The 250100-nt window shown below is 40.6% G+C and overlaps 4 protein-coding genes and 1 long non-coding RNA gene across 17 annotated transcripts; 2 read left to right on the top strand and 3 right to left on the bottom strand.

Annotated features, from left to right (window-relative positions):
* Window positions 1–16364: 16364 nt before the first annotated feature.
* Window positions 16365–60735, top strand: CAB39L (calcium binding protein 39 like). Of its 2 annotated transcripts, XM_069010888.1 has the most exons (10): window positions 16365–16460; window positions 16672–16897; window positions 25213–25361; window positions 35593–35757; window positions 39999–40117; window positions 45540–45708; window positions 49174–49233; window positions 50768–50833; window positions 51496–51639; window positions 58880–60735. In XM_069010888.1, exons 3-10 carry the CDS (start codon window positions 25260–25262, stop codon window positions 59057–59059), a joined length of 1005 nt encoding a protein of 334 aa, XP_068866989.1. In that variant the 5' UTR covers window positions 16365–16460; window positions 16672–16897; window positions 25213–25259; the 3' UTR covers window positions 59060–60735. The 2 variants fall into 2 exon arrangements, with proteins under 2 accessions (XP_068866989.1, XP_068866998.1); XM_069010897.1 differs by lacking the exons at window positions 16365–16460; window positions 16672–16897 and adding an exon at window positions 17227–17648.
* Window positions 60736–70251: 9516 nt separating this feature from the next.
* CDADC1 (cytidine and dCMP deaminase domain containing 1) lies at window positions 70252–83582 on the bottom strand. 2 transcript variants are annotated; one of them, XM_069010875.1, is made up of 9 exons: window positions 83475–83582; window positions 79954–80048; window positions 78296–78473; window positions 76891–77469; window positions 74850–74899; window positions 73675–73844; window positions 72431–72620; window positions 71716–71776; window positions 70252–70455 (listed from the first exon to the last, which is right to left on the bottom strand). In XM_069010875.1, exons 1-9 carry the CDS (start codon window positions 83554–83556, stop codon window positions 70382–70384), a joined length of 1479 nt encoding a protein of 492 aa, XP_068866976.1. In that variant the 5' UTR covers window positions 83557–83582; the 3' UTR covers window positions 70252–70381. The 2 variants fall into 2 exon arrangements, with proteins under 2 accessions (XP_068866976.1, XP_068866967.1); XM_069010866.1 differs by lacking the exon at window positions 70252–70455 and adding an exon at window positions 70462–71377.
* A 2547-nt stretch (window positions 83583–86129) lies between these two features.
* Window positions 86130–89351, top strand: LOC138118856 (uncharacterized). 2 transcript variants are annotated; one of them, XR_011155307.1, is made up of 4 exons: window positions 86130–86240; window positions 86580–86629; window positions 87436–87526; window positions 88285–89351. It is a non-coding gene; the product is annotated as an uncharacterized lncRNA (long non-coding RNA). The 2 variants fall into 2 exon arrangements; XR_011155305.1 differs by having other exon boundaries at window positions 87433–87526.
* Window positions 89352–95472: 6121 nt separating this feature from the next.
* Window positions 95473–98532, bottom strand: MLNR (motilin receptor). 2 transcript variants are annotated; one of them, XM_069030119.1, is made up of 2 exons: window positions 97751–98532; window positions 95473–95783 (listed from the first exon to the last, which is right to left on the bottom strand). In XM_069030119.1, the coding sequence occupies exons 1-2, from the start codon at window positions 98517–98519 to the stop codon at window positions 95557–95559; spliced, it is 996 nt and encodes a 331-aa protein (XP_068886220.1). In that variant the 5' UTR covers window positions 98520–98532; the 3' UTR covers window positions 95473–95556. The 2 variants fall into 2 exon arrangements, with proteins under 2 accessions (XP_068886220.1, XP_068886212.1); XM_069030111.1 differs by having other exon boundaries at window positions 95504–95908.
* Window positions 98533–98718: 186 nt separating this feature from the next.
* FNDC3A (fibronectin type III domain containing 3A) lies at window positions 98719–207966 on the bottom strand. Of its 9 annotated transcripts, none has more exons than XM_069010792.1 (26): window positions 207916–207966; window positions 190274–190402; window positions 170047–170122; window positions 145588–145664; window positions 140717–140954; window positions 137913–138185; window positions 135820–135878; window positions 132176–132333; window positions 130936–130995; window positions 127475–127613; window positions 126971–127024; window positions 126229–126353; window positions 122925–123099; window positions 122239–122325; window positions 117002–117140; window positions 115252–115320; window positions 113825–113943; window positions 111667–111772; window positions 111401–111576; window positions 110218–110331; window positions 108414–108563; window positions 108046–108329; window positions 105941–106150; window positions 104400–104566; window positions 103711–103838; window positions 98719–101210 (listed from the first exon to the last, which is right to left on the bottom strand). In XM_069010792.1, the coding sequence occupies exons 2-26, from the start codon at window positions 190373–190375 to the stop codon at window positions 100896–100898; spliced, it is 3600 nt and encodes a 1199-aa protein (XP_068866893.1). In that variant the 5' UTR covers window positions 190376–190402; window positions 207916–207966; the 3' UTR covers window positions 98719–100895. The 9 variants fall into 9 exon arrangements, with proteins under 9 accessions (XP_068866893.1, XP_068866883.1, XP_068866903.1 ...); XM_069010782.1 differs by lacking the exon at window positions 207916–207966 and adding an exon at window positions 207762–207857; XM_069010802.1 differs by lacking the exon at window positions 207916–207966 and adding an exon at window positions 207232–207249.
* Window positions 207967–250100: the final 42134 nt, after the last annotated feature.

Below are 250100 nucleotides of genomic sequence, written 5' to 3'. Positions count from 1 at the left end.
CTCCCTTGTAATTGTAAATTTTAAAATTAAGCCTAAGCTTTTCTTGCTCTTGGAGTATTCTGTGTTATGAGATAATGCTTGCAGATTAATTTCGCTTTGCTGAATTATTAATACATGTGCTTGTGAATACTGAATGTTAGGAAACACTTGTGGCTTTACAATTGTATATATGGAATAAATAAACCAAATACGGAGAAGATGAAGCCCAGTGCTGGAAGAATCTGAAAGAACATGACTGCCTGCCTCAGACAAAAAATAATTTATGAATATATTAGAAAGTACTAATAGGTTTTGCTTGCTATTTGAAGCAAAAAGAATGGGAAATACATCTTTCTTTATACAAAATTAGTGACTTAGGACAAAAATTATTGAGGCACTTTTGAAACTGCCTGAGTTTCCTTCATTTTGCTTTTATCCTGGAACTGTAAGATGGGCTTTCTGCAAAATAGCAGCAAATTCTGCCAGTGAACCAGTAAGCTCAGTTCTTCCCAAACTTGTTAGGTGGCAGAAGCTCACAAGCGATGCTGATCTGACATCCCAGCAACCTGCCTTCAGCTCTCCTCCAGCAGCAGTGTGAGCTTCCTGGGGCTCTGCAGTCTAGACCTGGACTGACTACCTGTACCCAGGGGTGAGAGCAGCACTCCCACATGCCTACATGTTTGCTGGCACCTTTGTTGGGGTGACAGCAAAAGGACTGACTGTCCTGGTGAGTGGTGCTGTTGATTGAGTTGCTGAATTAAGCTTTCATTACATAGTTCTGGTCCTATGTAGAGAGTTAAGATGAACAATTGTATAGACAGGCAGATTACAAGTAGCTCATTGTGAGTGGGAGGTGAACCTGGTCCAAAAGGAACTCATCTAGTTCTCTTATCCAGGGATGTTTTCTTCATCTTGAATGCAGTGGGGATTTGGGTTTTTCCTTATATGACCAGATAGTCTTGGGTGAGGTAGAGACACACCAGTCAAACTCAAACAGCAAAGCAGTCAAAGCCATAGACTTTGGAAAGCCATGGGCATTCAGAAAATGTTTTTTAATTCTGATGTTTTTAAATTCTTTCTGTTCTTTTCTGATGGGCTTGGCTCTTCGTTCTATTGACTCTTTTCTTCTTAAAGTGTCTTCATATCCATTGAATACTTCTACCAGCTCCTGCTCTGTCACATCCTCCCTATTATCCTTGGTGATTTAACTTGCTCCCTTACAGAGGAGTGTCTGCACTTCATTCTTTCAAAATGCAAATTCATTGCCAACAAAATGTTTTTAGTGAGGCAGCCTTTGGTTTATCTTAGAAATTTTGCTGTAACGCATCATTATCTATGAAGATGGGGTAATATTCCCGTAGGTATATTGCTCACTAATTGGACTCAGACTATTTACAGACCCTCAGTATGTTTTGTTACTATGTTTTGTAATTCTTTTGCTATTGTAGATATGGTGGAAGGTTATTAGGATATTATTTTTTTCCATGTATTAAATGAAAGAAAGGGGAGATTATGGGTCTCTGAGAAGCCCGTAAATTAATTTTGTTCTACCTCTGGTGTAAGCATGTTTGCATTCTTGGCAACTAAAAGTCTAACAAATTGTCTGTTTGAGAAGTGGAGCTTCTAAAATCATAGGCTGTTATAGTCCTAAGGGAATCTTAAAACACAGGCAGAGACTGGCTAGGAAAAGGAAAGGAAAAATTTGTGTCACTGTTTTAACAATAGACTTCTTTCATGTGGAGGACCTAGATGTCTGTTAATTACAAACTGGCTTGAAGGTTTTGGAATCTGGCCCAATATGCTGAAACTCTTAACCGTCCACTGGCTGGCATTTTCTTCAAGGTCTGCATTTGGAAACTAGTAATGTAATGGATTTCATCTTTACTGACTGTTTGTGTAGTAGAGACGTTTTCAGTTTCAGCCGTATTTCTGTCTTACAGTCTCGGTGCTCATTGCCAGCAGAGATTCCAGGCAGCTGTGTGAGCACAGAAAGCAAGGACTGGTTTGGATGTTAGATAATGTTGGACCAACCTGAGCAGCATGTGTTGTCTTTGCTGTGCCACAGCCCCACCACACTGATCAAGACCCAAAACTCTGCCCTCTAATTTTGGGTGACGTGAATGAATTAACAAGATCTGAAAGCCTATGATTACAAGTGCACTTAAAAGGGCCCGAGATCTCTGGAAACCAGGCAGTAGATGTATATGATGAAAGGAATCCAAAATAAATGGATGCCTAAAACCTTCTTTATCTTCATTTTTCCATGTGAACTCAGCAATATATTTTTCTGAAATAAATTTTCACTGGTACTTTATGAAGTAAGGCTTGTGGTGGTAAAGTATTCTGACCCTTTTGATGGCTCTTTGTGGGTTTGTATGCAGAGTAAAATATGCACACAAAGTATTTTCATTAAATGAACATGTAGCAGACATTAAGCAATCTGCAAGAATTAATGAATTTGTGGTGTTCCCACTCTGAAGAGATGATCCATGGGGAGCCCCACAGCTTCCTTCTGATTTGCCTTTTAACTTTTAAATCCAAGTGTAGAGGCAGCTGCCCTTGTGGTGTCAGCTGACAGAAGGTTGATGGGCTGGTGCTGGTCTTGGTAGCTGCTATGCAAAGGCCAGAGAGGCAGTGCCTGGTGTAGAATTGAACTAATAAAAGCCATCAAAAGGAGCCATAGGGCAACAACCTGAAATCATTATTGTGTGTGGGTGATGTAACTGCTTTCAAATAAAACTGAAATCTGTAAGGTTTCAAATATACTAAAAGGAATTTGAGTAAAACCTTAGAAAACAGGGTAAATATGTGTTGTGGTGTGGAGGCTCAACAATAGAGCTCTTCATAAGAATATTCTGGACTACACACAGCTTCCTGTAGGAAAATTCATTTAGTTGAAGAAAACTCTAATGTTTTAGTTGATTTTTTTCCTTGATCCTGTTCAGTGTGTTGTATCAGCACTTGGTTTGGCTTAATTTTGTGGAGGTGTGGAACCAGCGGTAAGGTTTGAAGAACAGGAGGAGCAAGAATGGGAGGCAGTATTGTCCTATTAATATTTATTTTGTTTGTTTTTTTTAATAAGCATTTTGAAGGGTCAGGGAAGCCACAGTCCCCTGAATATTTAAAATTGGCATGGTCAAAGAAAGAAACAGTCCAGATGTCCCTGTGCTTCTTGGACTGCCCTGTTCCTTTGTGTCATTACACAGGGGACTGGTTGAGGTTCAAAAAAAAAACCCCCAAACCAAAACTTACTTGGCTCAGCTAATTTTATCTGAACAACTTTTCCCATCTAATTTGCTGTGCAGCCACTTGGTATTTCTGCTTTTCTCAGGGAACTGGAGGTGACGTAGGTACAAAATTAGCATCTGGAAATCAATGGGTTGCTTTCTAATTTTATTGTTGGTGTCATTTATCCCAGTTTGAAGTGTTCTTGGAGCTACTTCTATAGTATGAGCAAAGTTTTGGTATGGGCAGAATACTTACTGTATTTGGGTTATTGTGGATGGTCTTACCACCCAGGAGAGCCTGGACCTCTCTGTGTTCTCAGTCGTTCTTCTTCTCAATCAAAATCCCCTCCTGCCTTTTTACAGACAGTGGAGATGAATGGGTTTCTTTTGTGAGTGCTTGCCTTTAATTTTGTTATTACCTTTATCCCCTGTAAAATTCTTGAATAACTGGAACCAAAGAAGCTTTGTTGAAAATATGCTTGACATTCTTTCACTAAGTGAACTGTGGGCCCAAATCTTTGCAACCCTTTTTTTAAGTGACTCCAGTGTATGAATTTGGCATTCCTCTCACAGAAGTGGATACATACAGTATTTGTTACAGAGTAATCACAATTTAGATTATATGCAGGCTGGCATAAAAAAAAGCTTTAATAAGATTAAATGCTTCTAGACGCATAAATTTAATGTGCATTTAAAAGAAAAAGTCCACCAAACGCTGCCATTTATCATAGTGAAGTGTGCAGAATTGGTTTCTGTCAAGTTTGTGACTAACCAGTTACTTGAGAAGTTGTTTGGTGCATAATTTTCCTTCACTTAAGAATAATTTTTAAGAATGAAATGATTTTGTTAACAAATTCATAGCAAGGTGTTACAACCCTTGCATTAGCAGATCAAGGCAGGTGGTTGCAACCTAGGTATAGAAATCAGCAAAAAAGGACAGGAATTTTTTTTTAACTGTTTTTGCTGCCACACATTGTACAAATATTTTGAAATTGCATTCCCCCTCCTCCAAGAAAATGTTCATGAATGGATGGACTTTTTTCCTACCTTTGTTTTTTAATATTGTTCATATTGATAGAGGTAGTTTTAAAAATTTCACACAATTTACATTTAATAAGTCCTCCACACTTCTCACTTCTCCAAAAGCTGCACTTTGAGGGGAGGTAAGAGGGATTTGTTTTTTTCTGGCTGTTAAATTTTCATTGCCCAGCAGGTTGATCTGCCTCCCTCTGCAGTTATGTCATTCCTAGAACTGATGCAAGGGAGGTGATGGCAGTAAGGGCTAGAATTCTCATTTTGACAGCAATGTGTCCTTAGAGAAACTTAATAAATTGTGAAACAACATTCTAAACTTATTTTACAGCATGAGTTAAAAACGCCCCTTCTGATATCACAGTAATGTTTGTACCTTGTTTTTCCTGCTGCAAGAGACAATGATTAAGATGAAAGAAAGTACTGCTGCATAACTGGATTTTGAAATGTGGGGACAGTTGTATGACAGCCATCAGATCTTTGGGTGATCTTTCTTAAAGACCCTGTGTCAATCTAGCACAAAGGCACTTGTACAAATTTATACATACAAATTAATTGCAGCAAAAATACAGTTTGTTTGCTCTCAAGTGTGGGAAGGAAGTTGTGTGGGGCTTTTTAAGTCAAGGCACTGGAGACTGCTGAATATGGGGAGATTAATATTATGTGGGAAGAGTTCACTTCCAGCAGCTGTAGTGTCCTGAGCATTCAGCTCTTTGTTTTGCCTATTTTCATATGTCAGCAGGGAGGCACGGCTGTATCAGCTTTCCCTCTTCAAGTGTACCTTTTAATTAATTTAATCTCACTTTCCACAGTTCACTGGCAGTCAAACACCTCTCTTTCAGGTCTTCAGATAAGCAAAACTTATTTTGGACTACCAGTTCATGGTGGTCATTCACTACCTGTTGCTTTTGGCTACGATATAAGCTGTTTGCAATATATGATTTATTTGTTGTTTGAAGTAAGCACCAAATTGAACCTTATTGGGTGGGTGCAGGACTGGTTGTAGTCCTCTGTTAGGGCAAATATTGTGTATATCATATAATCCCTGGGAAAAGTCTGTGGGGAGTGGGGTAATGTTTTTTTTTTACAAAATAGTTTAAGTAAGAGAGCCAAATAAGGCTAAACTTTCTAATTAGAAGCTTATTACTTAAAATTGTGTTGACCTTTGGTCCTACTTCTCCTTATCCACAGGCCATTAATAAGTCTTGTCTTTTACATTACAATCCATGTTTAGGTCTGTAGCTGCTTGCAACATCTGCACTGCTCTGTTTGCAAGCATCACACACAGCCTTGGGCAAAATATGGAAGTAAAAGATGAAGTGTTGTAGGTTGAAGGCAGTTTGAATGAGGACAGGTTTGAATGTACTCTGAGGTCAAGCTGGCTTGGTGGTCTTTAGGTTGTGTGTTGTTTGGAAAAGTTTTTCCCTTCAAGAAAGCAGCATTAATGTAAGGAATTACATTCCCCTACAATTCTTCAGTGTTCCACCCTTTTATCAAGGAAGGGAAGATGTTAGCAGAGGATTTGCTGAGATATCCTTATGCTGTTCTGATTTCTTGGGGAGCAGTTAAGTGCTAGTTAAAAATGCACAGAGATGTTATCCATTGTTTTTCCTCTCTCGCTGAACTCCCTCCACACTGTAAACTGAGTGTCTCTTCACCAGGGCTCGTAAGGTCTCAGCACAGGTCATCAGGCCATGGGAGAAGACTGCTGCAAAAACATGAGGGACTCAACCAATCTCCTTTGTGAGATGTGATGTGATGTGATGTGATGTGATGTGATGTGATGTGATGTGATGTGCTGTGCTGTTACATCGCTGATACACTTCTAGCTCTGCCCACAAGAGTGTCTCCCAAAGCTGGGGAGGTGGCTGCGGATGTGGGAACTCATGGCTATCTGGAATAGATACAAATACAAAAAGAGGGTTTCAGTAAAGGGAGAGAACCATCTTGATTTAGAAATGGTTCCAGGGCAGCAGCCAGTATATAGGAATAAGTACAAGTAAGTTTTATAAATATGTTTAGAGAAAACTCACTGGATTTTCTTTAGGATCTAAGGCTAAGGAGAAGTTTAAATGTACCAGGAGCAGAAAGAACAGTGACATTTGTCTGATGGCTGTGCTAAAGTTCTCAACAATGATGCTGAAAATACAGAACTGTTATGTACTTCTGCAGTGAGAACGAAGCTGAATATTACAAATAATCATAAAACTAGGAACAAATCCATCATACTCCAGCAGTAAATAAAGACTGAAAGAACACTTTTGAAAATTCATGGAGACTCAGAAATTTATTTATTTTTTTAATGTCTCATGTAAAACTCCAAAATTTTGAGGATTGTCATGAAGCAAAGCTATTCAACGTGATTAATAGAAAGCATATTATAAAATGTCTAGTATTTAAGTTAGGTTATGGGTTTGATGTATTCTGGCTAAGAGGCACAACCTTGAAAAAATTACAGTTGATAAGAATATTTTATACAATATACAATCTTTTGATGTTCAGTCATTGGATGTTTGTTTGCAAAAAAAAAAAACCCAACCTAAATGAACACACAGTTGAAAGAAAATGCACAATCCTTTCTGACAGTTTTATCTAGGCCACGCAGAGTAGAAGGATGACAAATGATGGCATAGCCTCCTGTATTTGATTGAATCAAAGAGCATGGTGGCTGACTCTTTTGAAAGATGGACTCAAAGCTTTGTGAAGTTAATAACCATGGGAAGAGGCTGGATATGCCTTAAAAGATGAGGAACAGTATCTGAAAAAACAATACTTCAAAGTGTCAAGACTCATGGGCAGCACGCGGTGGACAAGACACTCCCTGTAGGTAAATGGCAGCCAAGAGCTGATAGGAGTTTAATACACTGAATGCAGAGTGGGAGATTTATTTTGCAGTATTAATGATCTCACTTCTGTAATATAATCAGGCTTGATTGGTTATCTTCAAGACATTTTTTAATTGAAGTCAGTACTGGTTGTAGTGTTGGAAAACTGTATCTATTCACTTAGAGTACGTAGTGATGAAGAAGTAAATCCTGAATGTGTTGAAGTGATTTGATCACATACCTATGCATGAATAAAATGAGGAGCCTTCAAAGAGCACATGTTTGCAAACTCAGGAATCACAGCGTCAGGAAGCAGAAAGTAAAACAGAATATGAATTTGCAGAAAAGGAAAAAAACCCAAAACAGTGTAAGTGGTAACTAATTAACTGTTGAATTATGTTATTAATGGACTTCACAGATTCTCCAGCACTTGAAATTAGTGTCAAGATACAAAGTCTTTTGAAAAGCTGCTCTTGTTCAAGAAGCTGTTAAGTGAGAACCAGAGTAAATCTTTGCATTTTTAAAACTCTTTTGCTGGTAGTAACAATATTCATTTATTGTTTTGAGAAGAACAAAACTATTTCAAACTTCTTTTAAATCCAAATAAGGTCTTATTTCATAAGTGTAGGAAGCATACAGAACCTGTCTTTAGTTTTGAAAGAAAAGCCAGTCTGTGTAAACTGTAACAGATTCTTACTACTTGTTACTTTTGAACTTTCATGTCATCTGTTTTTAGGGTTTTTTTTAATGGAAAAGTATAAAAATAGTTAGTGTGGTTGTTGGGTTAAATGACAAGGTATTAAATAGCTTGCGTTCACATCTTTGGTTACCTGGCTGCTATGCAGCTCTCTGGATACAGGCCTTTGTGTGCTGAAATGTTTCAATGGAAGTTCTTATGCTTGTGAAAGTAATTTCATCCCATGATGACAGCTAAGAGAGACTGTCTTGCTGTGGTCATGGAAAGTTGAACTGATAGGACTCTTGCTGGGTGACCTTCTCACGGGATTCTGCCTGCTCTCAGAAAACAAGCCATTTCTTTTCAGTGGTACTTGGGTGGAAACTCCAAAATTGGCAACAATGCCAGACATAATTTTGTGTCCTTATGAGCACTGCAGTTCTGAAAGAAACAGTTTTGAGACTTTTCTCTCTGAATTCTGCTATTGGGCCTACAGCTCTCATAAATTCAAGGCACTGAAATATATATTAGACAGTATGTTCTGCAGGTGATCAGACTCAAGATAGCATCTGGCTATAAATATTATTTTTTTGCAAAGATAGTAGATAACTTGTAGATAGTAGATAGTAGATAACCATGTCTGGGCTGATAACAGACTCTTCATTTGGGAGGCATACACCTTACTTATTTTCAGTGCTAAACATGACTTTTATAACTGGACAGTTGCAGTCTTTTACCCTTCAGAAGTGTAGATTTTGGTGGCAGATAAAGTTCTTTTGTGAATGTACACTGCAAAAACACACACAGAGAAGAAAATTATCAGTTGCTTCTGCAGGAAGGGAGCAGGTATGTGAGCAACCATCAGCATGAGAAAACTGATTTCTTGAACTGTTTCCAGAGGGTGTGACAAAGTTTGTGAGTATAGATCTGTGTGCTGTTTGATAACTGAAAGTGTCAGATTTCATTGGGAGATGTCTCAAGGAATGATGTTTGCCAAGAAGATTTCCATGAGTATATTTGAGCCGTTACAACCTAGGTATCTAGAGCTTGCCATTTATGTCACGTGGCAAGTGGTTTTCTTCCCCATATCCAGAGCCTGTCAGGGATCCCTGCTGTTGAGGCTACACAGAAATGGAGTTGAATCAAAGCACACCCAGGTGCCAGAGCTGCTCTCCCTCCAAAACAGACATTGTCCTGAAGATGAGCGCACTGCTCATGTTGGTCCTTGTTCAGGACAGACTTGGCTAAAAGATGCCAGCCTGCAGCATGCCTGCTGCCATTTAAGGACTTCAAGGCATGACCCTGGTTTATTAATTAAAACAAAAGGAATTCAGCCCTTAATTGGACACTTTGTAGTTGTATGTGTCTGACATAATAATTAATTTGTAATGTCAGTTGTTGGGCAACGTGGATGGGGAGAACAGTGGATGGCTTTTTAGTAGTGCAGGAATGTGCACGGATGGGTTTTCCCCACTGGGGAGTAACAGTAGTGGACTTCAAAGAATATCCTACAGGTGAATTTGCTCAATGTAGTCAACTTTTGGCCAGAATGGACTACAGAAATCTTTAGGGAGGCACTGGAGGCTCATTCCTGGGACCAGAAAAATATGTTACTAAAATCTGTGATAGGGGCTTTGTGACAACAGGGACTGTTCACCACCTGACAGGAAGATAACATTAAAGTCATGGTAAGGTACTTACTGTGGGACAGAAAAGTGCAAGCACCTTGGTTGCATCAACTGGCCATGTATCTGTCACATGAAGGCAAATATGTTTGCAACCTGACAAGTGCATATGCTTAATTGTTTGTCAGGAGGAATGCCTTTGGGGTACTTATGAAGACAATGTCTCCTTGTGCAACTTGAGCTTGATGAGTTCTCAAGGTTCCCTATCCTGTTCCAATATGTTAAACTAATGTTGTTGCCGGACAAAACCAGTAAAGAGTAAAATGTGAGAAGATGTGCGTTCTCATTCTCCAGGGGAGCAGGGTTGGCCACCAGAGATTTTCTTGTTTGATTTTAGGCAAGTCATTTTAGGGCAACTTAAGCTGCTTAAGTATAGCAGCTGTTTTTCAAGAATTATAGTACTGCTAGGGTTTCATTATTTGACACTGGGAAAAAACTCTAATTCTTCATCTGAAAGCCACAGTTTAGACTTTTAGCCTAATATTATTCTGGTTTTGTTTTGACTGTTCTGCTTTAGTAGGATTCTTAACCTGCACGAGAAGAGACTCAGAAGTTTGTTGTGTCTGTGGGCATGGTTTCTGGAGACCTGCATCACACAAACTGCAAGACTATTATCCCAGTCTGCAGGAAAAGGACACAAGTAAGCTGGGTAGTGCCTGGTGTGTTTGTTTGGGTTCCATCATGGTAGTGTCAAAGCACCTTATGGTTTTGAATGGATTAATTTTTCCATGGGGAGACTAAGTGGCTTTTCCAGGATCACATAATGTGACATAAATAGGAACTGACTCTTCTTAGGTCTGAACTCATTTTCTTCATGGATATAACACCCTGCCTCTATATGGGACTTTCTGGTAGTACTTGTTCCTTTGTCTGGGGGTGACCACTTGAAAAATACAATGGTTGTGAAGGTAAATCCTGGCTTTGATGCCCTGAAGAAGGAACGGACTGGAATGCAGTAAATCGCTAGTGGAGCTGATGTCTTGTTTGATCCCTCATCTACAGGAAATAGCAGTCTCTGAGCTGTCTTGACTGTTCATCTTGACAGTCAGAATCTTGAGCAATCTGTTGTATCTAAGTATTGCAGAAGTGATTTCAGAGTCCGCCTAGAAGGGGAATAGTGCTCTTTTGGGATTTTAAAGTGAAAGCTGCGGAGCCATTTGTAGCTATTCAGTGTGGTGATTTTGGATGATGCATCAGGAAACCTCAAAGGTGCTAATTGCCAGAAGCAGAAGAAGAGTAGAGTGGCCCTTCCTCTGGTATATGTTTATTTTTCTACTTTGCTCTTGGTGTCAGCCCCCCTTAGAGATGGGATTTAATGCAGCGTTGTCTGATCCAGAATGAAGATTCCTGCCTCCTGATATTCTTTAACAGTACATTTTTGAGTGCACACCTTTGGGTGTTTGCTTGGTGCCACCTCAGTTTCCTCATACTAAATTGGGTGCTACAGTGAGAGCCTCACAGGAGCATTTAACTTGTGTTTCAAATTAAACTTAATTTTGTTTGTCTGCAAGTCATCTTGAAAGCATCTGAGGAAAAATGTGCTAGCCTTCTATAGTAGTGGTTGGTAGAAGAAAAGTCTTAAATCCCAAACTGCCTTCCAGCTTGTCAGAAACAGCCACACATTGTGTATTAACAACTTACTGACATCAAAAGGCAGTTGATTTGCCTAACATCTTCTCTGCATATCGCCATTGCTGAGGTGAATATACACTAATACAGCTTTCAGCTTCAAGCACTCTTAGGAAGTTTAAAGTTCTGGTTAGAGGTGCTCCGTTGTCTTTGACCAGCAAGGAAGTGGTAGGGAACATCTATGGGGTTTTTTGCATAAGTGAGCGTGTTGGAAGCGGATGTCTTAGCCTGCAGTACCCCATGCTGCCTAACATCAAGAAAAGTGCTTGCTGAAGTTATGTGGAAACCAGCAACTAAATTCAGTACTTTCAAGAAGACTAAACACTATTAATATTGTTTGACTATTTCAGAAATGGGAGACGACAGATAGATGTTCTTATACACATAAAAGAATTTTTTCAATCCCATGAAGAAAAGCGTTTTTTTAGTGTGCTGTGATAGAAACTGCAAGATTGGCACACATCTGATGAGTGGTTTTAGATCTTCAGCAAAGCTCTTTTTGTTGCACCTCTTGAAATGATCTTTCCTCTTCCTATTTTTAATTGTGAATGGACCTTAAGGAAACAAACAAACATGGCCACTAAAGTGACTGACTGTACAGAACTGGGATAGAAGAAGTTTGGAGAGGTGAAAGCTTTAATTATTTTAAAAATACCTGCTTGGTTCTTCAGGCAGTAACTGATTTGGGGGGGTTAGTTTCTGTTTGCATGAGTTTGTAGGAAAAAGTATGATGTCATGAGTTTACTGTTCCTCTGCTCATGAAAGTGGGAGTGCAGGTATGTTTCTTATTTGTTTTATGTTGGGACATAGTATATAAGGGGCACAATTAACATTTTATAAGTGACTTTAGAGCAGACATAAAATTTTAATGTTATATTTTTCAGCTGTTGGGCTGTAGTAACCTTCTGTTTAGACACAATTCATTTGGGAGTGGGAATGCACAAGGAAAGGGATTCATTTTAGTTGACTCTCTCTAATAATGGATCTGGATGCCTTTAAAATGAGTAAACTTTTAAATATGCTGGCCTGTACATAAAGTATTAATACATAAAGGTTTCTGGTAGAAAGGCCAATGTCAGTGCTTGGTTTCTGGAGTGATTGTACACATGAATTCAGTAAAGACTCGTGAGCAGTTTATAAGATCTATTACAGATCTTAAAACCCCCCAAACCCCAACTAAAACAAACATCATCTTAGCAACTGTATTTGCATTAAATAAATCAGGAAAGAAAAGGCCGTACGTGCTTAAAAGCGCTAGAGGGAGCTAGGAGGAAGAAGAGGGGAAAATAATCGTTGAAGACATGTTTGCATTTTTAGGAGTAGCTTATATAAAGTATCCATTTAAATCCTTCCACTCACTTTAGCTAAAATGCAGCTGCAGGTCAGCCACTGCTTCTTGCTGCTCTCTGTTTTCCACTCTTCACTGAAGAAATTTCAATTTTCTGGTCCTGAGAGAGGCCAGAAACTTTGCTGCTTTTTACATGGCTGTTGGGAAAACTACCTGCTCCCCCCGAAGACTGTAGCACTTTTTTTGCCTTATTTTGTATTTAGATGAGCAGCCAAATGTTAATTCGTGCTGGTGGCTGTTTTGGGGGGACTGATATACAGGCTGAGTTTGAAGTTTGTCTCCCTCCCAGATTATATGAAGAGAAAGTGTGAGTGTTGGTGTATGTCTGTATTTGGGATCTACTCGATGAAGAAGAATTTATTTGCATTAGTCTGGAGTGGCCACATTGCTGTTGCAGGGATCTGAAGAAAATGAGTATCTGTGAACTCGCAGAATAACACAGAAGTATGAAGTTACTGCAAAGCATCTCGTTTTGTGAGGTTTTAGAATTCTTGTTGGACACTTTTTAAATTGCTTTGTCATACGGCTAAATGCTTTGAGTTAAAGTGTAACAGCTTTACGATGTAGATTATATAAATTACTTGTTTTTAGTTCCCCTCCACCCCAATAAACTGCCAAAATGTTGATAACTTGGGATTTATAAGAATAGCATGAAATGCTGCGGGGGATGTTCTTTAGTTTTCAGGTTTTGGAGGGTGGGGGAATCTTTTTAGTATTCTAATGCTTCTCCTCTTGATATTCAGCATTACACAACTAAACCTGTTGCTGTGGAGAACAGAATTTTGATGGCCTGGGGCATTGAGCAATTTGGGGGGAAGGAAGGATGTTGTTGTTATTATTATTAGAGGCTGCTTAGGGCTTTGGAATGCTGGAAGTAATCTCAGGGGAGGTAGACAGACTGGAAGTGGATGATTAAATAAGCAGAATTAATATATGTATATATACTCTGTGTGTTTATCATCTGCTGCTGTAATTTATTGCAATTCCACTCACTGTTGAAGTTCCCTAATTTCTCTTTTCCACATTAGAAAGTAAATGGAAAGGGCAGAAAAAATCAACTGGGGTTTTCTTCCTTTGGTCTTTATTAGATGGAATGATTTTAAGTCATGAAAGCAAGGACAAACATTTCTCAAAAGTACTTTAACCATGCCTTAGCCCAAGGACTCTGCTCTCTTTAAAGGAAACAAATATAATGAAATTTAAATATATGGAAGCTGGAGTCCTTTAGTAGTGCAGAGATTTTTTTTTTCCCATGTATTTTGAGACCGTAAAGATTTTTTGCCTATTTATAATTACATCATTCTAGATTTGAGATGGCTACAAATCAAGAATTGAACAAAACATTTTTTTGGAAATATTTAATAACCTCTCAGCAACAAAAAAAACCCTAACAAACGGATAAGAGCACCAAGTAATTATGGCTTAATTCCTGTTGAATGGTTCAGGGCTTTTTCCTGTCATCTGAGAATTAACTCTACTTAAGATGAAACAGAGTATTGGAATAGCAGAGAATGCTTTTTCCCCTGGCCCTTTAGCTACCCTGTTTTGCACTGTTTCTTCTGCTGCAATGCAGGGATGGAGGCGGGTGGGTTTCTTGCTCTCCTGCTGTGTAGAGGGCTCCTATTAAAGCACTAAAGTATTTCCTCAGGTAGGAGATGGGCAAAGTTGAACTGTAATTGAGTGCATATTCAATTTATTCCTCTGAATCAGGAAAACAGGCATATTTAGTCTGAAACAGAGGATAGTTATTTTGTAGATAAATTTCTTATACTTCCAAAGAACCAGGATACTCAGAATGGTCTGTGAATACTTTATGGAGCTCAGTGGAATACAGATTATCCCCAGTGGGGCCCCTTAATGTGCAACTAAACCAGCTTTTTTGTGATATTTCAGTCTTTTTTTTTTGTGATAGTTCAGTTTCAGGGTAACACCTACCACTGTTGAACTCCGTGGTACAACAAAAAGTTGGGATTTTACCTGTTGAAGTGGTGATGGATTCACAATAGAAAAGACACAATTTCTCTTGGGACAGGTAGAGGAAAAAAGTTATTCTCTTAAAAACCCATGGTGGAAGTAGTGATGTACTTAGATTGTTGTGTTGCCTTAGGAAAAGCCAGTACCTTCAGTAGTAGCCCAAGGGCAGAGTGTTTATCGCTTGACCTTCGCTGTGATATTTACCCAAAGGCCGAGGTATCCGATAAAAAAGAAAGGGCCAGAGCCAGAGTGGGTGTAAGGTACCACAAGGCCCAGCACCCCTTCCCTCTCCCCACCCAGCTGTGACAGAGCAGGGCACCCACAAAAAGGTGCCCAGTGCTGGTTTTTCTCCCCAAGTCCTTCACGCCATGAAACATCTGTGCAGATTGTTCATGTGCCTGCTGAGCTTCGTGGAGAAGGAGGCTGCCTCAAAGGGCAGCTCATTCTGTTCAGAGCTTGGTGTCCACAGCATCCCTCGCTGAGCACTCTCTGGAGGTGGCCTGGAGAGGAAACCTGGTCAGTGGTGGCTAATGTGAAGCCTTTAATTCAGTGCTGGAAGAATATTTCACGAGGGGTTTGGAGCAGAAATTGCCACTTGGTGTTACTTGTTGCAGTGCTTTCTGGTGCAGCAGGAGCAGCACTAATTAACGCCTGTTCCCAGTGCTGTTCAGGGCAGTCCAAAAACACAGGGCTGCAGTATCTTGATGATCTTTTAGGTAAAGTGTGAGCAGAAATGGTGACGTTCTTTACGGATGAGTTGAGAGTACAAACCTGCTGATCTGAGGTTGGCTTGGTACCTCCTGTGCAAAGGCAGGAGCAAATGCAGGGAGGTTAAGGGAGCAGGGATGGCTTCTGCCTCTCTGAGCCCATGAAGGACAGGCAAGTGGCTCTTCAAAGTGAGGATTTGGGATACTCCTGTGTGCTCCAGTTTGGAGCCAGCTTTGCAAGCAAAGGATGGTAGCCCTTTAAAAGGTGTCTGCTTCATCTGTACTCCTCAGAAATGAGGTTTCTCATGCGTTTTTGGCTGCCTTTAATGTAGGGCTGTGAATAGCTACTGCAGGTGAGCCCTAAACCACGATCTGCAACTGTAGTGCTGCTAACTCTGAGATCAGCTCCCCAAGCAAATGTAGCATACCAAAATATTTTTAATAATGTAGGACTTTGGCTAGGCTATGCCCTGAGGAAGAAGGGATGGGAGGTGAAGTTTTCCCCCCAAGCTGGCAAGCTTGGCGCAAAGACATGCTGGGCACTAATCCCTGCTGGGACCCGGCCAAGATCCAGATGAGGATACATTTCAAATCCCATCTTGCATGCCCATGGTAAAGCATCCTTTTTTCCCTGCTCTCAACGCCTTTTAGACAGCTGGGGGCAGAGGGGACAGCACTTGCCATTCCCTCTGGGAATGTGTGGTACTTGCCAAACAATAGTTGCCGAGAGAGAAAAGTGAAGCACTAAAAATTCCTTTAATTACATTTTGCTGTATTTGTATGCTTGATAATGCTGGTAGTACTTGTTTCAGAATACCTTATGATTTTTTTCTCCCCATCACATTAGCCTTTGAAAATATACTTTGGGCTAATGTTTTTCTTCATCAGGATTTAAATTTTGCTCAGAGTATACTGCAGGTTGGGTGGGGTTTTTTTTGGTTGTTTTTGGGGTTTTTTTAATGCCCCCAAGTATTATTGTAGAAAAGTATTTGGATCTTTGTGTAATAATATATAGTCAGGCAGGAAGCAGCTTAACTTCAGCTTTTCTGGACAGGACTTTGCTGAAAGATGTGGTGCGTGAGCATGTTGATTTTATTATTATCTTGTAACAACAGCCCGCTGTTGGGCTCCCTTATTTGCATTCCTAGCAGGACGGCAAGGTGAATAATTTAACTCCAGCAGCCTCCGCCACGTGATGGTGCGAGGACCCGTCAGCGATGCCTCCCCCTGCACCGACAGACTTTGGAGGGGAATGGAAACTTACAGAAGTGATGCGAAATCGTAGCATGTCCTCCCTTAACCCTGGGGGAATCTCTCGGCGGAGTGATCACTTCATCCTTTGCTTTTCCACGCGTTCCTCTGACGTGGAGTTTGGGGGGTGTGTGTGTGAGCCTGTGAGCAAGACGAGTGAGGGAGTGGGAAGCGGGGAGGGCAGTGGGGGAACAACGCACACCCAGGCACAGAGCTCGTCGGAGCAGGAACAGCGAGGAGCCGGGAGTCCAGCCGCAGGCAGCGGGGAGTGGAAATTTACAGCTGCTTGTGAGCGCCTGTGCATGTCCAAGTGATCCTTTCTGCTCGCGCTTTTCCAGAGGCTGACGGTCGCTCGGCAGGAGAAGAGCGGGAGGCCGAATCGCGGGATCCCTGCTCTCTGCCACTTGTCGGTGATCGGCGGGGGAGAATAAAGCGGAATTAAATGGCAGATCACTGACGGCGGCTGCTGGCGGCGTGGGCTGCGGGGAGGCGGCAGAGCTGTCTTCAGCACCTGGCCATGGGGCTGCTCCGGGCTGCCTAGGAGCCCCCACCTTTCCACTCACAGTAAGTGTCAGCCGAGGTGATGTCCTCCGAGTGACGGAAAGTTGAGTGATTTAATGAAACTTTCCTTTTTTCCAGTTAGCACCAGCCTTTTGGTAATAAACCGCTTGCCTGCTTGTTCTCGATAGTTACGCTGGTAGCTTTTTATAGCTTTGTAAACTGTGTTACCAGGAGTGGCTCTTAAATGCAGGCAACCCTAAACAATACTCCTCCTGTTACATAAGGCGCTGGCTCTGCGACCAAGCACTCCGTGTCCGTGGAATATCTCTGGAAATGGCTTTATTTACAGTGTGGTTTCCAAAAATAAAATATCTGCAATATATCATTTCTCTTGCTCCTCTCCGCGGGCTGCCTGCAGCTGCGGACTGGCTCTTGAGATGCAGAGGAATGAGAGCGTGGCCACTTGCATAAGCCAGGGGGAAGGAGATGAAGGGAAGATGAGCGTGCGTGTGAACTGCCACAACGAACGGCGTACGTAAAGGAACCATCTCCTTGTTTCCAGCCGATTGGACTTGTCCACTTGAATTGCTGATTCTGTGCGATGGGCGATTGATGAAGTGTTTATCAGGCACAACTTTAATTGAGCTTAAGGGAAGTTGGGATTTTTCTTAAAAGTAAAGGCTCTTTATTGGGCTAATACTAGTAGTAAAGTGAAATTACTACTATAGAAGATTATTTTAATCCATTGTGAAGGTATTGAAAGTAACATAGCAGACTTGCTACAAACTTGATCGACTGAATGCTGTTTAGAGAGGTAAGTTCAGTAATATTGGACCAAATGCAAAAATAGTATTCATGGTCCCCGCTAATGGGTTTAGAGGGAGTCCTATTCCCTCTTGGCTGCTGCCTGTGTTATTTAAATTTTGTTACCAGTTTCCATTATTTCTACAGTTACTATTCCTACTAGAAATGGATATTTAACTTGGTTTCCCTTTTACTTAAGTAAATGAAAAGCTATTAAGGGCTCTTCTGTTAGAATTGTGTGTACTTCAGAGACATTAGTTAAGAGAGCTCTTTCTGCATGACTGAGTTTGTGGGAGTTTTGCTATGGACTACAGTTAGGCATGGAATTGAATTCTTAATCTTTTAGGTTTGAAAGACCTCTGTGGTAGCAAATGCAAATTGGGATCCCAAAGATTCTTTACTCATCAATCCTGCAAATTTGCTGGCTGTAAAACCTCTGGTTTTATGTCTTTCTAGTTTTATTGAACAGGAAGTAATAACTTACTGCTTCTAGCTAGTTCATTGGCATGACCGGGAGAGCCTATGTGATCCTGCAATACAGAGGTAAATAATGCTGGTGTGAGTATAGTGCCACAGGATGCCACTTCTGCATGGGTTTGGAATCTGAATTTTACCTGGCATTGCAGTGTGCAAATGCTATTTTATAATAAATATAATAATAGTAATAATAATAATCACAATAATAATAGTGGATGTGAAAACACAGGACTTCCAATAGAAGGACACAAGGTAGCAAAGTCAAACACCTAAAATGCCTTAAACTTCAGTTCTGTTTTCTGTACCCTACTCATGATAGATTTAGATTAGATATTAAACAGAAATTTTTTATGGTGAGGATGGTGAGACTGGCACAGGTTGTTCAGAGAAGCTGTGAATGCTCCATCCCTGGAAGTGTTTATGTCTAGGATAGATGGGGCTCTGAGCAACGTGGTCTAATGGAAGGTGTCCCTGCCCAAGGCCAGGGGCTTGGAATCAGATGATCTTTAGGTCCCTTTCAACCCGAACTATTCTATGATTAGTATTTTGTATTACCACACATTTGTACTTCCTTTATGATCATCACTACCTCATTCTGGCTTTGGATGGTGAATATCTGAGCTGTAGCATCTGCTCCAGAAGCCCTGTCTCTGTACCCTCCTTCCATCTCCTTCTTCCCCTCTTGTGCTGGTACAGCTCTAGACTGTATCTGGGCAGAACTGGACTGGAAACCTGTGTGACCTTTTTTTCCCCAACAAGCTGTTTTTTGTTAACCTGGGTCACTTCTTTGACCTGACTCACCATGTGGCCCTGCAACAGCTGGATGGCTCCTACAGAGGCTGTAGGGGTGTGAATACATGTGGAGCAGGGTGTCACCATCACAGAACAAAGCATTTAACAAAATGTTGCCTCAGTGGCCAGATTGCTTTTCAGGGTTTCATTTTATCCCCTGTGTTTGCTGAAAGACTGTACATGGGTTTTTTTTTTTGTTTTTATTAAATTGGCATTCAAGCACTCAATTAAAAAGAGTTAATAATTTCTTTGAGTGCTTCCATAGACCTACACCACAGCACTTGGGTGAAGCATCACCATGAGTGCCTTCAGTTTCATAACAGTATTGAACAACTGTGTGATATTATTATTCTCATTCTGTAGAGGTGGTCAGATTAAGGGCAGAGCTGCCTACTTCTTTTGCATGTCTGATCTTCAGGATGCTTTCCATCTGCTTAAAAAAATGACATTTGTGGCGATGGTAGGCATTACTGTGATGTTTTGTGTGTTCAGATGAAGTTTCAGCTAATCTCCATCTTCATTTTGGATAATGCAACAAGTAGCCAACATCAAAGCTTATGATGAGTAAATTCTTGAGCTTTTGGAAAAATATTGTTGCCAAGCAGAGATGGCATTCATTCACCCTAACCATAAAACTGTCCCATCTTCTGTTAATCTTTTGTCTCATTTGCAACGCACCTTCCAAAATCTGCAACCGATTGAGAATTTGCCGAGAAGTCACTTGTTGCATAGCCCTGATTCCTTCTGCATATCAAAAAAACCATGGGTTGTGTGAGGGGACTGCACTGGGGAGGGCAAAAGGACAAACTGGGCTTTTCCAGGTGCTCATCACACATGGGGGCTTCTATCTCCTGGTTTGAGTACATTGCTCTGTCACTGCAGCAACTTTCCCAAATATGGCAGCAGGGAGAAATGACGCCCTCTTCCATTATGTAGAGACTGAATTAGACAAAATGAAGAAGAAAATGAGCTAACTCAGGACCCAAATATATGGGTCGTGGGCACACTGCAGTGAATGAGAAATGAAGGTTTTTTTTCCATTCCAGAAACTCTCACACAATGTGAGTTATTGAAAGGTTTTGATTCAGATCAGTAACTTGATGAAGGCTGGGAGTTAAGGCAAGACAAATGTCTGATACTCGATGGGAAGGAAATTTTTTGCTCATTTGTTTTTCAAGACCAAATGTTTTGTCTGGAGGAGCATCTGCATAGAGTGCATGGATGGGCTCATGTGCTCTCTCCCATTCTTACTTTCATGGGCAGGAAGAAGCATTTGTGACAGAGCTGCTTTACTGAGTCACTTCATAGTGGGATGGGCTGCTGAGCAGAGTGGTGTTGCTGTGTGCGTTTTTCCTTCATCGGGCTTACAAGTTCAGTTGCACTATAGTCTTTGGAGGAGGTATATGCCTTAAAAGCAAAGAAACTGTGGAGAGTGCCTATAATCAGAACTAGATCTCTTTTTGTACTTTATAGCTGTGTTAAATCTTTTTTAGTACATTCTCTTTATGAGCAGATAAACTGGCAGAAGAGGTATTTTGAAGCCTGATAAAATGTAGTTGTTGTCAGATGATCTAAGTTGCATTCCTGATACAGCCACTGATTTTTTTTATGTGGCCTTGGGTATGTCTTGTAATGTCTCTGTGTTTCAGCTTCCCCCTTTGCAGAGAAGACAGAATAAAAGTAGGTAGATAGGTTTTTTGAAATTGTGCTTTCCATCTTGGTTAAATGTGTGTAGAGTTGGAGACCTCTGAGAGATGGTATGCCCTGAATATGAAAGGATGTTAACTTTGACAGGCTACTGAATACCCTAAAACTCATGTCTTGTAAACCACATCCATCTCTGGATTCAATTCACTGCTTGTGTGGGTTTCTTTTTTCTTTTCCTGACTTGAACAGAAACAGGACAACATTTAGAAAGCGGTTCTTTAAAGTTGCCTTTTGGTTTTTCTGTGGCTTATCTAATATAAAATCAGTGCCATTTTTTTCTCCCAAAGATGGAATGATATTCCCTGAAAGTATTTTTTGTAAAAGTAGAATTCCTAAAATGTGCTGGACACTCCAGCTCTGGTGTCTGAAATGTCATGTTCATGCTGATGGAAACAGCAGGCTTAGGAAACCTCAGTTCCTCCTACAGCACTGCCGAGGTATTTTCCTCGTATCTGGGAGAGACAACCTCTGAGACCAGATACAGCTGTTTCTTTCCTTGGTTTCATAAACTCGTCTCAAGAGCACCAGTGAAACAACATCATCAAAACTAAATGTTTCACAAGTTGGCTGGTTCTCCATTATGAATTCAGGAGTGTCCACAACCCATTTCTGATGTTATGAAAACATATGTTGAATAGCCATTAGACGGAAAAAGTTTTCCTAGAAAGTAGGAAAGAAAGAGGTTCATTCAGTACTGTCCCTTGCTGCCAGACAGCAGTGTCAAAAATTTATGAACAGTGCTCTGTAGTGTGCCTGGTAGAGTAGGTTATTTCAAAACCTCAAAGCTCCAGTGGGTGGAAACCTTTACATTTTCAGCTGAAGTTTATTCATCAGCAGTTTATAACCATTTGCTTCTGCATAAATAAAGTGTTATTGTTATTTAAGCTGAAATGACTTTTTCAGCTTTCCTGTATTTTTATTCTAAACTTAAGAAGGTGAGCACTTTTAGCCTCCAAGACATGCTGGTCTTGTCATTTTTTCTGGCCATCCACTGTGCTTCTCTCCACCCACTCTAACCTCTGTTGATTTTACTTGACTGTGGGGGTTCAGGGCTGTGTACAGTGTTCCATATGAAGGTCTATCAAGACTTTGTACAAAGACATAAATACTTCTGGATTTCTACTGATGATTATTTTTGCGATTCATCACAGATTTGTGTCTGTCTTTCTCACATCTGTAAAATATGTGTGTGTTTGTATATGTCACCAGCTGCTTGTTTTTATAATTTCTCATGGTTAAGTCCTCAGCTTGAAGCAGATATTTGTAGAATGGTTTGGGTTGGAAGGAGCCTTTAAAGGTCATCTAGTCCAATTCCCCTTGTCATGGATGTCTTCAACTAGATCAGGTTTCTCAGAGTCCTGTCCAATCTGATCTTGAATGTTTCCAGGGATCTGGAATGTCTACAAATTGTGTCTCATCTACCATTCAGCATTATCTACTCTTAACTTTTATCCCATTTTTATTATCTTGGTTCTTGACTCCATCCAGTTTCTCAGGTAGTGACATTCCAGTCCTGTTATGTGTTGATAATATCTTTCTATTTTGAGTCACCAAAATTTTTGGATAGGCTCTGAATTCCTATGCCTCTCTAAATATGATCCTGTCCACAGATTGCTCTTCCCCTCTCAGCAGACTGACTTTACCCCCATTTGCTTCTACCTGTAATTGTGAATAGCACATGTGCCCCTAGAAGAGTCCTGCATGGAGAGCCAAAAGGGACCATAACCTGCAGCTGCCAGTATGTATTTCCTGAAGTGATGGATCACCTTTTGCCAGGTTAAAAACCATATCCTGAGAAGGAATAAATAAAAAAATATTATTTCCTGCACATCTGGGGCTCTTCCCCTTTACTCTCTGCCTCCCTCCACTTGCATATAGCAGAGGCTTTGCTTTGTATATAAGACTTTGTACATAATGAGTACTTGGCTCTGATCAACAGAGAAATGAATTAAACAGTTTCTTGAGTCCCTTCCTGCCCTATTTTTGGTGTTTTGCTGTTGTGATTAAGATGCTGGTAGGGTATATAGTGAAAAAAATGATATTTTGTCACCGAGCAGTGCTGTGACTTGCTGGTGATACTGGAACTATGCAGTGGAAAAGTGCTGGTTCTATGGCAAAATTAGTGATCATTTTAAGTACAGACATCCTACCCTACTCTACAACCACTCTAGACAGCCATGTAAGTTACTGTTTGGGAGGAAATAATAGTTTATTGTCAGCATTTCAGTTAGAAATGTGAACTCCATTTTTTAAAAATCTCAGAATCTCTAGCTCACAAGTACTTCGTTTAAAAATTCAATTCATCTCCCCCTTTGCTTTTCTTTGTGTGAAGACTTCTGAGAAGAAAAGATGAAGGGATGACTTTAGCAATCTGAATATACCTACCCCACCCTGGATGAAAATACTTCTTTTCTGAAATGCAACTTGCCTGTTAAGCTCCTGCTTTGAGAATCTCTCTCTCTTGCATCATCACATCCTCATGCCATGCCTTCAGGATAATAAAAACATGCAGAATCAGGTCTTCCTCAAAGTGTATTGTGAATTATTAATCTTCTATTTGCAGCACATGTGGGATTACAGAGTGCTTGGCGCTTGCTAGCAGCATCTAAACAACTTTATTGTATAATCTTGGCATCACAGTCTTTTCCAGGGCTTGTGTGTAGCTGAATGTGCCCCAAAGGGTGCGTTGTTAGTACACCCGGGCTTCAACATTGCACCTTGTCAGGCTGAGGTGTGACTCTGCTCTGGTGGCCATTGCTGCCAAAGCTTGCACCTGTGAGCTGCATGGGACCAGGACTCTGCAGTTGGGAGCTCAGCTGAGGAGTGAAGGTTATGTAGCCAAAACTGGAGAAATAAAAATGAGTTTGAACAGGACTGTGAGGAGCTTGAAATGAGAACTTGAAAGTGGTGAAGTTTCAGACACTGAATGTGAAAATATCCCTGTAAAACGGACCTAGTAACAAATTAGAAGTTATATACAAACTCGCCTACTTTTGACACTATAAAAGAACTTTTATATAAAAGACATTTAAAAATATTAAGTAAGACATTTAAATAAGACATTTAAAAATATTTCCTGTGTGTCATAGAAACTCTTCCTGTAAAGGTAATCTGCAAAAAGGTTTTGAAATGTTTTTAATAAGATGTTAGGAGAGAGGCTGTATAGATTTTGCTTTTAAAGCTTGAATTTTTTACTTGGCTGTTTTGTATGGTTACTGTTTATAGCTGCAATAGAATGTATGTCTAATCTGGGTATTAATGCCATAGGATATTTGGGGATTAGTAACACATGAATGTATGGCTCAAATAGGATCGTATTTCCTGATGGACTCTGGAACGTGCCCATAGTAACAACGGAGCATGAGAGGAGTTGGTTCTTTGGGACCACTGAGTTTTCTTCTTTATGCTGTGTGTGTTGTGCTGGTTTAATTCTCTCCTTTGAAACCTCTTGTATAAAGCTGTTTTTTAATTGTAAATGTTGGAGAGTAATGGGATTGAAGTGATTTGTGTGTATATTTATGTTTTCACAGCTAGTTTTGCAAATGTGTGTGTGGAGGAATTGTGACGTTTTTCTTTTGTTGTGGAAGGAGATAGGAGTTTGAGATTATTTTTGCTTTTGTTCTTTTTTTTTTTTTTTTTCCTTTTACCTCTTTTTTGTTATTATACAAACTGGAATTCAGTCCAGAACGGTGCTGAGCTTCTAACCAGAACATATTGCCATTTGTAGTCAGTCACTGACTTCAGTAGATCTTTGTATTGGACCCTCAGCAAAACCTGTAAGAATTCACAACCTAAGGCTTTGTGAGATCAGAAACTGACATACTTGGTTTCTTTCATATATAAATACAGTGGTGTGGTATTTGCCTTTCTAACTATACAGCAGAAGAATGTTTCAAATTAAACAAACAATCCATTTTCATTAAAATGCTCAGTCTTTCATTTAAATGTCATGAAAACATTTGTGTTCATATTTGGGCCTGATCCTCTGTTCCGTATTTAATTCAGGCAATGTTTTACACAAGTGAGATCTGATCCACAGATTCTTGACGTCTGTCAGACTTAGGGGATAGCTGAAACTGCTTCCTCTCATGGTCCCTTAGGCTGAAAAAGCAAAGCAGCTGAAGAAGAAGGAGAGATGGCAGAGAAGCTGGGATCCTAACTGCAAATCTCTAAACAAAGGGTGCTTTTGGTGTGCTGGCATCTACAGTTGGTTTTCTGCATTGTGATGGAGCTGGTGAAGTCTGACAGAAATCCCTATGTGAAATCTAGTGGAGCCTGCCAAATGTGCAGGGTCCAAAATACATTTGACATAGGCATGGCCTTGCTGGAGTGCTGACCTGTAGGTCAGAGCTTCCTTCAGGATGCATCCAGCTCCTGTCCAGGTGCTGAGTAGTTGCTTTTCATATTCTAATGGTGGCTTGTGAATCCTCGATGAACTTGCAATAACTACACATGGGAACTTTTACTGCTCCACTGAGTGGCTGAAGCAAAATGCAGTGCCTGAGGCATAACCTTTTCTTGTTCACAATGTCTTTGTGTGTTTTTATTGTGTTTTGTATAAACCTTAAAATCTGTTTTTGTTTGTTGTTTTATTTAAGGCAGTCCTCTTCTATCCTGAAGGAAGAAATCCAGGTGAAGAAAGACCATGCCTTTGTTTAGTAAATCACACAAAAATCCTGCTGAGATTGTGAAGGTTCTGAAAGAAAACATGGCCATATTGGAAAAACAAGAAAAAAAGACAGACAAGGTATGAGGTAATGTTGTAGAAGACCAGTAAGGTTTTTATGCTGGGAGAACAGTAGAATAAAGGGAATAAAATTGTGTTTGCTCACTGCCCTGATTCTGCGAGTGCTTGCCCATGGAAGTAGCTGTGTGCTTGAATGTTTCTGCTGAAACCAGGGGGCTTTTGCATAAATAAAATACATCAGATCTGGGGGTCAGACAGAAAATGCTGAGATCCAGGAGCCTCAGCCAAAACCAAGGGTGATTTCCCACTACTTTGAACAGTAACGAATCTAGCAAAACAGCTTGGAAGGTTGTGTGAAAACTATTGTACTGTTAATGGTTTTAGTAGGATAACAAATGAGGTTGCCGATTAATGTGTAGATACCCACAGAGAAAAACACTACTTCTGATGAACATTGCAGAAAACAGGAAACCTCTATGTATACAAATGTATATAGAAGAGATCTCACTCTGTCCATCCTTTCTAATGTTCTGGGTGCTAATGCTTCCAAAAAGAGCTGTGCTACTCATTTTCTATTTATAGAGGCTTTTGCTAATATTACTGCTCTCTTCTAATTCCATGACACAGACTCAAGTTACTTTTGCCACCTTTCCAGCGACCACTTGATAAGATGCACCCCAACACACAAAATGCTCCCAATGAGGAGTTTGTGCTTGCATAAAATCAATTTTTTTTTTTTATTTTTTGCATCTGAGACTCTGGCCCTCTATACTATTGCTGTAGTAGAAGTATATGGTTTTAGTTAACAGCAGACCAATTTTAAGTTAAAATTGACTGTCAGTGGAAGCAGAAATAGCTGATAAGTGGCACTAATATATTTTTAATGGAGCTGATGTTTGTGTGCGTGCATGTTGTGCTTCCCCCACCTTGTGCAGGAAGCTGTATGAAAACAAACCCAACCCAAGGCATGGAGCCCTTTGCACCCTTAGTGAGATCCTCTTGAAACTTTTTGGTTTAAAGCAAGTAGCTCAGAGTGTGTTAATTATGTAAGGTAAGTCACATGGATTTCTGGGAGGTCTCTGGTATTTGATGTTTCATTCTGAAATACTTTCAGTAACCTGAAAACTGAGAGAATTTGTCTCTGAACTAAAACATAAAATAAGTAACTAAATGAACCAACAGAATCTGTTCTTCCCTGCTGAATTCATCCTTTGGAGCCTGATTAAAGAAGACATTCAAAGCAGAAGCTCCATACTTGGGTTTCTTTTCGATTTGCTTTGTAGAATGACTCCTCTGGGTTGTGGTTTTGAGAGTTTTTGGCTTTGAGCTGGTTTGTTTATTTGGGTGTCAGTGACAAGGAGAAATTCAGACTTCTTAGAAAATGGAGTGCTCAGTGTAAATTTTTCGTAAAAGTCAGAACAGCTGGTGTGTGTTTTCCTCACAGAGCAAAAGATACAGAGTGTTCCCCTGGCATATTAGAATGGAAACAGGTCATGAACTTAATGGTGCTTATTCTACAGGAGGAGGCTGGTTTTCACTTAGTTTTTATGTACTTTGTTGCTATGGGATAGAGGCTGTTCCTGGGGTGAATGTTGGTGATCGGGGCAGAGGATCAGTCCCCTGACAGCAAGGCAGAAGGTGAGGAAAGCCTTTTTTTGGATCAGTATAGGCTTACGTGGCTTGTTGACTCAGGACTTTGTGCTGTGATGTCAAGGAAGCTCATAGGGCCCTTTTCCTTGCAGAAGGAAAGATTTGAGACTCCTTGGTAATTCTGCCTTTAATCTAAAGTGTTCCACTGAGCTGTCCTGAAATAAATACCTGTTAAAGAAAACAGCTAAATTTATTCTCCTGAATTTATGGAAGTAAATCATAAGGACTACCTTTAGTACTGAGATGATGATAAACTTTAAAAACTGGCAGGAAAAAGAGCTCTTGAAAAAACCAATCAGCCCAGTCACACCTGCTGCTATCCATTCAGGTTTGTGAACTTAGTTAACACCGTTTCTAAGTGGTGTTTGCAGTTTGAACTGGAGAAGAAAAGACAATGGGAAGACTTTCAGTGGCCCACAGGTTTTCAAAGGATACTCAATAATGCCAATGAGTAGGATCTTTTCATGAGCAAGATTAGAGAAATTTAACTGAAAACAAAAGCAAAGAAAAACAAAGCACTCTGTGCTCTTCAAAACCTAGCAATTTACCTCCAATTTGATTTCCAAAGGGAGAAGAAATTTGTCAAACTTTCATGAAAGTGCCTAGAGGTTTAGCTACTGTAAGAGCCAGAGACCCTGCATGTCTCAGAGCTGGGTTTGGACCCTGTGGCCCTGTGACCAGAGAAGTTTGTGGCTGTCCAATTTTTCAGATTTCTAGCTCCTAGTCTGCTTTAAGAACTAGAGGAGTGCTGTTATGCCTCACCATAAAACCAAGGTTCCCAGGACTTCCAGGATACAACTCCAGAGCATCCCTGATTTTGCGTGTGAAGTAGTTTCCAACTAGGACTTGCTTCAGATGCTTAAACAAGATTTATCCTGTGACAATGAAGCTGCTATTGTAGTGCAGCCAATGTGGTATGTGGGTTGAGACAGCTAAAAGCTGCTAATACAGCCAGTATTGGCAGAGAAGTGCAGCAAAGCCAGAATTAACTGCAGGGCTAGCAGAGAACCTCCTTTCCTTTCCCAGCTGAGAAATCCGAAGTATGAGGCGAAGATGCTGTGGGCAGCCAGGAGGGCACAAAGTCAGACAGAGAGGAGCTTAATACAACTTTGTGCAACTTTCAGCAGGAGCCGTCTGTGTCGTGGAGGGGATCTTTTTAAATAATGCAGAAAGGATCATTCCTGCCAAGCTATGCAGTAGAGGGAACTTTACAGCAGAGCAGTTAAGACTTCTCAAGTAATGGGAAGAGGGTGGAGAATGTAACTTGACAGACAGGATGCAGAGAAGCCAGTCTTAAGTGTAAAGGAAGTTCTACATCTTTTCTGAGGCATTTCCGTGTGCACAGATAATATACAGAGGTTTGCACTCTTTCTTCATGATGATTTTTGTTACTCATGGAGTAGTACCAATGAAGCTTTAACTAAATTCTATTGACTGCACTAGCATCTGTCTCCTTAGATAAGGACTGAATTTGACCCCCTTTCTCCATGTGTTTAATTTTTTTTAAACTATTAATGTGTGTAGTGTTGCCGTAGTGTTTCTAAATGCTTTTTAAACACTCCCAGCTGAAAATTAGGCTAATTTTTGAAGTTTGGTTCTTACTTTTATTTTATGTATGGGTTTATTTGTTTGTTTGCTTGCATGGTTATATGTGTGCTTAAAGCTTTTCCATTTTCTCATCTACATTCTTATGGGTGATAGACCACAGGTTGAGAAGTGCCAGCATATCTGGCTCCCTTTCCTCTGAAGTGCTCTTTCTAATAGCTTGTTTTTACAAATTTTTAGAAACAATATCTATTTTAAAGAAGGGATTGCAGCACTGGCAAATTTAATGGAATAATTGGGAGATTAAGTAGGGTAAGACAGAGTTGAAAAAGTGGACTAAAACCTTCTTCATCAACAATCCTTCTCTCTTCCAACATCTGAAATAAAATAAGGTGTTCTTGGAGCATATACAATTGCTGACATCCTGTTTGGGTTTTGATGTGGTGAAGTTTTATTACAGTATTATATAAATGTCATTACAATTTAATCTCAGTCACATAGAACCAATCAGTCCTTTAATTTAATGAGGAATGCCCACTCTGGAATTAACTAGAAGAGCAGGAAAGTATTTAAATACCTAGGAAAGGAAGCCTTCAAAGCTTAGACTCTCTTCCTTCTTTCTGGCAATAACTCCTGTAGCATTTGGAGGATGCATGTAAATAGGGATGAAGAGAAGAGAAGCCGAGATACCAAGAGGTCATATCTGTTGAACCTGAGGAAGAATGGACAGCATGTGACACTCTGGTCACACTGCTTCATTTATTACTGCTGCGTCGCCGTGTCTTTTGTTGATGGATATTGTAAAGGAGCATTGATAGAAAGGGTGCCTGACCCACCTCACAAAAAAAGGGGTGTGACATCCTGGCTTCTCAAAGCCTTGTGTTCAGCTGCTGAGCCCAGTCAGCACAAAGCAGTGCAGGTGGCATCCAGTTTGTCTCTGAAGGACGTCCTTGAACACATCACCCTCTTGCTGCTAACCAAACACCTTCGGGTGCGGCAGCCTGACTCAGTGCCATCTGCGGTGCCTACAGGTTTGGTAACATTTTCTGAACCTGCCCTGCAGCAAAAGCCTTCCAAGTGTCACAGGCTTTTAATTTAGTGCAGCAAACGGATCTGAGGTTGGTTGAAACTTGGTCTAATCTTTGCATGTGGTCTAGATGGGCTGAAAGATTTGCAGTTTCTGGTGTAGTTGATCCAAGACATGGGTTTATTGTGGAAAATGAACCCAAATGCATTAGAGCAGGTTCAGAGCACTGTGCTGAGTGCTTTCCTGGCAGGCAGAACTGCAGGCTGCAGTGCCTTTAGTCAGTGTTCAGAAGCAAAGTGAAGCGAGATGTAAAATAACCTGAAGTGTCGCACTTCTGCCCCTTTCACTTAAATCTCTCTAACAAGACTGCTCGTTCAGGTAGGTCACTGTAATCTGTCCTCTCTTTCATCTCCACGTGCTGTAACAAATTTGGTGCTGTTCAGAAGGGTTGGGAGAGCAGCATTTTATTAAGGCTACAGTTAAAAGACTTCAAGATATCTGGAACAAATACTTCTATCAATAAATCCTACTTTTTTGCATAGCAACAAGGAAGCCATTACTGGCTGCTGTTCACCTTGCTGGCTGCTGCATTGATAAAGCTCTGGGGACTGGTGTGTGAGACAAGGTGCATGCAGAGGGCTCCGTGTGCATTTGCATGGAAGAACAGTTGCGTGGCTGCCGGGAACGTGAATACCCATGGATGCGATTCTGCAGCTGCCAGAGCCAGTTGCAAAATTGCTTTCCATTTCATTGCTGCACACTGAAACCAAGGGAATGAGATAAGAAGGGTTTGGCACCCCTTTCCCCAGCTCTGCATGTCCTGGGGTTTTGTAGAGGGTTTCATGTTTCAGCTTACCTGTTCTGCTGAGGCCTGTTATTGCTCTAGAGGTGGGAGAAACTCCAGATACTATCAGGTTCTGGTGCCAAGAGTTTAAACCTGTCTCTTCTGGTTGCTTTTATTTTTTAAGGACCTTAGAACCTTTAGTTCTGTCTTAAGTGCAAGATTAACAGTGGCAAAGGAATTTATGTCCAGGTGGGGCAAACCTGTCTTCCCCATTTAATCATGCATCCTTTTAAAAGGCGTTTCCCTGTTGTGCTTGCTTGGCCAAATTGTCTTTGCCAGCTTCCTTGAGTACTAGTCCATACAGTTTTGCTAAATGACAGACTTCAGGCCTCCTGGTCCAAAATACCCACAATTTGGCCTTGTAGGTCCATTTAGCATGAAATTGCATCAAGAATAAGTCAGTTGGGGTGATCCTGAAGTTACATGATTGTTGGATTCAGATTCTGCTAATGGCTTTTCTTGGGAATCCTTACAGTCGCATGTAGAGAGAGGTTCATTGACACTGTGTTTTTAGGAGAAAAATAGGTTTGAATCACACAGTGAGAATATTTTAAAACCAGATAAGACCACATAAAGGAGCTTTATGCTTTTAGTTGCAATATATAGCATGGAGTACTGGCAGATCACTGAATCACACGTTGGGAGTATTTCGCATCATGCTGGCAGGCATCTCTGTGTGTTACTGTCTGCTGCTGTGCAAGAGAGCAACAGTTTATAGAGAGATTTTCAACCTGGAAATATGCTAGGTACACAAATAGAAGCTGTATGGCCCTATTCGCCTTATTTTTATGGCTCTCCTCTCTGCATCCTATCCCACACATGAAGATCAACCAGTCTTTCAGGGAAGATTTTTTGCATATAGAATTTAAGGGAATCATTTCCCCATAAGCTCCTTTCTTTGTGTTATGTTCCCATTAAGTCAACAGTGACAAAACTTTGATCTGTGAGGAAAATAAATTGAGACAAGAATCTTCAAAACTTCCCACTCTGGTTTAAGCTGTTGGTAGGTTTAGAAAGACACATAAATTCTGACAAAAAAAAAATCAGCTTTATGAGGAGGGGGTATTGAACATGTTTATAATTTAACATAGAGAAGTTATGCAGGCTTATCTATGCTGTCTGTTTTCCATCTCCAAGGATATTGTAGATCCAGTCCAGTAGGGTTTGCAGAGTAATCCAAGGATTGTTAGATTTCAACATTTACACAAAATCCTGTCTTTCAAAATGGACCCAAAAACCTCTTGTGGGTTGCCCGTCACTATAAACTGTACTCTGTGGTTGCAGAGTCAGTTCTGGTTGGAAAGAGACTTGCTTGAAAGACCAGGAACTTGGCTTAGGAGGTTGAGATCCTGACATCTGTGCAGGGACAGCAGTGCAAATGCTAAACTCATGTGTGTGCTGGGAATCAGCTTGCATTTCATCCTTGCTTTTTTGTCTCTACCTGCAACTTTTGACTGTCCAAACTTCACCGTGTCCGACTTCTGACATTTGTCTGTAATATGTATAAGCTGTTCTGTTTAGGATTATCTGTTTAATTTTCTCCTTTCCTCCTTTTCCCCCCCCCTATTCACAACGGTGTCTCTAAATATAATGGCATAAATTCAGTCATGATGGAAAGGAGGTGTACCTAGAGGATAAAAGGAAAATCTGCTGGAAATAAGATTGTGCCTAATTGCAAGAGTGAGGTGAATGGCTGAAATGCTTCGATATTTCATGAAACTGTTTCTCTTGCACTGTAACTTCTGCTGGAGTGATTGTTGCAGCATTTCGCTATTGTTGTTGTTGCCACTGATGGAAAATAAAAAGTAGCATGGAAGTCCTAATAGACTTAGGGGTTTCTAGCAAATCCTTTTTATTTTTTTGTCACTGAGATTCTGTTTGTGACACTGGCGAGAAGACGTCTTGCTGAGGCTTTTTGTTGGTTTTTGCAATTTTTCCTAAAGAGGGTCAGGACCAGTCTGACTTCTTATGCAGATATGTTTCTGTCATCTTGTATTTTCCATGTATTTGAGTGAATAAATGTGCTTTGTTGTTTGTTTTGGACAGATCTTGGGTCTTTGGATCTTGGAATGTCTTTTTTCTCTGAGTCTTAAGAAAGTTTCCGTCCCAGAAACAGTACTTATGTACTTAAGGTATTATTCTAAAATTGCTGTGAGATGAAGGGGAAATGTCAAAATGGAGACTGTTAATTTAAGAATCTGTGTTCGGGATTATGGTTTTCCTCTGGATACCTTGTGAGGGATAGGCACTGAGGAGCAGTCCTTAGATTTGACTGGGAATAACTTTTGGTGGCGAGTTGCACGCCAAAACACAGACCATGGCAAGGCTATGAAGGGGGAGGAAGTAACACACAAAATGTAAATTTCATGTGGAAAAGCTGAGGAGATGAGTGGATGGGATGGCAGGTGATTAGAGAAATGCGGCTGTGGTGCCCAGTTCTGCCCACCAGCACCAGTGTTCTGTTTCATTTTCTCACACAGCACTTTACTTTTTCACCTCCTTTTTGAGAATTAAACCTAAAGCTGAATCTTGCAGACCTCTTTTCTATATATCAGAAAGGACTACTTATACTTGAAAGGAAAGTTATTAATGGATTTTTTTAACTACAGAATGCCGGAGATATTCACACCCAGCCCAGCAGAAAGGGTGGAAAGCCAAAAATGTATGGGCTTTTCCATTGAAATGAAAATATTTCCCTAGCTCTTATAAAGATTTAGAGCTTTAGTTTCTAAGATAGCACCCCTGTTGTTAATCACATCTGTACTCTGTGGGATATCTCAAGTGACACACCACTAACATTTGAGGTAAAAATAGGCTCTTTTGCTGAGTGATGGTAAGGAACATCAAGACTTCTGCTGTTTGAAGTTATCACATAGTCATGCTCATTTACACGCTGCTCATGCTGACCCATCTCAAATAGCAGAAAACTGTGAGTAGGTACAAAGAGATTGGAGGAGAGCAGTCCTTTATGCTGTGTGAGATCAATGCTTGAATATTCCAGGTAGCTGCAATGTAAAGGTGGCTTTTTACTGTGGTTAGGTTTGGTTTTGGTTGTTTTTAGGACTTCTAGTTTTTTCCATCATTTTTATTCACTAACGTGAATAAAATCTGTGATTGGAAGTGTTGGGAGATCAGCAGCAGGTGAGAGATGCCTCTTCAGAGCACTGTGGGGTTATTTTATGTAGATTGATGGGGTGGTATTTGAAAACACGATGTTTTTCCTTTCAATATATATGAGAGATATACTGAAATTATTGATCTGGCTTTGAACATCCATTAATTTCCAGTTAGCTTTTACAAATCACTCCTGGGTTTTCTGTGTTTGTCTTGATCTTTTTCACATGCTATGCTAACAAAAGCTAATTTCAAGTAAAGGTTTTTCAAAGATGTGAAATGCTGTCCTATCTTCAGCATCCTGCCTGGAACTTTGCTGTCATTCTCAGCTTGCTTTCAGTCCTGTTCCTTACTTCCTTTCCACTTCTGGCCAAAGAATCCAATTGGCCTTGCTGCAGGTAGTGTGTTTAATAAATATAACCCGACCCAGAAGGAGCCACTGCCTCAGTAGCCCCATGGCTGCAGCAGGTGGGATTTAAAGCACACACACCCACATGAAAAAATGACTCCTTTGCTCCATGGAGTCTTTATTTGTTCCAAGTGGAGCAAAGCTGTGAAGAGAGCATGAGCCAGAGCTGCCGTGCTGCAGCCAGCGGTCATTTTCCATGGGAGGTGGGATATTATCACTCACATGTGATTTAAATCCACTGACTGCATGAATGCTAAGCTGTTACCTGTTCACAGGCGTCTCTCTTTCCTTTCCCTGTTGTAACCTTGGTGATCAAGATACTTTGTAAGGTAATTCCTGATTCATTGTCTACATGAGGTACCTGAAGCATTGCACAGGATTAGTATATGCTAGGTGGGAGAAAAAGATGTGAAAGATTTATTTTACTGCACTTGGTGGCAGCTGTGGAGCTTTACAGCTTTACTAAAGCAAATTGTTTAATTTAAAATTTTTCGACCTGAGACTGAAGTGCCTGTGCGCTCAGTTAGCAAATCCCTTGTGGAAGATGCTGGCTCAAATCTCATCTGATGAGGAGAAATAGGTGGTGGCAATGTGAAGCTGTCAAGCTTTGGCTGGGATGGAGTTAATTTCTTTTTCCTAGTAGCTGGTACAGTGCTGTGTTTTGGATTTAGGGTAAGAATAAATTTGACACACTGATGTTTTAGTTGTTGCTGAGCAGTGCTTACACTGTCAGGGCCTTTTCTGCTCTTCACCCCACCCTGCCAGCAAGTGGGCTGAGGGCCACAAGAAGTTGGAAAGAGACACAGCTGGGACAGCTGACCGCAGCAGGCCAAACGGATATTCCATATTGCCTGGCATTATGCTCAGTATATAATGCTGGGGGGAAGGCTGGCCTGGGGCTGCTGCTGAGGAACTGGCTGGACATTGGGTAGTGAGCAATTGCATTCTGCATCACTTGTTTATTATTATTATTATTGTTATTATTGTTATTGTTGTTGTTGTTGTTATTGCTACTATTCTCCCCTTCCTTTTCTGTCCTATTAAGCTGCCTTTATCTCAACCTACAAATTCGGTTCCTCCCCCCAGTTTCTTCTCCCGTCCCTCTGAGGGGGAGTGAGCAAGTGGCTGTGTGGTGTTCAGCTGCCTGCTGGGCTAAGCAGTTCCACAGGCCTGCAAGGATTTATTTGGGTTCCCAGCAGGGGAGCTGGGACAGTCCATCAGGAAGCAGTGGATGGGGAGGCAGCCCAGCAGCCACCCCTCAGTGGGAGCAGCCACCAGGTTTGGTACCTTCATCTGGCACCTCTTGCCCCATGTGTGCCCTGGAACCCACTGGGGAGGACAGGGGGAGCAACAGTGAAATTGCTGTTGCTTATGCAGGGCTGTGCCTGCCTCCAAACCTGTTACAGGATCTTGCTGGCACTGGTTGGTAATTGCTCTCTTGGCCATATTTTATGTCTGTGGTCTGTAAGTGATGGCATGCCATGTTTAAATTGAATTTATCTTGTGTAAGGCCTGCAGGATACAGTATGGATGCTCCAGCCTCCATGATTGCCTAAAATGATTAAATCATTTTGCAATAAATAATGATAATTGCAAAACATTTAGAAACATTTGTTTTGAAATGCATGTCTTTTAAAAGAACTCCCTTTTTTTTCCTGTTTCTCTTTTTTTAAAACAAAACCCATTATCTGCTGGGGGAAAGGCATCAGAGGAAGTGTCAAAATCTCTGCAAGCAATGAAGGAAATTCTGTGTGGGACCGCGGACAAAGAGCCACCCACAGAAATCGTGGCCCAGCTGGCACAAGAGCTCTACAACAGTGGCCTTCTAGTGACACTTATTGCCAACCTGCAGCTGATAGATTTTGAGGTAGGTCAGCATCCGTAAACTTCTTTCATCTCCTTGGTCTTGGTGTTGTCAGTGAGTAAAGCTGTATTTTTCTGAAGTCTATATAATTTCATTGCATTCAAAACTGTTTTTCACAGGCTGAAGAAAGTATCTGCTCTAGATTGGTTGGTGTCCTGAATGACATACTTGTACACTGGCAGTAAATCTGGGATTTTTTAAATTAAAACAAAAACAATAAAGAAATATTGCCATGTGTATCCAAACAAGATAGGACATGGTGCTGAGAATACTGTCTAGGAGCAACCTTGTAAACTGCAGGGATGATCTTTGGGATAGTGCAACTAGAGCTGTCTCTGAAGAGTGTGTCCGATTTAGAAGGGGTTCAGGGACATGGAATAAAAATAATTGGAAGCATGGAAGATTTCATGTGACAAAGACTGAAAGAATTAAAATGGTTTAGTTGAAAGGAAAGGAGTTGAAAAACATGTTAAAAACAGACAGCATGTCACAAGATAAGTTGGGTGTCCCCCACTTAATTGTTTAGATTAAAAGAAGAAAGGAATATAACTTTTTCTTTCATGGCAGAAAGATTAATGTGAATGTATATGTTTATATATTATTTAATGTTATGTATTTATATATAAAATTATACATTATGTGAAACTTCTTGCCAGCTTTGTTGTTAAAACCAAAAACCTAGTAAACAACTGCTATGACAACTGAACTTGCATATAAGTAAGGAAAAGAAGAGTTATACTAGCAAAGATTGCAGTAATTCAGGATAAATATAAACCCTGTCAATTTACTGTTGACTGGTAGGGATGGGAATAAACTCTGTCACTGTCAGGTCATTGTCATATACTTTTGGTTTGCAATCAGCTGGAACAGTGGCCGCCAGGGCCAGTTCCATGATTTCTGTGGCTCCTGGGTGCTGGTGACTCCTCACAAGTGTCCGACCATCAGTGGGAAATCCCCACTCATGGGAGCCAAACTGCCACCGCTGAGGTCTGGAACAGGAGCAGTGCCCTGGGCATTTGGGCAGCTGCTGAAGAGAAAAATCAGTTTCTCAAAGAGATCTGATGCTCTCAGAGACACCTTTTGTGGGGTCATGTGTAGAAGTTACTTTCTTTCCATTTTGTGAATAAATGAACTGGAGGAAAATGGATGATTTATGTTTCCTTTTTCCCACTCTTCCACCTACCTCTGGTAAATCCAGGATCAAGGACTGATTTATTTATTTTGTATTAATTTTTGAAAATGTTGTTAGTGGAATTCTCTCACTCTTGCTTGGGTCTTGAGTTCAGGAGGACTTTTTTTAATGCTAGAATTTAGTGAGAATGTTTCCTTTGTCTTCTCTGTGCTCCTCTGGTTACTGTTAGATGTCTAATTACAAAAATACTCAAAACCCAACCACCCAAGCCCTTAAAAAACCCTTTAAGAAAAATGGAAAAGAGGGGAGGAGAAGATACTGTTAGCACAGAAGGGACACTGCATTTTTTTAGTTACATGACAGTCTGTATTGCCTCTGCCAGAAAAAAAATTCTGTATGAACATATTGAACACACAGTCTTTAAAATCAAGCACTGGATGAAATACCTAATCTGTTGTTGAATTGCTGTTATTACAAACAATTACAATAATTTTTATTGCAAAATATTTTTTTTCATTGCAAAACTTTTCAATCATTTAGCCAAGCTGTTATACATGTTCTTTTGACAAAACACTAGAAATGAAATGTCACTGAACAAGAGGACAGTGAGAGCATGTGCTGCTTTGTCTTCATGTTCCCACTGACTTTTCCAGTTTACCAACTGTTCTGTTTCCATTCTGTTATATTGATGGCCACAGCTGGTATTTAAGTCTCTTTGTTGAACAAGCAATTTCATCACTCTATAATATGCAAGTTAATTTTTTGATCCGTATGTAATGGTAGAAAGCAAATCATAAACAACTGAAAATCTGATTTCTGAAGACAATAATGTGACTTTGCTTTGTCCTGATTCCCTGTCTCCTCCTTGCCACTACCCACTTTGATCCCAATTTTTCACAGCTGAACTTCCCTTTGAAGATGTGTTTTCAAACACTGTGTAGGGGAGACTTGCACACATCCATCACACATCCATAGAAAACACAGGTTTATTGCTTCTGCCACTCCACAAACAAGATATCATTTCAGTGATGATACTGCTATGAAGAAATTAATCAGGTTGGGCAGGAGCCCACAATCAAGATCAGACTGGATATTTAGGAATTTAAAATATGAAATTTATTTTTGAACTTTGAAGAACTGTGGAAAGTGTGCACACAGAAAAAGTCGACTAAAAATGTAGTTGTTACTGTGTGTAAGCCTAAAGGTTCACAAACTGTAAAGCCCCTAAAATAGGGAGCAAATAACTTCAAGCCCAGGACTGATGATGTTAGAATCTTTCCCTTACTTTGCCTTGAAATGGGGGCTAAATTATGGTATAGGTAGTATACAATTTGTTATTTATATAATGCATCCTTGGCAGGGTTTTTTGTTCTTGTCTAGCCACTTTCTCTTCATGCTGCCTTATCTTGTGCTCCAGTGGCCATGTGTATTTCATTATAAGGCAAAATTTAATTGCAGATCCAAGTAAGGAGCATTTCAAAAGTACTCCTCCAATTTTAATGTATGTCAGGTGGTGAGGGAAGTCTGTTGTGGTTCCCTCCTATCTGCCTCCATTCCCTCCTGGAGAACCCAGAGAGATCAACTCTGGCTTTCACTATCACTGATCTCTAGAAATTTAGCTATAATTGGATACATAGATCTATATATCTATATCTATCTCCTCTCTGCTCATGGATATTATGCTGCAGTGCACACAGTATTAAGTAACTAATATAAAATTTGGCAGAGCAGAGAGGATCACTTAATTTTTGGCCATCTTTACCTCATCCTTTCAACAGCTCTTCTCTGTCTGGATTGTTTTCTTCTTGGAGTAACTGCTGAAGCCCGTGGGGATCGCAGGATTCCAGGCATATGATATGGGTGTTGTAAAGATGGGGGAGAATGGGATGACTTTATACAGAATTAGCCTGTTTGAAAGAATGTCCAAGGGTCAAAAAAGTGTTGCAGACAAAGGCAGATGGATTGACCTGCTCTGATTTGATTCTCCTGTTTAATTCCCTGAGTCTCCAAGCCAGCTGGGCTGGAACGAGTAGGAAAGCAGAATATTTTGTGTTCCCCAGCACTGATTTATTTGTAGAGGTGAAACCAGGGAATTTTCCTCTGTGTAAAACTATCGGCTCGTTGGCTTCAAACATTCAATAAGTTCTCTGCCAAGGAATGTTTGTCCTCCCAAGGCAGATCAATGAGCATGTACAGATTATAAGTGACCTTTTGCTTTAGCTTGCCCTGTGCATAGTGACCTGCTGTTGACTCAGTGCCTTGGTTACTGGTCCTTGGTGCAGCCGTCTCCCATCTCCCTTAACTTCACACATCAATTTGTCTGCTGTGCCAGGAAAGACAGCAGCAGGGGAGGAAGAGGCTTTCTAATGCCAGACATACTGGTGAACCCTGTGGCTGAATAGAACATGATTTGGAAAGACCTTCTGGAAAGCTCTTGGCACAGGGAAGCATTTGAAGACAAAATGTGATTGTGTAGATAGGTGCATACAGCACAAAGTTAGGACAAAGAGAAGGACGTTAGTTTTTATTAGAGACACATATGTGCTGCAGCCATTTTACTGGTAGTAGTTATTTCATTTTTCATGGTAAATAATGGGCACAGTTTAAATCTAACCCTGGTTTTCAGAAATGCAATCACACTTGGAATTGTTTGCATTTGACTAACGAAAAGCTTTAGCTGTTTAAGTGTAGGCAGTGTGGCAGTGGTTTGGTACCAGCTTGGTAACTTACATTTGGAGGCTACAGGAGCAACAGCACGCACGGCAACAGCACGCTTGGCTCAGGGTAGTGGCTTGCTTTTATGGTGCTTTAGGGTTGCTATTTGAAATAGCCAGGGACTTGCTTGACAGTGTCAGAGGAATGCACATCTTCATTTAGGAAAAGAAAGGTGCAAAAGGGAATGGGGCAGTCAGGAGCCTTCAGAGCTGCCCGAAGGAGGAAGCCTTCTTGTGGCATTGGAGAAACAGCAAATATGAGGTGGAGAGACTGTGCAGAAAAAAAAAAGAGTGACTTGTTCTGTTTTCAATTTCAGTGGTACTTTAAATAGATATTATAGTAAATGGTCATTTGTTCATGTTTTTCTAAGCAAAGATATATTTTGTTGCTTTAACAGGGCAAAAAGGATGTTTCCCAGATATTCAACAACATCTTGAGAAGACAAATTGGCACACGCAGCCCTACTGTGGAATACATTAGTGCCCATCCACATATCCTATTCATGCTTCTAAAAGGGTAGGTGCTTTAATTTGATTTTCATTAAAGAGCATTGCCTGGAACATGCTGGCATTGCAGTTGATCTACTTTCTCACTTTTAGTTTAAAAAAAAAGGATTTTCAGATTTTGTTCCAGATTTCTTACTTTATTTTTTTCATATTGACTTTTTTTCTGTGGAACTCTATACTTTTTAATGATCAAATTATTTCATTTGGATGTTATTTCTTCACCAAACTTCATGTTGAAATAATTATGTGCTGGTTGTTTTTGACTGCTCCCCATGTGATGTGTACTTCAGTTCTCACCATAAACTCTTGTGTAGCATTGTTGGTGACTGCTGAGGTTCATTTAGGCCTTCTTGCATTGCAGGAGTGACCAACAGTGGTGTCTGCAAATAACTGGAGTCAAACTGGACCACTGTGTGGTAGAACAGAGAGAAGCAAAAACGCATTAAAAGAGTAGTTGTGCCTGTGGGACAGACTTTTCCAATGCTTGTGGCCACAAGTGAACTTCAACTTTAAATTAATTCTGTAATTAATGTTACAACATTCAGCATTAATTTTTTTTTTTTTTTGTCTTTTTAACCTCAGGGAGTGAGTGCACAGCTCTAACCTGGTGGGTCCCAAGATAATGTGGCCAGGGAAGGGGAGTAGACTCCTGTGTGGAGAGCAGATCACTTGTAGTTGCATTCAGGAGTGCACAAGTGTGGGCCTAAACCCCTTGAGGTTCCTGTACCCTTGACTTTCGACAAAAGCACCTTCTGTTCAGTGAGCAGCTTTGGTTTACCAACCCTTGAAGTCTACTGTCTTCTGCTCAATTTTCTTTTGACTTTAGGATTTTGTTTATTTTTTTTTTCCTAAGGAAAGGAGAATATATGTCACTGGATTAAATAATTGATGTGGGAATAAGTGCATTTATTAGCTGATTAGCATGGAACAATGTGAACTCTCATAGCAGTTGTATGGTCACACTGGTAACAGCCATTGAAAGCCATGATATAAGCCTTTTAAAATAATGATTATTAAGAGAATGATTCTTTTTAAGTGTCTTTCTTGCTCTTGAGGTTGAAGAGTTGCATTTTTACCATTTGCTCCGTAGCCAGGAAAGTACTTAAGCACCATCTAAGGCTTGTGCATAACAAGTCTGCAGCCCCAAGGGTAAAATTCCCTTCAGCCAGCCTCCCTCTCCCAGGGGCAGACCCCAGCCAGGAGAAGTCTAAGCACAGGAGTCGTTTAAAATAGTTATTTCCTTCAGAAGTGACCACATTCCAGGACAGCTGAGTAAGGAAAAAGTAACCAAGAGAACTAAACAGTACCAGCGATTTCAAGAACAGTGAGCTTGTGATTGAGCATGGTGGCAAAGTTCTTGGTTGCTGGGACTAGAGGAGGTGGAGACCTGCTGCCTTCCTTGCAGGGCAGAGTTGTGGGAACCCTGGCAGGTGTCTGGGCTGAGCTGGGTCTTGCTCTTAGAAGTATAGTGATCTGTTGTGATTTAGCTTTAATTTTTAAACTCTTGACTTGTTTTATGTTACTAAATGCCAGCTTCTTCAGAAAGGAAACCTCTAAGGTAGTTAAATGCATTTTGATTTCATGTGTTCATTAAAATTCACCATTTATATAAACCTCAAAGTAGTAGTTTCAGGACAGCGATGATAATTCTCTCCATCATTATTACAAGCTCTTTTTAATTTCATATGTATATACAATCATTTTATTCCCTTTTCTCTGTCTTTGCTTTTTCAGTTTTTCACTCATTTTGATCTTGCACGTTGTGCATGTATCGCTACCATATGTCTGGGCTTTATTTAAAGATAAAAAATATTTTTGGATTATGTCCCAGATTTTCTTTGGCAGCTGTAGCAACCAAGAATATTAAGATGATAATGAAGCTTTTATGCATATATTCTTCTGACAGACATTTTACTGTAAATGACCTGAGTCAGTGGATGAATTTAAATGGCATCACTTAGATGCTTTTTTTGGAGAATCCTGCTGCATGCAGCAGCGTGTCTGTGGTCCTCAGGCTCCTTGTTCATGATGTCTTGACTAGCCCTCTGAAGCACTGCACTGGCTCAGAATTGCCATTTCTGGAATGTCTTGTTAAAAAGTAATTTGAATCCATCAGCAGAAGTCCAGAATCAGTCCTGCCCAGCCCTGATGCTGCTATCTGAGCAGCTGCTGCAGAACAGCGTGATGATGTCAAATGTGATGATGCCTTCCCTGCCTGTGTCCTGCTGAAACCGAAATCTGTGCCTACAGCCAGGGCAGAGCCCTGCACATCCAGCTTGCTGTGTGCCCACGGCGTGGGGCGTGTGTGCAGTCAGCTGTGGGACTGGGAAACAAGCACTTCATGTTAGACCCCACCATGTGAAAATGAGACTTGAGGACATGTTTTCATATGTATTTAATGCTGAATGAATTATTTATATTATGCAGATATAGATTCATATAATGCTATAGGAAATATAGGAAAGCAAAATCTGCTTAAAGGAAAGTGGCTGACTTGTGCCATTCCATGTTTGTTACATGACATCATGACATTACCTGGAGAGAAAAATAAATCACCTCCACCATGACTGCAAAAGAAATGGCCCAGGACTACTGTGGCTGTTGTACTTCTATTGGATGGAAAATTCCCTCTCCCCCTGTCAGTCCCTCACAGTGAAAGGTTGCTTTTTTGCAGCTTAATGTGAGCTCTGTTGGGTGGGAAGGATCTTCAATCAGAGCTCCCACCCAGTGTTTCCGGTCTCATACTCCAGTGGAACCGCCAGCTTGAGATAACAGTTCCTACCTTTTAGGCTTCGTTTTACTTGTTGCCTGCTTCCTTCCAGCTTCTCAGCTTCAGAAAACACACAGCATCTTTCTCTTTCTTTCATTTGTAAGTTATTTGACTTTGCTGCTGCATGAGGACTTGCTTTAGTAGCATCTTATTTTCTGTGTGCAGGCTTTGTGTATAGGATTTCAGATGAGTACAGTGTTTTGTGTACATAGCGAACCAGTTGTATTTTGGCCAGTTTTTTTCTCTGGTGTCAGCCTATTGCATTAGCCCAGAAATAACTTTGGTCCTTTGTAATTTAAAATATTTTCCCTCCAGGACAGTGACTGTTGAGGACTTAGTTTAGGGCACTTGCGCTGTTTCTCTCAAGTGACAAATTTAGAAGCTCCTTTGTGAATATATATCTATAAATCTATATGTCATGCCACATGCTATCTCCAACCTGCCCCAGCCTGTGTTGTGATGACCTTTTCATGTCACAGTACAGTTAAAGCTTTAATGGTATATTGGCTGAGGTTGCAGAATTCCCCTTGAGTTTGTCTAAGGATAAACTCAGGCTATACAAGTAGTGCAAAATCAGATCAGAATATATCTGTTTAAGACTTTGTGTCTCCCAGGCTTGATGCCTTCCAAATGTCCTGCCTGTGCTCCTCACTTTGTACCATCTTCTGCACTAACCATGCAAGAATGATTCCCTTTACGCAGAGATGCATCTCTGCTCTCAGTCTTGCCTGTTGCAACATTCACAATAAGTGTTTTGAAATACTTCGAGTCCATTGTTTCATTTTCTAGTTCTCTCCAGTATTCACTGTGTGGGGGCTTCTGTAGGTTGTAAGTTCATCCAAACAGAGAAGAACTCAGTATATTTTTCTGTTGTGGAAGTACATCAGCATAGAGCACTAATTGCTCATTAGAAGTGATTTTGAAACACATTTCTATCATTCCTGCCTGGTGGCTTTCCATGTAAGTGTGGGTGAAAAGGAGATGCTACCTATGACTGGGCAGCCTGTAAACTTCTTCCAGGCATATTCCAGGAGCCAAACCCAACTTCCCTTGCTTATGTGAACAGCCAAAGCTCCATAACCCACTTCCAGATAATGGAGCATTTGACTAAGAATGATTCTGTTGATACTTAATGTTTTTAAAAGTTATTGTGGTGGAAACAATGTAATTTGCTTTTATTCCAACCAAAATATTCATTAGCCAACTATTAAATATTTTCCTGGCTGCACTCCTAGGAGCATCTCTGCCTCATTTTCCTTGAAAATTAGTGTTCCTGTTAATGGAGTTGATGCCTCTATGGGAAACATCAGTGAATTTCTGTTGTCTGAAGAGTTAGAAATTCAACTTTGCAAATGCTTCCCCAAACTAAAACAAATAGGAGCTTGAGTGCCTGCATTTCCTTGAGGGTGGGAAGCTTCATTTGCCTGTTTGGAATAGCAATTCATTTTTCATTAAGCCAACTATTGTTGACAGCAGGTTGAAGTATGCAGCTCTGGTATGCTTGCAGAACACTACTGTTCTTTTAAATTGCAAGCTGGTGGTAAATTTGAGGGCCCACTCACAGCACAGATGGCATTTTGTATTTTTCTTCTTCTTTTTTTTTTTTTTGAAATTTCTTTTGGCCTAGTGATAGGAATTAATTGTGCAAAGGAAAAACGATGCTGATAAGCTCTGGATGATAATACACAGTTCTGATATAGTATAACCAGTTTATTGAAACAGAGAGTGCTTTCTGTCCCCTTGGACTTTACCACTTTCGCATGATTTCTGGCAGACTGCTGGAAGAAGTTCATTTTAAGTCCTTCTTGACTGTTGGATTTAATCTTTTTTTTTTTTTAATATGTTTCTGACAGTTTTGTTTCGGATTAACTTCAGCTTTAAAGAAATCAAGACTTTATAGAAATAGAGGATGATCTGAATTGCCTCCCCCCTCCCTCCCTTCCCTTCCAAGGGCGAGATGTGTGCTGGCTCCTGGCTATTGCAATGCATGTGCCATAACAGGATTGTAACTTGAGGAATGGGTACTTGTGTCCTGAACACAGCCATAGCCTCTGCAGAAGAGGAATTGAGCAGAACTCCTCCTAAACGGCAAAAAAAAAAAGATTTTGCAAAGCTACAGAAAGCTTAATCCTGTGTAGACTGCCTGGAGAGACTCTTCCTGCCTTCCTCATTAATACTCTAGAGCAACATCCTCTAGAAGAGGAGTGGGAGGAGATGGGTGGTCATGAGGTGTTACAGTTTTCTTGGATAAACTGAGGAGCTCAGAATTAAATCTGAAAAGGGAGGTTATTCTATTGTATGGGCTGTGCTTTCTCACAAATCCAAAAGGGTGAAGGAGCTCTGTTGGAGTGTTGCACACTCCCCATGGTCCTTCCACAGAGAGGAGGTGTAGTGCAAATTTACACGGAAATGTGTTTTGGCTTGGGAAGAGAGAGGTTTGCAATGAAAAATTCTGTCAGCCTTACCTGTGTGTCTGCTCCTAAGCTTTGGGATGAGGTCCTGCAGTTGGGTACAGCATTGTGGCTGGGAGCTGCCATCCATGTGTGGTGTCCCCTCTGACACATGCATTCCCTGTGCTACAAAGTTCCCTGTTGATAGAAAAGTGCCTGTTTATCTTTGTTCTTCTGTGTTTTGATGTTTTCTGTTTCTCTTCATTCTCCAGATATGAATCCCCAAATATTGCCTTACGTTGTGGAATTATGCTGAGAGAGTGTATCCGCCACGAACCCTTGGCCAAAATCATACTATTTTCAGAACAGTTCAGAGACTTTTTTAAATATGTGGAAATGTCAACATTTGATATTGCTTCTGATGCCTTTGCTACATTCAAGGTAAATTATTCAATACCTGCATCATAATTTGTGTCAAAAGCAGCACTCCATCAGAAGTCATCACTGAATGTTGTGTTGCTGGGTGGCTTTTTTATTGTTCAGTAAAGGATATAATTAACCCTTGGTCTGATTGTAGCAGGATTCACAACAGTGATCAAGTCTGCAAAGAATGTTTAGATAAATGTAAATCTGTATTTAATTAACATTCTTCACTCTGATAACCCACGGTCTTTTATGCTACCATTTAAAACTCAAATTAATCATGTATTACATACAGTTCTTGTAAAATGCATAACCTTCTTCTCTCCCTACCTTCCCCCAAGACAAACCTGCTGCCCATCATGACCACACCAGTAAATAGAAGGCATCATTTAAAACTAACATTTGAAATCATTGTAATTTTTGCTGTTCCTTCTGAGCTCAGCAGTCAAGTTTAGATTAATGCCAAGCCTGTTCATTATTTTACAGTGTATTCATAGTCTTACTTTTGTGATCCATGGTTCAGTGTAAGAACTGTAGTGCTAAAAAGCTAAGTTGGTGGAAGCACTGTACAGGGTTTGTGTAGAGTTTGTGTTGTATTAAAAACGAGGTTGGGTGAAGCTGCCAAATTTCTTGGAGTTTGTATGTGACCATCATCATTCCCACCAGGTGCTAGTATAGTCTTTGAGAAAAAAAAAAAAAAATCGGTCCCTGAAGACTTCACATACAGGGAAGATTAACTTATTTCTGAAAAACAATTTAAGGAAGCTGAGGGAAAATCTTTTTAGTTAAAGACTCTTCTAAATATAGATGTAACTCCTTTTTTTCTTATATCACTGAGCTCCTTGCTGTCATAGAAACACATTGTTTATTCTTTCCTTTCACAGCTAATTAGAAACATGATTAGACAGACCTCAGGAGTAATTGTAAGGAATGTTAGAACTCAGCTCAGTGATTCAACATACACTGAAACCTGGCTTTTTAATGGTGTTTACTAACCTACTGAATGGGATAAAGATTTGCATAATGGAGATAACGTTGCATTCTTCAGTAATGACTTGAGAAGGATTAGCAATTCAAATCACCCCTTAATCAATTGCAGCATCTTTCCCTTATTTTAAGTTTCTCTGTTGTGGTGTCCATTAGGTAAAGGTTATGAAATTCAAAGTAGCACAGAAACACAGACAAGATAAAAAATTCAACATAACAGAGATATTTAAATCTTTTGTTTCTGGCATTTTACCCTGTGCTCAGAAGAGTATTTGTCTCTGGTCAGAAAAACTGCTCCTGGACTCAGTTCCCAGCTTGACAGAACAGATTTGCATCTTCTCCCCAGGTCCTGCTTTGAGCCCGACAGCAGAGTGTGCTGGCGGTGATGGACAGTCTTCACCCCAGCCAGGAGGAAGGATGGGGACAGGGGGCAGTTAATCTGTGGCAGGGACTGTAGGCTGCTACAACCCCCCCCAAAAAAGAGGGGTTGATGTTGTTTGCAGATCTACAGCTGTAGAATATACTTCTGTCCCCTGTGAACTGAGTGTATTTTTAGCAGGATTTAAAAATAGAAGTCTACATCCTCACATGTACTGGAAAGAGTGGAGTATGAGGGCAGTTCATCCTCAGACAAAGGACAGAAATCGCCTTTTAAAATGCTTGGGGGAAATGTATTTAGTTTTAATTTTAGTTTTTTTGAAATTGCCTCTTAGCACCTGGTACATGGTCAGTTCTGGAAATAAACCAGCTGCTCATCTCATCTCCTGTTTGTCTGTTACCCTGAATAGCTGGAACAGCAAGAAGTGATGTGGAAGCAATTGAATCATGAAATATGGAGCTACCTCATTTCTAATACAGGAAAAATAAGTGCTGTGTTTGCTTGCTGGCTGGATTACTGAACTCATGCTTTTGGTTCTGTTGCCCCCATGTTTGGTTTGTAGTTGCCACCAGGGTGTCTGGTTCAGAGCTGAAAGCCTCGGATAGTCTGTGCACCAGAGGAGGGCTCAATTAAATATACATTAAAGTCTGAGGATATTTATAATAGGGAAGTACTGGAATTTTTTATGATCTGGAGATGTACTTCTTAATTAAAGTTACCCAGGTGCATTGCAGAGAGGAAACAGAGCTGTAAAAAATGCAGAGGAAAAGGGCTTGTATTTCAAGGTATAAGCTGGCTGTGGAGGGTGCAAGCAGCAGTTGGAACGTGCTGGCTGAATGCTGCTGCTCCACGCTTCCTCGTCATTTCCTATGAAAAACTCATTTTGGATTATATTTCATTTGTGCCCCCTGTTGAAGGATGTTGTAGTTGCCTCTAAGCGCCCTGCATAGAAGCTCCTGAATCACGTGTTTCACTCAGCCTTTAAAACTGCTGTCACTGCAGTCCTGCTAAATGAAGGGATGTATTTAAAACAGGCACTGGATTTTGTAGCACTCTGCTTTCCTCTTATAATTGATGGTAAAAATAAATTAAAGGATTAGTATGTAAGGGATTTCTTTTATTTGTGAGGATGTGTCTGTGCATCTGCTTGAGTTCCTCATCAGCTTCAGTCTCTGCCTGGGTAGGGAAAGCATGAAAAAGATTATGAAAAGGAGCAGAAACTGATTAACTGAAAAATAGCAACTTGAATGGACTTCATCAGGCATTTATTGTGATCAATGTTGTGTTTTAAAAGAAGCAGTGAGATGAAAATCATACTTAAATGCCTCACACTGGCCACTCCATTTCATAGCTATTCATCCAGTAAAAAGACTCAATTTCTTGTGGAGCTGAAAATTTACATGTCTGTCACTGAGCACCAGCATCCCCATTCTGTGGGAGAGGTTTTTTAAATTTGAATTAGTTGGCCTTTTAGAATGGGAGGCAGCCTGTCCAGCTGTCTGAAAGGTCTGATACTGCTTTGTGTCAGAAAGCCAACCTTAGGCAGAAAAAGCTCTACAGAAGGGACTCATCCCACTTACCTGAGACTCTTTCCCGGGAAAGGAGTGGAGGTGGAGGGAGCCTGGATGGCTTAGCTTAGGTTGGTGCCTAGGCTTCATTATTAAATAGCTAAATGTATATAGAGTGGTTGAATTTGAGTATTCCTTGTCATATTCTTGGAGGTGAACAAGAGCAGTTCAGGCTTAGTGTCATTCCCAGCATGTAGATCACTTTTGGCTTGGAGACCACAGCTCATCCTCCATAAAGGATTAATTTACTTTATTTTATTTCCTCATCCCTGTTTAATGTGAGTACTGTGCACTAGGACCTGTCAATAACAAGAAAAGGTGGGAGAGAAACAGGAATAAAGAGTACTAGAATAGTTCTATATTGATTCTGTTAGCATTACATTAACTGAGTTCTCCCTGAAGTCCTACTAAAAACAAAATGAATGTAGTGTTGTCTGTAGAAATCATGTTGTAAATGCTTCTGGTGAAAAGTGCTGAAATACATTTGGGAATCAAGGGACAATCAAAGGAGCTTGCTCTCTCAGGTAACCTTTCTCTGTTCTTCCTCAGGACCTGTTAACACGACACAAATTGTTGGTGGCAGAATTTCTGGAACAAAATTATGATGTAGTAAGTATCAATGCTGAAAGACACTAAAAAAATCTATTTATGCTTGGCTGGAAAAAAATGCACAGGGGGTTTTGTGCTCTGCATCAACTCCTCACACAGGGCTGCAAAACCAATCACTGCTTTGTATTGGAGCAGAATCCACGCCTGGCATGTGAAATGCAGGTACCCCCTCTGCACACACCTGGGACACCCAGCAAGGTTTCAGGAGAACTCATAGTTTAAAAGCAAGTTTTATTCCTTGCTGTGTCCATCGGATCTCCTCATGTGTGAATGGAACTGAAACTTCACATGTAAACAGATCATGGGGGGAAACTTGTGCATAGTTTTAAACAGTTTTGTGACACCCCCGTACTGATAGGGCCATTCTGGTGTTATTTATTGTACTTTGGGACAGAGAAGAAGAGTTACTGAAAAATGTTTTAGCATTACTACATGTACCTAAATGAGGGACTGAGGTCTGAGTATTCCTATTATCTTCCTAAGGTGATTAGTCCCTTGGTTAGCTGCTGTTTTTCACTTGATTTTTTGGCTCCATTTTGGACCAAATATGGGTCAGAAAAATTCCATTGGATTAAACTAAAATTGGACCGATACAGATCATGGAATTAGACTGTGGGTTATGTTTTCATGTTACCTGAGGTATTCTTTATTTCATTGCCAAAATGAAAAGACAAATTTCTTTCATTCTGGTTACCATGAAGGTAATAAAGAGCAGGCTTATTATTGCTGAGTCACAAATGCAGCTTAGCTGGAGCAAAACAAGTGCCTCTGCTAATCTTTTCTCTTAATACTGAAGCACTGCGCTGGAACAGTCCCCATTCTACATTTATTTAACATTTAAAATTTTTAAGTATTAATTGCCTAAGCAAGGTTTGGGGTATTTTTTGGTGACTATTGGACAGCAGTGTTGATTTTTCCTGCTTGTTTGGTAGATGGTTTGAACATATTGCAGCCTTCTCTCTCAGTCTGCTTGACCACAAGGTTCCCTTGGTCCATCCCTGCAAAATCCAGCACACACTTTGCTCCTAATGACCCTTGCTGGGCAAACAGCTTTAATGAGTGAGGGTGCTGAAGGCAGGCGAGGTGGCACCTCACAAAAGGAGCATTTGGGATGCACCATCATCATTTTGGGGTGTTGTGTTAAGTCACACAGCCAGGCATGACCATGATATGAGTGAGTGGATGTTATGTGCTGGAACCATGTGTCCTTGCAGCAGAGTCACCCTTCTGTAGGAGAAGGCTGTCCAGGCACTGGCTTACTTCTGTCCCAGTTGGCTCACACTGGCCCCTGTTCCATCCAGTCCATATGTGGTATTCTCCCTCTGCAGCACTTGGAAGAGGAGTGTTCCTGGGCGTTAATTCACTGCATGATAACCAACCAAGAGAAAAGGCCACAAGAGCTGGGCCTGGCATTGCAGTGAAGTGTTAGAGGGTGGCACTGCTGCAGCCTCTGCTGCTCCTCTGAGGTGAGAAGGACCAAGAGAAGGAAGGATGCACGTGAATCTGATGCATTTGTGTTTTCTTGTTACTCTAGATCTTTGAGGATTATGAAAAACTCCTTCATTCTGAGAATTACGTAACAAAGAGACAATCTTTGAAGGTAAAATCTCTCAGCACTTTCCTCCTAAATTTGTACTCTGTGTTATGCAGAATATCAAGGTGCATGTATGGTGATGGAGCAGCCATTTTTCTATCAAAAGAAGAACTAAGGGCTTGTGATGCTCTTCCTGAAATGCACAGGAGCTCACTGTGTCTTTTCTTTCCTGGACCTCTGGTGAAGCATTGGGCCATTTCTGTGGAACAAGCACTATCACTTTTCCTCTGAGCTCAGATCTATACTTTGGTTCAGAACATGGGTTACAATGAACTTGGGAGTAACATGGCAGTCTCTGTCTGGTGCACCAAGTGTGACATGGCCTGCACATGGAAGCAGAGGGGAGTGTGAATGTAACCTGGGAATGAAATGAAGGTGTCTGTGTGGGACAGCTGCACTACACTTGCTTCTGTCCTAACTGCTCACACCAGCTCCTATTACACCCAGCCCATACACAGGATCCCTCTCTATAGTATTTAGAAGATGAGCATTATTGGGCATTAAGTAACCCACTGCATGATAAGAAGTCTAGTTCCTTTTTTTTTGTTTAAAGGTAGTGACATTGAAACCTCTTAAGCAAACATTGAAATAGGCTGCTGCTTTCTTTGTATTCAAAAATGATGTGGTGAATTGAAAAAAAATGTGTTTTTTTCTAATTGTGCTTAAAGCTTCTGGGTGAACTGATTCTAGACCGACACAACTTTGCCATCATGACGAAATACATCAGCAAACCAGAAAACCTGAAGCTGATGATGAACTTGTTGCGAGATAAAAGCCCCAACATTCAGTTTGAAGCATTCCATGTGTTCAAGGTGAGCCAGTATGAGTTGTAGAGGTGTCAGACTTTCTCTTCTCCTCCTAAAAGTGTCTTTCAGTCTGGACAAGAAGTCCAAAAAAGTAAGGCAAAAGTTGGGGTTTACAGTCACTTCTAGTATTTGAGAATGTCATAGTTGAAAACCTTTCTATCACTCACCCTCTGATATCTGTTTGCCTGCCTTTAGGTGAGACCTAAAGCAGCATCTTTTTGGTTTGAGCTGGGGGTAGTCAGTCAAGTAGCCATGAGCTACAGGTAACAAATTATACATTTCTAGGTAGTATCCAGGGGACCTTCTCCCAGCTCCTGGATCATTTTACCATGTGATTCTGGGTAAAGATAAAAAAAAAAGGTCTTAAAACTCTACATTAAGATTAAAAGTAGATGGTGCTGGTGCTGGCTATCAGGGCAAACACAGTTTGCTTCTAAAGGTATTTAAAAGGCTTGGTAAATCTGAGCTTGAAATGAGTTTAATCCTTCCATCATTTTGTGGTGACATTAATGCAGTGTTAAACAATTACCAGACCCAACCAGTGTCCCTTTTTTCATGATGATTAATGTTAATAAGTTAGAAGTTTACCATTTTCTTATCAAAAGAGTTCTCTGCTCTGGGACAGAGGGTGAGTCAGATGGTTATGCAAAACTAACTCTTAATTTGGAATGAACATGTTAATTTCAAACTATAAATAGAGTTGTTAATGATTATCAGAAGAAGAATTTTGAGCCTCTAAGGATATCCCTTCCCTAAGCTGGCTAAGAAAAATACCAGATAACACCAAATGACTGTGGAAAGAGGTTACATCACCCTCCACAAATTCAGGGTGTTTCGTTGAGTTTTATACTTATGCCATTTCTGATTTGGAAAAAAAGCTTTCAGATCTTCAGTGTGGAGACTTAGAGAATGTGCAGCTTCTCCAAAAAACTTTTAGTTTTCTAAAAGGAAAAAAAAGCTTCAAGGAGGATTTTAAAAAAATTCCTTTTGTGAAATAAGTAGCTTGGTAAGCTGTTCCCTTGCTGACTTCCTCCAGTCAACTAAACCACTGTGAGTAACTTGTACTCCTCCTCCTTATCTCCTCCTCCTTATCAGGAGGTGTGTGGCTCCAAGATAAGTGAGCAGTCTGGCTCCAGACACTTGCAGCCTTTGAGATGCCAATGGGGAGAAGGTATCAAAGGATTGGTCTTTCTTAGCCAGTCTGTGAATAAAAGCAAGATTTTTATTTATGAAAGGAGTGAGTTGCTATTCCTGAATTAATGATAGGCATGGACCAGGCCTTGGGAATTGCTGATTTCACTTATTTTAGGAGGCATTCAAGAGGACTTGGAATAAAGTGAAAGGATTCCAGTGTGCAACCATGGCACACATTGCTGTTCCCCCCATTCTGCCTTCCCATTCCTCCTTTCCAATATGTTGCATTCCCATTTCCAGTTAGAGTGGGGATATTGCAGGCTCATCCTTGCTTGACCACTTGCAGTTGCTGCCATGTGGACATAATGCTTGGACCTTGGAGTGCCAGCAAAACAAACCATGAGCAACAGTGGTGTTGTATCTCTTGAGTTCAAAGGGTCAAACTTTGTCCTCAGATACCTCCATAAAATTCTGGTGGTCTTTTCCAGTGGTACCAGTCAGCAGCATTTCAGCAGGGCCAAGGCATTCCCATGGCATTTCTCACACTGCCTCACACACACAGTGCTCAGTGGGGGGGGGAGCTGCAGACTCAGAGCAGAACCTGATCAGCTGGAAATTGCTTGTTCACAAGCACCAGCAGGACACTATAGAGTAACTGTAGAGGTGCAGCAGCTCCCCTTTTAGGATCCTCCTCACTGAGGATCTGGGTTCCCTGGATGTAGCAGCCTCCAGGTCCTCACCAGGGGGTGGGCCATTACAGGGTATGTTACAGAAAATTACACTGCGAATTAGCTTTGTAGAGAGGGTCAGAGAAGCTCTTTTCCCTCTGATTTCACTTCTTAAATTGAGTTCTAACTTCTTGAGAACCAATGAAATCTTTAAGTATTTAAGAGACTGGCTGTTTGTGCCTGTTCTGCAGTGTCCCTGTCTCCTGTTGCTGGGTTTGTGTCCCTCAGCCTGGTTCTCTTGTCAGCTGTAATAATTCCATGTTAATGTAACTGGGAGAGGAATCTTGTCCTCAGCTTCTAATCTCATAAATTTTAAACTGTGCCTGCATTTTTAAATTATGCTTGCAAAATACCTATGCAGTCCTGGATGAAATTACAGTAGGCTAACCACAGTGATTTGGAATCAAAGCTCTGCAGAGAAGTGGATACTTGCTGCTCTGTCTGAGCTGCCAAAAGATTTGGGTTTAAATTACCTGATTTAGATGTTTCACCAGTTAGACACAGTTGAAATGTTTTTGCTTTGTAAGCATCCAGATTCCAACACTCCCATGCCCCAGCTGACCCAAAAAAAAGGCTTATGACACTTACTCCCTGAGGCAATTCCTAATTATTGCAGATTTGAAACTGTAAAATAGAGATTAAAGTGATGAGCTCTTGTAGTGCAAATTTATTTTGCAGGAACATTTTGTGGTTGAAAATGCCAATATCCCCAAGATCTGAGAACATTTCATTCATCCAACCTACTGTGAGTGGGAAAATGAAGACAGAGTGCCCACTTGCAGTGCCTCTTTCCATTCTCCATTTAGGAGATGGTTGATCTTCCTCCTAACTCCAGCCCCTCCTCTTCCTTTTGACTGAAAAAAACGGACCTTCCACCTTGCAGCACCATCCTAAAGGTCTGCAGCTGCTTTGTAAAACTGGATGTCCCAGACAACGGTATGCAAAAGGATTACCCAGTATTTAATCACGAGGAAAAGCTACCACACCTCACCCCTTCCCTCCTCCTTCATAAATAATCCAAGGGGATCAGTTAGAGTTGTAGGCTTGGAGAGTCACCGGTTTTTCTCTGCAGTGATTTCAGTGGATAGATGTCAGTCCTGAGTGCACACACTTTGGGGATCAAATATTGGGAAGGGCTCTCCAGCTCCTGTGACGGGTTTGTGATGTGTTTCATTAGTGGAGCCTACTTTGAGTTTGCGTGTCTGTAGGGGAGGCTGTATCTTTCAGATGTATGTGAACATGGTGCAGGTATTCCTTTGATCTCACATATTCACAAACAAAGGGTAGAAACAGCTCTCCTGGATTTCACTTAAACAATTTGCTGATTTTGAGGAAAACACCCTGTAGCAGTGAGCTGGGATTATGCAACTTTCTTGTTCTTAAGGACGCATTTAGCAAGAGATATTTTACAGTTTAAATCTAAAAATAGAATGGGTACACTGTGTTTTGTGACCTCAGTTTCATTTTTCCATTCTCTTTCATGCATATTACGAGCTACCTCCTGCAGCTTGCTCTGCAAATGGCCTCACATAATTTGACCATAGTGACAGCTCTTGGTATGAAGCTGAGGCTGTGTTTGTGGGGATGTGTCCTCTCTGTTTCTCAGCTGGATACTCTAAAGGGCAGGGATTATTATGTGAAGCATTGTGCTATAAGCAGCATGAACAGTGTGTGTTCTGTGTGCGCAGTGTCCTGACAGCAACACTGTGCATGACCCCAGGGTAAGTCTTAAAATATTCAGTCCAGGGCATCCAACCTCTGTAATCACTTTTGCTCTGCTGTTGTCCCAGAGGGTGGTAATGCCTGGCTATTAATTTCAAGGAAATAAGGTCAAATTCTCTAATTAAGTAATTTTGATGTTTGTTTAAAGAAATACATTAGGACTTTTAATGGAGAAGGTAGCAACAGTTGCAACAGTTTGAACAACTTTTGAAGCTTCAGAGTTGCTTTTCATTCCAGGCCTTTTGCAAATACTCATGAAATGGAGCTGTCTCTGTGTTGAGACAGCAATATTTAAAATTTTTATATGGGTACTGTCTTTATTTTGGGACTCTGTCTCTCTCATCTATCTGAATTTAGTGCTCTAGAACATACATCCTTTCATAATAAAACCACAGGTGAAACAAAGTTCTCTGTGGTTTGATCCAACTTCATTTTAGTTGAAATGTTCTAGATAGCATTAATAATGTTTCTGTTTTTAGGGATTGATCTCCTTCTCTATGACAATACAGACTTCTGAATGAGGGGGACTCTTCCTAACATAAAGTCTTGTGGTGGTCCTACTCCTGGGCTCTGTGAAACTGGTCAGTTGATACTGGCAGAATTGATTTTGTTTGCTTAGCCAAAGCATTGAATAACATTTCAGGAATTTTCTGGTCCTTGAACATTCTCTCTTTACGAGTCCCTGTTGACACTGAGCAAGACTGGCAGTTGAGGTGATCTTTGTTTGAATGTTCACTTTGCCAGTTTTGCAAGGGGAAGATTGTAATCTATAAATAATTGAGCAGGAAGATAAACAGGATGTGATGGCTTCTATTAAACTAAGTTCTTTGTTATTTGCTATGGCAATACCAGTGGTAGGACCAATATGAAATGCTGTTTACTAGGTTTACCACCAACCTTCCAGTTCTGTTTGCAGAGCAGAGACCTTTTACAAGAAGAATCATTTAGATTTCTTCATTTTGAGAGTCACCCTTCAGACAAATATTAGGAAGACCTAATATTCATTGAAGGAAGATGTTCAGCACTTCAAGGTCAGGCCTTTGATAGCTTCCGTTTGCATTGTCATCAGATGATTTCTGAACATGTGGGACCTGACTGTGTATTTAATGGTTTCTTCTCCTCGTCACCAAGGGGGAACTGAACTGCAAAATAAAAATTTCTTAGGAAGATCTGTAAATCCCTGTCTGTAGGCTTATATTGTGCGTTTTCCCCAAGGCAGTTCATCCAGATGACTAGGGGCTTATCATAGTCCAAATCCTGGAAGTATCCAGCTTCCATCAGCATGATCACCTGCTGTAGGTCAGCACATAGAGAGCTGCTTCCTGGGGCTGCTCCAGCTCAGAGCATGAAGTGTTGCAGCCTCATCCAGAGCCAAACATCCTTCTGCTCCTGAATCTTGTGTGAGATCTCAAGATTCATGTTTGCTAGATAAAGCACAGACTGGAAAGCTTTAAAGTACCTTCAGTAGTGATTTACCTCCCCAAACCCTTTTTTTCCCAGACTTAGGGGAACCAGTGCATCAACAACAGTGTATCAAAGTTACTTGCAAAGGAGGAGATGCTGCTCTCAGATGCAGCAACTGTTGAGAGTCCCTCAAGTGTGGTGAGAGCTGTGAACTGGCCATCCTACCCACAGGCAGATGTGGCCCTGGTATGAGGCTGCCCTGTGAGTACTTTGGGCATCGTGTAGGAAGGTGGCTGCTCAGAGGGGATCCTTGGGAGTGGAGGCTGTTAGTGCTGCACTTGGGAAGTTTTAGGTGGCAAGTGGGAATAAAAAGGAATTATTTAGGATGATAGCTCAGGGTAATTAGGGAAGGGCAAGGTGGAGGCTGGTGTGAATAGCTGGAGATAGTGTACTGTCACTGGGACCATGGTCTGGCCACTAGATCAAGGAAAACTATAATACACTTGGGGAGTGTTCAGCCAACATGGCAGAGATTGCAGCTCTTTCTGCAGAGCAGAGAGCAAAGTACCTTGTGGCAGGGACTCCTAGGAGCAGCCTGAGGAGGAGGGATCCAGAGGAGACAAAAGCATAGACAGAGATTAAGACTATTCTGGCATCAGGATGCCAAGGTTTAAGAGAAGATGCTTTGCCTCACCTTTGTGAAATAAAAAAGTACTTTTGGCTTCCTGTTTGGGCAGAAGTACTCACTGGGGTGCTGTTGGTGTGTGTTGAACCCCACTCCTTCCACACATTCCCCTGATGTGGCACTTTCCCCACCACTTGTATAACATCCTCTGATTTTGGAGCATGAAGCCTAATGGTGGGTCCAGTCTGAACCCTGCCCCATGCTTTGCCAGGCGTTGTCTTAGGGACAAGAGGCTGTAGCACAGCCCCCCAGGACAGAGCTGTGTGATCCTCATCAGGTAGCACAGCTCCACCCTGAGCAGCTGGATGTAGCCCAGGTTTTCCTGTGGGCACAACCTCAGTGGAGACAAAGGGACCTGCAGAAGAGCCCCAGATCAGGAGCCAGCGGTGGTGCCGCCTATGCTCGGCAGGACAACATTCTGTACTGTCAGCAGATGTTTGTTTTCATTTTGGTTTGGATAGGCTTGGAGGGAAACTGGACACTTTCCAGTTCTGTCCATCCTTAATTTCTTCTCATCGGGTAGAGAATAACTGGAGTTATTTCTGTCGTTGCACAAGCGCTCAGGCGGTGTTTGTTGACCAGCCATGGTAACCTCGGTGCGAGCCAGATGTGGGAGCTGCTCCCAGGGTGGTCAGGGTGCGCTGCACGTGGGTTCCTGCCACGAGTGCTGTGCCCCCTCTGCCCCTCCTAGTCGACATCCCCAGAACCCCATCTCTGTGGCATCCCGAGGTCCCTGAAAAGAGCCTTTCACCACTGGCCTTTGCAACCAGCCTTAGGTTTGCACTTAACCCAGAGAAAATGTTAAAGAAACAGTGTTGTGGCATGAGGGGCCATGTTCAGAGCTGTAAAACCACAGCTTTAGTGATTACAGGAGGAAAAGTCAGAGCATGGGTAGATTTATCCTTAAAACCTACTATTGAAGAAGGCCAGTAAGCCCACACTGCTGGGCTGGCTGTGCCAGGTGCGTATCTGTGTCTCACATCACCTTCCTGCATTGCCACTTTCCTCTGGTCAGCAAGCTCTGCAAAGGTGCTGGGCACACAACTCTCCTGCTCCTGCTGCTGTAAATTTCCATGCTCCCATGAATGGATTAGGCAGAGGGAAGTGAGGCCTCTGACATATTTTTCCAAACCAAAACAAAGCTGGCAAGTCTAATTTTAGGCCTGGTTTAATATGGAAATGATATTGATACTGACACAAAGCTTTTCCATTCTCCTGATAATTAATTTCTGTGTATTTGTCTTGCGGGTGGGAAGAGGCTGAGAATTGATAGCTCCCTCTCAACAGCTGGGTTTACAATCAAAAGTTTTTATCAACAAAGAGCAAAATTAAAGGGAAGTGATACCACACATGGGCATAGTTTCGCTTCCAATTTGCTCTTGGACCAATATGTTTGAACTCCTCTCTCTCTGCCTTGGAAGGAGGTGAGTAGCAGTAGAGTGTCGGCCTGCTAGCCTTCAGCTGCCCTGTTAGAAAGTAACTTATGGGGATGTTGTGACTGATGTTCTGCTGTCTCTCTCTGTGTTCCCACCCCCTTGCTGTCTCTCTGTGCCTGATTTTGTTTGCATGTTAGGTTTTTGTGGCCAGTCCAAACAAAACACAGCCTATTGTGGAGATCCTGTTGAAAAACCAACCCAAGCTAATTGAGTTTCTGAGCAATTTCCAGAAAGAAAGGACGGATGACGAACAATTCACTGATGAGAAGAACTACCTGATTAAGCAAATCCGAGACTTGAAAAAGCCAATGGCATGAAGAACACCTCTTGTTTTCCACTGTAGGCATTAATCTCAGTTGTTAAGTTCCTCTGTGTCCCTTAAACACCACAATAGTGCTTGAGAAGGCACAGCAAGTGCCTGGTTTTTATTTTGTCTTTGTTACTAGATGTCAAGAGTATAGGGGTTTTACATGAGAACTAAAAAACCCAAAAATCTAGAATAATATATTATTTTTAATCAAGACTATAATTATTTATGTCAGTTTAGAATCTCTCTGTAATAGACGCTGGTTTGACAGATTTTTTTTTTGTGCTCAAGAAGAATGAACCTCTTTGCTAAACTTTATCAGCAAACTCAAGCTCTGGCAAGTGCACAGAGCAGGTCTTCTGAGGACTGTGACTGTTCCTTTGCACCTGTAGTTGTGACTTGGTTCTAGCGCTGCACACACACACAAGACTGTGAAAGAGTACATTGGTCTCTGGAGTTAGCTGCACTTACAGGTCAGGTTCTTTAGTCAAAACTACAGAAGATGAAAAAGCAGCAAAGGTCACATTTTTGCTTCATTTTGTGTTCTTTCATAATTTTTTCCCCCTAGATCAGAGGTTTTCTATTCAATGCTAGGGAACAGATGGATATATCAGCCATCTGAGCTGTTTCTGCCTAACTCCCATTTCCCTGTATGTCATCTATCTTGTGCTAGAGCACAGGCTTTTCCTACCAGCTCCCAAGCAGTCCCATGAGGAGCAGCCCCACATACACGGTGCTCACATGCCTCGTAATGGGAAAAGGCAAGGGCAACCCCCCCTCCATCAAAGGCCATGCTGTATTGCCGATAAAGTGATCCCACACCTATGGAAACTGTCCATAGTCAAGAATATTGGGTGATAGCCAGAGCTACTTGGCTGAATTGTGACAAGGGCTGAGCCTCAGCACTGAGGAGGGTCCTTAGTGTCCTTCCATCTGAATTCCAGTCCTGGCTGTGCGACCTGGGGCTGAGCTGAGTTCAGCAAGGGAATCATGAAAAAGCCTCTGCCAGATCTGCTGCATGGGCTGACGTCCCTGAGCCTGCAGGTGCTGTCATGACTGAGAGCATTTACTGTATACCAAGGCCGGGAGGCCCCTGGGCAGCCCCAGGCACCAAAGGCCATCCGTAGTCGGGCATTTTCTGTCCTTGTTCATCCTGGCATGAATTCAGGTTCTGTGTTAAAGTTGTAGAAGAGGAGGTTGTTGCACCATTTATGTTGTAAGTTTAATAAGCTCTATGGTACAGACAGTGTTTTCCTTGTGTGTTTGAAGAGTTTTTGGGGTCTTTTGTTTTCTAACAGGAAAATGTTATTCTGATGCTTTGTTAGGAAGTGGAGTTTGAGAGCAGGGAGTGGAAATTTCTTGAATTTTTGTGGACAGCCTAAGTTCTGAGCTTTCCTATTTGCTGTAAGAAAGTTCTCTAGCTAAAACTCTAGCTAATGCTTCAGGTAATAGGTGACACTGAATTGTAAAAACAGAACAAACCCTTTTCTTTCATTGAACTGTTGTATATTGAGGTGACTGATACTTTAATTTATGTGCTTTAGAAAAGGGAAGAAACAGAACAGATTGTGGTCTCATGTTTTTTTCAGATGTCAGATACACACAACAAATGTACATCTTAGTTGCCTGGAATTTTAAAAAAATTATTTACAAGCTATTAAAGGCATGATTACTGATCACCCTTTATTTCTGTCTCTGGGTTTTATTTTCCTCTTGACTTTCTGGATAGCCAGACTCTATACAGTGCTAAATTCCTTCTCTCCTTTGCCAACTGGTTTCAGCAGATGGAGAGGGATCTGCTGCCTTTGGAGCTAATGCTCTCTGAAACATCACCTCTGCAGCCCTGGCAGCCCCAGCCCAGCTTAGCCTGGCCATGAGCCTCACCCCCACCCTGCAGGTGGTGTTTGCTGGCAGTGGTCACTTGCAGGTCAATAAGGGACCATCTCTGGAATCACAGTCCTCAGAGCCCGTCATTTAAGTCTGATCCTCTGATATTTGGAGCTGAATCCGAAGGGCACTTGCCTGTGCTCTGAGCTCCTGGGGTGCGGCTGGTCTCCAGGGCTGGATTAACACAGAGACACATGTCCATTGCCTCAGCCTCTGGAGGCACATGAGAACACTGGGCTTCCAGCCTGTGCTAGGAGAAAGTGTCTAATGGTGTGTTGCTGGGGAAGGCCTGCCCTTGACAAAGTGAGCGTGACCCATACAGAGGTGCCCAGAGACTCTGTGAGGGGTCATGCTGTGAGTGCTTTGTCTGCATGGTCTGGACACAGAGGAGCACTTGAAGAGATCCAAACCTGGCAGTAACACGAGCAGCAAGGTTACACCCTGGTGTCTGCGTAGGCAGACCTGTGTCAGGCCAACAGGGAAGAGCGATGGATCCCATCCCTGTGAAGGAAACCTTTTCCAGGGCAAGAAGTCGTTGGACCACGTGAGAAAGTAAGTGGTAAGGAGGGCTTATGAAAAAGGGGATGTGTGTGTGTGTCTGCAGCAGGGGGGGCGGGGGGGAGAAGTGGTCTTACACATAAAATGACACATGCCAGGGCCCTTGCAGCTTGTCTTACAAGAAGCTGGTCCTGCAGTAGATACTGCCAACGCATCTCAAAGTAATTGATTCTTCCCCAAGCTCAACTTGCTTAGGTCTTTGAAAGAATAAAAGCATAAAAATGGTGAAGATTAAATTAAGCACCATAATAATATTTCACAGCAGGTGGGAACACATCCCTAACTAAATGAAAATGAGGTATTTTCTAATGCAACTTTGAAATAATGACAGAATTCCCAATTTCCTTTGGTGAATTCAGTCAAGGTGGTTCTTCTGCCTAAGGGAGTGCTCCCACCAGGAACTCACAATTTATCTGAAATTACTACCTGAGGGAGCTGTGTGATTGCGGGACGTGGTTCATCAGAGTGAAGACAGGAAAGAAGATTGTAAACTGGAAAGATGAAGAAGCTGAAGGAAGCCTCTCCATTCCATTCCACACACGGCATTCAGGGGGTTTGGATCGTACAAATGAATCTCTGGCAACATAACAATGTATGATCCTGCAATGTCAAACCTTATTTGATTCAGCAGAATGCCAGGAATCTTTGAACCATAAACTTCTGTCATGGGATTTGGGCAGCTTGTGCTGAAATCAGAAAAATCTGATTAGAAGCAGCCACAGGCTCCGCAGAGTGTCCTGGCGTGTACAGCAGCAGGTGTGAACCCGGGAGAGGCCAAGGACTCTGGCCTTCCACAAATGTGGGCGTTAAGACCGCTTGAGACTCTTAATCTGCATTCTCCAGAGACAAGATCAGATGAGAAGGAAAGAATGACTTGGACCTCTGTTGTCTAGTGATAACAGCACTCACAAGAGGGAGAGGAGATCCAGATCCCATTTGTTCTCTAGCACGTGCTTTGCTCTTGCTTATGAAATTGGAGCAGGGCTAAGAGAACCCAGGCCTCTTTCCAAGGGGTGCAGTGGTGTTTGGTCAGTAAAGATGGTTTTTCTCTGGGCCAACAAATGCTTCATTTTTCTTTCTGAAGCAGAAGCACTTCAACATTTTGGCTGAAAGCACCTTCCTGCAGAACATCTTAAGCCTGGCAGTGAAAGTTGTTATGAAGCAGAGAGGATACAGGTTTTGGTCTCTGTAACATAAAAGGGAATTGTACGTAACTCTCCCACTCCTTGACTAAGAGTTCTTGCATAAAGATGCAGGTTTCCATGGACTGACTATAAGGTGTCCCAGAGCTTCCAGTGGGAGATTCAGCCCCATGGTGAGAGGCAACCCTGCAAGCAAGAGCTGCTGTGGCCTGGGGAAGAGAAGGAGCTAAAGTCCCTGCCATCCCAGCCCAGGCTGAAGGGGAGCCTTGTCTCCAGCAAAGTTACTCCAGTTCCTCAGGGTCTGATGTGTGAGGCCATAAGGTACCAGCAGCCCAAGCCAGCTCTGAGCACAGTTGGTGCTGGGCAGGCAACAATGGGATCAGGCTAAGGGGAAACCCAAAACAAGGTTAGCAGTTTGGTCACATGGTACTAGCTCTAAGCCAAGCGTCTCACAGGGCTGTGAGTTGGCCCAGCTCCCCCAAGAACCCCAGGGAGAGGCAGGCAGTGAGCCCAACCCTCCTGACCCAATGGTCCTGCTCCGCAGCACCTGCTTGAGCTGGCCCCTCTTTCCAGGAATGTGAGAGGAGGAAAAACAATCAAACAACCCACCTCCTTCCTATGGCATTGATTGTAAGGGGCTTTCCAAAGCCACGGTAAAAATAGCCTTTCCCACCTTAGGCTGTGTCGCACTGAGTGGCAGCACGGGGACAGCCTGTGCCGGGGGTGTAGCGCCAGCCACGGCCCAGCGGGCGGGCAGCTCCTCCCACCTCGCTCAGTAATGACGGAGTACTGGGGACAGGGAAGGGTGGGGTGCCAGCACATCCTGTGAGGCAGCGCTGTGCCTTGCGCCGTCACCACTGCTACAAGAACCCAGTGGCTGTTTCCATCGGCCTACGGGCACTGGCAGCCGCTGGGAGGGCTTTGCTGCTGAGCATTGGCCCAGGAAAGCCCCGCACTGCCCTCGCTGTCTGTGAGACTGCAGACCCCTGCTGTGGTGCGGCATATCAGGCATGCCCAGGTGTCCCACACTGTCTCAACCTCCTCTCTCTCTCAGTGTACCAGTTCTGCACCTTGGTACTGATGCCCACAGGGCCATGGGATAGGGTGTGCTTTTCTTCAGAGCCTCTCCCCCAAGGACAGATTTGGGAATAAAATTTCCAAATGTCATTGTCCCATGGCCAAAAATGTAATCCATGTATTTTAACTGCCACACCATGCCAGTAGGCACCTCCAGCATGTTGATTTTTGACAAGCAGTTGGACACAACCAGCACCTGACCACCAAGGTGACAAGTAGGAACAGTTTTTTGGCTGCACAACAGACACCAGCTCAGTCACGGCACCATAGCCCTGCTCCTCAGTTAAACAAACCCCACCCAAATCCCCAATGCCGGTCTCCTGCGGAGAGCTACCAGTCTGCCAGTGAATAGAGTTATTTCTTCTGAGTGCACAGAGAAGACAGCCCCATGTCTTTGGGGCCATGAAATGCCTTACTCAACTCTTATGAATAGAGGCCCTTTATTTCCAAATTGCTGGGTATGTTGCCTCTACGCTCAGCTTTGGCAATGCCCTTCAACTGCCTTGTAGAACAGCTGGCTTGACAAGCGTTTGGAGCGGATTTAAAAATACCCTTGTCAACGCAGAGCCCGCTGCATCTGTTTGTGCAAACATGCCGGCAGGGTGGGCTTTTCGGCACACCCCGGCACAGCCCTGCCCCGGCAGCCAGCAGGGAGCAAACAAACCCGGCCCTTTGCTCAGGCAGATGGTCAGATGCCCAACAGGTTCTGTCTGCCTGGGACAAGTGGGAGCTTGCAACAAGCAGGGCTCTCAAAATCCCATGGGGGAAGTGGAGAAAGGCATCTCCTCCCCATTTTAAATCTGGGTGTGGGAGAAAATTTATGTTCCCAAATGGGCTCGCCTTGTGCCCCAAGGAGTGTCAAGGGCAGAGCCACAATTAGCTCATAGCACAGAGAAGGTTCTTGCTGTGGGCTGACAGCCTTCCTGTCAAAGGCTCAAAGGAAAGTGACACTGGGGACTAGCAGGCAAGAAAGCAGGATGTCCCAGGGGACAGCAGGCACTGCAGAGGGAGGAGAGACATACATGCATTCCAACAAAAGACCCAGCTCTCCTGCTCATACATACCACTTCTAGCCATGCAGTTAAGCTCCTCTGCTTCCTGCTGGCTTTAGTTTTCTCTAGCTAAATCTGTCTTGCCCCACAATAGGAATGAAAGACTAAGTGAAGGTGAATGTACTGGCATTCACACTATCTTACATACGTCTTTCAGGTAGTTCTGAAATAACACTGGGGAGGAACAAATGTGTCTATGCTGGCATTTGTGTAATATGTCCCTAAGGCCTGGCTCTTGTTGAAGTTATTGTTCAAGTGCTTCATGGTTTCCCCACACTTCTTCAACCCCTTGTTTTTCTTCCAAGTTAGAAATTTAGCTGCCCTGGAGGAAAATTTACTGGCAAAGCAGTGAGGTGACCTCACTGGAGCCAAAGTACAGATAGATGAGCAGTGAGGGCAAAGAAGGAGGAAAAAATCGGGCTTAGTTGTTAGTATACCTGACTTGTGCCACTGAGGAACACGTTGAAGCTGGCACAGACACCATCCCTTCAACAGTAGTCCTGCAGCTACAGGAAGCCACCCAGTCCTGAGACAGAGCCTGGCTCCCTGGGAAATCTAAGTGGAAAATTTCCTGTACAAACAGTTGGGGTGCAGAAGATAAATGTCACACTGCAGAATACCCCAGGAAAAAAGCCATGCTCAGCATTTTCCTCTGCATGTCTGTTCCCAGCCCAAGCATGGTGAAGCCTGTGCTGCTGCACACCAAGTGCGGAGGCCCCTTACCTACACAGCAGATGTGCCAGCCACAATTTTTCCTCTTCCCATTTATGAGCTTTGAGCTGCCTTGAGTATTCTGACATTTACAATGAACATCAGCACACCTTTGTCTTGTTCCGTCTGCAGCAGCAGGACTCTCTGTGAATCGGTCACAATCACAGAATCATGGAGTGGCTGGGGTTGGAAGGGACCTCTGGAGACCACCCTGTCCAACCCCTCTGCTAAAGCAGAAACAGGTTGCACAGGATTGCACCAAGGTGGATTTTGAGTGTCTCCAGGGACGCAGACTCCACAGCCTATCTGGGCAGTCTGTTCCAGTGCTCTGTCACCCTCGCAATAGAGAATTTTCCCCTCATATTTAGATGGAACTCCCTGTGTTTCATGTGTACCCGTTGCTACGCGTCCTGTCGCTGGGATCCACTGGAAAGAGCGTGGCGTCACCATCCTTCATACACCCAGCCCTAAGACATTTGTGTGGACAAATATAATATATATAAATAATACAATATAAATTTTACGACGTGGCAGACGAGAGCCGCTCACTCGCTGCCCGCTCCTGGGCCGGAGCCCGGCACGCCGCGAGTCCCGGCATCCCGGTAGAGCCCGGCACTCCCCGGGTCCCGCTCCCCGGGCTGCCTCGCCGGGCGGCATTTCCCTGCCAACAGCGCCCTCTCCCGGCCTTTCTTTGCCTGCTGGCGGGGGCGGGCGCACCGGGGAAATTAATTTAATTTATTGCCAATCAAATCAGAGCAGGGTAATGAGAAATAAACACAGCTTAGAACAACTTCCCCTTACCCGTCTCTTCTTCCCGGGCTCAACTTCGCTCCCGAATTTTCTCCTTCTCCCCTCCAGCAGCACAGGGGGAAGAGGAATGGGAAGTGTGATCAGTCACCACACGTTGTCTCTGCCGCTCCTTCCTCCTCAGGGAGAGAACCCTTCACACTCTTCCCCCGTTCCACCGTGTGGTCTCTCCCACTGGAGGCTGTCCTTCGTGAACTTCTCCAGCATACATCCTTCCCTCGGGCTGCAGTTCTTCATGAACTGCTCCATTGTGGGTCACAAGTCCTGCCAGTAAACCTGCTCCAGAGGGGCTCCTCTCTCCACTGGCTTCCCACAGATGCTGCCAGCAGCCTGCTCCAGCACGGGCTTCCCACGGGGTCACAGCCTCCTCTGGGCATTCACCTGCTCCAGTGTGGAGTTCTCCAGGGGTTGCAGGGGGACACATGCTCCCCCATGGATCCCCATGGGCTGCAGAGGCACAGCTGCCTCCCCATGGTCTGCACCAGGGGCTGCAGGGGAATCTCTGCTCTGGCGCCCGGAGCACCTCCTGCCCCTCCTTCTCCACTGGCCTTGGTGTCTGCAGGGCTGTTCCTCTCACATATTCTCACTCCTCTCTCTGGCTGCAATGGTGCAGCTTTTTCCCACTTCTTAAGTCTGTTCTCCCATTGGCACCATCATAGCTGCTGCTGGGCTCGGCCTTGGCCAGACGTTCATCCATCCTGGAGCCGGCTGACATCGGATCTGTCAGATATGGGCAAAACTTCTGGAAGCATCTCACAGAACCAACCCCAGAAGCCACCCACTATCAAAACCTTGCCACACAAACCCAATACAACATTCACCCAGATCTATTTGAAATCAGCATATACTATCAGTCTTCTCTGCTTTCTTATTCTCCAAGCAATGTCCCTTACTGGATCCAACAAATTAAAGCCAGATATTTGGAGTCTGGTTTGCAGGCACAATGGCTGAAACAAAAAAATCTATTTAGAGGACTACAAAGCTTTTCAGACTAGTCCCCACATTAAACATGGCTCTAGGAAGCCTGTCACTTTGCCAGCCTGGTTGTATCCCACTGACTGCTCACTGTGGTCTACGATGACATTTCAGTTCTAGAGCACTTCTGAAACACATCTCCCATCTGTCCCCACTTACAGCATGTGGCCCTGTGACATGAACCAGTTTTGGAGGGCACTGAGTGGATTCCTTTCAGCTTAACAGGAAAACTAACTGTAGGAATAGCCATAATGCACTCCACTGGCTATCAGGCCTTTAGTCCATATGCCTGAGCTGGAACCAAGTGGATGTGAAACCCCCAGTGGGCCAGACCCCCAGCATCACCCACTTCATGCTACAGCCTCGCTGCCCTACAGCCACACTGCGGACTGGCACAGCTCTCACCGCAGTGGTCTCGCTCTGCTCTGCGGTGACTGGGAACTGGGGCACCTGGATATGCCCATAGAGGCACTCCAGCGCAGCAAGGGAAGCGAGCAGGGGCCAATTTTACTGGTGGATGGTCAAAGCTTTGTCCTCTTTGATCCTCTTCCACCAAAGAACAGGCTGTGGAGGTGGGAGCTTGCAGTGCTCCCTGATGCAGTTCCCACTCTCCTGAGGAAGAGGAAATCAATCCTCACAGGCTGAGGAAGGGGATCCCAGCCCTTTCCCAGGGCTGACAGGAGGCACAGTCTCACGTTGAGACAAATCCTTCAGGCAGAGCAGAGGGAGGCGCTGCATCTCAGCAAACAGTACTGGGCCTGTAAGGAGTGTGAGCATTCCAAAGCACTCTGTAATGTTCCTAATAACCCAAAGCACTTAAAAATACACTTCAGTACTTACTGTCATATTAATTTATTAGCAGGAAGCATGTTTTGCTGTAAGGCAGACAATTAAAAGAGAATTTCTGTAATTCTCTGTCAGGAGGCCAAATATTACTGATAGTTAATACCTGCAATTAAAATGATTGTTCTGAAATGAACGAAAGAATCTCAAAATGCATATGGAAATTTCATACAATCTATAAAATATGTAACTTTTACATTTCTTGAGTAAATACTTTGCAGTTTTTATGGAAGAAAACAAATATCCTACAGTTGATTTGCAAAATAAGCACTGCAGGAGATGTCCAGTATTCTGTGGCTCTCTCCCTGGTAAGCAGACAAGCAGAGCAGCACCTACAGAGTCCAGGCTGAGAGGAACCCCACTTGCATTGCTCCTGTTGGCCAAGATAAAGTCCCTACTTTGTAATTCCAGTAAAAATTAAAGAAGTAGGGTTATACTGAGAATCAGAGCCTACAGAAATTTTTGAGCCTCTGGAAGAAACTGTAGAATATAGTAAGACAGAAATAAAGCCAGGTTTCCAAGCCTTCAGCCTTACAAGCAATTCCAAGTTTCACAGAAAGTTTTGGTAAAAACTCCTCTTTTTAAAAAAAGTAATTAAAAGTAAAGGTAGAATCTTAACTCCTCCTGAAGGAGAGATTATCAGCAGCATTCACTGCAGTGTAGTTATTTCACGTGTGTGATATTTGACTTAATTTACTTCTCTGCATACCCAGCCCACCTATGATGTTTCAGGGACTTTTCAATTTCAGCTGTTCCTATGAAGATACAGATTTTACCAATTTGATACCAGCAAACTGATCACTATAAAACTTGAAGGGGCCTTAAATCTGGCCCTGTTTTTCCTTGCTTCTGCTTCAAGTAGAAGAGCATTGCCAATGGATTACGGAAACAAGGTTTCAGCGAGTGAAGTAGGGCAGACTTTTTATTCTAATTTGGACAGTGTACACTATCCAGTCACAGCCCTGCTATCCAGTTCTAAGCTTTCCCAAAACCTAAAAGAAACAACAAGAACCTACAGATGCATCTTAAGACATGATTCCCTTTCCAGGATTTTAAGAAGGGCAGCAAAGACAAGATGCATGAAAGAACTGGGAAAGAGCTGTTTACATATCCTACCAGCAAGAGCAGAAAAAGATTTATGGTATTTGCACTTGAGAGCTCAGCAGAGGAGTGAACAGAAAGTCTTGGGACATCTGCTAAAACAAACAGTTAGAGGTCAGATTCAAAGCAGGAAACAGATGGGAATTAGGAGAGATAACTCTCAAAAGATTCTGGGTGCAACTCCTTGTTCTGGTTACACATTACTTACCCCCTCAAAACTAGCAACAACACTAGGCTGCAGTTTCAGTAGCTGTTTCAATGTCATCCTTGTAGTGTAGTCATCCAAGAGACTGGCACCTGAAAAGATCTGGGCTATTCCACTGGTACAGATCATCCTATCTAAGAAACAACAGGACATTGGTGATTTACTAGCTTCTGTAGTCTAGGAGCCTGTTAGCGAAGGTTAACAAAACCTCAACGCTAGCAATCTTCACATGTATGTAGGTGCCAGTGAGATGCATACAGCCAAATGCTTTTATGCCTGCCTCCAGAAACTGAGAAAAAGCAAAGCTAATCTTTGTGCTCATTAATTCAGATGGACTACACCTGAGGAAGCACACAGAGCAGCAAGGCAAGTACCACAAAATTGAACAGCTCTGCTGCTATGGTAGGAAGTGTATATGAGAGACAAGACTGGTCTCCAACTCATTTACCTAGCAATGATTGCTATCCCAATGGTTTTGTGTTCTTCATACTGAGAAGCAGACTGAGAGGCAAAATTCACTTCCAAGAACAGAGATAGTTGCTGGTGATTATTTATCTACCATTTCCTAGAAGATTCCCTTGATGATTGTATTTGAAGAACTACAGCTTATTTCTGCCATTTGCTAGCCCAGAACTTATAAATCCATTCCCTCAATCCATACACCAAGCAAATAAGACACCATTTTATTATTACTCTGATCTACCACCAATAAACTTTCAGTATATTTTTTTAATGTGTTAAAAATGATCAGCCACCCAGTTACTTTCACAGAAAATACAAGCAGCATTTTTTCGCCAGGAGCTTCTAAATTAAAAAGACCTTCAGGTAACGCTGTAAAACATTAAAGACATCATAAATAAACTTATTCTAAAATTCACTTTCCAAACAATAAATAAAACTCTTCCTTATTTGAAAGTGCAAACAGGCTGTATTATAAAAAGTACGAAGCAAGACTGCAGGAAGTGCTTAATTATTCAGTAATGACCAAGACACAGTTTCTTGCTTTGGTGCTGCTGGTCATCCAGCGATTTTGTTTTCTGGACCCCATCTAAAGAAAAAAACATGCATGGAACATTAATACAACAGCAAGTATAGCCTAATACTCAACATGGACAGGCACAGTGGAATACTGGGGGTGGGGAATGGGATGGAGATTGTCTTCTTCCCCTTACAGAAGAGCATGCAATAGTCATAGCAAAGAGGAGTACACTAAGGAAAGAGAGGAACTTAAACCAGTTCAGTATTGAAAATGCAGGCACATCACATTAAAGAAAACAGAGAAATGAGCCCTGTTAAAAGTTGTCAAACAAAGTATGCCAGGACGAATCTGTCTCCAGCTGGGTCTAAAAACCATGAAGAGAGAGAGGGACAAGCAAGCCCTAACATTTTGCAGTGATCACTAATGCCATAAACACTGTTCTGAGCCCTTCCATGCCCCCCTTCCCCCAGCCCATAAGGAAGTAGCTAACAAAGAGACTTCTCCACTAATCTATCTCAGTACATGTTAGGAACTTGCTTGGAGTACGTGGCTATTTGTGTGCCACAAAAGCAACCTTCAGTCTTTTTTATGCTCCTGGCATGGTACTCAATGCATCTTTACACTGCATCTTCATGCTTGAGGCACAAAAATTATTTAGTTGCCATTTTCCATGTTGTTTTCCCCTCTGGATAAGTAACATTTTAAGGACTGGTAGCTGACAGTAGATGCCTATGGTGAGTCCCTTTTTGTAGCACAAAAAGGCTTCGAAGTAAGACTTATCTAAACTGTTTTGAGAAGATGACAGCTCCCTTGCTACAGAGGTGCATGTCAACAACGATTTTGTGACCTTTATATTATACATGTGCATATATATACACAAACGTAAAAGCACTGAAATGTTCTGCAGAACATACTTAAATGACTTGAAGGAGTCCAGTCCAATTTCTCTTGAAAAATAATGGTACTCTTGATAGAACACAATATAAAAAGTCTTCATAGAACAAAATTTAAAACATGGTCAAGTAGTCTGAAATGATCTACATGCCAAACAGCATGTTGCTGACCTCCATAATAGCATTGCTAGATTTTGTAATGTGTGTCAATGCCAAGCATTTTGTTACAAGTTAGTTCACCTACAACAGTTAGTTATTACCTATTACAGTTAGCTCATCTATTCAAAAAACTCAGAAAAGTTTTCATAGCAAAATTTAACTCACTGAAATCAAGACTAATTAAGACTAAACAATCCCAGAGGGAATCAGGTTTGTTTAAAATGTGATCTCACTTATTGAGTTCAGTCATAAAATGAATTAATGAAAAAATACTTACTTTCCCTGGCTGTAGCGTCATGGAATTCAAGGGCATTAGTGTGCAATGGACTTAGTTGCCACTGGTAAAAGAAGAAGAAAATGTTTACTTATTTCAGAAGACAGAATAAGGAGCAAAGGGAGAAAGGAAAAGTACCCTACAGGCCTTCACTGAGAGGCACGACTAGGGGTGAGGTGGGAAACGAAGGACTCCCTCTTGAACACACACTTGCTTTTGAGGACAAACAACTATTAAGGCATGCAGACATGAACTCCCTTGAGAAGGGGGAATGAGGCTGCTCACACCGACAGTGCTGCAGTTTGTCATGGTGAGTGCCCTGACTGCAGGCGAACTTGGCCACATTCGAAACCCACTGCAGCTCTTTCAGGAGCTGCTGGAAAGGCCAACAAAATCACACAGTGACCTCCTGCATCAGCTGCCATGCTATGACAGGGGAGGCTTGGAGAGAACTTCACCATGTGAAGAAACCGCCTCCAACAACAGCAAGTTAGAGGGAAATCCTCCATGTAGATACAGGAAACAGAGGGGCTTGGCCCCATCATCTGGCACACAGCACAGCACTACTCCCCAGAATTGTGATGGAGCAACCTCTCAATTCCACTCACCTGACTAAACAGCACAGCGCTCCTCTATGCTGGCTGTAGATGACTGCTCACTCCACTCTCCCATCAATGCTGCCCCCAGTTTTTAGAGTACAGTACATATAGACACTTACTGTGAATTTGCTTACACCCTCAAGTTCACCAAACTTCATATAGGATATGTCTGCTTTCTTTTTTCCAGCATCAACATCTCCTGCATAGATCTGCTTGATACCAGCTCCTTTAATTAAAGGGACACACTCATCACATGGACATTTTGTGACAAATATCATGCTTCTCTCATCTGGCTTTATTTCTCGACACCTACAAGCAGTCAGAAAACAGAATTTCAGAGTTTGTATCTTGATAGTTTTGAATTGTGACAAATTTGATACCTCAAAAAGCAAGCAAAGAAGTGGTATTTACTCTCAGAATCAATTTATTCCTAATCAAGTGCACAAGTACACAATGGAATCTGGTTTGGTTTCACTATCTGGGAGCAACACCCATCCCATGTCTCCACACCTATTATTGTTGGAAGCTTCATCAACTGCCACCCTTCCGCATTACAGGTCTAGCAAGAAGCAGAGCCAGTGGCTTGTATCTGAAGGATAACTGAAGGGGCCAATATCCTTTAAAACCCAGGTTCTTACAAGAAATCTGAGGAAACCCCAGGAGCTGACTGTGTCCATACACATCCAACTTCTACATCACAGGCATAAAAAATACTGTGATTGCAATCCACAGTTCATCACAGAGACATCACACATTGTCCAAGTTTTGGCTGGGATACAATTAATTTCTTCTCAGCAGCTGGTGCAGTGCTGTCTTTTGGATTTAGTATGAGAATAATGTTGAAAACACACTGATATTTTAGTTATTGCTAAGTAGTGCTTACTCTGAATCAAGTGCTTTGATTCATAGTCTGGCATATTCTGGCAGTGAGGAGCTGCACAAGAAGCGGGAAGAGTGACCCAAACTGGCCAAAATGATACTCCTCTATGCTAAAGAGTGTCACACCCAGTATATTAACTGAGAGAGTTACCTGGAAGAGACATTGATCAGAGTTCAGGGATGGAGTCTGGCATTGATCAGTGGGTGGTGTGCAATTGTATTGTGAATTACTTGTTTTTACCTTGGGTTTTCTATTTATTATTATTTACTATTATTAATAAATTTTGTTTCCATTACTAAACTGTCCTTGTCTCAACCTACAAGTTTTACTTTTGATTCTTCTCCCCATTCCAGTGGGGCAGGGGGGTGAGTGAGAGGCTGCCTGGTGTGTACTTCCCAGCTGGGCTTAAACCACAACATTCATTGTCATGGAGTTGTTTCCAAACCATCTCATTCTTCTCAGTGGTAAAAATAAATCCATTACCTGAATGTCAGGGCGTTCTGCTCCGCATGTATAATGTATCTGAACTTTCTGATTTCCCGATCTTTTTGCTTATCATCCATGTGTGGAAAATCAGCATATTCAGATCCAACAGGAAAGGCATTGTAACCACAGCCTACAAAATACATGGCTCCTGTTCCATCACAGCCTCTCTGCAACAGTAAACAAAGCAACACATTTGGAGGTACTTAAACTGAGTTCTTAGTCAAAGTGCTGTGCAATGTATACTTTTGTATGATCAGAGAGTTCAGCTCTTGCCAACTGCTCAATGACTGTATGGAGCTTTTCCACTGAGCCCTGTAGGAGCCACACAGGCAAAGTGTAACACTTCAGTTACCTGCACCAGGCTTTCGAGGCTTTCCTTTTGGCAAGTAATACTGACAAGTAATAGGGACAAGAAGTCTGAAGGATCTATTCCTTGACAATGTACACAATTAAAGACAGCTGGAGTTCATCCCTGATGTGCCAGATCATGTTTTGCCATCTCTCAACAGACCCGGTGACCAGTGGGCTGATAAGAGGCAATCGGTGATTGAAATCAGAAAAAGAAACAAAACAGCAATCAGCAGCTGATGACTGAAGTGTTAAAAACAAATGAAGAGTATGTTGCAGCTGCATGAAGAATGAGGCTTCCTGGGATTGGTAACATGCATAAGCAGAGATATGAACAAAAACTTTCTGTTTGGATGGGAAAAAGCACTGTAACAATATTAGTAGAAAAATACCACTTTGATCCGAAAAGGAATGTGCTAAAGCCCGTACAGTGTTTCAACTGCAACAAGAAGCTGCAGAAGATTGTCAGGCTATAATTGCACTGAGACCTCTCCTAAAAAGAGCTGCAAAGAGGGACCATGCAGGACACATGCTGCCTGATCAGCAGCTGTGGCAAAACCTTGTAGCCAGGATATCTGGAATAACTGACAATGACTAGGGAAGCAGGCGTACTGAAAATCCAGGTGGAAAGACTGTCATAGTTACTAAAATCAGTTATACTTCCCCTTCATCTTAAAGCATAACAATGAACCAGTCACTAACGTAGTTACTAAACCTGTGTGTGTATGAAAAACAGGACTGTATAAACTTCAAGGAAAGTAACAAGCTCAAAGCCAGTGTATGAATTGTGAGTGCAAGAAAAAGTAACTTTTTTCAATACTTACTGATTTTTCTTCTGCCCAAATAATAGCTCCAACTCCCGTTTTATGATCCTCTAAAATACATAACATTTTAGGAGTAAATAACAAATAAAGCACTTCTGAGTTACCTATACATTAACATATGACGTCTTAGAGTAAGGAATAACAGTTATTGTTGCTTTGTGGACAGGAGGGAAGAAATGCAGAAAGATTAAAAGCTTTGAAATCATATGAGTCTACTGTAAAAGCTGGTTGTGTTCTAACTGCAAGGCAGTCATTCTAAGGCTTTACTGTGTACATTTGTTCACGAATGCAACAAAGCAACCAACACATAGCTAAGAAAATGTGTGCCAAGAATATGTGTGGATAGGTTCACTGATGTGAGACAGCAAACTGATAAAAACCTTCTTGTTACTACTTAATGACTTAATTTCTGCCATTCTTTAAGTTTATGGTTCTGTGGTCTGAAGTCCTATCAAAATGAGTTCTGTTTTACACCCAATTCAGAGACAAAATATTAACAATTAGATTTTGGGGGTGTATTCTATTACCACCATAGAAAAACTGGTACAGAGCTTTCATTATGTGACTTTGATGGTTTTTATGGAACTTGAAAATCTTCCCCAGTAGCTATTGATGAGAATCTTGACCAGTTAAAACAGCGCATATCAAGGAGAAAAAAACGTTTCAGGCTTCCATTGATTAATATTGCAGAACACACAGTTTCCATTACTTGTTTCCATCATCCTTAATATCACTAAAATATGCAACCACTCAAAGAGGGTCTTTGGGGTCATCCTGCCAAGGATGTATTTTATCAAAGCTGACTTCATTTATATTCTGCATATTTATTAGTCACTGATGAAGTGAGCAACATGATAATGACTGATTAAGCCAGCATAGAAAACATTCTATGCTCTTGCTCCCCTTATATCCACCTATATAATAGTGTAAGGCATCTAAATATGTGTGTGTGAGCTGCTATTTATTTTAATTCCATTACAGTGTAATAAGAGTTGGCTCAAAAACCAGACCTGAGTCCAGGCTGAATATTACATTATTTATCTGAATACTACAGATAAACCTGAACTTTGCTGCCCCAAGAATGAGTACTCAAAGCTTGGTCATTCCATCTTGTTCTGTATAACAGCAGCTGTACAAAGAACTCATAACTGGTTCCATGAAACTCCTGAATTACATCTAAAAAATGTGATCTCCTCTGCAATTTTTGGAGACAAAATTTGCTGAGGGTACCTGACTTAATAGGTTGGGTCTAGATGTGCGTGTTGGGGGATGAGTTTTGGTTTAAGCTTTATATATGTACTATTTATTTGTTTCAATGGTTTAAAAAAAGCAACTATCACATCTAGAGTACAAAAACATCACTGAGGAGTACCATCAACTTTGAAGTCTTCATATTCTGTTCTCTGGAAAAACTTAGCAGTCTCCTGCATCGGTACCCAGAGAGAATAAAGTAGGTAACAGAATTCATCTCTGTCAAGAGGAAGTCAATAACTATCCTTCCACCTCAGGAGCCTGGACATAAAACTCCAGCATCTTCACAAAGAAGACCCCCATCAGATATATAAGCACTTCCCCTAATAAGATTAGAGCTAGGAGACATAATATAACTGTACTTAATGTCCTACTGAAGGATATTATTTCGCTGCTTTTCTCTCAAGTGTACATAATCTGCTTGAAATATTGACATTTATTGAATAACAGAAGCATCTTGAGAGACCTTAGTAAAAAGAGCCTCAGAGCAGCTTGAAGAATTTAAATGTCATTCTGTTCTATTTTCACTAGGGTGTTGGACACGTTGGCAGGACAGGGTTTGCCAGCACTGTATGTGAAATACCTGCACCAATTTCCTCATGGAAAGCTTTCATACACAATACTGTGTGCCCCTGGGGAGTCTTTACTATTGCTGCTGCACTTGTTTCACACAAGTAGGAATGGAATCAAGCAGCTTGCTCAAGCCAAGTGTGTGGAAGAATAAGACAGAAATCAGGAAATCGGTCTACTGGCGAGACTCCACTCTTCCTGCGCTCTGGTAACAACTCACCTGTCCGATACGCAAGCAGCCTGGCCTGTATCATACAGTGCCTTGCCACGTCCTGGGGCAAACACTGATCGTCTGCTTCATTTGTTTGTTGTGATCCACTCTTGTAAAATCCAAAGTATCCATAGACAGGGACACTGGCAGCCACTGATGCCAAGACCAAGACAAGATCTTTCATATTTTGCCTAAGGTTACTGAAGTATGGGTTTTCACAGAGGTTCTCCAGTCCCATTGTCATCAATATTTGCTTGTGCATTTCCTCATTTGAAATTAGAAATAAACTTTCATACTCTTTTATCCTCTCTTGCCTACATGCAGTATAAAAGTCAGTATTACAGTCAGGCTGTGATTTTGCTATTTTCTGAATAAAATCAAACTTGGTGGAAGTTTCTTCAATAAACTGCACCATGTAGCACACCAAAGGCTGAAGCAGCACACACACACGGGCACGACTGTTTGACTTCAGTCTTTCCACTGCTTTGGCATCCAGCTTTGCATCCTCAGTGCTTGTTGGATTGGATACCTCATTCTGCAAGCTGATTTCAGGATCTGCAGGCCAGTAAGAAATCCTGTTCACCCCGGCTGGAAGAGAAGATAATGCAGCAAAAGGAACCGTGCAAGTTCAGTGGAACATAAGCCTCATATCCAACACACTATTGCCTAACCCAGGTTTTACTTCTTTAAGGCCACAAGTGCTGCTTAAGGGGTGTCTAGACAACAAAAATGCTGGTAGATACAAGTATCAAGCATTATCCAATTTAATAGTCGGACTACAGACAAAAATTTGAGTTTCCCAAGTTCTCAGATCTTTGTGACAGCTTAATTTTGCATCTTACATCAAACAGATAAATTAGCAACACACAAAAGAAGTTAGCACTGATAGACATTGCTGCTGAGATTAAAAATCAGTATTTGCAGAAGGGCTGTACCAGCAGATCCCATTTCAGGAAGTGAATAATCTGGTTTGTCCTCATCTCCCTTGGGAAAAGGAAACCCTTAAGTACTCCCTGTGATTTCTGCATAAAAATCCACTCCTCCCTGGTGTCAGTGACAAGCAATGGGAAGCAAGGAAAAATTCAGCAATCTAGGCCTAGTCATCAGGCTTAAAGTTGTCCTGGCAGAGTGCAAGAGGACTGTCAGAATATGAGCAGTGCATCCCAGCTGAGAGACAAACACCAGCAGTAATAATGGTTGCACAAAACAGAGAAACATGGTCTAGGTAGCAAACCCCAGTTTCCTGACCATCAGCTCCAGGAAATGTACATTCACCCTTATGGAAAACATCAATGCAGGCTACACAAGCTAGGGATTAGCATTCACAGCTGAGACAGCCCAAAGAGAAAATAGGCTTTCTGTTTTCAACCACAAGCATTATATTTACTCCTACTCTACTACAGTCATTGCTTACCATTTACAATCATTTTTAAACAAGTTGAGCATGGTTTTCTGGAAAAATAAAGATCACAGTTTTTAAGTCTTGATCCGTGTTTAATGAGTGCAATCTGGCCAGCATGCAAGTCTGTACTGGAGCAATGAAGACCAACAATCTTCATATTTTTCACCACAACTAGACCACTCTTCTTCACCTACAGAAAAAGGCATCATTATTATTTTACTTTTTTCCAGCACTGAATCCATAAAGACATTACAGCTCTTTCTTGGATAACAGTAACCAACCAGCAGCAGACCATAGAGCTCTTCAGTACAAATGAATCATTAAACAATCTGCACTTTCCTAAGCGTTTTGTTTTCACATGTGCCTGTTAATATCAGGGTGCTGTGTCTCTGTCAAAATCCAAAGAGGGATTTGTCACAAATTCCTGATTTTTTCTGGTTATTGCTTTGTCTGTAACAAAATCTAGAAGCAGCATAGAAAATTCTGTCAATTATAGCTGAAACCTCCTCTGAATCAGACATCTGGAAATGCTCATGAATTTAATTTCTGTCTTAAGATTGACCATCCTGGGAGCCAGTATCTTCTTTAGCTTTATTTCTGTTTCTTCATTTATGTAATGAATCCTGGTTCTAAAGAACCTTCCATGGGAGAAGTCTGCATACCACAGACGAGAGCTATTACAGCTGGATTCCCATGTATTGTGAGGAAACTGGATACAAGCTAGTTTGATGAAGCTGGTGAAACAGATCTCATTATGCAATCCAGCTGCTACTGAACAGTGTTGCCTTAGATTTGTAAATTATTCAATTGCTTTGTGGTTACAGAAACGAGACTTTATTAAAGCTCTAGATACAAGCCAAGTGCCATTTCTAACTGAATTACTAAATTTCAAATTGCGTTTGAAGGCTGTAGGTGCTGCTCATCTATCACGCTTTTGGATCTAGCCCGGGACATACCCAGCTCTGAAAATGAGGCCTAATTGTCACTCAGATTATTTTCCTGTCTTTTCTTGCCCTGATACATATGCTATGGATCTTAGCACATGGGTATGCTCTGCACAATGCAATAATCATTTAAAGAGCACAGTAACAACTCTGATCACATAAGGAAACATCCTGTTCCAGGTCAGTCTGAAAATGCCTCTTGACCTTGAAGAGCAACTGGCTACTGTTTAGAAGACCCACTCTCAAGGCCAGTTTCTTTTCCTTGTCACTAAAGCAGTTACCTACAAGTTCTTGATCAGCAAACATTTCAAGTACTTGTGTGCACCTCCACTGTATAAAAAAACTCATCTACAGTCATGAACATTGTAACTTTAAGAGTCTCTCTACACCGACAACCACATTGACTTTACACACATGGTATACACCACGCTTCCTCTGTCATGGTCTTTAAAACATCTGCCATTTTTTTGGGCTTGCTTCACCTCTTGGGGTATATACCTTGTCTTTCAAAGTTTTTCAGAAATAGCATGCTATTTAGCCATTTAGTGTTTTTCTCCCACCACTGGATTTTTTTCTACTTTTAAGAAATATTTGAAAAAAGTTTATTACATTTGGTTGGTTTTGTTTTTTACATCTTGACTATATGTCATCTAAAGAGCAGTTGGGTTAAATTCACTGAAGGAGCTCTTCAGAAAGACCAATTAACAGTAAGCACAGACATTTTACCTGGGATTTTTTCTGTTGCTCAGCCGAGGGAAAGAGCTCCATCCAGAGACTTAATAAAGTAAAAAGATTGACCTTAGAAAGTCTTGGCATTTGACCTGTTTTGAAGAAAAAAAAGAAATATTTATTAGAGAATATTTATAAAGAAACTCCACACTGTTGAACACTATTTTTCAAGCCTTCTACACTGCAGCTGCTACAGAAGCTGGTTCATCAACCCCTTCGGCTCTTTCAGCTGCTAAATCCACACTGTCCTTTTCAGAGCAGTCATTGCCAACTCAGGATGCTCACATCTGGATGCAAAGATCAGATTTGTGCAACAAGAGGAAGTGGTGAAACTTTCACAGAAATTCAGTGAGTTTGTTTGACTCAGAGGTGTAGAGCAGAAATCACAGAGCAGATCATCAGACCCCACATAACTTAATGTACTCAAATGATTCACAGATGGTTACAGAAATCTGAGACAGCTTCTGATTCAGCTTCAGGCTCACCACAGAAGAGGGCAAAACTTTCCAGGCACACATCATGATCTTACACTGATGCCCACAGGAAGAGCGGACGAGCCATTGTGAAACCTTCCAGTTACAGCGATTCTGGAGATCCTGCTTCTGGATTCTTACAGTCTGCTTAGATTTTGGTTAGGTTTGTAAAAAAATTTAAATGTTTTGCTCAGGCCGTCACTTCTGAGAAAATATCCAAATGCAAAAAATCCCTTCTTGAAGCACCACCTTGTGCTGTGTTTCTATTCAAAATCTGCATGTTGGACTGTGAGGGCCAGTGCTCAGCATTACTGAGTGTCCCACAAAGGAAAAAAGAGGAAGTACTGCACTGGTCGATAAAGCTTGCACTGTTTCACATGTAAAGCTATCTTGCCTCACACTTGGCAAGAAGTTAATTAAGTCTTTGAAAAACCTCCAGTCCCTGTTTCAGGGGTGCTTACAGAGAGCTGCAATGAACACGTATTCCTCTGCAGGTCTCACTTGTGCTGTCTGACAATAGCATTATTTCTGTTTCTATCTTTTCCCACAAATGTTACTGTTTTTGCGAAGGAGGAAATGGCAGTGTCAAGAGTGGATCAGACTAGAGATAAACATTCTTTAAGTAGTTCCAGCAGCTTGGAAGAGATATAATCAGATACTAAGATTACCTGGCTGGGGGAGAGGGTTAGTTTAATGGCATGTCTGTGAACCCAAACAATTAGGACAGCAGATAAACATATGCAATCCATGACTGAAATACCATTTTCAGGCGGTATTTTAGCAGCTTTTTTCACACATAAGTGTGGTTGGGAAAGCAAAGATAGGCCTGTCAGCAGCATTATCCCATGTCACATTGTGCACTACTCCTCAGGCTGCCAAGCTCTGCTACCCCACAAGCACTGCAAGGGGCACCTGGTTAGCACAGTCAGATACGTGTGCTAGAAATGAACATGGCAAGCAGCACACACAAATATCTGTTGTCACTTGAACTAAAAGCCAACTGTAAAAATAAGTCTACAAGCCACATCTAAAGAAGCAGGATCAGTTTTCTTAAATGGGCATTTGAGTTCATTCTCATTAGAGCCCCTGTTTACTCCTGTCATAGCACACACACGAACAGTTCCCAAGTGGCAAGTTAAAACAAACAGTGCAAGTTATACCAATGCACACACACACCCATCTTCGTGTTTTCTAGAATGGACTACAATTTGGCACACAGAGTAGACTTAAAACTGCATGCACCACATAAAAGTTTTAATTACTTTTTGTTTTCTTGCACCTAACCCAAATGTGACCTGTCAAACACATGGGAAACAAACTGAAGAACATTCTGACATGAATTTATAATGAGAAGCAGAAGAATATTATGAAGAAAAAGGAAAGACCTTTAGTTACAGTTATCCTATCTATGCGTTTGCATTTTCACTCACTCAGGTAGTAAAACATTCCCTTAAGTTCAACAGAGGGAAGAGAAGGCTGATTAAAGTGGACTGGAAAAAAGGCAGAAGATGTCTTACAGAATTAAAAGCAACTACAGAAGACTGGGGAAGTAAAGGAATCAGGCTCTCTGCTACTGAGAGCAAAGCCACAAATAAAAGGAGTGCTCTTTCCAGGTGCATCAGGCCTACTTCACACAAAGGTATGATTTTATTCCTCCTGGTTATGGATCTTGCTTCAGTGAGGCGAGGCACGCTCCAGAGAAAGCGTGCTATGAAGGCTCGTGCAAAAAATCCTGCTGCTCCTGCACCCTGCACCTGGAAGCAAAAAGGAGCAAGGCACTGCCTACCCGGACATGGCTCAGATCCAGGATTATGTCCTGGCTGTAATGTGGGAGTTCCTAGTCAAAGTCTGAAAGGCTTATAACAAGTGCTTGACACCAAAGAGGAAGCTACCAGTGACAACACTCTGCTGCCTGGGAAAAGGAAACTAGAACCCATTTTCAGACTTAATCAATTTTGCTTGCAGGATTTCCATAAAACCAGGATGAAACAAAACTCATATGCCCTTCCAGGAGACCTGGCAGCCCTGCCATGGTGCTCAGTCTGAGAGCCATATATACAGCACATCTGTATGCACACACCGCTGCCTTGGGACCACAGCATTGGGAACTATGGAATCCATCAGCATCCGCTCCACCTGGGCAACCCCAGCCCTGTGAGAAAGTTGTTCTCTATCAAACCCATACCATGGGCCTGCTGTGGGGTTAGTAGGAACACCCCTCAGAAGGCGAGCATTTTCCTGCACATTGCATTGTATGCACATTAAATATACGTGGTATAGGGCTGGAAAAAGAAATTGCTGTAATGGGGTGGGAGGGGGGAGCAAAACACAACCTTATGTTATCAAAAGGCCCTTATGGAGAAGGGCGCTGTCGAGCAGGGGTGGGGGAGGAAGGGGGAGATAATTTTTTTTTAATTACTTTTTTATTGGATGTATAGATATATGCTTATAGATATTATACATAGAAGTATATATATACTTTATATATATAGGTATACACTGTATAGCATATATATATACACACACTATATAATATACACACACACTATATAGTATAAAGTGTGCATATATATGAAATATCTATGTATTTACATACTATTGATATACTATATCTTTATATATACTTATATATGAAAGTATACTTACATATAAGTGTATATATATGCTTTATATATACACACACTTACATATTCACATATATATATATACATATGTAGATATATATCTTTATGTATATATACACTTTATTGCACTGTCTGTGAGGGGCAGGAGTACTCTCTGAAGCATCACCGGAGGAGGGGGAAGGCGCGGGTTCTCTGAACAGCCCCGGGAAGAGGCGGGAAGAGTCCCCTGAGGAGAGGACAAACCGGGTGGCCCCTGGAAGGACGCGGTGGGTGAGGCCAGACCCGCGAGGGGCCGGCCAGTGCACACCCCCCTCACACGCGCCCGGCCCGCCCGGCCGTCAGCGCGGCGGGGCCGCGGCTTCCTCACGGCGGGGCAGGCCCCGGCCCGCCCTCCCACCCCCACCCCTGCAGCCCGGCTCACCGGCCATGCTGTCGGTCTGCGTGCTCGCCGCTTTCACCTGCAGCCCCCCGGCCGCCGCCGCCACCTCCTCCGCGCCGTGCATGGGTGCCGGTGCCGCCGGGAGCCCCCCGCCGCCGGCCCCGCACCGCCCCCAGGGCGGCCCCGCCCCCATGGCCGCCCGCTCCTCCCGGGGCGGGGCCGGTCGCCGGGCAACGGCCGCTGACGGGCGGGCGCCTCGGCCAATGGGAAGCGCGAGAGGGCGAGGGGGCGGGGCTTGTTGGGGCGGGGCGGTGGCTCCCCGGGGAGCCGCTCTCCGTAGCGGGAAGTTAACGGGGGAGCGCGGGGTTACAGCCACCCGCAAAGATCAACCGGTCCAGCTCCTGTCCCTGCACAGAACCATCCCCTGAGAGCATTGTCCAAACGCTTCTTGAACTCTGTCAGGTTCCAGTGCCCAACCACCCTCTGGGCGAAGAACCTTTTTCTAGTATCCCACCTAAACCTCCCCTGACGCAACCTGAGGGCATTCCGTCGGGTCCTGTCACTGGTCACCACACAGAAGAAATCGGTGCCTGCCTCTCTTCTTCCCCCCAGGAGGATTGTAACTGCAACGAGGTCTCCCCTCAATCCCCTCTAGGCTGGAGACCAAGTGACCTCAGCTGCTTCTCACGCGGCTTCCCTTCAAGGCCCTTCACCACATTTGTAGCCCTCTTTTGGACACTCTCTACTAGAATCACAGAAGAAGACTCTCAGAATATTCTGAGTTGGAAGGGATCCACAAGGATCATCAAGTCCAGCTGTAGCTTGAATGGGATCCCAGCAAGTTACTTCCTGCAACAGGCAGCTCAGCTGCAAATGGTGCAGGTAGAGCAAAGACCAGAGCCTCTGCTACTGTGCTTGACTTTCTGGTGTTACGAGGGATCTGGGCGTTGTGCTCTGACAGATTATTCAGCTTTCACCAGAGGTGTCTAGAGGGACCAATCTTCATTAATAAGCTCTGCTGGGCATCATGGTCTCTCTAAACCAAGGCATCTGCTTGTGACCTCTGGGCTTTTTGACCAGAGCCTCTGCGGTGGAGTGTTTAATGCCCCTGCCACTTTTTCTAAATATCAGGGCATCTAAAAGCATCTCTGTGGGTACATTTTTGGAGATATATCTGTAATCTGCTGTCATGTATAAAACCCAAAAAAACTATTCAGAGTCAGTGACAATAAAATCCCATCTTGAAGAATTTCAGAAGTCCTAAGACCATCTAGACTAAAAACACTAAGGATTAGAAGGACTAAAAATTAGTAAAAGAATTCCTGAAGATGTGACCTAAAGCAATACAGAAATTTTTGAGTCTCAAATCAAGGCAATTGAAGCCTAGAAACTGGATAAGAGCATGAATTGGGTTAGAAATAGTTTCTTTTTAAGGATCCTTTTGTTTCCCGTATGGCCTAAAATTAATTTTTTTGCTGTGCATGCACTGCATGACTATTTCAGATGAATTTTTCTTCTGTTTGGAAAAATTCCTTTCTAGGCACCCTCTTCATGAAAGACTACAAAAATGATGTGTGTGTTTTCACTTACCAATCTCTCAAATGTGACCGGACCATTGCTGAATTCTGTGTTAAAATAGACCACATCAAGCAAAAAACACTTTTCAGTATGTTTTTCTCCTGGTACCCCAAAACCAAACCAAGACTTGCAAGGAATCTGTTTTCTCTGTTACATTTTGAAGTGGTTTTTTCTCCCCCCACTGTGTTAGAGAATCTTCTCTCACCAGTAGCTTGTTGATTCAGACACAGTATTTGACTTGTGTGCTCTAGGATTTCCATTCAGAGCTGGGCATGGAGGTGGGATTTTTGAGGGTCAGTAAGCCTGAAGTAAGTGGAAATCAAATTTACAGCAACATTCATCTGTAAATTGCAGTTACCTCATAGTGCTGGAGTTGTCTTCATAAGAGGGGAGGCAGCATGATAGATTGATAGGTAGAGAGAGAGAGAGAGAGAGAGGGAGAGATAGATAGATAGATAATGTCCCATCCTACAATGGCTTTTCATCTAATTATGATCTTGAATTTGAAAGCTCCCACTGTCCCACTGACTGGACTGGGACTAAAGGATTTGCTGCTTCTCTTTGCCTTCCACCAAAAGCTGCAGGTGAAAGCTAGAGGGCAGCTGACAACAGCATCTCTGTGAGCACGAGGAGGGTACTCATTCACTCCAGAACCAAGAGAAATCATGTAATTCCCTAAAAGTTGTTGAAAAGAAAATGGAACCAATCCTACTGCAGAAATCATCCCTGCCCAGGGACTAAGTGGGCTTCTTTTGGCAAGATAACAGTGGAGAAGAGGATGGTAGTAATGAGGAAATGTGGGTCTTAGTCTTGCTGTTCTTTTATATACAATTCAAGGCAATGCAGCCTTTCCAGTTAACCAGCATGTTGCCCTCTGAGCTTCAATTTTGAATACTTTACAGGTTGGCAAGAGTTTCTGGATGGGCCTTTTGTCCTTGAATAAGACATGCTGAAAAAACCTACTGCTTCTCTCAACAGCTGCACTTTGTTCCTGCATCTGTGTCTTACAAGCCCAATTCATTCAAGTGATTGATTGCTTAACACCCCTTTCCCCCCACCCCTTTTTCCTTTACTTAGCAGACCCATTTGCTTGGATGTCCCAGAAATGTTCCAGAAGGCTCTCATTGCTGATATGTTGTGTTTTGATCTGACAGATGGGAGAGAGCTAAAGCTCTCTCTGCCACAATGTCCTTTGGAAGTTGTCATGTCCTTTGTGTTCTCAGACCTCTGGTATGTTTCCATTTGTGCAGGTACCTTCTGATACACAGCTACAGAGCTGTGTGATCGTCCTGGCTGATGACTTTCAGGATTATATCCTTTGCAATCATTTAATAGCCATTTGGTATAACAACAGTGCTCACTCAGAATTTACTGAGATGTTTTGCTGGGCTTTTCTGGTGCTTCTTGTACCACTGTTAGTACATTTTTACACCCTCATCTTCATGGTACAAGTGGACTGAAAATCTCATTCCCCATCACCATCCCTTTTGGGGTTGGTTTGCTGAGAAAACTTATTCCTGCATTGCAGTTACCTACTTTACAGTATTTTCCTGTGTCTGTGCACTGCAGGTTTTAGATCCTGGATCCAGGTTTCCTGCACTACAATGAACTCTCTTAAGGTAGATGACTTTATGCCTACCTCAAAATTCTAGCTGGAGTATAATGATAAACAATGAAGCTGTTAATCTGTTTAAAGACTAGTAAGAAGAATTTACAATGTTAATTCTTGGGGGTTTGGATCTTTATTAATCTCTAGGAGTTCTACTTTGACCTTTGTTTTGCCTTCTGGATTTAAAAATAAACCCTCTCCTCTTAGAAAGTTTTATCTGTGAGCCGTTAAGCATCTGTAACAGCTAGGCCCATCAGTTCATGTAGGAAATAGCTGATATTTGTTAGTACTAAATACAACAAGGTGCTCTTTTTATCTCTTAACACCCCTTGTATAAATGACCATGGAACAGATGTACTTGCTTTATAAAGCAGCGTGCTGAAGTACGCGCAGTGGAAAGGGAAATAGTTAGAGTGTGTGCTGGCAGGAGTGTGATTTGTGATGGCTGCAATGCTGAGCAGGGAAACCTGCCCTGAGCAGGAGCCCCTCCAAGAGCTTCTGTCTTTATCACTCAGTGCCTTTTTCACTGCTTTGAAAACCAGCAAGATTAGGAATCATGTAAAAGTCAGTTTGACAACAGGGAAGGCAGCATCTGTCAACTCTACATCATGGAGGTAGAAAAAATGGTTTTGCAACCTCTGCCTCTCTCCTGCTGTAGAAGTTGTAGGCCCTAGTTCCTGCTTTGTGAGGGGAGAGCTCAGTGTCCTGCCATGTTAGTGGTGCATGGCACCACTGATAATTTGTTTATGAGTAGCTTTTTCTTCACTGGTCACTGAAAGCAGCCAGTGATGCCTCTTTCTTCCTTCCTCCTAGCAGGGCCAGGTTCTTGCAGACAGCCTGGAAGTGATTGCTTCTGCAGTTACCTGCAAATACTTGGAGTCAAACACTCGCCTGCTTATACCTTCTGGTAAACAACAGCCACTGAGGCACAGCAGAAGTGTTTTGTGGGGTGGTGAGTGAGCATCCTTTGGCTGCACCAGGGTTCCTCCCAAATGGCACCAAGCACTATCAGGTTCCTTTGTTGCTCAGCAACCACTTTGAGTTTGCTCCACTGGCTTCAGCATAAGTGTAAGGTCCTGGTCACTGCACACCACCCTGCCCCGTGGGTCTGTGACCCAAATTCATTCACGGTCCAGCTCCCTGCGCACAGCTGTGGGATTTTGCTCCCTGTCATTTGTGCGATAAAGCTCATGGTTCTGTTGTGTAAATATCCCAAAGGCTGCCCAGCACAAAACCAGCACCCTGTCTGCTCTTCCAGTCTGCAAGCCCATAGAGGCAGTTTCTTCTAAGGTTGTCTTTTTTGACATCAGTTGTAATGCAGTGATGTGTGCTCTCAAATGGTCTAACTTGTATTTTTCTCCATTTTTGTAACAGAAATTACCTGTCAATATTTTCTTACTGATACGTGTTTCCTTTGACAGCCTTTCCCATGTTTTTGTGACAAGGAGGCAAGAAATCAATTTTGTTTCTGTATTTAGAAATAAATGCAGTATTCCCAGAGCCCAGGCTAAAATGTAATACATTTGACATTTCCACATAGAGACATATTATTCCTCACACACACTGCACTTCACAAAGCAAGAGGTGTCTGAGAAGAAGAAAACAAAATGAAAGTGAGGACTGGCTATTACAAGCTCCTGATGAGCTGTTGTTTCTCACCAACAGCTGTAAAATGAAGACTGAATCAGTTAATGAAGGAAAATGCATAAGGAGGGAAGAGTATTTGAGGAAGACATGGATCTGGGTGGATCCCATCTGTGTGGCAGGGGGTTCTGCTCCATGGGACCAACTCCTGCTGCTCTTCCATGTTTGCCTTTCCCAGGCTTGTCTCAGCCAGGGCTATTTTCAGCTACGTCCATCCTTTCCTGCTTCTTTCCCATCCCCAGGCTCTGCAGGAGAGATCTCCCTTCACAACAGGGAGCATGGAAAGGAGCAAACATATCTTTGTTCTGAGTCTGTGCCTTCTGCATCTTTGTGGTACCTTCCCAGAGGCAGGAAAATTGGCCTGCCACTCTCTGTGGGAGCAGCTTCCCTTGTCTCAGCTGCCTTAGCACACAGGCTTGCTCTGGAGGAGCAGAATGCTGTGGGCAAGTGGATGAGATGATTCCCTGCCACAGATACAGCTTGTCCAGGTCAGTCCAGCAGACTGTGCTGAAGTCTGTAAAGAGGTAATGCCTACATAGCCTCAAATAAAGTCCAAGGCTGGGAATCCTGCCTGACTTGGCAGAATTAAAACCCTGGAATAAGAAAATGTTCCCTATGCTGTGCTCAGCTGCTGCAGTAGAGGGGGAAACAGCCTCTCTCCACATTCCTCTTCTGTGGTTGTGGACAGCTTGTGCTTCCACAGCTTCAAAACACAACTTGTCTTTGGGGCGTATTTGCACAGCACAGACAAAAACCAGACCTATATTCAAATTAGGGAACTGATTTCCTCGTTAAGATGGGGCAAATTTGTTGCACAGGAGCCACACATTTGTTGGGCATATGCTTCCCTTTATAATCAGTTTAGCTGCAAGCTGGCCAGTGCTGGTATTCTTGATTTATAGCAGAAGCCAGGTCATTTTTGTTGCTTTCAAGGTTTCCTGACATTGCTTTGTAACTTCTGCAGAGCTTCAGAGTGCAGAAACATTACGCAGAATTGCACAGAGTATTCTGAGCTGAAAGGGACCCACAAGGATAATCAAGTCTAACCCTTAAGTGAATGGCCCATATAGGGATTGAACCCACTCACAGAGTCCTGCTGTGCTTGCATACCCCTGCTACAGCAAGAGTCTTGCGGAACTGTCATGGGCTCTGTGAGCTGACATCACAGCTGAGTTTCCGAGAGCACTGACACAGAGCTGACTTGTTTTTGCTGTGGTGAAATGCTGCTCCTTGTCACACGGGATGAGGTTAAATAAGTTCTGGAGGGAAAAAAAGGTTACTTTTATCCTTTTGCTGCCTTTTCTCTCTTACTCTGGCCAGGGTAGCTGTCACCTCTGACACAGCAACTGCACCAACCTCCACAGGGATTTGAGTGCCTCGTGTTGCAACAATACACTGGTGGTGGTTCTTCCATTCCAGGTAAATACACCCTCCCATCTGGCTTGCATTCCTGTAACTTCATACCAGTTTTAGTGATTTCCAGATGATGCATCTCAGGCTGCTTCACTGTGCCGAATTTGGGCTCTTTGCTAAGGACAGCGGTATTTGGTGGAGTCTCAGGTTTAGGACACCTGACTTCAGCCCACACTGAAGGTTGACCTTGTGGATACATCCCTGGTTGCATGCAGGGGACATGCTGGGGTCAAGGGAAAACACTGAATTTCTTCTCCTGCCCTGCCTTTTTGCCTGTGGGCCCTAGGACAGTGTCCACAAGGGGCTATGGGGAGCGATGTACCCGTGCAAGGGCTTCACATGGCCTTCATGTCTTGGGAAAAAATTGACCCAGCCCTTCTTAAGGGTTAATCTTTTTTTAAAATCAGCTCACACAGAGGTGCTGTTAAAACTTTAAACAACTTTAACGTGAGTTCATACAGGCTCATGGCTGATGGGAACAGGCTGTGGTCAAAGCATCTAGTTCCCACCAATCCCTGGCAGCCTGGATGAGCTCCTTGGCAGAGATATTTGTCACAGACTTCTGAAAGAGAAATAAATGAATCCATCTGGTGAGTTCTGGCTGGGAGGAGAGGGAAAAGGAGGGAAAGCAGATGGCATTATCCCTGCAGTGAGGGAAGGAAGATGAAGTCCAAAAGTGGAGATAGAAGGAGCAGAGACTCATCTTGGAATGGCATGCAGATGGGGTGATATGAGGGGAAGATGAGGCAAGTGAGAGGCAGGACAGAGTTGTTAGCCCCTCTGCTGTCTGTCCTCTCCTGCATATGCCACCCCTATCCTGGGCATATACCCTTGGAGTTCTGCTGTTCCAGGGGGCCTGGGAGCCCCCAGCCACTGGAAAGGAGACTGAGATGGTGTGTAGGGGAGCTCTCTCTGATCCTGGCTATGGGAGACTGAGGACATGGACTCTTGGATGCATGCAGTCCCAGGAGAAACAAAGCCGTGTTGCTGCTTAGAGCTGCTGCAGGAGGAGGTTTCAGCCTCATCTCGGTTAGGTTCTTCCCAACCTGGACAGCCATTTTCTGGTCCAAAATTGGCTTTTCTAAATGCTCTGGAAACCTTAGGCTTTGGTGGCATGCTTGGAGATCTGTGTGGCCCATGGAAGCACTGGATGACATCAACCTCAACATTTTGGGTCACCAGAGGGTTCCCACAGTGGGGACACTGAGTAGAAGACAGCATTGCTTTTGCTTCCCAGTGTTTTGAGGCTCAGTTTGAGGTTCCATCTGTGACATCTGGACAGGAACCAGATATCCTTGGTCCCTTGATATTCACCTGGATGTTGCAAGCCCTCATCTGCCTTGTCATGAGAAGCACTAAGCCTGCCTCAGCAATAAACAACAATGCAACAACTGGACTTGAGCCTGTGGAAAATGCTGTGCTTTGCCTGATGAGAAAATCTTTTAACATCTACTGGTACCAAGTGCAAAAGTGGTTAAATTTTGTGTCTGCTCCCCAACTCCTCAAATGTAAACCTTTTACCCAGCTGCAGTGTTTTCCCCCAGTTTTCTTCTAAGTTCCAGGAAATCCCCACCAAAGCTCAAGTGCAGCATCACAGGTGACCAGAAGCATATAGCAACAGTAAAGCAGTTTGTAAACAGGTCCCTAAAGCTGTGAAATATACTTCTGGATACTAATTTTATCATAGAATCGGCTTATATTGGTGATGTTAAGCCTGCTCCTCAATCAAATAGGAAGTGGCCCCCCAGGGATGCTGGGGATTGTTCCCATCAGACTCGATTGATCCAAGGCCAAGACTATGTTAGTCAGTTTAGCTAATTCAGAGCAGTTTGGGCCATTTTATGCCTATTTTTTTTCCATCTTACTTTGTATTATCCCTTTGTTTGATTGCTGAGATGGCCTTAGGCTTTGTGTTCCCTGTGGGAGTGATGCAGCACAGTGACAAATGGAATTTTAAGGGGATGACTGTGGGGAGGAAATGTGTCCCTGCACCTCTGTTTGCCAGGACAGCTGCACGTGGCCCTTGGAGACAGCATCACTCCAGCAAGCAAAGGAGCAGCTTTGAACTTGAGAGGTCTTTGTTCACCGTGAATGCACCAAACCTCTCTTAAACAGCTTCCTTCCTGCCGCCTCGCCTCGCCTCCTCCTCCTTTTCCTTTCCTTTTCCTTTCCTTTTCCTTTCCTTTTCCTTCCCCTTTTCCTTCCCCTTCCCCTTCCCTTCCCTTCCCTTCCCTTCCCTTCCCTTCCCTTCCTTCCCTTCCCTTCCCTTCCCTTCCCTTCCCTTCCCTTCCCTTCCCTTCCCTTCCCTTCCCTTCCCTTCCCTTCCCTTCCCTTCCCTTCCCTTCCCTTCCCTTCCCTTCCCTTCCCTTCCCTTCCCTTCCCTTCCCTTCCCTTCCCTTCCCCTTCCCCTTCCCTTCCCCTTCCCCTTTCTCCCCTTCCTTTCTCTCCTTCTTTCTTTCTTTCTTTCTTTCTTTCTTTCTTTCTTTCTTTCTTTCTTTCTTTCTTTTCTTTCTTTCTTTCTTTCTTTCTTTCTTTCTTTCTTTCTTTCTTTCTTTCTTTCTTTCTTTCTTTCTTTCTTTCTTTCTTTCTTTCTTTCTTTCTTTCTTTCTTTCTTTCTTTCTTTCTTTCTTTCTTTCTTTCTTTCTTTCTTTCTTTCTTTCTTTCTTTCTTTCTTTCTTTCTTTCTTTCTTTCTTTCTTTCTTTTCCTTCCTTCCTTCCTTCCTTCCTTCCTTCCTTCCTTCCTTCCTTCCTTCCTTCCTTCCTTCCTTCCTGGTGGGCATACCCCAATGACACCCTCGTGCTGGGGGCCAAGCTGTGCCTTTCGACTATAGTTTGTGGGAAGAATCTCTTTCCTCTCTGTTAAGAAAAACTTGTTTATGGGTTTAAGAATGAACGGGTTTAGGTTCCTTTCAAGCTTCAGGTGGCTAGCTTTGGGTTCAGCTCTTCCTCAGTACAACCACAACTCTAGCAAGTCTCAGGGCTATGTCAAATCACTCATTTTCTTTCCTGTGATTTTCAACATAACTACATGTGTGCTTTAAAAAGGAGACTATCTCACCACGCTTCCCTTTTTATCATCCGGTCTCTGTGCTTTTCTTTTACAGCCCTGCCCCATTTTTCTCTCTAGTCCATTTTCTCTTGTATTTTATAGCCTTCATGGTATGGAAACTACTTCTGAAATACTTAAGAAATAGCCTGGCTGCACCTGAACATAGAGTTCCTGGGAAGTGCTATTTTATTTACAACATCCCTGTTTACACAATCCAGTACTGAATGCCAGAGACAGCAGTGCTAGGCCTGGTTAATTCTGAGTAAACATGCCAAACTTCATCTATTTCCTAAGCATTTGTTCTGGTGGGGAGAGAGCATTAACAACAAGGCATTGCAAGCTCACAGGTGTGATTTGCTGCTACTAAGCATGCAAGAGGGATAGCTGATAACAGGGGTACAAATGACTTTCCCAGAAAGCCAGACCATTTCTATGGAGTCTGCCACCAGGAGCAGAAGCCTGCTGCTGCAGTGTCTGAGGCTGGGCAGGAGCAGCCCAAGCCTGGAGCTCCCTGCAGAAACAATCACTCCATGAGCAGCTTGGGAGCAGTGAGCTGGGGTCCCAGCTGAGAGGCACCAGCCCTGGACACCCAGCACCCACAGAGAGCAGAGCAGTGCCAGGGCTGTTTGTGGCACAGGGCGCACCTTAAAAAACGGGGGTTCAGGGCAGCATCCCACCAGGGCATTTCCTTCCCTTCTCCTGCTCACCTTGTGCTTCTGGTACCCATGCAATTACTTCTGGGGAAATTTCTGATGGGCGTTTCACTCCCAGTGCAATTTAGTAGCAATTGATAAAGGAAAAGCCATTATCAGGAGGCTGCAGGCGTGCAGAAGCAGCTCCACGGCCACATATCAATATGATAAAGATTTTTTCCCCCTCAGTCTACATATATTTACAAAGATTACTCTTCATAGTAACTTGTCTGAACCCCCCAAAAATAACAGCTGTTCTTTTATGATAACTAAACATTTTAATGACACCCCCCAGCAAAAGCAACCTAACCCAAGCCTTGCAGACAACTGCTCTCCACCAGAGTATGAAGCCAATAGAAAAAGAAAACCTAATGTGTATGCAGTGAGATAGAAGATTTTTTTCTGTCTTTAGATTTTTTAAAATTTTATTCAGTGACTCAGAGTTACAGATTGTTTAATGGAGAACTGGTCATATTTTTAAAACCTAGAGAAGACTTGGGTTCATCTCTGCTGTCCTGAGATCTCTGAGCTGGCTGTTGAATTCTGTTGAATTGATTTGGACAGGCTGGATTGATGGGCTGAGGACAGTTGTATGAGGCTCAATAAGGCCAAGTGCTGGGTCCTGCACTTGGGTCACAGCAACCCCTGCAGCGCTACAGGCTGGGGGAAGAGTGGCTGCAAAGTGACCCAGCAGAAGAGGACCTGGGGGTGCTGGTCAACAGCAGCTGAACATGAGCCAGAGTGTGCCCAGGTGGCCGAGAAGGCCAGTGGCATCCTGGCCTGTATCAGCAATAGTGTGGCCAGCAGGACCAGGGCAGTGATTGTACCCCTGTACTTGGCACTTGTGAGGCCACACCTCAGATCCTGTGTCCAGTTCTGGGCCCCTCACTACAAGAAGGAGATGGAGGTGCTGGAGCGAGTCCAGAGAAGGACAGTGGAGCTGGTGAAGGGTCTGGAGCACAAGCCAGGAGCAGCTGAGGGAGATGGGGGTGTTTAGCCTGTAGAAAAGCAGGCTTAGAGGGCACAGTATCACTCTCTACAACTGCCTGAAAGGAGAAGGAATTAACAGAAAACCAAGGGCAAGCGTGGACATACCACCCGTGATGCTCCTGTAAGCGCAGTCCCACATCATTGATTTTGGTCCAGATTTACACCACTAGAGCCAATAAAGTAACAGATGCAATGATCCTCCAGAGAAAATAATGCTGCAGCTTCTTCTAGCTTTTCCTCACAACTAGCCTCCTTCCTAAATTGTACAGTTGAAGTCTGCATTTAAAATCTTTTGGAGTAGAATTAGTGAATTGGTTTTTGACTTGCAGTGCAGCGTTATGCAGCATGAAGTCCTGGGCATAGTCCAGCACATTCACTGATGGGTCTTGTTTGGGGCAAGGTGGGTTAACTTGGAGCTTGCACACGCAGTACACAATGTGATGCAGTGGAGACACACCACTACCATTTACCAAACACGGCACATCTATCCCAAGGAAATAATCGGGGATATCTGAAGTTTTACAGATACAGAGACTGGTTGCTAACATATAAATAAGAGACCTTATTTGATCGTGTGGGGCAGGCCAAAAGGGTTAAGCCCAGAGACTACTGCAGGTAGCAGATGCTTTCCTAAGAGAAATTAGTGAAACTGTTCAGGAAAGTCCCCTTCATGATTACAAGACCAGGTACTAAAAGCAAACACCTCTTTTTCCAAGGCTGTTCAGGTTGGTGGGTGATTTTGTGTCCATCTCCTTGAGAGACTGTGTTTCGTAAAATCTTGTTTAAAAGAAAACCATTTTAAAATGGCAAAGGCTGTCTGGGAGTTGTACCCATTACTGCACCCAAGAAGTGCTCCTTTGCAGACCTTGGTGTTATGATTTTTAGAAAATACTAGAAATGGCACAGAACACATGCAATGAACAATATGTAATAAAGTAAACCCGTAGTTTTACTGGCAATTTACTCCAGCTTTTCCTATTGACTTATCATCTTTCACGAGTTGCACATCATTGTCCCTACTTTATGGTGCCTGCTTGCTCTGTTAACAAAAATACAGGTATCCCAAAATACAGAGAGTTAGGAAATACCACATCCCCCAACAAGTGTCCATCCTTTTGCAACTCTCCTGTGAAAAGGTAGTTCCCTTCTTTAGGCAAGAATGCCCGAAGAAGTGCAAAGGTGCAGTCTCAGAAGCCGGTGGTGTACTCGTTCCTTGTGCTGGCACTGGTCTCTGTGTAGCCCCCAGCGTCTTTCGTTACTGTGAAAGCCCTTTCTGCAGCCCGGCGTGGCAGCAGCAGCTTGCAGGCTGCTGCCCTGTACTTCTTCGAAACGAGGTTGTAGAGGACAGGGTTGATGGATGCGCTCAGGTAGAAAAGCTGCAGAGCGAATATATTAAAGTACTGGGAGAACAGCATTGTCCCCATGTCCCGGGTGTTTATAAATATGATCCTGCCAATGTGGAAAGGCAACCAGCAAATTACAAAGGCCAGAACCACCACAGCTATAAGACAAAATAACACATGCGGCAGTTAAGGAGTGAGTTAACTCTTCAACCATCCAGTAAACTAAAGTTTATGTGGCTGGTTTTGCAGGTTCTTCTAACTGATACAAATGATATATAGAAATAACAGCATTAAATTGTTGGAAAACCATGAAAATGGGAATAGCATTGAATATTTGAAGTAAAAGTTAACTGGTAAAATTTGAAGCTAAACTGTGAGGTGAGGTTTGCTGAGAAAAATGTTAACAACAGTAGCATAACATCTGTATAGTAACATCAGGCACTACAGAAACCTCCCCTTGGCAATGTCTGTAATGCCACATAGGAGATAGGGAAACAAAAGTCAGAATAAGGAGTTTTTGTGGAAGCTCCACAGCAGCTCCATTAGCTGCAGAGTTGTTGTTTAACATGCCTACATCACTGAAAAAGACCTGGGCTGCACCTCAGTCACCCAAGCTCCCACAGAATTTGCTCTATTGTGACAGGATGGTATCTAATGTAAAGACTTTACAGTATAGTTGGGCTATCGATTTTTTTCCTCTAAAGCTTTTACATGCATCCCCAGACAATTACTGCTGGAGACAGCTATTTGCCTAGATGGATCTCTAGCCTGAGTCACTTCAGCTGTTCGCCTGGTTCTGTGTTGCATTTTAGCACAATGCAAACAAATACAAACCCTCTTGCAATGGCAACACAGCAGGAGCTGATGAGGAACAATTAAATAAGTGCATTACTGTATCCATACTTTTAATTATTTTTGTTTATTAATGCATGTAAGTAAAACAATCATTTGTGAAGCATCCTCTGTGTTTCTCAGAGCTGAAATAAAAGGGATGCAGCCAAAGAAAGTTTACATCTGAAATACACCACAGGCATAGTGCTGCTGGATCTTTGAGATAAGGGGGCACTGGTCCCATTCAATGGGTTCTGAGATCATGGGCATAGGTGTTTCTGTCAGAAAACCTTGTGCCTGCTTCAGTGTAAGTATCTTCCTCAAATAAGTTGGCAAAATTCTCTCAGGCTTATTAGTTTCTTTCCTTCGTGCTATGCTATTTCCATCCAGCTGATTACACTCTCAGTAAAAGAAGTCTCTCATGTGACATGTAAAAACTACACTAAAGGTAGGAAAAAAAAATAATTTGGGAATTTTGTTTTATGTTCCTTAATCAATGGCTGGATTTCTTTTTTCTTTTCCTTCAGATTGGTCACTATTTACAAACATTAAAGCCCCAGAGCAGACTAAGATCTCAACTTTCCAGAGTCTGATGCTGGGTTAGTGAATGTATGACTAATAAAATGAACTAAAAATGATCAGCATCCTACATCTGTAGGAAGTGCTTTGGTATTACGGGATTTGTCTCCAAACAGCTCGTAGGGGTTAAGTTGCCATTTCTCAGCCTCCTTGGGCAACCAGTGGATTTATTCCTAGGAGAGCTACAAATGACCGCTAAGAGCTTACTTTTCAGAAGCAGAAATTTTCTACGCAGAGGTGTTGCTTGCCCACTGGCAGACACTGCTGATGTTACCACAGTTTTTCTGAAGTAGCAGGCTACCTTGTACTTGTTTCTGCCTGGTAAAATTCAGGAAAAGGGTATTTCTACGGAAGGCAGTCGTGCTGCTGGATGTGCAGTGCCACGCGGGTGAAGCCCCAGATGTGAGGGAGTGAAATCCCTGCCGTGGCAGTTCCCGGGAGTACTGATGGGCTCGGCAGCGTGGCTGGGATGTCCCCCTGTGCTATTCCCTATCCTGTACGGGAGCTGCGGGTGCCTCAGCCCTGCCATGGCCCCCCAGCCCCGGTCCTTGCCCCAGCCATAGCCCGGGGGGGATGGTAGCGGGACTCACCCAAGATCCTGATGGTCTGGCGGTGCCCCTTCTCCCGCAGGAGCGAGCTGGGGCCCCGCAGGCGGGTGTTGTTCCGCCACAGCTCGCGGCCAATGAAGCCGTAGAGGACGCTGAGGCAGGTGACGGGCAGGACGAAGTAGCAGGTGGTGACCCAGAACATGGTGGCCAGCAGGCCGGACTGCAGGGCCTGCGGGGTGGGCTTGCACTCGCGGCTGAAGTCAGTGTGGTTGTCGGGCTGCTCCACGCCGACCAGGAAGAAGAAGGGGCTGGCAGAGAGGAAAGCAAAGGCCCAGAGGACACCGATGATGGCTTTCACCCGGCGCTTGGTGACGACCACCTTGGCTTTGAGGGGGAAGCAGATGGCGAGGTAGCGCTCCACGGTGAGGGCGGTGATGTGGAGGATGGTGCAGTAGGTGCAGCCCTCACTGAGGTAGTGCGACAGGCGGCACAGCAGCTGCCCGAAGATCCAGGGCCGGGAGCGCCAGAGGCGGTAGAGGTCGAAGGGCAGCCCCATGAGGATGAGCAGGTCCGAGACGGCCATGCTGCCCAGGTAGAGGTTGGTGGTGGTCTTCATGTCGCGGTAGCTGCGGATGACCAGCACCGTGAGGACATTGCCCGCCACGCCGACCACGAAGAGCCCCAGGCAGACGGCCGTGATGGGAACGAGCACCCACATGGGCAGCGCCAGGCACAGCCGCTCGTCGCAGGGCGGCCACGGCCACGGCCACTCCGGCTCGCCCTCGCTGCCGTTCCCGCCGCCGCGCCTCATCCCGCCGGGGGACGCGCCGTGCCCGGGCAGCGCCGCTCCTTCCTCCGGCCGCGGCCCCGCCCCGGCCGCGGCCCCACCGCCCGCGCAGGTACCGCACCCCCGCCCCGCCCCGCGGGCCCGGCCGGTAGAGGGGGAGGCAGGGAAGGAGGGAGGGGAGAGGGGCGGCGGCGGTGCGCGCACAGGACTGACCACCAGCAGCGAAAAAGAAGGTACTTTTATTGTCCACAGACTCTTAAAGGTACTTTGCTACATCGTTTTATGTATTTTCTATCAGACTATACAGGTTCGTCTTCATGGAGCCCGACGTTGTACAACCGTAAAGTGATATGTTTGGTAGTGTATCTATAGCGTTTTAAAAACTTTAGAGTTTCTCTTTTTCTTTTATTTATTTATTTTTGGAATGTACAGTATATGAGGTAAAATTAATATTACATTAAAAACTGTCTTCAATGCAGTAATATGCACTGAGGCTCAAATGGCAAATACACTATTAAATGACTATCAAAAATAGGAGCTCATTTGAATTTTACTATGAAAAACGTAAGTCACTGCAGGTTACCTGCAGTAACAAATCTTACCGTTTTAGACATTCAACCGTAAGAAATCTCTGGGCTGTGACACGCAACCTCATTTGCACTGCCAAACATGGCACTTTTAAGAAGGTTCTAGAAAACATCAGTTATCGCGGTATCCTGCGGGAAGGTATCAGCCTATATGTACAAACAACAAATTCAAAATAAAATGTAAACATACAGTACATTTTAAAGACAGATCGTTCTCACCACGTGGAGGCCAAGTTCTTCGCCATTTCTTTTTTTTTTCTTTTAAAAAAACGAAACTCAGCAACATTATTCTACAGCACAGATCATTGGACGTATAAACAATTACAATACATGCCCGTTCTAACATAGAGAAATTCTTCAGAGATCTTCAAAGCACAAGACAGAGGTTCCTTTTTTTATTATTATTAAGACTGACAGAAGTGTTTAATACTATTAAAAATGCTAAACTGAACACAACTAGAAGTCATTAATGATCCACTATCTTGTAACTCAAATAAATTAATAGTAGCTAATTACAAAGTGTATAACAAATAACATAAGTGTGATGAGACAAGGTGGTTTTTTTTTAAAGATAGTTTCACTACAAGCTTTGTGTCACTGGCAATCATTGACATCTAGCAAGATGTTCAATGGGATACTTGTTAAAATTCAGTCTGGTCATTCAAGAACTCACAAATGCAAGCTCACAAAACATTGATGAGTTATGCAATTGCAAAGTGCTCTAATGCAACATTAACTACATGCAATCAACAATTTGGTACAGTATCCAAAGAGACATTACATTAAACATTAGGATCTCAAGAAAAAAGCAGCTTTAAGTTTTCTGGTGCAAATTACTACACTTCGTCTTCTGATTTGGTGCCCCAAAGAAAGAAAGAAGGAAAGAAAGATAGAAACAAAACAAACAAAGGCAGTGCTTATTTCTGGTGGATATGGCAAATGAATGTTGGGGAAACAGCAAAAATTCAATAATGAATTTTATCTCAAAATTCTATTGACTAGCCAAAATCAGAGGGCACAGACATCTGTATAAACTGCATCCAATCAAAGGTCAACTTTGGAAATGTGTTTTTCAATTTAAATAATAAATCTAAGAAGTTCTTTCACACTCTCCCTTCTATATTCAGAAGAAGTAAAAGAGGCATTTTTGTAAGTAAACGTCAAATCCTGGGGGTAAGATAAACCACTTGTGCCATCTCCTTGTAGTCTTTCGAAAACATCTACTTGCAGTGAAGAACTCCACATTTATCAGATATTAAGCTTCCTTCATGCATACTCTTCCATCCCGTTTATTATTTGCTGCCTGAGAAAAGCCCCTTCTGTTTTTCAGCATAAATCCTGCTTCCCAAATAATTAAGACAAATGAGGAGGTAGAAATACAGCGCTAAATTGCTTTCACAGCATCAGATTAATATTGTGTACAGCACAAGTTTGTTAGTGTAAGTTTTAAATGCAATCTACACATTCTTCCCTGTTATGTTAGCAACCCTTAAAAGTGTGGGCCAGGAAATCATCTTTACACTTGTGTTTACCGGTGAAACCCTTTTTGTTAAACACTGCGTGCCTGCCCCATATCGAGTTTGTACTGCAAGAAGGCATATAAAGAAAAGATTATATTTCTGTGGCTTGCATTTTAATAACATGAATCAGCCTATACCTACGAGTAAGCATTCTAAAGTGGCTGAGAAAGTTTGCATCAGTCCCAATGCCGGTGCTAAATGCCTGGTTTTGTAAAAGCAAGAGAACAGAATTACTTTTAGATTATGAGAAAGTAAAATGTAATGGGCAGCATTATAAAATAGATCTCTTTTCTTCACTTTATGACGAAGTACTGAATGATAACAGCAATCAGAATGGAAAAGATAGCAAAAAGTGCAAGGATGACAGCAGCACACACTTGGTCACTCTGTGACCATTGTGTCCTTGTGGTTTGCACAGTGTCCTTGTTGGTGCTTGCCGGTGGTTCAGTCCTCTGAGAGATGAATAGCACTGGGGTGCTGTAGGGGCCCACCAGGTCCTGGTGACCCGTGGCCTCTTGGCACTGGCGAATGGCACATGCGCGGAATCGGTATTCACAGTTCAGCTGGAGGCCTGTGTATCGGAATGACCAGTCTGGGCCCTTGTAAATCTGGCAATAAGGGGGAAAAAAAGGGATACATCAAGTAAAAGAGTCCTATATATACACATGTATCTCAGTATGGTTGTGTTTACGGTGAAGGTAACTGTAAAAAGGACGGCAACCCACCAGTGGTCTCACCCATGCAAAGAAAAATGGACAAAAAGCTCGAACACACAATTTAAATACCAGATAAAGTCTCCAGTCCTTTTGGTGAAACACAAAAACTATGCTTGCTTGTGTGGAATGATGAGTACACACCAAATAAACTCTGTCACAAGCCCCAGCGTTCAGGTGTTTTAGTGACCACTTACAAGTGGATGCAATATAAAATTTCCTATCATGGGATTTTAGGTAGTTGACTCTGTATCAAACTAATTCATTAAGTCTAATCCAATCCAATGTATTTTGTTGTAGTTATCTGTATTTAAAATAATATGATTTATCCCAATAAACACTGTATCAGGGAAGCCACAAAAAGTCCTCTTTGTGATTCTTCATTTTATCATATTCCCAAGACAGCGATGACTTAGGAGGGTGTTCTCCAAAGGTCTCTCAGCTGGCTCGTTAACATGAGTTCACAACGTTTCAGCATGGAGTGCCTAATTCAGTGAACTCTAAATTCTGGTTTCCCAAATTAGTAAAATTTGCAGCTACGTGAAGGTTCTGTGAAAGCCAACAAAACCTCACGAGGGTGCAGTTACAGGTACATCAATAGGTACTGAGGTATTAGGTGGGTAGCACAGTGTAATTTGATTTCTCTCTTCAAAACCCTTCACCTTCTCACCTCCAAGTATCTGGATTTGCTTTATTTAACTGGTAGCATGATACAGAAATATCACATCATCAGGAGCTTTCCCTACAGTTACCATATTGTTAGACAGTATTCTGAAAATGCAAACTAGAAATGTAAAGAAACAGGAAATCCCTTCTGATTCTGCTGTTTGAAGACCTCTTGCTGTGCCTGAGGCTAGTCATAGACTTAAGAGATCTCTGACAGACAGACAGCTGAGCTTTACTGGAATCTACAACCTAGAGACTTTTCTTTCTGAGGCAGGGCAGGTCATCAGAAGTGCAGCTTCCTCAAAATTCTGCTAATTTGGATCTTGCATTTGGGAGTGAGCAAACAGGCCACTGACACACATCCTACTGCAGCTCCAGCTACACCAGCTGGCAGGGGTTACCATCCTCAGCTGCTTGTTCCCAGTGCCTTGCCAGAAGTTGCCTTTGCCTCAAATGTTTCCTGGGGTATGTATATGGTTGCTTCCTAACCCCTTTAAGATCTTTGACTGATGTATACAGCTCAAACAACACATTATTAACTTCTTTTGTTTGTAGCATGGAGGGAGCAATGACATGAGCAATTTGGATGACGGATCAGGAAGAAGGAGGAGAAGAGAGTGAAGTTTTGGCAGTGAAATAGCAGAAACAGCTTAGAGCAGACTTCCAGGCAGTTTATTTTTTGTCCACATCAAATAAAATTGCCACCATCATGTCTAAGTGTCTTAAAGACTGTTTTCATAGTGTTTACCTCTTGATTGTTCCAATTTTAATTTTTGCAAATTAGTCTTTTATTGTAATTTACTATGCTAGACTGTTCTGCAGAGGCAAAAGCAATCACACACCTCAGTCTACTTTGTTACTGCCGTACTCAAAGAGCAAACTTTATTTTTTTGCCCAGCTCATTTGGCAGTACACACAGATCATCAAAGTGTGATTTGACTCCATGTCTAAAAGCAACACGGACCACGCCTTACATACCTAATGTTGCATTTACAATGTTGAAGTTACAAAAAAGAATATTCACATGGCAAGATAACAAACACCTTAGATTATGGTTCATCTTTTACTGAAAAATTTAACACATGGGCATAACAAACACAGTGCTACACTAAAAGTTAGGAAACTATGAAGGCCTATAATCTACCAAAGCACAGGAAAAAAATTTAATATTGAACTACAATAAAATTATAATATACTAGAATAAACTGTCTCTGTTCTGGAAGGAAAGTTCATTGGCTTAATAGTATGAAACAGTTTTCAAGTCCAATTTCATGTCAAATATCAGGCAGTTTATAGGGAAGCAAAATTAGCACTGAAGCAGGATAATTTGTACCTTGGCATTTTGAACTGCTTCTTTGCTCTTAGGTTCTCAAAGAGAACCCTTTGCCCCTTTTCTCCCCAGTCTCAATTCTGTACCATAGGTAAAAGGTTTCTTTTTGTCAGTTGTTCCATTAGTGGATGATTTCCTCACCACTTGAGGTGTCAAGCTCTATTTAGTGAGTATCAGTGCAACCCAGAGAGGCAGCAATTTAGTACAGAATCTCCCTTCTATGTTAGGATGGGTTTAGGAGACACTATGTTATTTAGTAATAAAAAGTTAACATGGTGACGAAAACATACTGGAACACAATAAACTTTACTAAATCTAAACTAATCTCAACCAATTTTACTAAACTAGCTATCACAAATAATAATTGAAGAAAACTACAATAACTTCAACATATCATACCTGTTTGAATTCTGAGTCTTTTCCAACCATGACCTGAAGACAGTAGATAACGGGATCACCCTTCATGGGCTGCAGAACCTCCCATGTGATTTCACAAGTGTGATCGTTTATTCTCTCTATCCTCGGTGCTGAAGGAAGGAAGCATAAAAGTGAGCTAGCTCTGCTTTTCCCATCACACACTGTCATATTCTCATGACCTGTAAAATTCTCTATTTTACCTCCTCTTTTGTCTCAGAGAAACAAAATATTCAGATTCAATTTTATTCTTCCTCCAGTGTTTTCTGGAGCAACAACTGACAATTCATATAGGCCTCTCTTGCTAGTTTAGGTACCCAAGAGAAAGCAAATAAAATTTGATGACTGTAAGAGAGCATCATATACCAAAAAAAACCCAAACTGCAATGCTTAAAATTATTCTAAACATCCTAGGAAGCATTTTTACCTTAACTTGCCACTGTCCTGGCAAGCAGGGATTCTAAGTACAAACTTCTTATGTCAAAGAATACATAAACCCAAGTCTTTCATTTTTGGAGTGAATATTTTAGGCAATTACATGAAAGGACCATCTTCCCACTATCCCTACCTGCACTTAAAAAGGGCTTAGTATTCTCAATATCCCAAATACAACATAATACCAAACCCAACCTGCTACCCTCCCACCCCCCAAATGAAAAAAGAAGCAGCCTTACCTTTCAATGCAGCTGGAACAGATTTGGGAGTAGTGAAAATGTATTCTTGAGAAAGGGGACCTTCACCAGCTTCATTACATGCCTGAATACAGAATTTGTATGATGTTGACTCACTGAGTCTCTGAACTTTGTAGGTATGACACGGTCCTCTGTATAAGGATATAAACCTGAAAATGGAATGAGTAGTTGATTTTGAACGCAGAAAAGGACTTCTTAAGCAGCTACAGTACAGTCTTGAAATCTGTTCCATAATTTCCCAGAATCTAATGAAAAGCCCAGAAACACTTATTTCAGAGCTAAACAGTGTTCTGGCTACTATAAAACAATAGGCTCATTTTTATTTCTATTTCTGTTTTATGCCAAATTTTTATTTGTCATGTCTTTGAAATAAAAATCTCTTGCACAAAGAACAGTACAGATTCTCTCTTACCAACAATGGTCCTAAGCATTTTAAGAAACTATTTTGCATTTGAAACAATGGGAAAGGACAGCAGTTGTGTCTCTCAGTGAGCTGCATTTTTTTTCCTTGGCCATGTACTCCTCCAACATCTTTAGCTTTTCAAAATTAGGTAACTAGATTTTAGCTTTTTGCCCCTTTGCAACTCTCCCTTACTACACTTAAAAAAAGTGTCATGGATCCAATTCCTTTTGTACACCATTGTTGGAAATAAGCTTATGCAGGAGGGCAGAATAACTCTTGTAGTGCACACCAAATCTCTTTCTGAGAGTTTTGTACACTGGCCACTCTCCTTCATGCTGCAATTCTTGTACAAACGGATTGTGGCAGCTCTTGTTTGATTGTCAGTTTTGGTGTCCCCAGGACACAGCACAAATTTCTCTCTTCTGGCAGGGGTTGTCATCTACTTTGGCTTTTTCTTTTCTTTTAAAATTAAAACAGATGGTACCTGCACATGACCTAGTTTTTGGTAATGGCAATGAATTTCTTTCCAGTTAAAGAGTCTAATTTATTTTCCTCCTTACAACACAGCAATTTCACATAATAGATCTCTTATCTTTTTGGCAAGCTAAAGCTACTCATCAGACATAGAACATTCTGTAGTAGTACGGCTCATTTTACTATTTAGGCAAGGGTTCTTGCTGTACCATCTCAGCTGACATTCTGATTTAACATGAGACAAGGGATCCCTTAAAATAATAATTTGTATTATTTTCCACTAAAATAATTGCATGTAAGGCAGCAGTGAGTAAAGCATCCATCCCTTCCAATATTAAGTATATAAAATTCACTACACTGACTGGACTTGTTACTTAGAAAATATTTAATCAAAAGTGAGAGACAAAAGTGTGCTAGTATGAAACACTGCATTAAATTCTTCATGTTGAACTGTAAGTAAAAAACAGTGAAATTTTTAATCTTGTACTTCACAGAACACTAGAGCCCTTCTTGCCTTGCCAGATGAGATGACCCCCTACATCTGTTGTAAATTCAGCAAAGCATATGGAATTTTGCCCTTTGCTGCCATCTCCCAAGCATCAGAGCTCAGCGACACTGGGCAAATTAAAGTGATGCTAAAACCAACCTTCCATTCTTATCCTCCATTTGAAGGTGGTACTGGATGGAGTCAGTCAATGCTTTTGCAGTTCCCTCTCCCCACTTCAGCTTGAGAGTCTGAGAACTGTATGCAGCACATTCCAGGCGAGGTGGATCCGGGGGGAGAGGTTTTGTTTTCAGTTTTATGGTGTGGCTGAAAGGACCTGCTCCAAGACTGTTTAGGGCTTGAATTCGTACTCTACCATTTGGAAAAAGAGAGAATAAATTAATTTGAAATTAGATCCTAAAAATAACTGGTCATATTCACCATTCTCATTAGAGAGAGAATAATGGTACTATCTACAATGAAGACTTTTATCAATATTATGCTTTGATAGACTGTCAAGAATATGCAGATGCGTCGCTTTCCTTACCACATTTTAAAGAGCTGGCTTGATTAAAAAAAAAATTCAAAATAAATTCACATTAGTGAAAAGATGTAAAAGCTTTGTGAATAACTTCAAGAGTGGTCCATCTTTCAGACTGTGCAGGCCTTGTACCAAAATTTTTGATAGCCACATTTGAGTGATGAGGAAGGTAAAAAAACCCACCCCAAAGAAGGGAAACCATATCTGTGACTGTTTTATCAGGTGAATTCAAGGATGACTATCAGACATTTCTACAGACTTTTCTGAACAGATCCTATTCATGTGGAAATAAAGCAATAGTGCCCAGCCACCTCTCTTGCTGTTTCCACCAGTAACACATCTCTGGGCGCCTGCAAACACAGGCCCTCTTGGGTCTGCCTGCAAAGTGAGAGGGGGAAACCAGAAGCTGCCAAACAACAAAAAGCTGAGGAAGCTGTAGAACTTGGTACTCAGGGAGAAGGTAGGGTTTTGCTTTTCTTCTTTGATACACCAAGGAAGACAATGCTGGCATCAGATTTGTAAGTAAGAATTAAAAGACTTAGCCAAGAAATTATTTCTGAAAAGGAAAAAACAGAAAACAGAGGCTCTTTACATATCACAGGTAGCCACAGAGAGCAAAGTGTGTCTAATTTCATTTTGCAGACTTAACATTTGCTTGTCCAAAATAGTATCTAGGTAACTGGAAAGAAGTAATCACAGTAATCAAATTATGAAACAGTCAATCACACAACTGCAAAATGTGGAAATGCAAATGTGTATGCAGGCTAAAGAATAAATATTTCTCCTTCACTACAGTAATATTTAACATTATGCTAATTTATTACAGCCCAGAACTAAGGTTTATATATGCAATTTTTTATTTGCACAAGGAGTTGTTGGTGTATTCTATAAAAAACTTATGTCGGTATCTCTGCAACAGAAGCTTCTCTTTTTTTCAGTCTACTGACACAGAGAGCAAGAGTTCTTCAGATTGCCAGCATTATTGTTAAATAATTGTAAGTCACACAGAAACACTGTATTCTGACATAAGGCCATAAAACAGCAATTAAGGATTCAGAAAACTGCATAGCCAGATGATATCCTAATTATACTGAAATCAGAGTGGGCTATAAGTCTGACTTCAGTGGAACTGCCATTCTCCTTTAACACTGAGGACATGTTTTTGTAATGGACGTAGAATGCCTTCAGGCAAAAGTACTGATTTTTGTGTTTGTATTTCAGTAACCCTTAGACCAAACATAAAGGATGATTTCAGCAACTAAAATTCTTCAAAAGAGATGCATTGGCTGATTTTTTAAATTGATACTCTTCATGCTGACTTCCACTTTTTCTGCAGGTAAGGCCTTGCAAGTTGCAATGAGCTGTCATTAGATTGCTGGACATAGTCTTTCCTTGAATGGATTTTACTTTTTCAAACAGTGAAGCAACCAGTCCAAACCCAAGTATGTATCTGAATATGTAATGTGAATTCAGTTAAATTGACACATTAACCAGACAGATACAACAATACTACAATAAACTAACATAAATTATTCTTGAAAGAAAACAAAAATAGCATGGCTCATCTATTTATGATGATCATCATTACAAAGCTTCTTTTTACTCCATGGCTGTGCACTAATGTGTGTCTGAGAATAATAATGCAGACATTAAAAAATACAAGGAAACAAAGCATCTGCTCTTGTGGAGGAAACAGTAGGCTGTCAAGTAGCTGTTCAACACATACCTGTAGGTAGTATCTGGCTGTAAGCCATCTATAAAATAGGTCAGATCCTTCCCAACAGTTATTGGCTGCTTATCTCCAAAGTCTATGCTGTAGCCAAGGATTTCAGATCCATGGTCACAAGGCTCTTCCCAGCTTATAGCAAGGCATGTGGAAGGAGAATAGTGTGGACTTTCAACTTCATCTTCAGTTAGTCCACGAAGACAGGTCACAACTGCAGGTACAGAGGCTGGAGTCATACATGCCACTACTTCACTGAAAGGGCCTGCACCTGCAACATTCACTGCCTGCAAATCCAAAGCAGACCATGTTTTTATGGCAGCATCAATTCCTGTTTCCAGATTGCAATAACAATAGTTTTACATCTTTACCTGAACCCTGCAATAGTATATAGTGGCAGGCAAAAGCCCTTTCACTTCACAGCTGAGCCCAGGCCCACAATAGGAGATCTGCATGCATCCTTCCACACCGCCCCACTCCAGTCGATACTCCGTGACATCAGCTCCATTACTTACTGGTACCTTTAAAATGGATATCATAAATTAAAAGTTAAATTCACTGACTTAAGAAAAAAAATCAACCACACTCACCACATCTATATTTTTTTTGTTCCAGAGGAGTCTTACCCTCCCATTTCTTTGCTGATTTTTAATTTAGTACAATACAAATAACAAGCAGAAACTGATACAAACTTCAGGAAGTTCAGCTAAGACAATGGCAAACACAGAGTCCTGGACTGGGACAAAAAAGTACAGACTGAGGAGCAACCTTACCAAAAAAACCCCTGTGTGTCCTGGTGAGAAAGCTGAATAAGAATCAGGAATGTGTGCCTGATGAAGGTGAACTACATATTGGTTGTATTAGCAAATGAGCAGCAAGAAGGGTAAAAGGAATAATGACTCCCCTCTACTCAGCACTTGTGAGGCTGCATCTCCAGTACCATGTCCTGTTGTGAGGCTGCATCTCCAGTACCATGTCCTGTCCTGGGATTCCCAAAAGGAGATGGACATTGACATAACGGAGTAAGTCCAGCAAAGGGTCATGAGGCAGGAGTGCAACGCACAACAAGAAGGTATAGATAGCTTACTTGATAGCAAGGTGATACAGCTAAGGGGAGATCTTACTGCTGCCTTAAATTAAATTACTTACTGGCAGAGTACAAAGATTATGACAAAATTCTTCTTGAAGATGGCACAGGCCAAGACAAGAGTCATGACTTGCATTAAAGGGTATTTTGACTAGACATAAACAAAAAAAATGCTACAGAATGAGAGTTTACCCAGACAGTTTACTAGGCTGCAACATCTTCATTCTTGGAGATAAATAAAATTTCACTGGGAAAGGCCTAAACCTATTTAGGTGAGAAACCTAACCTATTTGAATAGAAGGCTGAACTAAATGACATCTAGAGGTCTACTTGTGCCTTAATTACTGTGTGGCTCTGTAAAACAGACATCTAACATCACTCAACTCTACCTGAATGTTTTAAGAGATTTTTTTAAAAAGGCTTTGCCTTATAGATATTTAAGAAGTGCTCCTCTGACATTCCTCCAGTAGGAAGTATGAACACTATTTTCCAGGTAAAACAGTTTAATTTTTTTTTCTGTACAGTTCTGTAACTCAGATACTTCACCCCATCTCTAAGCCACTAAAAAGCAGTGTTTAAACAGTATTCCCAGAGAGAATCCTTCTTTTTACAAGTTTAATTTTTATCTACTGCATTTTTTAAATCAGATATCTAAATACTATGGGTTTATAGGAAGTCTGTGAGGCTTTTGGTACATTATTACTGATGTAATTATATAAAATTAAATCAGATTATAAAACCAAGAAACACACAATAATCTATTGCATTATGTGGATACATTGTCTCTGAGGAACTATAACTATGTTAAAGAAAAATTTTAAGATGAGACTGCATCACTCAGAAATGCAGAGCAGCAGCTGTGTCAAAACTTTTAAACAAAAGAACACAGTAAGATCCAGTACCTGCAGCCTGCCAACTTACAGCTGCCTTATAATGGCATGATGAACAACTAAGGTTTCACCTATTGGATAATCGGGTAAGTATGCTTACAAATAAAGTGATTAAAATACAGTATTAGGCTTTTCAAGCTGAGCTCAAGAATGCATAAGACCATCATGTTAAGACAGGTGTTACCATGGCATTCTTACCTCCCATGATACCTGAGCACACGCAGCAGATCTGCACGCCACTTGAGGGGGCTTGCACTGATCTGGGGGTCCAGGGGCTGTAGTGATTTCACATTTTTCTGAGTAAGGTCCAAACTATTAAAAAGGGAGTTGATACAATTGAATTGTAAAAATAAAATTACTACTTTTTAAGTAACAGTTTACCATAGTAGGGACATGTAACAGCAACCTGAAACTTTGTATTACTTCTTTATAAAATAAATTTCTGTGGACTGTGGATTCAGGACTTATTTCCAGTATCTGACTATTCTCCAGAAGAGCTGCAAATTTTTCTTCACTCCAGCAAATGCAGTGTGAATTTGACAGTTCAAATTCTTGGGAAAACCAGGGAAGTACCAGGGAAGTACTACCCAAAGCCTTATTTTGAAGTTACATGATGGCTGCACTGAAACATAAACCAATTTGTACTGCCTATTTATACCTATCTAAAAGAAACAAAGGATTCATAAACTGCTGAGCTATGAACCATTCTTTGCAGGGTGGACAGAAGATAAAAGTTAGGATAGTGCTTTAAAGCCTTAAGCTGCAGACATCTCCACAAACAGTGTCAACTCATCCTGACAGTTTTTTAAGAAATGTACATTATTGAACGAATAAGGAGTTTGGGTACATAACTAAATAAAGCTTGTTCTACAGCAACGATTGATTTAAACACATTTAATACTCAGAGGGAAGATAGTCTTGTATCTGATAGAACATGTACTCAGAAGTTAAACTAAATATAAAAATGGAGAGTCAGGAAACATTAATTATTATGTTCTGAACACCAACAGCTGTACAAATAAAGGTCAATCAATTACAAAGCTGTATACAGAAAACAATTTGCTACCTTACTTCACATGAGAATACTGAAGTTGTAACAGTGCTTTAATAAAGTACTTAGCATTTCCTAATGATTTCCTAATCCTACTATTCAGACAAAATACATAATTAGCTATTTTCTCTTCATCTAAAAATCCCTTTCATTATAAACTGATGTTTAACAGTCTGTTCCCACACAACAATAAGCTGTGTGAGTGAAATGACTCTACAATTAGGAAATCCTCATTTTAAAATTACCATTAAATGCTTCTTTTGAAATAAAAAAATCCTTAATAGTGACTGCAGTCTCTGGAATGAATTTCATTTCAGACTTCCTCCTTACCCCAGCCTTGTTAGCTGCTCTCAGTCTGAAGCTGTACATCCTCCCTGGAAGAAGGCTGCCCACTGTGCACTCAACATCAGAACCCTGGTAAACCTCTCTGTGTTCATCAGTTTCTGCCTGAAACATTTCCAGACCATAACAGGTAATGGGTGAACCACCATCTACCTGAGGTGGTCCTAAAAATAAGAAAGAAAGAAAAGCTTATTTAATTTAACACATACCACATTTGGATCCCTTACAATCTCTAACACCTGTAATAGAATTACCCCAACGCAGCTGAATTTCTCTTGCTCTTGGTCTACCCTGTAGCCTTGGTGGCTGGCATGGACCAGGAACCACTGCTGGTGTCTGCACCAGTAAGGAATCAGATACCTACAAAAGAAAGATAGATTAATGAAATTATCCAGGCCAAAACAAGAACTATCAGTTATGCCACAAGTAAAGGCAAATACCTGAGCCAGAAACAAGATCTTCCCCTTTTTAATGACATCTTCAAATATGTGAAGATGCTGAAGTGATCTGGTATGTATTTCTCATAATATAAACCATGCCAAAATAATCATGCAATATGCAAAATTTGCTTTTGTATTTTGGTATATATGCAAGGAGCAGAATTAAAAACAGTGGTTAATTATCAGTACAAACCTAGTACAGGTGCTTGAAATATGACTTATTCAACGTAAACCCATTCTCTTTTGCATCGAATTGCAGTTTAATGAGTTCTAAACCCTTACTCTAAGGGTTGTATACTTTCTGTGGAAGAACCTTTCAGAAAGCAAAAGTGGGCAGAAGATATCAATCAGAAGAGATTAAAAAAAAAGAGATTTCAACTTTTTCATTGCTTAGCAATACTTAATGTGCAACAAGTTTCCACCTCAGATTTGAAGTTGGGGCAAAAATAGCTTAAGAACCTAACAACATGCAGCAGATGGCACTGACTGTTCAGACAGCAGTAGAGACAATGAGGGGTTATTAGCTTCAGTGTGATACAGAAAAAATAGGAAGTTGGAAAGCCTTCAGGTTTACAGAAGAAATGAATCTCAGAGTCTCATTTCACAACAGGTTTCTAAGTATGTTCAAGAAAGAGTGGACTGGACAATCTGCTGCTCTTCAGTTCCTTTGAATATATTGTTGCACTGATCAACTGCTGCTACTTAAAAAGCAGAAAGTTTCTCAGGATGCAGATGTTCATGAGAAGCTGCAGTAGAGTTAATTACATCTTTCTTTACAGTTCTTCTGTTGATTTCTGACACTTCAGAAAGTATCAGGACTTTCTAGAAGTTATTTTCTCTTTGGTACTCAATGTTTATTCTAAAATCATGGGGCTCTGGGGAACTAGGTTGCAAGAGTAAAAGTCTTCAAAGACTTGTGGTTTGGTGACTGGGAAAGCAGTGCAGCTGAGCCAGCACTGACGGAGTCCAGATTTATTCTTAAAACAAGGTGGCTGTAGTCAAGGTTATCTCTGCAGGAGACTTCTATGTGCAGGAAGAGCACAAACATTTCATGTTGTAAGGTGGGGCTGGGTAGAAATGGCAAACACCAAGAATGCAAGGCTTTAAGATTTTTGTGAGAGCAGCTTGACAGTGAAGCCTTGCTGGAAGTCTGCAGAGCGCCAGGGCTGGCTTTGTTACAGTTGTTGCTGAGAAGCGTGAGGAAGTACAGCACGACATTTTGGCACTGGCAGCTGAACTACACCACAGAACTGACAGTGAACGTGTGTGTATGTAATGTGCATGTATAAAGGAGCTTAGTATGGCACAGCAAATTGTTTGGGAACACTGAAAAGTAGGGCAATGTAAACATTTTAATTGTGCTTGAGACAGCATGGGAAGACACTACAGAGCATAACATAACCCTGTAAAGCCTGAGTGAAGACTCTTCCTCCTCTGCTTGCTGAGTTGACTTGGCTACTCAGACAAGGTACTCCACTGACTACAGGAACTACACTAAATTCATAGAATCACAGAATCTTCTGAGTTGGAAAGGATCCACAAGGATCATCAAAGTCCAACTCCTGGCTTCAAGAGAGCCCCAAGAATCACACAATGTGAGAGACTGTTGTCCAAATGCTTCCTGAACTCTGTTGTGCTTGGTGCTGTGACCACTTCCATGGGGAGCCTGCTTAAACTGCTGCATTGGGTTAGGCCTCAATAAATGACATTGTATCAATGTATCACATAGGAAAAGTATGTTTCTGTAAACAAGACAATCATGTTAAAAAAAATATAATATCAGAAAGTAATATTCAGATATATTTCTTTAACAAATGAGCAGAAACTTGATCCACTGTGCATCAATACTGGAACTTCCCTGAGGTTCTATTTATGGCTATTTTGTTAGGGACTTCTGTACAATATTTGCTTAAATAGCTACTGGACCAGATTTTCTGACATTGTATTTAATAAAAATATTAGCTGATATTACCGTGCTTTGTCCTCCTTCCCCAACGCAATATACACGTAACCGATAGGAAGAGCCCGGACTGAGTCGGTCACACACATGTTCCCTAGCGGCTCCGCTGTATATTGTATCCCACTTGTTTCCTGAAAGGTAAGGAATAAGTGTGCACTGAACCAAAGTGCAAATTTCCACACTTCAGCACCAGCCACAGCAGGTATCCTAACTTCACTAAGTGTGCCTGATGTTTATTAAAAAAAACAGAAATTGAGACTGCTTTGAATTTCCTGTAAGAGCCTATAATTTCATAAAGATTGTTTCCTAGGTGTAGATCTGCTGAAGTGAAATAGCTTCTTTATTTGGTATTTACCTTAACTAGAAGAGAACTTACTGGGTCAGCAAGCACATTCAACATCGTAACCAAATAAACAGGAAAGATACAAAAGTAAAATTTTTCACAGAAACTTCAAATTACACTATCATTTTTCAGGCTGTAATTACACTTTACAATTGATGAAGTTTGTTCCTGCATTCCTGAATAGCCCAGCAGCATCTGAAATACTGATTCCATTATTTGCTACTCTTAAATCAGAAACTCTTTAGCATTCTCTCTCTCTTTTTAAGAGATTAAGCAGGGAACCTGAGGAATTTTAATTAAATCTCCAACAACTCAATATACTACAGAGTTTAGAGGGCTGGGTATGAAATGTAATGCACAGCTCACCTAATTTGCAAGAAAGGCTTGGGTGCCCCATTCCAAAAGTGACTTAATGTGGACATGTGACAGAGAGAGGAAAGCAACAGACTAAGTATCTAAAGAACCACAGCTGAGAGCCCTGAGGGGGCTCCCATCATATCTGGGGACAGTGCTCTGTCCTAATCTGACACAGCACTGGAGAAGTTTAAACTTTCATTCTAAATGTGACTGTGTTTCTGAACTCAATAAGGCTACTTAAGAGGTCTAGATTTTTAAATAATTTAGCAACATAGGTTTATGTCCAATTTAGAAATACTGTCAGTTTCCCTTCTGTATGAAAGAACAGAAAAGGAAATAACAGAAAGTTATCCCAGCTGCATCATTGTTCTCTTTTAATAGTGATAAATGGACTTTTTCTTTCATCTGCCATGCAAACACCAAAGCTACATGTCCCTGTCTTCTTGCCCTAAAATGTCTGAAATGTGTCATTTCATTTCCAAACCTGAATACACCTAATTAGTAAGTTAAACAAAAAGCATCTCTTGTGTCACAGAATTTTGTGCCATCTTTCTTTTCTAAATCAGAGAAAAAGAACTTCTTGTATACAAGCATAAATGTGCCTCTATTTCCTTTTTGATGTCAGTCCCTGGCAATAACTTTCCCTGTCATAATACACATTTTATTCTTCCCACATGCACACAGAGGCAGGAAAAAAACCCCACACAACTAAATGCCAATGTACGATTCTAATACTTACCACTTAAGCCTTCAGACATTTCCACAACATATGTATTTATTGCTGCTCCCCCATTGTCTTTTGGTGGATCTATAAAAAACAGCAATATTCCAACTAAGCAGGGAAATTAAATGGCTTTATAGCTTTTGGGGAGGATTTCCCAAAGGCAAAATCAACAGACAGCTGGAGATGGGTGCTTATTTAGACAAAGAGCATCCTAGTCCAGGGCAGCAGCAAATCACTCCAAGTCCTGCTATGTGAAAGCCAGCTCTCAGCTCTTCTGTACACTCTACATAGGAAAACGGACAAGGGAATCGCCCCTGGGAGATGCCACAGCAAACATTTCAGTCTCAAGTGCTGTGGAAGGCTGCTTGATTATGGATTCAGGGACACAGACTCTAATGGTCCTGTAATTTGAACTGCAGAGAGGAAAAAGTATCATACGGATTTGTACATAAGAATATTTCAAAATTATTTCAGGAAAGAATTTCAAAAACCTAAATATTTTGGGACAGAATAGAAGTCAGGAGCTCTACACTGAAAAATTCTCTCTTAACTTCTAACATATCACTAGAAATTGAGTGCACTATCCTCCCTGGTACAGTATTCATGTACAAGATACAAATCTACAGACCTTTCTTTGACATATAATCCTGTTTCTCAAAGATGATTTAGAAAATATCAAAATTAAAATAATGTGAAACAACATTTTGAACAAATATAAAGACAGCATCATACTTCAGCACAGAAGGGTACTCCTGCCTAAACATCACATTATGGATGTGCTGGATGAAATGATGTTGGCTCTTAGGCAAGGGTTACGTATCATAAAACTCAAGCTAAGTAAAATGAGACTTATATGGCAGATAGCACTTCTTTGGTTGGAAGGAAATTACTCCAAATGAAAAATAAAATTGTCACATTAATTATCACATAGAAAGAGTATCCCTGTTCCAAATAAAGACTATTAAAAGTTTTATATATAAGTAGATATTTTAGGTAGCCTTTGATATACAAATCAGGCATTTTTAATGACTACATACATTATGCATCATACATAAAAGATCAAGTATCAGGTCCTGATGTAGCAAAGCACTCTGGGAAGATGCAAGACTGGACCTGCTGAGTAATATTTATACTCTACAAGTAAATTTCTTATTATTGATGCTAAAGAATTAAACACACTATTAAATGGAAATAGGTAAGGAGTGACAATAAGTGTAATTTTTAACTGTTTGATTTTCTGCTAAAAAACTGCATCGCACAGTACTGTTTAACCTTCTCCTATTTTACAGCATAAGGCTAAAAATTCCTGAGCTTAAGGAAAAGTTTCTCAAGATCCTTAGCAAATAAAAATTTATCTACCAAAATCAAATAGTTTGAAGATACAGGTTGAACTTCAATCTTTTCTTTCGATAAGAACCCAGAATGTCATGGCACCGACGTTTTGTCCCAGAGAAACTGAACTTCTTAGTACATCAATTAACCACACTTTTTAAAGTGTTGTAGTCCCTAACAGTCCCTATGTAGCAATAACAGTCCCTATGATAATTAGCATATTATTCTTCCCACATAATTACACTGCCACACTAAGTATTTTGAATCAGTATTTTTCCACGAAAATAGATCATAATGGCTCAGTTGACTGAAGTGTTAACGAAGTAAAACCCGACCTTCTGTATAAAAAAATATCTCATATATATGTGTGTGTGTATATATATATATAAAATACAGAAGACATACTATAAATAGAGCTGGACAACATTCTTACCCCAGATTATTTTAAAACTCTGTGCATGAGTTTTTCCTTTCACTGTGGGTTTTGAAGGTACTCCAGGTTTGTCTGGACAAGTAATGTATTCCACTGTCTCACTTGGACTACTTTTCCCTTCTGAGTTATAGGCAATGACCTACAAATATATATAAAATACTATCAATGCGTTGGTTAGTGGTATGCTATTCACTTTATGGTTTATGGTAAGGACAAATTAATTTATACGTATATTTAGACAGATAAATACATAATAAAATTACCATAAGAACTAAAATTATTATACCCATTAATTTTACATTTTCATTAGTCCCATAGTTAAGACAACCACTATACTGAAAATATAAATGCATGCAAATTGCCAGAAAAAACCAATTCCTTAAAAAAATCCCTCTCATCGTAGCATAGTACCCTCTTTTACAGAAATACATTCAGAGATAAAAAAAGCATTTATATGGGAATGTTGTATTAACAACAGCAAAGGGGATATCAACTCTTCAATCCCAAGGATAATTATGGCAAAAGTTGTCATGAAAGTCACGTGAAGGAGAAGAAATTACATTTGTCAAGGGTAAATAGTGCTTAACCAACCTGAGTGCCTTTCATGATGAAACAACCTGCTCAACAAATGGGGGAGAGCTGTGGACATCATCTACCCTAATTTTAGTTTGATCTCCACAACACCTATTTACACAAGCTAGTTAAGATAGGGACAGAACAGATGGACCACAAGAAAACCTGACAAAATGCCAGGCTCAAAGGATGTTGGCTAATGGTTCGAAGGCAAATTAGCAGCTGCTCATGAATGGATTTCCTCAGCAGCCAATCCAATGTCAGATTCTATTTAGTATCTTTAGAAGTGATCTGGATAACAGGAGTGAGTGATGCTCCCAGATTTGCATATAGCACCAAACTAGGAGAAGATAGACATATGCTGGAGGGAAGAGCCACCATACAGACTTTGATAGGCTGAAATATTGCGTGAACAAGAACTGTATGAGCTTTGGACAAAGATACAGTCTTGCACCTTGGATGGAATAATCCCAGCACCAGTGCAGTCTGGGGTCTAACTCTAGCCAGCTTTTCTTTTTTCAGCTCTGCTGAGAAGACATGGGGATTCTAGTAGGAACAAGCCAAATGAATCAGCAAAGCATCTTGGCAGTAACAAAACCAAACTGGTTCATGGGCTGCATCAGCAAGAATTTACCCAGCAGAACAAAGGATTTAATTACATAACTTTACTCAGCACTTTTAAAACCATGCTTGGAACACTGTATCCAGTTTTGGTCCTTCCAGTTCAAGAGACACTGGGAGACTGTAAAGAGTTCAGAAGGGGGCCAGCATGATGATCAGAGGATTAAAGAACCTGACACAGGAAAAAAAGTTTTGTTTTATCCTGCCTGAGTAAGAAGAAGTTTCATTGGGAAAGATCTAATCACAGCCTTCCAATACCTAAGAGAGAGTTACAGGAGAAATGAAGACATTGCCTTCCAAAGGATCTGTGATGACAGGACAAGAGCCAGTAGACACAAAGTGTGTTAGGGGAATTCTAGCTGGATATAAGAAAAGATATTAATTACCATTAGAAAAAACTTCCCAAAGAAGTGGTTGACTCACCCTTGTTGGAAACACTGAAATCTCAGCTCAAAAGGGCTGGGACAGGGTTGAGTTGCCTAAGCTAAGGCCCTGCTTTTGACACAAATTTGATCCAGATGATCACAAAAAAGCCCTTCCAAGCTAGACTTTTCTGTGAGTCTAGGAAAACAAATTCCTGCTAATCTTTACATTTACATTTTACTTTTTAGTTTAGTTTAGCAAAACACTAAACTACCTAGTTAAAAAAAAAAAAAGGAAGAAAAAAGAAAGAGGTTTTTTTTGGCTTTTAGATCTATTTTAAAAATAAGCGGAATCGAAATGACAGCAGTTAGTACAGACTGAGAAGAGGAAATGCAAGCTACCATGTCTCTCAGACATTAAGTCTCCCGATCCAGTTTACAAGATTAGTAATCATCTGGTTGTCTTTGTGCCCTTACAAATGAAGTTAAACAGGCAGTTAGCATTTACGTATTATAATAAGGTTTCGAATGGTTATAAAGCTTCTTTCAAAAGCCTTAAGGAATATTACTACTAATTAAGTCTTTCCCCTGTATAATAAAAATTAAAGACCTGATTAACATAACATTTGTTTCTCCTTTACGCCCCATGAATGAGCAAACAGAGACTTCTGTTTATTGTTTTGCTAATAAAAATAGGGTATAAACATTGGGGTTTTTTATTTTTATGAGAAACTTAGGATGTTTAAGTAACTATACACTTACTAGTAATGACTATGACTAATCTGTAATATTACTTTCAAAGGAAGACTATGATCAAGTCTTGCAGAAGCTAGTTTCAAGGCAATTAGCTATTTTTCAGTTCATGTGTAGCCGTAATAGTGCTAGAAACACACTGTATATTTTAAATTATTTAAATACTAAGTTATGCAAAAACCCCAACAAAATCATATTCAGAAGTGCAAAACAACATCCAAAAAGAAGTACTTACATGCTTTAGTGTTAACTCAAATCAACCAACCCTTGAACTATTACCTTTCATATTGCAAAGAGAAGCTGTTCTTCAACAGTTCCCAATTGTTCCTTAAGAAATAGTATTTTAGGTGTATGCGTGACAACAGCTATCAACATTTTTCACTTGCAGACAGATGAGGTCACTGCTGACTATGCATCAAGTTGCACCAGGGGAAGTTTAAATTGAATATTAGGAAAAATTCCTTCACAGAAAGAGCAGTCAAGCATTGGCAAAGTTGCCCGGGGAAGTAGTTGAGTCACCATGCCTGGAGGTATTTCAAAGATGTGCAGATGGGTTGCTTAGGGACATGGTTCAGTGCTGGGTTAACAGTTGGACTTGATCTTATAGGTCTTTTCCAACCTAAATGATACTGTGATCCATACTGTGGGACATATCTTTAGCTTTATTCCAAAACCCAAGCAACTATTCAGGAGTGACTTAAAACATAGAATGGCCCAGGTTGGAAGGGACCTCAAAGATCATCTGGTTCAACCCTTCAGGGAAAAGTGAGCCTAGATGAGATTATCTAACACCCTTTCCAGTCATATCTTGAAATCATCCAGTGATGGGGACGCCACCACATTTCTGGGGAGGTTGTTCCAGTGATTACTTGATCTCACTGTGGAAAATTTCTTTCCTACACCAAGATGAAAGCCCATCCAGTACAACTTCCAACTCTTGCCCCTTGTCATCTCCAGGTGGCTCCTTGTGAAGGGAGAACCTCCCTCCTCTCTGTAGTCAGGCTTTAAGTACTGGCAAACTGTGATGATGTCCCTCTGAGCCTTCTCCAAAGAGAAAATATGTAATTCCTTTAAACTTTCATTACAGGGCAGGTTCTCCAGCCCTTTTATAATTTTTGTTATCTTCCTTTGGACCATCTCCCAGTCTGCCTGTCTTTTGTGAATTGTGTGGATCAGAACTGGACACAGTTCTCCAGGTGGGACCTGACACAAGCTGAATACAGGGAAGATCTCTTTATCTCTGCTAGCGATGCCACTGCAGAGTCAGCCCAGGATCCAGTTTGCCTGAAGGTCCCTTTCAGCAACGCTGCTCCTAGCCTATAGTGGGCTCCTTGGTTATTCCAGACAGGTGCAGAACTCTGCACTTGTCTCTCTTAAACTTCATACTGTTTTTGCTACCTCACTCTTCTAGCCTGTCCAGGTGTTTCTGTAAGATCATTTTGCCTTCTGATGTGTTCATCTGGCCACTCAGTGCAGTGTCCAGAAAACTTGGTGAGTGTACTTTTAATCCCATTGTCAAGATCAGTTGTGAAAATGAACATCATGGGGCCTCCTATCCCCAGGAGTTCCTAATTCAGACAGGCTGCCAGCCTGATTAGAAACCATTGATCACCACCCTCTGAGTGGGGCCTGTTGGCATACTACCTATCCAGTTCGTGCCTTGCCAATTTGGCCAGGGAGAAGGCTGTGAGAAACTTGTTGAATTGTGTTGAGTTGTGTTGAATGCTTGCTGAAGTTCAGGTAAAGAACATCCACTGATCTCCTTGGGCCAACTGGAAGTGTTACCTTGATGTAGGACATGATCAGGCTAGTCAGGCATAATTTACTTTTGGTGTAGGCTTTTCCCAACTGCCTGCTTTGTGTGGCATGTAACATTTCCTAGGAAGACTTCCATTTCTTTTCCGGGAACTGAAGTAAGATTAATAGGCCCATAGTTCCCCGGGTCCTTCTTGTAGATGGGGGGTATTACATTCACCTCTTCCAGACATCAGGGATATCCCCTGACCTGCACCACTTTTCAAATGCTATAGATAGGGGTCCTGCAGCAATGTCAGCCACTCCTCTTAACATCCAGAAGTGAACTGAGCCCTTCTAAGAGACTAAACCCCAGCCTTGTCACAGCTACCTTATCCTATGATCTGGGGTCCAGTTATGCTGGTGAAGGCAGAGGCAAAGAAGGTATTTAGAACCCCTGCTTTATTGGCATTACTTAGTAACTTGCTTCTTTGCCCTGTTTAAGAATGGCCTCTGTATGTCTTCCCTGTGCTTCTACTTCTCACGTATCTGAAGAGGCCTTTTATGTCATTCTTGTTATCTTTGGCCAATTTCAGTTCTAGCTGATCCTAGCCTTCCTGACTTTAACTCTGCCTGTCCTGGCAAAGTTCTTGTAGACCTTGATGGCTATTTGATCAGCTTCCCATGGCCAGTGTGCTTCTGTTTAGCTTTTAACCACACCCAAAAGCTCATAGGTAGGGCAGAGTTCTTCCTGAACTAAAAGTTCAGTTCCCAAGACTTATTAGAACAAGCTCAGCACCATAGTAATATGGATGACTTACTAACAATTTTTTTTTTATCAACGCTGCTCCTTACCCCAACACCTTTATTGTGTTTACTATCAAAGAACCCATAGCTACACTAAGTAATATCACCCATGTATATGAAACAAACCAGCCAAATAAAAAACCCCAGATGTTAAGAACACATACTTCTGACTTGGAATTTCAAGATACCTGCAACTGTGTTACGTGCTTGCAGAGGTTCTTAATCCTTCTGCAGAAACAATAATGCAGGTATTCAGCCAACAGTTTTAAGAGATTGAAATTTTAAGAAACTCGCATCAAATTCAGTCTTCCTTAAAAAAAGGCTCTCCCCACTTTTGAGTCAATCTCAAGCTAGTCTGGTACCCAAATATATAAAAAAAAATCTTACCCTAAATTTATATTTTGTACTACGCCTCAAATTCTTCACCGTGTAGGTAAGATCATCACCATCATATTTTGGCTTGAAACCATATCCCTGCAGAATTAAATAGGATTATTTGAAACATTATCTTTGCAGACCAGAGGATCTAACATATTTCATACAAATAAATTACTGTTTCAAACTGTAATTGTTATGATTCTCTGACAAAGTAATAAGTGCACCTTCATTGTGTAAACACAAAAATTTTTATGAAGAGGTGTGAATTGATTAACCATTTTCCAATCAGGAGAGAAGAACAGTAAGAAAGACATATACAATGTCACTGGAAATTTTAGCTTACACTTTCAATGATAGAGCAGTATTGATTTTACAACAAATGTTAGTCCGAAATGACATCTAGAGGGACCACACTTCATGATGCAATTGCTTTGATCCAGCTCTTATAAGGCTTAACTTTCACACAGAAGTTCACAAAGTTATAAGCCATTTAGAAGTCTTTGCAGGAATGGGGCTTCATAACACTAAACACAATTAAAAGAAGAAATCTAGGTGGACTGGTCACAGCAATGACAAGTCATTAGCTTATTTTCAGAAAAGACAGTTCCTTGTAGAATATTCTAGCAAAAATAATCATTGCTACACTTAAAACAATAATGTATCAAACATACTGAGAATAAGTATTCTAAACTTACTGAGTTCTCATCCTCCATCTCTAATATATATGAGATTCCTTCATCTGATGGTGTTCCTGAGGGTTTTGTCCACTGAAGGGATAACCAAGTAACTCCAGCATTAATCAGCAAAGGACTTGCTGGTGTGGTTGGGGCAGTGCCTGAGGTATGATACAGGACTTCTTCACTAAAATCACTGTTTAAAACAGACAGTATGTAAACTAACTAGACACAATAATTAATATCTAAAAACCAAAATTCTTACTAAACACGGCTATGACAGTTTCTTGGACATATGCACAATGGGAAATTGCAAGCTGTTACAAGCAAACAACTTAACTTGCCCATGAGTCTGTCAGTAACAAAACATCTGAACAAGGTTAACATGTTCATAATTGAAAGACTCCTTTGTATGATATAATTACAATGTTTTGCTAACCAAAATGTTTTGCTTTTTCATATTAACTCAGTATTCTAAAACACTAAAGCTCTAAATGCAGCAATATACTAATAACACAGTGTCCTTCCTTTTCAAAGTGAACACATGAAGGTATAAAAACATTTATAGCAAGACCTCAAAACAAACTTTGCTTATGTGGTCCGAGCTTACTTTGAAGTACAGTTTCTCTAGTGATTGAGAAAATACTAGAGTAATAGTCTAATTCAATGGTGAGCTACTTTAAGAGCTGATAAAACGAAAGTCTTATTGCAGAAAAAGAAGTAGAATGTATTCCAGCGAATCTCCTGACAAAACTGTTATCCTTACCTGATTTAGATTAGATACACATTGTGGTGAAAACACAAATAAACTACATAAAAAGACCTACTGTGAAACAATGTAAAAGTCAGTAAACAGGTACTATGCTTGCACAGATGGTCTGACACACATGCAGCTAGACTAAAAAGCCCCACCTGCTCTCAGCTGGCTTTGCTGCTTCTACATCAAATCTGAAGAATCACTTGCAAGCCTAAAGCTAGTCTAGTTTTTTTAACTATATGAAACTTATGACAAAGATGTAATTTTGAACCCGACTTGCCTTAAAAATCTCAATAAAAAGATAATTTCACTTTCTCTCTTACTCAACCTGTATTATAGCGATGCACATGTTATAAATTTTGGTCTGCACTGAGGTGTTTTTGGCACTTAAAGGAAAAAAATCTTACAGACAACATGTTATCAAGAGCGTTGATAGCACAGAAACAGACATACTTTCTGTGAGGACAGAGATGTGAAGCAAGATGGGAAAAAGTACAAAACAAGAGAGAACTCTTAAATTTGTGAGAATAGTAGTTTTTTTCCTGAAAGAAGTCACAAGCAGGAAAATTACTGGAATGGACATTATGTGATACCTACAATATATTTACTAAAAAAAAATCAGCATTTTATAGATAGCCTGGAAAAAGCATGAACAGAGGCTAGATACAAGTAGTATGTCTAGCTGTATTCAAAACAAACTATTGAAGGAGTCACCTTACAAGTAGATATAAGGTAAAAAACCCCACATTGTAAAAATATTTAATCTCTAAACTTAATTGAACCACTCCAAAATACACTGAAATAAACTAAAAGAGTTCCAGCCATAGCCATATTTGAATGGCTATTAAACAATTCCCTCAGAAGTACAATACTATCTATTTTTGAAAATAAATTTTATTTTTCCAGTTTTCTTTAACCACTGTTTCATGTAGGTTAGAATTAAATTTAAAAATTAGTAACTCAGAGATAAAATATCTGTTCTTTTTGGTAAATTATTTAGACAAAATTCTGTCTCCAGATGCCTAATGTTCTCAATGTTCTTCATAAGGGATAAACAGGCACTCTACACTAATAAATATTATTTCAAGAGACTTCTTAATTAAATAATACCATGAAGACAATAAAGCACATCTTCACAAGGCTATGAAATATTGATTTAAAAATCTATTCAGTGTGATTAGTTTAAGAAGGGTACTTAACTGATTAGTGTCTTCAAAGCTTATGCTGGAGGAATCTGTAATATGTGTAGCTATTCCTAGAGGGTACATTTATACTCAGATGTAAAAAGGGAACAGGAAGAGAGCCCAAGCACTGGACCCTGCTTAACTGCCAGCTCCCTCCCTGTCTTACTTTTAACAGTTCCAACTAAATCTCATCAAGACAAAGTCCAGGAGCAGCTCAAGAGAATAATTAATTCCAGGAACATCATCCAGAAGGCAGTAATGTAATAAAGACTATTGGAACACACCAAAAGTCATTCTAGTCCACTATAGTGTCCATTGACAGTAGTGCAAAGCAGGTGGTTAAGGAAAGACAAAGGAACAGGCACTTTATGCAATGCATTCCCTGAGTACTCTCCAAAGACTCCCAACACATGCCTCAGATCTCCTGAGCCAGCTGTATTTTTCACATACTTAATAGTCTGCAGAAAATTCCTTCTGCCCAGCATGAATTATGACCCTGGGTCTGGCTCCCTACTCTTTACACTGCTCTTCAAAACAAGCCAGCCACTGTTGTTTCTTCTTCCACAGCTGCACCTTCTGCCAGTTGAAAGACACACAACACACATCCTCTATTTCATGCTATAAGATCACCACTCTAGTGAGCTGCAGCACAGTGTTCATAATATTCGAATTAAAAAACAAACACAAAATAGCAATTTTAGGCTGACTGTGAGGGAAACCCTATTTTTATGCCCCACAGGACCTCAGGGTCCAAGTACTACTAGGTAGTGTGGACACCAGGAGTCTGCTCTAGAGCAGATGAGCTCTGGTGGTGTGATTGTTAGCCAGGTGCATCTGCTTCGCCTGATGACCAAGAAGCACATTCAAGAACTAAGGTACGCAGTAGCGCAAGCATAACTTGAGAAAACATTTTTTTTCCCAAGTTCTTACTTATATTCTCCACTGAAGTCAGATGTCATTCATTCAAAAATTCAAAACAAAGTTTGGTGCTCTGTAACTTCTGAAAAGTAGTAATTAAAAGCATGAACCACGTATCTTTAGCATTTATAGTAAGCTTTAGAACTTTGAAAGAATTCATTGATACAGTAATGTCATATTCTGTCTATTTCCAAGGGTAACAGGAGACTAACAGACACCTTAGATGAAGGGACAGTACCCCAGCACACAGGCTATCTGCAAAAAGAATAACCCAATCACATACTGTGAGTTAACTAAGCAGTTGGACTAGATGATCACTGTAGGTCCCTTCCAACTGAAATATATATTCTATATTCCATTTCAGACCATTTGGACAAAAGACATTTTTCTTTAAATGCCACTGTATGTTTTTCCTAAAGAAACACATGCATGCATATTCCATATTTATGTATGTAATAGTATTTACCTCATTCCCATGTCATTTTTGGCTGCTAGCCTAAAGGTGTACCCCATTGCTGGTGATAGTTTAGTGATCCTATACTGCTTCTGTTGACCATAATAACACTGGCAAAACTCTCCATTTCCTTTTCCCTAAAAAGGAATAAGTTAATCATATTATTCACCTAATTACATATGCATCCATCAATTAAAGTACACACAAGCATGAAGTAAAATAATTTTTTGAAATGAAATATAACTCAAGAATCTCCATATAGTGAGGCAGTAGCATATGAAACTTTGTATTTGTATTAAATTAGCAGCTTTTTTCCTTCCTTTCATTTCCCAGTTCCTTGGGGCTGAAAGAATAAAGGCCATGAAGATTTTGCAGCTCTGCCATTTCAGGATATCCGTCCAGGTAGAGACTGCAAATGTTTGCAGAGCCATAGCTGATCCACCCACTTATTAAAAAAGAAAGACTGTTATAGAAAAATGATCCTTCTGTGTCAGCTCTTGAACACAGTACTAGACTACAAGTGAAAAAGCCACTATTAAGAGTGGCAGAACCATGCAATTAAGATCCTTTTATCTTATATCCCCTGAGAAAAAAAACTGAGTAGTAACTGTATTTTAATAATCGCTTCAGGAATTACATATTTGTCACACGCCTCTAAACAGAAGTCTTAATTTTCACACAACTTGACATGCACAGACACATACAACTACTTGAAAAAACTTCAAGACTAAAAATAGAAGAATAACTTGCTTACTTCATCCCATTCTAAAAGGTAACTGTGGATTTTGGAACCATTATCACAAGATGCCTGTAACAGGAAAACAAGAAAATTAGAACTCTAACTTAAGACCACTTTAAAAATGCATGTATGGGCCAAACCACGACAAGAACAGTGGAAGGCAAATGAGGCTCCCATTATATGATTGTTTCACTTGCCAAGACAGTCCCAGTTCAGTCTCCATTCAATGAATGCTTGTTTCATGTTTATGGTTTTTTTTCCTAACTTCGATCTTGAAAGGCATTGGGGACTGAACTCAGTAACTTTATCTTCAAAGACTCCTTGCTTTTCTGTGAATCCTTCTCTTTTTACTCAAGCCTACATTTAACACAGTAAATCTATTTCCAGTCAGGGAACTGTGACTGAAATGAGGTTACACAAAAATTGTCAGTTTCAATGAACTGGTATTTTATTGGTAAATCCACAACAATTCTGAATAGTTTAAAATATTTATTTTAAAGGCTGTGAAGCAATTCTTACCTTCCACTGAAGAGTAAGAGAATTTTTGGTCCGATTAGTTATCCTGGGAAGATTTGGAGTATCAGGTTCACAACTCGCTGTGGTAAAACTCTCTGCTTCAGATGGGCTCCCCTTTACACAGTTGCATTCTACTTGGACTCTAAAGTGGAAGAGTCAATAACATTTTGCTCCAAAATCTGTTTTCCAATGAAAACCGAGCATTTGGAATTAAGTTACTGCCTTGCTGATTCATTAGTAAAATATCACTGTTATAAATAAATAACTGGGGGAAATATCTTGGTCAATAGAAGCAATAAGAAGGAAAGAAAAGAGTCCTTTACTTCGGATGTACATCATTACCATCAGTCAACTTTAGTCTCACAATTATATTTGAAATATGTCTGTTATTAGCTGTACTTTGTCTGGAAAATAATGGTAGCATTTTGCAGGCTCATTATCTGTTGTAGAGTTATTAACTGATATTATGAATAATTCTTCTGCAAGCACTTTCATCAGATGAGCACAACAAAGCTGTTGATATATTTTCAGAGTATCCTCTGCACTCATTTAAGTGTCCTGCTGAGTGTGTTCACCTTGTCCTTTCCTTTAGTAAGGCTGTGAATTAACTCTCCACATACTTCAAAAGAGTGAATCCCTGCTTCTGTCTCAAAGAGAAATGGCTTGTTTTTCAAAAAGCTTGTCTCCAAAAGGAAATACATGATTATCATCTGGCCTCCCCCTGCCCCCTAAGCTGTGCAGGTATGCCTTGCCTCTTTTTTGGGTCAATGGCACATTACTTTCTTCTGATTCATCTATTCCTTTGAAAGGCGCCCCAAAACCAAAACTCTCCAAAAAACTCTTTCCTCTGATCACCAATATAAGATCTGGGTTGCCAGCTCAAGAAGATACAAAAATCCTGATATATTTTTGATGCATGAACAGCAAATCACAGGAAATTTGGCTTTATAGATTTCACAGACAGCGATGAGACGTTCCAACAGTGACAAAAGTAGAACACAAAGTTGTCTGTGAAATCTACGTACAGTTGCAAATACGTAATATGTCAGTTATCTTTGTGGTTGAGTCGTTCCAGTCTTTGTTGATTTTGTGCAGTGTTCATACTGGCAGAATTCTGTTTAGGAAGAGCTTGGATGGCCAAGCCACTGATTCCCATGTATTGCCTACAACAATCAGAATTAAGCAAGAAAAAATCTGAATGTAGCCTGATAGAAGAGGACTTAACAGAAAAAAAATTTCTAGGCACTGACCCTTATACTGCATGAATTTTCAACTTCAACCTTGTTGGAGAAAATATATAAATGCCACTAAAATAGGAACAAAATCATAGGGAAATATTTCCATATGAAAGAGCTTTGATCCAATTTACCATTCATCCTTCTCCTGACCTTGTGCTCCAGGCAATACAGAGGCTCAAATTAAATGAGAGCTGTGATAAGAACAGACCAACCCTCTTGCTTTCACTCTGGCAACCAGGACAACACTCTGGAAAACAGCTCTGGGAGGTGTAGACCCCTTCACACCAAGGACTGAGAACCTAGCTCTCCCACTTGAGCACTGTACAAGGCAAATCCTATCCTAAACCTGATGTGAAAGGAGGCAGAACACCGTTAACTTAGATCCCTACTATGACACATTTCTGTTCCCTGTGCTTCTTACCAGCTGCCTCTAAATTGCTTCCTTTGGTCAGTACACAGGGATCTTCAGGTTCTCCACACAGTCAAGAGAGGCAAATCCTTCACATGCTGGACATTCAGTCATGTCTAAGAAGGTATTCTCCACATGCCATTATCTCCTGAAAAGGCAGTTCTAAGGAGGCCTTCATTTCTGCCTTCACAATGGTCTTTATTTGTAAACTGCTGTATTCACACAATTTTTTTTTTAAACCAAGAATCACAGAACAGTTTGGATTGGAAGAGACCTTTAAAGGTCAACTTGCCCAAACTCTCCTGCAATAAGCAGAGACATCTTCAACTAGATCAGGCTGCTTAGAGCCCTGCCCAACCTCTCCTTGAATGGTTTCCAGGGATGGGGCATCCACCATCTCTCTGGGCAAGCTGTTCCAGTGTTCCACCACCCTCAGTGCAAAAACTTTCTTCTGTATATCTAGTCTAAATCTACCCTCTTTTAGTTTGAAACCATTATCACTTGTCCTATCACAACAGGCCCTACTGAAAAGTATGTCTCCATCTTTCTTATAAGCCCCCTTTAAGTACTGAGTTTTCTGCAGGCTGAACAACTTTTGTGGCCCTCCTCTAGAGCCACTCTAACAGGTCACTTCTTCTCATGATGGGGACCCCAGAGCTGGACACAGCACTCCAGGTGGGGTCTCACCAGAGTGGAGCAGAAGGGCAGAACCACTTCCCTCACCCTGCTGACCACACTGCTTTTGATGCTGCCCAGAACACAGTTGGAATTTTGAGCTGCAAGTGCACATTGCCAGGTCATGCCCAGCTCTCCATCCACCACGACCACCACACCCTTCTTGGCAGGGCTGCTCTCAATCCCTTCATCCTGCAGCTTGTGTTGATACCAGGGTTGCCCCAACCCAAGGGCAGCACCTTGCACTTGGCCTTGTTGAACCTTATGAGATTTCCATGATCTCACTGCTCAAGCTTGTCCAGGCCCCTCTGGATGGCATCCCATCTTCAGGTGTGTCAACTGCACCACTTGGTGGTTGACACTGCAAGCTGCTTGGTGTTTTCTGCTGGAAGCTCACTCGATCCACTGTCTATGTCACTGCTGAAGATATTTGACAGTAACGGTCCAACACAGGCCCCTGCAGGACACAACCTGCCACTGATCTCCATCTGGACATTGAGCCATTGATCACTATTCTGTGAATGTGACCATCCAACCAATTCCTCATTTTCCAAGAAGGATACTGCGGGGGACTATCTCAAAGGTCTTACAGAAGTCCAGATAGGTAACATCTGCAGTCCCCTTGTCCATTGATACAAGTCACTTGATTATAGGCCACTTGGTTCTCCAGGCAGGACTCATCCTTGGTGAAGCTGTGCTGGCTGTCCCGAATCACCTCCCTGTCCTTCATGTGCCTTAGCATGGCTTTTAGAAGCATATGAGGTCAGGGTCACTGATTACTGGAGCAAAGCAAAAGCAGCATAATGTGACCTTTGGGTGGCCAAGCAGGGAGCATCTTCCAGGGCAAGGTACTTTACTCTGCTGCTTGTGGAAAATTGAAAAGTAGCATCTGTGCCTGGCTCCAAGGACAAAAAAAGGCCACTGTGCTGGCATAAAGGAAAGAGCATGGAAGTAGGATGGAGATGCACCAATCTTATGTTGTCCAAAATGGACTGAGTGGACAGCTAAGCCAAAAATGTTGATTTGTGACTCTAAAGAGGGTGAGAAGTGGTAAAGACCATCTCTGAAGACTTAGGCAAATACACAATGAAACTTTTAAAACATTTCCACTGAATTTAATGAAGAGAAAGTGAGATACTCACTTTGCATGGTAATCAGTTGCTGGCCTGAGATCATTTACAGTGACTTTATTTTCTTCTCCACTGGAAAGAGATACAAGTTTGTGTTAAAGTCCACTTCAGAATTCCATGCATTCATAAAAAAAAGACATATATCATCTAACTCAGTCAATACACCTTCTATGAAATGTATTTGCTAACAGTTTGTCTTTTGCTAAATATAGCAACATGTAAATGCATTTACCTTTGAATTTTAGAGGCTTCTTGTGTTATTCCTGTTCTTTTGCCCTGGTGGTTTTGGGGCACTTTTTTTGTTTGGCGCTTTCTAAAAAGTAGCAATTATTTTCTTCTTTACTTAGTAGGACAAGCTGCATGTGAATCCATGTATGTTATTACTCAAAAAAAAACACTGAAGTATTGGAGCCCACAGAAGCTCAGTCCAGTCTTGCAAAAACAATTATCTAAAACTGTACCTGACTGCATATACCTACTTGTTAGAGCCTAGGAAACAGAAAAGGCACCAAAATAACACCTATTAGTCTGCGTTTGCTGACATCGCTTATCTTAGCAAAGGTCATTTCTCTTCCTCTAGTTTCTTGGATAGGGATACTCAACTTGTAATCACATGAAATTCATGGAAGGTGACTAAGATAAACTAGCTATATACAAAGGTTTATAACTATTAGAGAGCTCTATACCCTTAACTCTAAATTTTACTGTCATATCTCTCCAAATTGCAAAAAACTGACTGAAAACCATTGTGTTAGGAATGAAACAATTGGAGAGTTTTGTTTGCATTGCTACTGCTACTAGTTGTGTTCTGTGTGAATTTGCTTTTTTTTTTTCATAAAATAAGACTGTCTCTTACAAAGAGCAATTTTAGGGAAGGGAGGGATAGCCTTACTGGGAGCAGGAGCATGTGCTGACATAAATAATAACAAATAAAATTTATTTTTCTCAGTACTTGCATGTCTCACTATTTGAGAACCCATGGTGTCTAGTGCAGCTGGTTGAAATACAGCAAAAGTGGTACTAAAATATGCCTCCAACATGTAAGAACAAAGTCTTTACATTCCAGTTGATGGCAGAGACTTCAGTAATAAAATGAAACAAATTCTACTGAAAAAAGGTAGCTAATTTCAAAATAGAAGTTACCCAAAACTGCTAATTGTTTAACTTCCTGGACGACAAGCAGATTTTTAATGAGGTTTTAAGCCACATATTTCAGTGCAGCAGTGATTAAATAAAAATAGCCAACACCTACATGTACACAGTTCTGTACTTTCCATCTTTTCCAGTACTTGAAATCATCACTTCGTAAGTATAAACCTCTGGTATGTCATTCTTGTCTGTGTCTTCTCCAGGATCACTGCATGGAGGGGACCACATCAGCAGTGCTGTTCTTGCCTGAATATCCGATACCTGTAGAAACACAAAGTTTTGAGATCTCTACCATTTAAATGCTATTGTATATAAATGTTACTTTGTCACAAAGGATCAAGAAGAGAAAAGAAAGTCATATACCACTACCAAATCAGAGTATTTATACTGATACACTAGCTACTTACTAATTTTTACAGATGAAATCAGGCTGGAAATGCAAGGAATGCCATGAGAGAAATGCACTGCCAGGCTGGGGGCTGAGGGCAGAGACACCTGTCGGTATCAAACGCCACCCAGTGGGCTGCTGAAACATGGACCAGAGCTTAGGCAAGGCACAGGAGACGGCAAAGCACATCCCGGGACATCGGGCACTTCATTAAATCATGCTTCTGGCACGTTTTTCTCTGAAGCCACAGGGACTATGACTTTTTTAATACCTTCTTGTTTCTTATGAACATTTGGGTCAAACAAAAGAGCAGTTTTAGCATGTGCAATCTGGATTGCATTCACAGTAACCCAAGATACTTAACTGTGAGTGAGGTGCACCACATGCCAGAAGTCCGCAAACATACCAGAACCAGAAAGTATGATGTTCTCCAAAGGGATTTACATGCTACATAACCAACCCTCAAATTCTGAGCTCTTACTGCCTCTTCTTATTAAATACTCAGCCTTCTGCATCATTCTTCATTTTGGTTTTGCCTTTTTAGGTCTTCTCTTCTGCTTGCTTTGTTATTTGGTTAACATACATGACAGCTGGCGAAGACTTTGCTCAAACACTGAGGTGCAATCTGCAGAACCACTCCAATTTACATCTGGGTATAAATAGTTCAAGACCTCCCTAAGTAGAAGGGTCATCTGGTGTCAATATCATGTTATCAACTTGACTTAACACTGCCTTATGTGAAAGGATGAGGGATCCATATGGGGAAAAGTTCAAGGAAATCAGAATCCAACAGGAGTTTGGAGGCAGCAAAACTGATGCATCCCATATTGCATAGAACTGAAAGGTATTTTTGAATGAAAGAACATGATGGAGACCACCACCTGATTTAGATGTGCATGCCCTGAACCCAAGCATTGAGACATGGGACAGCCCAGGACAAGTCATAGCCTTCAGCATTCCTCCAGGCTTGCTGGAGCAGAATATGGTGCAATGGACACTGCACAGGACAGCACCCTGTATGATCATCTGATTGTATGGCCACCACTACAGCCAGCACTGCCTGTGCCAGCACTGTTCAGCGAGAGAACAGAGTACTGATGATCCATCAGAAACCACAGTCCTCATAGTAATTCCTTCAAGCAAAACATTAATTCAAAACCTGCAGGTATATTTTTAATAAGAACCACAAAGAGAAAGTGCAATAAAACAGTGTCCTGGTTCACTTGTGGGAAAGTAAGGAAAACATTTCCTTGATGAAACTGTGGGAGGGTTGCCTGTGATCCTGCAAGGCCCAAGTAGGTAACACAGACTCCTTTCACATCACACCACACTCCCCCAAGCTGCAACATCAGCACGTCTTCCACCTCCTTCACAGCCCTGACAGTCCCTTGCCTTCCTAAAGCATAAGCCTCTCCAAGCGCTTGAAGTCTGGCTTTTTGCCTTGTGTACACGATGCATCTGTAGCAGACTACCACTGCCTGTGCCTGCGATGTCTTCTGAGGCCTGCAGAGATCGCTTGTTGCACACAGCTCCATGCAATGATGTTCAAGCAAGGACACGGTGGGGATGGGAAACAGTGCGCTTGCCTAAAAGGCACGGATGGTTCAATGTTGAGGGCAGAAGGAAGTGAAACAAAACACGATAGCACTGGCACTACATTGTTTTTCCCTATGTCATTAGCAACACAGCACAGGACCCCACCTGTTGATCCATTCTTCTCAGTCTCATTCAGAGAGAGTTCAGAACTCCCCTTGGCAATGCAGCCATTGATAAGACCCCAATTTCAGACAGCTCCCACCTCCATGCTGCTTAGCCACCAAAGACACAGGGGCACTGAAGACATGTCAACCCATTCTGATGCTTGGACACCGCAGGACACCAACTGTTTAGGACTTCCTCTATACAATCCCTGCTCAGCGCTTGGAGAACCACAGAATCACAGAATGGCTGAAGTTGGAGGGGACCCCTGGAGGTCATCTGGTCCAACTCCCTTGTTTAAGCAGGGCCATGTAAAGCCAGCTACCCGGAACTATGTCCGGACAGCTTTTCAGTATCTCCAAAGAGGGAGTATCCACAAACTCTCTGGGCAAGTCGTGCCAGAGCTGTCATCCTCACAGTGAGAAAGTGTTTCCTGATGTTCAGAGGGAACCTCCTGTGTTTCAGTTCAGGCCCATTGCCTCTGGTTCTGATGCTGGGCACACTGAAAAGAGCCTGGCTCCATCCTCTGTGCACTTGCATTGCAGATATCTATATACATTGATAAGATCCCCTCTGAGCCTTCACTTCTCCAGGCTAAACAGCCCCAGCTCTCTTGGCCTCTCCTCATCAGGCTGTAAAGAAACATGAAAGAAGAATCAAGACTAGGACACTAAACTGGGGTGAGGTTACCTTGAAAGTGAAGGGAAGAAGATACATAGCTGATGAATGAAGGAAGTAGCTGACTGACTGGACAAACTCATGGCAAGCTCCTCCATCTTTGGAAGTTTCAGTTGTACGGACCACGCTACAATGGGGAATACAGTCTGTTTTTACTCAGGCAAGATGTGGACTCAGGATTGTGGTGAAGATTTTTGGAAAAGATGTGGAAATCTTCACAGAGAAGTTGGGACCAGGGAAGGTCCAGACGATGAAAGAAAAAGACAGGCCTGCTCTAAAATGCAAGAAACTCCTGAATCTGGCAACAATGTTTTAAAGAGTATCTACACAAAAATATGCATTAGCTTTACAAACGGAAAAGAAATTGGTAGATTTTCAAGCAGGTAGCTCAGAAGTCCACTGCTGACAGTCACCTTCCTTGGTGAATTTTACGTCTCTCTTCCCTGGAGGTGCAAAAAACTCTTAAAGAGAAATAGGTCATATTTTTTTCTCTACTTTGCAAATAAGGTTTTACAAACCCTCATTTTTGGTGATATTTCCAAAACCCTGCCAGGTATCTCTCATGCCTAGAGATATGTTTCCTGAACAGTTAAGACTAAACAAAGTTACAGGAAATTGAGAAGAGGTTCTGCAGTAAAATATTATGTTAAGCATCGTATTCCATTAAGCAGCAGCATTATGCTACTGGCAATGTTACATATCTCTCTACGTGTTTTAAATAATTCTGTTAATACTGAGATTCACAGAGTAGCCAGGAAGAATTCTGCACAGTAAGTATTAAGACAGTTTTAATTTCATGAATGCTAATACACTAAAAATTACTTCAGTTGTTTACAGTAGAGTGACAGGAAGTTAAGTGAATTGAATTTGCTTTAGTATGGAAAGTTAAAGACCCTTTAAACTTGGGAGAGAGAAAAGGAGGTGTAACTGTGTAAAATAGCAACAGATATATTCTGATTTTATGGAAAGCTTTTGTTACTTACCACTGGCTTGGCTATATTAGAAAGCAGTGCTTCCAGTGCTTTTGTTTCTTCATCCTTTTCTTAAAAAATTAATCAAAGCAAAAGAGAAAGTACCCATGAATATTGTGCAGTAACTTTACAGTGAAATAGCTTTTAAAATTCAACAATTGCACACAGTAGAAAGCATTTATGAAGTAGAACATCTTGCTAACTTGCATTCATCTAGGGCAACATAAACGCAAAAAAGCTTCTGAAGAAGTTGTTAATATAAAACTATTTCTAAAGCCCTTCTATGCTTTATGGAATACAGAAAGCCTGGTTATCATTTATTAATGTATAATTTAAAACCAACTGCTGCTCTGAAGAATTTAAGACCCTGGATATTTTCCACAGATTTCTCTTTGGATGTAGATGCAGTCAAGTTACAGTAGTTTAAATGTGTTACTGCACATCAGCTGTAAGCCTACTGGTAACACTACTGGCCTCCCTCAATTGCAAGGGAAACAATCTACAGTGTTTTGTGTCAGCTGAAGGTATAGCTGAGCTTTATAAAGGATTTAGAGTTTACAGAAAGCGCTTTACCTGCCTTTCTCACACAAAATTTAAATTTTACTACCTCAATAGTATAAGTGAACAGGCTACTCAGTTTTGAATCTGTGGCCAGGCATTTTAAATTCATTTAACCTGCCTTAAACAAAACATAAAAGAAAAACAATGCCTAACAAAATTCTTAAGAAAAACCAAATCAAGTCTATTTACAACTTTGTTTCTAAGATAGTTTATTCTGTTGAAACAAATCCAATGCTTTTCTGACTTGTATGACAACTCTAAGTCACTGACTTCTGTTTGACAAGTCAAAGTCTCAGAACATAATTTTCCCCAATGTCTCCTGAAATAATTTTGAAAAGTGGACTTTCCCATTTTTCATATAAAATACTTCTAAGGAAACATCACCATAACTTTTGTAATGTGTAAACAACAGTACATTTTATCACTTGTGCCTTGTTAAAGTTAGCTCACAGATAAACACCAACCAACAGAAAGTAGACTGAAGCCAAGACAAGATGCCACTCTGGAACTACAATGATAAGTATTCAAGTTTGGAGCAATAGTTTCCAGCTTCTGACTTTTGGCTGTATCTCAAATGTCACCCTTTCACAGGGCATCATCTACAAAAATTTTTAAACAGCTCTCATAGGTTGAGATTTCCTGGTTTTGATTAGATGTACTTTCTTCACAATTTTTTTGGTTTACAGCAATCTATTTACAGCAATCTATTAGCACAAAATTATTATCTCAAAGGAAACTTCAGAAAACTGAGAAAAATCATGGCTTATTTCCCTTAGCATCACCAGTTACAGTTCCTTATTCTGAAAACACTGCTCTTAGCTGATGACAAGTCTATGATGTTATGTTCAGAATCTGAGGGACTATGCCAGAGACCTCAAAGTTGCATAGTGAGACATCATCAGATTTGACAATGACTGTATTACTGAGTGAGTTCAGTCCACCTATGAGATCACAAGCCTTCCACTGAAATAAAGATATTAATAATAAGCACAGTCCCTACGGTAGTGTCTTAGAGCACGTGAACTCACAGGGACTAATGTGAGGACCAGCCTTTTTCTATAAGGGCCTTTCAACAATAAGTGGGTAGGGATAGGCCAGTTTTATGTAATGGCAGTATCTCTTTTACAAAACATTCTTTATCAAGTTGAATGTATGTTACCTGATTCAGACACTTGATTCTTTCCATGTTTTCTACAATATCAAGCAAGCCATCAATATTCAGGGATTTCTTAAAACCCAAGCACTCCGAACAAAACAGAGATTTTTGTTGACTGTTATGAAGTATGACTCATAATATTTTCTCAAATTCACATGGAGACCTCCATACCAGCAGTTTTGTTCTCTTAGGCCCACATTCCCATGTGACGAGCAGGTTGATCACCCTTAACTCCACTCTACGTAAGTCAGGGCAGTTACAGGCTGCTACTCCACTCCAAGACTGTCAAAGTGTAGTGCTCTATTTACAAACGTTATGCTCAGCCAGACACTGGACTTACATCATATATTAATATGTGTGTGTATGCAGCATTTTTGGTAACACTTACCTTCTACTTCTGAGTCTGTCTGAGAATTGCTTTTTCCTTTACCCAAAGACTTGCATTTGGTAGAACCTGTGCTTATACCAGCTACATTTTGTCCTTTTGTAAGTCCATTAGGTTCACTTGTAGGAGAAGGACATTTCTGAGGAGATGATGGAGGACTGTTTAACTTATCCTTCTGAGTTCCATGTCGATCTTTTAACTTTTTTTGTAATCTTTCATATGTTTTACTAGACCTTTCATCTCTAAAGTTGGATCTTCCATGAGCAGGCAGAGTATCTAAATGAAGGAAGGACCAAAAAAATCATTAAGAACAGAATCTAATTAAAAATCTACCTAAAAATGCTATGTGAGTTAAATGTGCACCTGTGTGTAAAACTGTATCTCTACTCTTATTTGAAAACTGAATTGTCCAGCAGGTAAACTGATACACACTAAATGGACATTAACAATATGTTAGGGAAGAACGTGTAATCTTTCCTTCCCCCATCTTTTCTCCACTTAAAAATTATTCTTGAAGTGTTTCTATAATTTTCATTGAGCTGTAAGGTACAGGGTAAAGTCTATACAGAAAAAATGTGCTACTTTATTACACTGGAGGGGGCCTGAGCTAATGTTAAATTTAAAAATCCATTATTTTAACTTTTGGAATGCAACTAGAACTCTAATACTTTAATGATGCTTCAGCAGGAATCAACAGGGAAAACACCCATAAAAGCATAGAAACATAGAACCTATGATCTATGGGGCAATGGAGAGACACTAAAACACTGAAGGCAGTACTGCTAGGCCTTGTAAGTGCACTATACCTGCACAGAGCAACCCGAGGCATTGCTGCAGTAGCACCAAACTCTCATCTGTAAGTCAGAACTGGCTTTGGAAAAAAGTCAGTACCAGAGTACTGATAGCATTAAACTGCAAACTGGTGGACTCTTCTGTCCAGTTCTAACATTTGTATTCATTTCACCTTTATGCTTAGAAACAATTTAATGACTCAAGATTTAATATACCAAGTCTTTCCTCAGTTTAACCCTGCTTATGATAAATGCTGAAAGCTTTAAAACAAAATACATCTTTCAAAATCCACAGAATTTGCTCATTTTCAGTTAAGTTGGATCAGTCAGTCAGAAGAATACATTATTTGTTATTCCTTATGAGACAGGAAGTACTGAAAATAAGATCAAATAAGAACTTCCTTGCAAGGATAAAAATAAAAACAAACTAGAGAACTTCTCAATTTCTGGTTTTTTTGTTTTTTTTTTTTTTTTTTTAAGTCAGCTTAATTCCCAGAAAGTTTGACAGACGACTTCTAGATAAGCTGTATCTATTTAGAAATGTGATTTTCACTACCTTTAGAGAGTTCAGTGCTCCTGTCAGGGAACTACTGTGCTCTATGAGCATCTGGGTTTTTTTGGGGCTTTTTTGGTGGGGTTTTTTTGTTTGTTTTTCCTTAAATTTAGATTCCTGAAATAGGAGCCTAACCATGGGTTTTGACTTTTGAAAGCTATAGCCAAAGTCAGGTATCCAGAATTAAATACCAGATATGTAGCAAATAAATAACAAATTACAGTATTAATCCTTTAATTTCCTAAACCCAAGGGCATTTTACATATATATTAAAAATAAAGGAAGCATAAAGAATTCCACTTTATCAATATTTTTTTACATTAGCAGTTTTGCAAATTATCACTGAATTCATACTTGAAGTGAAATAAACTGGCAGCAGAAATCTAAAAAAATATTATTCTATTAAGAAGCATCATTTATCTTTGATGCATTTCATTATCATACTCCAATTTCTTCATTTAGCAAACTAAAAGCAAACAACTGCCATCTACAAGAAATCAGGAAATTAATAAAACTACATTTAAGCACCCAAAGAACATCTAGTAATGTACTGTTATCAAAGTAGTGCAAGAAGAAATAAAGTACAACACAAGAATATAGAAACACTAAGAATTCCAGGAAGATCAAGGCATTGGTATATTCTTATCTGACCGCTTCATACATCCTGACTATTTAAGCTCACAAATTAGATGAAGGCCATTTTTAGATTATTTTAATGGTATCATAGAATATTGAGAAGTTGTGTTCAGCCTTCTTCTCCACAGCTTCTAGCTTTTTCTAAAACAGCAACCTAGAATTGCCCTCTGAAAGTCTTTCAAGGTCGGCACCTGCCTTATCTAAAGAAAAGCAAGTCTACCAGACATGTAAATATTAATCTAACAACCCAGCCCTGAGCTAGAACACAAACACACTCTGCCACCAAACCATAGTAAAAGCAGATGTCAATAGCACTGCCAAAGACAGCTTAAACTACTTTATTAAGTTTAGGTTAGTAGCACTTCATTACTCCAATTGGACTTCAAAGGGACAGGCAATTAAATGCATACAGTTTTATGAAAAATGGACCACTTTTTTCCTTAAATACTAAGAATTCCTATGTCATGGTTCAAACAGGATGTTTGCAAGACATGAGATCTCAGAACAGTGCTCAGGCATGGATTTAAATGCTGAATCACCACAAACACTTTCTGCATTGCTTTCCTGGGAAAATCTGATACATGTAAGAAGTAATCTCTATGTTTAGTGGATCGCTGAACAGACAACGAAATAAATTAAAAGAACTTCTGGTATAAAAAGCTTCAGCCAAATCAAGGCTGGTATCCACATAAAATTTTTTGTGTATGACTCCCATTCAAGCTATAAGTCTTGCTTGACAAAGCCCACACAACAATGTAACAGATGCTGGAAATGAGCAGAACATTATCCCCTTCGACAAAACTTGCAAGATTTGATGAGCTACTTACCCACATCCCCATAGACTTGTGACGTGTGATACTGTGGAATGTACTGCGTTGCCATGTCACCGGCTCCAGTCACAGGTGAGTATATGTGACGGGGTGGAGGGGGTATCATGGCTGGAAGAGGAAGGAAGCCGGGCAATGCGGGATGTGGAGGCCTGTGTATCACTGTATGACCACCAGGGTGGAATTCTGGAGCCTGGGGAACCACCACAACCCTTCGAACACCGTTATCCTCAATAACCTGTACAGTGAGAGACACCACACACCAAAAGAGAAATGACAGTCTGAAAAATATGTTTCTATAGATCCTTAAATAAAATCAGGAATAGTAAGCCCCTTAAATCTGATGAAAGGAAAACAGGAAATAGCAAGAAAAAAGAAAGGTACATTAAAGGGCTACCTATTTTAAGTGTATTAACTGCAGCAATGCCATTAAGTTCTCAATGTGGTGGGGAAGAAAACTGTTAAAAAATATCTGACTGTAAGAGTATCTAACAAACAACCTGGTATATTTATGGCACAAGCCTAGCTTCTCCTAAGGGTCCTGTTTCCACCCTCATTCACACCACTTGTATGCCTCACTGCTGTAGGATTTGCTCTACAGCATAACAACTAGATTGCTCCCTAGAAATGAACTGGTGAACCGACAGACCTCACTCTGCACCAATAGTGAGAGAAAAGGCAAGAAGTGTCTGGTTTTTGCTCTGTCCTCAACTCAGCCCACCAACACTAACCCAGGAGACACTTGTCATATTGGCCCTGCAGCAGCCATCATCTGCATCAAGCTGTTCACAAACTACCAGGATGGTAGTCAGCCCTCTCAAAACTCCTTCACAAGTCAAGTTCTAAAATTTTTTTCCCTCTCCTCCCCCTATCCCTCTACCTGTTAAGAGGTCTTGAACCCTGAAGGAAGCCACATGCTACTGAGAAAAAGGAGGCCTTTGTGGCAGCCTCTGGCAGACTCTGTAGTGCAGGGGCTTGTGAAAAATTAGCAAATGGGAGATGTGACAGGACAGCCTTTGTGTGAGGTATCCGAGCGTGGCCCTTAGCAATGCTGCCAGAAGTGCCAAGCAATGGCAGCAGCATATGCAATCCCATGGTGAGAATCTGCAAGATGCATGGAGCTAAGGAGTACTGAGCACGGTACTTGTAGCACATCTGGGCTGGGCAGCATGTGGGGCTCTGGTGGAGAGCAGGCACAAGGGAACAAACCATACAAAGTACTGAAGCAGAAAATGCTTCTCAGTAAACAAGGGTGGGTCATCAACTGGACCAGAAACAAGGGTCTGCCCCTGATGCACCTCACATCATTACCCTCTCTAAATGTTTGTAAATTCACATAAATACATGACTGTTGGTGACAGATGATCTTGGCATAATTTGACTTGTGTGTATCGTAATGTCAGTAACTTTAGTGTAAGGGATGCCAATGAATAAATTGTTCTTCATTTCCTAGTAAAATGCTGTAGAATAAAGTCACAGCAGAAACTGCAATGTAAGGTTTTAGATGAAACATTTATCCAGAGAACGGGAGAAGAAGAATGGAATATCATGACTACATTCAATAGCAGGGGACAAAGCAACCCTATGACATAAGTTTTCACTGACATTTGAAATGAGATGGGGACACGTACACATACACCAATAAACATCCTGGTGCAACAGGAACAGATCAATAGATCCAAACTCTTGGTGCCAAGCTGCTTTCAGCTCCACTGTTCAGGGTTAATGGAATCATGCTTGGCTAGATTTAGCCCTGTGCCCTAGAGTGAATGCTTCCATCAAGTCCATGACGGAAAGCTCATTGGTTTTACCATGTCTCTGTTAGGGGTTGGTGTGCATCTGGTACATCTGGAACAGAGCTTCTGCTTTTGTTTTCTCTGCCAGCAATCTAATTTGTACGTCCCCAAATTATCCTGCTAGCTGAACCAATGCAAGGTAAGTGAGATTGGTACAGGAAATTGCTCCAAAACATCACCACTGTGCTGAGAGATACAGTGCTGTAGATAGAGCTGCATGCTTCTGGTACGGTAGAATATGGATATGCAACAACATTCAGAAGACATAGAAGTGTGTATGCAGTGGAGCTGATCCCACTTAACTTACATAAATAAACAGTTGGAAATTCATATGTTACTTAAGTGAACACAGCTTTAAAAAACATGCATACCATATGACTTTAAAAAATGGGTTATTTTCAGTACACAGAAATTGTCCTTTATTGGGAAAGAGTAATTAAAGACAATACTATTTAAATCTGTGTAACCATAGCTGTGTAGTATCCTAAAGGCAGAATACATTAGCAGTAAATACAACTAGAACTTCTGCTGCCCAATGAAATTCTCTAAACACTGAAATGTAGTTTTAATTATTTAAGTCCCTTTCGGTTACAAAACCCCCCAAATACTGCAACTTGCTATGATTTTATGAGTAGACTCAGATTATGTAGGAAGCAGCTTCCATTAAAAAACAAACAAACTACTTAGTTTATAACTTGTTTCCTTGGGTCTGCTAATAGCCTAAGTAACTTGGAAATAGTCACCCAATTCATAACAGCAGGGACCTTATGTTTAACAAGTCTGTAACTGTGTTTCCAGATCTAACATCTGCGCAATGGTAGGCCTCTAGCAGACAACTACACAGCTAAAAATGTTCCAAAAAGCAGTCAGAGCACCATGCTAAGTCTATAATTATAAGTTTAAAAAGTAAACAAGCTCTCTATTATCCCAGTTGGGCTAATACAACGTGGTTCTGGCATAGGCCTGTTTGGTTGAGTGTAAATGTCACTGTAACACTCACTGCAGACAGTGAATGTAGATGGCTTAAGAGAGGATGAATAAAGATGTGCTGTCTTTAGTTTTACAACTACAGTTCCAAAAGAAGAGGAAGGGAAAAGGAAATCAGCTCATGAATTGCTTTTTAGTTATGTGATATAAGAAAAGTGAATCTTTTATTCAGTGGTTATCCCCAACTTCTAACAGAGGACAGTACACTGTATACTGCCAAACAGGAACTGAAGCAAGCACAGACATAATAGAACTAAATGAAAATGGAGAGACAAAAGATGGTTATGTTGAAGCTCTTCCAGGCTGACAGCTTAGGACATTTAGCTGGTTTCCTATTCAACTCAAAATATAGCTGCAGCTGCTGACATTTAAAAATATAGTATGCTTGAAGGAACCATGGAAGTTTGCTAGGACTGAAGTAAGTCTGGGAAAATTCTTAGCTTGATAATGTCAGACTATCCTGTTTGCAAGACTACTATCAAATCTTCTGGCTTGTAAGAGGAACTCCCATCATAGACCTCAAAGTCTGCTATGTTTTGTCAGTAATTAACACTTCAGAAGGCTTATAAACTATGGATTTTCCTGGACTATGGTACTTCACTCAGATGAAAACAGCAGATGAGCTCATTCCACCTGTACTCTGAGCTGGACGGATGTGAGGCACCTTCAGTTCAAAGGTCAGAGCGCTGTGCTAAAACAACACCTGCTTGGACTAACAAACTCCAGTGAAAGGCTAACGAGTGGGCCTCAGCAAGGCCCAGCCCTTCAGTATCTTTGATTTAAACTGTCCCCAAAGAAAGGATAAATTAATTAAAAAAATATTTTTCAGACTGGGACATGTTACACAACTTTTAAAATATGTACCTCATCAACTGAAAACAAGTAAGAAATACAGTGAAATTCCAATTTTCATTTAGCTCTAAACTTCCTTCACTTCTTTAAAAATGAATTCTAATAGGAATCAGGACTTTTTTACTATGACCTGAAGGTATATGGACTTTGGTGATTGTTTATAAGTAATTTTTCTTCTGACTGTCTGGGAACTCAACCACAAAGGATGCGTAGAATCAACTCATCAGCCAACTTCCAAGAGACGAAAGACAAAATCAGAGTAGTAGTCTGCCTGCCCTAACAGCCTTTTCTTTTGCTAGAGGACAATTTTTTAAATGTTGTTCAGATAATTTGTCAAACATCTGTTGACACTGTGGGCTTTTTTGTTGTATTTCATGTGTTGTAGTCCCTTCTTGGTGTACACCACTGGATACCCACTAAGTCAGAGGTAGACTGGTCACAACAACAGAAGGTCTTGAGAGAGACTTACATCATGGGGAGTGGTATTCATCTGCTCTTATTTCCAGATCTGACCTACTAAGCCCTAGACTTGCTCTACTGGCGAGGGAAAGAAAGAGGCACCGTCTAAAAGGCCACACATCTCATTATAATACACATGTCAGAAATAGCCAAGAGAAATCATCCTTTTAATCTACTTTGAAGGATGTCCAGGTTATCTATCTCACATTTAATTTTCAGGCATCTAAATTAGGAATCACACAGCAGTGAAAAAATGAGAGCCCCATTTTAAGATAAGGGGTAGAAACACCTATTATACGATAACTTAGTCCCAGCAGACAGCTGACATTTTTTCCGTGTTGTTTGCTGTACTTTTTCAACTGACCTGTTTTGCTCCTTATCTGCAGGGAACTGCCCAGACATGAGCTATGTACATGTATAAATTATATCGCTGCCAAGAGAAAATATCCACTAACACAGGAATCAGTACAGGTCCTGCACAAGCAGCTATTTGGGTCATGATTGCATTTTATATTCAGAAGGCATCTAGTACATTAGGATTCTGAACTCAGCAAGGAACTGTGCTTGTTACTGTCATGTACATAGTTAATATATAACTGAACAGGCACATACACTGCATGAGAAGTCTCCCATCTCAGAGATACTGGGGGACATCTCCTCTTATTTCCTTGATGACAGCGACTGAAACCTAAGAAATTATTTTACTGAATTAGCGATTATGGTTCCAATTCCAAAATTTGCATGAAAAGAAATAAAATAAGAAGTGAAGTGACATACCTGTGGGGCATATCCAGGAGGCACATAAATAGTAGGCACTGAACCATTTGGGGACATCATTGGAACCTGAGCAGGACCTAAGTGGGTTACAGAAATATTCAGTACAGCACCATTTAATAATGTGAGAAAGCTGAAAGAACATACTGAACTGCAAAATCTCTGTGAAAAATATACAAGATAACATGGATAAACAAAGGCAACGAACTGTACAGATAAAATTATAGCAAAGGGCACTCTTTGAAATCTAAAAACCAGTTGAACAAAACCAGAAACAAGCTAAAAACAAGTCCCCAGCAGATATTTTTCCCATCTCTGTCAATAAGCTCACAGTAGAGCTCATGTCAAAACTCAACAGATGACAAATCAAAAGAAGTGTCCCAAGATGAAAAGACAATAAAGAGACTATAAACCAGAAGCAAACAAACAAAAATATTTGAAACAAACTGCTGAAACCAGACAGTATTCAGTTAAGAGTTATAAAGAAAGTTACTTACAATATTGCTGGTTTTTACTATGGTCTTACCAACTAAAGTAGTCTCAGTACCACAGCAGTGGGGGGTGGCAAATGAGACACTAACTTAAGGTCCCAGGGAAAAGCCAGTGTATTACCAGCTAGTAAGTCTGCTCCAGTAATGGGAAAAGTCATGACAGCATGGTGATCCTTGTACCATACAAACCAAAAAGAAAGGAGTTTACACACACTTAGATAAATATGACACAATGGGAATGTGTTAAGGTGGCATTTGTAGATAAAGTATTGCCTGGAAAATCAGGAACCTTCAAAGAGCCCAGGGATGCAGTCACATAGTTGGATTTTCAAAAAGCTTTTGTCAATGTCTCCCAAAGACTCTTAAAGAAGTAATGCTGCCTTTGGTTAAAAAGGGAAAAGGTCTTTCCAGGAATAACTGATTGGAGAACAGGAAACAAAGAGAAGTAAATGACCAGCTTTTGAAGTGCTTCAAGTGACCAAAAAAAAGAGTCCCACAGGCACCCAAATAACCTGTTCAGTGTACTAAACAAAGCTTCCAGAAAAGAAAATGAACAGCAAGGTGATAAATTGTTGCTATGTTCTCAGAGAGCTGTAAAGGATATCAAAGTGCTCAAGGATCAGATGACAAAATCCCAGAAGGAATAGTGTTGGTAAGTGCAAAGTGATGCACCTGGACAAAACCAGAAGTATTTATTTATAGTGATAAGCCATAAATCAGATGGAAATAAGCAGCTACTACATGGATTTCTAAAGAAATACGGGCCAAGTGCTGTTTAGTGGCATTCACAGAAAGAAAGAGAACATTAAAAAATCATTACTAACAGAACAGGGTACAAGCAGAAAACATCATTATGCTGTGGTATAAATTCACGCTGTACCTCAAATCCTTGAGCAATGTGTTTGATTCCACCCTTCAAAAAGAACACACAGGACTAGAAAAGGACAAAAAGAATGTTTACAGTGGCTTTCCACCTGTTTATCAGGAAATATTACAGAGACCAGGATTCTTCCACCAGAAGATGGTTAAAATGGCTGGCAGCAGAGAAACAGTAAAAGACCTATTTAAAAAACACCTAAAAATGGAAAGATAGATAATTTACAGCTTCTCGTTTTCAAGAATCAGAGATAGTAAACTAATTCACCTGATAAGTTTTAAAACAGATAAGGGCATTTCTCATAAAATGCACAGCTAAATTGTGTAACTCCTTGCTTTAGGAACACTGGAGAAACTAAAGATTAGGTTCAGATTGGAAGAGGTAATCTATTAAGAGCTGTAAAAAAAGTAACTATTACTTTTGTCTCAGGAACAAGGAAGTTTCTTCTGTGTGTCTGTCCTATCCTTATGCTGTCCCCTTTAGTACTTGATACTGGCCTCTATCAGAGCAAGCACATTGGTACAGGCTCCAGAGGGACATCTTTACATTACTGTGTTTTAAATACACAAGGGAACAAACACTGAAGTTTAATAATGAAAGAAATACTGAAACATAATATAATTTGAACAAGTTTTGTGATAAGACCTAAGGTTGGGATTTAGATACTGTAGGCTGCATTCTCCAAATTTCCAATTCAGTATATTCAAGCTACCAAAAGTGCCAATCCAACTTAGTGCAGTTTCAGTAATACTTCAGAAAGGGCATTCATAGTTCCACCTTAAACTCTGTTAGGATCTGCAAATAGAAAGTACTAAGTAAATGCAAAGTACAGTACATAAGATTAGCATACCTCATTCTGGTAAGTATGGACTTGACAGAAAAATAAAGGTACCTCTGTCCAAATGCCAAGAGCAGGGAAAAGGAATGAAAAGCACTCCTTAGAAAAGTAGCATGCAATCCAACTTGATTACACATATTACAGGAACTTCTTTAGAATAAGACACAGAAGTTTGTAAACATGTTACCTAAAAAGAATCACAGCTTTATTATCAACCAAATGCTAACCCACAACAGGGGGAGGGGGTGAAGAGACTTTTTAAGAACAAGGTCTTTAATGAATGATTCACTGATCTGTGCAACAGCTAAGAATATAAGGACTACAGTAAGATATAACAGAACAACCTTCCAGTGTTTTTGCTCATCTGAAACTCAAAAATGTTTCAGCAAAAGTCTCTCCTGAGTATGAAGTGCTAAAAAGAAATGAAAGTGAAGAGAAAAGCAGCAAGAGAAACTTCAAATAGTGCATTACATTATTACAATAAATTCAAAAAGGTAAAAAATAATGGAAGCACATTTATTGTAAGCTGCCATTGAAGCAAGAATGGTTTAAATTCTTACATAAGAAGGTGGATTGTACACAACTTTTATCTTGCATCGCTTACCTTCACTTTTTCTATAATGAGTACAAAACGCTGACACTTCCATTAAACTCACAATTTTAAACTACATAAGTTTCAAGTAAATGGAAAATTAAGACCGCGTTTACTTGAACTTCTTAAGGAACACAATGTCCTTGGGGGACGATGAAACTCACATGAGCAAGTGGTTTCTTTGAGAACTGGTCATTATCTGTGTTTGGCTGTTTTGTTTTAAGCATCTAGAGAATACTGTTTAACAACCTTTTTAAAGCTCACTTATTTAGCACTTTAATCTCTCTAACAAACACAGAGCAGTTATCTCCAATCCAGTACAAAGGTTGATCCACAAAGCCATTTTCAGTATACCATAATCTAGCAGTCACAAAAATAAAGGCCTAAACGGAATGTATGAACCTGAAAAAATATTGCAGTGCTAGAACAGAGTCAAATCAGTAGTTTCAAAACCTGCATCCCATCTTTCACACTTTAAAGTACCAGAATTAATGAAAACATATTTTGAATATTCAAGAACTCTAATTTATGTCTGATTAGATTTCCAAGTGGCTGTGAAAAGAAATTTCTAGAGGGACATCCAAGGAAATGGTAAGCATGGGACAAAAAGTTGGCACACTTCACAGGTATTTTTAATAAACATTGTGTTTTACAGCAAGATTACTGATTTCTTGACAGGAAGCATATTACAACCTGCAGAATTTTATCAGAAGATAAAATGCTAATATGCTATAAAAACTAATATGCTATTTTTTATTTGCTAATGTGAAGATCTCAGATCTCCTTTGGTGAAATACATTGCAAGAGGAATTCTCATGTTTTTAGGTATTGGCTGGACTGCTGCATGGCAAAACCAGTGTGTTTTACCATGAGGTGAGAGTTATTATAAAATATCAGCAAACAACAGCACCAGGAATTCATGTTAAGGAAACATCTAATTTTCCATATTGCACATAAATAGAATTGATTTCATTCAAATCACTGTCTAATGAATGCTGATGACTTGATTGTTGGTAAGGGGAGGTCTCAAATCTTTCATACATTTTCAGGTATACAAGTTCTCTTACAGAGTAAGGGGGAAAGAAACATTGTGGCACATAACTGCGCTACTTATTATTGAAAAATGTCTCATCAAACTCACTAAGGGTTGATTTAATGGAACTGAACCCAAGAAACAGATGTTTCATCACATTCTCAATTAATTATCGTCCTAAAATCCTATCAACAGGAGGAATACCTCCTTCCCCTAGCAATAGCTGGTCAACTTCTCCAACGTGTCTATTTGAGCAGACTATAAAAACCTCATTATGCTCATTACAGCCACCATAAACGTGTAGCAAAATTACCAGCGCTGCATCATCGCTAGGATCGTGACAAGCAGATCTAAACATAGTAACACCTGAAAACCTGAGGATACCGCCACTCCTCGCCTAGCAGATAACACCATTTCTTTTTATTTCAACCGTGAAGCATCGCTCCATTATAAGTGGCTCATAAAAGCCCCGGCAAAGGTGCACACACCGGATTCCCAGCGCCGGGGCAGGGAATGCTCTTCCGGGGCACTCAGCGCCCGGCCCTGCGCTTCAGCACCCGGGCGCCTACGGCCTCCCAGTGCAGGGCGTCCTGCTCCCCTCACGGCTCCGGGGCTACCGCGGCTCCCGGGACCGCCGCCACCCCGCTCCGAGAGCGCACCACCGACAGAGGGCCTGGCAGCGCTCCGACTCCTGCCCCATAGATTTTTTTTTTTTTTTTTTCCCCCAGCCATTGCAGCTCTCCCCTATCAGCCACTGCCGCACAACCGCGGAGGCCGCCGGCCCGCAGGTGTCGTTTTCACCGCGGGGGCCGAACCGGGCAGGCGGGAATCCTTACCGCTCATTTCGGGCCGGGCCGGGCCGGGCCGGGCCGGGCCGGGCGGGCGGGCGGCTGCTCCCGGCGCGCCGCGGCGGCGGGGCGGGGAGGGGCGGGGCGGCTCCCTCAGGTGCGCGGCTGGACCCGCTCCGCTCCGCCCCGCGGCCTCTCCGCGCCCTGCGCCCCGCCCTGCCCGCGCCGCCGCTTCAAGGGGCAGTGTTCCCGCAGAGAGCGACATCCTCTGCCAGCCCGCGGGGCTCCCCGCTCCCCTTTGTACTGTTATCTACCGACTGTCATTGCCTGGTGTGATCCGAGTCATTTAGCTGAATGCTTTTACGTTAATTAGCATATTTAAGTGCTAAAGAATTACTTAGGCCCAGTCCTTCCAGAGGATTTTCCTTAGAGCTGACCTGCTAATCAGTTTACACCTAAGAAAGGGGGTGCACAAACAGATCTGGCTGCAAACAAACACTTTCCGGCCCAGCGTTTGGAGAGCTGCAATGACTTTGATACTAATCTATGTGGATACTGCGGCTCATGAACACTGCTATACTTAGCATTAGTCTAATGTGAACGGTGATGAATCACTGCTATCCCCAGGAGGAAACAGCATTCAGTATTTACTGCAGCACATTAGGTTAACTATGGCTCTATAACCGAACACCCACACTTTGACATCACACAGGCGATGATATGCATCACTGACGCAAGCACTGACAGGATCAAACACAAAGGCCACAGCAGCTGAAACAATAGAGCGCCAGCTGACGTAGCAGCACACCCCTCTAACACTGATGGGCTGCAGTAAATCAATAATCCCAGATGCCACAAACAGTTGCACCACTCTGTTTTTTACATAAGGGCTAAGACTTCAAAGTTTTATTTTGGGTTCCCAACAGCTTCAACTAATTAAAAAATCCAGTTACAACAACCACCACCAATTGGTCTACATTTGTCTTTTAAGCCATGCCTGGAAAATACGTCCAAATTAATACTTTAAGTTAACCTCAACAACTTCACACATAATAAAAACAAGTAATAAGAAAAAAAGGAATGCAAGCACAGAACTTACTGCAACTAAGCTGGAGAAGAAGCACAAGAAGGAACTGGGATTGCTGCAAGGACAGGTGATCAGAAGACTTCAGCTTGCAGTGCTGTCAATTTAACATATCCCTTATGCTCTAAATTCATCCTGACAAAACAATCCCTTCCCTTCCCCCATCCATCTGTCTACTTTTGCCATCAAGGCTGGAGAACAGCAGCTGACAAAGCCACAACATCAACTGAAATGTATTAATTGACTAGGGAAAAAAAAAGGGAATCAGTAGACAGCAGGCTGGCAAACAAAAGGGAAAACTGAAGGTAAAACATTATCATAGTTCCTTTCAAAAGTGGGGGGGAGGGGAGAGGGGAAGCATCAGTTTCATCTACAGAGACTTTGGAATAATGGATAAAAGAGCAGAAAGCTATGAAGCCTAACTAGAGTATTTCTAAAGATTACATCCTAATGAGATCCTGATCTTTCCCATGAAACCACACATAAATATTCACAAGAAAATCCCTCCTCAGGCAAAGTGCAGAGATGACAGGTTCCTATAGCACTTTATCTCAAATGCAGCTATCAGTTTTCTTCTATAATGGCCTGATACACTTTCAAAGGAAAAAGGTGACAATGGTTTCTATGTTCAAATGTTAAATGTACTTTTATTTCACCTGTTTCTAAACAATGATCATGGTGCAATTTTGTGATTAAAAAAAGACTGCAAGTCCATGCCTTTGAATGGCACAAACTTCATAACACAAAGTTACACTTGGGAATTTGCAGAGGAATGATTGTAGTCACTTGAGATACTCCAACAGTAAGACTTTTTATACCTACTTTCTGAAGCAACTGTGTGGCACACTGATGAATTCTACTTCAGTAAAAAAAAGTAACAATGATTCCACATTAGCGGAACAAACAAGTAACAAACATTCCACAAAGATGTTAATGTGGAAATACAACACACACTTTGTACTGTGCAATCCGGACTGTTAAATTACTCTGTTTAGTTTGCTAGCTTACGGCAATGATTTATTAACTATGTGTAACAGTTAAGTCAAAAAATTGTTCACTCCCTCACAGAGTTCCAATTTAAATATTGGGTGAACCATAAATCGCTGAATTTCAAAGGGAGTCAAATGTGATATAACATACAGAGAGGCTTTGATAAAAATGTTATTATTCTTAACAGGAAAAATAATCTGCACTCATTCTAATTTAACTGCACTGCATATTTGCTTAGCTTTTTCTTCAAGGAGAGCTTAATTTCCTAGCACTGATGCTGAGCAGTACAGATCTGCAACCTTTTCAGACGAAAATTTAATATTTGTGCATGCTGCTTAATCATGTTGCACTTGATTCACAACATTCAGAATAATCTACAAGTTAATCATCTAACAGTTGTTACCACTAGAACTGGTGTTTTTCTGATCAGGTTTGGATTTTTCCCCATATAGCACTGCAGACCAAGAAGTTAAAAAGTTAAGCACTGCTACTGACAGCTGCTTGTGATTAAGAGTGAAAAGCACAAGTGAGTCTGAAGAGTTGGCAGTTCTTGGTGTGTAGACAGTGTCTTCTACAAAAGACTGTGTTGATCCAGAGAAGACAGATCTTGGAAGGAACAAGCATTAACTTCAACTTCCTCCCCCTGCCTGCCTGATTGTGCTAAGAATAGTATTACATAGTATAATTACTTCTAAAAGCCTTTTCATCATCCTGATATTCAACTTATTATATTAATGAGTTATTTTTTTTACTTACCTGGCTACACTGGCTTGAAACTAGAATGCAGAATTTTCCGGCACATTCTGCTGGCACTCAAAGAAGCCTCCTTTCCTTTGTGGTAGTTTCTTAACATTACCACTCCCCAAATTATTATGCACACACATGTATATCTATGCATATGTATATATATACATACACACACACATATATACACATAAAATGACTTGAATATCACTTATTGAATATTATTTATACAAATCTAATGTATTAATTAAGAAAATCAATAGCATTCATATAAATGCTCGAACAATTTTACCAGATTCTAGGGAAAGGTATTTTAAAATTATGGACAAGAGAGAAGACTCCATGGATACATTAAAAAAAAAAATGTTTGAACAAACTGGGATTAATATAACATCTACAGTGAAAAAATCATATCAGAAAAGGTTGCCATGAGAAAATTCAGTGCCCAACTCAAATTTTTATTTCTATCCAAGGCAGGCATCTCTAAAGACGTACTACTCTGAGTCTCTGGAAACTACTAATAACAAGTGCTTTTATTTGAAAAACCTTCGAGTTGTCTAGGTTTCAATCTAATTATATAAATGAATACAGTGCAGATTCAGATTGCCCATTTAAAATAAAACCACAGCAAAACAAAAATCATTATGATTATAAACAGCAGAAATCCTTCTAGTATGTAAAATAAATACAAAACACATCTTTCTTTAAAGGAACCAGTCTGGGAATGATCATTCCTAACTAGAAGATACAGAACTAAGTTAGCAGGATGTGGGGTGTTTCAGCTTTCCAGAAAACCCATAATCCAGGATTCTACATGATTTAGCAAAAGAAGGAAAAATAGGTAAATCTAGAAAGACATTGACACCACTAGAGTTCTAGGGTGCAAAAACAGAGATACATCTTTTTCTCTGTATAAGGTAAAAAGTTAATGTCAACTGCTGATTTTTAAAAACCCTCCCACCCAACAGCTCTGTCTCACTGAAATTTTACTCTCTTAGATGCTATTTTTCTATTAGGTGCGTCTGCTGTTCTGATCAGATAAAAAGATTATTTGTAACAATGCTAAGCAACGGAAAGAGTTTGGTCCTACAGGCCTACCTCTCTTCACACTCACCACATACAATTATTTTCATGTCTCCATGTGAGGTGTTCACTTGAGTCCACCAACATAGTTTCTGGCAACACTGCAGTTCCACAAACAAATGTTCAGACGTAGGTTTCTTAACCATGAAATAAATTTTGAAGTAACACTTCATCACACAGTTTTGTTTCAAATCATGAGTGGAAAAAAACAATCCCTGAAGCTGACAATTTAAAAGATGACATTTGTGATGAGAAATCCTTCTGTCGTGACACAAACTGTTGGGAACAAGACCCAAGCAAATTATACAGAATCATATGACAAAACAGAGACCTAAAACCAAATTGAAAACATCTGATGTCATGTACCTTACACTTTGCAGGATCTAAACCAAACACTTGGCTTCAGCAGCATGATTCACTGGCTGCCTCCAGAGGACAAACAAGTCTCTGCTTCTGCACATTTACCACAGCTTGCTCTTATTTAGGCGAGTCCTATGAACACCAAACTAAGAAATAACCTGGGCCACTTCTGTTGGAGATGGACCACTAGAAACTGGAATGGAACATGCTTAACTCCTTTAATCCAAGAGCTTCTAAGTGGAAAATTCAGAGCCAGCCTTTAAAACAGGAAGCAGAACCCACGATGTCACCTAAATCATAGAGGAATCCCCATTAAATCAACAGAAAAAGGCAGCTTGCTTTCCTATGTATTTTCCCCCTAGAATCTTTTCTTGAGGTGAAGATGCCCATCTCCAAAAGACAACAAAAGAAAAGGCCAACTCAGAATATCCCAGAACCTCTTGGCTAAGGGACATTACTGGAACTGGGGAGGTACAGACTTTGATTCTGTGGTACTTGCAGAGCTCAGATTTTTTTGGTTGTGGGCAAGTGTTTTAAACAATTTCCTGCTGATGATAGTGTTTGCATTTCAGGATAAACTTAATATAGCCCAAGTAAACAAGCTGCCTTTCTTTTTGGAGAGACAGAGAGGCAACATTTATATACCGTCTCTGTGCTGTCTCTGTCTTCAATGTCTGGCTTCTGACTGTCCTCTGCAGCCTCATGGTTTGTAAAATTAGAGGCAAGTAGGGAATTCCATGGTCAAAACAGGAGAAGCAATAGATTCAGCACGCTTGCTAGGATTAGATCATTATTTAGTAGGTGGCCTGGGCTGCATCTGAGATTTCTGCAGCTAAATCTAAGTTACAACCAAGGTGGAATCCAAGCATCTTAAACACGACCCCTTGCAATCACAATTCTTCCCACAGACACACTTTTCTCTGTCTTTTCTCTAATAACAAGCCTATGATATGAATGCAGCTACAACAGGGGATGCTCTGAAGACAGTGGAAATAAAAGTTTGACTGAAAAATACTGATCTTGAACATTCTTGACCTTGCAACGGACATGATAAATACTTAAACACTTAGATTAAGATTTCTGGTTCTGCTAATGACTTAAGGTCTACACACCTTAATAAGAATTTTCATATTCAAAAAGCTTTGCAGATGTTTGATCCCAAATTAATTAACCCCAAATCAGGATACACAAAAAAACCCCACTGATATGATCAGTCAGACTTAACAACACAGAAAGGTGCCATGTTTGCTACAAATATCTGCAGCCTCTTCTGCAGTGAAATGTTTCTGCTATCACACAAATCACTTAACACTATCAGCCAATTTGCACTGCAAACCTCACATTTCTTTGCTGAAAGTTATACGAGAGTGGTTTTCAGGATCTGCAATCTAACTAATAACTAATAAAGACTTTTAAATCTGTACGTTTTAAACTTGTTTTGGAATTTGAAGTTTAAACTTTGGTCTTTTTGGTGTTTTATGTGACTAAGACTCCTTGATTCTCCACAACAAACTCTTTACAGATCACTTCAACGAGGAATTATTTTTTACAAATCTCAAGCAAGTTACCACACAGGGGAAGTATGTAAGCTCAAATACTAAGAGCATCTATGACAAAGGCTTCTCTTGATAAAAAGCTTTCAGCAATGTTAAACATGTATTATCAGAAAGGAATTATCTGGGAAAGCAGTAAGCTGGGACCAGAAACAAAGATAAGACTATACCACTGCAGTGTTCTCTTCAAACTCAATTTGCTTTGTAACCAAATACATTTTAGAAAGTAACACACCCACTGCTTTGGCATCCAAAATGAACCTGGAGCCAGAAAGAACTATGTAAGGAATCTACTTACCTGTGCCAAACAAGAGGCCGGGGATGAAACAATTAACTTGGCTCAGACATGTAACAGTTGTCATTCCAAACCAGAAGAAAGGAAAAAAGACACATGCATACGGTGGAATTCTTTACCATACATTATGGATGGATCAACATATCCCTCCCTGTTTTCTTCTACCAAAAGTCATTTTCAGCCAAGCAAATCAAGCTCTTCTACTTTGTTTTTATATTTTCTCCTGAATATCCTAACAGTTCCTTTTCACAACACCTGGAATCAGCCTAATTTCATTTTTTGTAAACATGGGTTATCAAATTACAGTTGAAATCTCAGCAGAATCCTATAAAATGCTACTAAACATCCCAAGCTATACTAACAACAACTGTCCTGATGCATTTTATGATCACAGTAAGCTTTACAGATAACATTATACTGGAGATAAATACTATCTTGTGAGTCAAATAGCTTGCCTGCTTCTTCCTCCTCCTCATCAAGTTTCAAGTGAGGAGATCCCCATCTACAATTTATTAATCTTATGCACAACCTTGCATTGTATATAAATGCATTTCACCCAGTTCAGTAGTACCATTCAAACAACACTGCTTTAGACAACTACTGCATGTTCCTGTCGATCTTTCACCACTTCTGGAATATGGATTTCCTGTGCCATTAGAGTTGTCTGGATGATCAGCTTTGCTGAAATACCAAGTATTTCTAGCATGTCTCATTAGCTGAAAGATACTCGAGTGCATTGATTACTGAGTGATTAAGGAGGAATATATTTACATCCTAAGCTAGCTGTGCCATCATGCTTTAGCATTCAATCCTTTCCTATTTCATGCCCAATTTAGAACATTAAAAAAAAAAAAAAGGTTATATTGACTCTGCTGAAGTTCTTTGGAAACAGTGATCAAAAATGTTCTGTGCTATGCTTTCAAGGAGACAAGCAACATGCAGGTATCTGGCCTCAAGACTCCACTGCACACCTGCAATTCTTTACACCTGCATTTTCTACTCCTATCTGCTTCCCACTGGCCTTCATATGCACCAAAACTATATCCTAAATAGATGTAACCTTACCCAACATTAAACCTCTTTTTCTCTGTGCAATGTTCCCAGGCACTTCAGACTTTCTTTCCAGCTCTCTGAAGCTGCACAGAAATGTCTACTGTACTACTTGCCCAGACCCAGCAGCACAGTAGCACCTTACAAGCAGATGATGCAGCAACATACATTTACGTGCTTCTGAAAAGAACTCCAAATGCACTCCCCTTCTGTTAAACTACTGTCACCAACATAAGACTAGATTCTTTCCCTTCAAAAATAATACATCTGTTTTTCAGTTGAGAGAACAAGGCACAGTAACTAAAAAAAATGACTACACACTGAAATTCTATAAACAGAATGTACAATTGGAAAGCTATTGTGGAGAAATTGGTGCTCTGTATGGCATTTGAAAGACCTGACAGAGGTTGAACAGAAAAAGCTGTGTGGGCATATTAATAATCTACTATGTGTCATATCTTTGCTGGAAAGTGATGCAAGGAAACTTTGATGTGTATATAGCTGCAATTAAAAGAAAAGATTGGGTATTTCCAAGGTAAATTTTCCTCCTGTTCATGCAATTTTCCTTTGCATAAGCATTAGAAGGGTGTAGTAAGCATAAAACTATAGCTTTTACAAATGTTTTATTGAAAACGCTACATAGATATCATGTCAGATTTACAACCTGTGTAGAAATGCACTGTTCTAACACACATGGGCCAGAAGTGAAAAAGTGATCAAACCATCAATAATCAATCTCAAAAACTTCATGCTTGACAGTCCTCTTTTATCCATTTGTAGTACAAATCAAGGAAATGAATGGAAGTTAGACTCACACTCGCCAGTCCTCTGCACTTCTGATCAATATTTATTGATATTCACTCTTATTTTTCAGCTCTCTTAGCAGGTGACTTTTAAAACTCATTCATGTTGGAAGAACTTTAACTGGTTCCAGTTGTTTAGACTGCCCTTGGAATGTACTAAATATTTTCACTCATTAATGCATTGCATAGTCACCAGATGCTCCCCAAACCGCGCTGCCAGCAGTGTCACACTCTAAAGGGAGATAGTCAGTCTGCTTTTTACCCCAATTCACAAAAAAATTATCTTTCAGAAAAAACACAGTGTAGCTTCTCAAATTCCCAAACTCACTTTGGGCTTTAGGCACCCCAAAGATCTGCCTGGAAGATAGCTTTATTTGTATGTGCTATCATTTGAAAAATAAGAGTAAAAGGTCAGATAAGATTTCAGATTTAACTGGATTTTAAATCACGGTAAGAGTCAATGTACCTTTTTTTTTTTGGTACATCTAACAGAATCCGATCCAAAATCTTTACCTGATCACAAAACAAGAAGCAAAATACAAAGTATATGGAAAGCATAACAAAAAGAATAAATGCAAACTTAAGTATGTTTCATATAATTTTCCAAACCTAGCTGCTGCTTAAGAGCTTTACTGAGATGCCTCTTGGCTGCATAAACCAAAAGAGTTAACTCTGTCCACTGAGTGGTGCCTTTCAAAATACAAACTTCTCAAGTCTAAAGCAGCTGAGGATGCAACATAGTAGCACTTCACTTAAATGCTATCTTTCAAGAGACTACCTTAAAGACAACTTGTTGGAAAAACAGAGAAGAGAAAGGCTGACCACTCTCTGTAGACATATTTTTCTCCTTCTATCTGTCATCTTCAACTTTCATTCTGACTCATTCTTCTTTCTTAGAAGAGAAGGCTGCAGTATCATCAACTTACAGCTCCTGGACCTAATGCTTCTTTGCCTGCCTCTTCCCAGGAATTTGATTGTCTTAGCTTTGGTTCTTTGGTTTGTTTTGGGAACCAGCTTGCTAAAGCTATGTTTTACGAGTAGAGCTTTCCCTGCTTTGGAGCTTTGTCTCAGCCTACAGTCCTGTTGTGGTCTTTGTTTAGCACAGTCCATCTATGTTAAATGATCTCCCCATATTTCGTAAGATTTTCCTAGGACTGTTGCCAGACTTCATTAGGAAGAGGTCATCATGAGGAATACCCATCTCCTTCTCATAGTAATTTATTCACATTTTATTGAAACCACAATTTCATATTAACTCCTTTCAAGAATTATTAATGAGCAATAATATATACTACTGGTTTGGCATTTATAGTCCTTACTGGAGCTCCTTCTTCAGCTGCTTTGAAAGGCACATCCATTCAATCTTTGAACTGTGAAGATCATCCAAGGGAAACACATTATACACAGTATTTATGAAAATGGTCCATATATAAAGCATCAAAGCAAAAGGATAACTGAAACTTTTGAGGAATGGGTCACTGGAAAAACAAATCAAGAACAAGCAAAGGAGATAAACCACACCCTCACAGAATAGCTGATTAATCAAAAGGAAAGGAAGGTGTCATCAGCTTCTCTAGTAGCTCCAGTACCATTCACCTGAGACCCATCTACAAATTGCTAGATGCTATACAGTCACTTGAAAAAATCTGAGGCTCTTTGGATGGTGTCCTAGAGCACCTGCTCTAGACAACTGAGTTTTCTCAGACAACTGGAAAGCCCTTTGCAGTGTGAGAAAGAGCTTCTCTTTGGCATAAGGAAACAAGAACAGCAGTGTGGATAGCTGTATCCACTTCCAGTGAATTTGGCCCTTCCAACTTTGAAACTCCTTATGATTACACTGTTTCTTAATGGCTTTAAGTGGCTGAACTTACATGCTTGTAACTGGTCTTTAACTCACATTACACAGGAGCTGTTTATTTTTGTGCACAGCTAGCCTATATGTAATGATCTTGTTATCTTCTGTCTCTTCTTCCTTTCCCTCATTTGGATAATAAACTGCTTTAGATGTAAAATAGATTGCTGCATGTCTGCAAAACGAAGAAGGGGAAGTTATATTACCATGATTTTAAATAAAGTTGAAGAGTGACATGATCATGTAAGTCATGCAAGCTAATAAAACCTCAGTCATTTCACAGACAGTCAAAAAAAGACAGCTATTAATTTACTATTAATAACACATGCACAGCCACATCTATCAAGCCATGTGCTGCTGATTCATCTATTACTACTACTACAAAAAAAAGCAAAACTAAGCACAGAATTAAAAATTCCTGGATTCAAAGTTGCAGCATTTAGTTAGATATTACATTCTTGCAAGAACAGACAGCACATTAGCCTTGCACAGATGAAAATGAAGGAAAGGGAGACTAACCTCCTGGGTACTCAACAACATTTGGCATCAGAGAAGGCACAGAGGCAGAGCAGTATCAGGCCCTGTAAGCTTGCTGGCATGGTTGTGACAGCCTGGGCATGCATGATGAACTGGCTCTGTTTTGAGGAATTCTGGAAAAACAATGGCCATGAGAGCTGCTCCACAACCATGAAGACTGTTTTCCTTCCCAGTGTGTACAATCCTTCACAACTACCATGGGCCTGACAGTGGCAGTGGCACAAGATAAGGCAGCCATGACTACTTTTTGAAGTACAAATAGGACAAGAGTAAACCAAAATTAATTCAAAGCTATTTCTTATTAACAGTAATTCTGTGATAGATGTCTGAATAGTTTGACAGCTACAACTATACATCAAGAATGCAGCAATACAACTTGAATTGCACAGGGTAGAACTGTAAGGAACTCTCCTGAGGTCTCATCTAACAACATGCAGCATTTTCCAACAGATGACACACCAGCCTGTATTCGTCCTGTACATAATTGTGAAAGAGGATCCAGAAAAAGTCCTTTAAGCACAAAGTTCTACCCTTTCCATTCTCATGAAACCCAGTACAAAGTCCATTTAAAAACACAGTTTGAGTTTCTACAAAATAAAAGCACCATTTGTTTTTAAATAATCAGATAATGAAATTAAGGAACTTCTTCCACTCTTTAATGTTAGCAATCTTCATGAATCTTTATTATTTCAGTTAATCAGATTGCATCCAATTAAGATAAAGAAAATGCTAGCAGTTTAAGTTATGCAAAATGTTTGTACATTAAGTCAAAATACTAAGTAAAATGCCCACAGCTCTAATTTTTTTATTTAATTCAAACTGCTTACTGGTTACATTAGACAAACTTTCTTCTTACACTAGAAACCAAGAAGAGATCCTACCAAATATTTTCCCTTCTCTTCCCCCCATAAAGCAGGTAATATAGGGCTATTTCTTTCCCACCAACAGCATAGTCAGAGAAGAGATCAGATTAAGTGATTGCAATGCCATGGGAATATTGTAATATTGCCAGACACAAACCTGTCAAGCTTAGCATGCTTCATACAAGGCTCATCCAACTGATTTCAGACTCAGGCAGTAATAGCACCTGAATCTCAGTAGCTTGAGTTAATACTTCACAGTTTTGGGGGCTAGACATGTCTGACTAGAGTAATGGAAACCAAGTTTTAGGGGCATTCTCTAGCTGCAGTTTAGGACTGTAACTTAATTCCTAACATGTACCTCCAAGAACCAGTACCATCCTTGTAAATGTGATGTTAGATGCTCATGGACATGGATGAGCTCAAAGAGTTCAGGTGCTTGAGGACAAAGACATTCACTGAGGGTACAACTCTGAGTCAGCACACCTAAATGAGGCACTTTCAGGATGTAGCCTTATTTATTTCAGCTTATAATAGTCAGGCTTTAGCTCCAAAATGGAGCCATCTCATTCAGGTATCTAAATTTGTATGTCTGCATGCAAGTTAGGACTTTAAACTCCCATTATAGCAAGTGGAGACCTAGTTGGTACAGACAGTGGAGCCTGGAGAGCTACTGAGTGCAAACTGATGTCAGCTGAAAAGCACTGAGTGTACTATAGCTAGTGACTAAATCTCCACTAGTTTCAATGGGAGCTTAAATCCAAGGCCACATATAGAAACACATATTTAGACACCTAAAATTAGATGTCTTCAGTATGCAGCTGAAGCACTGATATTTCAAACAAATGTCTCCAGAACCTTCCTACAGTCAGGCTCAGTTTGCAGTGTGGAGATTGCAATGTGGTGAAAAGAGGGACTAAAGGAGAAGATTAAAGAAGGTACAAGGGAAGATTAACTGATCTGAATATACAGGAAAATCGAACAGGAAAAGGAGAACCTGACTGAACACCTTACAGAGAATATAGCACCATATGAACTCACATCTCAGAATGCATGAAATAAGATAGAACAAGAGTTTAAAAAGTATCTATTAGAAAAATGAGAAAATAACCAAGGCAAAAAATGTTACAAAAAATGTTTTGTCCATATAAAGATATTGACTCTATTTAACACATATTAAACAGAAATCAATGGAAGAAAATGACATTTTTCCTAAGACAGACTACAATCAACATCATGAGAGATATGAATTAATGCATTCCCTTTTTTTTTTCTTTAATTTACTACTGCAGAAGAGAATAAAACAAGTCTAGCTTGCTTTTTAATCAAACTTTTACCAAATTCAATTTGTTCTGGGAATAGAATGTTTTAGAAGTCTAGTATTTGTAACACTAAGAAAGTAGGCACAACAGTAATACAAGCTGCTCTGGCAGAAAAGCAGCATGATAAAGTAAGTTTTTCCAATAACAGCTTCTTGTGTCATCTGTGACTGCTTCTTTAATGGCTTGATGAGACTGGGACCACAAAGACCTGGTCAGTCATCAGAATTAATGGAGGACAAGGTCAGACAGCTCCCAGAGAAGGCAGAGGGAGCTCTGATAGGAGGTTAATTTTCATGGTTACTCTCAGAGCAGAGAGAGGCCAATCTAAAGAACAGAATTCTGGATTGCTATGTTTTATTCTTGTCAGCAAAATGACCTTGTTTTGCACTACTTTGCAATTTTTATTGAGTTAGCACAAGAAATTTGAAAGAGGGTCATGACAAGAGTGAAGACTGCCTCTGCCCTACTGCAAAAGGAACTACAGAATCAAGGAGACGTGTCTGAATCCAGCTTTAATTCAGCAGTTGTCCTAGAAGAGCTGCAGCAGCAGGGCTTACAGGCAAGTTTTACCTGCCAATAATACTTGACTTACAAACTGGACTTGTGCTATGTGTCAAAGCCAACACATGAGCATTCTACATGCACTACAGTGAGGGCTTAAATCCATCATTATTTCTTTACCTTACTGGAAGGGTACTTGCCATACCTCAATCCAATTTTTAGGATAACCTACCGGTAAAAGGTAGAAGGATTAAGTCTTCAACAATACTTGCAAGGGCATTCATGCAACCTGTTTATCAATCTAAGCTATAAAAAGAGCAGCTCCTACTAAAAATTATTTTGGAATGAAACACCTCCAAATCAAGCTGCTACAACCACGCTTTGTGACCACTTTCCCTCATCATCTTGTTTCAATACAAAATGGAATTTTGTCTCCTCTGCAGTCATACTCCCACATAGCTGGCCAATACTAATATTATTTTTAGTTTGAGTGAAGATACCTAGAAACAAAAAAACCTTTAATTAAAAAAAAAAATTGTGTATATTGAAGGTCATTCCCAAACAGAGGTGCTTAAGAGTTAAGCTACTCCTATAGACTCAGCTCTGACCCTCTACCTGGACATCCTTAACCAAGAGTTAGTTAGCTGCAAATCATTGTAGCTTGCTCTGACCCCATACTTTCAGTTGATTTGTCTTAGCTTCCCTCAGTGCCTTTTATGAAGGCCCTCTAAATACTTCCTAAGGAGATCCTAAAACTAATATGTAGAAAAGGATGTTAATCTAAGTATCTATATCCAGTTTCAGACTCACATAGTATGTTTAGTCTTCTATACAGAAGGAATGGAGATGACAACTGAAAACATTTGCCATTTAGGGTGGGGTTGTTTTGAGGGGTTTTTAGAATTTTTTTTTAATGAACTGATATATAAAACTTTACTTCTGTGTTTTCAGAAGGATACTGTGAAGAATCACTGAAGATATATAAAACTTTACTTCTGTGTTTTCAGAAGGATACTGTGAAGAATCACTGAAGATGAAAAGGAAAGCGAATAAACTTACACCTGTTGTCATGCAGCATTTCAGTATTTAGAAATGAGAAACAGGAAAATCGAAACAAGGATGAAGAATTAGTTTCTTCTCAGGCTACAGAAAGAAAAAGATCACCCAGAGGAGCTTCTCTGGCTGGCTTCAGTAAGCTGTTCTTAACGGAAGCAGGAAAACCAAAGCACTAGACCTTTGTAATACACATCTGGGTTTACTTGTAAAGGCTCCATTACTCAGGCTACTAAGCTACCTAGAAGACTAGATATGCTCTAGGAGAGAACTCTTGTTAATAGTGTTTTATTGCCTTTGCTACTTTGTTCTATTACTAGAGAGCTGTGTATTTAAATAAACACTCTTTTATTCCTAAACTTTGCCCAGTGCTAATGTGGATACCAAGTAATTTAACAAACAAAATATGGTATTTCTAGAGGTGATGCCACCCTTTAAGTCTATAAATGCAATCACTACTGCATTGACAGGTATCCTTGAACATTCTAAAAGCACCACAGAATGACAGCACACACTTCCTCCACTTAACACAATGGTTTAGGATTTGATTATAAGCTATGGTGGTCTTGCAAGAGAAGTAACTCCCAATGACCATTAGCAACTAACAATGTCCCTTCTCAAGGTCTGTGGCAACTTGTACAGAATTTCTGATGGGTCTTTAACCCATTCCAACATTAATAAATTGTTTTAAAATAATACTCAACACCAAAGCACAAGATGATATTTGAACAAGATAACTCTAGGGGTTTTTTTTTGCTTCAAATGTACTTAAATAGCAGTTACTTTCAGATTTTGAGATGCTCAGTTACAGTATCTGTAAACAATCAAAACCATGCAAAGCCTGACAGCAGAAAAGACTAGAAAACAGATTAAAAGCTGCCCTGCAGAAAACTTGGGAATAGTGGTGGATGAAAAACTAGATACAAGCTGGCAAGGTGTACTTGCAGCCCAGACAGCCAACTGTATCTTGGGCTGCATCAAAAGCAGCATGTCCAGCAGGGTGAGGGAGGTGATTCTGCCTCCCACCTGGAGTCCTGGGTCCCTCAGCCAAAAACACACATGGACATGAAGAAGGTCCAGAGGAGGGCCAAAAAACCAGTCAGAAATGGAGCATTTCTCCTATGAAGACAGGTTGAGGGAGTTGGGGTTGTTCAGTCTAAAGAAGAGAAAGTGTTTGGGATACCTTAGTGCAGCCTCTGATTATATAAAGGGGTTTATAAAATAGATGGAGAAAGACTTTTTACCAGGGCCTACTGTTACAGGCCAAAAGGCAACATTTTAAATTGAAACAGAGTAGGTTTAGATTGGATATCAGAAATAAATTTACATGAGGGTGGTGAGGCACTGTCACAGGTTGTTCAAAGAAGCTGTGGATGCCCCATCCCTGGAAGTGTTCCAGGCCAGGCTGGATGGGGCTCTGAGCAACCTGATCTAGTGGTAGGTGTCCCTGCCCATGGCAGAGGGGTAGGAAAGAGATGACCTTTGAAGGTCCCTCCCCACCCCAAACCATTCTGCAATTCTGTAACAGTTTTATTCACAAAATATTCTGGCAAATGGGCAGGTTTGGTTTTGCAAAGCTCAAGCTGATCTTAGAATGAACTAAAGTTTGTGTTTCACCACTGTAGTCTCTTCTTTTCCTCTTCCACTTCCTTGAAAAACACTTTTCAGAAGTATTTTATTTCTTATTTCAAAGAGAAAAAATTAGGTTAAGCTTGCTTAACTTTTATCCCAGAGCCTAACCTTAATACTGATACATGATTTAATTTCAAAGCATGAAGCATTTATGACTCATTCTAATTTACATAAGTCTTCTTATTCTATTATGAAAATGGCAATTTTCCTTTGCAGAGACATATAGAACATGGTCTCTCTTATTGTGTCAAGTAACATTTAATAGCCTTTAGCTGTAACTTGGGACTGTTACAAAATGTCCTCAAGATGAGTCATCTTCATTCATTTATTCTGCAATAGGAAGAATTCATGAATGAGTGATCTGCAGTAATTCACTTCTACAAAGAGAACCCATTCATACATTTCAAACCTGGTTCTCTGAATCACTGTAATGTAGCTGATTATTTTGTATTAACAGAAGAAAATTTTGGCTTAAGGAAAGTTTGCACAGAAATCTGTGTATTTCTAGTATATGCAAAAAATTTCATAGATTTAAAAGACCTCTTTTGAAAATAAACATTTTGGTCTAACACATGGATACACAGACAGATAGTTCCTATCTATCTAGCAAGAAAAGCACGGTGTTTTTGTAAAGTTAGAGATTGACAAATGGTTTAAATTGAAGCTGTGTCAAGGGGGAGCACGACTTGTCACTATCAGACAATCACTAGGTAGGCAAAGAAAATATTTTACAGTATCCAAAAAATACGGCCATTGGCACACAGAAGTGCTCATTCAAAGCTGTATTTAAGTCAAAATACAGACAACAGAAATCCAACTATGATCCAAGACTACTAACTACAGAAATGTAAAGTAACCATGCTTCCTATTCTACAGAAATAAAGAATGAAATACATGTTATTTTAATTCATTAAAAGGCCACCAAAATAAAGGAATGGAATTCACCAAGAATAAAGGGTCCCTTAACCAACACTGCTCTTTTGCCATCCTTAGGAGACCTCAAACCAGCCTCAATATTAACTGCCATGGAAGAGGCCCACATTAAAAAGCTGCTTCTCACTTAATGAAGTTCAAAACCAGTCAAAGCTTTACAGATCACCAGTGAGAGCAAACACATGGTAAGTCAGTACAAAGAACTGCATGTAAAAGCAGCATTTTCTTCAGAAGCGTAATTCACAGAAAATGCATCGTGTGCTTCTCCATTAATGAGTACTTTAAGTTTTCACTACTTCATTGACTCAAGGACAGCTCTAAACAGTCGCTTTATTCACACCTCTCCTTTCTCCTGGAGACACACTAACTCTCATCATTTTCAGGTTGACAAATCTTACCCTATGTACAGCGTTGCCAAAGTAAGGAGAGTTCTCTTTAAAAACAGAACAGATGACAAGAGCAGTATGGAGATTGACAGAGCATCTCAATGTTTCCAACAGGCAAATATTTGATGCAAGAAAACACAGTTAACATTATGGTTAGATTTATTAACAATCCACATTGACTTCGGCAAACAGCACAATCTCAAGGTGAATTGACCAGCAATAAAGCACAAGAGAGATTTAGAATTTTCCAAGGAAGCGTGACTTACCAAATCATTCAAACTAATGTATCTGGCTATCTGCACTGCTATCTGGGATCCATAAGCAGTTTGCTACTTCTCAGCTTCCACTCTTTCATTTTAGTACTATATTTACATAATTTCAATTTTTTATATCTTATATCACTGAAAAAACTGCATGTATGTTCTTTGCAGAGACTTTTAAGTCAGAAAAGAGTATAAAAATGGGTAAATATTTACAGGAGAAACTAAGATTGAAAAAAAAATTATTAAGAAACATTATAATGACTAAATTAACTTCCCACTGATTGCATTTCCACTAAATTTCAGCCATCTTGTCCTTCTTCATGCCTTTCTAAAAATAAACATCTCTGTACATTTATTCAAACCATTCTCATTATAAATTTCCGCATCTTTAACTATGATTTTACCTAACAACTGAGTGCATACAGTGAAGAAAAAAACAAGGAACTGATGTGAGCTTGCTTGCTTTCTTACTTTCAAGACAATGCAACAGACTCCTGCAGCTGTAACCCATTTTGCAGACTGGTCATTTTGTAGACAAGTCAAGGGCAAACTATGTTTGAGAAGTTGTGGCAGAACAAAAAGGACCAATGCCAAATTACTCTCTGCAGTTTACACCACCCCAAATTGTTCATTTTATACAAATCTCTACACAGAAAACCAAACAGTAGACACTCCTCGTGAGTTGCAATACATACCATGAAAAAGGAACAGCATCAATTACTAAGGGCATTTCTTCTTTTAGGCAGATCCATTGGCACAGCACTCAAAAGCACAGAAATGTCTCAGAAGAGGCAAGAACAGACCAGAAAAGCAACATTCAAAAGACCGTGTGCAACTCAGGTTCTGTACTAAGATTAGTGAATGCACAGATATGAAAAAATCTTTATGCCCTCTATTTTACTACCAACTGTAATCCACAATTTCATCTCCAGGAAGGGGGAAGGATAAGAGGAATGTCTATATGACAGGAGGTTTGCAAAAGCTATGGAACTGATTTGGGTTGTAGTTTCCAGATTGCCAGTGCCATTTTTCAGGGAAGTTGTAAAGACTGTACCTCAGCTTACACTTAGTGAATCCCAGAAACAATTGTCTAGTAACTTGCTCATGCTCACTTTCATATTTAAAGGATGAAGAAATCCACAGCTGAATCAAATCACAGTAGCGAGCTGCCTACTCCAAAAGCAAGCAGGACCAGGCAAGGATAAAAGCTGTACCATGAAAGGTTAGAACCATATCTATAAAGATATGATCTTAATATTTTTGCAGTTCATTAAACACTTCCTGCTCTCAAGACAGTCATGCAAGGAAAGTGCCAATTCATTCTCCACCAGTAAGACCATTTGGTAAATCAAAAATTAGAACCAAACATGCAACGCATGCCTCTTCCCTCAGTATTTTGTGCAACAGAAGAAAAATATATCTTATCTGTTCCTGAATTGCAAGACAAAAATCATTACGTTCCCCTCAGGTACTGTCAAGTAATTATTACATATCATGTTTCAAATAAGTTGTATAGGATGGTGAGCTGCAACACTGATCCATTTGTGGCTCAAAGGATGCAAGAACACCATGCAATCAGCATAAAGTTTTGAAATACGGTGCTAACAGACATGTAAACTTTAAGAACTGTCGATAGGAACTTAATTACCATCTAAGGCCTCCTTTGAATCAGTTGTTTTGCAGACAAAGGACCTGCCCATGACACTGGAAACCACATCTTTCAGCTCTTCTCAGACTGGAGAGAAGAGGGAAAGGAGCTGGAAAATACTTGCTTCAAATTCCCAGAACAGTATCTGTTGGAGCTGGGCCAACATCCAGGAAAAAAAAAGAAAGTAGGATTAACTGGCCCAGATGATGACAAGCAAAAATGTGACCCCGTAGCTGAATCTGTGGATACTCTCTTACAGCACAGTAAAATGGTATTCTAAGCAGCAGCAACAGTTAATTGCTCATTTCTTGCAGTATCTTCTAGATATGCTTAACTGGTAGCTATGGTCATTCGGAATGGAAAACAACATTTAAACTGACCATTGTGTAAGGGGATGCTACGCTTAGATGAAGTATTTGTATTTTGAAGCTGCCCTTGCTAGAACTCAGAAATAATGCAATTTGTCCCCAAGAGATAATGAGAAACCAGGTGGGATAACCGACAGGGAAACAATGTCCATGACAGAAAATAATAAAAAAAACTAAACTCAAGCCATATTAACAGTTGTAGCTTTTAATCTGAGGTCTGTGAAATAAATGAGGTTAGTCAAAAGTTGCTACAACAGCCTTTCTGTGTTTGCTTTACAATCTGAAAATGTTCCCCCCCTTCTCCTCCCCAAGAAATCTAATTTCATCCAATATAATGTAAGAAAAAGTACTTGTTTATGCTAGTGAAATCTAAATCCCAATGATCCTTAGCACATAATCTTTTAGGTCTTTAAACAGCTCTTGTATTTAAAATAAGTTCTGTCATTCTTTTACTTTCATCACAAATTGCCTTTTGTTAATCCTGATTCAGACTCAGAAAATATTAAAATAAATGTATCAACTTTACCTGTTATGCACTGAAACTGTCCATCTTCTCTTCTTATTGTAAATGCTTCGCCTGGATTAACTTGCACAAGAATAACCTTAAAAATAAAAAAGTGTTTACAACCATTACACAGGAATATGTTACAGAAGTCTGGTATGTGCAAAAAAAAAAAAAAAGTTTTACTGGGAAAAACCAATTTTTTTTTCTGGTTAGTAAATACATTATTTTTCACTTCACACTTTTTGCTGTCTTCATCCCACAGAGAAAGAGATATGAGCAAGAACAAGCACAGATATTTTTAAACAAACATTTTTCAAAGAATTAAGGAGAGAATAACAACTAAGTAAAACAGTACCTGTACAAATTTTATTTTCTCAACTGCTTGGTATAATTAAAAAGCTATTTGTACAGCTTAAATTATTTCAACAAATTGCATTAACTTCAACATTAATCAAACCATTACGTAAACTTTCAGAAGGAAGCCTAGAATTCCCAGTGTTTGACATCAACCACTTGACAAACAGTTTTCAACATAAGGGAAATATTGTGTCATGTCCCTCTTTACATGACCCAAGCATATTTGTACATTCATTAATGATAAAAAATTATTAGAAGTCATGACAAAGTAAGTGCACCAGATGCCCAGCGCGAAACAATATATATAATTTTATTTGTGGAAAGGTGGTTATCCTAATTCTGTAAACCCAAGCGAGGCAGAAATGATAGCAAAGCACACATCAGCCAAAATAAACAGACAAAGTCTGTACCAAAGCAGAAGCCTGTTACCATTTTAGATTTCTGTGTTCTTATTAGAAACCTGCCCTTCTGTGAGGAAAAAAAGTTTGTAAACATGAAAAACCTGGCTAAAATTAAGAACAAAGGAGAAAAAAAACCCAAAAAAGCAGAAGAGCATGTGTATTTTATAATTTCCTTTCTGAACACAACTTTTTTCAGTCTTGCTTGCACACATCTACATAGAGCCTATGTCCTCCTCCCTCTACAAATCAGAGGGCAAGAAGTCTTTATAAACACAACTTTTCAGCATTATGGCCAAAAACTTACTTTGTTAAATTGCTAAAAGAAAATAAAATCTTTCATGTTTACAAAAACACAACCAACCAACCAAAAGCCCCAGAACAGGAAACTTGATTGTTACTCATTCTAGGAATACCAGAGAGAAAGGAAAGGATAAGGAAATGGCAGAAATCATATGAATTCCTCCCTTTCTGGTGGAGCAGTTTCACAAATTAATGAAAAGACAGCAAGTTCTACACTAACATATTGATGAGATACGACAGGCATTCACATTTTCAAGCTCGGGCTGTGTGATTCAACACTGACTGGCTCAGATTTGAGCAAGCACTTTAAAAATACTATCTTGTTTCATGTGTTTTTTCTAGAAGCTTTAGGCTGTTTGAGAAAAAACAATGAACTGTATCACTGTTTGCATTTTATCAAGCTAATAAATTTTCCAGATCTTCTGAGGTGTGGCTCAAAGTAAAATTCACTAAGAGTTAGCATTCATAATATTATCTAAACAAGATTATTTTATTAATGATCTTCAAAGAAGACTTAAAGGTCTTCAGAAAATATTGTATTGCCAGAGTTTATTTTGAAGTGTTTGAAGGTCGCATTTTAACAACTGGTTATCATCACCTTCAGAATGTGATGAAGGAGAGAAATAAGAATAGATGAGTTCTTTCGATTTCTTTTCCAGACTCCCCAAGCAGGCATAACTTTTTGAAGACATATTTCATTGATGTACTCTTTCCTCTGTTACAATTGAAAGTTTTAGCTTGAAATTTAGACTGGAATAAAAGTACCTAAAAGCTTCATGGTAACATGAGAATGTCTCTCCATCTGTTATGTGTGGGCTGGATAGCTACATTTGCCCATCTCTTTCAGCTGATTTAGATGCCCAAACTCCTGGGAGGAGCCATTCTGGCTACAGCTGACATGGCAATCTGTACCATTTTCAGCTCAATATTCTTGGTCTCCATCACACAAACTGTGAAAAGCAGAAAAGCTTTTGGGTGATGGCTGGCGCTTGATTCCTGCTTTTAAAGTAACAGGGAATGTAGGTTGACTGGTATTCCCAGTTGTTCCTATTTATTCTGTGTGAGTGCCTGAGGTTGGTAATCCAGGTAATGATGTTGTCTTGGGAACCTGCTGGCTTTCCTACCCCAGACCTCTTGCTGCAGGCCACCCAAACCTGAGGCTCCAGCTGGCAGAGAGGATTTGAGCATGGGAATACATGCACCGGCCCAGCTGCAGCATGTGGGCCCTGTGCCTCCTGGTTTTGTGTTACAGCAGCTTCTCCCGGCGTAAGCACCTTTGTTGCTCACTTCACAACTGCTCTGAGAAAGTAAAGGCTCAGCATGGCAGTCATGGTGCAACACAGTGAGACGGGAACTGTTCAGCAGCAGCAACAGGCCAATTGATGGAGTCCAGCACCATTCTGACACTCAGGATGCCATCAGATTTCCACATCTCTGATGACATCTGACTGCCGATCCAAAGGGTGGGGAGACTCACCAACTTAATGCAGTTTAATTAGATCTCAGTTCCCAGAAATGGGAAGTAAGAGTGTCTTTTGACAATGGACAATTAGCCAACCTGATGCCTGACTGTACTTCACTGACTCCCACTTTCAGCCTTGCTTTTATGTTATGCATTCACATTTGTATTTTACAGCTATTACAAGGTAGGCTGTGTATGTTGCCAAGTGTGCCAAAAGGGATTCTGAATCAGGGCTAAAGAAATTTCAGAAGTTTCAAGAACTGCTGGCTTCAACAGTCTTTGTGTTGGGGCAGTGTTATGACCAACAGTGGTTTCTGGACCAACCTTATCACAGTTGAATCCCATGGCGTGTTCACAGTTTTGAGAAGCGCATTTCTGACACTTTGCACCTCAGTAGATATGATTTGAAATAAGAAAAATTAAAGCTATGTACAGAGAGACATCAGTACCTTTCTGGTCAGAAGAGACAGTACAAAAGAGTGACAGTCTCTCACAGGAATTCCCCCTTAGCTAATGAAAGTCTGCAGCACATAATCAAGGATGCAAAAAAATTTCTCTAAAGGAAAATGTAACATGGATTTTACACAGCATCATGTTTTAGGTAAAAAAAACCCCGAAAAATACATCTGCGGGTTGCTCAGTATTTATAGCTCTTTCATCTTATTCGAGGTGCCTTTGTGCAGTCTTGCACACCCCATCACCCAACATGTTACTTCATGCACCTTGACATTAGTACTTCTGAAAACCAGGGCCTGAGTCTCTGAGTCTTTCACACTGAATATTCTAGATCTTGACCTCCTTCTTCTTCTGGGCAAAGCTTCAAATTGGCTTGAACTAAGAGAAAAGCTTTGGAAAAATCTGATGGTTCAGCCTCTCTTCCTGTGCCTCAATCTTTTTGTGACAACTTCTGTTGCTTTACTCACAGCACCTAAAGTACTGCTACCCAAAGGCTGACATGCATTCTATCCAGATTTCCTTTGCCTGCTCCAAGGTAAGTATGATACTGAAAAAAACCCTCATTTGTGATGTGTCAGTCTTGAGTGGGAGGCACCTTTAACATGGGCACTTTTCAAGGGCTATTTCTCTTACTAAGTCAACAAAACACTAATTGAGGACTTCACAATCTTAACAAAATGATGTAAATTTAGGATACTGAAACCTTGGTACAAGTTCTAGAATCATACAAACACTTTTAAAGCACAACCAACTATAATGGAACCTAATAAAATTTAGAAGTGTAATCTCTGAATGCTAATGGAATTTTGACTCTGTATTTTTGTCTCAAAACATGTTAAGGCATTGCCATTAAGAAATAGGAGTATTAGGTCAACTAGTTCTATGTCATTTCCACTGTGACTATAAATTGTTTCCTTTAAACAGTTGTTTAATGATGATTCACATGACCTCCATATAGTTCTTGATGAAAAACAACACAAAATCTCTTTCCAGAGATTAGCATACAAGTTGACAATACAAGAGTGCAGACACAAACTTATGCTAAAAGCAGCTCTTGCATAAATAAAACAAAGTGGCCACTGAATGGCTGAAGTTTGAAATACCTGAAACATCAGTTGTCAAAGACTGCCAGGTTCAAAAGCAAAAATTCACACTTTTCAATGGTACTTAATTTATTCTATATAGGCTATTTTAGAAAATAAATCCAAACCAAATGAGCAACATACTAAGCTTTGTAGTAGTTTAATTTAATTGCCCAGATTGGCAAAGGCCTCCTAACAAAAAGCCTCCTAACAAAACTAATAATGCCATATATTAGAAAGCTCAGTATGTATTTCCTGAAACAGCTGTTTGAACTCAGGCAGTAGCTGAAGCCAAGTAAGAACATAGGAAATGTCCTGATGATCTGGGTCAGCAGTCCATCTAGTCAAGCACTTTGACTCTAATGTATCAATTGAGATGCTGCTTAAGGAGAGTATGTGAGCCAGGCCACTTTCTGCAGTCCACCTCTCTTATTGTCCATAAATTTGCCTAAACTCTTTGAGTTCACTTACAATTTGAACTGCCTCCACAACCTCCTATGGCAGTAAGTTCCTGAAATTTTCTTTTTAGATATTTTAAAACCATCTCCGACTTATTACATGTTGCCTAGCTTCTCTGCTATGGGATTTGCTGAAAAACAGTTCTGAATAAATTTCATCCACTTCCTTCAATATTTTTTAAGTCTTGGCAATTCCCATCTCCTTGTACCCAGTCTGCAAACTGAAGGGTCTTAATATTTCTGATCACTCCTGCAAGAACTGCGACATTGCCTTGACCACATCAGTGATACCTAAGGCCGTATCTATATTAACAAAGTGAGCAGTACTCAGGAACATTCCCAGGTGCTGGAACAGTCACCTGCAATAATGAATATACTGTAGTAGTCCTGAACATAACATAGGTCCATACAGAACTGAAAACTGTTCCTAAGATCACTCTTACCAGGCAGTTTGCAAAAAGTTTTACTAAAACTGACTCGTTTCATGACACTTAGCCTCAGCTTCCACTAACACTTGGAGCACATTTAAATTACTAATATATAAACAATTACTGACAGTATCCTGAGGAAGCACTACAATATTTTGCCTTCTTGAAGGACTAAATAAGGGACACACTCTTGAGTGGTTTTGAAAATCTATTCTTCACCTTAAATCACAATTTGAGCTGGTCAGATGTGGCAAATACATTTTTTAGAATACAATTCTTATACAAAACTATTCTGTAATATTTCTCTCCCTAAAGAATTGAAAATTAAATATAATTTTATTGCAACTCAAGTAGCATAATCACATCTTACAGAGATATGCAACACTGACTTGGACATACTACCATTAACAGATACAATTATTTTTTAATTATTATATCATAAGATCTCATCTAGGATTTATAACTACATCAGTGTGAGTAGGATGGAAAGCATTTTTACCTTGCATATAAAGAATCAATGGAAGTACAAATGTTCAAAGAGGAGAATGCTCAATGTTACCTGTTTTTATTCAGTAAAACTCTCCACTATCTGCAAGAGAGAATAGAGGATGTTTCTGCAGACTGAACCAGGAATGGAGTTTAATGTTTTTTTCAAGTCTTCAGCTTATTTCTAACACGAAAAAAGTGAATTAGATAAAAATGGCTGGAGTCATAAAAAAACCCTGTAAGACTAAGAATGCAAGCAACAAAAGGTGGAAGGGAGAGCTGTGCAAGGCAGAGCTGCAGCCACATTGACGCAGCAGGCTGCTCCAAAGAAAGGAAAAACTTAAGGCCAAATGTTAACACTTATCTCCATAAAGGTCTAGAAGTAATTTTTATCAGCAAGAAGCAGAGGCTGCAGAAGGCAAAATAAGATCCTTAGAGGTATTTCACTCTGCCAATATGGTCAGGGCAGTGTCTTTCAAAAGCAAAACAGCAACAATACAGGATATAGCTGATTTGTATCTTACTAATCTTTGTCTTTAGGTATACAGAATACTTTCATAAGCAACCTAAGATTTTGCTTGTGCCAGTTAACCTATTTCTTCACTGGAGCACAGTGAGGGCAGAATGGAATTTAAAACACAGAGTTAGCTAATCTTGTTTTGGATATGTTTGTTTGCACACTCATTAAGGCCAAAAATCCCATTAACTCCACTGAAATAACAATTAAAACCAACCCTTCATTCTGTAAGATACGCACTTCTACAAGCTTCTCTACTTGAACGTCCATCCTCCTAACAGAAGTAGTGATGTACCAGGAGATTGACAGGTTTCAAAATAATTTCAGCTACCTGACAGAAAAGAAAGGCAGCATTAGACTTGTGGCACCATCACGAATGTGTATTTACATTGCAACATGAAGGAAAAAAGCTTCCCTGGTACTTTCAGTGGAAAAAAAAGTGACAAACTATAAATAGCCTTGCACAATTAATAACTGATCTCTGTCAGGTCGTTAGCAAGAAAGATGGAAACATATACCTATGGACATAATTGTGAAATACTAATATCAAAATTGGGTTCATACTGAAAAGGACCCTAGATGAAGTGAAAGACTTGCAGAGAAGGAAAACAAAAACAGATTGGGACTAATCCCTAAGAATTAACATCTTCACTGTTTTAAGGCAACATCTTTCCATAGCAGAAACTGTAAATACAATTAGAAGTCGAAACTATTTCTGTCCCCATGGAGGGAAAAAAATACCCCATCTGCTAAGTAAATAATAAAATAAAACAAAGAGCCCTAAAAGCTAACTCCAAAAGATCTCCCAGCAAGTTTGACATATTTTTCTTTTGCTCACCATTATACATGTGCAAAAGGAGGTCTCAAATAAGATTTAGAAGGCTAAAGAGCAAAGCTTCCTCCCCAGATAAACACACACAATACAGCCAGTCAAAAACTAGTACCTCAAAATTATTTTGCCATTTCTATCAATTACATACATGCAGTGGACCAAAGAGGCAAAAGAGATTTTATTTGATAAAAACCCTACATATTCAAAACATTACTAATACTTTTAATTTATTGTTTAGGTTCTAAAAATTTAAATTCAGTTCAAAGTAAAAAAAGCCCAAAGCACCAAAACAAAAAAAAAAAACAAACCCCACAACAAAACAACCCAACACCCAAACAACAAATGACTGTGTTTAGAAGTATACTAGATATTCTTTCACACAGACACAAAAGAAAACAAATCCAGAATTAAGACATTTGTTTACCTTCTCCTTCACACTGCTCTATAAAGTTATGAGGATCTTCCTAATTTGGGGAATTTTTTGCAGATAAGATTTGAACAAGGTTTATGGAAGAGAGTTTAACTTACCCTTACCACATCATGATGATCTTAAGTATTACACATTTTACAGCCAAATAATATCTGTATTTCTAACAGGACAGGAATGACTGAAATACTTTCTGATTCTTCTAAGCCAGCACAAACATCAAGAGAATCAAGTCAGATACAACAAAACTTTGTTTACAAGTTTGGTATTCACAGCCACATTTTAAAATCTTTTCTAGCACGTAACAAACTGTGTTGTCCAAATAAATGTTTTCATACCCAAAAGCTTCTCTGTCTGTAGAAGTTATTAGCTACTAAATATAAAACAGTATATAAATATAAAAATTTTAACTTTCCTAATATTTACAGGTTTATTCCAAAACAGCTAAGTGTTAGCTGAAAGACTGAAACTATAATTTTAGAGTTACTCGGATATGGGAGAAAGATTTTTGTATTTGCAATAAAGAAAAATAAATCATCAAGCTTGTTCTGTCTCCAAAATATCTTGGCTCTCAAAGCCATCCTTCAGTACCTAGGACTATCAGTCTCCTGAAGGGGAAAAGAAAAAGGTTAAGTTTTTAAATCTGGACTGAGGCTAAGAAACCAAACTACATTAAACATTTGTGTCATGTGTGAAGTTGTGGGATAAGCCCACATGAGAACTGGCACTCTGTTCTCTCCATAGGTTAGCACTGTCTACAGCCATAAAGGCAAGAAAACCAAACGAACCAGACTGAATTTCAGTGCAAATGGGCATTTTGAATCCTCTTCTCTCCCCAGCTACCCATCAGCTCACTCTGAAGGGGAAAGGAACTGAATGGGTTACTTGGTTTCTTCCTCTAAAAGAAGATAGTTATGCTTTGTAAATTTACAAATTTTTCCAGAATGAGTGAAATCTGGGACAAATTTTCCAACCAAGTTAAAAGCCTATGAATACATATATAACCAGAATGCTAATAGATCTACCACTAAACATATAACAAACAAACAAAAAAGCAATCCTTTAGCAACAAAGCTGATTCCTAGCCTGGCATACATATTAAAACACCAAAAAATGTGGGGAAGTAAGATGTGAAGGAGAAAGTGTAGGGGGGAAGGAAGCTAGAACATGCTACATTAATTTTAGTCATTGCTAATATTAAATATTTAACATGAAGAAATAAAAGTATGTTACATTATAACTGTGGTAAAAGTACACTTAAATGCAACTATATAGTAAGAGACTGTTCCTGTACAACAAGGAAGATTACAAGTTGGAGCAAAACAATATTACTAGAAGCAGAGTTCTGTTTTCCCCTCATTCTGGAATGGTTTGGGGGGATGTGTGTGTTTTTTGGGGTTATGGGGAGTTTTGGGTTTTTTTTCCTACAAACAAACTTCCTAAAATGCAAGAGGGTAAAGTGTTCCAAAATATTTGCTTGGATCTTTAAAACTGTAATTTGAAGACAATCAAATCACAAACCATTTCTACACTAGCAGAAACAATACTATTTTCTGAGATGTTTTACTAGGAAAGAGAAGAGTTTCAGGCTTGGGGTTTTTTTTTGGTTTTGTTTATTCTTAGTCTTAAAACATCTATATTTAGCATTATATGGCTATAGGTGCTGAGTCAGTAGCAAAAGATTGTCAACAATCGCAAATAATGGAAAGACTTCACCAAAATCGTATTTCTAAATGCACTACTAATACACATCAACATGAAAAAAAAAAAAAGACAGCAGTGGTTTGTCGAAAAATACTGCAACTGAAATTAGCTCAGCAGTACTCGTGAGAAGATTTTTACCCAAAAGGACAAAGGTAGATTAATTTTTGAGTATTTTTCAAATTTAGGAAAACATCGTAGCTAATATCTTGGCCATTCTGACTTCAGAAAATTTTAAAACACTGAACCTGTTAAGAAGGTGGTACAGCCAAGCTCTTTGTAAGATGTACACTGTATCTTTAACAGTCTGTCTGCAACAAGATTATAAAAGGGTGTATTTCTAGAAAAGGGCAAATATAATACCACACAACTTCCAGGCAGAGACACATTTATGCTCTGTCATTAGGGCACGTACTCAGAACAATTACATTTTTCTCCACTAATAGCTCCAATCAAGATGTTAATTAGTGACATGCTTTATCTCATAACCCATTTCAAAAGCCTTAGCGCTTTGACTTACTGTTGCTCGCATCCTTTTATTTCTCTCATTCAACTGGTGCTACCACAGTGACAAAGGATGAAGGAAGATTCAACAGTCACCACTCCGGCAGCTCCAATCTGTTCCATTCACTTAATACTGAGGCAATCTTCGGTGATGTGTTGAACACTGCCCCCCCTCCCCCATTAACAGGGCACCTTAACCTGAACGCCACGCAGGAGGATCTCCCTTTACCTTCCTCTATAGCTGTGCATCCACCAAGCATGTGGAGGCAGGATGTGAAAGGTAGGATCAATTAACAATATAGTCAGCAATACCTACCTCAAGCCTTCCTTCCTATCAAATTAGCCAACGTACAGTGAGCTTCCTGCTGTACATGAATGTATCATGTCACCATAGCAACTAAATCAACAAATAGCTGCTGCAGCATCTGCTTCTGGATCATCTAACGTCAGTCAACAGAAGGTTCGGGTTTAAGAGAACAAAGCTTCCAAATATATGCCGTTTTATAACTGCATTTTTAATTTAGCCTCCTGACTCCCAGATAGCATATACTAACTCAGAGTGAACCAACTTCTGACTTTATAATCCGTGATCCAATTTATGCCTTCATTTTGCAAGTAAGACAGAAAGAAGGGAGGGGAAAAAATACTTTGTAAAAGAATAAAAAGAAACAGCAAAGAAACAATCAACTGGATTCTAATGCACTCTCTCAAATACTGTGCTACTTTACATCATGCATTTACTAAGACACATGAAAAGAAAGAAGTATGTTTCTGAACTTCACTTTATAATTTACATATGTCTGCCCTAAATAATACTGTAGACAGAAATACCTTTTATTAAATATTAATATTAAAGACATTTCAGATAGATGACAAAGATGGCTTCCCTCTGTTACAGTCTCCAGAGCTAAACTGAAAACATCCAGTATTGTTTTCTGGCAATCTCACATCTGTGGTTTTTAATCCCAACAACAGCTGGGGACCACTGGCACACCCTCATCTGAAGAAAGACAGTTACACAGGGCAAAACACACATCCCTCTCTTCTTGTGAGAAATTACTTCAAATACCACTTATGCAACACTGGTTTAAGTTCTAACCCATAGGCAGACAAGACACAGGAAACTGCTTTGAAATTGTTTAGGTATTCAGAAGGCAACAACATGAGATTACAGATTAAATGTTGTTCTAAGATATAAAAAATTCTAACATTACTAACATCTAATGTCTTCAAAGGCAATATAAGTGTACAAACACACACACACTTTCATGTAAAAGGACTCAAAGCTACAGCCTACTTATAACAAAAAAAGTAACTTTCCACTCTTTTAACTTCAAGTCATATTTGTAACATTTGATCAGCATGAAATTATTTACCAAGTAAACACTTTCTAGGCAAAAAGTATCAGTTATTCATATCCAGTATACTTTTATTATTAAAAACACCTACTTTTGGTTTCAAAGCAGATGGTTTCCCACCCATCTTTTGTTACAAGATTTTTTGTTACAAGGAAAATCATTACATCTATGTTGGCTCCACAGAGTGTGGTCCAGTGAACAAGGAAAACTAGATGGAGACTCAAGATACTAACACTGCTGTGGCTCCCACATGGACTTACTGTGATTTGTGGATTTGTCACCTCACCTATTTCAGAGTTCCCATTTGTAGGATTAGTCCAACAGTATTTGTAAGTTCCTACATGCTTCTGATCAAAGAATACTGCAAGACTTGAGTGTTGTTATTCATTAGCAGCACAGAAATTGCCAGATGGAATCACATCTGTGGTTGAGCTAAGGTGATGTCAGTTACAAACACAGCACAAATTGTTTTTCCATTGATGGTGTGTTCAAAATCTGCTGCTTATATCATAACAAGGCTAATGAGGCTATGAACTACTCTTTCCCATAATCAAGCCCACTATAACTTAAAAAACATATGAAATGGAAAAATACAAAAGATCTATGTAACAGGTATTACAGAGCCTATGATTATTAAATAGGAACACCTGACATCAGTACTAAAAGCTAAATTAAAACAGTACCTTAAATTGTTTTAAATTGCCAAAGGCTTATGAATTTCATGGTCATGAAGTGCTACTTCCAAGTGCTTCTTTCTTAAAATCATCTTTCAAAAGATCTTTCTGTCTCCCATCATCTTTTAAACTTAAGAAAAGCTTCCTCTTTTCACATGCACATTGGCTACTAACCAATAAAGAGTTTTGAAAACTTTATGTTAAGCTTTGTACTGCACCAATTCATAGCAGACTCAGCACACAACATTTCTGTCATCTATATAGGAAAAGAAATGTTAGAATTTTTTTTCCTTAAATTATCTTCTGGTTTTAGTATCAATGACAGACAAAAACAGGCTTCTCATCATTACTTATAGAAGCATCCTATAGACTTCAATCTTTGTCCAAATAACATGATGCAACACTCTTAAACACCAAAGTTCTCAATCTTCTATTTTCCACCACATTTATTTGAGCAAATTCCAGTTTGCAGGTTTCCCATGACTACACAATTCTCTACTCTAGCATCTGCTAGTACTGACTATAAGGATCTAACTGCTCTAGATACGGAGTTTAAAACTTTCTTCATGAAGAATAGTTAAGATATGGGTAAGTAAAGGCCATTAACAAATCTTGTGTTCCAGGACCAGAGAGGAAATCCACACAGAATTAATTGTTACATAATACGTTGCAATAGCAATTTACATGCTTGGGATTTTGAAAAAAACAAATACAATCCAAACTATTTCAGCTTACATGGACAGTAGCTGAATGTTTGGAAAAAAGCAAGCAAAAGAAGCCTTCTTTTCAGTGACATGCTCCTAAGGCCTGTACTTTCAGAGGACAGACCAAGCAACTCTGCATCATTTTTCTAAAAGGCAGCTGACAGATAATAAAATCAGCAAACATTTCACCTTTAACCATTGCTACAAGTCAGCATCACTGATTGTGCTAAAACGACAGAATATCCCTAGAAGCAACTGGAAACAGGGAGATTGGAAAGATGATGAGATTGTTCATTGGCACTGGCATTCAAAAACCACAGATCTCAATAAACTTTCATTGCTTTTTGTAGAAAGGCAGCTTGGGAAGATGCAAGAACTGGTGATTTTTTTTCCCTAGAAAACAAATTTATTTATGAAAAGTTGTAAAAATTTTTACTGTACTTGTGTTTCTCCCCCTTCGCTTCATAAGGAAGATGATCAGCTGAAAAAGCTGACCACTGAGAAAAAGTGCAGGTGAAGATGTTTTCTAGCCTTGTTTTGTAAAAATACAAAGCTTTCTGAGAAGAACCAGTAAAAGTTAAATGTTGAAATCTGCATCAAATGTCACTGATAAATGTTCAAGGCTTGTTAGCATCTGCAGATAACAGTGCCAATCAGTGTACATTCCACAAGTCTGTCTCATTCTTTAGTATTAAGAAATACTTACAATTTTGATCTACTTGCTTCTTCGTTTGTCTCCTCTCTTTTGCATTCTCAGTTCTCACAGCTTGCCTAAGTAAAGTTTTATTTGCTTAATTTACAGCAAACCCAATCTGCTTCATTAGCATTGACACAGTCTGTGGCTAGCAGATAGTGCACAGAAAATTTGCTACTTAAAATAATACCACTATTGTATCTTTAAATCAGCAAAAGTATAAACATAAGGATAACAGCAGTGTTTCAAGGAATCTGTATAATGCAACAGACAAACATTTGGGCTTCAAAGTTTAAAGCTAATCCATGTTTACATGGAATTAGAAGGAAGCAGTGTTAGGGGCAGTCACTGAACTCTGGAACTTTCTGAGGCATCTGGTCATGGCCAGTGGTTAGACACATCAACCTCTAAAAATAAAAACTAGAAGACTTGAATCAGATCACTCTCATTTCATGATTTGTTGTTTGAAGTCTGCAGGAATTCAGTTTCTCATCCAGTTTTGCTAAGCAAAAGTGGATGACAAACAGAGCTCACACTGCACAGCAAAGGGGTAGCAAGGACTAGCTAAGGTTCCAGCTAATACTTCACAGGGGCTAGTCCCCTCAGCAGGCATCCTCCCTGATCAATCTGCCAGTTTGCAACAGTCCAAATGTATTACGGACCAGAAGAGAATTTTGTATTTCCCAATGTTGCTTCTGACAGCTCAGTTTCCTGTTTGCTGATATAGCAAGTTAAAAGCCCATAATATTTAAGACTGATAGATGTGTTTAACTTTTTTAACCTAAATAGTGCATAAAAGGAAATGCCAAAGGAAGAACAGTGTTTTCTAGTTATTCAAAAGAGCATTTAATTAAAAAAAAAATCAAATGTTAAAAATTTCAGCATCACTTCTAAAGTAGCCTTTTTTACCCTGAAAAAGTACCCAGTTTTGTGTAAATCTGGGCATCATTGTATATCAAAACACTGTGACAACACAAACTTGAGCTGGAAGAGAAATTAAAAGATACATCTCAACTAGATCAGATTGGAAAGACTTAATCAGTAATGGACCAGAGGCTTGGTGGAAGAAATCTCTACAATCCCAATCCTTTCCTATGTATTTTTTCCCCTACTTAAAGAGAATGGGAGAAAAAATAAAGCCAAGGGCCATTTTTTACTATAGTGTGTAAACTATGGTCTATCTGTTTGTGGAGAATGCCATTCTGCCTGCTCTATAAAGTGTGTAATTCTATAATTAACATGCAAAGGGTTAATGGACTTTATTCAGGTATGGCAAAGTCTCAGTCTGCAGGGAATAGAATATGACAGACTATTTTAGTTGGAAGGGACCTATGATGATCATCTAGTCCAACTGCCTGACTAACTGAGGGCTGACCAAGTTGTTAAGGGTATTGTCCAAATGCCTCTTAAAATGCTGGCAGGTTTGGGACTTTGGCCACAACTCTAGAAATCCTGTTTGACCACCCTCTCAGTAAAGAAATGCTTCCCAGGGAAAAACAGTTTTCAGCTAGCAGAGTATGTACCTCAGATAACTTATCTGCCAAGTGTGTAATTCTCACGTATTTTAAGAGTGGAGTTTCTGTAACTAAAAATATGACTTTGCAAAGTAGTTACATTTTTGTCACAACTTACAGAGAGATTACAATAACTGTCTTTTGAGGAAACACAGGTAAGCACTTTGTAGGTCTTGGGAGTCTGGCATTCAGGTCACAGCTTACTCAGCATTAAGCATCCCACAGCACAGAGAAGGGGAGAGATGGGGACATGCCTGAGTCCAGGACACTGCTTAGACATAACTACACCCTTCCAAACCTTATTAATAGATGAGCACACAGACTCAGGAACCAGACCCATTTGCAACAGACTGCACAGGAGAATTGAGCTACCTCAATACTTATAGCTCCAGGCAATTTGCAGCTTCTCACCTTATAAAAAAGAGAGAGAGAAAAAAAGTACAGATCTTTAGTCACCATCGTACACCATGAAAAGGATCATCTTCTGGACATGCTTATTTCTCCCCATTGACTGTATTAGCAACCTACAGTGACTAACTGACTTGAAATTCAGTTTTCACGTGTCATCAAATTCTCCCAAATGTCAGTTTCTGAACAGATTAATTCAACAGGGGTTGAATGCCTCAAGTATCTTGGGAGGAATCTACTGTATCAGAGACCAAATTAATCTAGGATTCATATCATGGACATGAAAACAGATATTTTAGAGAATAAGGAGGATTACTGAAAAGTTTTATGAGGATGCTTCACTCCATGAATTTTCATACCAAATAGAAGGAGAAAAGGCTATGAACTACACAGCCTTCACTCTTGTTTCTACATTTATTTTCAAACAGAAAATATTAAAATAAACATATCTGAATGGTAATATAAATTGTGCAATAAATCTGGAGCTGCTTTCTGCTCACCAAAAGCAGCATAGTATTCATACATTACTTATACATCAAAGAATTTTGAATCCTCACTTTCTGCTGAGGATGATGGCTTCTTCTAGGAAATTTAAAGCAAGTTTTCAATGCATCTGCTATCAAGGACACAGTTTAAATAAATTAGAAAAAATTCTGACCTCTAAGGCAAAAAAAAAAAATTTACACTTAACTAAGAAAAAACTTCACCCTTCCTAAGAAAAAAATATTATTAAATGAGATAGAGGAAGGATCTACTAACCCTGAGTCAGCAATACTCACATATCTCACATATTTTTAGCTTTTCTTTCTGATGCTATTTTTTAAAAAAATCATAGCCAACAACCAGTTTAAAACTTCGATGGAAAAGATTTTTTTTGTATACGGACTGTCTCATATAAGTTTGATTATGTATTTTCCAGTGATGGTTGCAACACAAAAGTGCTAATCAATCCTGGGGAAAAATACAGCTTGATAATGAGCTTCCATAAGCTGGCACTGAAGCATTGCATGCCTGAGAGTTCCAATGGTTCCAGTGAACACACTTGTGCTGTGCTTCAATGCTATGAAGTCACTAAAGAATGGAAGAATAATTGTCAACTAAAACAAACTTCAATGAACCTCCAAAATGAGAAGTTAGATGTATCTGCTAATTCAATAGAGCCAAAGGGGAAGTACACAAAAAAAACGAGGGCAAAAAAACTCAGCCAAAAAGGACAGAAGCAGCCATGCACATATTCTGTGTTCTGCGAAATCAAAGCACAGATAACAGAAAGGAAAACAGCACAATATGGAAAGTGAGAACAGTTATAACACTGTATGTTGTTAAACAACTTCTAACACCGATTTTTTTTTCTTGTAGAGGAAAAGATCATGAAACATATTGCAGTTCTAAGCTTGATTTTCAGCAGCAAGGCAAAACCAAAGCAAGCTGGAACTTGATAATGTACCATATGGTTTTCAGAAGCAGAAGTGCCAGAACAAAAACTGAGGAAACTAATTTAGCAATCTAGTCTAGATTTTTATTTTCCAACACCATATTCACCATTGTATTTCTGCTGTAATGCCACATACGTAAACAATCTGAAAGCCATAAAAGGGGATTACTTCATTTGTTTTATAGCCATCTATTACTCTGCTGACTGAAGATACCCTCCTATGATAATGGGTTAATAATAACAGCTTTTATATCACAGGTTTAAATATTTAAAGAAGAAATTAGTTTTAGGGACATTAACCTGTAGATTTGATGTTAAATATCTATTTAAACCCACATACAATATACGCACACACTACACATATATACACACAGTGGGATTTCTGGAAAATCCACCAAGCATCTAAACTTCTCAATGAAATTTGGAGGATAAGCAGCCATCCTCCCAAGCTGGAAGTGTTACTTTAACCCTATACCTTGCCAAGAAATAAAGTCAGCTAAAGGTCAAACACTATGTCCCATTCCCCAGAGAAAAGGAAATGGTTGACGGGTACTGGGCTACTTTGAGAGTGCTAGCTATGTTTTCTGGTAATAAAGGACACATAGGTGATCTAGGAATGTCTCACTTTGCAACTGCTACCTTTAGTGGGAAGGTGCTGTGAGGGTCCAGAACTCCAGGGCTGCTCCATACTTGTGTCAGCAATATACTAATTTGTTTCGGAAAAGCACTGGGTGCTGTAGCAACTTTCCAAAACAATTTAACCTCAGTGCGTTAAAGTACTTTGAACTCTTGCCTCCTCTTTTCCTCTCCTTCCACCAAATCAGGACTCACATTATCAAGCACATCCTTCCTGTCCAGCCTCAGCAATAATCACTAAAGCATCACTGCACTAGTTAACCTTATGTGAAAAACCCTCAAACACTTCTGTCCTTATACCATGCGTTCTCAGTTTCACTTGGTTTCTATCAACTACTATAGACCTACTCCATTCTCAGTCTACAACCTTACCAAGAAGTACATTATACCCTCATGCTGAGCACAGTGATAGGAAGGTGTAAAAGCAATACTTCTGCACTTAACAGAGGAGGAGCAGCCAGCAGGCTTGGTCTTTGCTTTTTCTTTTCACTGGTTTAACCTATGAAACTAATCCCTTTTTCTATGGGACACAGAACCAGGCAATCTTCCACAACAGCCCTGAGTGACATACAAACATCCACACAGTTTAAAGTTCCCCATGTTTTCTGACTGAACACTCTCACATTCCTCTAACTTTGTGGATTGTTTTGTTTTAAAACATGGTGGAAAGTTACAGCTTTAACCTGATCAGACACTTCCGCTATTTGAAGCATATGACCTTTCCTCTTAACATGTTCAAATATTTGTACTGCTATTTCACATTTACACTGCTAGCAGAACTTCAAGTATTTGAAATAGATTATCTTGAAGATATGAACTGTTCCAGAAAAGTACTGAATAGTCTGTATCCATCTGGTAACTCAGTTATGCAGTATAAACAATCTAAGTCACCATAAATACAAGAGTTAATTCTGGTAAAATGCAAGAAGGGGTAAATTGATTTTTAAAATTCTCAGATGTTTTACTTCTGAACAAAAACTTGCAAGTTTAGTATACAGTTAGCTAGTCTAACATAAAAAATACCAACATAGAAGCAAATTAGTTAAATAATGAATTTTCTACTGGTTTTCAATACCTTTTCAGTCAGGACTGACTAAACCTAATTAGTTCAGCTACAGATCAACTTATACACCATGAATATAGAAGAAAATACCCATTTCTTTACGTGTACAAAACCGCTCTGAATTTTGATTGCAGGAACACAAATTTTGTCAGCTCTACAGATTAAGTTAAAGTTTATGCAATCCAACACCAATGCTGTTACGAAAGGAACTGGAGAAGTACTTTTCATATATCAAGGAAGTAATCCCTACAAAATGTGTGTACTGTAGCTAAGTAAAAAGGCTTACAGAAAAATTAGTAACTCCACCACAAAGATAGAAGTCTTCTCCCTTTTCATAGTTTCAAAGTTACAAGGGAAAATAAAGGAATACAATGAACTAATATTCAAGTTTAAAATATTTTTCAAAAAAATACGAAAAAGGTGCAACACTACAGTGTTTTGTACTTGAATACATCATATTTTCAAGTGCAGTATCTACCTCTTTCATGAGTACCATATAAAACAAACATAAATGATTTTAAGACTGTCATAAATAAATAAGCAACTGCCTGACCTTTTTGAGGCCCAAGTCTTAACTGGGCAACCTTGACAGAGAACACAGTCCCTGCAATTCTGCACTTCCCATATTTCAGACACACAAAGTATTTTCTATCTACTGATGGCTTTTAAATCACCAGATGCAAAAAGGGTTTCCATTAAAGTTTCCTGCCACTGAACAAATTCACTCGCTGACTCTTCATGAATCTTGTACCAGATGTGAAGGAAGGACAGAGAATTAAAGTTGCAACTTTCACTCGACATTGTGAAACACGGAACAGGAGACAACACTGTGGTATATAACCACCAGTTATCATGAAATGGGGAAAGAAAATTACTTGCCTTATTGATGATCAATGAAAATTCTCTTTTTAGAAATACATGTGATTACTACCAGTTCCACTTTAGGCAGGAGTTGTAATGAGCTGCCTTTTGTTTTTAATAAAAAAGGACAATAACAGCGTATATGTTGTTTTTCCATAAGAAGATTAACACAACCCCTCACAGATTCACTTCTTTGAAGAAATACTTTGCTTGTTTTCCAGTTTTAATGTTACTTGGCAGCAGAAAGAGACAAAGTTTTAAAGAAAATGTATATCCAAAAGAACATTTAAACTCATACCTGACTCAAAATCTTACATGATTACAGTGTAAGCTTGACAGTACAGCCTGGCAGTCTTATTTTTATGGAGGGCAGAACAAGTAACTCGGTTTCAACTATGTTTGAAAGGTCATGGTGAAAAGGGGAAGTTCCCAAGGACTAGAAGAAAGCAAATGTCACTGCAGTCTTCAAAAAAGGGCAAGAAGGAGGATCCAGGGAGCTAGAAGCTGGTCAAGATCACCTTCAGCTCTGGGAAGATGAGTGAACAAAGCTTCCTATAAGGCATTTTCAAATGCATTAAAGACAAAAAGGTGATTTGAGGTCGTCAGTATGGATTCACAAAGGGTAAATCATGCCAGACAAACCTGGATGGTATTCTACAGTGAAATTACTAGCTTGGTGAATGAGGGGAGGGCATAGCTAATGTTTATCATGACTTTAGCAAGGCTTTTGACACTCCTTTGAATAACACAGAAACTGATGAAGCAGAGAGCATAGGCACCAAGGTAGACTGAAAACTGGACCAAGTGCCAGTCTTGAAGTGCTGTGATCAGCAGTGCAAAGGAGCACTCCTCCTAGCAGGAGGCCATCCTCTGGTCACCTACTGCAGTGGCTGACACTGGGGCAGACAAGGACTACAATCTTCTTTAAAGACCTGGATGATGGAACAAAGCACATCATGAACAAGTGACACAAATCTGAGTGGAGCAGCTGATGCACTAGATGGTTGCACTGACTTTGAGAAATACAAATTCAAGAAGTGTCCAGGCAGACACTACCATACACAAGCAAGTCCCACCATTCAAGCTACCCAGTTTTAAGCAAGTATCAGTCTAGAGATCACAGTTATCAGCACATGCTGTGCCTGAGCTACTATATTCTACCATAGGGAAAGGTTTATTCACCTTAATAAGGTCATCCAGTAATATAAATATATAACTTCCAAACTAAGACACAATCATGGCTTGACAACTTGGCAGCTGTTTGGTCCTATTCTCCCACAAAGAAGTTCTTTCACAACACAGGTCTCCTGCTTCATACTTCTTACATATCTCATCTCTGCACCAGTTCTGCCTTCACCTCAATCTCTAATATAGGTGTATGCCCAAAGCTGCACAAATATATTCCAGATGAAGGATTACTATCTTTTACACTGTCAACATGTCAGTGATGCTGTTGGAAGAAAAAAATATATATACTGAAGTTTCCTTACCTGTTGTGCTCCATCCCCACTAACAATAGGGGAAGTCAGAAGAGGGATTTCACTACTTATAATTGAAGTGGTATCCAGTAACGGTGGATGTTCTGCCATCATTGATGGTACACTAATTCACAAGATCACCTGCAAAGAAAAGTTACTCAGATGGTTAAACTATATAAATATTTCGGAATAATTATCCTTAAAACCCGCCTCACTTTAGAAATAGCAACAACAAAAGAAGATTATGAAATTAGACACCTTAAGAAAGTACATTTCCACAACAACCCAGCAAATCACACCAGCCCGAAGACGTATTTTGTCAGATAGTACAAGCCTTAGTTATATAGAGAGGGCGGTTTACACCCCCTCTAGCGGCTGAACTTCAGAGGAACAGAAAGATGGAAAGAATTCACTAACGGTGAATGGCACATTCAGAATTCCCACAAGTTAATCATATTTTGCATCTGAAAACAGTGCTTTACATCAAACATAGACATAAAGATTAGGCTGAGAAGAAGCTTGTACAGTATTTCTAAAGCAGACCTGCCTCTCTTAGCCAGTACTTAAGAGTAGCCTGGTGAAAAAAACGTAAATACAATTTTGGAGTTATACAGTCTGACAGACAGTAGTGTTACATTACAGGCTTTTACAAGTTTTGCCTTGATATCATCTGGCTAATGAAACTCCCTACAAGGACTTCCAAACTTCTAGTTCAGATATACTGTCTGCTCATAAACAGAGATATTTACTAGTTACAGCATTAACTTTAAATGAAAAAATACTCAATAAAATGGAAGGATGATAAAGTCAGCTTCATGACAATGACTTCAGTACCAAGCTCTAGAGATACTTGATTAAACAGCTTACTAGTCAGAGGCATCCTCTAAAACTTCACCCCACCCAATGGACTGGTTTTACTCGCTTGTCCCTCTAAGGCAGATGCTCTAGCTCTGCTGGGGGTTGAAATCTGTAGTTCAGGGCTCTCAGTACACAAGGACTCACGCATTAACAAAGTACAACAGGGCTCTTGTATAGCTACAGGGCAGCTTAACTATTCCCATACTGCTGGTTGTCCTACTGTAAAACTGAGAACTTAAAAAAAAAAAAAAAAGCATTCTAACATTATTTTAGATGATTCATTTCCTTTCATGGTATAAACTGCAAAGGTTTAAGTTGGGGAAATAGAAAAATCTCTCTAGGTTAAAACACTCAAACCTATCTGTGATTACTTAAGAATTCATCACTGCATATGCCAAGTCATTTATACCTGCTTAGCCAGACTAATTGGTCTCTGAAGCAATAAGGACAGGGGTTTTTATTCCTGCCTTACTTTAAAAGCTTTCCTCATCATGAAAGAAATTCTCCAGGCTACAGTCAGTTTCCACCACTTCTGCAGGTGGGCAGAGGGCTAACGAAAGTTACTTAGATCATCTTTCAAGCCAGCAAGTTTGATGGTAAGCTTCCCAGGATATTTTCCAATGACTGTTTAATGCAAAATGAATGCACAGCCTGAAAGCAGAGGTTAGAACCACGGCATCCCTCCTCCCACAACAGCTACGACCAGGCTTGAAGTTGTGCCATTTCTTGGTCTTACAGCTCCAAATGTTCTGTGCTATTATCTAAGTGTCACAGAGAGAAAGGTAATTTCAATACACCAAGCAATAATACAACACACTCCTGAACTAAGCTGGCTTGAACTTCCCCAGGTTTAAGGTGAGTGCAGCTCATTATTTCCAAGCCACCATGCTAATGACTAGTCTCTTGTACCAGAAAGCATTAATCGCCTTTATCACACACTTTTGACTGAATTAATAACTTATGATGCACTCAGTGTGATCACTATTTATTAGGCATAAATCAAAACACGCCTATCAAATTGAACAGCAGTGAGAATTAAACATAACCTAAACTGACCCAAATATAAATGTCATTACAACCTGTTCAGGTCTTCCAAGACAGAGGTAGCTCTGAACATGTCTAACACCTGGTCTCAGGTTCATTCATTCCTAGAATCATTTAGGTTGAAAAAGACCTTTAAGATTATCAAGTCCAACCATTAACCCAGCACTAAAGCATGTCTCTAAGCACCATGTCTACGTATCTCTTAAATACCTCCAGGGACGGTGACTCCACCACTTCCCTGGACAGCTTGTGCCAGTGCTTAACAACCCTTTTGGTGAAGAATTTTTTCCTACCATCCAATCTAAACTTCTCCTGGTGCAACTTGAGAACATTTCCTCTTGTCCTATCACTTGTTACCTGGGAGAAGAGATTGACCCCCACCTGGCTACACCCTCCTTTCAGGCAGTTGTAGAGAGTAGTAAGGCCCCCTCGAGCCTCCTTTTCCTCCAGGCTAAACACCCCCAGCTCCCTCAGCTGCCCCTCACCAGACTTATGCTCCAGACCCTTCTCCAGTTCTGTTGCCCTTCTCTGGCCACACTCCAGCACGTCAATGTCCTTGTAGCAAGGGACCAAGAACTGGACACAGGTTTGAGGTGCGGCCTCACCAGTGCCGAGTAAAGAGGGACAATCCCTGCCCTGGTCTTGCTGACCACACTATTGCTGGTACAGGCCAGGATGCCATCAGCCTTCTTGGCCACCTGGGCATACACTGGCTCATGTTCAGCTACTGTTGACCAGCACTCTCAGGTTCTCCTCCACCAGGCAGCTTTCCATTTTCTTGCACAGGTGTTTAATGATTGGATTTGTACGAACATTAGGTGCCCACAGGCACCAAAGTGCTTAGGTCGGTAGTCCACCTTTGGCTGGGACACAGCTAAGTTCCATGTCTGGATTCAAGCATTTGATTTATTCTGGAGACAGAGCATACTGCTTGTCAATAAACCCTGTCAGGAGGTACTATGTAGAATGTTATTCCTGACACCCTCTTCAACAATAATAAAAGTGCTACCTGTCAGACTGTGTAATCAATCTAGGGAAAAAAAAAAATGTTTTCTTGACAATACAATATTAGATTTCTCTGCAATGTCACTGAACTAGTCTTGAAGACTAAAGGTTTAAACTTCACACCAATGTGGGTCTATACTACACATTCATCAAAAGCCTTTTCCCCATCAGTAGTCGAGAGGCAGCAATCCGTAAAAGTCAGTGCACATAATATGGTCACACAGTAAGATGTGGTATGTTCAGCCATTGCAGGTGCCTTTTTTTTTTTGCTATGAGGACAAAGTAAGATACCAATTTGAAAAGAGAGACTGTATGGCAGGAGAAGTCAGCTGAAATGGACAAAAGGTTGGCATCAAGATAAGCAGAATTGCTCAATAAACATATCTTGGAAATAAATTATCACATTCAATGCAAGGACCTCCTGTGCAGCCAGAACCTTTAGATCAGCAGATCCCAGTAGCTTGCATTCAAGACCTCTTGAAGACATCTACCTAGACCTTTGAAAAAGACGTGCAAATTACTTGAGTCCTAGGAAAGTCTCAGAGGTCTGGAAGAAAACTAGAAGTTTGGCATTAAATACTGTGTTGTAAAAGGGACAATCTAGTCCTGTTAGCAAACAACAATCTGAGGCCAAATAAAAATGGTCAACACTGGATGTTATTTGTAAAGAACTAAAACACAATTAAGATTGATTGAAAAAACCTTGTCCAATTAACTTCATATAAACCTTCTGGTGATGGATATTGCTGGAAAAGGTACTAATAAGTGGACTGGAAAAACAATCTTAAAATCTTATTTGGCATTAGAGAGCATTTCTCTTCAATAGAAAAACAGAACAGATATTACATGGATTAATACTGGATGGAAAGTACTTAAACATTAACAGTAAATACAGAGTTGTTGAGCCATGTGAGTTTCCAATAGGAAGGGAAGGTATCAGTTCTTGACTTCTCATTACAGAACATTATTTAACTTGGGTCTCAGAAAAAATAAAAAAAGGAAGTCAAAAGGAAGTCTGGAAATGACAAGTCATAAGAGTGATAAGAGACTGAGTCATTTCACGAAACTAAAATAGCATGAACAGCTTAAAAAGTTAGGCATAGCAATAAGTATTAATGGATAAAGGTAAAGCTACTCTTTCTAAAACTAAAGAGAATGAACTCAATCCTGTGAAGGGTTGATTCTGACAAGGACAGAATAATAAAAGTGGACAGTCAAACACAAGCTTGCCAGAAGGCTTTATCAATTACATCAACAGGTCTACCTCTCTTAGCAACATGAGAGGAAGATGTTTGTCCTGCCTCTGGCTGGAAATATCTACCATCTCTACTGGAGTAACTTCACAAGCTTTGTCTCCAGTTTTTCTGACTAAAAATTGCTGCTAACTGTTCCAAGTGTGAGCAACAACTTCTTGAACATATTGTTCCATACAGAAAATACTGAAAACAAAGTATGTGCATACAGTAATTTCAGCCTTAACCTCATAAAACTGCTTCAGATGATGTAACTGTCCTCCAACTCCATCCAGCTTCTGGATATACTCAGGACTTAATGAGGCAATGAAAAGGGCACAAGAAAAACAACTTGCATCTGGACAACAGGTAAAGGTTCAGACTGCAGAACCACTACAAACAATTCACTAGCCTATTGTCAGATTTCCTGCACCATTGAAAACTCTGATGCAGCAGCCTTCAGAAGGGGTAAAATAACATATGGGATCAACCAAAGGATTTATTTAAGGCCTACTCACTGCACCATTCTTGTGGACATATTAGAAGGGACCAGATAAGGAAGAGGACACATTAGTTGACTAGATAGGTAATTCTCAGTTGCTAAGCACAGAAGCAGCCGAGAAGTAATTTGCTACTGGTGGAGCATTAAATGCATGGTTATTTAGAAATCTATACTGTTTCATGCACAGCAGCAACTGCTGCATGAACAGCTATTTCATTTCTTGTATATTTCTTCAGTATATGCTACTGCATATACTGAACTAGTAGCAGACATTCAGAGTGAATTCAAGACTGCAAACTCAGTCTACACTGCATCTCCACTGAGTTTGTTCTACAATGCAAGGAAAGTATAGGATCTCTTGAGATTACAACCAAATTGTGTAGGTTAAAGCTTTGTACAAGACTTACACTATAAACTACCTATTGCCCACTACCCCCACCTGAACTGCTACTAATTTTCCCTATTATCATATGAATTTGAAAGTATCTTGAAAGAGTTTTCTGAAGCCTTTTAAAGCTGAAACAAAGTGAGGGTATCTAAATTTACTGGATGTGATTTGTTCAGACTCCAGGGCTTATGCCTGAGGAACCTTTAAGGAATGAATTACACTAACAAGGCAAAAGGCTAAATGATGTTAAAGCTCAAGAACTGTGTTCCAACCCACACTCCAGTAAGCAAGTCTGTCTTCCTGAACTGTAATGACAATTTAACTGAGTCAATCCTTAAATGCCTTCAGATTTGATCCTTTAATGTTTCTGTGGCATTACCCTCAAGCTGTAAAGCACAACAGAACGCTGCTTTTTACTCAAGTCAGTTGTTCACTAAGGGTTAAGGAGTGTTGTAAGGCTGAGATCATTGGGCAGTGCATTCAGTACATTTCCTCTGCACATGCAAAGGCTCAGCACTTCCCTCTCCAAGAGACTAGCAGCTGATCTTAAGGATAGTCTCTGAAAAACACATCAGCATTATATCAGCTGGATCTCCAAGGTAAAACAACATGAGTCAGCAGCATGTGTCCTGTAGCAAGGAAGGCATATGGGGCCGTATTAGCAGAGAAGTACAGCCAATGGGCTGAGGGAGGCAATTATTCCCTGCTACTCAGTGGTAATAAGGTGGAATCTGGAATACCACGGTCATTTTTCTCTTCTCAGCCACCTCCTCCTCCCAGTATAAGAAAGATGCTGCAAAGATTGTTCCTGGGCTTAGGCCCATGAAAGACAAGGAGAAGCTAAGAGCATTAGAGTAGCCAGGGGTCACCTGCTAGCTGGATACCACTACCTGAAGGATGCTTGTTGAGAGCCTTAAAGCAAACTCTTCCTGTTGTGTGTTGCAAAAGTACAAGTGTTTGGACAACGCTCTCAAGACACAAGGCGTGACTCCTGGGGTATCCTGGGCAGTGCCAGGGGTTGGACTCTGTGATCATGACAGGTGCCTTCCAACTCAGCATATTCTATGATTCTGTAATGGGCATGCACTGCACCACTGGAAATTCTGTCTGTTCATAAAGATAAAAAAATGGTATCTTGACAATGAGAGTGGTGTAGCACTGGCATACATTGCCCTGAGAGGCTGCAAAATTCTTAATCCTGTAGATCAGTAGTCTCCAACGAGGGGTAAACACACCCCAGCACAAGTCAAACTCTTGGCACGTGAGAAGAAAATATTTTTTGTCACTGAAAAAAGCCCCCTTTTAAATAGTGGTTTTCAACTCTATCTTATCCTTTCTTTTTTTTTAATTTTTGAGCATGCTTTATAGTATACATAAATTAATAGAGTAGCATATGAATATAATTTAAAAGATTACATATATTGGAGGTGCACACTCAAACATCTTTACTTATGGAGTGCATGATCAAAACATTTGGAGACCGGTGCTGTAGAAAATCAAAACCTGACCATGCAAGGTCCTAACAAAGGCCCTGTCAAGCAGAATTCTCTTATGAATTTCAGAATATTTGTCAAACAAAATACAACACATAATGCCAAAGTTAAATGGTTTACAGTAGATCAGAACCCAGAGAGGGGACCATAGTTTGCCTCCAAGCTCTTAAAAGCTGTCAGATTCTCAATTAAAACTTCAAAGCAGCAATGACAATGCTAATCAAAACTCAAACTTGGACACTTACGACTCAAACTTTGGAAGACATAACCATAACTCTGTCCACAACAGAACTGCTTTATAATGTGGCCTTTCTCCTAAGAAGAAGAGGAAGGCTGCATTAGAGGATACTTACAAATTAAAAAGTTACATTTCTGCATTAAACATCCTACACAAACAGGCTTTCCAGTTCAGCTGGGATGTAGGCACTACTATGACAAATGTAGTAATAGCTAATAACAGTGCTGTGTACAAGAAAAACATATGGACCACTCCTTTCCTAGAGATTCACTGCTTCTGGTTACTGAGTTGGATACAAAATATAATTAATTGATTTTCCCACAACTAGAGGACTTACAAGGCCACACTCCACAGTGGTATTGCTGGTGCCTACTGAAGGAGAAACTTGCATTTTTTTTCTCCTCGGTTTTATAATTTACAGAGCACTGCTTCTCTACCTACCTACTTACCATCACAATGCTTACAGCAACTTAATATTCTTTCACATCCTTATTCTGTCAAATCTAGTGAACAACAGACACAAACTTTTATTACTCCAGAGAGCTGTTCACAAGAGCCTTGACTATATACAACACAAGGACAGAAGTTTAAGCAGGGACAAAACAAAAGCATTTGACATAGAAGGGTGCAATGTAAGAAACGGGCTTAATGAAATCAATACTAAGTGTTTCCAAAGTGCATATTGCTCTTACACAAGAAGTAAAAAAACCAGGGCTTTTCTATGATTCCTTTGTCGGTACTGCAGTTTCATACATGCTTCAACCAGTATCATATTACAGCTGCCAATTCAAGGTTGCCGTAAGGTGTGTTTTCCCAGTGGGTTCAGCACAGCAGAGCAGGTATGCATTCCTTATTCACCTGGGTCTTCATGCAGCTACATTCCCCCAGGAACCACAGGCAAGCCTCATCCTCCAGTCCAGATAACTTCCAGTAAGAAAGGAAAGCTTCTCTGAACAGGAGACAACACTTCTTAGGTTTTGCCGAAGACCAAGGAATGAATTTACAGAACCAAAAAGACCATAAAACCATCACCCAATCCTAATGCATGAAATGCTTTGATTCTGCCTTCTCCAACATGAAGACAGCAGATGCACTTGAAAAACAAACATCTTTCAAATGTCTGAAGCAAAAAAGCCCTATTTTATATAGATTGGAGCCTCACATCTGACTCTTCTTTTCAAGAAGACGCAAGCTACTATTTAAACTTTTGCTGTGATTGAGACAATTATAAGTAAATACACACCATGTCCATTCTTTAGTGCCTACTTTGAGATAAATTTATTCTTTATTATATTCTACAGTCCTTAAAATGTCTGAAGTTGTCAGGCAGGAGATACTTGTAAAAATTACTAATTCCTTCCAATCTGTCAAATCAGCCATGCAGTTCAGAACTTATGAGACAAGAATGGACAAACAGAAGTGCCCAAGATGTACAAATATGCTAAAATGAGGAAAATTCTTTAATATTCCAATGCAGCCCTAGGGTGAAGATGAAAGAACAAAGAATATATAACAGATGTTAGTAATATCACTTAATGCACTACTGGAAAAAGCTCAGATAGAGTGATGCAGCTGGTGTAGAAATGTATTAGAATATAATTACCCAGAGATCCATAAGGTTGTAGCTGAGCTATTAAAGTCATGAAGCATGCTGAAGAGTTTTGTGTTTGTTTTTAAGAATCAGAACTGAACAGAAGGATTTTAATTTCTCCCCCTCCCTGTACATTTACCACATTTTCCAGTCAAAGAATTTCAGATGTGGCAATTACAATAAATCAGCTTTTCTTTTTCAGTTCTGAACTAATTATTTCAATTAATATGCAATTTATTTAAAATATACACTTTGCTCCTGATAAAGTGTTTTTCCTGTTTTAGAAATGTTTTCCTGGGACACTTGATAAAATATTTTTCAATGGAACAGAGAAGGGTTATTTTTTGTTAGAAGAAAGGTGTTCTGTGGAACATTTCTCTTTCACTAATTTGTCAATCTCCTTTTAGGTACGGTGAAAAGGAAATGACTATTCCCTTCAGTGCTGGTCATAATACTAAAGTCACAGATAGGCAATACAGAAAAATTATAAAAATAGTATCGTTTCATGAACTAAATCAACAAAGTCTGACAGTCACTTAAAAGTGAAGATAGGCAAAAGGTTTTAATAAGCACTGGAAGTTCCTATCAAAAAAGAAGAATCTACAACATCTACCATGACTATGGAAATACTTCAAGTGCTGTCACAGACACTCACTCAACGTAATTCTCAAAGTCTGAGAAACACAATACACAACTCTGTTCAAACTATGTTACCACCAGAAGGTGAACACTAAAGGGTGTAAAATTAATGCAGTACTCTTATGAAGTAAATACTGACTGCTGAGCAAATTCAAGTTGCATGTCAACAGCCAAACAGTTACCAGATCTAACTCACGCCCAATCATCACCACCTGATCTACTCCGAGCGAGAATGGCCAAGCCCCACAACAGCAAGCCTTAGCACTGAAGGAGTTTAGTGTGCTACAGTAAATTAATACTTATTTCAGGTAACCTTCATACTCCAGACTCTAAAGCGTAATGATTTAGGAGCAGTTTCAAATGCAGTTCATGCATTCATGCCATGGGTACTATAACCTATATGAGAATGCATAGTAGATAATTGGAAATACCCCAGCTGTTCAAGTTTAATGCATTTGTATTTATGAGCCAGCAGTTTTTGAATCTGAGCCAAAGAGGCTAAGTTTTTAATAGTAGCTGATGTAGGAAACTAAACTTTTGAAGGTGAAGACTGCATAGAGGAAAAACTAGACAGTGATAAACCACTCATCCATAAAGGCACAATATGTTCATGGACACTTAGTACCTCAGCTTGCCCAGCACAAGTGCTGAATGCCTGACTGTACACAGTAAGACCAGTGCAACCAAGAGTACTTCAAAACACCACATTCTGGTTTTAAATGTTGTTATTATTGTATTATTAAAAAACATCCACAAACCTTATCTGGATGAAGTACATATAACTTGAAGCTGTTGCCTATGAAGAATTCAGTACTTCCCACCTATTTGCCCCTCCCTCTTATACCTTCAAAGAAGTCTAAACTGGTTCTGTAGCTTTTAGTAAGTGGTAAGTGCAAACCTGACACAAATCAGAATTAATCTGTTAATTTTATTTGGAACTAATTTGACAGTGTGCATTTTACAATCAATGAGCAAACTGTAAACAGTTGGGTGCAAACCTATGCCTAGTCTTTAGCAGGTACATTAACCCAATGCACTGACACACACAGGCTGCAATACTGTGACCTGCTTTGTCTTGGACAACAACTTCCATTTAGATACTCACGGGAATCATCCTCAAGAAGAAATGAGGAGAATGAACTGCATAGTGTATTTTTTGCATCACTTGTAAAAGATTTGCAACGCAATTCCTTATTTATGCTACGTTGACCTAAACTATGTTTTGTTTTACACTCTTGTAACTCTCAAGAATTTCCTTAAACCCTCCTAGTTTTACTTTTATACCAGCCAAACTAGATTCTTCTAAGCTTCTGCCAGGACTGGATTTCCTTCAGTTTGTTTTCTGAAAATCACATGGCTTCAAAACCAACTTGGCCTTTCCCACTTAACTGTTACTCTTGCCTTCATTTCTGTTTAATAACATGCTTAGTTTTTGAGAAAACAAGCAAATTCAGTGCCAAGAATCAAGCTACTTCCTCATTTGTTATTGACTCCCTTTTCTCAGAGGTTATGAGTAGCACGCACAAATTTCCAAAACAATTTTTCACATGATACCTTTAGGGCAAACTAAAAACATGGATATATTTTTATTAATGCCTGCACCTGGTCAGTGAGATAAATTTATTGCAGAGACAGCTGCTGGTATTGGAGCTACAAAGAGTGCATGACTCAAGCAGAACGAGCAGCTTTTAAAGAACTCGTATGAAACAGCTTTTTCCTGCCCATTCTGAAAAATGAAAACTCTGCTATCCAAATGTAAGGTGGCATAGGATCAATGAGGCTACAAATCTAAGACTTTAAAATTTCTCTCCACTGATTCTTTTGGAAAAGCTGTAGATTTCTGCTTCCATAAGGAACAGGACAACAGAACAGACATATGAAAACTACTTCCCAAGAGTAAAAATTCACCAAAAAAGAAGGTCCTTCGAGGCCTAACAAACACATTTGAAGGGCATTCTATTATCAATAATTTAAACTGCTCTAAGTCAATTCTGCTAAATCGTTCTAGCAGATCCCACTTCCACCACTGCAAGCAACTGTCAACAAACAGATACAATTTAAAATTAGTCATATAAGAATTTGTCAGTTTTTACACAGAAGTTTCCTGGTCAATTTCATTTTTGCAAATAAACAAACGAATGCTAAGTGTAGGAATAAACAGAGAGGAAGTGCTTCAAGAGGAACTGCTTCTGCCAGTCTCAATGCACCACATTCATGAAGTTACAGACTATGATAGTAAGAAAGGTCAAGAGGCACCCTGCTAAGTGCTTCACTTTCCTAATAGTGAATTAGAACTCAGCCACAATGGTACTGAAGCAGTTACTTGTACCCCATAGAAAAAATAAAAAAAGCAGAACAGTCAATCAGCATCTCAACCTGAATGCAACTCATGAAGTCTGAATGAGCTCCTCATGCAAGAGTTCTCCAGTGGAGGAGTGTCTGCAGCTACTGAAGGGGAAGACCAGCAAAACGAGAGTGGGTTTCTCAAATGATATTCTCCCTTCTCCCAAGTTCTACACCACCCTCCTAGAAAAATTTTAGTTAATCAAAGCACTGTGGGACCAACTAGTTTGATTGCCCAATCAAGTCAAGAGGACAAAGCTGCTCTCAGCTTCCTCTTTTCCGTATGAAGTTGCAACACTGAAAAGCTACTATTTGTTAACAACAATACAGTCACAAAGTCAGAAACTGATTTGTTTTGAGCTGTATTGCCATGATGTACATACTGAAATGTACTGGGGTACTTTCAAGATCTATTGCTTGATTTATGGTAACTTATCCTCACCATTGAAATGCCACCACTGAATGGAATGTGCATATATACTAATATTCTTAAATGGGGGCAGACAAGTTATTAGCAAACCTGAAGAAATTAAAACAATATAAATTTCAGCTGCATCTAAGACTTAACATTGCCAACAGTCACTACTCACTTCCACAGCTTCTTTTAGTCCTAACTTCTTAGTACTTCATTTCAACATCTTCAATCCACTTTCATACTACACTAAATGGGTAAACACTTGTCTTACAAGTGTCATCTTCCCCATTTACATTTAATAGACTCTACAAGATTTGCAGAGGCATGGTAACTCTTGTGTTTTATGACATTTATTCTTACTGTAGAAAGTCCCCTAACAGCCTACCAATATGTATTTTGAAATATTAATGCATAGTTATAGTCATGGCCCTCTCTCATTGCCAAGGCATTGCAGCTCACCAAAGTTTGTGCTGAACTTTCTTATCCATTCAATTTTTGCTTATAAGTTTCCAGCTACGTGCACACTTTTTTCAGATCATTACTACTTGATTTGCAATCCCTACCTAAAATGTGTTCCTCTGCCACAGAGTAAAATTAGTCCACTTGCCATTCTGTTGTCTCCATTTCCTTCTGTGAAGTCATCTAGTAGATACAGGTCTTCCAGTTAAAAGGACAACAAACTATGAAAAACAAAACCCTGCAGTTTAAAAACTGGAAGTTAGAAAAGAAGGATTTATTTTATGATCAAAGGAGTAAAATATGGTATGGAGTATACTGTGTCAGCAAGGGCAAATGAGACAACAGCTGGGCAGCAGCCCATGCTTGTAGGATCCTGTATACCACAGACACTGGGTCTATACACAGGGGAAACTCTATCCCATTTACAAGGGAGTATTTACACTTGTGAACTACAGAGTTTTTTTACTTTTTACTGCCGGTAACAGTAGAGCTCTAGGTTTGCTAAGTGCATTTTTCACTTCAAGCTATTAAAAATCAAAAGCAAATAAGAGCTGAGCTTCACAGACTTAAATTCAACCAAGGTACAAAAAACCCAAAGCAAATTCAAAAAGAACTGTTATGCAGAAGGTAAAGTTAACATTTGTGCCCTGCGTATTCCTTTTCACTCCCAGTTACAGAATAAAGTTACTATTTATCCATACCTGTCAAAGTATAAATACTTTTGGACCTTGTTAAAGACATTTATTACAACTTAGAAAGTGCTGCGCTCCTCTTATTAATGGCTAATTTAAAACTACCCCTTCTGGTCAAACTGGGATTGCAAACTTGCAGATAATTTCATCTTTGACAACTTGCTATGCCCCAAGTAATTAAATATATAATAAGGTACAATATTTTTCCACTGTCTATAAAAACAGAATTTTGCAGCATATCTTTTCATCTGTCCTAAATGTTTTGGAACAACTCTGGCAGCAAAGTTGGGGGGAGGTACAGTATAGGCATATTCAGTGCTCCTGTTTAACTTCTGCAAACTGCTGTTGGGATGGTGTTTGACACCCAAGGTACTAAACTGAAAGAGAGGGTACCAATGTTAACATAAGTGACGTTTTGACTGCAGAGCAGCATGAGCAGAAGGTCCACATATCCTGAAAAAGTAAAAACTTAAAGGGAACCAAAAATATAAATTCTGTTAAGCAAACTGGTAGATATATTGGTAGGTCTAGTGAGACTGAAGCCAACAAATGTGCTTGCCTAGACATAAACAGTGAAAGTTTACTTGGAGCCATGAACAAAGAGCCTAAGCATGTCCAGTCTAACTCAGTTTGAAATGTGCTGTGAAGTCATCACTAATGAGCATAGTGCTAAAGTTTTAATAAAGAATTTAGAAAATAAAAGGATACTCTGTTCCTGAGGTACTGCAATTCTGACTACAAAAGCCTTCTAAATCAATACATCCAAGAAGAGCAATAACACAGTCCTCTACACAACTGAGCCATCAAAGCGAAGAGCAACAGTTTCTGCAGCATGTGTTGCAACCAAACCAGATCAACACAACCAAGAAAAGGTGCATAACCTAACAGGAGAGTACATCAAGAGTCCACCATGAAAGGAACAGCTTTAAATAGAAAATTTCTATTTAATTATTGACAAAAGAGCATAACAAATTCTATTTTAATTTACATTTCATTAAAGTCATCTCTGACAGGTTAACAAAAAGTCTGCAGATTTTCAGTGGTTACAGGCTCAAGAGTGTGACAGCAGCTGGAATGGGACCAGATTTCTGGGGGGCAAACAAAATGACTTTGAAAATATTTGTTCTATCTGAAACCGAATGTAAATTAATGGGAACAATTAAAGATGACAACCTGAAAGAAACATGTAATAGTATTAAGTGTTACAGGCATTTCCTAAACATCCTGCTACCTCATCAGCCCTATAAAATACAGACCTCAGGATGACAATCCAAAATACTACTAGACATAAACACAACCATTAAAGTTCATGAATAGGCAAGATTAAGAAAAAGGCTGCTAGTGTTTTTCTATTGACATCAAGTGAACATCAGCATTAAGGAAGCTCAAGGTTTACTGTATATGGCAAAGAACAAGCAAAAAGCCAGTAATTTCTGTAGCTCAGGAAACATAGGCCCCATGAGAAAAATAAACATTGTTCATGTTTGCTGAACAGAAAAAGCAGCAGTGTACTCATTCCAAACTATTATCGCTTTCCTGAGATACAGATGTATCTTTTAGTTAAGCTAAAGACTTGACCATCTAAGGCAAATCCACTTCTACTGACATTTGGTCCTACAGGAAAAACAATGGCTCTCAATTCAACTCATGCACTCTAAATTGCAGTGAAGTTGAATTTTACTACAAATTGCCTGGGAATTTCCCCAAGCCAACAGTCTCAAAGAAATCAATGATAAAATATAGAAGTGTTATTGACACCTATAACAGAGAGAATCCAATTCATATTCTAGATAATTGAAATGCACTGATGGAACATGACATTATCTGTAAACATTTTGGCAGAGACTGAACTAGAAAACCCCACAACAATTAGATGCTGGAGGTCAAAAAAAGATACAAAGTTGCTACAGGAAGATAAGGATTCCTGAGGTTTCAGAAGGCGCTGACAAGGAACATCAATGGATGCAGACAACACTGTCTAGGAAGTAGGCCTGCATCCTCATAAAAACTGTCCTCTCTAGTATCTGTCTGTCTGGGAATGAACAAGACTGCATATTTGCCAGATCCACCCAAAAAGGGGGACAGGGCTGGGTTACAGGATTTGTCACTGACAGAGGCATGAACAGACAATCAGAACACCAGCACTTAACACCTTCCCAGCATTCAATATTTCTAGAGACCAACACTTGTACAATAACATACGCTATTTCAGAAGTGACCTGCCAGCAGGGTAAATTGTGGCATCATCTAAAAGCATTTAGATGTTAAAGCTATTTATGAGAAAGCACTGACAAGGATGAAAAATTGAACCTCTCCTAAAGTCAGGCTTTAAGAGTTTTTCTTAAGTCCTAAGACAGAACACTGCAGAAACATGTTCAGTTAAGCAGTTAAAGCAGCAAGAACAATTATAAAAGATCTCTTTGAGATCTTGAGCCAAAATGATCAGCATAACACTGAGTTAGCCAATGGAGGTCCAAATTCAAGTAAAATTAAATGGCCACAAGGCAAAGAATAACAAAGAAAAGCATCCCAAGATCCACAGGACTCACAGCCCAAAGCAAATGAGTTATTAGTCCAAATCATAATTCAAGTTTCTGCAGATCCATTACATCATTGCCTATAAAAATCTAAAGCTTTTGAGTTTTAAGTTCACAAACTAGTAGAAATTCCAACTGGAAAAAGGCAGAAATGCCCTTAATGGACTGAAATCAGGTAACTTTAGTGCTGGGTGTAATGACCTGAGCCTCATGTAACTCATACATCTAGAGCTTGTCATACAGCAAAAAGCCTCAGAAGAGCTCCATTTGCCCTGAAAAAAACCCTGAGACACTCATCTAATTCTGCTTTAATATTATCATCATCTACAGTAATCAGCCTGTGACTCTGCTCAAAGCAGATTGCTCACCTCCTGACCAAGTGACCTAAGCAACAGACCACTGAGTCCTGGCCTTTCTGAGGACAAGGATCTGTGTCTCTCTTAACCAGTGCTTCATCTGCCAAAAATCAGTGTCCAGTGCACCAATGGAATTGATACAGCACATCAATTTTCTCCCCCAAAGTCACCAGAAAGATCATTCTGGTGTAGTTTGCCAAAACAACCCCCAGATTCAATACAAGTGTGTCAAGATGACTTATGTACAGAGAGTGAATCTAGACTAGATGCTGTGTTTTCAAACTTGACCAGCACCCTTTCTGCTCCCTCATGCTCAGTAGAAACACTGGCTGTCAAGAACTCTACCCAATTTGCCAACACTGAGTGCTAGAGATCCTCAGCTACTTCTGACTTTCACATGTGTGTACAGATTTCTCCCTACCTGGCAGCCTGCTACTTCCCCATTCATCATGTGATTAAATTTTGTAATTCTTTGAGACCATTTCCTTAAGAAATGAAAAGGAGGCAGAAAAAATGTAACTGATCATCCTCTCTGAATTTTAAGGACCACTGATTTGCTGTGACTCATGCTATTTCACAACACAGAAAATAAACACATCTATGGATGTAGATTCACATCAGTTAAATTTCTATGCTGTGTAAAGCATAAAGTTTCCCATTGCCATAACAACAAAATAGCTTTAAGCAGAAAGCTTAGCAGGACTGGGTCCTACAGCTTCTGAGACAGAAGCTGCCAAGTACTCAGCAACAAAAAATTTAGAGATTTTAAGTCTCCTTGAAAATTTAAGACATTTCTAATCAGGTATGTATTTGATCAAATGCAGACTTAAATTCTAAAAACAAATAACATTTCTCAGAAATTACTTCATAACACGAAATGTTCTAGAGTAACACTTGACATCCAAGGTGGCTAATAAATTGCCTTTGATAGGGTTAAACAAATGACTAACACGTCTTGAGGTGCCATTTATAACATTTGCTCCTACCAAATGTATTTTCCCTTGTTTCTACTGCTTATTTTCTTTACTTCGCACAATAAAAATCAGCTGAAAAGTTTCATTTTTGCTTTTAGTTGGTTTCACTTTCTAAGTTGCCTGTAAGCAACGAAAAGTTTGTTTAGGTTGGGCGATACTCTGGGCGGGGGGAATCGGGAGTAAATCTGGCTGAAAGAATAATACCTCTGCTAGCAGTCGGCAAGATGATTACCGTGTTTTCGGGAAGATTATTTTACCTACATAGAGAAGCTCAATCCCTTTAGCTGGGCGTTACGAGGGAACCTTTACGGCTTAGGCGGAGAGCGACAACAATAACAAAAACAACAACGAGAAAGAGGTGTCGAACACCACCACTGCCTTCTCCTCCCCGCCTGTCACAGCCGGCTCAGCTGTTCTGGTCGCGCTCCGCAGCTGCTTCTTTCTCCAGCTCAACCACCGCCTCCTCCCGCGGCCGCCGCGCCGCAGCCCGGCGCTGACAGCGGGCGGATCCCCGCGCCCCGGCCGGCAGAGGCACCTCCGAGCGACGGAGGGGAGGGAGACACAAAGTTTCTTTCGCGGGGCTCCGTCGGAGGCGCCGGCTCCCGGTTCTTCCCGGCGGGGAGCGCCGCTCCTCAGGCACCGGGGGCAGGTAGCGGCGCTGCCCCAGTTCCCTCGCACCCCTCTCGCCGCCCCGCGGAGGGGAAGGCGGCGGTTCACCATCAGCGCCTACTCACCGCCATGGCCCCGCGGCTCTCCCGGCTAACAGTCCGCGCTCCGCCGCCAGCGGGCAGCGGCGCCGGGGCGGGGAGCGCCGAGGGGAGTTCCCGATGGCGCAGCTCGGGCAGGGGCGGCGCTTCCCCCACCCCTTTGCCCGCCCACTCGAGGTACCTGCGCTCCGGCTGCCGCCGCTCCGCCGCCTCTTTCTGCCCTCCCCGCACCTGTCACTGCCCCCCGCTCCCGCCGCCGCCCCCGCCCCACCGCCTCAGCGCTGACCGCCGCCTCGCCCAGCGGCGGGCGGCCGCCATCTTTGGGGAGGACTAGGGGGGCCGCGAGGGGGCAGTTAGCACCAGCGCGCAGTGCGCCTGCGCGAAGTCCTCCCGGGCGGGAGGGCGGGGGCGCCGGCCGGAGGGAGGGGCGTGGTTACGGCGAGTGGGCGTGGCCTCTGTGGGGCGGGGCGGGGCCTGCGGGAGGGCGTGGTCGGGTCGGAGGGGGCGGGGCGTGCGGGAGAGCGGGAAGGGGTCAGTGGGGTCAGTGGGGTCATGGGGTCAGTGGGGTCAGTGGGGTCGGGGTTCGGCCGGACCGGGGCCTTGACCTTAGCCCTGTACTGGGGTCTGGGGTCAGGGCTTGCTTGTGTAAGCCCTGCTTAGAAATAACAAAAATATCCCTACATTATCAGCTGTGTTTTCAGCGCAAACCCAAAGCACAGCCCTTCACATAGCCACTGTGAAGAAATTTAACTCTACCCCAGCCACACCCCGCACATGTTGCACTCCTTGTTCCCTACCCTTTACAGCATGCCCAGGCCCCGCGTTATTCAATACAACTGCACTAACCACCACTCTTCTTCCCATAATTTGATGTAACACACAGATGTTATTCCATTAGTCAATGGACCACCCTTGAAAAATGTCCATAAAATGTCCTTTGAGTCCATGTAGTCCATGACTTTGGGTTCCATCAGTTATGGTAGTCACTTGGGAAGGAGAGGTGTGTTGTGTGGAGATACTGGGCACCAAAGCCACCTCACTGATGCATTCGCACTGCTGCTTGTAAGGCTTCTCCTCCACTGTTTTGGGTGATTACTGCAGTAGTAATTCCTGTAACATGCAACTCAAATCAAATCAGCCTGCTTGCCCAGACTGGGCTCTTGCTGGGTAGAGTGATGGGTAGGAAGGGCTGCCTCTTTCCTATACAGCCATTACCACAGTGAAAATCAAAGGACTGAGGCTGAGCAGAGCAGGACTGTGGGCACTGCCTGCTGCTGAAGTACGTAGTGTCCAACATCTGAGAGGAAAGGGGAGAAACGTGCTTTTCTAGGAACTTATGCAGGGAGAAACTATCTTCCCTCAACACCTGCAATGTTCAGCTGGTGTCCTGAATGCTAATTTGTGATTATCCTTTGCTTAATGTTTGTCCTTTCAGCCGTTATGGATCAAAATTATTTTACCACAGTGTTTGGCTTCATGACCTTCTGCAGCAGTGGACCAAACAGAATGAGATGTTTTATAAAGTGGTTTTGTTAATTTGCCTTAAAGCCCTCTGTTAGTTACTTACTATTTCTCTTGCATTTCAGCAGTGTTCATATAATTTTTACAGCTTCACAGTGGGCAGAAGGTAGCTCCTATCAACCAAGGATGCACCAACCAATGTTTGGTCATCTCCTGGTTTATCACTCTAGGCCCCCTTTCCCAAATGCAGAATTTTACTGGTGAATAGCATGATAGACTATGGTATCTCAGATCTCAAAAACTAGAGAGACTTGGGACTGATCAATATTTGGATGAGCTACCTCGTTAGATACTGCGGAAAATGCTGCTGGTGATTCATTCAGTGGCATTCTTCTGTCTATGAGTCAGGGCTGAACAAATGCCACTGCACAGCATTACTGGGTCTTACCATTCAGGGGCATAAACTGGAGATTTTTGCCAGTTGCAGCTGTTGGGAGATCAGTGATTTTCCTACCTCATTTCAGTTTCAGTACGGCTTTCCGGAACTGGCCAGCAGTTGCGATGGAATACAGCACAGGGTTTCCACAGTTCCTTTTGTCAGGCACCACTCACTGGTGGCAGTGGGGCCAAGAACAGCAGTGGCAGCAGTGGCCATGGGCACCACTGTAAGCAGCCACAGATCCTGGCTTTGTGTCAGACTGTAGGGTTTTGAACTGATGATGCAGTGCTGATTGTACATGCCCCACACATGAGAGTCCTGGGAGGGATTGTCCTTCATTCCTCCTCCTGGCTTCCCAGGCGTGCTTCCCCTGCACTTCCCTTGCTGGTGAAATCAAGAAATCTGTGCAGTGTTTTGGGTGCATGGGTGCAGATAGAGAGCTGGGACAGGGCATAGATGAGAGTGTTTAGGGCTCTTCTTCCCATCCAAACGCTGGCCCTTGTGTGTGTAAGTTTGCACTGCATGACACAGTCCTTCACCTGCTTCCTTCCTTTTTCGCTCATAAGTGTATAAATAAGTGTATATGAAATTCCATTTTCTGCTGGAAACCCAGTTAAAGTCACCTAGAAATCATTATGAATAATATTAAAAGTGGGCAGAAGGCTTTGGGGACCTCTGTGTCTCTCTTTAGGGGCTTGTGAGTGAACGGATTTTTCTAAACCAAAACTAAACTAGATTGGAATTATTTACAAATCCAAGTTGCCTATATGATTCTCAGGTACTTCTAGATGATTGACCAAATGCTCTTGCTTTCATCCACTGCAGAACTTCTCAGAAGGACTCATTCAAGACAGAATTTCTTTACAGTAATATACCAGATACACATCCAAGTGCTAATGATGAACATTAATGAAATTGATATTGTAGCTAAATCCCACCGAGGAGAGGTGAGGAGACAAATACAAAAATGTATTGCAGAGTACCCCCTTACGATACAGTCATGACTGTATAGCAGTACCCCCCTTCTTTGGCTCTCATTTTTTCAGTCAAACCAAGTTACTGTCTCCAGACAACTGTGAAGAATTGGTGTTACAACAGTCATTATTTCAGGTTTGCACTGAGTTGTATTTATCCAGCAAAACATGTAGCAATCTGGTGCTGGGACCAGAACTGAGCAACTCATACTAGTTTTAAAACCTACACCACTTGACTCAATCCTCCAATTCTCTCCATCCTTGCAAGATGCCCCATCCCTGGAAACATTTAAGGCAAGGTTGGATGCAGCTCTAATAGGCCTGATCTAGTTGAAGATGTCCCTGCTCATTGCAGGGGAGTGGACTAGAACTTTAAAGATCCCTTCAAAACCAGACTATTCTGTGAAGCATTCAATAGTTAAATGGGGAAAACCTCAAGTTCTAAAGTTAAAATAATGTGGCTTAAGTTGGAGAGTTCAGCAAGTTTCTCAGACACAACATGCGCCTCCATAGCGAATGTCCCATTTTCACACTTCAGCTGATTTTGTAATCACCTGTAGCACCGCTGCCAGGAGGGAGAATGGTGACCTCTCTCAGTAGTGGCAGCTCCGTTGCTGTCACAGCTTCCTCAGCCTGTAAGGGCAGTGGTTGCCAAATGTAGATCCCCAGACCCGAAGTTAAACTTTACAGTTTCTTTACAAACAGGTTTGTCATCTAAACTTCACTTGAAAACACTAGTGGTGTTTTCCATGGTCTCACAAGCCACAAGGACAGCAGTTTGGATGGACTGTGGACTACAAAAACCATGAGTTCAGTAGCACGGCTGCCTTCTACCAGACAAGCAGCATCAGTGTAATACACAACAATTAAAGAAATAGAGCCGGTGCTTATTTTCTAAAACAAGTAACTAATGTATGAATATAACTCCCTTAAAGTAAACTTGCTATAGATGATAGCAAGGTGAATGAAGTTTAATTTTGATGTGTTGGCAAAAAAATTGCAGAAAATTTTATTATCACAAAATTGAGTTACTGATTCCTCTGCGTCATCAGGCATACTGTGTCTTCACCTGAGCTGCATAACACTCTTTTATTTGTCCAGATTGCTTTCAAAGAGGCTGCCAATCAATATAAACTATTTGCTGGTTTCTGATTTGTGTGAAAGGTTTTGAACTGTAAAAATCCAACTTTATTATCAGAATGTTTTATCAAAATAAAGGTTTGCTGACAGCAGTTTAATGCTAGGCATGATTAACTTCAATGGTAAAATATGTGTTTGTGGGGAAAAGGAAATCTGAGATTTAATTGATATGATCAGCTGTGGTTTTACACAATTTGGTGAATTAGTAGAACTCAAAACACATTGAGCAATGGCATATAATAAAATGTTTATCATGTCTATAATTGTTTTTTGACACTTGTTATAGAATAAGTATTGTATGATATATTTTACCATGCTTTTCTCAAAATGCTGATGGACACAAATCCACTGTCTTCTTTACCTGCTTTTCAGGACATGGATGGTGAAGTAAATATTTTTATGATAGGATTGAACCAACTGAAACTTTAGAATGATGGTACCAAAAAGAAAGGGAGGATTAAATGGATAAAAATACTAATTCCATCAGAGGCAACAAAATTCAACCAATCAACTCTGCATTACAGAAGTAACTCCAACACAGAATCAGGAATTTGAGGAAAACTGCAGTTTCTTAAATTCAGAGGTTAGTTGGAATCTACCATTTCCCTCCTACTGATTAATTTCATTTCTGGAAGAAATTCCCTTGATTTCAATGGGATTACTTTTAGAACTGGTGTTGAATAACAAGAACAGGTATGGAAATGTGCACTTAAGATGTTCAAGTACTAAACCAAACCAAACTCTTTAAGAAAAATTAATGGGTCAAAAATTTTTAATTTTAGTGCCATGATTTAGACTTCAAAAACATTCACTGGAGCATATATGACAGAGCAACCTAATTGTGTGGCATTTGTTTGTCTGATATGTTCATTTGCCAGCAGGAAAAGCAAAATACAGACACACAAAGATGGAATACAGGGTTTAGAACTCAATTTATTTTACTTTATTAAAATGGAAAAAAATATAAGGTACAAACTTGTTAAAATATTACTTGTCAAGCTCAAATCAAAAAACTAAAATGCAAACAGTGAAAAATGCCTTACAGTTACATTTACTTTAGTATTCTTGCAACTGATCATTTTATACCTTGCAAATCTTTATTTGTTGAAATCAGCCACTTAGTTGAACTGTGATTTTCCCATCATGAATTAAAGCTATGTTTTCATATTATTTTTTGCCTTGAAGTGACATTTATAACAGTGGTTGTAGACACCAACAAAGCAATATTTATTGTCCTCATCACTTTTAGAAAACACTGATGTTTGTTTTGGCTTTGTGAATAGAGGTATTTCTGAACTGTCTTTAGTGGTCTCCTAGCTAACAGTTGGCTTGTGATAGATAAAGCTGAATAATCAGCCAGCCCTGGTTGTAATCAAATTGTTTACCAGAAGCATAATTTGAGTTTGTGCTTCTGCTTGCTGTTGGTTGGAAATAATTTTGTGGCCTTCCTTTTCAAACTATGGTGAAAAGTTAGACATTAAAAGTTAGACATTAAAAGTTAGACATTAAAAGTTAGACATTCCATTGTATGGAAACAGAAAGACTTAGAAAATTCAGGTGCAGAATTTAAGTGGATAGGTTACTGAACCACATTTATTTAGGACCTTTTTCCTTCTTGAATATTCAGGAATTCCTTACCCAGGTTTAGATTTTTCCAGGAGATTTGCTCTTGGGATAAATGCTAGCTTTCATCTGATGGACCACTGAGAGTCAAATGTGGATTTCTTTCTTTTGGTGAAGAGCTGTATCCGGCAGAGTATAGGAGGGAGTGATTGTGCTTAGGACTTTTTGACCTAGTTGAGTAGAGAGAAGTTACCTGTCCTATTTGAGCAGCTATGCCCCTCTGTTGAAGAGTTCTAAGAAGCACAAGATTTCCATTATCTCATCCTGAAATGCTGGATTTGGGGGTTGTGCTGTGACTCTTTTTTTTCCAGCCCTTTGAAATACCAAACTCATGTTGTGCTTGAAAACAAAGAAGTTGAAGAAAGTTTTCATCAGCCTCTTCACATAAGGGTGTATTTCAAGCTTGTTCAATAAAAGACCTTGCAGTGCAAGTCCTTGTCTAGCAAGATAACAGCCTGAGTTCAATATGCTCAGGGAATACTAATTAGTCTCTTCATTCAGATTTTCCTGGTTTGGTTTTTTTGTTTGGTTGTTTTTTCACCAAGAAGTCTGAATATTTAGCATGTTGCCAACATTCTTCATGGTTTTCCAGAAGAATTTAACTGCTTCATGGTGGCTTGGAGGTTCCTCTCATATTTATTTCGAGTATTTTTCTTCCAAATGAAGGATCCAGATGATGTGAAAGCATAACCTGTGTGTTTAGACAAATGCTGTTCTTACCTAAAAACTCCATGACAGTGGAAATCAAGTATACTTCACTAGCTTCAGAATAATGAAGCCATTGAAAAATCTTCAAACCAGGATGGGCACAAAGAACAGTCTTGTCTTCTGAAGTTCCATGCAGTAAAAAGCTCAAGTCATGGTTGATGAGCTGTCTCAGAGATGTTAGCAGTGTCAAGCAACTGGCAATTGGTTCCTGTGACAGGAAATAACTAAGGCAGCTCAGTGCCACAAGCAGTAGAAACTGTCCATATTGTTGTTGGAATTGTAGTTTCCTCCTTTCTAATCATCATGTGTTGTAAGTGAATTTGTTTTAGCCCCCAGAAAAAAAACATGTCTTGCTTTTATGTGGTCTCTGTTCCTTGGGTAAGAATGGTACTGGCTAATGTACACACAACTTCTCAGCAAACTGAAATATTTAGCTGGTCACTTGTGTAATGCAACTGCATTGGCTGCAGAAAAGTTTGCAATATGGCAGGATGAAAAAGGGGAATAACCTTGCCATGAAGGGCTATTAAAAAGAGACATCACCTCTGGCTTATGAGTCTTCAAGATACAAATTTCTAAAGGATGGGAAAATATTGGTAAGTATTTCTGTGTACCTGCCTATTGCATTGCTGTTGGCGATTGCTGGAGACAGGGCTGCAGCTGGGCCTTTACACAGAACTGCTCTTTGGTCTGATCTACTATGCCTTTTCACTACATCTGCTTTTATCTTTTTTATGTGTAAAATGATTGTAACAAAAAAATAGGCTAGCAATAAATTAAATTATGTTGTGCTCGTCTGTAAGGAAAAACTACCCCTTGAACTAAAAATCCCCACCCAAGGTTTTGTCCATCTCTGTACATTGCTGTAGTTGGTGATGAACATTAGTGTATGTGAGGCATGAGCAGAAAATATAAGTACCTGCTATGGTCTTAGATTCTTGCCAGGAAAAATTGCTTAACGAAGTGAAATCCTTCTGTTTACCTTGAAGCATCTCTTTGGTTCTAGCAGATTTTGTTTTAAATCTGTAAACTATTTTATTCTGCTTTAATTTTCTCCCAAGTAGCCTGTAATCCTTACATGCACTTCAAGAAGAGACAGTAGGTAGTTAAACCTTGTCTGTGTCTGATTTGGAAGACTACTGCAGACACTTCTGTGCAAACTAAAAGACTCCACTGAGTCTCCACTGTAGAAGTGAGCAGCTTCTGTTTATTTCTGCATGTTCTTATAAATAGACAACTGACAAGAGGTTCCTAATAAAGTATTAAGAACAACAAACAAAAAGGAATATAAACAAACAGTCTGAGCTTCTGTTTGATACTTTTTCACTTCAGTGTTCTTTGAATCCAAGCAATGGATATGTTGAGTGATGGTAACTGAAGCAGATTTCTGGTATGCTAACTTTCCAAATGATAGCAGGCCTAGAATTCTTGGACCTGTTTTTGGAAGCAAGGGTCACTCAGCTTGAAATTTTGCTGGTGGTGTAAAAAAGAGCAAACTATATTTCTTCTTCATTGTGTTTGATTGTGTAGGAATCACTCCTCATCTGTTCCAGGGTAGATGAGCACCACTCCAAAGGCCCCGGCAAGTGAGAAAAGTCCAGGGATACAATCTACACAGCATGACCCTCTTGCCTCACTAAACAACCCTTAAGTTCTGTGTTATGCTGGGAAGTTCCACCATTGTCTCACCCTGTATAGTGCAAAAAATACCTGTCCGTGTTTGCAGATCAGATTCTCCCTTGGAAAGATGAAACCCAGGATGTAGTGGAGCTCTCTGTGGGGAAAGCTGTGATTTGAAACTTTTGTCTGAGAAAGAAGCATCAAGTCTGCAAGAAGCAGCAGCCATCTTGTACGTATTTTCTTTGTATTTTCTTTCTATGGTAAGTACTTCAGTATTCTCACCATTTATTAAAATATAGACAAAGGAATTTCAAAAATATAGGAGCTTCATCATTATTATAATAGTCTTAATGAATTCTCCCCCTCTCCTTCATCTTCCATCAGCTTTTAAGTTTAGGTGTAAGTCTGTTCTTCATACTAGTAAGTGAAGTGAAAGAAGCATGAATGTCGCACTTCAGAAGAAAAAAGTTTGCTTCGCACTTTTTTTCATGTGGTGTTTTGGGGTTTAATGTTGCTGAAGATATTCAAGCATGGTCCTTACACAGTAACATTTATTCTGGAATGAGCAATTTGTTTCATGCAAAATTTGAGATGTCTGGGGAAATGTTAATTTTGGGTTTCCTGGTAAAAGGCATGAAAATTATGTGATTTTTCCCCATTTTAGATTCTAGTCACAGTATGGCCTGTCATCAAAGCCTTGGTTAACTCTTTGTCCTCTTTTCATCTAGGGTACTGGGTCTTCACTCTTAGATCAGTCACAGATCCTTTCAATTTGGTATAATTTTTCATACCTTTGATTTAGACACTAGTCACCTATTTTATTTTCAGTGTGGTGCAGCCCACTTATTTTTTTTTCTTTTCCATTTTTTTTACTTCCGTCTGACTTTAGGTGAAAATGAGTAGAGAACAAGTCTGCCCAAATTGTCTGGTGTCAGACATAAAAGTCTCTTACAATCTTCCTTTCCACTGGCACTTACTGATGGAATATACAGAGTGATGCAATGCATAGATCTTTTTTTCTTGCCTTCTGTGTATATCTGTAGGGATCCAGCTCCTCTGGCACTTTCACTAGTTCAACTCTTCAACTTAACATTATTGACTCTCATTTATTTCTGCTGCTGGCACAATGGCATGTTCATTAACCACTACAACCCAAGGTACTTCAAAAATAATTCTCTTTATCCGGTGACACAGTTCCAACAGTTTTTGCCCAACAGAACACACACTTTTACAGAGGTCCTCCTCTGGATATTTTTGTGTGTCTGGACAGAGAGCCCACTGAAAGGTATGACTGCTGCAGGGAGAACAGTTTGGCTGCAAGATAAGGAAATCAGTCTAGCCAGATGTGTCTCGGCACACAGGATAAGATTATTTTGCCTATCTAAAGTTCTGTTCCAATCATTTAGGGCATATTTGTATTTTCAGTGATGGCATCTTATTTCTTCAAGGATTTTTATGAGAAGCAGTAAGACTCCTCTAGCATCACAACCTCCTACAATTTGTAGGATGTTTGAGATTTCAGGTTCTGTGCTCAGGGCTGTGAGCCTCACTAAAGTAATTTTCTTTCAGTGGAGGAAGAATTTCCATATTCCTGATAAAGAATTTTGATGTGCAATAGCTGAAGAATTTATGTTTATTCTAGTATTAAGTGTTTTAACGTTTCATACTGTGGGGGCATTTGATGCAAGATATCTCAAAAAGATGTGGGGCTATTTGGGAAATGCTAAAAGGCTAATGTGGACCATGTTAATATACTAGGTTTTTGCAGAATCTGTCAGTGCCTTTCTTCGAATAGATTTGTGCATACCATGAGAGTAACCCCCGAATATCTGCAAGACTAAACTTGTGGGCTGGTAGGCAGAGAACTTGTCATACTGTCTTGCACACATTTCTTGGACCACTTTTTCCCTTTTCCAGGAAATCTTTGCTGCCTGTAGACAGTTGCCAAGGAATCTCATTTTAGTGGAAAGCGAGACTATGTCCAGCAGCATTTTAGAAAACCTTGTTGTAAAGTGGTATAACTGGAATCACTGTGTTGAACTCAGATCCTCTCTGAAATAAGAATACAGCAGGAAAAGGTGTAGAGGAAGGAACAAAAATAGGCTGCTGTGTGAGGCAGAGACAGAAAGGTCAGGCTATTAGATGCTGTGAAGGAACAAACAAGGGATGATACAGTAGGTATAAGCAAAATTTTCCTTAGGTTCTGTAAAAGAACGAGCCCAAGGAAGTTTCTGGTGAGGTTAAAATGGCAGTACCCCTCAAACTGATGAAACGTACCTCTCCAAAAAGCACAAAGAGTTTCAGAACTCATTACTCAAGCATGTGTTTTAGCATGAGTTGAATAAGAATTTCTGCTGCTGCCTTAAATAAAAAATAACATGCAAAAAGTTATAAAACTTCATGTTCCAAGATGAAAGTCAGACACTTCCTATTTAGGGTCAGGAAGATACTTCCTCTGGAGGTAGACTTATAAGAATTGTCCGTTACATGACTTTTTAGCTTTCTATCTCAATCCAAATATTGTCAGTGACAGTGTTTCTCTAGATGAACCACTGTTTGGCAACTGCTAGTCTGCTCTCTTCTAAATTTAAATATCCTTCTCAAATGTCTCAGACCCTACTGCCCTAAAACTCATGTTTTTATTTTATCATACACAAGCATAAGAAATAACAGGAAATAGTTTCCCTGCTGGTCTGAACACATTCCTACTGACTTGTTTAATTAGAATTATTTGTGTAGAGACGGTTTTCTGATAGTTTCTATTCCCTAAAATACTGTAGGCTAAATTCCATCCACCCTGGGTAACTAAAGTTAGATTGAAGCAGTGGTCCCTAGTTTAGTACCAGTGTACTTGTACATGTGAAAGCAATAAAACACTCCTACATTTTTTGCTCTGGTTCTTACCATGAGGGAGCAAACTACTTGTTAACAGTGTTACTGACTCACCTTAGTGTCTGTCCTGACTTGAGGAGATAGAAAGTGGACAGGATACTGTCAGAATGGACAACAGCAAGGTAATGGGGCATCAAGCAGTCATCAGTACAGAAAGCAGAAAAAGGCAATTACTCCTTGGAGTATGAGAAAATCTGCTGTCATTTTCCACAAAATAACCTCAATCAACTGCAAATTGTTCCAGCCAGTTTTTTAAGTGGTAAAATATTAAGTAAGTGTGGTCTTCCAGAGACACTGATTTCTGATCTGCTTTAAAAGGTAAATATGAAAGCTGTTTGGCATCTTCCCTGAAATGCTTGTAAAGAAGAATCTCATTCACAAGATAACCATCCTCTTTTCCTTGATCCTCTACACAAGATGATCTTTATGATCTCTCTGTGGTCTCTCCATTGGTATATTGGCAACAGCACATGTATTTTAGGGTGTATGGCAAAGCTTGAGTCATGAAAGTTGAGGTGTGCGGAAAAAAGCTTTGGTACCCCAATAAAGCTGTATCTCTGAGTGGTAAAACTGTATATCTTTTATTTTGTTAGGTAGATTGATTACAGGGTTGTAGCTATCACCCAGCAGTTAAATCACAGGAGTACTTATTATTTTTCACTCTTTTACTTAGTCTTCTCCATACTTAAATTGCTCTCTCAAAAGAGAACTTATTTTGCACGTGGAACACTAAAATGAACTTTGCCAAACCATTATGTTACTCAAAGAAGTAGCATTTCTTTAAAAATACAGATATATTCCTATAGGTTTATGCAGTCAGTAACTCAAAATGTGTTTACTACAGCACAGCAATCATAGACATAGTCCTTCCCACAGAGGATCTTTCTTATGTTTGAAAAACACCAACTTTGTAATCAAAGGATCTGGTTCTTGTTTACATGGCTGTGCCAAGAAGCCTCATAGTGGTTGCACAGGACATGGCACAGACTTCCTGGTCTTGAGTGCTGAAGCATGAGATCTTCAGAGTATATGACCTGTCTTCTGGCCTGGGTGCAGCAGAGCACCTTTCCTGGGAGTGTGCTGTGGAGCCCACCCCTGGTCTTTGGACCCTTTGATGGAACGTTTCAGCTAGTTTCTCCTAGCAGTACCATGTGGATTTCTTTACATTCTTAATATTTTCTCACCTCCATGTTACTATCTGATTGAATTTTTTTTTTTCAGGATCTGGCTATGTCATGATTTCATATGTGTAGGTGCATTTGTATTACTTCATCACTCAAAATGCTGAATAAAGTTATCTTTCATCACACTCAGAGAAGTGTGCTTACCTGGTTTGTGCGCACTGGGGTTGCACACATTTCGAAGCAATGTCTCTTCAGTGAGGAGTAGAACTTCTCCAAAAAGTTTTGAGCAAGCTCATTACTGTAACAGCAATTTTCATTCCCTGCTGTGAGTGTTCAATGCTCCAGCAATAACTTATGAGTAGAGAGGCTTCTAATTTGCAGCCCCCTGGAGTAGGAGTTTTCATCCTTTGCCTCTGATACCTACTTAGGATTTACTAATCTGACTTACTTCATATCAGTAAATTTCATTTATTAGGTATCCTTATATATGTGTGTATATATATATATATATATAAATTAATGGGCTAAATTATTTAATATGGTTGTAGCTTAATTTCTGTTTGTATGGTGATGATTTCCATCTCCACTCTATCGTTGCTCAGCTGTAAAAATTTTCTTCACTTTGCAACCAACTTATTGAAGTAATTTTCCATGGAAGGTTTTGAAACATATTATTTATGAGTTCATTCTGTCACCCTCAGACAATATTCTGAGATGATGTAATACATCTGTAAATAGCATTTCTATATTTTCCTATGCTTTGTTATTTTTTCTATACTTTTCCCTTTAAAAATTATAAAGTACAATAATTATTTTATTTTGTGCTAGAATTCTGTAAGAAGACACATAAAAGCTCTGCTCCATTTTTGAAGTTTTTGGATTAATTCCTATAGTGCAAAAGGTCTAGGTAATTTCTGATCAATTCAATTGAGTGTATAAGGCAACTCCATGCTTCTTATGTTTGTTATATCTGGATTTGTCATTTCAAAGTGTTTTTGAGACTATTTTCATTGTTAGGAAGAGAAGCCACTTTTTTTAGAATTCTTCAATGGCCGAGTTCACAGTTAACATGACATATGAGACGCATTTGCTCATTTGTTACTATTTAAAATGTATACTTATCCTCCCACTCTTCCTGAAAAAGTTCTGTTTCTTGTAGATTCTCTGCCCCAAAACTCTATAAAAGCTAACATAGCTCCTTAATCTGACAGACAGTGTGCAGTCTCTTTGAATAATGAATAGGAACAGTTGATGCCTGTGAAGGTCATATCTCCATGGACATTTGATAGAGGTTCCTGTGGCAATGCTGTGCATGTTCTGTGCACCAGCCAGGCACTCTGAGTTTCCTTACAATTATGGAGAGGAATGGGCACTTTTTGGGTGCATTTCATCTGCACTGAAAGCAGAAATGTTAAAGATGTGGATGGGTTGCTCTCTCTGCCTGTGAGTTTCCCTTTTCCCTGGTCCTGAAGTCAGTCCCTGAGGCTTAGCTCAAAGCTTCCCAGAGATGCAGTACCTACCTACAACTTTGATACAGCTTGCAAAAGTGACTGGGGTGCAATGCCCAGACACCCTTCTTGGTAGAAATAAGTATTATTCACTTTATGGGGCTGCATTTCCCAGGTTCATGGATTCCTCCTTCACCCCAAGCTTTGCACCATGGGTGTTCTCAATTGTAGAGCTCATTCTGCACTTAGAATATTTGTAAATTACACTGCAACACTGGTTGGAAGTCCAGTGTTTTTCATCCCAGCTGCCTCTTTTTTTATATCAGTGCTATTGTGCGATCTGGACTTTTGAGATTTGCATGTGTAAAAGCTCTTACCCTGGGTTTAGTCATTCTTACAAAACTGCAAGCAGATGCAGTGTATGAAGAATAAGAATACTGATTTGCAGAGTGCCATTTAATGAAAACTTGCCAAGGGTATCTTCGTCTAGAGATTTAATGAAATCCAAAGTTGCTTGTGATGACCCTATAATTAAAAGGAAAATGTTCTCTTCTCTTGTGGTCACTGATGTATTGATATGTTTAGTTGTGGCAAATTAAGTTGCATCTGAAATTTTGTTTCCTTCATCATGTTTGCTGCAAGATCTGCACAGAGTGTTTTAATGTGTTTCCTCCTCTTAGCTTTCATTGAGTTCCTTTGATTTCTGTTACCTGCGGTTTGTAAAATCATTCTGATTTTTTTGCTTGTTTTACGTTGAATTCCAACCTGAATTCCACAACATTTTATTATTCTTACTTCACATGTAAATCATTGTTTTCTCCAATAGTCCTTTAAAGAAAGCATCAGGAAAATAATACTCCACCTTTGTAGAAAACTGTCTCCCAAATGGAGAACTATTTTCAGTCTTGCAGACAAAATAGCTACTCTCCAGCTGCTTTAGAGTGCATGTAGTTACACTTTTTTTCTAGTTTGTTTCTTTGCTTTTCTGTTTTTTTGGTTTTGGTTTGGTTTTCTTTTCTGACAGAATCATAGGTAAAATAGTGGGTTTGGTTCCCAGGAATTTTTAAATGTGTCAGTGATTTTTTTTCTCCTTCAGAGCTTTTATGAAGGAAAAATTCTCCCAACAGAGGAGAAAAAAAAGCCAAAATTTTGATGCTACTTCTATACTTTTGCAAGCAATGTTCCTGCTCATAGTCTCCCATATTGATTTTATAGTCCAGACTCTGTGATAAATCTACTTGGTAGAGTTATTTGGCTAAAATATAGCAATTAACAGGCAAATGGTGTTCTTAAGATTTAGCAATTGGTTAATTAAATACAGTTGTCCACTAGCTAAGTCATACATGATTTTAATATAACCTCCATTTTTTCTAATTTGTCTTTTCCTTGTCCTATTTGAGTGCTTAATTAATGCAATCAGTTTTGGGTATAAATTGACGTAAGTTACAAGGAATGCATGAGCCTAAGCTGAGCTTGCTGCGCCATGATGAGAGCATAGAACATGGTCAAGGCTTTCCAGTGACTCTCTTACTGCACAGAGAAAGGTTTGGGGATTTTTCAGAACATGTGCTTCGCTTATCTGCAAGAGAGATATGAATGGAAGCATCAGTACTGAAAATAGTTTTGATCTGAACTGTAAAATAGTATTTCCTCTTTAAAATAATATTTCAGTGCTGGTGATTTAGAGCAGACAGGTTGTCAGGTTATTGATGTTGCAGTGACTTCTTCAGAAAACAGACTAGGAGCAGGGGGAAGAAAGGTACAAAACCTGAGTGGGGACATCTGAAAAGATCTTCATCTTCCTACACAAGTAATGGATGAGAACACACCTGAGTGTTAGTGCCTACTCCGAGTTGTCCTTGGGAGTGACTTTCCCCTTTCTACTGACTGCCAAGGGAGGTAGGAAGGGTGGTTTTCTAATTTAGGCACCTAAGTCAGGTACTGACAATTGGTAAGACAGGAATGGTGACATAGTAATGGGTTTGTCCTTATAAATTTGCCTGTGAGATGTGCTGGCCAGTAAGTACTCACTGACGGCCGTGTCGATGAGGACTCATCAAGTTTAGAGCAGGAAATTGGAGCTGACCCCTTGGTGCCACCAAACTGCAATACTGAGTCCGTTGGATTTGGTGTTTCACCCATTGCTATGCAATGCAGCAAGATATACATTCATCCTGTCCTAGCCTTCCTGATTGGTGCTCTCTGTGAGCACTTTGGAATGTGTAGGGAAAAGATGCTCAAATCCACAATTTCAGTTTACCCCACTTGTACAGGAAGAATTCAATTATCTCTATCATTCCAGGGAAACACAGAGGTGAATGGAAGATGTTACTAAGAAATGAATGTGGAAAGCAATTTGTCGTTTCCATGTCCAAATCTGTATGACAGTGATACTCTCTTAATTGAAAACTGTGTTTTCCTTCAAAAGAAAAAGAAAGCCTGTCTTTTCTACCTCACAAAGTTCATTTTGGTTGCTAAAGAAAAAAGTTTTTGAAGAGACTTTAATGATTATTGAAGTCTGCTTTTACTCAGAGTTTCCCCTGGATCTCTCACAACAGAATTAAATGGTGGTCTGAGCAACTTACTTGGGCATATCCTTATATTTTCCTTGAGATCAGAGATCACACAAATGGATTGACCAGAATTCTCCACTCAGAGGGCAAGAGCTTGCCAAGGGGTACATCTGAGTGCATGTCTGGGCTGTGCATAGTGTTAAAAATCCTTGCCTTAGGTCCGGATATGTGCCTGTTCCTGGCTCTAGATCTGGTGCGTTCAGGGTTGGTCTGGTGATCCACCAGAATCCTTTGTGCCTATGCCCCCCATTGTGCTGATATAATACCTCCAGATTTTTATGTAAAACTGTTGGGTAGGAGCTAATAGAAAGTGGCTCATCAGGTTCAAAGTGATGTCTTATTCCTGAAGAGAGCAAAAGAAATTTTAATGGAGTTATTAAGCAGCTTAAATATTAACACTTCTCACAGATATTGTCAGAAAGAATAAGACAGCTGTCATGAAACAGCACACAGCAGATGGTCTACAAACTCCCCTGAACTTTTACTTGAGTCACCTTCTAATCCTCCTGCCACCACTGAACCCTGACTGCCATCTTAAAACAAATACAATTGCGGAAGATGGATCAGCTACTGACCAAGGCTTTCTTTCCTGAATTTTGCATTTATACCTGCAGTGCTCTTCTGGCTATCCTAGCAAGGTGAGATCAAAGAAGCACCTTCCCTATATCCAGGGAAGATTAGTTGCTGAGGGGGCATGCTTTTAAAAGTAATTCTTTTCCCTGAAGTTGACTTGTATGACTCAGCCAGACACAGAAAAGGGAGAGTATGTGGGTGAGCGGTTTGCGCAGAATTATTGCACTCTCTCAATATTCTGTTTCTTGTCATCTGTCTGTATTTTCAGAGAATCCAAAATTAACCTTGGATGGGAAGCAAAGCATAGTTCTTAAATGCTTATTTTTCTTGTGTACTTTCATTTTCCGGGATGCATTTCTGGAAGTATACTTAACTGACTTCAAAAAACATTTGAGATGTGATTTACACAGAGAGGATGACATGACTCCCTCCCTCAAAGCACTGTGTGCAGAAGTGCCATGTCTGGCTTGTCTTGCAGGAAAACAGAGAGATGGATGTTTGTGTCCTCTCTGGGCACAATGCTCCTGAAGATATTGGTACTGTATTTTTGGGAGGGGTTGCTGTGTGGTTTCCTCAGGAGTCTTTGGGAAGGCTTTATATAATATTAATCATTTTTCATAGGTGGCCCCTCAGAACATGGGAGAGCAGCTTCTTAATGAAGGATACAAATGCAGATACCATTTGGTTATCTGACAAGACCAGTGTAGGTAGAAGAGGAAAAATAAACTTGGAGTGGAGACACAGGGGAGTTCCCTGCAGGGGAAAACCTTCTGGAGTGTTTTAGCAACTTCACTCATAATCTAGGAGTATTTTGGTGGCAAAAGAATAACATCATATGGCCAACACCAACAGCAGGGAAAAAGGCCGTTTACTTAGGAACAGAGTGAGTGCCATGGAAAAAGAATTGGGAAACAATAGCAGAAAAACAACCTTGAGTATAGAGTGGTGAGAAGCCAGGTGAAATAAAAAAAGGTTTACAGCACAAAAGAAGACAGAAGACAGAGGTGAGAAAATATGAGAGGATGGAGAAGGTAGGCAAAGGGACTTAAGAGTTGGTTATTTATTTTCAGAAAGGACAAAGACAAAAAAGAATAAGAGAGGTAATTGTAACCAGAAAGAGGTTAAGCCAGAAATAGAAGAAAAAGGATTTTGTAAGAACAGTACGGTTAAATAAATGTTCTCAGAGATCAAACAGTAAGTAAGTTTAGTAAAGTGTTAGAAAGAAAAATGGAAGAGTGAAGAGGAAAGTTGCATATGGCAGAATTAATACGGAGAGTGAACGAGTAAAGGAGAACAAAGTCAAGGGAGAGAATTTCTGTGTTCTAGGAAGCTTGATTCTGACCTATTTTGATATCAAGTGTCTTTAATGTATTGAACAGACAACACCAAGGAAACTTTGGGGGTTTGGGGAAGGCAATCTGGCTGAATCTAAAAGACAGCGATGCTACCTGAAGCTCTGCAATGAGGAGGGCAAAGGGTGGCTCTGAACTGTCAAACCCAGCAAGTAAGCCTCGCTGACCTTTGCAAACCTCCACAGGGACTTTTACCAGGCCTCTCTGCCTGGTAACAGGGAGACAGGGGGTCAGGTTTCAGTTTTTAAGGTACAAAACCAGTGTCTCAGAGCACAGCTAGAAACTGGTGAAGTCAAATCACTTCCTGGGCTATACAACCTTATTTGCCAAAATGCGATGAAGTGAATTAAGCTTACCAGAATGGTACTGAACACAGATAAGGAATAAGAAGGGAAAAGAATAGAATAATAAAATAATTTAAATGAAAAGGGGTCTCTGCACACCTCCAAAATACAACTAGTACTGCAACCCCAGGCACCTTGGTGATGCCCTGCAGGACTCATTCCAGTATTCCGGAGTCTGTCTTGGACTGAGGAGCCTGAAATCACACACAGTATTCCACATGAGGTTTTGCATCAGAGGCAGAGGCTTTGGGGCTTATGTGCAAATAATCCCCGAAGGTTATAAAGAGAGTGCAAATGTTGGAAAATATCTGTAGCTACTCTGTTATTAATTTTTCAAAATACAAGCATTTCCATTTTAGCATAACTGCATTCAGTGTTGTAACTCTGATCCAAGGAAAATAATCTTCTAATAGTCTAAAAGCATACAGTTTAAAAATGATGCCCACTTAAGAAGTAATTTCTTTAATTTGGTATTTAACTACTTCCTTCTCTCAGATTTAAGCGGGCTTTTTGTGGGGAAAGGAAGTTTTGCCGTATCACGTCTGATATTACAGAGATTGAAAATAGCAAAAAGCACCAGCCAAATTTAGCATTACCTTGTGCTTAACCATGTTTCTGCTTATCTACTCTTTTACTATGAAACGATACAGTTTCGTGTCATATATTTATGGTTCACCCACTTTTGATCAAACAAACCCCTCTTACTTGAGGCAAAAGTCTATTAAACACAGACATAGACAAAAAATGACTTGGGATATTTGTCTTTTTCAGGGATAATGTTAGAGTGTGGAGCCAAAACTTCATTCAGAGGCTGCCCTGAGGCCCCTTGGGGTTACATTTTTTTAAAAAGCAGCCAATAACTCTCGCCTCCAGAATGGGAAAACTCATTTCACTGACTCATCTTTCCAATAACAGTCACATCATCCCTTTGAAAACAAGCAAGCCCAAAGACCAAATCCAAACAATTTCCTTGAATGGAGTGTTAGTGAGACACTGAGCTTTTATTTTACCTACTAGCTCTACAGTGACAGTCAGAGGTGCCTGGGGGACACTTCAGGGGCTGAGGGAATGCACATGAAATAAAATTGTGGTAGGTGCTACCTTATGGCATTAGAATCCCTATATCCTTAAGCAAACCCTGCTGTTATCACAGGGAACTTTTGCTCTGCATTACCCAATGCATACCATTTGCATTCCAAATACCCATTACATAAATATTTGTCATCTTTGCTTGTTTTGCTGTGAGCTGTGTAAGCCCTTTAGGGCTGTGCCTCGTGATCTGGACACTGGGTTCATTTAGTTATGTTTGGGTCCACTTCCCTATGATTTCTCCCGTGACTTTTGACTGTTAGCAAAGTTTCTCTGTTCTTCAGCTCACAACCTATAAAATAGGATCCAGGGCTCTTGCTGGCCAAAGAAAAAGCCATTAACCCTTATGAGGATCTTGCATACCCAGGTAAGAGGCTGTATCCATAGGACTTAGGAAGACCAGTAGATCTGTTAGAATAAAGGGCTGATATATTGTGTAAGGCCAGACATAGCCCTCTCTGACTGGGGGTGTCCCTTTCACCAGGCACATACATACCCAACATGCAGTGAGAAAAAGGATCTTCAGTTTTTCCCTACAAACTTATGTACATGCATTAAAACTTACATACCTGCCTGATCTAGTGGAAGGTGTCCCTGCCCATGACAGGGGGTTTGGAACTAGGTGATCTTTAATGTCTCTTCCAACCCAGACCATGATTCTATGATTTATCAGCTGTCTTTCAAAAAACTGTATATATAGCCACTGTCTATGTCTCCAGTGGTCCAGTTAATAAATTTCTGAACACTATAAAATGCCCATGACTATAAAATGCCCCTGATAGAGATGTTACAAGCTAGATATAGGGTATGATAGGTATGAGGTTGCATGAAATTTTTTTGCATAGTCCAGTGTACCTGAAAGAGCATTTTTAACCAAAGAAAAAGTTCACATTTACCACAGGCAGATCAGTAGATGTGTGGCTGGCATGTATACATAAAGATAAGCTGCTACATCACAGGAAAGATTTAAGATTCTTTGTAATCTGGTCATGTTAGTATAACTTGCTCTTGGCCTTGTGGAACTGAATAATAACCTGCCTTACAGAAGGGATGCTGTGAAGATACACTGTTTTTTAACCACCTTCACTAATGCATATGAAAGATAAGATGGTATCTCACACTATCTGTGCAGCAGAAATCAATGAGCTTACATTTCTTCACTTTGGTATCTGCTAGCACCAAAACACAGGACACAATTGTTACCCTCTCCTGAGCTGACATCAGCGTGGCCATTTTCACAGTGATATTCTTTGAGAAGCAGAGAGACGATTTTCAGGTTATTGAGGTCTTTGTCATCATTCTTCTTTTCTTACAGATTTTTCTTTGAAGTTCACAAAGTAGGGGATGAGAAGCAGCACTGACACATGGAGAGAGCAAAGGCATTACTTTTTCAGTCTCAGGGTCTTTCTCAAGATATTTTAAGATCAAGATATTTTCAGTACATGGCAAAATAATTGGAGGTGACGTCTATCCTTTTTAGAAATTTTCAATGGGCCCTGGCTATTTCCATAATGCTTACTTTAGAACTGAGCCAGTTCCACACAGAAGAAAAATTTAAAAGAAATGTTTGTCGCTTTTCTCAGTACCTATTCTTTTTTAGACTTCAGGAGGGTTTTCTTGAAACATAACGATTTTGCAAACGGCATGAACGTTCTGGCAGTGTTGGCAACAACGTATGATATCATTGTTCCTTGTAAGGTGGTTTTTTTTGGTTCTGTTTGTGTTGTCTTGTGGTTCCCCTTAGTCCCCACCCACATCTGCTGCTGTGTCTGCTCTGAGGGATAGAAAGATAGATTTCGTCTAATTTTGCCACCCACTCTGAAGTTGTTGGTTCATAACATTTGCTGAGACTCTCTACTTCATACCAGATTTTGTGAATGGCAAAGAAGCCAAACAGCCAGCTTCTTAAATGTTGAGTCCCTTCTCTATAGAAAATTCCTTACAGAAAATTAAACCAATCGCCCTCTGAACTCACTATATGTATGGCGGTGGCCTATATGGTTTATTTAATTTTCCTTTTTTTCCTATCCCTGCTCACACATTTGTATATATGCGCATGCACATATACATACACACACTCACACATTTTGAGGACTAGCAGAGCAATTCAGTGTTCTCATTTTTATCCCCTCTATAAGCTGCGAAATTGTTAACAATGCTGACAATTAAATCAATATCACCGGTGTCTGACTGGGAACCTCTGAAACTAGAACTCAAAAACTGTAGTTTGGCACTTTACAAGCTCCATCTATTTCTGCATCAGGCATCCACATCTCATACTTTGAGGTCATTCCAAAGGCACCACAAAGACAGGCTTTGCTTTTTAGAAAAGAAAATAATGCAAGAGGTTTTTGAAAAAACATTAAGTTTACTTGCTGATGAAATAAAAAGGCAGAGGCTGCAGAATCTCTGCAGGATTTATCTTCATCCAGGTCCTGTTCTGTTTTCCTTGGGAAATAGAGGTTGTGTTGTATTTCCTGAAAGCCATGCACCACACTGAGTACAATAACATTTCAGCCTGGTAGGAGCTGCCTATGTGTGTCTGTGCAGCACAGAAAGACTCACAACTACAGCAGCTCTGCTCCCTGTGCCCTGCCTTGTAGGACTCCAGGGTAGGCTGCCTCTGGCTCCCCGCTGCTACCCTGCTGACAGCACTGCAGGAATCCCCACTCTGCCAGTTTTTGGGAGCTGCCAGACCTAAGTAACCCTAGAACTGAATGAGAACAGAACAGAATAAATCCAGAGCTTTGTGATCTGGGTCCTATTCAGTCTTGCCTTTCCCCAGCTGAATTTGGTCCGTAGCAAACAAGTTTGTTAGACGTGTCACAGGATGTTTAAAGGGCAAGCATTAGTCACGCTGGTGCAGAGCAGTGTGGTGAGGCTAATATGAGACTTGATTCACAACCTGGATTAACTGGGGATACTTCTCAACGAGAAGGTAAAAGGGGCAGCTCTAATGTGAAAAGAGTACATAACACTTAGCAACTGTTCCTCTCCTGCAGAGAAATCAATTTGCGGTATATGAAACTGAATTAAGATGACAGTGCCTGTCCTCATGTGAAATAACATGTGACTTGGTGTTGACAGTTATCTCCATCAAGGACATAGTCTTCATACAGATGTTCTCTGCTTTATGGAAACCTTAAAGCATGTGAAGTTGGGGAAGATGAATAAAAGTCTCTGCAACTCGCTTTGCAGAGGAAGATTTCATGCTAGAGCTGCTGGCCTGAATGAGAGACAAAAAATAAAAATTGCTTGTTTCAAAGCTCTAGAGTGAAAAATGCAGCAACAGCTTTGCCCTGTGCTTTAACCAATTCTACAATGAATGGTGACATTTGACAGTCTTCTCACTGTGAAGGGAAATTTAACACAACTGTGCTGGTGTCTTAAAGGTCAACTGTCCCTCTCTGACATCCCCTTCTTTAGTAAGAGAGCTGGCATCACTGCATGTGGGAACAGTCATGCTCATCTCAGGGTCTGCCCCTAAATAGCCCTCACTATTGTGCACAGTTGCATGAGTCCATTAACATATCCCTCTCAAATGCCCATCACTTTAATTTCAAGCTCATTTAAAGATCAAGTATATTTTAGTCCCATACAAATCTTCATTCCCTTTCATTTTTAATGTGGAAAATTACTTGCATCAGAAATATACTGAGATTACAGGAAGAGCTCACAGGATCATAGAAATGTTGGTTGCAAAGGGCTCTTGTCTGACCTCCCACTTAAAGCAGGAATATCATCGATGCTGGGTCACATGAGAAGTAGTTTTGTGCAGTCAAGTCTTGAAAACCTCCCAGATGTCTCTGGATTCTTGCTCCAATACTGCACTACCCCCCAAGGAAGAAGCTCTTTATGCCAGAGGCAAGAAATTCCAGAGCAATAGACGTTTCCCTTGTTAATGGGTTTTTTGATTTGTCACATGGATAGAGTCCTCCATTTGGCATGCACTCAGCTGACTGGTATGAGTCGATGTTGCCTTTCAACAGTGTGAATTACAAACCTGTTATGAACTTAGATGGCAAAATTCATGCCTGCAATGATTTGTAGCAAACAAATTAGCTGTGCAATGACATCATTAAACCATACTGAGCACTTCTGTTTGCTTTTCACTGCATAAATAGGTGGAAGTCCTTGGAAGAGAGCATGGAATGAGGTAACTTTGTACAGTGTGGAAAGCTTAGGTTGCTGTTTCTGTTGCGGGGCTGGGAGAGAGGCACCTGATTCCCTGTCTCTTTCTCAGACCTTTCACTGGGCCACTGTTTCCCTACAGAGCAAAAAACGTGGGTCTTCAGACAGGTACCTAACCAGGACTCTGCATCTAAGCTCCGTCGATGGCTTCATTAGCCACCGCATATCAGCAGGGCTGCCATCGTCTCTATACATGGCTGTATGCATGAGGTTGTCATCTTCAGCCATCAGGTGATGGGATCTAGTGGTAGCTAGTGCTGGGTGGCATTACTTGCCACGGGGGTGGGCTATGAGCTGTGGTGTCACAGCTCTCCTGCTGCATTGTGGTATGGGGAGGTACTGGTAGCTCTACAGGAGATGCTGGTAGGTCTACTGCTGCATTTACAGAAGGGTGTTTCATTTCTCGTCTGTGGTTGTGGAGAAATGTTGCTTGCACTCTTAAGCAGCTGCAATGCAAGAGGGCTGCGTGTCAGTGCTAAGTGAGAGGATCTCTTTGTGCAGCTAATCTTGCCAAGTGCTGTGGAGTTTGTCACGACGCTTAATCACTACCTTATGCAGACCAGTTACTCAGCATAGTCCATGGGTGATTAAATCCAAAAGTTCCCTAAATACTTCACCTGGTCTGACTGGGGGAAAAAAACCAAGAGAGTGCATAAAGCAATCTAGTATCACTACATGTTATATAAATCTCCCCTGTCTGATGTACAAAAAATCTCAGCAATCTTTATTTGTTGCTTGCGTGCATCTACACAGATGCTTCTGCTTCTCTGTTAGGGGAGGAAGCACCAAATTTCTTCCTCTGCCTGGCACAGCCTGTGGGTTGTCTCCTGCACCTCTCTACAGAGGAACTGATGCAAAATTTCAGTTCTTCTGAGATGTCAGACTTGGGGTTTTGCACACATAAGATTTGCAAGCCTTACTGTTTGTAAAAAGCAGCAAGGGTTGCTATGATTTAGCCATCACAGAGTTCAAATCTTTCAATTTTTCCCATAGCTTGTGCTTTAACACTCTCTTGAAGGACTATGCCTGCTGCTGGAGCCATGTGTGCAATTCCTGTTGACTTTAATAAAAACTGTACTGGGTATCTGAGACAGAAGTAATTTCATAACATTGTTTTCCTTTCTGCCCCATATTGCTGTATTCTGTACAATCTGTTTAATAAACTTCTTTCTCCCACTGGAGATTCTCCTCAATCCACAGTGGACTGATGACTGCAAGCCAACTGACTTTTTTCATTTGAAATATTTTAGCTGAATATTTGGGTCACAAAGAATGAGATCCCAGGCATGATTTTGCTTTACAGATGTCCACCTGCCTCCACTGAATTCTTCACAGGATCCAGCTTGCAGTGGTCACCTGGAAAGTTCATGCTGTCCATTTTGCTTTTGGTTTTTTAATAGCAGGAGAGACGGTTGCATCCCACTTAAAGCTGAGTTTTAGACACCTCTGGAGCAAAAGCTGCTGATCAGGTGAAATTCCCCTGTGGTCCACACTATGATTGCTAATGTGGGCTACAAACATGGCCTGTGTGGAAACTGTCAGTTTGCTTTTCCCGGAGGCACAAGCTGGGATCACACTGCAGTGGGTGTCACTGTGATGTAGAAGTGCTCGGGGATGAAAATGACAGTCCCTGTGCCATGACCTCTGCATTTGTCAGGGAGCAATGGGGTGTTAAAATGGCAGGGACACATGGTTGGGGTGGCCACACTTGCTGGAGATTAGAGCCTTGTCACACTGTGCAGCCCCAGCTCTGCAGCCCCTGTTGGGTGGGAATTGTGCTCGAGGCATGCAAGGAGCAATTATTCCAGTACTGAGTTGGCAGGTAACAAATATTTTGGCCAAGATTTCAGTTGGAATTTCTTGGTTGTTTTTATTTTATTTCCTCCATTTTTGAGCATAGTAATGCAGATGTCCACTTTCAGTCATACATCAACCTGAAGTTTTAAGGGTGTTTGCATGTTCAGGCAAACACCCTTAAGGGTGTTTGCATGTTTCTGTTTCCCTTCAGTCCTACCATTCCTCCAAAAAGTCTTCTGTCCTTGGGAAGACTGAGGGATTTTCCTGGTCTTCCTCTAGAGGAAATGTACATGTAAAATCATGGAGATATAGCCACTCCCTGGGACTGATGTCTGCTAACTCAGCTGTCATTTCCCTCAGAAGGCAGCTCTTTCTGGGTTGCTGTCAGGGAACCAAGCATTTCCTTCCCTTTCATCTCTCCCCTGCAGACCCATTGGAAGCAGATGTTGACTACAGGGTAACAGAAATCTTTTCAAAGACAGGTGCTTGCTGCCCTGGGCATGAAGCAGGTTGGTTTTTAGTAAAGGCTTCACTGATGCTCACAATGAACAAAACTTCAGTTAGGAGGAGGCTTTCCTTCATATATAAGAAATCCGTTGCTTTTAAAATTGAATTTATTTTCTATGGAAATGTCATTTCTAAAGGTGAGTGGCTGGTGAAGCCTTTTCCTCCTCCATGACTAATCCTAACTCTGCCCACATCTGTTGTGACTGAACATTTTACGAAGTCACGGTTGCTCAGTGACTTATTTTAAAAGAGTGCAGGTGACTCAGTTCTAGCAACCTTATGGAGAAAGGTTATGCCACAGTTGGCCTCAATTAAGTGAATTACAGCAGGGGTGGATGTATCTTCTGGAGTAAGACCTCCAGTCATGGGCTACAGGGTCCAGCCAGGGCAAGCCAAGGGAACTTCTACTGGCAGTATTAATGCCAGATCACTCCAGTAGTCGAGGAGATGGTGGTAATCAAGTGCCTGCTGTGTGTGTTGCATCCAGGTGAAATGATGAGAAAAAAAAGACACTTTGGAAGGACTTTTGCTGGGTAGCAGAAGGCCAGGAATTCCACAGGGATGAGTCTATGTTCTCCTTCAGCCTTGTTGAAGTGTGAGGAAGCTGCTCATGCAGGCTGCTTGCACTTTTCCATCAGAAATGTGGAGGTGGGGGAAACATAGACCTCTCTCAGCTTCTGTACCAACTGCAGGCCAGATAGGATTACAGAAGAATAGGAATATGGAAGATTTATTTTGCTGTGTAAGTTTGAAGTTTGTCTTTGTTTAGAAATTAATCAACTTAAAAGTAATAGACTTTAACCTATGGGATAGCTGAGATTGTTATTGAATGCTCCATGATTTACTCTACTTTGTCATGGATGCTTCTTCAGAGAATTTCACAGTCTAAACTCATAGCAAATGGAGAAAAGGTCTTGAGAAAAATGTATGTTATCACTGAGGGGTTAGAACAACTTCTTAGCACCTTTTAATCCCAAAGAGAGGGTAAGAGTCAGAGACAATCCACCAGGCTTCACTACTGCTAGCAGTGTAGATGAAAATAAAGGCTTGCAGGGTCCTACTACAGACAGTAGAAAGGAAAGATGTGCTGCAGATACCACTTTCTTGTGGTATACTGGCAGTTGAAATCAAAGGGAGGAGGAGGAGAACCGGAAAACAAAGGATGGGAGTCCCTGAGCTGGGAAACCCAGAATTATTGCATGTGCTGCTCAAGGTCAACATCCATGGGCAGTACTGAATAGTGCTTTGGTCTAAAAGCACAAAAAAATTATCAGCTCCCACATTCAACTCTGTAGATGACTGCAAGCTTTTTGTAAGTTAGTGTTATCGTTCTATCAAGATCGTGTGGCCTGAAGATCTCAGCTAGTCATAGCTCCAGTGCTGTACTGGGGGGATTATGGCAAGGGTGCTTGGAGCTCCCTTACTGGGCAAGGCAAGTTCCTAACATGATTGTTCATAATATTTTAGTGATGGAATAATAGCTATAGGACTTTGCCTAAGATTTGATGTTGCTGAGAAACATGTTTATCTAATTGCTGTCAGGCAAACTTTTTGTATGTAAGGGAAGTCAAATAAAATATCCCCCTGCTGGCATTCCAGCTGTTTAGCTCTTTCTCTGTTATTTTCTAAATTTATTTTGTAACCAAAGCAAAGCCATTGATTTTCTTAAATCATTCTCAGAGCAAGGGGCTCTGTTATCTCTGGGCCAGGGAAGCATTCTGTCCGTATCCATTCTGGAGGGTGCAATGATTCATAGACATTTAAAAAAAGAAAAAAGCTCGAAGTGAGGAAATTAAGTTAAATTCACAGGAATCAGGCTGAGCTAGCTGCTTCAGGTCACTAAGATGTTGGTGTGTTGCTCTGTGTTACTGAAATGATGGATCCCAGCTTTAAAGCTTCCTCACTGTCCTAATTTTGTCATTCCCCCAAATCAGAACCACAGGTGACTTCTTTGTAATTGTTCCTGGTAGAGTTGCTGCAGAGTAAGTGTTCAAAGTGCAGAACTAACTGTAGGGCTCAATGCTGTGTTTAAGATCTAGCTTTTTAATAATCTGAAGAGAAAATGGAGTCTATTTATTTGCAGACCCTAAAGGCTTGAAATCCACCTTAGAACAAGTATGTCAGTTTTGTGGCTCAGGCTACTTCCGGATGTGATCTCAAAAATTGCTATGTAGTAATTATATTGCATGAGTAGCATAATGGGGTTTCTTTATTATTATGAATGTCTATGATCAGATGTGTTTCTTTCGTTACTTGATTTTAATTGACTTCACATTAGGAACAGGACTCATGTGAATTTGCCCCAGGCACTTGTAATCTAACTTGGGTGTCACCACTATGACACTTACAGGATGTGGCAGGAGCATAAAATGACTTACATGAGACACTCCAGGGAAAAAACTTGGAGGAGGTGAAGGGAGACATTTTCACAGTGCCCAGCTGGGAAAGGCAGAGTCTTCACATTGTCTCATGCTCCATGGGCAGCACTGGGCCCTCTCCTCAAGTAATCTCTGACCAGGTGCTGGCAGGATGTGCTCCCTGGCTTTTTCAGCAGAAATTCATGTGTTGACTCAGAAGAGCCAATTACAAGTCCCCTTTCTGTGTTAAAGGTCACAAGGATGCTGAAAGCTGAGAAGTGAGTTGTAGCCTCTTGACTTTAAATGCCCACTTGCTCCCTACATATCCCTTGGCAGAGACTTTATCCTGAGATCTGTATCCACTTAGGATGGCCACAGACTAGGTGTCAAAACCCTGCCTGCCTCTGCACCAGCTCTACAGCAGTAACATTACAGGACCCATACACAGAAGTTTGTGTTAGGTTACAGCAGCAACCAGAGATTTCTTCTGCTTCTAATGCACTTGCTGCTTCGAGGATGGGTAAAACAGGGATTTCAGCTTCCAGGGGAGCACATACTTGGACGTTTCCTCCCATTTTCGAGGAGCAGCTTTAGCCACAGGTCCATTCAGTCAGGGCCATTCTCAGGAGCCCATCTAGAGTGAGGAGCCTGCCAGACCAGTAAAAGAGGAGATCTTTGGTCCAGCTGACCTTTTTTTCCCTCTCTTGTGATCATGGTTCACATATGTCTCTGCTTGCTTTCCAGACAGAGTCCTGCATTCCAGTTCCCCAATAGCCCACCTAGTAATGGCAGAGGAGAGCATTTTTGAGCCCCCATACCCTCCATATGCAGCTTGCTCCGACTATGAACTGCTCCAGCCAAAGCAATAGGTATATTAATTAGCATGGATTCGCTCCTGATGTTTTGCACCTGGGACAGAAAACCCGATGTGAAGATAAGAGGTGACTGGCTGGACAGCAGCTCATCAGAAGTGGACCCCAAGGTGAACATGTCATCTGCATCCCCTTGCAGAGACTGATGCATACGGGAATACACAGAAAGAGAAGGGCATAGCCAACAGACCATGAGACTAGTCCCCTCTACTTGTCACTAGTGAGATTGCATTACAATGTCCAGCTTAGGGACACCGATGCAAGAAAGATGCTGAAAAGCTGGAGCAAGTCCAGCTGAGGACCACTAAAATACACAGAGGGCTGAGATTAGGCTGAAGAAGACAAAAGCTACGGGCTGTTTTTTTAACCTGAAAGAGAACTACGTGGAAGATGTGGCCAGACAGCTACTCTGGGTACACAGAGAAAGATGAAAACCAAGCTGCAGCAAAGGAAATTCTGACTAGACGTAAGGAAAACTTCTTCAGAGAGGGTGGTCAAACACTAAAAGCAGGTTTCTCAAAAACCCCACAAATTCTTTGTCTTTAGAGGCATTAAAAACTTCACTCAATGAGGCTGTAAGCCAGCTGATTTAACTTTGGATTTAGTCCTTGGGGTGTAAAGAGGGTAGAGGTCAGCCTGGGTGACTTCCAGAGTCCACTCCAATCTTCATGCTTGCATGACTCTATGGGTTTTTTCTCCTTCCAATGTCCTGGATGCACTTGTGTGCTGTGTTACGGAGCAGTGTATATTTAGGCAAGCTGAGTGCAAACTCCTTGGAAAGTAGCATTCCCACAGTGTAAGGGAGAAAAGGCCCCATTCATTTCTACAAGAAGCTCCCCACTGTGCTAAGGAAGGGGGAGCTTATGTCATCCTCTCCCTCATCCTCTTCACTGTAGCTCTCTAGCACAGACTAACACTTATATGCTGAGTTTGAAGGCAACGGGCAAACTTTTTCTTATTTATTCTAGAAAGGTCACTTCAGACCTTGCATCTGGATTCTGGGAGGTCCAGCCATGACTCAATCATCCAGCCTAGCTGATTTAGGCAGCAAGGAGCCAACTAAATTGCTCATGTTCACACATCCAGCATGAGTCAGAAGTTTGGCTTACAGTTGTAACTGCAAACCCCTGGCTGCCAGAGCTTTAGTCTGTCACCTGAGGCCTCCTTTTTGGTTTGACTTGGCCCTGGTCCAAACTCAGCCTAACCTATCTCCTAACTCCTTTCTTTCAGAAACCAGCCGTGGCAGTGTGACCTCTAATATGGTAAATTTGCACTATCCCAGTGGCTGAAGAAGCTAGGGATAGCTAGCAGACTTTCCAGGCAGGATGTCTGTCCAGCATGCACCGACAGCCCATTCTCCATTGTTCCGTGACCATCAGGCTAGCTTGCAGGGAATAAAGGTGAGCCAGTGCCCTCACTGGCAGCAGGTCTAGGCAGGACTGGCAAGCTCAGTCCCAACCACAAGGTCTGGCTTGAAGAGAGCAGTCACATCCGGGATAAGACTCCACTGAAATTTACAGATAGAATTTGTTTGCTTGTCACATACAGTCCTTCCACTGTGCTTTGTAATGGAGCAACTACAGTCTGGGCACAATCCTTCAAGACATGCTACTTGCCTGCACAGCCCCAACTTGGGCATGTTGATTTGGGCTGTAATCTAAGGGCATTTGATTTGTCTAGTCAGGAAGAGTTTCAGGATGAATTAATGTTTATATCAGTGAAACACATCCTGAAACACTGTTTTCACCAAGGCAATCTGACTTCCCATGAAGTAGAAGATCACTGTGTCCAACCTTGAAGCTTTTAAAAACAGTTTTTTTATATATCCATTCATTTGTCCAACCTTGGAGCTTTTGAAAACAGATTTTATGTATTTGTCCAGACTTGGAACTTTTGAAAGCAGAATTTATATATTTAACATTTTTTAAAGTGAGCATTTTGTGGCCAAATTTTCCTATGTCCTTTTTCCTGTTTCTGTTTGAGTGGTTGGGAGGGAGAGATTGCCCTGCAGTGCTATCTAGGGATAGTTTCAGGATTAGGCTTCTGGGGAAGCACAGCTGCTAAAACCCATGCTGGATGAGGTTGAGAAGTCATTTGACTGAACTTATTTCTGTGTTTAGCCCCTGGTTTTGCTCTATTCGCAACGGGCAAATTAAATAATATGTGGTTAGGAAACCCTTATTTTGGATTTTGTTTTACAATCCAAACGGTCAACAACAGTCACATACAGTTTGTGTTTCCTCTAGGTTTGCAAAGTTTTGGAAAATAAAAAGTTTACAGGTTGGCCTAATGAATGTGAGACCAGCAGCTGTATTCTTCCTTTACAATTTTTCTTTTAAAATAGACTGCCAGAAAAGATGACCTCCCACCACAGCTTCCAAATCTTCTATTTACTGAGTTTAGATGACTTTTAACCAGATCATGTTCTGCACCCCTCCCTTAAGTCATCCTATATGTGCACAGGCTGCTGTCTCCTTCTCTTGTGAAAGGCTGGTCTCCCTGATGATTAAACAACAAATATAATTTTCTCATAGACTGTGTAATTGTTGTGCAGCAATGGAAAGAATAGAATAAAATGGAATTATGACTCAGTGCTTGGCAGGCTGTGGAGAAGAGGGGTGTACAAGAAGCGATTAATATTTTGAGGATTTCTGTACAGAAATTCAGTTTTTAAATACGCACTTAGCTGATACAATTAATTAAAAGATAAAGTGCTTAGGTAGTCGACTAATCTATCTGGGACAAGGGAATAAAGCAGTCTATATTTCTTTAGAAGTGCGCAAGTCAAAATAGCAGTATCTACCACTACAGATAAATGCCTTGGCAGAATTCCTATGATAACCCAGATTCCTAAGGCTTTCTAAGTCAGCTCTTTTCCTTTCTACAGCACATAGTCAGCTGATTCCTGTGTTTTTAATGTGAAATCCATTTTTAATTAATTCAGCTCTTATTTCTAAGAACTACCAGACACATCTTTCCTCGGGTATACAAGCATAATTCCTGTTGATTTTAATGGCAGATGGCAATTATGGAACTGAGAAAAGTTTGGTAGTATGTATTTGCAAAAAAAAGCACAACAAAAACCCCTGTACTTTGAAAAGACTGTGTCTAGACGAGGCTTCCAAAAAAGTGCTTTGTTCACAGAATTTCGTTCTCAAAGTTAAAAATCTTCTCTTCTGAAATAAGGAGCCAGTTACTGGCAGAAGCACTTAACTTTCTGGCTGACTTCATTACTACAGAAATGAATGCTTCTCTCAGAAATTTTTCCCACTCTGCATAAAACAAAAATGCCTCCAAGAAAGCAGCTGACAATCATTTTCCTTTTCCATAGAGCCATGCCTAGAGTTGGTGCCTTTGTATCCCTATAGGAGAGCTATGCCAGTGATGGCGTTCCAGAGAAACAGTTACCAAGAAGTTGAGGACAAAGGATTCAAATTAAGATGAAATGTACTACTGACAAACTCATAAGGAATCTAGTTAAAGTAGAAAAGACTGTGTGAGTCTGTGGGGAGACAGATTAAATATTAAAATTTAAAAATTAAAGACTCACCTAGAAAACAAAACTTGGAGTGGTAGATTTCATTTGTTGTCTTAAAGCCATCTACTCATGAAAAGCTACTTGCTTTTTGGGTAGCTAGAGCTGTGAGACATGTCCTCCTCCTCTGTCATTTCCTGGGATGTTGTGAGTTTGAGCTTGTAAGATTTGCTGGGAGTGTCTACCTGGCTCACCCAAATGCCTTGCATGTGCCCAAGAACAAGTCCTCGTGTACCAATCCAATGGTTTGCAGTGTGAAGCTGGGCACATTGTCCTTCTGACTACACCATGAGTCCTAGGCTAAGCCTTCTGCAGCCACAGAAGAGGAAGATCATCTGTGAAGGGCCTGGATGACAGACCATTTCAAACAGCTTCTCTCCTGGGATGAGAGACTTGTGTCTCCTGTGACCTTGTGTGTTGTGTCTCCTCCTTGACCCTGGGGGCAGGAGGGTGTACTGGGTCACTGCTGTGATGGTCATTGCAGTCACATTAATTGACATAATTTGTATGCACTGCTCCTGAAGTCCCCACACACTTGTTGTTCTGCTCTCATATCTATTGTACTATACTCTTGACGTCATCCCAACCTAACTGGGCAGTGTTCTTATACCCTTCCCAGGGTACCTGCCTCTGCTTCCACTGGATGTGTATTTCCTTCTTGCCCTTAAGTTTTACCAGCAGGTCTAGACACAGCCATGCCAGTCTCCTACCTTCTTTTCCTGATTTCTTTTGCCTGAGGATCAATGATTCTTGTGCTCTACGGAGAGTCCTCAAAGACCTGCCATCTCTGTTATGGTCCTCTGTTCCTGAGGGCAGTTTCCCAGGTGGCCCTATTGACATACTCCTTGAACAGCTGAAAGTTTTTTCTGAAGTTCAGGAGGATCCTGACTTTACTCTTTGCCTGACCCATATTCCCCAGGACTGCCATGTTCACCAGCATGTGATGACTGCAGCCACACTCCCATCATGGGATTTGTCACACAGAGTTTCAGTAATGGCAACTATGACCTAATTTTCTAGCAGCACAGTGGCTTTCAGCTCCTCCTGTTTGTTGTTTGTGCTGTGTGCGTTGGTGTAGAGGCACTTCAGCTGGGCTCTTGAATGTGTCACTTTCTTAGAGGAATACCCTTTAATTCTTTTTAGGGGTTTCACTAGTGTTTCCCTCTTGGCTCCTATTTCCAAAGGAGGCCCTGGCTCACCTACATAAGATTTCAAGTGTGCTCCAGTCTAGGAACAGGCTGAGGGCCGTCACTAGCACTCTGTTCCTATAACCTTGCTGTGGATATCCCACAGCTTTTCAGGCAAGCCTGGTATTATCCCCCTCCCTCTTCAAGTCTAGTTTAAAGCTCTGCCAAGGAGTACCTCAAGCTTGCGAGCAAAAACACTCTTCCTCCGTGGAAGGTGGATCCCATCTGATACCTGTGGGCCTGGTGCTGTGTAGGCCAGCCCAAAATTGTGGTGGGGACATCAGCCACAGAGCCCTGGATTAGTAGACTGGGCCTGTCTGTTTCTTTCAATGTCGGTGCCCACAACTGGAAGGAGAGAGGTAAAAATAACCTGTGCTCCTGATTCCCTTGCCAACTGTCCTAACGCTCAGAAGACTCTTTTCATTGCCCTTGGACTTCTTTGCCATGCAGATGAAGGAGTACTAACAGCTAATAGTCTGAGGGCTGTGCCCATCTGGGAATTTTGTTAGTGACATCCTTAACCTGGGCCCCAGTAAGGTAGCAAGTGAATGTACCTAGGTCTTTTGGCTGGGATGGGATATCTACTTCAAACCCATTTGTATAGTAAAAGATGGTGTGAAAATGCATTTTGCATTGTTTATACTGAAGTTTAGTGCTTGGAAAAGGCTTGGTCCTGCCAACCTTTGCCAACCACAGAATCTATTTGAAGGAAACAGCCTTTATTGACCTTGAGCTATGAGAACCCTTCTGTAGTCTGTTGGCATTGGGTTGGCATTGCTGTTGCTGTAGTGTTTGCAAGCACTCTGAATTATATTGAAATGCTGAGGGCTCATGTGCCCCTTGTAGCCTTAGTGACTTCAATAAGATGTTCTCCAAGCCGTATTTGTATTTGTCATGTGTGCCTCTTATACTGAGAACCAGGAGTGTGGCATGATGGAGGAAGGTATTTATCTCTCTAGTATTGAGAATAACCTGCTTCATGCCTTTGTTGTATAAAACCAGTTAGAAGAAAAGACTTCTAGTTTAGGGGAATTGTATGATTTATAGTTGCAGCTGTTTACTTTTTCTTGTGCAAGCTCTTCTGATGTGCACTATAAAAAACATAGGGAAAGTCAATTTTTGCTGGAGAGTGCTTGGAACAGGACTGTGTGTGTGAAAGGAGCAATTAATAGCATTTATATGGGCATTGCCAAAGTTTTCTAAGACGTTATGAATTTCCCATCATTTCCATCTAGGATAAAGCAGAAGGAAGGGTGGATGAGACTGAAATAGAATTGTTACTCTTGACTACCAAAATACTGCTTAAGGAAGTGGCCAAGGCTGCACAGACATCAAAGGGGCAGGAGTCCTTTCCTTGTTTGTAGTTTTCAGTGTTTACATGCTGCCTCACAATAAATGTTGGCAGGACTGCAGTTTTTGACAGTGCTACCAGTGACATGTTTTATTTTTTCATTACAAGTGTGAGTATCACCAGTAAATGTAGAGTGTTTGGAGAACTTCTTAATGTGGAGAAAGGTTTATCTCTCTTCTTTCCGAATGACAGACACTTACCTTTTAATTTCACTACGGTGTATGATAAACTATGTTTTAATGGTACAGGTGTGCTGATCAATCCAGATCTGTGGCAAGCTTTGTCCTCCCCATTACTTGTTTTCCACATACCTGTTAGTCAGCGATTGGCTTAGTCATGACTTTTGCCAGCTGTGACTTTAGATATCTCCAAATCACTGATACAGATTCTGCAATAAAACTGCCACCGCTTTGCACAGAAATGTGTATCTGTGCTCTCTCTCTAAGATGCATACTTTCCACCAGTCCAAAGGAAGACCCTAAGAAGCTTTAAAATGGGAAAAAACCATCCTAATAATCCTGTCCCTAAAATAATTTTTCCAGGAGATGATTCTGAAAACATCAAAAGGAAATGGGAAAGCTTCATGCTGTAGCCTAGAATTTTTCCCAAGGGATGACATCTTTAAATTGGTATATTAGGAAAAAGAGAAAACCAAAAGCACTCTTTTTTCTTCTCTGTAAAAGAGTTTGATCTCTGAGCTAAAGTACAAGAGGGCCAGTTCCAGTCCAGTCCTCGGGAGGCTCTCACAGAACATTTTCCAATCTCTGTGAAATGGAGAGAAAGAAAAAAAAAGAAGTGAGAAACAAATACTAAAAAAATGGAAAGAAAATTTTTTTCTAGGTTGATATCTTCTGAAAGAATACTTAGTAAAATTATACTTAGCAATATTAACACCTACAATTTGGTAATTTCATTTGTTAATCTTGTTAACATTATATTTTCTCTCTATTTCAGTTAATTAGGAAGACAGATATGACCTGACAATGGTCTCCATGGTGCTTCTAATCACACTTTCCTAAACCCTAAAACACTGATGTTTGTTATCACATTTTCTAAGGTTTCCCATTGTTTTTGAAGACATTTTTCTCAACTGAATAAGAGTTGATAGGAGATAACATGCCAAACAAGATTGTGTGAGTTTCTGCTTTGAAAGCAACAGTAGTGAGAAAGGCATCATTAGGTAAGATTGCTGGGCAAGGTTTTCAGAGAAGTACTTAACTGACAAAATACAGGCTGATGAGAACTAAGCTGACTGCAAATGTATAGAAAAAGCCAGAGCTGTCATATCTTTCAAAAAGCAAACAAAATCATCACACTGATCTTCTATTCCTTTAATCCAACATCGTAAGAAGTGGCTTTCCAATTTGGGTCCTGATGTATTTGCTTGCGTCACTGTTTATAAAACAAATCAAGCAAAATTAAGGGAAAAGATCTCACTGTTAACCCTCACAGCCTTGCAGTTTTTCCTTGACTGATTGCAAAGTGCTCTCCAAACACTAATTAATCATGTTATAAGGCCACCACATATACTGATATTCTGTCAGTTTTCAATGCCAAATATCTTTGCAGCCAACAGACAAGCAGAAATTAATGAATGGAGGAGATTATATACAGGAATAATTCAACTGGTAAAATGATGAGCAAGGAGAAAAATGAGATCCTCTAAGTAGAGCTAAAAAGAAAGAGAGAAATGAGTGATTTTAGTCTATGTCCAAAAGATTTCAGGGAGCATTATGGATAAAGTACTTTTATTAAAAAAAAAATAGGTCCCCACCTGAAACAAAATTAAACTTCAATGAACTAGTCAAAGAAGAGAAAAACTCACTATTAGTGGTGTGGAAATTACCAGTGTAAAATTTCTTAAGCTACAAGTGAAAGGCAATTTAAGAGGGTGGCTTTGACTCTTGTTCCATATCTGAGATGTCCTGCAAAGTCACAGAATTATTGAGCCATAGAAAAATCTGGAGAGCCTCTGTAGGTCCTCTTGTCTAATCCCTCACTCAAAGCACATCCAGTTACAGCATGTTGCTCAGGACTGTGTCTGGATGAGTTTTGAATAGCTCCAAAAATGGAGATGCCAATACCTGTACCAACTTTGCTGTCTTCATAGTGAAAAGATGTTTCCTGTAATCTGATTGGAATTCCTGTTTGTGCAGTTTGTGTCTGTTGCCTCTCATCCAATTCCTCTACACCTCTGAGAAGAGTTTGTCTTCTCTGAATAATACCATAATGTAGTTGTGTTCAACAGTGAGATGACTCCAACCTCTTTCTTCCACAGGCTGAACAAGCCCAAATCTATCTCCTGTTCCTCATATATCCATGTTCTCCTTCTGGATATCTGCTTTCTCAGATGACTATTAACATAACTTGGACTCCTGAATTAGGTGTCTTAACACCAACAGAATGAGCCTCCAAAGAGAGGACAAAGTCAGATGTATTTGACCATAATTTGAGACTTGTAATCAAGAAGTCTTTCAGAAGCCCCAAGGTAAAGGAACGAATGACTGACCCAGATGAATTCTGTGTTTCATGGTGACAACAGAAGAAACTACAGGCAAGCTGAAGGGACTCACCCAAATTAAGTTTGTCTGGCAGTGGAGCCTTTTACCTACTTAGCAGAATACCCCATTCTTGGAACATTTTGTTGGATTCAGATGGTTAAGGCAGCCACCAGCAAAATGCTTAACTCTGAAACAGGAATTCTAGCAAAAAGACTTTGTGTTAAGAGCATTAGGAGCTCATGACTCTTGGACAGCTGTTGCTTTTGTCTGTATAAAGATGTTGTATCCAGAAGGCTGAAGAATCAAAGAGAATTAAACTCAAACAACTTCTGAAAAAGCTGAATTATAAATGTGCAATGGGAAACGTGGCTTAGGAAAACAATTCACAGTCATTCCTTCTGAACTTCATAACTTTCTCATAAATAGGAAACAGACTGCAGAAGAAACCAGTGGCTTGTCTTACTGAGATCTGCTCTGACAAATGGCTGTGTACTCTTCTTCCCATTATGTGGCCAAAAGGTCAGACTGATCTTATGGAGGAAGGGTTTTGAGAAGAGGAAATGATCACTGTCCAAAATACCCCATGGTCATTGCAACATCGATGTGCTGAGAGAATAAGAAGCTGGTGATCAGCATAGGGATGAGGTAATGGGGTTAGGCAATAGCCAGGTTATGCAGCATATTTTTTTTTCAAGTGACAACTAATATACAGTCCAACATGATTTTTCCCTCTCCACCTTTCTGTCCCTGGAAAATGACTCATGTGATGCATCAAGTGATGAGACAGTGGCAATATGACAGCAAGAACAGATTTGCCTGTGACTCTGAAAAGCTTCTCGGAGCTCTGCAGAGGGGACTTAGGTTCAGGCTTGTAGCCAGAAATCAGTGAAAATGGGGTTGTGTGTGTTGTTTTGATGGAGATACCTAATACAAATTAAAATGGGTCCTCTCAGCAGCAATTTATCCCATTTAAACTAAAAGGAGATTATTAGTTTGTTAAACTGTACAGGTCACTGGGGACTGAGGTGTTTTAAAGTCTACAATGCACTGAATTTAAAACTTTCTCTCAAACAAATGATTGGCTAAAATTTTCAACATCCCAGACTGAACTCTGCTGTACAGGAAAATTCCATAGAGGACATTTGGGTCCAACATGATTAAAAATGCAGTGTCCTTGCTCTTCCAAGAACTTCAGAGGAGTTCAGCAAAGCAACTAGTTTATGTACATTTTCACTTCTTAAAAAAAGGGTTAACTGAGTTCCCTTTAACACATCATATCCTGTGCTATTCAATCACAACTAGCACTGACCATCCTTGTGCACAATACTTTATCTGGGCTTGGATGGGGATGGCGGAAGGAAGTAAAAGGGAAAGAGATTCTCCTTTTTTTTTTGAAGTGGGTGAGATACAGCAAGGGTGATTTGAAAGGAGAAAATCTGGCACAAAGAGAGAACTGCTTGTGCCTCCGTTCTTGATGGAGTTTTGAGTCATTCATGCAGTGCAGTAGCTAGGGAGCCTGAGTGACTCATACATTGCTAACTATGGAGAAAAAAAAAATTTTCTGAAACATTCGAGCATTACTCACATTTTCACTTAGTATCAGCTGATTCTAGTAGCCTTATTCCACCTTTTGGGATTTAGTATAATGGGTTATATAAAAGACAGATTGGGCTCAAGCATCTTTTTAAATGATGTGCTAAATATGGCATCAGACACCTTGCCTAGATTAGTAAGTGTTTTGAATGCTCCTCAGTTCAGCATGGAACTTATTATCTTTAACAAGGAGGAGCTGGAAAAATTGCAAAATTCACAATAGAGTTGACTTCAAAAGCTCTTGATTACTATCTTAACTTACATGTTGTGATTTTCTCAAAGAACCCCAAAGGCTTCTCAAATATTTGGCAACTGGTAAACAGAGCATATACAGGGATTTATTAGCCACTGTTGAACTGGTACAATTTCTAGGGTCTTCAGAACCCAAAATCATAGAAACATAGGAAAAATTTGATTCTTTCACAAGATAAACAAGCCCAACTCTCTCAGCCTCCCCTCATATGCCATGGACTAGTCACCTGGCCAGCTTGGCAGCCCTCCGCTGGGATTGCTCTACTATGCCCAAGCCCTTCAGTATGGAAGAGCCCAAAATCAGACACGTTTGGTCCAGATGTGGTCCCACAAGTGCTGAGTAAAGGGCAATGGCCTCTTCCCTTGACCTGTGGGCCATGCTTTTCTACCACAGCCCAGTGTTTGCTTGGTCTCTGCCATAAGGACCTGCCGACTTCGGGTGGGGGAAGCCATGCAGACAATCAATGTGATTGGTAAAGCAAGCTTCGTTTATTAGCAATACAAAGGAACTTATATAGTGTGAAAGTATACAAGCTTATCAGTTCTTTAATTAGTTTAAACTTACAAAGGCGCATTCTTACTTCTACATAATTGGGTTAGATAAAAGACTACATTTGGCAGGTTTTATGTTTTGTCTTGAGAGACCAAAGTTTTTCCTCCCTTCTCATGGTCAGCACATCTTTATCAGAACAGCACTGAACCTCCTAGAAACTCCCTTTTTGTTCCCAGGCCTGTTTCTCATGCAGGCATTTTCTCATGGAGGCTTTTTCTCATGGAGGCCTTTGCTTGCAGGCCTTTGCTTTGTACAGTTCTGTTACTGATTTGTTCCCTTTATCAATAATCCATGCCCCTGATCCTCTAACCATTCTGCAACAAGGACCCACGTTGCTCAAGAGCACTCAGCAGTGACATGGCATGGGCCAGTGCAGGCACATCGTGTCTGCACTGTACAGTACAGTGCAGTACAAAGGTAGCCAGGAGATGCACATATGTCAGGAGGTCTACATATGGCCACACTGTCCATAATTTCATCTACTTTCTGGAAGACTGTGTAGACAATTTGGTAGCTCCCTGGAGTAAGTCCAGAAGTTTGACATAATTAATTTCCTGATTTATTAGATAAAAATGAGTCACTTAAGTTTTTAAGAGAAGTGAAATGGCGTAGACCCGTTTTGCAAATAGTTTTGAAGCCTATGGAGAAGTGCTGTGTAAGAACCAGACATCATTTTGCATAGTTTTTTGTGAATGTTTGTGTGAGGTAGGTGCCTGCTACAAAATTCAATCCCAAAGTAAATTTCCAAATTTTTTCTGCATTATTCTAGGAACTTTAATATAACACTCTCGCCAGGAGTGCAGTATGAATCAAAAGAAAACTGGATGTTTTTCTGGACATTATATTGTCCATTCATTGTCCATTTCTGGACAATAGAAATACCCTGTTTGATTAGCAAACATTACAAAATAAATAAAACCTCTGTGAGTTCTGGAAAGGCTGAGGATCCAAAGTACAAGACATGTTTGGGCTTTTAATGAACAGGAGAAAAATATATTCTGTTAGAGTATTTCCTCAGTGGTCTGATTCAGTTTTCTGCTTCTTCCTCTGAAGTCCCTAATAGCCCTTCTCAGGGCCAAGACATTGACATCAGACTGGGAAGATCCAAGATTTCCAGTGCTGAGAGACTGAAATATTTCACCAGAGACCAGTGATAGCCTTCACTTGTGGTTGAGACTGAGGTCTCATGTACCATGGGTTGCCCAGAAAAGAAACATGTGGACAGATTGATGTTGGTGCAGTGTTGTGCTCCCCTTGGCATGCCTTTCCCAGCCTTGCTACCCCTGGAGCTATCACTTTTGTAGATCTTTGAACTCTTACCTTAATCCTAATGAAGGCCTGGGATTGAGACTGAAGTCCCTGGTACCATGAGTTGTCAAGATCAGGGAGTTGTGGGTGGAGCAATGTTGGTGCAGTGACATGCTCTCCTTGACATGCCTTTTTCAGCCCTGATCTGTGGAGCTTGTAGGCATGGTGGTTCTCTGAATTCAAACCCTAATCCTTAACCCTAATGGCAGCTGAGGCTGAGGTCCCTGCACCATCTGGGAAGCCCAGATAAGAAATATGTGGAGATCTAAACTGGGGCAGTGCTGTGCTTGGCATCCATTTTCCCAGTGCCTCCCCATGACCCCCTCCTCTACTCAACAATACACAACAGCATTTTACTGCAGTCGAATGAGGAAGAACCAGAAGTTTTGAGATGCTGAAGCCCAGAAAAACATGGATTTATCTCTGCCGATTGCCTAGCAGAACACACAAGGAAATATGGGCATGGATGTGGACACAGCAAACTCAGTCTGGCTCTGTAGTGTACTAGGTTGTCAGATGGCAATCATCAAGGCTAACACTACAACTAAGCCCAATTCCAACTCATGATGTGTTTGCTTAGATACCATTCCTTTTCCTGATAGATAGACAGATAGATAGATAGATAGATAGATACATACATTTTTAAAAATTTAATTAATAATTTCTAATGGATTGGACTCATTTCAAAATCTGGCTAACATTTGTTGAAGCAAACAGGTTTCTGTGGGGCAAAATAGTGCTTCATGCTCAGTGTGGTGATCTCCAGTGCTCAGGACCATCACAGGGGAGGCACTGGCAATACCAGAGCTCAGTCAGGCATGTTCTGGAGTGTGCATATTTCAGCTAGAGACAGATGGCTGTTTGCTCACTAGGAATATGTAGGTTAATTCCATAGAGGAATGCATGTATCTTTACCTGATTGCACTTCAGGGGAAATTTGAGTAGAACAACTTCAGTGGGAATTGCGGGAAATACTGAAAAGTCAGGTCACATTTCCTGTGG

Source organism: Aphelocoma coerulescens, chromosome 1 (genome assembly GCF_041296385.1).
Source record: "Aphelocoma coerulescens isolate FSJ_1873_10779 chromosome 1, UR_Acoe_1.0, whole genome shotgun sequence".
Taxonomy (NCBI): domain Eukaryota; kingdom Metazoa; phylum Chordata; class Aves; order Passeriformes; family Corvidae; genus Aphelocoma; species Aphelocoma coerulescens.
Note: the sequence above shows the minus strand (reverse complement) of the source record. Positions and strands in the feature narration are given on the sequence as shown.

Excerpts from the sequence above, each read along its gene's own strand:
- CDADC1 (XM_069010866.1), bottom strand. The coding sequence starts at position 83,556 with ATGCACGGCGCGGAGGAGGTGGCGGCGGCGGCCGGGGGGCTGCAGGTG. Across the intron at positions 72,621-73,674 it reads CAGAACGCCCTGACATTCAG|GTGTCGAGAAATAAAGCCAG; the intron begins GTAATGGATTTA and ends GACTGCTTGTAG. Across the intron at positions 71,777-72,430 it reads AGGGTGTAAGCAAATTCACA|TGGCAACTAAGTCCATTGCA; the intron begins GTAAGTGTCTAT and ends TTCTTTTACCAG.
- CAB39L (XM_069010888.1), top strand. The coding sequence starts at position 25,260 with ATGCCTTTGTTTAGTAAATCACACAAAAATCCTGCTGAGATTGTGAAG. Across the intron at positions 25,362-35,592 it reads AAGAAAAAAAGACAGACAAG|GCATCAGAGGAAGTGTCAAA; the intron begins GTATGAGGTAAT and ends GCTGGGGGAAAG. Across the intron at positions 51,640-58,879 it reads AAGCATTCCATGTGTTCAAG|GTTTTTGTGGCCAGTCCAAA; the intron begins GTGAGCCAGTAT and ends TTTGCATGTTAG.
- MLNR (XM_069030111.1), bottom strand. The coding sequence starts at position 98,519 with ATGAGGCGCGGCGGCGGGAACGGCAGCGAGGGCGAGCCGGAGTGGCCG. Across the intron at positions 95,909-97,750 it reads CCAGACCATCAGGATCTTGG|CTGTGGTGGTTCTGGCCTTT; the intron begins GTGAGTCCCGCT and ends TTTGTCTTATAG.
- FNDC3A (XM_069010792.1), bottom strand. The coding sequence starts at position 190,375 with ATGATGGCAGAACATCCACCGTTACTGGATACCACTTCAATTATAAGT. Across the intron at positions 138,186-140,716 it reads ACAAGTCTATGGGGATGTGG|ATACTCTGCCTGCTCATGGA; the intron begins GTAAGTAGCTCA and ends TCCTTCATTTAG. Across the intron at positions 135,879-137,912 it reads GACAGACTCAGAAGTAGAAG|AAAAGGATGAAGAAACAAAA; the intron begins GTAAGTGTTACC and ends TAATTTTTTAAG.